The sequence below is a fragment of the Aotus nancymaae genome, unplaced genomic scaffold (assembly GCF_030222135.1).
Source record: "Aotus nancymaae isolate 86718 unplaced genomic scaffold, 86718_ANA_hifiasm-v0.15.2.pri h1tg000033l, whole genome shotgun sequence".
In the NCBI taxonomy this organism is placed as follows: domain Eukaryota; kingdom Metazoa; phylum Chordata; class Mammalia; order Primates; family Aotidae; genus Aotus; species Aotus nancymaae.
Genome location: NW_026988447.1, coordinates 11,137,112 through 11,425,469, shown reverse-complemented (window position 1 = coordinate 11,425,469; position 288,358 = coordinate 11,137,112).

Sequence of the window (288,358 nt, the reverse complement as noted above, 5' to 3'; positions counted from 1 at the left end):
AACAAGCAAGTAAATGGAAAGGGAGTACTGTTGGAGATATCACGGTAAGAAGGAGGAAAGAAAAGGGAAATAAGTAGAAAATAAGAATTACACAAGAACAAAAGAGAATACTAACACACATCAAACCCTCCCAACCACCAAAAATGGTCACCCTTAAATAAATTGCACCTCCCTGTAGGGATAGAAGTGAATACTCTTAAAGTAGAAATATTGTAAATGACTCCAAATTCTCAAACTGTCCAGAAATTGCAAAGAAAAAAATAGCTACAATTATACAAAGCTACTGTAAGAAAAAAACAGAAAATGAAAATCAACATTTCCACTGTTGAAATTTCCTACCCTGCAATTAGTTGAATGGATATCTACTTAGCTGTAATGGAATATATTTAGCTGTAAAAAGAATAAGAACAATGTCTATGAGTTTATACGGAAAGATTTCCAAGACACTTTGATGAGTTAAGAAAGTAGAATGTATGGATTATACAATATTCTACTTTTGTGAAAGAAACAAGGGCCTATAAGAATATAAACATGTGGCCGGGCGCGGTGACTCAAGCCTGTAATCCCAGCACTTTGGGAGGCCGAGGCGGGTGGATCACGAGGTCAAGAGATCGAGACCATCCTGGTCAACATGGTGAAACCCCGTCTCTACTAATACAAAAAATTAGCTGGGCATGGTGGCGCGTGCCTGTAATCCCAGCTACTCAGGAGGCTGAGGCAGGAGAATTGCCTGAACCCAGGAGGCGGAGGTTGCGGTGAGCTGAGATAGCGCCATTGCACTCCAGTCTGGGTATCAAGAGCGAAACTCCATCTCAAAAAAAAAAAAAAAAAAAAAAAGAATATAAACATGTATCTGCTATGTTTTGTCAAAAGAAACAGAAGAGGGACACACCAGCAACTAAGGATGCACTTTTTAACCTATGTGGGTTGGGGGTGGGGGTAGTGTGGTGGAAGGAAACAGAATGGAAAGGATGAAGGAAGTGACAATTCTCTAAATACAGCCTTTGGTAATGCCAGGGTTCAGAACAAATGCCAAAGTATGGCACCCTGGTCTGGTGACTGCTTTTGAGCTGAAGAAGACAGATGGTCCTCAGAAGGCAAAAAAGTCTCTCTGACCTTCTCCCACCTATTCCCCAAAGCAAACCATAAAACCTAGAAAGCTGTGCTCTGACCTACCTATACTGAGAGTAGGGCGTCAGACCATCATGTGGCAGGTGCTCTGCCCCACTCTCAGAAGAAATGAATGCTGCACAATGAAACCAAAAGAATGTGAACAAACAGGCTTCGCTGAGCTCCCCCTGCACCCCTCAGTTTGTTACAATTAGATCATATCTCCTTTTTTGTCCAATCATATTTCTCTACAATTATCCACTTCTTTCATCAGATTTAGCATAAAAATACACACAGTTTCTCCGGGTCTTTGGAACTTAATTTACGAAGAACTCCATGTTATGTAAAATTCTGATTAAATAAATGTTATGCTTTTCTCTAGTTAATCTGTCTTTTGTTATAGGAGTATCAGCATGAACCTAGTGATGGGTAAGGAAAAGATATTACTTTTTCTCCCCTACAGCACAGCTTTGAATTTTAGAAATGTTAGTTTCATATTTTCAAAACAATAAAATTATGTCTGCAAGGAAGGGGCATGGCCTAAATATGAATATAAACAAAACTGAACAGTGAAAGTGTATTAATAAAAAATGAAATTATCTAAGGAAATAACATCATCAACAACTACTTTTGAGCATTGTCCTTTAATATGTTATCCTCAGTCTAAAGAAAAAAAAATAGCTGTGGAGAAATCTCAAGCCCCTCTTAATTTGTACCTTGTCGATGGTAGTATAGACGTAACAATTTGAAAACATTGAATATACTGCAGAATAGAGAACATTAATGGATATATATATATCTGTGTGTATACATATATATAATATGAGATTAGATTAATGCAATAACTAATGTGTATATTAATTATATATAACAATATATTATTAATATATAATACATATATATATTAAGACAGAGTCTCACACTGTTGCCAAAGCTGGAGTGCAGTGGTACAATCTTAGCTCACTGCAGCCTCGAATTCTGGGACTCAAGTGATTTCCTTGCCTCACTCTTCTAAAGCACTGGGATTACAGGTATGGGTCACCATGTTTAACTAATGCATATAATGAAGCTTTGGGAAGCCAGAAGCCTTCATGGTAGCAGAAGGAATACAGAATAGGGAAGAAAGAATATTGTGATACTGGATTATAAGAAGAGTTATTAGTATGAATTAAAAACTCTTTATATCCTAACTGTGACCTCTAAATAGGACTAGAAACAATGAGAACCCAATGGGAATGAGCATATCTAATTCCAGATCTTTATTCTATGCAATGTTTCACATTAAAAGGTATCAGAGTTCTTTGGGAAAGTATCTGAAGCCAGGGCTGTAACAGAGAAAGCACAAAATGAACCTAGAACACATCTCTGTGAAAAAACAGAAGAATTTAAACCTAAGTGGATACCTCAAAATACATAGAAAAACCAGTTTGACAGGCATCCACTGGTCAAACCTGGGAAAATTAGAGCATAAAAATTAATGACCATAGTAGATTAGGGAAGACTTAAAAATTCAAAAGTCTACAGTGAAATAATAAAACAAACCAAAAAGGAACTCATTTAGGGTGAGAATACCAATTCAAAAACAGTAGAAGAAAAAATAAATAAATAAATAAACAAACAAACAAACAAACAAATAAATAATTGGTAACCATCACCTGTCAGCAGAGCTATATTTCATTTTCAGGATCTAGGGGAAAATTTATTCCCTTACTTTACTGGTCTCTAGAGTTTAGCTAAATTCCTTGGCTCCTGGTTCCTTCCTCCACCTTCACACCAACAGCATATCATCTTCAAATCTCCCTCTGGCTCTGACCCTTCTACCTCCCTCTTACAAGGATATTTGAGATTTACACTGAACCCATCCAGATGACTCAGGATAATGATCTCTTCTCAATATCCTCAAATTAATCAGATTTGCGAAGACCTTTTTGAATGGAGGTTAACATATTCCAGGTTCTAAGAATTAATACCTGGATATCTTCAGTGAACCATTATTTTACCTTTCACAAAGTGTATATATGAATTTGTTTAAACACTTTGGTGACTTGCCTGTGAGTCTGAAATTTCTTCAAAATAAAATTTTTATTAAAAATAAAAGAGTATGCAATAGAAAAAGTTAATAACAATTCAGATCTGTAATTCTAGATTTATAATGATTGTGAAAGCATTGGAATGTTGCAAGAAATAAACATGTTGTAGTGAAAATCTTCCATCAGGAAATTACAAATTTAATTTGTAAAGTTAAAGAAGTTTTAAATATATACTCACATATATATATACACGGAAGTATAATTTTTCCTAATGATCAACACCAAAATAATTTATTTAATAATTTACATTTTCATATTTACAAAGTCCTTTTGCAATTTAAAGTCATATCATTACCTATTCATGTAGATTTTTCTAGTCCTTTATATTTTTTTAAGTACCTTTATAAAATGATTCTAACTTTTTTCTTCTCCAAATGGTTAACCACCTGTCCTAATATAATTTTGTGAGTAATCTATATTTTCTCATGAAGCTGATTTTATTTAACATGAAATAGTTCAACCCTGTTTTTAAATGGTAATCTTTTTTTTCTTTTATACAAGATATTAATTTGTGTAAGTGGTAGTCTTATCTAACTATTTGAAACACTGATTTAATGTGGTCAATGTTTATTTTTTGTTAAACATTTAGGTCTTTGAGATGATTGTGTACTTAACGGTGACACAGTACTTAAAATCATAATGCATTTAGTAGGTATAATGAATAATGTCTGTATCAGTCTCTTAAATTTAGTGCTAGGATTAAAAATCATGGGGACAGGTCTTTCCTGTGTCATTCTGGTGATAGTGAATGGGTCTCATGAGATCTGATGGTTAAAAAAAAAATGAGAGTTTCTCTGCAGAAGCTCTTTTTGCCTGCCACCATTTCACCTAAGATGTGACTTGTTCCTCCTTGTCTTCTGCTATTATTGTGAGGCCTCCCCAGCCATGAGTAACTGTAAGTCCATTAAACGTCTCTTTTTTTGTAAATTTAAAAAAAAAAAAAATCCTGGGTTTTTAGTTTTGTTTGTTTCTGATAGACCTAAAGGGCAATTTAAAAATTCATGTGGTGTACTGCAGAAAGACTCACAAAATTGACATTCAAAATTCATTATACAGAGTCTTTGAGTCACATTTCAAATCTAAGTTGCAATTTAACAGTAGAAGGTTTCATCAAATATTGGGTCCCAACAATACGTGACTAACATCTCAAGCAAGTATTCTGAAAATTGCCTCCTACACTAAGGACATGACAATCTCACACAAAGAATTGTTTATATACTGACTTTCCATGGCAATGCTTTTGGTTAAAAAAGAAAAAATAATAAAGAAAGAAGAAAGAAAGAAAGGAAAGAAAAGAAAAGGAAAAGGATTCATCAGATTCTCTCTATGGCTATCACAGTACATGCAGGACTGAGTACAATAGACTTTAGGATCACATAACTCAAGGTAAATATTTATTAAGTCACTCTTTGTTCAAATAATATTATAGTCAAAAAATTGTCAAACCTCTGATTAAAATTTTTAAACCAGACAGAGGAACATTTAAGTATATTAACGAAAATTAGTATTTTATTGGATTCAGTGAATTTTAAATTCATATGTATTTTCTTTTTTTCTTTCTTTTTTTTTTTTTTTTTTTAAGAGAGAGTCTCACTCTGTAGCCCAGGCTGGAGTGCAGTGGTGCAATCTCAGCTCACAGCAACCTCTGCCTCCCGGGTCCCAGTTCAAGCAATTCTCCAAAGCTCAGCCTCCCAAGTAGCTGGGATTACAGGTACAGGCCACCACACCCAGCTAATTTTTGCATTTTTAGTAGAGATGGGGTTTCTCCATATTGGCCAGTCTGGTCTTGAACTCCTGATCTTGTGATCCACCCACCTTGGCCTCCCAAAGTGCTGGGATTATGAAAGTGAGGCACCAAGCACTGCCTCATATGTATTTTCTTTTTTCCTCATATGCATTTTCTTTTCTTTTCTTTTCTTTTCTTTTTTTTTTTTTTTTGAGACGGAGTTTCGCTCTTGTTACCCAGGTTGGAGTGCAATGGCGCCATCTCAGCTCACCGCAACCTCCGCCTCCGGGGTTCAGGCAATTCTCCTGCCTTAGCCTCCTGAGTAGCTGGGATTACAGGCACCCGCCACCATGCCCAGCTAATTTTTTTGTATTTTTAGTAGAGACGGGGTTTCACCGTGTTGACCAGGATGGTCTCGATCTCTTGACCTCGTGATCCACCTGCCTCGACCTCCCAAAGTGCTGGGATTACAGGCGTGAGCCACCGCGCCCGGCCTGTATTTTCATTTTTGACACTCTTCTCTTTAAAACAATGTTCTCGAGAATGTGTGTCATTTCCTTCTTTCCTCTTTTTTTCTTACATATCATTTCACATGTTCCGGATAGGACACTGAAATGCCTTTATTATTGTTATAGAAGTTCACATATGATTGTAGTAAATAATATATTGCATAGGGTTTTTTTTTGTAAATACATAATCACATCAAATATTCTAAAGTATGACGTTTTAGATAAGTTCACATGTTTTTGGAAATTAAATAAAGCCTTTTCTTTGCATTCATGAGACAAATACAAGATCCAACAGCCCCAATAGAGGTAAGTAGAATAATTTTGAAAGATTATTTCTAGTTTTTTGTTTGATGACTCTATAAGAGTTCCTATAAGCTTTTGCTGTTCACATTACCAAATGATCTATTGATAACTCATATTTTTACCATTTTTAGGGACACAGCAAATTTCATCATCATTTATTTTCTCAAATTTGGATTTAGTCTTAAAACTACATGGAACATGACTGTAATCCCAGCACTTTGGGAGGCTGAGGTGGGTAGATCATGAGGTCAGAAGTTCAAGACCAGACTGGCCAACACGGTGAAACCCAGTCTCTACTAAAAAAGTCAAAAATTAGCTGGGCGTGGTGGCTCCTGCCTGTAATCCCAGCTATTTGGGAGGCTGAGGTAGGAGAATTGCTTGAACTGGGACCCGAGAGGCAGAGGTTGCAGTGAGCTGAGATTGTGCCACTGTACTCCAGCCTGGGATACAGAGCAAGATTCCATCTAAAAAAATAAAAAACTACGTGGAAAATGTGACCAGAGTGACAATAAGTCCCAGTTTATCTGAGACCACCCAGATGGCCTCTGTTGTCCTGGCATAATTACTAATAGCATCCCTTTCACTCTCAAAATGTCCTGGTTTGTGATAATAAATTGTACAGTCATCCTACTCATGATCTATTCATTTGATTTTAAACTATAAGACTTTTCCAAAATAACACCTAGATGGCAAAAGAAGTTCTTTTTCCAGATATTTATAAATAATTGTCATTTGTTGTTGCACAGGATAAAAGGAGGGTAATTGACCTTGGTCATTCCCAAAACTGTCAGGATTGTTGTTGCCAAGGTGAAATGCTTAGTGGTAATATTATCCTTAATTATAGGTTTTCTAGAAATAAAGTCAACTTCTGGAAATTTGTTAAACCATCAAAATCATTTGACCATTAAAAGGGCACTTTTGTTAATGAAGAAGATGAATTCAACCTTACCATTAGAAGGACATGAACATGCATGTCAGTGACCTTGCCTCTGACAAAGAAAACCTGTTTAATTCCACATCAAACACTAACTAATTCCATGATTTTTTAGGCACAAGTTCTTCAAAAGCATTGTGCTTATTTCTTTATTTCTAAAAGTTAAAACAGATCAGAGATTTTCTTTTTCTTTGTTTTTTTTTTTTTGAGACGGAGATTCTCTCTGTTGCCCAGGCCAGAGTTCAGTGGCATGATCTTGGCTCACTGTAACCTCCTCCTCCCAGGTTCAAGGGATTCTCCTGCCTCAGCCTCCCGAGCAGCTGGGATTACAGGCATGTGCCACCACACCCAGATAATTTTTTGTATTTTTAGTAGAGACTTGGTTTCACCCCGTTAGCCAGGATGGTCTCAATCTCCTGACCTCAAGTGATCTACCCACCTTGGCCTTGCAAAGTGCTGGGATTACAGGTGTGAGCCACTGCACCCGACCCAGATCAGAGATTTTCTAATGTTGGTCTGCTAACCACTGCTGATCAGTATGAAGTTTTCATCAGATTGTTACATGATCTGCATAAATTAAATCATTTTTTTTCTGAAGTTAAATTGGCTTAACATAAGCATTTAATATTTAAGATTATATACTTATATTTTGACGTGAACATTGTATGAGGTAGTTGGCAAAACTTTTAATTTGTTTGGCCCTGTTAATTGATGAATTTTATTGAGCCTACCTATAGTTCCTGTGTGTTAGTACCAAGGAATAATTATGTGAAAGGGAGATAGGATGAATCGGTAAATATTTTGTTCCAGTGGTTGTGGCTCACTCCGTTTCAGTGCATAGGGGCTCAGCTTTCAAGCCTTTATGCTTTGAATGCGTGCATTTGCATTGACTCTACTTCCCTCCAGTGAAAACTAAATGCACAAAAGAGAATAGCAGAATATTATATCCAGATAAATAGGCTCCTTAGTATTCCATAGGCCCAATTACACATTAAGATTTGTGAAAACTAAGTGAGTCAAAATTGTAACAGAGATGAATGAACAGCTGTTGTTCAAACATCATTTTAGGTTAGAGGCAAAGCCTTACAAAGAAGATAATAAATGTATTTTTCTATTGGGAAAAGCATTTCTTTTTGTGAATGTCCAGGCATGCTCTTTAAACTCAAAACAAAATTTCCTGTGATGTGCTTTCCTTTATCTTGCTGATTGTTCTTATATGACTGTTGGAATCAGCACAACAGCACTACAGGAAGCCATCACACTGGCTTTATGAAAAAGGATGAGTGGGCCAGAATAAAAAAGTAGAAAAGCGTTTACAGTACTACAGGAAACCACTTCAATACTCTGGCTGACATATAAGGCACTGAATGCATGAAAAGACATACTATGAGTTGTATTAATAGTAAATGTAATGTATAAAAATGGGGGAAATGCCCACAGGAAGAGTTCATATATAAAAACGGTCACTAAATCTACTTTAACTCTTGAAGCTAATTATCAGTTTAGCATTCATTTTGAACAGAGAAAATAATAAAAACTGATGGTTGAGCATCATTTTGTCTATGAAGAAGTACCAGGACACAAAGCAAACCTGTAAGTACAAACATATTTGTGAAGTCAAAGTGATTTTACTTACTAAGCTACTAGTTAACAAACATTCACCTGGCACCCACTCTACACAGAATGTGGTGGATATTCAGAGGGGTAACTGAGAAGTCTGACCCAGGCATTTTTCTTTAGACAACTAATATCTGGTGAAAAACTGAAGAGCAGTAAGGAGAAGTATAAGATGTTGAGACAAGCATGCATCATCCCAAATACAGCTTTTTGGCATAAGGATGATTTTGAGCTGATTATTTTGAGACACAACAGACAGAGACACCAGAGAAGCTATGAAAACAAAGTGAAAGTTACCCTTCTGCAAGGGAAATTTACATGTATAAGGAAATTTCTATTTGTAAGGGTCTTGATCTCTCTCCCAGAAAGAGAAGGAAGACTAAATCATTCATTAGAGATGTAGCAGAGAATCAGTAGAGAAAGCACCAATTTAAATCTGCATAACAAACCTTATTGGTGTTTAGGGTACTTTTCCTGGCAACCTTTCCATAACTGTGACAAGGATGTCCTCCACTTCCTTCTCTCTTTTGTCTTTAACTGAAGATGGTATTTGAGCCTGAATTCCAAGCAACCTCTGAGAGTTACTCATTTTCCCATGTATACATGAGGAATATATACTAACAAAATTCCATTTGTTTTTCTCTTCTGAATCTGTCTTTTTGTTACAGGGGTGCCAGCTGTGAACCCAAAAGTATCTGAGACAGAACTCAATCAATTTAGAAGGTACCTTTTGCCAAAGGTAAGGATGTACCCGTGACACAGCCTCAGGAGATCCTGACGACATGTGCTCAAGGTGGTCAGGGCACGGCATGGCATATTACACTTTAGGGAAACATGAGACCTTAATTAATATGTGTAAGATGTATATTGGTTTGGTCCAGAAAGGAGAACAACTTGAAGTGGAGGCTTCCAGTTTGCAGGTAGATAAGAGACAAAAGGTTGCATTCTTTTGGGTCTTTGATCAGCCTTTCAGTGAATATACAATTTACATTTGAGAGGCAGGTAGAGGAATCATGACTTGTGCCTCAGTTTGGCTCAGTGAACCTGCATTTTTACGTAAGAAGCCGGGCAGAGGAAACAATCAGATATGCATTTGTCTCAGGCGAGTGGAGGGAAGACTGAGTTTTGTTCTTGGTCCCGCACCTGTGGAGATAAGCTATTAATTTATATTGCCAGGGTGAAATTCAGCATGACTGTTTTAGGGTAAAGATCTTGAGGCCCACAAGAAATTTCCTTGTGGACAAATTGTGAAGAAGGTACATAGCTTTTTTTTTTTTAATCTTTTTAGCTATCTTACTTAGGAATAAAAAGTGAGGTAGGTTTGTCAAGATTTATGTTCATTTCACCCAGCTAAGAACTGTGAAGTATAGAGGGGAAATTATTTTTCTTTCCCTACAGTGTCATAGTATTAGAATAAGGTCCATTTTATGGATCCTCAGTGGGCCGAGTGTTTTGGTTAATAGTTCATGAAGGGCAGTTACTTATTAGAAAACACTGCTTGAGAGATATGAAATCTGAACTGAGTTATAAGAAAGGGATTTGTACGGAATTTGGACAAATGAAGGACCTGTAAAGGAGGGAAACATGAGTGAGTTTCTGAAACCAAGTAATATTGTTTGTATTTGTGTCTCCACCCAAATCTCACGTCTAACCATAATCCCCAGTGTCGGAGGAGGGGCCTGGTGGGAAGTGATTCAATCATGGGGGCAGATTTCCCCTTGCTGTCCTCGTGATAGTGAGTGAATTCTCACAAGATCTGGTTAAGAGTGCGTAGTATTTTCATCTCTGCTTTCTTCTTCCTCCTGCTCCAGCCATGTGAAGGCATGCCTGCTTCCCCTCTGCCCTCCGTCATGATTGTAAGTTTTCTGAGGCCTCCCCAACTGTGCTTCCTGCAAAGCTTATGGAACTGTGAGGCAACAAAACCTCTTTTCATCACAAATTACTCAGCTTCAGGTATTTCTTTATAGTAGTGTGAGAATGGGCTAATTGACTAGGCATGAGAATAACTGATGATAAGAGACTGTAAGGAATACAGTCCAGTTTGAATAAAGATAACTTCTAGATATTATCTTTTTGGTTAGTTTAGAAAAGCAAAGAAAAAACATAGAAAACAGAATTGTATGATATTAAGAACAAATGCTCCCAAACTTTCCCATCTATTGTTCATCCCCAGTTCATGGCAAGTTTGGTGTTTATTTTTCAGATGTTTTCAGGGTTTATATGAGCACATCTATGATGCTTCCCATGTTTATATGCATATCATTTTATTATATTCTGTTTTTATATCTCTCTTAAAAATTCTTAATACCATGTAACGATTATATTTTCTTATATTTTACCTTGTGCCTTTTAACAGCAGCTTAGTATCCTTCTCCATGAATATACCCTAATCAGTTTACCTGTACTCCACTGATAAACACTTAAGAGGGTTTCTGAGATTTCGTTGATGCAAAAATATTAGAATGAGTAAACAAAGCATCCATATGTATGTCCTTAGAAGTAGAATCAATGAATCAAGACAAATTCCACTGTAAAATGTAGTAGATATTGCCAATTATTTTTATATGGATCAACAACGTTAGAGAGACATGAATGTGTAGAGAAGGAAAAACTTCCCCTCTGCCCACTGAGGTTCACTGAAATCAGTGACAATAGATCACTAGGAAAAAAGAAGACATGGAAATGTACTAATGTGCACATGGACACGAGAGTCACAGAAATATGAGACTCAAAAGCCAAATTATTGAGACTTATATATACCTTCTTCACAGGAGAGAGGGAAGTGGGATGCTATAAGAAATTTTAGAAGGGTAGTAAATGATTCTTTACAGAAAATAAATGAGCTCAAAGAACAATTTCCTGGGATAAAGTTCTTCTGAGCTCTGGGGAAGGTGGTGGAACGTGAAGGATAGAACTTCGCCGTGAGCAAAGTTGTCTTATTATACAGATAGAGTTTCCCAGGTAAGGTCTCAGAGTTGCCCCCATAAGAATAGATGAAAAGTCTGTCTGCACATGGCGTGACAATGCCCAGTCACTTCTCTTCTACAGTGGTTAACCTTTCCTGCTTCTTTGGTGAGATCCCCGGGGCGGGGGGAGTCTTAAAAAAAATTGCATTTCTTTTGGAAAGAAGTTTCTCCAGTCACGTTAAAAAAACCTTCAGGCCAGGTGTGGTGGCTCACACCTGTAATCCCAGCACTTTGGGAGGCTGAGGTGGGTGGATGACGAGGTCAGGAGATTAAGACCATGCTGGCTAACATGGTGAAACCCCCTCTCTACTAAAAATACAAAAAGTAGCCATGCCTAGTGGCACGAACCTGTAGTCCCAGCTACTCAGGAGAATGAGGCAAAAGAATTGCTTGAACCTGGGAGGCAGAGGTTGCAGTGAGCCAAGATCATACCACTGCACTCCAGCCTGGGCAAAAGTGGGAGACTCCATCTCAACAAACAAAATAAAACAAAAAACAAACAAACAAACAAAAACTCCAGAGAGAATCCCTCCTCATGCTTTGGGAAAGAAAGAGGATCAAAGAGATCAGGGTGTTGGGAAAGGTCAGAGAGAAATTTTGATTCTGAAGCAGCTTCTAAGGGCTTCCAATTTTAGTTCAAAATGTTCAGTATGTCAAAGCACCAAATTTTGGGAGTATCATTTTCTGAACCTTAAATATATAAAGAATATCAGATATAACACATATATTCTTGGGGTAAAAGCTAGAGTAAGAACCTGGAAGAAGGGCAGGAAAATCTTTTGAATTCCCTTTAATTGATTTATTATTAATATATGTTACAAATTATAAGGCATGTTATTATGTTATAGGTCAGCCTCAGAATACAAGCCAATCAGAAGTGACAACCTACAACAGTCATGGTGACATCTCTGAAAATGTTGTCCTACAAGTTCACAAAGCTGTCTTTGGTGGAAGAAGTAATGATCAATCCTAACTGTATGGAGATTGAGTCCCTGGATCAGGTGGTGGTTCTATGAGAGCAGAGATTATCACAGTGAACTATGCTCAACTACACCTTTTAAAGATGGGATGAAACAGCAGTGCCTCTTGTACACATGCTGTGAGTCCATCCTCACCACAGAGATAAAACTGAGCAACGTGTTTCCCAGTCCATTTTTTTTCCCTGTTGTCTTGGCTTCATCCTTACACCCTTCAGTGTACTTTTAAATAATGTTGTATAACAATGACATTAGGTTACAGCCATAAATATTTAAAATTGTCCAAATGGAAAATTAGAATATCTGAGAAAATTAACTCATCCTGATTCTAAGGGTAATGTTAATTTGGATAGTTTCAGGCTAAATAAATAAAATGAATGATCAAAAAACATAAATAAAAAGCATGGGCCAGGTGTGGTGGCTCAAGCCTGTAATCTCAGCACTTTGGGAGACCCAGGCAGGTGGATCATCTCAGGTCAGGAGTTCAAGACCAGACTGACCAATATGGTGAAACTCTGTCTCTACTACAAATACAAAAATTAGCTGGGAATAAGGGACTGTGTTAAGTAAAACTGCCTGTGTTTCAAAGGCAGGAATTTCCCAGCACCATACATCCATCCACCCATCCCATCCGGGAATGTAAAGTTCTTTGGCTAACTTTCCCATGCATGGGCTAGGTAGAAATTCCAGGTAAGCCTCTTTTGTTCAGAAAGCCCGCCAGAAGCCCTGGGAGGAGGGGCTCTGTTGTGGACCCAAGAAACCAATCCGAGATTACAGTCAAAGATCAATCACTCCAGAGGAAGTTTGAAAGAACTCATCTCATTGGACAGGTACATGAATGAGGAGGGAATAACTACAGGGTTAAAACTCTACTGCTCCTTACCTGTGCGGATATCCAGTCCAGATTCCCCTCCCATGGCAGAATGGGAGATGTCTCTCCCTCTCTCTCTCTTTTTCTCTCTCTCTGTCTGCCTAATAAATAGCTCTCTTTAAAACTTTTTGGGTTAGATATTTATTTGGACAGTAAGCTCTCTGTGCCACCAGGGCCCTTTCCCCATTCCTGGGGCAAGTGAGGCCAAGAACCTGAGTACATCTGATCCGGAAGGGAGCTGAGCCCCTGTGTCCCATCACCTGGTTACAGGAATGGTGTTGTATGCCTGTGGTCCCAGCTACTTGGGAGGCTGAGACAGGAGAATTGCTTGCACCCAGGAAGTGGAGGTTGCAATGAGCTGAGATAGTGCCACTGCACTCCAGCCTACACAACAGAGCAAGACTCCATCTCAAAAAACATAAAATAAAATAAAATAAAATAAAGTGTAAAAGGTTCTGGAGGATAAAGAAGGAGGTAAAGGAGACAGTATTTTAGGGGGGCAATGCTTTTAGCTTTTGATGAGATTCAAGGAAATGTGGCTTATGTTAGTTAAAAAAGAAAAAGATGATGTTATATGAAGGGTAATAAAACAGGAGGTAGGAAGGAGATAAGCAGAAATAGAAATGAATCCTAAAACGGAATAAAGAAGGAATCTCTTATAAGAAAAAGTAATTATAATTTTTGAATACATCCAGAACAGGAAAGGGCAGAATTGACCCTGTTAAAACTAAATGAGTGATATGAAGGACAAAAATGATAAATTTTTTCTCTGAAATCAGGGTAGAGACAAAGATGAAAACAAGTGTATTTCTATGTAGAGGGAAGACAACAGAAATACTAACTACATACCTAATTGGTTAATTGGTCTTCTTAAGAAATTAAAAAATGGAATATTACAAATATTCAGAGACTACTATTTGCAGGTCTACAGAGTTAAATAGGTACCAGGTACAATTGCAGGGGTGAGAAAAATGTTAAAAGAAACAAAAACCAAACAAAACTAGACATACCTTTACAGAAACTTTTACTTCAAGAATAACAAATCGTATGAGATTCTGGGCAGAAATGAAAGTGAAAAAGAAAGAAAAGGGTGCTACAAATGAATGAAGTTAGACTACTATCAAACAGCATTGTAATACTAAGAATGAGAAAAGACACTCAAAGCATGAAATAGCAGGACAAAAACAGTCAAAAACCGAAACACCTTAACCAGAGCTGAATAAAGGACAGGAATGGGCAATTCATTAAAAAATTAGATAAAAAGAAATTGGAACACCTCAAATAAGGACAATGCTTCAACTATAGGGCCGATTAAAATTAAAAAGGCTCTGTTTTCACTACCATTTACATTAGTGTCAAGTGTTTTCCAAAGTCAGCAAGCAATCCTGTCATGGACATTTGTTCGGGTCACAGATTAATCCACTCCTCCTTCTAAGGACTGTGCCTTGATTTGCCATTGGGAAACCACCCTTCTCTCACTCTTAGCTGATAAACTTAAAGATAACAGCCCACAAGATGACAAAGCTTGGTTCAGAGATTGGCACTGCCTATGTCAGACCTGTTGAGATTCAATTTAAGGATTTCTTTTATCATCTCAAGGAAACTGACCATTCTGCTAGATTTGGTGTTGCCATATGTAAATCTGAAGCCACAGGGTGGGGATGGGGGGGGTTGTAGTGGAGGAGGTGCTTATCACAAGAAGACTGAGCATTCAGTCAATAACTCAGAATAGGCAAAGCTGAGTTGGATTCTGGTAACACTGTCTTAACTCAGAATAAAGACACATCTGAAGTCAATTCGATCTCTAAATTGTTGAGCTATGTGAGCCAATCAAGTCTTCTTTGAGTTGGTTTGTTTTTCATTGGCAACAGAAGGGGCTTTAACCAACATGTGTACATGCCCTTAACCTGGAGTTCTAGGAATTTATTCCAAAACCTAAGACTACCTGGCACATACGTTGTGTATGACAGAGTGAGATGTTCACCACAGAGTTAGTTTTACAATAAGTTAGAACTGGATTTACTAAATTACAATATAACCAGAGTGTTGAGTAGGCTCTGGTGTTTTAGAATGATGATAGCATAAGGGATACATGACTCATGATACTATCACAAGGCATCTTTTTAGAACTTTGTCTATCTATACCAAAACTGCCTCTAGCTAGAGTCATCTAGCCCTGCTCTATTCAAACTATACCTGGAGCATGAAAGGTGATACAGTTTGCATATTTGCCCCTGCCCTAATCTCATATTGAATTGTAATCCTCAGTGCTGCAGGTGGGGCCTGGTGGGAGACGTTTGAATCATGGGGGCAGAGCTTTCATGCCTTGGTGCTGTCTTCGTGAGAGTGAGTTCTTGTAAGATCTGCTCATTTAAAGGTGTGTGGCACCTCCCTGCCCTCTGCTCCTGCTTTCACAGTGTGATTTCCCTGCTCCCACTTTGCCTTCTGCCGTGAGTTAAAACTCCCTGAGACCTCCTGAGAAGTTGAGGGATGTCGGCATCACAATTGTACAGTCTGCAGAATGGTGAGCCAATTAAACCTTTCTTTTCTTTTTTGAGATGGAGTCCCGCTCTGTTGCCAGGCTGGAGTGCAGTAGTGCAAACTCGGCTCATTCAACCTCCGCCTCCAGGGCTCAGGAAATTTTCCTGCCACAGCCTTCCAGGGAGCTGGGACTACAGGTGCGCGCCCAGCTAGTTTTTGTATTTTTAGTAGAGACAGCATTTCACCATGTTGGCCAGGATAGTCTCAATCTGTTGAACTCATGACCATACCGCCTCAAAGTGCTGAGATTACAGGCATGAGTCACTGCGCCCGGCCAAACCTCTTTTCTCTATAAATTACCCAGTCTCCGGCATTTATTTCTTTTTATTAGTGCAAGAACGACCTAATACAGTAGGTTAAAGCCAAACAGGATGTTTTTCTTAGCCTTTGTCTCTTATGAATATGTTTCTTCAGAGGCCACTTTGAAGTGGAACACAATTGAGAACCAGATTTGGGGTTTGAAAGAAGACATTTATTTACTCTATTTTTCTATTCTCAGTAGTAATCTCTGACTGACAACTTTAATATTTTTATTTTATTTACTTGTTTTATATTTTTCCCAATAAGTATGTTTAACTGCTGCAATCAAAATCTTATTAAATAAGGAAAAGTCAGGGAGATTCAATGAAACCAAAGATACTGTATTTGTAAGGAGGCTCCCAAAGATGAAACTCTAGCAAGACACTGAAGACAGACTGAGAGGTATAAATCAGAAGTGTATGTTGCAGTGAGAATGAAGGTTCAAGGATCAGCGTTCTTCCTACTGAGTGTAATTCAGAATGGATATTGGCCAAAGTAGAGGCCAGAGTGTTTTAGGAGGGGGAGAAACAGAGCAAGTTGGAGGTCTGAGTAAAAGAGGCCAAGGTGGGTAGATCACAAGGTTAGGCGATTGAGACCATCCTGGCTAACACTGTGAAACCCGGTCTCTACTAAAAATACAAAAAATTAGCCAGGTATGGTGGCACATACCTGTAGTGCCAGCTACTTGGGAGGCAGAGGCAGGAGAATTGCCTGAATTCGGGAGGTTGCAGTGAGCCAAGATCAGGCCACTGCACTCCAGCCTGGGCGACAGAGGAAGACTCCATTCAAAAAAAAAAAAAGATTTGCAACAGCTGGCATTTTAAACTTAAGAATGGAACGTTAATAAAGGGAAACGAAGGTGGCTAGGAGGGCTCAGTAGAAGTTGGATAGCAAGCTGTCTTAAGAGATCAAAACCATGATATATAACATGAGAAAAAGGAACTCATACACTGTTGATGGGAATGCAAATTAGTACAGCCATTACGGAAAACAGTATGGAGATTTCGCAAACATGTAAAAGTAGAACTACCATACGATCCAGCATTCCCACTACTGGGCACGAAGAAGAGGAAATCAGCATATCAAAGGGATGCCTGTATCCCCAGGTTCATTGCAGCACTATTCAAAATAGAAAGAGAATCCACAGAAATGTACATCAATGGATGAATGAATAAAGAAAATGTCGTGTGTGTGTATACACACCTATGTGTGTATGCATATATACACACCTATGTATATATATACACACACGACATTTTCTATTATATAGCTATATATACTTATGTGTATATTATATATATAATTTGTGGTGTGTACACACACATACATGTGCATGCACACACACACAATGGAATAGTATTTGGCCTAAAAATGAATGAAATCCTGTCATGTGCCACAATACGGATGGAAGTCATTCTGTTAAGTAAGCTGGACACAGCAAAACAGATATCACATGTTCTCTGTCATATGTGGGAGTTAAAGTTGGTCTCAGCTTGGCCAACATGGTGAAACCCCGTCTCTACTAAAAATACAAAACTTAGCTGGGCATGGTGATGGACGCCTGTAATCCCAGATACTTAGGAGGCTGAGGCAGGAGAATCACTTGAACCCTGGAGGCAGAGGTTGCAGTGAGCTGAGACAGCCGCATTGCACTCCAGCCTGGGAAACAGAACAAGACTCTGTCTCAAAAAAAAAAAAAGTTGGTCTCATGGAGGTGGAGAGTAGAATGATGGTTACTAGAGGCTGGGAAAGGTACATTTATGGAACAGGAAGTTGAGGATAAAGAGGTAGGCTAATCAGTACAAACATACAGTTAGATAGAAGGAATAAATTCTAATTTTCAGTGATACAGCAGGGAGACTATAGCTAACAACAATGTATATTTCAAAATAGTTACAAGAATGAATTTGAAATGTTACCAACACAAGAAATTATAAATGTTTAAGGTGATAAATATCTGAAATATTCTGACTTCATCAGTACACATTCTATGAATGCATCAAAATATCACATGTATCTCATAAATATGTATACATATTAAGTATCAATTTAAAAATAAATAAATAAAGAAATCAAGTTCTCTGGGCTACTTCATATTAATCTTCCCAAAACTGATCATTTAAAAGCGCATAACCTCTTAGCTAAACCAACTTTTACTTTTTACAATTAAAAACAGGGATACAATTCACAAATGTGTCAAGAATTCTTTCCCTGCTGAAAAAATCTTTAACCTTGACAGAACATCAAAATTGGTTTCGTGAAGTTGAATTAATGCAGGTCAAGTGCATATGAGATCTCTCAGTGAGAAGAATAAAACTGCCAAGTGGAAATATTCTTTTCCTGATTCATTGAGATTCCTGAATCTGCCAAAAAATAAAAATAACATAATTGCAGCTTTTAAATAGCAGATCTAAAGTTGATTGTTCTTCATGGTTATCAGTATTTATCCATTACAAAACAAAAAGTTGCATCTTCTGAAAGTTTAGGGTGTATTTTTAATGCATTTTACCAAATTGGCAAAGGAAACAAATTATTTATTGTCTTAGTTGTTTTTGTCACTTTAAAATTATAATTAGGTGCAGTGACGTGGTGTATTCTGTAATCCCAGCTCTTTGGAAAGCCAAGGCAGGAGGATCACTTGAGCCCAGGAGTTGGAGAACAGCCCAGCCTGGGGCAACATGGCAAAACCCTGTCTCTACAAAAAAGAGAAAAATTAGCCAGATGTAGTGGTGCATGCCTGTAGTCCCAGCTACTCTGGAGGCTGAGGTGGGAGATGGCTTGAGCCCCAGAGTTGGAGGTTGCAATCTCTATTGCACCACTGCACTCCTGGGTGACACAGCCAGACCTGCGCAGCAGAGCCAGACCTGTATCAAAAACAAACAAACAAAATGCTAAAAAAAATATATATTTTGAAGGTTTTTGCATAAAGGCTATGATGTTACAGTTTTTCTCTCTTTTAATGAGTTGAAGTAAGGCCTTGTTGGCACAAGAAACAGCAGTATCATAAAAAATGACCTGACATCGCAACTATAGGCTAATCAACATTTAGTTTGCATTTTTATAGTAGTTTTTTTTTTTCCCTTAGCTAATTCATTATTATGTAATGGATGAACATGGAAAAAGAAAACAAAGTAAAAATTATTTAAGCTCAAAGATATGAACATTTTTTTGGACAAGTTTATCAAACAGAATGAGACCTTAAAATGAAAATATATTAAGATTTCATAAATGTAGGAAATTAAATCTTATGAGAAAAAATGGTACTTTTTAGGATGAGTTTAAGAAAAAAAAAATCGATACAGTTTAATTATAAGATGGTACCTGTGACCATGAAACTTTGAGTTCCACTGGCAAGTCTCTGATCAATTAGTCTAATATATTTGTTTTTCCTATGACCTTTTCTAGGTTTTTTTTGAGATAAAATTTACTCATTTAACCATTTTTAAAGTGAGCAATTCTGTGACATTTAGTACATTTAGAACGCTGTGTAAACACCACCTCTTTACACTTCCAAAAGATTTTTATCATCAGAAAGGAATCTGTTAAAAGAAAAACCTCAGACACATTAAATTTAAAAGAATTTAATTGAGCAAAGAATGATCAGCAAATCGGCCAGCCTCTCTGAACTAGAGTAAGTACAGAGATTTCAGCATGAAGAAGATTTATGAGTAGAAAAAGGAAGGTGACTTTTAGAAATTGTAAGTGAGGCAGAGAAAGAACCAATTGGTTAAACTTGGCATTTACCTCATTTGAACATGGTTTGAATCGTTGGCCACCTGTGAGTGGCTGAAACTCCATGATTGTCCCAAGAGTGGGGTACAGTCTGTTTACACATCCAGTTAGATTACAGTTCACTATGCATGAAGAAACCTGTAGGCTGAACTTAAAGTATATAAGGAAGCAGCTTTAGTGTGAACTTAATTTGACAGTTCCCATGCCCTTTAAGCAGTTACTCCCCATTCCCCTATCCCAGAATGCTCTCACCACCACTAATCTACATTCTGTCTCTCTCTTTTTTTATTTTTTCTGAGATGGAAACTCACTCTGTGGCCCAGGTTGGAGTGCACTGGCACCATCTTGGCTCACTGCAGCCTCTGCCTCCTGGGCTCAAGGAGCCTCAGCCTCTCAAGTAGCTGGGATTGCATGTGCATGCCACCAAGCCCAGCCAATTTTTGTATTTCTAATGGAGATGGGATTTCACCATGTTGGCCAGGTTGCCTCGAACTCCTGACCTCAAATACTGGGATTACAGGCTTGAGCCACCGTGTCTGGCCTATATTCTTTTTATGAGTTTTTCTTCCTAGAAATATTTTACATAAATTGAATCACACAATATGTGACATTTTGTGTCTGGCTTGTTTTACTTAGCATAAGGTAAGTTTCATCCACATTGTAGCATGATTTGTACTTCATTACTTTCTATAACTGAATGATATTGCATAGTTTGTATAAAGTGCAAGTTGTTTATTCATAATCCATTGTTAGCATTTGGGGGTGTCTTTGTCCATTCATGCTGATAGAACAAAATATCTTAAACTAGATCTATATACATGGCAGAAATGTATTGCTCACAATTGTGGAGACTGGGAAGTCCAGGATCAAGGCTCTGGCAAATCCTAGGACATGGAATTTGCCAGAGCCTTGATGCTGGCTCTGGTGAGGGCTGCTGTCTCTTTGCTTCCAGGGTGGGACCTTATTGCTGTGTGCTCACATGGCAGAGAGCAGAGGGTGAAAAGGGATGGATGCTGTTTAAAGCCTTACATTTATTATTGTATCAGTAGTCTACAGCCAAACTCATAAATTGCTGCATAAACTTTTGGTTAAGTGTTTGTAGATTTGTTTTGTTTTGCTTTCAATTTATATTTTTCTATGACAAAGGTTTCTAATTGGCAACCCTCAATTAATATAGGGCCCACATAGGATATTTTGTTTGAAATCAACTGTCATAAGGTAGCAGCCACCCCGTTTTGCATTTTGCCTCATAAGGCTCACATTTACTTATTCACCACGAACCTAAACACTCACTATTTCTTACATCAATTTTTGTGTGGCTTTTCTAAGCATTTGAAATGAAATTTATAACACATTAACTCTATTTTTCAGCATGTCTCTATTATTATACACAAGGCTTTTATACTTGTAATTACAGGGTAACCACAATTTTATATGTTTTTCCACTTAACATTGATTAAAAATATATTTAAAAAATTTTATGTCTATATCATAATCCACCAAAACACTTTACTAGTCATTCCCCTGTTATCAATTTTTCTTTTATAAAAACTGAACGTTTCTATTTCTTTCTTCTTGCCTTCTTTCCTGTGATGATGATGATGATAGAATTTATAATTATTTTAGAGCAGCATTATATTCACAGCAAGATTGTCAGGAAAGTACAAAGTTTTCCCATATGCCTTCTGCCCTTACTTCCATAGTCTCCTCCTTATCAACATCCTCTACCTGAGTGGTACATCTGTTACAATTCACAGACTTATATTACGACATCATAATAACTATGTACTCAAAGCACATAGTTCTCAGGGTTCTCTTTGGGTGTTGCACAGAATATTTTCACTGCCCTGAGAAAATTCTGTGCCCCACTTGTTAATTCTTTGCCCACATCAACCCCTGGCAACCACTGATCATTTAACTGTCTTTATAGTTTTGTCTTTTCCAGAATGCCATATACAGCTGATCTTGAACAGCACAAGTTTGAACCATTGTCTTCTGCCTCTGCCACCCCTGAGACAGCAAGACCGAGTCCTCGTCTTCCTCTTCCTCCTCAGCCTACTCAATGTGAAGACAACCAAGTTGAAGATGTTTATGATGATTCACTTCCGCTTAATGAATATTAAATATATGTCCTCATAATTCTCTTAATATTTTGTTTTCTCTAGCTTACTTTCTTGTAAGAATGCAGTACCTAACATATATAACATACAAAATATATAACCTACTGTTTATGTTATTGGTCAACAGTAGGCTCTTACTACTTAAGCTTTGGAGGAGTGAAAAATTATATGCAGATTTTCAACTTGAGGGGGGATTGGTTCCTGTAATCCCATGTTGCTCAAGAGTCCATAGCCTTTTAATATTGACGGTACATAGCCTTTTAATGTTGACTTCCTTCATGTAGTAATATGTATTTAAATTTCCTCCATGTCTTCTCAAGACTTGATAGTTAATTTCCTTTTCACACTGAGTAATACTCCATTACCTGAATGCACCACAGTTTATTTACACATTTACCTACTAAAGGACATTTTGATTGATTCATCGTTTTTAGGCAATTACGAATGAAGCTGCAATAAATATCCATGTGTAGGTTGTTTTGTGGACATAAGTTTTAAACTCTTTTGGGTCAGACCAAGGAACACAGTTGCTAGATCATGTGGTAAAGTATGTTTAGTTTTGTAACAAGTTTTCAGACTCTTTCAAAGTGGCTGTACAACTTTGCATTCCGTCAGCAATGGAAGAGAGTTCCAGTTGCTTCACAAACTTCCTAGAATAAGTATTGTCAGGGTACTAGATTTTGGCCATTCTAATAAATATGTAATGTTAGCTCATTGATAGTTTAATCTCTATTTATCTCATGATACAGAATGCAGAGCATCTTTATCTTTTCTTTTCTTTTTTTTTTTTTTTTTCCTTTTTTAGATAGAGTCTAGCTTTGTCACCCAGGCTGGATTGCAGTGGGGCAATCTTGGCTGACTGCAACCTCTGCCGCTAAGGTTCAAGTGATTCTCCTGCCTCAGCCTTCCAAGTGGCTGGGATTACAGGTGCCCGCTTGGCTAATGTTTGTATGTTTAGTAGAGACGGGGTTTCATCATGTTAGCCAGGCTGGTCTCAAACTCCTGACACACAAGTGATCCGCCCACCTTGACCTCCCAAAGTGCAAAATGGAGTTACAGGTGTGAACCACTACATGTTTTCTATGCTCGTTTGCCATCTGTGTATCTTCTTTGGTGAGGTGTCTCTTAATGTCTTGGGTTCACTTTTTATTGTTTTTAATTGTTGATTTTGGCAAGTTCAGTTTTTTTTTGATGAGTCCATTATCAGATTTGTCTTTTGCAAACATTTTCTCCCAATATGCAGCTTATCTTATTCTCTTGACATTGTCTTTTGCTGAGCAGAAGTTTTTAATTTTCATAAAATCTAATTTATTATTTTTTTCACAGATGGTGCCTTTAATGTTTTATCCAAAAAGTAATCACCATACCCAAGGTTACCAAACTTTTCTCATGCAATCTTACAGGGTTTTTAGAGTTTTGCATTTTGCATTTGGGTCTATAATCTAGTTTGAGTCAGTTTTGGTGAAGGATGTAAAATCTGTCTCTAGTTTCATTTTTTTTACATGTGAACCTCCAGTTTTTCCAGTACTATTTGTTGAAAAGAACATTTTTGATCTATTGCATTGTCTTTATTCTTTTGTCAAAGACCAGTTGACTATATTTTTGTGGGTCTATTACTGGGCTCTCTATTCTATTTCATTGATCTATTTCTCTATTCTTTTTGTCAATATTTCACTGTCTTAATTACTGTTGCTTTAGAGTAAGTCTTGAGGTTGGGTAGTGTCAGTACTCCAAATGTTTCTCCTTTTGGCTATTCTGAATCTTTTATCTCCATATAAATTTTAGAATCAGTTTGTCAATATTCAAAAAAAATTGCTGGGATCTTGATTAGTATTGCATTGAATCTATAGATCAAGTTGGTCAGAACTGATATTTTGACATTACTGAGTCTTCCTTTCCATGAACATGAACTATCTCTCCATTTAGTAAGTGCTTCTTTGTCATCTTTTGTTAGAATTTTGTAGTTTTCATATAGATCTTGTACATATTTTATAATATTTACACCTAAAAGTATCTCATTTGGGGAATACTAATGTAAGTGGCATTGTATTTTTAATTTCAAATTCCATTTGTTCATTACTAAGATATAGGAAAGAGGTTGAATTTATTCTTGCTATAACTGTTTATTAGTTCCAGGAGCTTGTTGTTGCTGCTGATTCTTTTGGATTTTTGCAGAAATGATCATGCCATCTGCAAAGACAATTTTATTACTGCTTTCCAAATCTGTACACTGTTCATTTCCTGCTTTTTTAGTTGTGTAAGTTGGAATACACACTATTATGTTGAAAAGGAGTGGTGAGAGGAGACATCTTTACTTTGCTCTTGACCTTAGTTGAAAGGCTTCTAGTTTTCACCATTTATTGTAATGTTAGTGTTAGGTTTTTTGTATATGTTCTTTATCAAATTGAGAAAGTTTCTATTTCTAGTTTGTGGAGAGTTTGCATCACAAATGCGTGTTGAATTTTTGCATCTACTGATATGTTCATGTGATTTTTTAAATCCTGCCGATGTGATGGATTATATTAATTTATTTTAAAGTATTGAACCAGTCTTCTTCTGTGCCCTTCAGCTCCTGTACTGCCCTACTATTATCTCTGTGGCCATGACTTCCCAGAGAACATCGGTTCACTCAAAGAGTGTTTCCAAATGTGTCTCTTAGAGCTGCCGCAATGCCTAGAGTGACATGAATATGGAATATAACCCACTTTGTTGAGTATACATACATGCATATATATATATGTCTTGATTATACAACAATGTATGAATATGTATATATTTATCAACTCAGTAAATGTATTATATATTGATCAATTATATATTTATGTATGTGTACATATTTAATTATATGTAAATATGTATACATTATTTATGTATAAATATTTATGTGTATATTTTTATGTATACAGAAAAAATTTATGCAGTATACACGCTTTATAGTACAGACATATACTTTATAGTGGATATATATACTACCTACTGTACATAGTACATAGCAGATATACACTGTAAGGCGTATGTACTATAGTATGTATACTGTTTCTATAGTACATATATAGTATACACTGTACATATATACTTTGTAGTGCATACATAATACCATATACTATAGTATATATATTATTTATATAGTGTATGCAAATATACATGCTATTTAAGTATATGTCCTATATAAGTCTATATACTTACATACATCTGTATACAATACATATATTTACACATTATTGGGTTTGATTTGCTAATATTTTGTTGAAATATTTGCACCTATGTTCATAAGAGATATCGATCTGTAGTTTTTTTTGTAAAGACTTTGATTTTGGTATTTGGGTAAAGCTGACGTCAACATAATTTGGGAAATATTTACTTCTATCTTCTGAGAAGTGATTATAGAGAAGGTGATTACAGAAAAAGAGATTGTACAGAATTGGTATAATTTCTTCCTTAAATGTTGTTAGAGTTTACTAGTGAAATCTAGGCTTTATACTTTCTGTTTTAGATGGTTATTAATTTTTGATTCAATTTCTTTAGTAGACATAGGCTTATTTAGACTGTTTATTTCTTCTTGTGTGAGTTGTAGCAGATTGTGCCTTTTAGGGAACTGGTTGTTTATCAAGGTTATCAATTTTTTCCCTTTTTCCTGTCTTCTTTCCTTCCTCTCTTCAGTTCTTCCATTTTTTCTTGTTTCCAGTTGAAACTTCACTGGAAACATAACAAAACAAAACAAACAAACTCAAAAACAGACTTCTCAGTTGGAAAACCTGCCATTTCAAGTATAATACAGCATCCCTGTATATGAGACTTAAACACGCTGTGTTGAGAATAGTCTTGTTTTGAAAACAAAAACAAAACAAAACACCCACAAGAAGCAAATAGGATGCAAATGTTGTAAGTGTCAAACTTTCCAAGAATATAAAATAGAACCAATCACTATATTGGCAGTGCTTTTCTGCAGGTATGGATTGAGACTGTCTTGTAGGTATAAATCAGTGCTTACAGTTCAGAGAAATGTGTCGTTTGGTGTGAGCCATTGCTGACAATATGTCAGAAATGAGCTAAAACAGAAGTGCCTGTATTGTTTCTGCAAGTAATTCTGTGAAATTCTTGTAAGTAGTGTTGAGCCTGGTCTCACATGACAGTTGGGACAGTAATGAAAAAGAATTACTGTCTCTACTGTGGTATGACAGCTAACACTATTCTTGTCACTCTAGGCATTGTGGCAGCTCTGGGAGATGCATTTGGAAACACTCTGAGTGGACGGCTGTTCTGTGGGAGGTCTTGGCCACAGAGACAATAGTATGACAGTACAGGAGCTGAAGGGTATAGACGGGGATTATTCCAAGATGAGGCTCTCCTAATTAACTTGTAGACATTGAGAAATATCCAAGTCAAATATTTGGATGCTCCAATTTCTTTTATTTTGGAGTACCATAGAAATCATAGTTTATATTATACTTGCAATGTACTAAAGTTGTGCCTGTCAGTTAAAAAACATTATAAATTCGTATAGAGTCATAAAGGGATAGTAGAATACAAAAAGCCTAGAACCATCAATTTTAAATTAGAATGCAAACGATAGTAAAGATCTCTATCTTTGCTTCATTTTCTTGATGGAGCAAATGCTAATCATAATCACCATGGGTTTTCCCCTCCCCCAAAAAGTTGGAAGATGGGAAATAAAGGTCTGCTAATTGTCTCTCTCTTCCTGGTTATATTCTCTACACATCAGAGAAAAATAATGTTCATCATTTCTTCTGTATAATTAGGAATGTTTATAAGCAAAATCCTAAATGTCTGATTTTTGTAAGCAAATGATATCCTGTTATTTATTCTTATATATATCTTGCCTTGTCACTCAATATCATGAAGCTCTTTCTACAGCAGAATGGTTTGATCCAGCGGCTTCTGGAAGCCCACCTTTAAGACCATCTGGGAGAAAGGGAAGTGTCCGCCATACACTGGTCAGCCTGACACCAGCACTGAATTGTTTGTTCGTTTCTACAGTACCTGTGGTTAGAGCAGTGACATCAACTCCAAACCATCCACGACTCCAAAGAAATTAACTTGTCTCATCAAATATGAAAAGGGATCCAGGAGATCATGGCAGATGGGAGGCAGGAATAGACTGCAGCTCTGACTTGGGCAGACAGAGCAGTGTGTGGAAGCTCGCATGATAAATTTTTGCCTCAGAACGACTGCAGGAATAAATCAGGAAACCCAAGAGGACCCACAGACCCTCTGAAGGAAGTAGATTGCTCTTGCAGGACCTGGGACACACCCCAAATACTGTGAGTGCCCAAATTGTAGAAGTGGGAAAGGGAGATCCTCCACTCCCAAACACACACCCCCACTGGGGAAACTGAAGTTCTAGATTATGGAATAAGGTTCTGATCTTACCTGGAGCTGAGTTCACTTAGAAAGCTGAGCAAAATACACAGGTAGAGAAAGCAGTAGGAAAAAACCCTGTGAGCTCGCTAGGTTCCCTAGAGAGCCGTCTCTGCCTGGCCTCACGGGGTCCTTCATGAGGATGACCAGAGGCACTGAGAAATGGCCACAGAGAGAAGGACATCTCCAGCTGAACTTTGTAACAATGTGAAATGATAGAAATGTCTCGTGGCCAGAAATTGGGGGAGGACATGAACCTGGTGTGCAGACGCCACAGGCGAGGAAGAAGGAAAGCTGTACTTGCTTTCACCGCTAGGAGGCGGCAAGTTCTCAAGGTCTCAGCCCTGCTCGCCCACTGCCTAGAAACAGACTTGGTGCTGTTGAAGGGGGCATTGTGGGAGTAAGACCAGCCCTTTGGCTTGCATGGGAGCTGGGTGAGGCCTGTGACTGCCGGCTTTCCTCACTTCCCTGACAACTTGCAGAGACAGCTGTAATCCTCCTAGGAACATTACCCCTTTGATCTGGGAACCTCACCCCCATCCCCACAGCAGCCACAGCAAGATATGCCCAAGGAGAGTGTAAGCTCAGACATGCCTAGCCTTGCCCCCATCAAGTGTTCCTTCCCTACCCATCCTGGTAACTGACGACAAGGGCATATACTCTAGGGTGTTCCAAGGCCCTGTCCACTGCCTGTTCCTCTCCATACTACCACAGCTGATGCTCTCTGGAAAGTGCCACCTCCTGGCAGGAGATCAACCAGCACAAAAATAGTGCATTAAACCACTAAAGCCAATACCCTCATGGAGTCCGTTTCACCCCCATGTCACTTCCACAGGTATAGGTGCTGGTATCTGTGGCTAAAGAGACCACTGTGGCTAAAGACAGACAGTGAACATCACAGGACTCTGTGCAGGCAACCCCTGTTCCAGCCCGGAACCTGGTAGGCTTGCTGGATGGCTGGATCCACTACAGCTTGACTCTCAGGAAGCCACATCCATAGGAAAAGGGGGAGAGTACTATGTCAAGGGAAGTGGGACAAAGGAATCTGAACAACAGCCTTCAGTCCTAGACCTTCCCTCTGACTTAGCCCACACAAATGAGAAGGAACCAGAAGACCAATTCTGGTAATATGATGAAACAAGGTTCTTTAGTATCCCCCAAAAATCACACTAGCTCATCAGTAATGTATCCAAACTAGGAAGATTTTCAGCTAAAATCCCTGATTTAGCTGAAAAAGAATTTAGAAAGTTAGTTATCATCTAACCAGAAAAGCACCAGAGAAAGGCAAAGCTCAGTGTAAGGAAATCAAATAAAACTACAAAAGTGAAGGGAGAAATATTCAATGAAATAGTGGCATAAATAAAAAACAAGCAAAACTTTAGGAAACAATGGAGAAACTTATAAAAATGTAAAATTCTGGGCTGGGCGCAGTGGCTCACGCCTATAATCCCAGCACTTTGGGAGGCCGAGGCGGGTGGATCACGAGATCAAGAGATCAAGACCATTCTGGTCAACAAGGTGAAACCCCGTCTCTACTAAAAATACAAAAATTAGCTGGGCACGGTGACGCATGCCAGCTACTTGGGAGGCTGAGGCAGGAGAATTACTTGAACCCAGCAGCCAGAGGTTGCGCTGAGCCAAGATCGCGCCATTGCACTCCAGCCTGGATAACAAGAGCGAAACTCCGTCTCAAAAAAAAAAAAAAAAAAAAAAAAAAAAGTAAAATTCTTTGGAAAGTCTCAGCAATAAAATTGAAAAAATAGAAGAAAGAAATTCAGAGCTCGAAGAGAAATTCTTCAAATTAATGCAATCCAACAATGACAAAGAAATAATAATAAGAAAATATGAACAAAGTCTTCAAGAAGTCTGGGATTGTTAAATGACCAAACCTAAGAATAACCAGTGTTCCTGAGGATGAAGAGAAATCTAAAGGTTTGGAAAATATATTTGAAGGAATGATCTAGGAAAACTATCTCGGCCTTGCTAGAGACCTAGAAATCCAAATACAAGAAGCACAAAGAACACCCAGGAAATTCATTGCAAAAAGATCATTGCCTCGGCACATTGTCATCAGGTTATCTAAATTTAAGACAAAGGAAAGAATCTGAAGAGCTGTGAGACACAAGCACCAGGTAACCTATAAAGGAAAACCCATCAGATTAACAGCAGATTTCTCTGAAGAAACCCCACAAGGTAGAAGGGATTGGGGCCCATCTTCAGCCTCTTCAAATAAAATGATCAGCCAAGAATTTTGTCTTTTTCAGACAAACAAACGTTGAGAGAATTCACCATTACCAAGCCACCACTAGAAGAACTGTTAAAAGGAGCTCTAAAACTTGAAACAAATCCTGGAAACACATCAAAGCAGAAGATGTTTAAATGAAGTGATAGCTCTGTCATAGACATAAAGATTGAAATATTCAAATCTTACATAAATCAGTATTTTATAAAAAATTAAATGTCATATCAAATATTTAAGTGAATGAAATACTCCTAGACTGTTTCAGTGACTCAATGACATTTGTAAGAATTTCAAGTTTCCAAGAGATAAGTGGACAAAGTGCATTTCTGAAAATAAAGATAAAATACTTATGATAAATACACATTAACTTTAAAAGCAATGATAAATACAAATTGAATTATGGCAGACCAACATCAAGAACAATATGAAGTCAAGAAATATGATTAACATAATACTCAAACAATGAAAATATGTATAATATAATATGAAGAAGCTGAATACACAATAGCAACACTCAATCATAAAATAATTATGTCTGTGCATGCTTGGTCTGGGAGATCAAATGTAAAAATAAAACGTTGTTTTGGGATATTGTGGTTATGCATAATTCTTTAAAATTTTAAATATTGTGTTTTATTCTTAATTTAAAAATGAGAAGAAGTGTGTAGGAATGAAACTTCTTGGTCTATCATTTACATTTAATGTTTGATCATTCTATAAGAGGTAATTCTCTATCTCTATGCTGTGAGATTTGCATTTAGGCAATATTATAGTTTATGTCAGGAAGCAGTTTTGCTAAGGTCTGTTGGTGTCCCACTAGGATTATCAATATATTTAAACCTAGTCTCCAATATGATGGTATTAAAAGTTAAGGTCTTTAGGAAGTGATTAACTCATGAAGGCAGGTACCTCTTGAATGGGATTAGTGTCCTTATAAAAGAGGCCTGAGGGTTTACCCCTTCTATTATGTGAGGACACACTGAGAGGGCATCATCTATACACCAGGAAGAAGGCTCTCGCCAGACACTGAATCTGCTGGCACCTTGATCTTGAACTTCCTAACCTCTGGAACTTTGGAAAATACATATGTATTGTTTATAATTTATCTAATTTGTGGTATTTGGCTCCAGCAGCCTGAGCAGTCTAAGGAAATCCTGGCCCGGCGCAGTGGCTCACTCCTGTAATCCCAGCACTTTGGGAGGCCAAGGTGAGTGGATCACCTAAGATCAGGAGTCCCAGACCAGCCTGACCAACATGGTGAAACCCTGTCTCTACTAAAATTCAAAAATTAGCTGGGTGTAGTGGCACGCACCTGTAGTCCTAGCTACTCGGGAGGCTGAGAGAGGAGAATTGCTTGAACCTGGGTGGCAGAGGTTGCAGTGAGCCACGCCTTGGCCACTGTACTCCAGCCTGGGTGACAGAGCAAGACTCCATCAAAAAATAAATAAATAAATAAATATCCTTATTCATCTTAGTGGCGTTAACACTTCACCAAGTACCAATCAGTAAAAGGAACAAAATACACAGGTTCAAAAAAGAAAGACACCAAATTACCAACGTTTTCAAGATAAATCTGTTCACCTTTTTATATCTACATGCTATGGGAATATGTGGGGATTATAAAGTAAATACAGAGTTTCTCAGAGGCTAAAAGAAGTATGGGTGCCATCTGTTTCTAAAAAACTCCCAGACTCTTAATAGAAATTGGAGTAAACCCAACACAGAAGACAGTAATTGTTATACAGCATATTGGTTTGCCAGGGCTGCCATAACAAATACCACAGACCAAGTGATGTAAGAAACAGAAATGCATTTTCTCACAGTTCTGTAAAAAGACACCCAAGACCAAAGGTTCGGCAGATTGGCTTTCTCCGAAGACCTCTCTGTGACTTGCCATATCCTTGTATCCTCACACACCCTTTCCTCTGTGCACATACATCCCAGGTCTGCATATTATTGGAAATTCCTTTTCTTATGAAGACATCAATTAGATTAGATTAGAACCCTGCTCTTACAACTTCATTTAACCCTAATTACCTATTTAAAACCCTCATTTCCAACTGCAGTCACTTTGGAAGTTAGGACTTCAAATGAAGAATTTGAGATGGGGAGACAATTCCATCCATAACATACAACAACTTTAAATGTTTGTATTTAATATGTTATTATTTTCAATATACATATTTTATACACATGCAATAAATGTATTATAAATATACAAATTATATGTATTATTTTATACACACTGCAATAAATGTATTTATTATAAATAAATATATATGTATTATTTATTCAATTATATTTTAAGAAAATGTAATAAATATTGTATTTATTATATATTACTTCCTTAATCATAATGTCAAATGTTAATATTTAAGAATTTTTGTGAATAAAAGTCCTATGCCAAATGAGCATATTGATTCTTCTCCCTCTTCTGTGACATCCTGAATGAGTGTATTCAGCTTCTTGAGTTGCCACTACAGAGAACAGATGGTGCACCCAGGAAGTGCAGAGGCATTTGCCTCCTTGAGTGAAACTTGGACAACAGAGGAAAGAGATGATGGGAAGTAGTTGAGCCGGTGAGTTCCCCCGTTTTCTCTTCGGTGGGCTAGACTTAAATGTGCTTCTTCCTTGAACTTTTTCCAGAGGGTTCAGCCGTTGAGGGAACTTAGCTTCTGTATCAGTCAGGCTTCTCTAGAGGGACTAATAGGATAGATGCACATATGAAAGGGAGTTTATTAAGAAGTATTGGCTCACATGATCACAAGGTGAAGTCCCAAACTAGGCCGTTTGCAAGCTGAGGAGCAAGGAAGCCAGTCTGAGTCCCAAAACCTGACAAGTAGGGAGGCTGATAGTGCGGTGCTCAGTCTGTGGCTGAAGGCAGCCCCTGGGAAACCACTGGTGTAAGTCCAAGCGTCCAAAAGCTGAAGAACTTGGAGTCTGATGTTCCAGGGCAGGAAGCACCAGCTTGTGAGAAAGATGGAGGCCGGAGGACTCAGCCACTAGGGTGAGTCCTCCCAGCGTGGCCAGGATAAAAGTGGGCAGTGGAACCTGGAAACAGTGGGCAGTAGCTTTTATCCTAGCCACGCTGGCAGCTGATTAGATGGTGCACACCCAGATTGAGGGTGGGTCTGCCTCTCCCAGTCCACCGATGCAAATGTGAATCTCCTTTGGCATCACCCTCAAAGACACACCCAGGAACAATACTTTGCATTCTGCAATCCGATCAAGTTGACACTTAATATTCACCATCACAGCTTCTTAGTGACTTTGTATCTCTTTGTGGCTGTTTGTCAAACTGTAGCCAATGTGATAATACATTGTGTCATTTTCTTCTACTTTTTTTTCTGTTTTTATCCTATGTTTCTACTAAGGCTTTTGCCTCCCAAATAAAGTATCAGTTTTTAATCTCTACCTCAATTTCTGTTTCTAATTCAGAAAATGTGGGTTAATATGATTAGTTCCTGGAATGAATCTAGGCAGCAGACCTTCAGGAATGAAATTTAGAGTTGGATTGCTCACCTATCTAAAAGCATCCGTTGTGGACAGTAGTAGGAGACTAACCGGGAATGCAGCTGGAGCACAATGACTAGACTTTCACCTCTGTTTAATTGAGGGAAAGTGCAAGTAGAGGGCATTAAATTTAGCCTAAAGATTTTTCTGTATATAGTGAACTGTAACCTAACTGGATGTATAAACAGATTGTAACCTACTCTTGTGGCAATCACTGAATTTTAGCCAATCGAAGGCAGCCAACTGTTCAAACCATGTCCAAGTAAGGCAAATGTGAGCTGTAACCAGTCAGCTGTTTCCGTACCTTGCTTCTATTTCTGTCTATAAATCTTTAACCATGCAGCTGTGCTGGACCCTCTCTGAACCTATGCTGCTTCAGGGACTGCCCCATTTAAGACTTGTTCTTTTCTCAGTTAAGCTCTGTTAAATTTAATGTGCTTAAGGTTTTTTGTTTGTTTGTTTGTTTTGTTTTGTTTTGTTTTGTTTTTGAGAGAGAGTCTCACTCTGTCACCCAGGCTGGAATGCAGTGGTGTGATCTTGGCTCAGCTCATTGAAACCTCCACCTCCCAGGTTCAAGCAATTCTCCTGCCTTAGCCTCCTGAGTAGCTGGGACTACAGGCCCCCACCACCAAGTCCGGCTAATTTTTTTTTTTTTTTTTTTGTATTTTTAGTAGAGAAGGGGTTTTACCATGTTAGCCAGGATGGTCTTGATCTTCTGACTTTGTGATCCACCCACCTCGGCCTCCTCAAGTGCTGGGATTACAGGCGTGAGCCACCGCACCCAGCCAGATTTTTCTTTTAGTGAGAGTAAGTTTAGCAAGATCATACGGTTGTGGGACTTAACAGGGAACAATTATAGGAATTGTGAAAAAAAGATTATTGCCTTTGATACCAAAAAAAGACTTAGAAAATGAGAATGATAGACTTGGGACAGTCCATTTCCACTTCAAGACAGTCTCTGAAATCCAGAGTACATCTGACGGCTTTAAAGGATCTTGTATTTCTGACCACTTCTGGCAGACTGCTGATAATCTGGCCAAGATTCTAACTACCAGGGAGCCAGGTGTGAAAAGAAGACTAAAACGTGTTGACAGTAGCTCTCTTGTGTTAAATCAAGACTATGACAGGGAAAGAGTAGGATCCACAACTGGAATGAACACATTTAGACAAATTTGATAATCTTGAGGCTATGAAATTATCCTGAGTTCAACTTTTCAACAGAAGCCACCCCTTTTCACTGTATAAGACCTTTTCTCCAGTCTGACAATCAAAGTCAAGTCTCAGCACCACTGCTCAGATGGGTAATTACAAACCAAATCTGGGAATAAATAATCTACAAGGAATTACGGGATCTGAGTAATACACATTCGTAAGAGCCCGAGGGACATGTGCATGTGCAGAAATGCATCCTGAGGGTGTTAAATATTTGTGAGGCTGGTTGCAGAATGGAAGGCTGGAGAGGGAACAATTCATTTACAGTGTGCTTCCCAGAAATACTTCCGGAAACAACTCCCTTAGTTCAGATTCCCTGGAAGTAAAGACTGAGACAAAGACTTTATAAGGTGAGTTGTTTTTCCTTCTTCCCTCCTTCCCTCCCTCCCTCCCTCCTTCCTTCCCTCTGTTCCTTCCTTCTTTCTCTCCCTTCTCTTCCCTTTTCCTTTCCTTCCATTTTCCTTCTCTCTCTCTCTTTCCTTCCATAAGGGAATGAAGGAAACACAAGGAGAGCCAAGAAATAATGTGGTCTCAGGTAAAGTCCACACCTGGCCTAATCCACAAAAATCACCCTACAGGTCGACTTCCCGTTTAGCACTTGGGGGCAGTCATTTGTAATAACTTGTCAGTCTTTGAATGTGAGCTATTCCTGGGGGAAGGTAAAATAATCTTCTGCTGGAAGGGGTTCTTGTCAGCCAAGGGTGAATTCTCAGAGAAAGGAGATGTCCATGAACTGAGAGCAGCTGAGGCTCACCACAGCTGGTGATAAAAGAAGATATGGGTGGGACACAGCACCATCTTTTACAGCATGATTCAGTATCCTCAGTACCTGGAAGGGTATTTTATCTATGTGTGTTTTCTTTCACTCCCATAATTCCCACCAAGAAACACACACCAATTAGGGAGGCCCACAGTAAATACTATAAACTTTTCATTGCCTAGTGTCTCCATTCTGACATATTTTTTTTAATATGACAAAGGTTATAAGATACATGAATTAATTTATTTCTATATCCATCTGACATACCTCTAAAATTCAAAAATTTCAAAGGCAGTGAAGGGTTATTCATGAATGGACATGATGTAGTTTGTTGTATCAAGAAATGTCATGGGCCAGGTGAGGATTTACCTAACAACATAATCTTTCAGGTTTGCATTGTTAACCTTCAAAAGAAGATAATTATGCTGTATCAATAAGTCAAAATGTCATTAATGTTTAGAAGTTATCATACCTTAAGTGATTTAAAACAATAACATAAAACATAACTCTGGAAAATTTTTCTTGTAAAGATTAAAAGCCTTTAAACACTTAGAAGATATGTTTACCAGATTAATATTTATAAAATAAATTTTATTGAATTTCTCCAAAGAGTTGTCTCTATATAAAACTTTTTTCATTTCTCTTGCTATCTTTCCTAGAAGTAAATAATAAACTAATAAACTAATAAATTTAGATACGTTTACATGATATATTTCATTTATTAGTAAATGTCCATAAGCAAACTCAATATATAAAAATTCAGGTCTTCAGATCAAATAAACTAGAGGATATTCAGTCACATAACAAGTATTTTAAAAATATCTACTTTTTTGGTGATATTTGCAAATACAAGGGAAGGGAAATAAAAATTAAATTAGTATATAAAGTGTGGTTGAAGAGATAAGACACGTTTAAAAACATAATTTAATATAGATAATGTTAAGGTCCATGAAAAATGGCTAGAAATCCCAGAAGGAATTTATTTTGGTGCTTTAAATTACACCAAAATTAAAGTTGGGTGGTTTTGTTTTTGAGAGATACATTTTTATGAGAGCTTAAATGAGGAAGACATTTTATTTGGCTGAAATAAGCTAGGAACTTGATTCCTTTGAATGATTTTATTTCAAAAAATATCTTACATTTTGAACTAATTTACAAATGCACATCTTAAAAAGAAAGCTGTCCTCCTTCCAATGAGTATTTAGAAGTAGCTAATTAAGTTTATTAATTATTATTAGTTTGTTAATCATTGGTAGCATAAAGATTATGACTAAGAAACAAAATCTTTTAAAATAAAATGATAGAAACCACTGATAATTAGACATTGGATACATGTATCGAAATGTCACACTACTCCATAAATATGTGTAATTACTCTGTGTTTATTAAAAATAAAAATAAAAGCAAAAATTTTAAAAGTAAACTATAAAAATGAAAAATGATAGGAACCAGATAATTATCTCTGAAAGGATTATATAAGTTTCCAGCACAATTTCATTTCTTTCGAATTCTTTTAGTTGTGCATTCATCTATCTCTTGCTTAGACTTGCAAGAGCTATTTTTTTAAATTGCATTTTAGGTTTTGGGGTACATATGAAGAACATGCAAGATTGTTGCATAGGTACACACGTGGCAGCGTGATTTGCTGCCTTCCTCCCCTTCACCTATATGTGGCATTTTTCCCCATGCTATCTCTCCCCAACTCTCCACCCCTCACTGTCCCTCCTCTATTTCCCCCCAACAGACCCCAGTGTGTGATGCTCCCCTCCCTGTGTCCATGTGTTCTCTTTGTTCAACACCCACCTGTGAGTGAGAACATGCGGTGTTTGATTTTCTGTTCTTGTGTCAGTTTGCTGAGAATGATGGTTTCCAGGTTCATCCATGTCCCTACAAAGGACGCAAACTTATCATTTTTGATGGCTGCATAATATTCCATGGTGTATATGTGCCACATTTTCCCTGTCCAGTCTATCATTGATGGGCATTTGGGTTGGTTCCAGGTCTTTGCTGTTGTAAACAGTGCTGCAATGAACATTCGTGTGCATGTGTCTTTATAGTAGAGTGATGTATAATCCTTTGGATATATACCAGTAATGGGATTGCTAAGTCAAATAGAATTTCTATATCTAGGTCCTTGAGGAATCGCCACACTGTCTTCCACAATGGTTGAACTAACTAACACTCCCACCAACAGTGTAAAAGTGTTCCTATTTCTCCACATCCTCTCCAGCATCTGTTGTCTCCAGATGTTTTAATGATTGCCATTCTAACGGGCATGAGATGGTATCTCAAGGTAGTTTGGATTTGCATTTCTCTAATGACCAGTGATGATGAGCATTTTTTCATATGTTTGTTGGCCTCATGTATTTCTTCTTTTGTAAAGTATTGGTTCATATCCTTTACCCACTTTTGAATGGGCTTGTTTGTTTTTTTCTTGTAAATCTATTTTAGTTCTTTATAAATTCTGGATATCAGCCGTTTGTCAGATGGGTAAGCTGCAAAAATTTTTTCCCATTCTGTTGGTTGTCGATTCACTCTAATGACTGTTTATTTTGCTGTGCAGAAGCCGTGGAGTTTGATTAGGTCCCATTTGTCTATTTTGGCTTTTGTTGCCAATGCTTTTGGTGTTTTGGTCATGAAGTCCTCGCCTACGCCTATGTCCTGAATGGTTTTGCCTAGATTTTCTTCTAGGGTTTTTATAGTGTTAGGCCTTATGTTTAAGTCTTTAATCCATCTGGAGTTAATTTTAGTGTAAGGTGTCAGGAAGGGGTCCAGTTTCTGCTTTCTGCACATGGTTAGCCAGTTTTCCCAACACCATTTATTAAACAGGGAATCCTTTCCCCATTGCTTGTTTTTGTCAGGTTTGTCAAAGATTGGATGGTTGTAGATGTGTTGTGTTGCCTCCAAGGCCTCTATTCTGTTCCATTGGTCTATATCTTTATTTTGGTTCCAGTACCATGCTGTTTTGATTACTGTAGCCTTGTAGTATAGTTTGAAGTCCGGTAGTGTGATGCCTCCCGCTTTGTTCTTTTTCCTTAGAATTGACTTGGCTATGCGGGCTCTCTTTTGGTTCCATATGAAGTTTAAGGTGTTTTTTTCGAGTTCTGTGAAGAAGGTCACTGGTGGCTTGATGGGGATAGCATTGAATCTGTAAATTATTTTGGGCAGTATGACCATTTTCATGATATTGATTCTTCCTAACCATGAACATGGAATGTTTCTCCATCTGTCTGTGTTCTCTCTTATTTCATTGAGCAGTGGTTTGTAGTTCTCTTTGGAGAGGTCCTTTACATTCCTTGTTAGTTGTATTCCTAGGTATTTTATTCTCTTTGTAGCAATTGTGAATGGCAGTTTGTTCTTGATTTTGGCTCTCTTTAAGTCTGTTATTGGTGTATAGGAATGCTTGTGATTTTTGCACATTGATTTTGTATCCTGAGACTTTGCTGAAGTTCCTTATCAGTTTCAGGAGATTTGGGGCTGAGATGATGGGGTCTTCTAGATATACAAACATGTCATCTGCAAATAGAGACAATTTGACTTCCTCCTTTCCTGTTTGAATACCCTTTATTTCTTTTTCTTGCCTGATTGCTCTGGCTAGAACTTCCAGTACTATATTGAATAGGAGTGGTGAGAGAAGGCATCCTTGTCTAGTGCCAGATTTCAAAGGGAATGCTTCCAGTTTTTTCCCCTTCAGTATGATATTGGCTGTTGGTTTGTCATAAATAGCTTTTATGATTTTGAGATACATTCCCTCAATACCTAGTTTATTGAGGGTTTTTAGAATAAAGGGCTGTTGAATTTTGTCGAAGGCCTTCTCTGCATCAATTGAGATAATCATATGGCTTTTGTCTTTGGCTTTTGTCTTTGGTGAATTATGTTTATAGACCTCCTTATGTTGAACCAGGCTTGCATCTCTGGGATGAATCCTACTTGATCATGGTGGGTAAGCTTTTTGATGTGCTGTTTTTTTGTTTTTTGTTTTTTTTTGAGACAGAGTCTCACTCTGTCGCCAGGCACCAGGCTGGAGTGCAGTGGCACAATCTCGTCTCACTGCAACCTCTGCCTCCCGGGTTGAAGCAATTCTCCTGCCTCAGTCTCCCAAGTAGCTGGGACTACAGGTGCACCCCACCATGCCCAGGTAATTTTTGTATTTTTAGTAGAGACAGAGTTTCACCATGTTGGCCAGGATAGTCTGGATCTCTTTACCTCGTGATCCGCCAGCCTCAGCCTCCCAAAGTGCTGGGATTACAGACTTGAGTCACTGTGCCTGGTCGCAAGTGCTATTTTTAATCTTTCTAAGACCATTAGTGATCAGTCATTAGCCATACCTGTCTGATTATATAGATACTTTAATGACAGGCCTGTCTGTCTTGACATAATCCTTTGATTATATACATACTTGACCTTTACAATTAATTCCATAAAATGTTACTTCCTTTTTTCATTTTGATGTGAAATAATTGTGGCATCTTGACTATAATATGTCTGTTGCTCAGATCTACCATAAATGGTGACATATCTTTCCGTTGTTTTCCCCCTTCATACTTTTGAATTATAGTTATAGCAATTAACTGTCTATGCTATTTGGTCTTAAGACACAGATTTTAAAATTTTTAAAACAAAACAACCAAACTTTAACATTCATAGAATTTCAAAGCTCTTGGTATTTCTTCTGGGGCTTTCTAACCATTTTATATTTTGCTATTTTTCACTTACGTAACTTTTCCTCCTTTCTCTATTACACAGAATATCCCTGAGAGAAAAATAAACTTCAAACATATCATGTATCATGAAGATGGTTTTTCTGGCAACATTCCTGCAAGAACATTTACAAAAGTCCTCTGCTTTTGCTTTTATTTATTTATTTTTGTACATTTTAAAAGAGTAGCTCATATGCTGTATTTCAGAAGTGTCTTATGGTAATAGCACAACTTGTGTTATTATTTACTTCATCTGGAAAGGAAAATATGAACAAATAAACCCAGTGGGTCTCTTCTCCTTGGTGAGAATCTCATCTAATTTGTTTGTTAAATTTAATTTAATCACTGGCCTGGTACCAGAATTCAAAAATCTATAATTTATCCACCAGACATGTTTAATGAGTATTTCAAAGACAACTGTTGATTGCTAAAATATTAATTTTAATTCTTAAAATGTGAAATTATGTTGAGATTATAGAAAGTTGACAAAGCATATTATCAATTTTATAATTTCATAATATATTCCTACACAAGTGTACAGAAACAGATTGGGCTAATATTTTTAAATGGCAGATCATGATTTAGGCTTTCCTGCTTACTATTACAGAGTAATCATCACTTCTGTTCATTAGAGACGCAATAACAGTTAAGAATTTATGTGCATACTTAAAAAATTAAGCAAGTCTCTTTGAATATGATATAGAGTCTAATGAAGCACTATTCTTTACCATAATTCCAATCTAATCTCTCTTATATGACTTAAAACAGTATTAACACAGTTTATTTTATTTTCATATACTTTTTATCGCAAAAGTTAAAATTGTCTCTGTACTGCCATTATAGCCCTAAAGTATAAAATTAGAAATGATGTTTTTTTCAAGAACTGGAAATAATAAGAGTCAGGACAAAGAGGTTTTTCTAATTTCTCGCTTATACTACCATCTATCTAGTTGCTAACACATGTCATTCAACATTTCTCTCCATGGTCCTTTTGTTTTCTGTCATTTTTTTTTTTTTTTTTTTTTACCACCATGCCAACCAGTTTTATAGTTGCAACTAACATTTTTAAAATTGATATTCAAATGTATCATTTCTCTTAATAATGAATAAATAATGAATTCTTTGATATGGCACTAATCTGTCCTTTCTTACAGAGCTGTTTTATGAAATAATTAATTTAATCATATTTGCATATACTTTACATGTATGAGCAGGCCACAAAGAAAGAGACAGACAGGCAGGAATGCCCTCATTTTGTGGATTCTGACACCCCAGAAAGATAATAAATTCTCTTTGGCCAAAAATCCTCTTTCACCTATCCTAAGATTAACCCATCACCATAGAATCTTGTATAAAGTATGTTTTAGTAATTTTCATTTTATCATACTTTTTAGTGTTAAATTGAGAAGTCTGAGAGAAAAATGCAAGAAATATTTCTGAATTTCTTAACCGTACTTCACTTATATTAATGGTTAAATGGTTTTTTGTTATCAACATTTATTGACCTTTAGAGTTATTAAATTCTGCCAGCAACAGATATTCTACCATTCTAAATATTCATTTTATAATGTTAACTATTAAAGACACCCAATAATTAACTGTATGAATGTAACAGGCATAAGTATGCAGAAGTATATTCAGTATACTGTGACTTATGAATTTTTTTTCAAAGTTTTTCATTGACTAGTGATGTTATGTCTGGGCCTCAGTTTCTGTGCCTATGAAGAGAAAATCTTCTTTAAATCATTAGTTTTCAACCTGTGTTTCAAGGAGTTTCACAGAAGCCTCAAACTCTGATGCAAAGGTTACCAATACCTATGAGTAGATTTTGGACCTCTGAACCACTTATCTTAGCTTTAATCTTGCACTTGCTTTCTGTGTTTTACAAACCAAATCTTTGCTTAAACTTTTGTTATTGGAAAGGAATCTGAATATAAATATATTTAAAACTATAGCATATGGTTGTTCCAGTTCTGGATATACTCTATGTTTTTATAATTTACTAGGTCAACTCAACTATGCAGTCATCCCCTAAAACCCTTTCTCTAGCTTCTCATATTTTGCTCTATTGAAGTCCCCTGGAGACTCAATCTAAGCTCCTTTAGCAAACTTTTTTTCTGAGATAAGAAATGAATTGATAGTGCTAAGCCCTCTTTCATGTCCTATATCTCTTATTTATCTCTTTCCCTTTTGCCTTCCTTCAGGTCTAATACTTTTTGTGTAAAGTATTAGCTTTAGGCCTAATCTTCTCTATGACAGGTAAGTATCTGTCTGATTCCAGGTTATTCAGCATTGCTTGGCTTTCTTGGTAATGTGCTCTGTCTGCCCATGGTCAAGGTATTTACAAACCATTATGGAAGTCGTCACAATGGTAGAGTTTGTCATGTTTTCTATTTATAGGTGAATAGTTTTCCTATCACCTGTATTGCATTAGGCAGTGAATCCTAAACCAGGTTTTCAATTCCATTGTCCACACACCTTACTCTTTCTTCTGTTTGATTTGTCTCAGACCTCACTCTTAAATCTTAAAATATAAAAGATTCCATGTAAATGAAATTTCAAAGCCTACTAGATTCAACTGTTGGTAAATGGTTATCCTCCAAAAACAAAGTTCCAGTCTAGTCATCAGGGAAACATCAGAAACATCCCAGTTGGTGAACATTCTACTAAAACCCTGACCAGCATGCCTCAAAACTGTCAAGAGCATCAAAAAACTCCTTAGAAAGTCTGTAAAACTGTCATAGCCAAGAGGAACCCAAGGAGACATGATGGCTAAATGCAATTTGGTATCTCAGATGGGATCCTGGAAAAGAAAAGTTTCCTTAGGCAAAAATGAAAAAAATTGAATAAAGTATAAATAATTATGTATCAATATCAGTTCCTTAGTTGTAACAGATGCACCATGTGAATGTAAGTTGTTAATAATATGAGAACCTGAATGTGGGATACATAGCAACTGTACTATCTTCACAATTTTTCTGTAAAATATAAAACTATTATTAAATAAAGTATTCATTAAGAAAAAATCTTCTAATATGCAACCAAGGAAAAGAGGAAGGGATGTGTATGCATCTTAGAGGTAGAATTCCACATAAGTGGATAAATGGCTGAAGAAGACAGGAGATGAGTAGTCTAGTTTGGTTAAAGACATGGCTAACATTTAAATTCCACAAAGTAGCTAAACATACAGTTCACAGTAAAATGCTTTAAACCTGGATTTAAAAAAAACAATATAAAACAAAGTACAGAGAATTTTCTCATAGTTCACAGAGCTGGTGGTTGGGCTGTACATTACAAAGAGACCCCCAGATTCACACTAGTGCTCAGATCCGTAGCCTTGTCTGAGGAAGGGATTATTCTAATCCTGCTCCCACAACATTTTAACTGAGCAGTGAACTATGTCTCACTAAAGCTACAACAAAGATGTAGTAGCCTGCGGAAGAAGAGGGATGATTTCTCTGGTGTTTGTATTATTTAATTCAGTTTGGCTCTGCTTTTCACAAAAAGCTTACTTAGCGTTACAGAAATAATGAAGCACATGAAAAAGCATCAATATGTGACCCATGGTCAAGAAGGAAAACCTCGTGCGTACATAAAGCCCAGATGTTCGTGTTAGCAGTGACTGTAGTAACTGTGGTATATATGTTTATAAGGTGGGGGCAGCAACAAGGAGGTATGTTACAAAAGTAATTAAAAGAACATAAAGAAAGAGCACTATATTTGAAATAAAGAGTACATTATTTCTCAAAGTTGACTTTTAAAACGTTAATTTACAGATGCAACAAGCTTCACAAATCCCAAATAAAATAAACATAAAGATAGACACAACTAAACACATTATAGTCAACTCACTGAAAGATAAAGCAAAGCAACAGTCTTGAAAGCAGAAAAGGAAAAACAACTAACTATACATGTCTGTTCTCACCACTTCTATTCAGCATTGTAATAAGTAACGAGGCCAGTGCCATAAGACAATAAAGCAAGACAAAAGGTGGTATACAGATGGAAAATGAAGAAGAGCAACTACCTTTATTCATAGATGACTGGTCCTAAATGCAGACTATCCTGATGAACTTCCAAAAAACCCGTTAGAACTAATAAATGAGCCTAACAAAGTCACAAGGTGCATGATCAACATACTAACTTAACTCTGTTTCTATATGGTAACAACAAATAATATGAAAAGTAAAGAAGTTCAAACTACAGCATGAAACAACAAAAAACTATGAATGCATTTAACAAAATATGTACAGTACCTGCACAATGAAAACTATAAAACATGATGAGAGAAATTAAATAATGTCTGAATGAATGGTGAAGCATACAAAGTTAATGAATTGGAGGATTCAAGTTTTTGAAAAGGGCAGTTTCCCCAAAGAGACATGTAGATTCAATGTAATCACAGTCAAAATTTATTTTTTAGATTTTTGATTAGGCTTTTGCTTTTTGGAGAAATTGTTAAAGGAATCCTAATGTTTACATAAAAATGCAAAGAAGCTAGAATATTGAAACAATATTGAAAAAGACAAACTTTATGGAATTCAAAACTTTCTAAGTTAGACCAATTAAGACATTGTGATATTATGTCTATTATCTATAAACATAAAATAAACAGAACAGAATTCTGAATCCAGAAATAAACCCATGTTTGTGGTCAATTGATTTTTATAAAAGGTGTCAAAGGAACTCAGTGGGGAAAATAACAGACTTTCAACAAATAGTGCAAGGACAGGATATTTACACCCCTCTGAACTTAGAACCTTACCTCACACCATACATAAAAATGAAATATGAATGGATTGTAGACCTGAATTTAAATGGTACACAATAAAACTTATAGAATATTTTTGTGAATTTGACTTAGGCAATGATGTATTAGATATGACCCCAAAAGATATCTATAAAAGATAAAATGATAAATTCAATTCCATTAAACTTTCTTTAAAAAGTCTGCTTTTCCAAAGACTATTAATGAAATGAAAATACAAGCCATCGACTGAGAGAAAATGTTTGTAGATCATGTATCTATCAAAGATTTATGCCAGGAATGTATAATGAACTTTCAAACTCAAAATTAGAAGGCAAAACCCAATTAAAAATGGGCTAAAAATTTTAAAAGATATTTTACTAAAGATATACTGGGGGATGTACCTATATACAAATGGCTAATAAAAACACTAAAAGAGGCTCATTGTCATTAATTATTACAGAAATTTTTATTAAAATCATCACGAGAAACCTCCTCACACCTATTAGAGTGACTATAATAATAAAGTAGGGGTGATAACAAGGGTTGCCAAGGAATTTGAGTAAACGGAGCCCTCAAATCCTGTGAGCAAAAAAAGTATAATGGGACAAACTTCTAAGAAAAGTTGCTTTAATAGTTTAAACATATATTTATATCCAGCAATTTGACTCATAGGTTTCTACCTAAGAGAAATGAAAATATTTGGACACACAAAATTTGTATGCAAACATTATAGCTGTCTTAACTGAATGGAAAAACAAATTTTGAAATACTTATACAATAGACTACCATTTAACAATTAAAAATAAGCTAGTGACACATACAGTAAGATGAGTTTTAAAAGCATGATGTTTAAGATGACGGACACAAAAGACCATATTTCATATGATTACATTTCTACAAAATGTTCAGAAAAGATAAATCTGTAGAAACAGAAATTAGATTAGTATATGCTTAAAGATGAAGATGAGAGAGAGTATTGACTACAAACGAGCATGTGAAAATCTTTAGTTTACCAGAAAATTCTAAAACTAGATTATGCTGATGGTTGCACAACTGCACAAATTTACTAAAATCATTGAACTGTAAAATTACAAAAGCTAAATTTTATGGTATACAAATCGTATCCTAATTTAAGTTTGAAAATTATGCTTTAATAATTCAAAATGTAATCACATATGTCAGGGAAAGAAAGTTCAATGTCTCTTATGTCCTCCGAGAAAGATACAAGTTTGGAGGTGAGTCTTAGCAGATAATCATTACTGGGAACTAATTTGGGGGACTTGATTGTAACATGAATTGTTTGGAGACAAGGTGGGGAAGTTGAGAGCAATACAAACCCTTTCTGATTCTTTCACGTTTTGGCCCTTTAAGAGTCGTATATAACCAAATTTACAACGAACACTTTATTAGTCTCTACGGCTGCCCTATCAAAATACCACAGACTGGGTGCCTTCAACTAAGAAATTTATTAACTCAGAATTTTGAAGGCTAGAAGTCTGAGATCAATGGTCAGCAGGATCGGTTTCTTCTACGGCTTGTCCTTGGTTTGTAGATGGATCTTTACTCTGTCTTAACCTGGTTTTCTTTCTGTGTGTGTCTGTGTCCAAATTACCTCGTCTTATAAGGACATTAATCCTAATGACTTCCTTTCAATTTAAATTACCCTTTTAAAGTCCTAGATCTCCAAATACAGTTACATTCTGAGGTGCCAGGAAATAGAACTATATAACATGATTTTAGTGATATTAATATCACAATGATGCCCAAATGTGTCTCACCAGCCAACACTGGTCACTCTATCAAGCAACCAACTCAACATGTCCCAAACTAAACGCCCCCTAAAACCGGTATCCCCTCTGCCTTCTCCAACTCAGTAAATGTCAACACCGTTTTCCAGTTGCTTAGGTAAAGGACTTTGAATTGATCTTTGACTCCTTCCCTCCTCACATCCAATTCAGAAGCATATCAAAATGCATTCAGAATCTGACAATATCACAGTAATTATTTTATCGCTGCCGTCATCTTCTTTTTCTTGGATATTAATAACAGTTTCTTCTTGCCTGTTCTGCTCAGTGATTTTTCTCGCCTTTGATCTTTTCTAAATATAGGAGACAGAACTATCCTGGTAAAAAGTCAGAGCTTTTCATCTCATTTACAACAAACCTAAAGTCCTTATAAATGTTTATAAACTACCTCTGAGATCATCTACTACAATTTTCCCTCTGTTCCTATCATCAGGCTACTTGTTGACTCAAAATAATTAGTGTCACTTCTTGACTCAGAGCCTTTGCACTTGCTGTTCCAAATGCCTAGAAACTTTTCCCTAGATAGACTTCCTGTTTATTTTCAATTTTCTATTCAAATATAACTTTGAGAAGCCATCTCTGTTCATATTATTTTTAATGTGAAAAACACTTTTCCACTTCATTTCTCTATGACACTTACCACCATTGAACATATCACATATTTTACGTGTTTATTGCTACTCTCTTTCCACTTCAAAGTGAATTTCAGAGAACTAGGTATTTTTTGGTGTTTGTTTATTTGTTGTTTATTGTTAAACCAACATTGGCTGGAAAAGTGTCTGGCACATATAATTGCTTAGTAAATATTTGCTGAATGAATAAATAGATGGATGGAGACTACATGGTGGAGTTTAAACCACATCATTGTTCTATTCCAGGTCTAATTCTTTCATTTAATGTTTGCTTGGAACTTACTAACCTAGAAATTGGAGTTGCAAATATCAACATTATAAAGTCTCTACCTTTAAAGAACTCTCATATTAGTGAGGGATAATTTTAAAAAGATAATTGTTATAATAAAATATGGAAGATTCTAGCAAAGAGGCAAATATTGGATGAGATCAACCAGATTGAGTCTTGAAAGACAGGCGAAACATAAATGAAGGCATGAATATATGGGGGGTGATTGAAATGGTAGAAGCGGCAAGAACAGGAGCCTGGGGTTGAAGGCCGAGGGATGTTCAAAGGCCTCCACTGTGCAGAAAGGAGGAAGTAGAGAATAACAGTCACCTGACCTGAGGCAGCAGTGGCATTCAGAGTTTTTTTATTAAATCTATGTGGTTCATCCTATTTTAGGATATGAGTGTCCTAAATAATTTAGAGTTGCACATATAATCCCTTCAAAATATTGAAGTTTCAACCCTAGAATATCTAAATTTCTTTGTAATAAGAAAAACTATGTTTTGAAACTAGAAGAAATCAGAAAAATATCATTAAAAATACTCTTTCCAATTTCCCTAGAAATACTTTGGTAAAGAAGTTAATTTTTCCCTAAGAGTACCATATGTGATACATAATATATATATATATGTGTCATATTTGTCATATCAAATTTGAAATGTTTTGTAAAATGACAGAATTACAAGCAGATGGATTCTTAATAAATGCTTTTAGATAATGATCTATATGAGAGAGATAATAAAAAATTTCTTTTAATCGTTAAACTAGGACTCATTAATTCCTTTTTGCTTATTCAAAATTCATCTCCCCAATATCTCCTCCAACCTCAAGTTTGAATCAGAATCTCAGAGATGGGGCAAAGAGTCAGAATTTTTAGCAACTTTCCTATTGATTCGTATACAGATAAAGTTTTAGAATTTTGGCTTTGCAAGCTCTAGGTTATGTGTATATGTAAGAGAGAATGAAAAATGGCAAATATACTGGAGCTGAAAGACAGTTTTGCTGTTTTTTATTTTCCTCCTTCACCTTCTACAAGATTATCTGCTACAAAACCATCATCAATAAGCAATAAGGACTTGATTATCGAAGCATCTTTTAGATCAAGGATTAAGTCTTATATTTCTTTTTATGGTTATGGCCTGCTTTAGTAGACTGCACACATAATAGGTGGTTAGTAAAAAATAATTGTCATAATAATTTCTTCTAAATCTTAATAACTTGTATTTTAAAGTCTTTTTTTCTATTTTAGTTATTGCTGATCTTAAAGAGCTTCAATCCACTATATTCTCCCAGAATTTATATCACTTGAAAATTGTCATCATTCTCAGCAAACTGACACAAGAACAGAAAATCAAACACCACGTTCTCACTCATAAACTGGTGTTGAACAATGAGAACACATGGACACAGGGAGGGGAACATCATACACTGGGGGCTGTTGGGGGTTGGGAGACTAGGGGAGGGACAGCAGAGGGTGTGGAGGTTAGGGAAGGATAACTTTGGAGAAATGCCTGATGTAGGTGATGGGGCGATGGAGGCAGCAAACCATGGCATGTGTCTACCTATGAAACAACCCTGCAAGGTCTGTCCATGTACCCCAGAACTTAAAGTACAATTAAAAAAAAAAAAGAAAATTGTCATTGGTTGAGATTTTTTTTTTTCAATTTACAGCCTATGTAAGTCCATATCTTCCAAAGGACCTGATTTTCTACCCTCTTATATATCTTTAATACTATTGTCTGAATCTTCAGCTTCTCCATATCTCTTCAGTGCCGATTGAGTGACTTATCTTTATCAATACCACCATGTGACAAAGATCAGTTTAAAGTTCTCAGATGGTGAACTCTATGATCTTTTTATTTTTCTTTTAATTTCTGTAAGATATTTTCTAAATCTAGCCTTCTATCTATCTATCTATCTAGTCTCTCCAAATATAGTATTTAATCCTCACAGAGACCCTTTGTGTTTTTACTGTGCATATTTCCATTTAAAAGTGAGGAATTTAGGTTGGGCGTGGTGCCTCATGCCTGTAATCCAGCACTTTGGGAGGCTGAGGCGGGTGGATCACCCGAGATCAGGAGTTTCAGATCAGCCTGACCAACACGGCGAAACCCCATCTCTACTAAAACATACAAAAATTAGCTGGGTGAGGTGGCAGGCACCTGTAATCCCAGCTATTTGGGATGCTGACGCAGGAGAATTGCTTGAACCCAGGAGGCAGAGGTTGCAGTGAGCCGAGATTGTGCCATTGCACTCTAGCCTGGGAGACAGAGCAAGACTCCGTCAAAAAAAAAAAAAACAACAAAAAACGAATTTGAAGCCCTGAGATGTTAAGTAATCTGTGTCAGAACACACAGCCAGTAAATGGTAGAGAAGAGCTATGAAGGCAGACAGTCTGAATCCAGAGCAGCCATGGCACATATGCTTTTATAGTTATCTGTGTTTCTACATCTCTTTGTCCTTATTTTTCTATGCTTTTTTTTCTTCTCTCTTTTGAGGAGGATAATTGGATTTTTTTTTATTCCATTTTCCTTCCCTTTGCTAGATTGGGATTTATATGATCTCTTTCTACTCTTTTAGTGGATCATTAGAACTTCCATCATAAATATTTCCTTTAGCCAGGTCCAAAACCAGAAATAGTATCTTAACATCACTTTCAAACAATTCATGTAACTTAGAAGATTTTAACTTCATCACCCGTCTTAATGTAATTTTTGTTTACTCCTTTTATTCAAGAGTTCCTTTTGTTTCTTATCCTCGTGGACACATTTTATTGTCATACTTCTTAATGTTGCCATTTTGATTAGTGTGGCAACATTCTTATTATTTTAATGAACATTTTCCTGAGGACTAGTAAAAGAAAACATATTTTTATGGTTTTTCTACATCCAAATTTCTTCTGTGGATTCTTCAACAATCATTTTAAGTTTTCTAATTCTCATTGGTTAATAAGATTTATTTTACTCAAGATACGAATCAATTTTAAGTTTTATGCTTTACAAATGTCTTCGTTTAAATCAGTTTTTACTTTATAGATGTTATTTGGAGAGATCGAATTTTCATTTTTATTTAATAAGATTCATTAAAAAACATTCATTAAACAAAAAAAGAAAAAAATAGAAAAAATTCATTAAGAACATTCTTACTGTTTGTATTTCTGAGTCTTATTTAAGAACTCCTTTCATTCATCTAAGTTCATAAAACAAATCTCTCATCTTTTATTCCAAAGTTTTTCATTTTAAACTTCATTTTTTAATCTCTCTGGAATTTAAGTTTATGCTTCGTGTGAGGTGGGGATCAAGTTAATTTGGTTCTCCATGTGGGTAACTGTAGTTCCATCGGATTTATTTATGAGTTCACCTGTTTGTCCCTTAGTGCTTTCCCTCAAAGCTCTATGAATAGAGATTTTTGTTTCTGGTTCCTCTATTCTACTCCATTGCTCTATTTTCCAGTCACATTGTCATTTTCACTGCAGGTGTGTATGTGTGCCACTTTATACAAAATCTTGATATTTGAAGGGGGTCTACCCTCCCCATACATTTTCCTTTTTAAAAATGAAATCTAGAATCATTTTGTAAAGTACCACAGAAGTATTATGCAATTTAAATTAAAATTGAGTTTCCTGGCTAAATTGGACAGGATGGATATAATTTCAAAAATAGGATCATGATACATCTCAATATTTGTTTAGGAATATATTAAAGTCTTTCAATAAAGGTTCCTACTTTTAATAAATTTTACATTTTCGTTGTTAGATTTATTTCTAGCTAATTTTGAACTTTTGTTGCTACTGAAAATATCTTGAGGCTGAGCACAGTGTCTCACATCTTTAATCCTAATGTTTTGGGAGCTGGAGGTGGGAGGACTGCTTAACCCAGGAGTTCAAAACAAGCCTGGGCAACATTACGAGACCTCGTTTTTACAAAACAATTTTTTAAAAAATTAGCCAAGTGTGGTGGCACATGCCTATATTCACATCTACTCAGGAGGTTGACATGGGAGGGTCAACTGAGTCCGGGAGTTCGAGGCTGCAGTGACCAGTGATAGTGCCACTGCACTCTAGCCTGAGTAACAGGGCAAGATTCTGTCTCAAAAATATAAAAAATAAATCACAGTCTGGGAGTGGTGGCTTATACCTGTAATCCCAGCACTTTAGGAGGCTGAGGCAGGTGGATGACTTGAGACCAGGAATTGGAGACCAGCTGGCCAACATGGTGAACCCTCATCTTGACCTAAAAACATGACAAAATTAGCTTGGTGTGGAAGCACACCTATAATGCAAGCTACTCAAAAGGCTGAGGCATGAGAATTGTTTGAACCTGATAAGTGGAGGTTGCAGTGAGCTAAGATCGCACCACTGCACTTTAGCCGGGGCGGCAGAGCAAGACCCTGTCAAAAAAACACACAAAAAACAAAAAAACGAAAAACTCATATGTAGTTTAAATTTTTTTTTAATTTTTAAAGTTTAAAAGGCAGTAGCTCACACCTGTAATACCAGCACTTTGGGAGGCCGAGGCAGGGAGATCATGAGGTCAGGAGTTCAAGACAAGCCTGACCGATATGGTGAAACTCGTCTCTACTAAAAATACAAGAATTAGCTGGACCTGTAGTCCCAGCTACTCATGAGGGTGAGGCAGGAGAATTACTTGAACCCAGGATGTGAGGTTGCAGTGAGCCAAGATTGCGCCACTGCACTCCAGCCTGGGCAAAAGAGCAAGACTCCATCTTAAAATTAAAAAAAAAAAAAAATTAAAAAACAAAAACTATATTTTCTCTTATTTCTGTTGTGTAAGACTCATTATAATTGTTATACCCTCGCGAGTTAGAAGGAAAGTGCCACACTCTGAGTTTCAATTGAGAGTCCTTTATTGCCAGTGACCGAGAGGCAGCTCATGATCAAAAATCTGTCGGCCCCGACTAGGGCGATGTGATTTCTTTTTATACCCAGTCTGGGGGAAAGGGGAGGGGGAGTCTAGCTGAATCGGAATTTTACAGAAGCAGAACAAGCAGGTTAGAAGAGGAAAGCTGGTAACCAGGAGGCAGGAGCATTCCCATAATTGTTGGTTACCAAGGTGGGTATTCACAACAGCCGGGGCACTTGCCAAGCAGGATGTGATTACAACGGTTACAAGGTGTGGGATACAGTGTGACCCAGCTGTGCACCCGAAGGAGAAATGGCAGGGGGTGGGGGAGAGGCTAAGATGGGGTTTGTCAGGCTCACATCTAAGATGGAGTCTGTAGGCTCACATCATAATCACTAATTTTAACACTTTCTATCTAGAAAGAGTTTTGTTTTCGTATAAATAATTGTAAGAATCATAAATAACATTTTACTATTTGTTCCATTTTTATCATTTTATATTCATTTTTTATTGCATTTATTAGGATGTCTTTGTGACCTTAATTTGTCTTATTTGCTGACATTGATACTGATATCACTAATTTTTCATCATTAAATACAATGTCTGTTGTGGGTCTTTATAATATATGTATTTGGAGTGAAACAAAATTGCTTTAAGAAAAAAATCAAACAACAAGCTGTCTCTAAAACCTAGCACTGCCAATATGAAAGGTTGATGAGGAAGCTCTGCTCCATCCAGGTTTTCAGAAACTAGGGTTGTCTCATCCTGCTGTTCCACAATACCCTATGCCTGAGGTCCTCAGCCATTTCATGAATCCCTTTGGCCATCTAGTGAAGCTATGGCTCTGCCTCAAAATAATGCTTTGAAGTGCGTAAAATAAAATGTGTGTCATTAAAAGGACATGTAATTACAATTGCAAAGCAGTTTCAATACTGTACAGTTTCAAACACTTCTCTTTATGTAGTTTTTAGTTTACCTTCATTATTGAAGGAAATGCTAAATTGCAGTTAAAAACTCATAGCATTAAAGCTACAATTTTCCACTCGCAGATCCAAAATTCTATTCACAGAATTTGGGGTTCTCATAAGCCCCAGTTTAAGAATGCCTACTCAAGGCATTGTAAATATTGTTATAGCTTCATAGCTTAATCTGTATCCAATCAAAGACAGCCTGTGAGAGGCAGAACCAGTGTATCAATGCCCAAAGAGAAAGTGAAACATGTAACTTCTCGTCACACTCTGCATTAGTCAGTGTTACCCAGAGAAACAGAATAGGAGAGACATATATATATATGATCTATCTATCCATCTGTCTGTCTGTCTATCTATTTCTATCTAGATAGGTAGATATATCTAACAGAATAGGATATACATATATATATACACACATATATATACATACATATATATATGTGTATATATATATATATCTCCTCCATAATCAAATCAAACAATTCTTATAATAAACCACTATGTTGAACAATGAGAACACATGGACACAGGGAGGAGAGTATCACACACTGGGGTCTGTGGGGGGGAATTAGGGGAGGGACAGTGGGGGGTAGGGAGTTGGGGAGGGAAAACATGAGGAGAAATGTCAGATATAGGTGATAGGAAGGAGGCAGCAAACCACATTGCCATGTATGTACCTATGCAACAATCTTGCATGTTCTCCACATGTACCCCAAAACCTAAAATGCAATAAAATATATATTTAGAAAAATAATAGCTATATATATATATAATATGATGTGTTAGAGTTATTTCTAGCTAATTAAGAATTTTTATTGCTATTGAATCACATCAATTCTTATAATAAATCACCATAGTGATGTATAATAAATCACTATATACTATTATAAGTATTTATATTACATATATTAAATATATATGTTAAATACTATATACTTTTATTTTAAGTATTATAAGTGATTTATTATAAGAATCAGTCATGATTCCCCTACTGTATATAAGACTGCATATAACTATATCTCAGACTGTAAGCGCTAAGCTTCCAATTCCTGTATTAGAAAAAAATGTTTTTATTATGAAATACAAGAAATAAATCTACCTTTCTATATAGTCCTTTTCATTTAAAATGATTGATTAAAATCTCACTATCCTTAATTTTCCATCAGGTGATAAATTAAAATAAAAATACTATCACTGCATATCAAGAGCTATTTAGTGATGGGATTATATTAACCTTCCAGTTAGCTAATATCCAGTTTCCTTAGCTAGCTTTTACCTAGTTTTTAATTTACAATAGCGTGGTATAAGAATGCATTTTGTTTTAATTATAAAAATAGAAAGACAGGATGTATTACACAATTTCTAATAACATGTGTTCCTAAATTATTTATAACGTTCATATGAAATATCTTTGGAAAATATTCTAGAAAAATCAATACTTGGAAATCATCTTTTAACATTTTGGATTTTTAAAGTAGGTTAGCTGTACTAATTCCTAGTTGTTTTCCTCACAGCATTTTAGAGACTTTTCAACATATTAAATGTAACAAAATGAGTGAAAGCTCCAAATCTCAATTTTAAAGCTGACATGGTCCATCCCTGTGAAGTTTTTCAGAGAACAGCTAACTCAGTCTCTAAATAATTCATCTATCATACATAGTGTTTTCACTCGACACTTTTCCTTTCGAAATTATTCTCCTGAGCTCCACTTCCCAGTAGTGTACACACTGAGCACATGTGACTAAAATGAAAATGAAAATGAAATGAAGTAAATTTAAAATGCAGTTCCTCAGTCACACTAGCCACATTTTGAGATGCTCAATTGCCCTATGTGGCAAGTGGCTACTGTATTATGCAGTGTCGAAGAACTTTGCTATTATTGCTGAAAGTTCTATCAGGTAGTTCTGTGGAGAGGAGATTGTTTTATTAGAATGAATTTCATCCATGTGTTCTATTAGAGCTATAACATTGACAGTTACAGAAACCATCCATGAGATAAACTAATTATGGAAATACACAATTTTATCAGCAGCATTATTTTCATAACACTTATAAGGAAAGTGACAGACTAAAAATAAAGTGTGCTTTTTCATTTCCTCAGTGATTTCCTTGCATCATTAAATTCCAATTTTAGGTAAGATACTGTTCTTTCAAATCCAGATAATGTGCTCTATTTCCTTTATTTTTATAACAATCCAGAATTTATTAATTTTGAGACATTGTTATACATTTTTGTGGCAGAAATGATTTATTCTAAGCTATATCCTATGGCTGTTGCACTTATGAAAAATAAAAGCAAGAAAAATGAAGAAATAATTTCACAGTTTTTTCAAATGCTTATGTTGCATGTTTTAGGGAAGAGCTTGGACATGGTTTACTATTTCATGGTTTAATGAACTTTCCTCTTAGCTAAATGTGAAGAATAATCTTTTTCCTGTTAGTTGTACTTCTTCCCATTACTTGATTTTTTCCTACTTATGAAATCACTCTTTCTTCTAGCTTTTCTCACTTTTGATGAAAAAATTGATTTCCTTTCTTTTTTCTTATTGTGACAGATACCTGTCCCCCAAGGCACCCCAAAAATGAAAAAAATTAAGCCTAGTTTTCCTACTGAAGAAGACAGACCTGTATTTCTGTGCCACTTTTATTCACATCCTTTGGATATTAGAAATGCTTCCGTGGCATATTACTTAAATGCATTTTAGCTTCTGGAGCTGTGCATAAACTGTAAATCTACATGAGCTTTGGTTATTCTACTATCACACACGCAGGCATTAGACAAGGTATTTGGAGAGCGGAACACAAGAAAATAACAGCCCCTTTCTCTCAGAAGGAAACATGGCAAAATAAATATGTAAATAAATAAACAAATAAAACACAGCATTGAATTCAGCTGCCTAGTATGCTAATTCTGCACAATCCAGATACTAATATAGTATGAAAAATGATAAATTACTTAAAAATATTGTGTTTTCACTATACTTAGTTTAATTATGAATTAACAGATTAGTAAATGGTTTTTCCTTAAACCCAAAAATTGCATTCTAGTTTAAAGAAATATTAAGAATATATATGGAAATTTAGCAATAATTAGTTGCAGCATAGTTTGTAATTTGAAAAAAATGGAAGGACTTAATATAAAATATAAATGATTAAACAAATATATCAGATCCACAGATGGGAAGACTTTTAAAACTTCTTTCCAAATCAATCTATACATTCAATGAAATTTCAATAAAAATTGCTCTGTGCTTTTTTTCACTGAAGCTGACAAACAAATGTAAGACTCATACAGAAGATAAAGATCCCAAAATGTCAATTGACTTTTGAAGTAGTTTAAACAGAGGATTTGTTCTATCAAATATCAGGATATATTTTTAAAAATTCTACATTGTTTATGATAATGTGGTATTGGTGCAAAATTAAGGAATACTTGTTGGACATGTGCAGGAGGTGACCCTCTTAAGTGTGTTCATGTTAAAAACACGTGTACAGAAAAATATTTAAGGTCGGCACAGTGACTAATGCCTGTAATTCCAGCATTTTGGAAGTCCGAGACAGGAGAATTGCTTGAGTCCAGGAGTTTGAGACCAGTTTGGGCAACACAGGCCCATTTCTACAAAAAATAAATTTAAAAAAATTAGTTCAGGCATCATGGTGCACGCCTATAGTTCCAGCTACTCTGGAGCCTGAGGTGGGAGGATTGCTTGCGCCTGGGAGATCAAGGTTGCAGTGAGCCGTGATTGCACCACTGCACTCTAGCATGGGCAACAATGTGAGACTTTGTCTCAAAAAAAAAAAAAAAATTGGCCGGGCGAGGTGGCTCATGCCTGTAATCCCAGCGCTTTGGGAGGCCAAGGCGGGTGGATCACAAGGTCAGGAGATTGAGACCATCCTGGCTAACATGATGAAACCCCGTTTCTACTGAAAATACAAAAATCTTGGTGGCGCGCGTTAGTCTTAGCTACTTGGGAGGCTGAGGCTGGAGAATCGCTTGAACCCCATAGACGGAGGTGGCAGTGAGCTGAGATTGCACCACTGCACTCTAGCCTGGGCGACAGAGCGGGACTTTCTCTAAAAAAAAACTAACATTTGCCAACAACTGAGTGGTTATCTAGTTATATATGAAGTTGCTAACAAATTTCATTTTCTTCTTTTTATTCGTCTGTAATTTCTATTGTTAAACAGTGTGTTTGTATTGCTTTATAATTTAAAACACATTATTTTATTTATTGATTCTTTTAGTCCAAAGCTTTCTTTTTTGGGAATATTAGCATACAAAAGTTGTTATTTTACATACAATGAATTCCTTTATATGAATCCCCAAAATATAAACTGTTTTATTTTCTTATCCCTGAAAACCATAGCCAATGTGGCTGATTTATGGCGTGATCATTCAGCTTTCTCTAGGTTCAATTAGCAATCTCAGATGAAAAGTTCAAAATCATTTGGTCTCTAAAGCAAAATAAATGTCAAAAGAACTATTAAACATCAACAAGAACTGCTAACAAAATAAGTTTCACCTAATTAATTACATGTTAAGACAGCAGTGGATTTTGCTTACTTAGAGGAGAATCAAATGCCATTTTGGGCAGAAGTTTGCCAATTTACTAAAAGCTATAGCGCATATTCTCAAAGAATCAGTGTTCCCCTCATTTATGGCTCAAGTCATGGTTGTTACAATGATCCTAGGATCTAGGAGAGGTAAAATGGGCCCTGTGAAGACCAGGCTGTCCCCACTGAGGCTGTGGGACGCTCTACAGGCCAGGTCTGTAGACCAAAGGAGAGAGGGTGGATCATAGCATCTGACCACAATTCACGTGGACCAGGCCAGGAGGGAAAACAACTACTGGGTCAGAAAAAAAGAAGGGTGGGCACAAAGCAGTAAATGTAATGAAAACAACATATCATAGCCAAAGATACCATAAAGGTTAAAGAAACGCTCATTTAAAAAAAAAAAAAAAAAAGCAACTATTATAGGATAAAGGAAGATGCCATCAGGGCAAGAAAACCAGGCATTGCTCCCATCTACAAATAATTTGACTTTGGACAATTTAAGATTTTATTTATTCTTTTAGTTTCAGTACCCATTAAGATAACATATGCATTTTTAAGTTTTATGGATAACCTGGAAAACAGTCATCACCTCGTAGATAATAGCTTTTATTATAGTTGTAAAAGGAACATATGGAGGCAAAGGAAGTTTTTTCTGTGGAGCAGTCTCTAATGAACTCTGCAGATGCCTGATGCTGTCTACCGTGACGAGTTCCTTCTGGACGATTTTATTATTCAAATAAGGCAAACACTATCAGAAGGTCCATAGAGAATGGAGTTTGTAAGTGGGTTGTAGATAAAATAGTTATAATATATATCAAATTTGATTGGTCCTTTAGAGATTTATAAATAATAATTTATGTAATATGATATAGGAAAATGAAAGAAATCTAGTCATATGTTACAATAAGCCAAGCACTGTTTAGTTGGACACTATATATACATTTATATCTGCTGAATATATACATATATTCACTAGAAACTTTGTACTTATTTTTTAATAATTCAGCTAATATTTCCTAAATGCTTGTCATTTGCAATACTCTATTCACTGCTGCTAATTTTGAATAAAATGAAGTCCCTGACCGTTGCCATGCACATTGACTAAAGTAATTGCTAAAATATTTCTTTCAGAAGTGATTGGACCATGACAGCTTTCAAATGACTGACTAAGGAAAACTTCAATTAGTTTTGTATCCTTATCTTAAAAAAATGAATGAATGGGAAGTGATATGTGAATTCAGTTCAACATTTAAACATCTTTTAGCATAAAAGACAAAAATAATATTTTTCCTGTTTTAAATAAATATATATATATATTTGTATATATATGTGTATGTGTGTATGTGTGTGTGTGTCTGTGTGTGTACAGCATTTATTTAGTAGAGGAAAATGTTGCCATTAAACACTCAGGACAATGCAATTTCAAACATTCAGCAATTGACAAAGGACTTCCTTACCCCACTCTGTTCTCAAATATAGTCAGGCTTAAGTTATTGTCTTCTAGTTTGAAAAGAGTTGGGGAGGAGAAGATAAATAGTAAATATCAAGGTTTGGGCAGGAAAGAGGAGGGAACCCCATTTTTAAAGCAGGTAGTCATTCTGATCCTCCACAATTCCCCATTCAACAAGAGCTTCAGGCTCTCTGCACTGACTGCATTTAAGCTCACAATAATTCGATCTTGCCTTTTGTTTGGTTGTATTTTTGAATCAAAAGTACAATAAAACATAACTGTATTTATTAAGTTATAGAGGAGTTGTACCGTGAATACAGCAACCATTTTATTTCATATAGTCTAAAATATGATTAAAAATATGTGTGTAGAATATGAAATGTATACATGTATGCAGATGGTGTTATTTTCCACTTCATTTCAACTTTCCTTTTTTATTACTTCTTGTCGTTCTCTTTTCTCTTGTATGCTACACAAATGAATGTAAAATTGCCACAGATTTGTTTTTTGTTTTTTTTATATACAATTCTGTTTTTCTCACCCTTCGTCGTGCTCTAGTCATTTTGTTTAACAACTAAGAAAAAATAAACAACAAGCACCCCTTTTCTGAGTACTAACTTCAAATATGCATATCTCAGCTTGGGCAAGGTTTTTCCCATTCCCTATTATCTATTTTGCTTCTCAGACATACAGCATGATACATGTTCCAGAACAGATACTGTACTTATTATATTCTTGGTCTCTGATAGTTAATTTTTTATGTAAGCTTGACTGGGCCATGGGGTGCCCAGACGTTTCGTCAAAAATTATTCTGGGGCCAGGCACAGTGGCTGACACCTGTAATCCCAGCACTTAGGGAGACAGAGGTGGGCAGATCACGAGGTCAAGAGATCGAGACCATCCTGACCAACATGGTGAAACCCCATCTCTACTAAAAATACAAAAATTAGCTGGTTGTGGTGGTGTGTGCCTGTAGTCCCAGCTACTCGGGAGGCTAAGGCAGGAGAATTGCTTGAACCCAGGAGGCGGAGTTTGCAGTGAGCTGAGATTGTGCCACTGCACTCCAGCCTACCGCCTGGTGACACACTGAGACTCTGTCTCAAAAAAAAAAAATATTCTGGGAGTGTTATTGACGATGAGATGAACATTTGAATCAGTAGACTGAGTACAGTAGGTAGGCCTCCCTAATGTGGCTTGGCTACATCCGGTCCGTTGAAGACCTGAATAAAACAAAAAGGTTGACCAGGAAGAGAAGAGGAGAAAATCCTCCCACCTGACTGCTCTAGCTGAACATTGGTCTTTTTTCAGTCTTTGGACTGGGACTGAAACATGAGTTCTTGTTGGATCTCAAGCCTGCTGGCTTTCTGACTGAAACTTATATACCATTAACTCTCCTGGTTTTCAGAACTTCGGACTCAGACTGGAACAACACATTGGCTCTAATGGGTCTTCAGCTTTGCTGACTGCAGACCTTGTGGCTTCTCAGCCTCCCTAATCATGTGAACCAATTTATCATTACATATATATGTGTGTGCATGTATGTATGTGTGTGTATGCACACACATACATACATGCACACACCTATGAAACTGGGAACCACCATGAACGCTTTATGAAATAGCTGGGCTTTAGTCAATGGGTAATGTAAGTATTTGGAGAGTACAATACCAATATTTATTGAAAGTCTATCACTTTGTACTAGGCTTTTTAGTCAGGGCTCCTTTTGCAAATAGCAGAAACCAGTGCTGATTTACTGAAACATCATTTACTGGAAGACTTGAAAATAGGTAAGATACAAGGTCAAGTAGGTGGTTGAGACTACCACCAAGGTAATACCGCAGGAACATTGGCTTTGAGTGGAACTAACATTGCTTCCAGTCAATGAATGGCACCAATAAAAGGGTGCTGGCACAGCAACTGGACTCTGGGCACCATCATGCAAAAATAGATATCACTCTGCCACAGTGAACTCTAAATTCTTCCTTCTCAGTGGGAAAGGTGGCCTGTAACTACATGCAAGGTCTAGCAAAGCAACATCTGCTTGATAAGGATTATGTCAACTGCCATGCCATCATTCTTTTTTTTTTTTTTTGAGATTGTATCTCACTCTTTAGCCCAGGCTGGAGTGAAGTGGCCTGATCTCAGCTCACTGCAACCTCTGCCCATGGGTTCAAGTGATTTTCCTGCCTCAGCCTCCTGAGTAGCTGGGATTACAGGTGTGCACTACCACATCTGGCTAACTTTTTGTATTTTTCATAGAGATGGGGTTTCGCCACGTTGGCTAGGTAGGTCTCAAATTCCTGACCTCAGATGTTCCACTGCCTTGGCCTCCCACATGCTAAGATCACAGGTGTGAGCCACCGCATCTGGCTGAAAGGCTGTTCTTTTTCAAACCTCAGTCACTAAAAAGAGAATTTGAATGCTAAGGAGCAAAAGCATAACCAAACCAAAAATTATCACCATGCTTACTTTAATAATGTTTTAAAAATAAATCCTCAGAACAAATATTAAAAGTACATGTTATTACATACATATCACACATAGTAGCCTAATACTCTAATAAAATTACTTCCCCAAATTCATTTAAAAAATGCCGAAACTATGCTTCAAATATTGGATCTTATTTTACTGTGTTGAAAACACAAAACAAAACAAAACAAAACAAACAAACAAACAAAAAATCCCTCACATTTCAGTATTAGTATTTGTTCTTTAGATTTTAACAAAATATTACTTCAAATGTGTGTACTTCTGGATATAATTAAAGGTGCACTTCTGGATATAACTATCATGAGTACTTTTTGGTGTGCCGTATCCACTCAATTTTGTGTTTTATCTTATCTAGATAATTTTAGCTCAGCAAAGACCAACGAAATGGAAAAAGAAAACATCTGGGCAAGTAAAAATGGTTAGTAAATTTTTAATTTATACAGATTCAGCATAACATGATACGAAAACATCAGAAAATATAGATTATTGTTTAAAAACCATTTTCAACTGTCACATTCACTTTTGCTGGTCTCAGTAATTCATCCATGTTTAGGGTTTTCAGTGTTCACAGTTGTCATTGACTTATCCTACTTTCCTTTTCATATTTGCATTGATGTAAAAAGGTAATATTTTAAAGTTAAGACTACTCTATTTAGACTTTTTTAATCCCTTCCACTCAGTAAAAGAAATTAGAATATTCCAAACAAACTTTGCAAAAAACTGAATGTCTTCTCATTTCATAAATTACAAAGAGAATTGTGATACAACATTTCATTTGATGCACAATAAAGTCTTCAGTTCTACAGAGGAGACAGTTTGTTTCTGAGAGCATAACTGTTTTGCCCCATGTCATATAGTATTAACCCAGATTTTCTAGCTTCCCTGCCCCACACTGCATGTTGAGGTAATGGATGCATAATCATGTTTTCATAATTTAAGTGAAAAACCAAAGGTTATAGCCATTATAGATGACTGTCTCATTTAATACTTATATTAAAAGAACATTTCATAGAATGTGAAGATAGTTGAGACATGGTGAAGAAAATATATGGTTAACGACAGTTGAGAGATTGACTATTTAAAATTACTCATGAAGGATCCCAGGAGACAGTGATTTTTCTTTTTTCCTTTTCTTTCCCCCATCCCCAAGTACATAGTATATTACACATAAGAATTGCTGGTACAAATTTAAGAAAGAAAAAGTCAATGGGAATTGAAGTAGCTTTTACATGGGAAAGGTAAGAAAGGTTTGGCTAAGTGTGGGGGAGAAATGGATGAAGAAAACTGTGTTTCCAAGTTCTTTCTCAGGAGGATAGCAAATTCTTAGGCAGTCCCTGTGCTAAACAATATTTAGGAACCCATTATCTTCCTTCAATCCTTATCTTTCTTCTGTTAAGGTAACCAAAAAGGCAGAGAAAGCTGCAATAATAATAGAACTGGATTCATAATGTGATTTGATCAAGTTGTCTCAGTTCTAATAGTAAAAAACTTATTATAAAGCATCACAGCGTAAGAAGAACAATGGCTTCCTGGCACTATTTTATTTCTACTTATGTTGTTTTCATTAATGTGTGAACAAAATATTACAAGCCATACCCTTTAGTGACATTATGTGTATCAAATAAGGTCTGGCTTATATTACTTGTACAAAATCAAGTAGGCATCTAGGTAACAATAAACAGGTATTAACGATTTTCATCTGAAGACACATCTGTAAAAATTATTGACTATATTTTTAAGAAAATGAAGTTAATCAATTGGAAAGTAAGTGGTGTAATAAAAGGAATGTAAAAGACATATTTTTCCTTGAAAAAGTTAAATAGAATCCAGAGCCAATTTTGCCAGGTATTATTTATTCAGGCTTCATTTCTTTTAGCCTGTGTACAAGAAAAAATGTTAAATACAAAGAAAAATTAGTGTTTCTTGTATTTTAATCTGTCATTTTATTTCCTTTAGAACATCAAAGTCCACATGTGATGAAAAAATAAAGAATAATTTATATTGATCACATGAATTCTACAGTCCATATCTTCTGACAGAATTGCTACATAAGAATTTAATATTCTTAATACTATCTCGAAATTATCTCAATTTAAATTCACATACCACTGCTTTTGCCATAAACATGAGGTATTTTCCCATGTTCTTCTTCTACTATGGGGTTCTGTCAATTATATGTAAATGAAAATAGAATGAATAGAAGAAGCTTGTAAATGTAATTAATGGATTAAGTTGTATGACAATTGTGTAGATAAATAAATCTCATAACTAAAACATCACAGATTTACAAAAATCTCTTTAGAACCTGTATGTTTTTATAGAGCTCTACTTAATTAATTTGAAATGTTACTGAAAATTATGAAGCATGAAAAAAAAAAAAACAGAGTTCTTAAGAGAAGTTTAAAGAATAACCTGGGCAATGCCTAAGGAGGTAGTAATTCTTATGACAGATTTTAGGCTATACCAAGACATGTTTTCCAATTCCCTGAATAAACCTACCTTTGCACCGGGTTGAAGTGTATGGGCACAGTGTCAAGATTAGCAAAGGCACGTTTTAAAATGTTAGGTATTCATGGTTATAGTTGTTGTAGTTTAGAAATGCTGCATCTGAAAATGAATTAGAAAATGGGAATTTTTGGTGGAAGGCATACATTTAAAAGAAAATTTCTTAACCTTCATTTATATCATGAAATAGAAAAAGATGACTTCCACTATTTATCTTAAAATTATATTTTATTAATTTGTAGTGAAGTATATATAGAACTCCACTTTCTTTTGATCAGCTGTTGGAGATAATTCAAATGTAATTAACTAGCCTACGGTGAACTTCATTTTTCAATTTCATGAAACGTCAGAAGTTATCTAAATCTCTTTAAACAATTGAAAGGAAATTAAATAAAAGACTGACACTTACCAAGACAAAGTTTTAAAAAAAAGACCCAAGACTTAACTTTAATCTGCTGAGCAATTTTGGTGGAGGTGATTTCTGAGAAGGTTAGAAGCAGGAAGTAAGCTCACCCACTGTGAGTAGTAGGAAAGAAGAAATGGGGGTGAAGAAAGGGATATAAGCCTATTTTCTTTTTATAAAATTATCTTAAAAGTGACCCAATCATGAAGGCAGTTGTTATCTGGCCTGTGCTAAGGAGTACGCAGTGATTTTACTTCCTCCAGGGTTCCCGTATTAGTCTGTTTTCACGTTGCTTATAAAGACATACTTGAGACTGGGCAATTTAGAAAAGAAAGGAGTTTAATGGGATTCACAGTTCCATGTGACTGGGGAGGCCTCACAATCACGGTGGAGAGCAAGTGGAGCAAGTCACACCTTACATGGATGGTGGCAGGCAGAAAGAGAGCACTGGTGCAGGGAAACTCCCATTTTTAAAACCATCAGATCTCATGAGACCCATTCACTATCATGAGAACAGCATGGGAAATACTCCCCCATCCCCGTCACGGCCAACATTCAATCATGCTCCTCTGGGTCACTCCCACAACACATGAGAATTATAGGAGCTATGAGATGAGATTTGGGTGGGGACACAGAGCCAAACCATATCAGTCCAATTTCAAAAGTAGGGTAAGAAAAGGGAGGGCTGTGACCTTACTATGGACAGACAAATAGTTGTACCATGATGATGAGTTTTCTTGTGTAAGGTGAGGCAATGTGGCAGGAACGATCCAAATGTCACTCAAGAGGATAAACAAAATATGGTACATACTTAACAATGGAATGTTATTCAACCAAAAAAGGGAATGAAATTCTGAGCGATGCTACAACATGGATGAACTTTGAAAGCATTATGCTAAGTAAAATAAACCAGATGCAAAAGACATGATGTGTGATTTATTTATATGAGGTTCCTAAATTAGGTAAATTTATTTTATTATTATTATTATTATTATTTTGAGACAGAGTCTCTGTCACCCAGGTTGGAGGGCAGTGGCACAATCTTGGCTCACTGCAACCTCCAAATTAGTCAAATTTATGAGAGACAAAAGTATACTAGAGTTTACCACAGGCTGGAGAGCAGGGAATGAGAAATTATTGTTTAATAGGTACCGAATTTCTGTTTGAGATGATGAAAAATTTTAGAAATGAATAGCAGTAATTCTGGCACAACACTTTGAATGTACTTACTGCTATTAAGTGGTACACTAAAAAATTGTAAAAATGGCAAATTTTATGTTATATATTTTTACCACAGTCAAAAAAAAATTCTAGGAGGAATAAAGAGAAGAGTGTAGAATAGTTGTGGAAAACTAATTAATCTTAATCTAAAATTAAGAATACTTTAGAATTCTGTTTATCTTCAGTAAATCAAAATATTTAACTTGTTTCCTTTTTATTATGTGAATTACAAGTGAAAATCTAATGAATGTTAGTCTCTAATATAATGTTTTATCAGTATGTGTAAAAGTTTCAAGTTTAAATAATTTACTCACAAAAAAATGGCCACCAAAAATTGTCCTTTAGCAATTGCAGCCTTGACCACATGAACCTTCGAAAGTTTATTTCCAAGCTTCCCCTACTGTTCAGTATGAACTTCTGCCTACATTTCAGGATTTGAGACAGAGAGTACTTGAATTTATTGGGAGTCAGTTGGTATTATTTCAGTATGTCAGAAGCCAGGTAGGATGTACAGAGATTAAAAAATAGGTTATGAGACACTACAAAATCATATCTTTTCTTGACCCTTGAAATAGAAAGAGGATTTGTTTGGGAAGTAGAATTTCAGTGGACAACTTAATTGAATTGAGTTTGAAATTAACAGGCCTCTCAATATCTGGTATCTTGTTAGGTTTTTTGGTTTTTAGCTGTATCTTAATGCCAAATGGACCTCAGGATACCTGTCATATTTACCTGCATTTTTATTTTGATTTTGATTCATAGTACTTGGCATCTGTTAATACTTGAACATTACAATTCCTTTTATTTTTATTACTTTGGATTTTGTTTTGAATCAAAAAGTATTAGTGTTCCTGGATTAATAGTTTAATACATTTCATCAATTTGAAAGATTTTAATGAAAATTAATGGTAACTTTGAAGGTTTTTCAAAATTTTAATATTTAATCATGGAAAGATTTGTACTGAAAATAACTCCCTGAAGGAATTTACTCTTCAGCAACTCATGTCTAGTGAATTATCCCCTTATAAACAGTTTTGTTTTGTTTCTTTGAATTGTATTCTCTTACTGAGTCCTTCATTTCTCAATATTGTATCAGAAGAAAAATATATATCCTATTATCTATCCTTCACTAGAACTGCATAACAGCAAATATTTGTGTTATTTAAATTAAGTATGTGTATTTTGTTGGAAATGTATAGTTGAATTAGGGTTTTATTTTAATCATTCTGCCAGTGTCTGCCTTTTGATTAGAGTGTTTTATTCATTTATGATTAACATCATCACTCATAAGGTAGGATTAAAGTTGCATTTTGCTTTTTGTTTTCTATGTGTCTTGTCATTTTTTCCTTTTTTTATTACAACACTTTTTCTATTAATTTGATAATTTCTTTTACATTATTTTAATCTTCTTGTTTTTCTTCTACTGTATTTTTTGAGCTATCCTTCAGTGGTTTTCCTGGGGATTAAAATTTACATTCTAACTTAAAGTGATCTAATTTAGATTAATACCTATTTAGTTTCAATAGCATAAAATACCTTAGTCAAATATAACATCATTTGTTCCCCTCTCTGTCCTAGTATTGTCATATAAATTATATGTTTATATAAATCTATCAACACAGTTTTATAATAATTACCTTATGCTGTTGTCTTTTGTTTAGACAGAAAAGATTACAAAGTAAAAAAAAAAAATGATAACAATCTTTATGGAGTATGCTTATGATACAGTTATTCTTATTGTGCTAATTTTTTATTACCTTTGAGAATATCATGTATTTGTTCATGTGTCTTTAAGTCTGTTTCTAGTATACTTTTATTTCTACTGGAGTAAATCTCTTTTAGTGTAGCATGTGGGGCTCTCTGTTAGTAAAGAATTCTATGTTTTTGCTTATTTGAGAACATATCCATTTACTTTTCATTTTCAGAGGATAGTGTTCCTGGATGTAGAATTTTGGTTTGTCATTCCGTTTATTCCAACATCCTGAATGCTATCCCACTGCTACCTCACCTCAATTGATTTTATGAGAAATCAGTTGTTGTTAGTCTTACTGAAGCTCACTTGAGAACTGATTTTACACCATAAAATTGTTAATTTTATTGAGTTTAAATCTGTAAAATTTTACTGCTGATAAAAACATTTAAACCAAAGCAAGAGTATTGTTAATACAAATTTTATTTAGGATGTGATATATTTTTTATTACACTGACTTTGATTCATTGGTTCTTTAAAACAAGTTCACATAGATAATAGATTCATGCTGTTCTCTTTCTGTACTAAACAACTTTAAAATATAAACTGAAATAATTAATGAGAGGTAATATATTTCACATGAACTGGAAAACGTGCATTTGTGAGACTTGAACATAATGAGTGCTGTAATACACAGCTTTCTTGGATAAATAAACCCAAGTAAAGCATCATTCTCTACTTGCTAAGCTTTGCTTTTCTGGTCTGCCCACTAAGGGGTACTATGGCTTGGATTGCCATGTCATTTGGGGCTTGCCATATTCATGAATCTTACCACAACATCATTTCAGAGTTTTTGAATAAAGATTTTGTAATGACATTAAATAACATTATGTAATTAACAGAAGACTTTGAATATAGCCAAATTAAAAATAGTGGACAATGATGGTAACCTCTAACTTTATCTCCTGGAAAGTATTTCCTGTGGCTGAGGAAACTGCCTTTAATATGGTTCTCTCTGGAGTCTGGTGTATTTGTCTGCCTCATTCAATGATCTTCAACTATACTCTGCTGTCATCCATGTTAGTAGCTATTTTGGAGCCAAAAGGGTATTTTATTCTTCTTGGACAACCTATTTATTCTTTCCGGGTTTAAAGTATCTTTTTTATAAAGTATGACTTATATGAGTATTAGGAGAATTAAATGAGATCATACATATAAAACATTCAATGTATTGTTTGTTGTAAATATAATAAATGTATATTGTGTTTATTATAAAATTTATTGAATGTTTATCATATGTCAGTTTATGCTAAGCCCTTTATATGTAAACACATACTTCTATGTTACATCCATTATTACTACAGTGTTGCTATAGTTCTATCTATACCTGGATACTTCAGGTTCACTGACTGCTTCACAGGACAATGTAATGATGGTAATGGGAATTTCTTATCTAATTTACTCTCCAATGTAAATTGAAGTGAGCTCTTACCTAATAAGTTTTTGCTTTTTTCTGTTTATCTGATCTTCTACATTCTAGGATAGAGACAAAACAATTTTTACTACAGAGTCTTGATTTTTATATATATAAAAAAGATTCATTCCAGAAATACTTGTTAGAAAATGACTACATTCTTAAATCTTTATATCACCTTCTGCTATAGTCTGGATATGACCCTTAAAATTTTATGTATTAGAAATATAATTACTATGATAACATTATTAAGAGGTGAAGCCTTTAAAATATGGTTAGATTATGAAGGCTCTGCCTTCATGAATGGATTGATGCTGATATTTTGAGATCCCAAAATGGGATTCTGATTAAAAATAAGAGTTTGCTTCTTTATCTGTTTCACGTGCTCACTTGCCCTTCTCTCACGGTATGAGGCAGCAAGAAGGTCCTGACAGATGTAGCTCCCCAATCTTGGATTTCCCAGCCTCCAGAACTGTGAGCCAAATAAATCTCTTTTCTTTATAAATTGTCCAATCTGTGGTATTGTGTTATAGCAGTAGAAAACAAAGACATCGTCTCAGTAAAGTTACAAAATGCGTAACCTGTTTTGCAAAAAGGGAAGTGGAAAGCCAAAAACATGAATTAATTGGCTCAAAATTACACAACTAAGTGGTAAAAGCAGCATTTGTAGAAGGCTGTGTTTAGTTCCAAAGTCTCCAGTCTTCCTAGAACATGCAGGAACAGTATAGGGCTTATGCCCACTGTTTATGTCCCCACCTGGCATGTAAATTTAATGACCACAAGCTTTGGTTTTTCTTAATGCCTTATCTCTGGTGCCTAGGACAATGCCTGACACATGAGAGGCAGTCAAAATGTGGATTGACAAATTAGCAGCAATTTAGTGTTTTTTACTTTACCTGTAAATTCACTTTATGAAATAATAGCCATCACACACATAGAATGTTTCTTCACAGATTGTTATCACAACTTGTTAAATCTTTACTTTTTGCCCCAGCTTCAGTAGAACAATGTCTCAGCTTTCCCTGATAATGTTAGTATAAACTTTTACATTTTATTTATTCTTTCTGGCATTAAAATATCTGTTATATAAAGTATGATTTATATGAGTACTGTGAGAATTACATGAGATCATACATATAAAGCATTTAATACATTGCTTGTTATAAATATAATAAATATATATTAAGTGTTTGTTATAACATTTATTAAATGTTTATTATATGCCAGATCATGCTAAAGGGAGCAAGATGACCCTAAATGATCCTGGTTAGTGATTCTTTAAATTTTGTCTCATTTTAAGAATGAGGCCAATTAAACACCCTCACTAAGCAAGATCTTTTGTTCACACAATCAACAGCAAATGCTTATAAAGCTACATTGGGTTGTTTTATACTGCCTAATAGAGAAACTCACTTCTAAATGATTGCCTTTTGTTATTTAGTCTCATGGCAGATACAAGTAAACTAATATATGAATGAATATGCAAAATAATGTAAATCTAGAACCTTCATAATTTCTAGCAAATAGTGGATTTGTCCTTTTTGTGGGAACACCAGGGACCTAACCATGACATTCATAAAGGACACATGGGTGCTACATTGATTGGAATGGAAAAAGCTAGGAAATTACTATGTACCGGAGATCTTGTAGGAAAGCAGTTACCATAGCAACTGTAGCCTCATGGACTGTATTGGATGATAGAACTTCTTTCAGCATAATTACACAGTCTTTTGATGTGCATCCTTCCCTGGGAGAAACCAAACCCATGTAACATGGCTATACAAAGAAAATTATCTTAATTGGAAAGGACTCCTCTCTTTAATATATGTGGATTGAAGTTTTAGTATCAGTATTTGATGTGAAATTGTCTTTGTAGTTACCCTTTCAGAGATGTTTGGTTAATACATTTCATGTAAAATCTAAATATGGGCATCCTTGTGATGTGAATACAAATAAAAGAAGAGAGAATATAAATGTGCCGCATGCTATTTAAACAGGATCATATAATTATTACCCTTGGCTTTTCAAATAAATTAAACTTTGCTACAACTGCTAATTGAATTGGTGTTAAGCTCATTTTTTTTCTATTTTGAGCTTTCCTTAGAGATATTTAAATTCATAGCTTTAATTGCAGAAGAAGTACAGAGATCTTCCCCCTAATTGGGTTATTAACAGTAAATTTGACTATTTTAAGACAAATGATAAAGTGTACCTTCATATCTGGCCATTTTCATTTTGAAGAAAAAAGAGATTCTGTTTTTACAGGGAGAATGAACTTTTAAAATCACAGCTTCTAGTCAGCAGGTGCACATTACTGTATTCACAAATGACTGTCTGTGGACCATAATCTTATAATTATTCTGCTGTAAGACATTTCTGTCACTTGCTAACAACAGAATGGGTCAAGAGCACATCTCCCTTTGGTGTTTATGCCTTCTGACATCTTGCAGTATGGTTTGTAGACAGAAGGAGCTTTCACAGAGCTGTGAAGTGTTCTTTTTTTAATGTAACCCAGCTGAGAATAAAACCCCCCTCAGCTCTGATTTCGGCACCTGATGTGTTAACCCCTGACCTGCCATAGACAGTAACATTAAATAAACCACATATCGTATTCATAATTTAAAACTGATATTTAGATGTCTATTTTCTCTTCTCTAACTCGGTGACATGTGCTACAAAATGAGACTTAGCTTCATAAAATAGATTTTCTATTAAGTTTAAAGTTTACATCAACTTTAAATATTGTTAATTTATGCTCTTAGTGTGGATTATTATAAGAACCTCAGGAGGAATCCTATAAATCTAAACTCTTTAAAGTAGTAAAAAATTAAGTTCAGCATCATTTTTACAGGCTCATCCCAGCCAAAAATACAGTAGGTGATTTTGAAACCAGTAGGGAAAATGACACTATCATAAAAAAATGTGATTAAATCTACATGTTCCAAATTCTGCAAACAACTGCATTTCATCTTTGTCCCCTAGCAGCTTACTGGAATGAAAAGTAAAACCAGCACAAACCCAGAGACAAAAGGGAGCTGGCTTAAACAGCTGAGGTAGGACCTCCAGTCCTGTATCCCGATCTCCTACAATACTGTCCCTCCTCCACCCATGGAGAGAAGATGTGTAGAAGATAAAAGAGATGTGCAGAGTTTATACTATCCTCTGGTTTTGCCTCTACTCTGTGAGCCTGTAGCATCAAATTTTAATTTGCTCAATACTGATCTACTTGCCCCTCATTCAAGCTGCATCCATATTCTCTTGCCCTTATGGGAATAGCCCAGAGGCTAGCAGGTGGCTCATGAAAGGTTGCAGATGTGCTTCAGTATTTTTTAAATGTGTAGCTTTATTCACTGCCTGATTTCTTTTTTGATTATGAACCGTCTGTGATTTTCAATCTGTTCTCGGGATTTTGTTCTACATGTTATTCAGCTATAGCAGGACTATTGTTTGTAACTCTCCAGATGTGACAAACCAGGAGTGAATTAAGACTTTTTGACATCTTGCCCTGAATGCTCATAATGGCAAACCTGTTTATACAGCAAGAAAGTGAGTGTAATTTCTGGAGCCCAGTCAGCCTCCAGATCCCACAACCTGGAAAACTACCACCCCCTTGAAACGACCTTCTCAACATTTTAAATTTCTTTTTCTCTTCTTTGAAAACAAAAGGGATACAATGCAGGTAAGAATGTCCATACTGACAAGGGGAAGAGAAGTTCCAAAATTCTTTGACAGGAATGAAAGTAGAAAAGTAGTCGTTATCCTTCATCTTTTATTTCCTCCCACAGTTGCCTCTCTTCCTCCTCATTGATGTCCTGACATCTTTTCAACCCCCAAACCAGGCATGTGGGTGTGGGTTCCTCCTGGACCTTGCCCTCTCATCTCTCCAACACTAAGTAAAGCATCATGACCTGTGCAGAACAGCTCTTCCATTATCCTCAAATCCATCACCAACTCTCCATTATTTTAAAGTGCAAATCAAATCAGGTTACATTTTTGCCAAACTTCCTAATCATTCTATCAATCTTTGTCATTCTCAAGAGGATATTTAAATTCCTTTGCTTAAATAAACCATGTGCTTTATCTATCGTCAACCAATGAAGATTTAGACACACACACACACGGTATATAAATACATAAACACACATAAGTATATAAATACATACATGTGAATAGCTAGATTTAATTATTTTTTTCTCTATGATTTCTCACATGCAGACCATTTAAAATCCTTCTTCCCATACTCACTGATCCTTACATAGTCAGCTCAGGTATAATAAATGTCTTTTGCTCTCAGCCGTCCTTGACAAGGAGACAAGGAATTAGTTTCCTCAGTCCTTGGTTTCTTCTTTTCAATTCTCTGAGCACCCTGTGCCTACTTTTGCTTAACACTGCTTACTCTGTAGGGTAATCAAGGATTTTTGCTTTCTATCTTTCTTTGTAAAGGTGACTTCACTGAAAGCAAGGCCTTGCCTAGTTGCTTTCTCTGTCTCAGGATATAGCTGTGTTAGCTCATACTAATAATTCCATGAATGTAACCAGAATGAATGAATTATTGACTAAACAGAACACCAGTGTTTTGGTTATCAACTTCATTCTAACACATTAATATCATTTGAATAATAGTAAACCATTTTGGTATTTTTACAACCATTTGGAGCTATTCTCTTTCCTCCTTTAATTTCTATTTTAAAGATCTGTTGAAGCAAAGCTTGTTTGGCACTGAGCTGTTCATCTTTCTGTATTTTTTTCTTCTTGCCTGTAAATTCTAGGCAGAGTTAGAATGATCATTTCTAGTGGGCATCCCACTTAATACATCCAGAAAATGAGACCTCATCCATCATCAAATAGCAAAAAAAAAAAAAAAAAAAAAAAAAAAAAAACCATCTAGGTCTGTTTTACTTACTCTCTTGCAATGTGACTCATGGTCAAAGGGAAGGATTGCTGCCTGCCACAAAAGTCTTATTGCAGCAAAAATATACTTTCTACGTAATAGCTCCTGAAGCCCATACTTATATTCAAGTACAGGATACTTCTACCTGCCAGATACTTATTGATCTTTCTACTGTTTAGAAATCTGATAAGATTATCATAGCAAACATATGCACCCTTGACTTTGTCTTCTCCCATCATTTTTTCTCTTTGCCTACCTTACTCCAGACACTAGAGTGGTTATCCTGTTCCTCAAACAGAAGAAGTTCCTCCCACTTTAGAGCCTTAACAATAGTTTTCACAATTCATAGATTTCTTTTTTCTATGAAATTTTATGGCTGGTTTCTTTCCATCTTCCAGGTTTTTACTTAAATCAATGCACATAGAAAGGCCTTCTCTGATAATTCAAACTTAATGTGCCAGCTAGTCATTCTATATCATTCCTTTAAAAAATGTTCATAACATTTACTACCATTTAATACTTTCTAATTTACTTGTTTATTGATTGCCTTCTTCACAGCCCATGAAATTTAGGCTCCAGGAGGGTAGGAAACCATTGTTTACATTTGAATGAGGACTTGGTTACAATATGTGTTTAAGACGTATTGTCAAATTAGGAAATATGCTATCTTTGGAAATCATTTTATTCTTGTTATTATGGAATCCCTGTTCTTTACTTATCTAGGACAAAATGGAACAGAGGGTCCTGAAAGAAAGATGAGAATTCAGACAAGTACCAAATTTCTAGGACAAATCCGCACTCTGTAATGTTGACAGAACAGGTAAGAGAAGTGAATAAAGATGTGTGAACTAGTGGGAGTATAAGTAGGGATGTAAGCTTTCTGTTTCCTGATCTTGGACTGACATGGTTTGGTTGTTTGTCACCAAAACAAATCTCATGTTGAAACGTGACCCTCAGTGTTAGAGGTGGGGCCTGGTGGGAGGTGCTTGGATTGTGGGAATGGATCCCTCATGAATGGCTTTGTGTCACCCTGTTGGTAATAAGTTCTTACTCTATTAGTTTATGTGATAAATGATTGTTAAAAAGAGCCTGGCATCTTCTCTCTCTTGTTCCTTCTCTCTTCAGGTGACAAACTGACTCCCCTTGCCTTCTGCCATGAGTAAAAGCAGATGCTGTTTCCATGATTCTTGTGAAGCTTGCAGAACTGTGGACCAAATAAACCTCTTTTCTTTATAAATTACCCAGCCTCAGGTATTCATTTATTGCAATACAAAATAAATTAATAAGTGGACATAGTTACCCACTATGCAATTTGGGACCCTGGGGTAAAATGCTTTTGAAATGTGGTAGCAATGGTAGGTACAGTTCCATGATTATTAGACCATGTGGCATAAGGAGTAACCTTACTTTTGGAAGTAATTTCCTTCAAACAGGGAGATTTAGCCACTTTTGTCACTGCTGCTGCTTTGATCTTTATTGTTACTTAGCTTTTCATTCGTGGTGAGGCTCCCAAGAGGCTGTGAGTTTCCTGAAGACAGGTTAAGACAGTGCCTGACTCACATAGAACTGTCACTAAACTCAATTTTCACATAGTAAGGGCTCAGTCAGTCTCTGTTTTCAACTGTGTTAATCTAAAATTATCTTCCTTTTACTATCACCTATGCAGTAATCCTGACAATATGTTTAACTTGAATGTCTTATTGAATAAACAATCAGAAGTGTCCAAATTGTGATGAATTCTGCAAAACTCCTACCCTATTCTTTAAAAAATATCAATACTATGAAAAGCAAATAAAAGATGAACACTGCTGTACATGAAAAAGACATCATATCTAAATGCAATCAATAGATAATCCTAGATTAGATGGTTGATTGAGAGAAAAACCAGCCATAAAGGTTATTATTTGCACAATTAGGGAAACTTGAATAGAGAAGTTAGTATATTAGGTAAGAGTGTCATATTTATGTTGTATTTCCTGAGTATGATAGTTTATTAAGGAAAACATCCTCATTCTTAGGACATATATGCAAAATATCTAGGGGTAAAATTGCATGTATGATTATGTCTTTCAATGACTTAACAGTTTAATTTATGACTACCTAGAGAGAGAGAAAGAGAGAGAGAGAGGGGATAATGTACCACATGTAAAATCTGATGGATTTTAGTGACTATCATAAATGTTTGTTGTACTATTATTGAAAAATTTCCACAATTGAATATTATTTAAAAGAAAACTTTGATTAGAAAAGTAAATAAATGGAAAAAATATTAAATGAAATTGTGTCTTGATGGTTTTATTTCTATGTGTGCCTTGTTTCTTTTTGGAAGGGACAAACGTCTAAGAAAAAAGAAATGCTCCGTATTTTGTAAGCTGACTTTTCAATAGTTTGAAAATTACCTCCTCCAAATGGCAAATTTTAAACAAATACTTATATCTTGACTATTTAAAGACATTTTGAAATATGAATGCATATCTCCTATTTAGCAATAGAATAAGAAAAGTTCTGTTTCTTAAGAATCCATGGGATATACATATGGGATTAAAATTTTATTATGAATATAACACATAAGTAGTCAATTATATTTAAAATAAATATATTATGCAGCTTTTCCTCTAGCAAAGGAAATTTGCCCACTGATTAAAGGCCATTGACATTACTTTAGGAATATCTAGATTTTGATTTGTATTAAATATTTTCATTTAACATGTATAAACTTAGCCAGATTTCCTGGAGATTCACTTAGCATAATTTAAAGTTTAAATATCCATTCAAGTAAAGTATTGTTATCTCAGTGTTTAAGATTTCTAGAAAGATACATTTTAAATAGGGATACCTTTTGTATACATCTGTTTCTTAATATAAATTCCTTAAATGATGGCATACTGACTGAAGAGGTGTTTCATTTTTGAAAAGGCCAACTCTGAGAAAGCACATATTGAAGGACATAGGCCAGGCATGGTGGTGTGTACCTGTTGTCTCAAATAACTGAAGTGGGAGGATCCCTTGAGCCCAGGAACTCGTGGCTTCAGCAAGCCATAATGCGCCATTGTACTCCAGCACAGGTGACAGAGCAAGCTCTGTCTCTAAAAACAAAACAAAACAACACAAAAGGAACAACAACAAAAATACCTGAAGAATAGCTGGGAGAGGTGGTTAATGCCTATAATCCCAGCACTTGGGAAGGCCAAGGCGGGCAGACCACTTGAGGTCAGGAGTTTGAGACTAGGCCAGGGAACATGGCAAAACACAGTCTCTGCTAAAAAACACAAAAATTTATAAATTACTTTGGGCAGTATGGCCATTTTCACAAAACTGATTCCTCCTAACTATGAGCATGGAATGTTTTTCCATCTATTTATGTCCTCTCTTATTTCCCTGAGCAGTGGTTTGTAGTTCTCCTTAAAAAGGTCCTTTACATCCTTTATTAGTTGTATTCCTAGGTATTCTATTCTCTTTGTAGCATTTGTGAATGGGTATTCACTCTTGATTTGTTCTCTGTTAGTCTGTTATTGGTGTATAGGAATGGTTGTGATTTTTGCTCATTGATTTTGTATCCTGTGACTTTGCTGAAGTTGCTTATCAGTTTAAGGAGATTTTGGGCTGAGACAATGGGGTCTTCTAAATATACTATCATGTCATCTGCAAATAGAATTTGACTTCCTCCTTTCCTAATTGAAAACCCTTTATTTCTTTTTCTTGCCTGATTGCTCTGGCTAGAACTTCCAAAATTATATTGAATAGGAGTGGTGAGAGAGGCCATCCTTGTCTATTATTTACATCTTATCATATTTGCAGTGATTCATGGTGACCATGTCAAAGAATATTTTAAGTATTATGCATATTACCTATTTACATGTAGTAAGTTTTATAGACAATTTTCATCTTTAATTTCAGTCATTCCACTTTAAATTTCATCATTAATACAAATAAAAATAAATCACAACTTTAAATAAAGCATGTGTGAATTATTGAAGCAAGAGATATAATTATTGTAATAATAATACAGTAGTGGTATCACTCCTCTTCACGTTGTTCATCATTTGTGTTTTTTACTTGAAATTTACCTTGGCAAAAATTCCATGTCAATATGTGAATTACTTTTTTTTAAAAGACTGCATGGCAATTTGTGATTTAGTCTCCTATTAAAGAGAATTTATATTGTTTCCAGTGTTTTGCTAGTTATTATACTTTTAGTTCAATGCATAAGCCTGTACAATTGTTGTTTCCCAAGTATACAAGTATATTGCAATTTAAATTCCAGAAATGGAAGTTCTGTGCATGTATATGAATATTTATATGTATACAAATATATTTGTATATTGATAAACTTTATAAAATTAACCTCAATAGAAGTTCACCTAATTTATTCCAGAGATGTATGAGAATACCTGCTTTTCTACGGCTAACCAACAGTGATCAGTTTTGTATTTTGTCAATTCTATTTTCTTCTAGAAAAGGCAATTTCAGTGTATTCTTAAATTGCTCTCCTCTTATTATGGGTAAGGTTGAACATCTCATCATATGATTAAAAGCCATTTTATTTTTGTTCATATGAATGCCAGTTATTAATGTTTTCCTAACATTTTTTTTTTACTTTTTCTTGTTACTAATTTCTAGGCATTAGAATAACCTTTTGTGAAGTTGCAAATTTTTCTTTTCCATTGTGCAGTTTGTCAATTGTCTTTGTTTATAGTTAAAGTTTTATTTGTGTTTTTCAAAAAACTTGAAGATGTTTCTTGGTTTTGGTTTGTTTGTTTGTTTTATTTTGTTTTGTTTTGTTTGTTAGACACAATCTCGCTCTATCACTAGGCTGGAGTGCAGTGGTGTGGCCTCAGCTCACTGCAACCTCTGCCTCCCGGGTTCAAGTGATTCTCCTGCCTCAGCTTCCTGAGTAGCTGAGACTACAGTCATGTGCCACCACACCCAGCTAATTTTTTAATTTTTAGTAGAGGCAGGGTTTCACCATGTTGGCCAGGATGGTCTTGATCTCTTGATCTCATGATCCACCCACCTCGGCCTCCCAAAGTGCTAGGATTACAGGCATGTGCCACTGCGCCTGGCCTGTTTTGTGTTATTTTTGTTTTCATTTGGATGGTATCTTCTAGATCATAAGTCATATTTAGTAACAACTACTTAATACAAGGTTGTAAGTCAACTATTTCATGTGTTATCTTAATACTTTAATGAATTTGTTTATTTACATTTAAATCTTTAATTCATGTGGAGTTTACTCTGATGCACTGAGGGAGGTATGATTCCAGTTTCATTGTTTTTCAAATGCCAGTCAGATTGCCCCAAATAGGAATAGAAACATCTCTTAATAATTTGAGATGAAGTGATTAGCATGTTCCAAGTTCCATTATGTTTTTGGGTCTATTTCCATCCTTTGCTATTTTTCCAATTGATCTCTTTCCAGAAATACATCAGAAGTACTGTACACTGAGGTTTGCTTTTGATCATTTAAAATATACATTGTTGTCTGCTACAAATAATATTCCTTTTCTTTTTCATGTTTACTTTTTATTATTCTTGCTTTCTTTCCACATGATCTGTAGAATTAATTTGTTCAGTGCTAAGAAATTTTTATCGGTATTTTAATTGGATCAAATTGAAATTTTGCATAAATGGAGAGACTTGATATCAATGTGAGGTTGAATGTTTCTGATTGCTGACCAGTCTTCCTATTCTTTTGGGATTTCTTTGTTTGTTTGTTTGTTTTGGTGACGATTAAATTTTATTTCTAAATTTTTCCTCACATAGTTTTTGCAGATTCAAGTTAATTTTCAGGTATCCTCTTTTGTGCATCTTCTCATCTAAAGACACATTTTCTTCGTTTGTTTGTTTGTTTGTTTATGTATTTATTTATTTATTTGACAGAGTCTTGCTCTGTCACCAAGCTGGAGTGCAGTGGAGAGATCTTGGTTCACTGTAACCTCTACTTCTCAGGTTTAAGCGAGTCCCCTGCCTCAGCCTCCCGAGTAGCTGGGACTACAGGTGCGTGCCACCACACCCAGCTATTTTTTTGTTGTGTTTGAGTAGAGACTGGATTTCACCATGTTGGCCAGGATGATCTTGATCTCCTGATCTCATGATGTGCCCACCTGGATCTCCCAAAGTACTGGGATTACAGGTGTGAGCCTCTGCATTCGGCCTAAAGACACAATTTCTAAAGGCAGATATTTATATGGACATCAATAATGTTCACACACCGCTATTTTACTGGATTTTCTTATTGTTTTTATAGCTTTTCCACAATTACTTGAAGATTTCCAGGAATTCAGCCATATTCTGCTAACAGTGATAATTTTGCCTGTTTACACTTCTTTATCCTCTAAATATCTATGTATATCTGAGTATACATTTCCAGAATTGGAATAGCTTAGACAAAGCATTTATGCATACTATTTTTAGTAATTGCTCACAATGCCAATATAACATTTCATAATTAAGATATAAAGGCCATCCTTATGTAACTCTTGTGTTTAGTAGGAAAAACTAATGTTTCTCCTACTAAACACAATTCACAATAGAATTGAAAATAATTTAAAGTCCTAAATAGTCACATGTATGTTTATATTATCTATCACATTAAGGAAGTTACTGTTCTGTTCTATCATGTTAGGGTTTTTTTGTTTTTTGTTTTTTGGTTTTTTTTGGTGATAAGAGTCTCACTCTGTCACCAAGGCTAGAGTGCAGTGGCATAACCTCAGCTCACTAAAATCTCTGTCTCCTGGTTTCAAGCCATCCTCCTGTCTTAGCCTCCTGAGTAGCTGGGATTACAGGCACGTGCCACCATGCTCAGCTAATTTTTGTATTTTTATTAGAGACAGAGTTTCACCTTTTTGGCCAGGATGATCTCAATCTCCTGACCTCGAGATCTGCCTGCCTCAGCCTCCCATAGTGCTGGGATTACAGGCGTCAGCCACCATGCCCGGCCTGTATTGGGTGTTTTTAACAATTATCAATGTTTTTGAATTATTTCAGATGACTTTTGAACATGTATTGAAATGATCAGTTGATTTTCTTATCTACTGAAAATGAATTATAAGTTTTAAATGTTAAATAATTTTGCACTGTTTTTAAATAAACCACCTTGATTATAATATGTTAAAAACATGCTTGTGGATTATTTTTATAAATATGCTTCAGGAATTTTGCACTGATATTTTAGGACAATTTAACCTATATTTTATGTGTATGCATTAATGTATGTGTGTATATACATTTTATGTGGTCTTTGCAGGTATTGGGGCTGAAATTATACTAACCTTGTAAAAAGAATGTGAATGTCATCATTTGAGTTTGCATGTGTGATCTGGACTAATATAAGTGCTCTTAGAATTATCTGATTTTAAGAGCTTTTGCAGAATTGCTCTGTATAATAATCTAGGCCAGGCGCTTTTAGGCAATGGAGGAAGATTGTTCAATTTTTTCCTGTCTTTTATGGGGAAATCAGACTCCTATTTAGATTTTTCTCTTTTCAAGTAAACTTTGAACTTTCTTAGACAATTGGATAGTTTATACAGGTCTTTGTATATGTGTGTGTGTGTTGGTATACAGACACAAACATATATAGTATATATATTGATTACTACATATATACCAGGTTAGATTATCTAGAAGTTTATCAATGGTATTTTTGATTTTTTATACTGTTTATTAATTCTAGTTTTTTCTTTTCTAATACATGTTTTCTAATATAATAATAATATTTATAGTTTATTTATAGTTATAATTTTATAAATACTTTCCCTTTTGCTTTCTTTCAGTTTATTTTGTTGGCCTTTTACTAGTTTTTTGAGTTGGTTATTAAATGAAATTGTGCTTATGTTTTTATTTTTATAAATATGTAAAGTTATGAACTTTCCAATTAAAGTACTATTGTAATTATATCTCAAAGGGTTAGATATTTTTGTTTTTGTTATATTCTAAAATGTAGATTCATATTTTCTCTTTCACCCAAGATTGGTTTAAGAAAGAGTTTTTAAATGTCTTGCTGGAAGAGGGATTTCTTTTTATAATTTTGTCAGTGATTTTTTATTTCATTGCATTTTGATTTGGAGTATTTTCTGTGCTATTTTCAACTTCTTTTTGAATTTATTTAGGATTTTTCTGTGGCCAAGTATACAGTCAATTTTCATGAGATTCTTGTGACATTGCAGATTTAGGTTTTCTTTTGTCATCAGACTAAAAATATTTTTAACTCAATAGGAGAATTAAGTTATCTATATTTATTACTATGAATCATATTTAGTCTGTCTTTTAAATTATTTTCTTTTCTCTTTATGGTTATTCAAGTAATTTTGCTTTGTAGTCTATTTCCTTGCTCTGGGTTTGGGTGTGTGTGTGTTTTCTTTTTGAAAAGTTTTAATTCTTATTTGAAAGGTTTTGATTCTTTTTCTTTTTATTATTGTTCTTAATAATTGTACCTTTCCTCTTATAGCAAGTTTTTTAAAGATAATCTCACCAGTTCCCAACTATGAACAATATTCAAATAGCATATTTCCTTTCATCCTTTCTCCTCCTCTATTACTACCCAATTGTGGTAAATAATATCACATCTCTTAGCATTTTTGTTCTATTCTATTGCTGTGTTTGCCATGGAGCTTAAAATACATTTATGTTGGATTTCTTTTGCCTGGTTTTTACATATTTCTTTCTAAAGATTTCTTTTCCATTTCATCTTGTTATTGTTATTTCTAGACTCAGTGCCCTTTACTGTGATTTATTTTTTTTTTACACAAAATGTACTCTGCTTTGTGTTCCTGTAATATCAACTATGTTCTTGTTAGAATTTTTGCATCTATATTTTTTCTTGAGACCACCAGCTGACATTTCATCTCCTGTTATCTTGACATAAATTTTTGGAGTTCATATGTTTCTGATCAGTGGTTTTCTTTAATAAAGGTGATGAATTCATTAAGATGTTTTAATACATGGCAAAATATTTGGCTGTAGTCTGTTCCATGGCAATATTTTTTCAGTCAGAATTCATCAATTGCCAATTTTTCTGCTTTTTTCAGTTTTTCCCCCTTTGGTATATTTTTTGAATGCTATGTGAGATGATGGTTTTAAATTCATCAATAAGTGAATTTTGTTTTCCAGAACCAGCCACCAGGAAGGGATTCCCATGGTAAATGTGGGGCCAGCGTAGCCATCCAGGCTTCACAGTCTAAAGGTGTGTTTTCAACTGCTGTCAGCTTCTTACAGAAGTGGCTCTTGGTATCTCTCCACACAGCCCTACCAATTTGCCTTTTTAAGTGAAAGCTGTATGTCGAAGACTTCATCCAATCCTGCTGACCCAGTTGTCCATCCCTTCATTGTTGCAAAGAATAGCTATGACTTAGTCCTGTAGGACAAACCATTCCCTTGCAAGAAATCCGTATTTTGCTTGCACATACTGAGGTCTGCTGACTTAAGTTACTGTCCACATTATTTTTTCTTTGCTTTTTCCAGTCCCTTCTGTTCCATAGTACCTGCTTTTACAAACCTTCCCGTATATGTTTAAGTCTGAAAATTGTTCCTTCTCTTAGTTTTGCTTAGTTTGTGGCTTTAAAAATGTATATTTCTCCCTATTTTTAAAGAAAGCTAGGAGGACTAAAATGAGACATGTTGTATATGAAGTCTTCTTATATTGGCTTTAAACATAGACCTTCTGGTGACAGTTTCTATAAAATTTGTGTTTTAATTTTATTAAAATCATTCTAACATTTTTCTTAAAATTAAAAAATACAGTTTTGTTTTTACCCTGGGATTCTGTTTTGAGAAGAAAAAAATTACTTATTTTGGATAAAACTTCATATGTGCTCCTGGTTCTTACCATTTATAAATTTGTGCTGACAAAAAATGTATCATATCAAGGCAAACAATTATGAGAATATAAAATTACTTGCCCTAGGACACAAAATAATGATCTGAATTTAGTAGCTGTCGACATTACCAATACAAGATCAGAATAAGCTCTATGACAACCTGATGTATGCCTTCTTAGGAATGTGAACGTTAATTAGCTTCACATTCCACCTCAAATTCATCTGAAGAAACAACGTCTCTTTTCTAACTAATCTTCATGCTTGGAAAAGGCAAATTTCAAATTATTGCCTATAATCTTGAAGAGAATATATACTTTCTTAACTGGAGGAATGATTTTTCATAGACTTTGTTGTAACAGTTCCCAAACTCTTAATCATTAGCAGATTACAGGTCCTTGTTATTATATTTTGACACACTTAGGTTTCTGAATTAATAATCCTGATTTCTTTCATACCAGTAAACTTTAAAGAATGCCCTCGACCGGGCGCAGTGGCTCACGCCTGTAATCCCAGCACTTTGGGAGGCCGAGGCGGGTGGATTACGAGGTCAAGAGATCGAGACCATCCTGGTCAACATAGTGAAACCCCATCTCTACTAAAGATACAAAAAATTAGCTGGGCGTGGTGGCGCTTGCCTGTAATCCCAGCTACTCAGGAGGCTGAGGCAGGAGAATTGCCTGAACCCAGAAGGCGGAGGTTGCGGTGAGCCGAGTTCGCGCCATTGCACTCCAACCTGGGTAACAAGAGCGAAACTTCGTCTCAAAAAAAAAAAAAGAATACCCTCTACTTAGATCTCAAAATCAAAACACTGGGGAAGTAGAACTAATATTTAGCCAGTGTCCTGGCACCTGAACAGGGTGCTTCACATGTATTAGCTCATTGAACTAACCCAAAGCCTCTGCCACCTCTGCGCGATTCCTGCAATTCCGTACATGAGGAATGTGGGCAGGAAGAAATTGGATAGAGATTCCAGGATATTGATACCAGAAAATAAAGAGCAGGGTCTCACTCAAGCTTTTCTTCTCCAAAGTCTGTTCATTTTCTAACACATCAGATGGTTCTCAAACTGGCTTCTGTGTATTATGTAGGTGTTAATGAGTGAAAATTAAATTTAAGATTAAGATATGTTAAAAATGAAACCTTAAGAAAGAAGAACTGAGACATTTTTAAATTATTTCAATTTCACTAGAGTGAATCAATATTTATTTCAAACATTAATTACACTCTTGCCTCTTATTTACAATAAACTTTTCTTTTTGGAGAATTAAGTGAGAGCATGAATCCCACATATATATATGTATGTGTGTGTGTGTGTATACACATGTACATATATATATATATATATATGCCTCAGAGTACTGGAAACTAAAACTGAAAGATCAGACATGCTTCCCTGTTGGCTTTAAGAGTTTTTTTTTTTCCAATATGATCTAAAAATAATCATTGAAAAGATCAGTGTGCTGTATTACCTACATTTTCTCTATTGATCTTTCTTTTCTAAAAAGTGATTGTCAAGTTTGCCATAAGAAAATTCTGAATCCTTCTGTATCAGGGACTTGAGGAAAATATGAAAACAATACGTTGATTATACTTATTGATGAGGTAGTGTTACTCAAGTAACTTGTTATTTTTGAAAATCCACCGGTAAGAATGTCTGAAGGCTAGGATATTAGTATTCACTAATACTAACTGTGCCACAGCTACCGCTGGATGTGTAATCAAACAATCTGTATTTGACATCTTTCCAACACAAAGAAACAATAAATGTTCATTGTAATACATATCCCAGTTACCCTGATTTGATCACTACACATTGCATGCTTATATCAAAATATCCTATGTACCCCATAAATATGTACAACTATCATATACCCATAAAAATTAAAAATAAAAAAGCACTCTGCCCAGCTCTCTCAACATTATGTTGTTTTTTTAAAAATTTACTAACAGAATGAGAAGTGAGGAAAAGTCAACACTAGTCTCACTGACATAGGTCACCTGTGCTCCGTCTGGTGAACTTCAGTGTCCTCTACATCCTCACTGTTCTGACCCCTGTCCTTGCTCTGCGTTTAAAAGACAAGGAAAATGTCAAAGAGTGTTCGGCAGATATTTTTGTGTGTTTTTTCCTAGAAGAAGTAAATGTGAGAGCAGCTCTAGTTTCCTGAGTCCTGTAGGCAGATATCCTTGGAGTAAGAAAATTAAGAAACGGTGGTCTAAGTTGGAACATTTAGACATAATTAATTAGTTCAACTGCAATCTGAGATCATCTTAGAAATATTCTCTGGTATTCATTTTGAATTCAAGAATTCTCAAATTTCTTGTTTTCAGTAGTAAAAAAAATTACACTATGATACAAAAGTTTACATCATCTAAAGGGACAATATGGTAGCCATTGAATATTGTCTCTAAGACACAAATCATCATCTTTAAAAGCATTGACTTAATGACTTAAAACCATCTTGATCTAGGTTTGAAAAGCCACTTAAAATATTATGGAGCTTAAATACCGTCAAAACCATTTATGTCTACAGCTGTACTACAATTATGTTTAAGGCATTCCTTGTAATGGAGACAGCAACTCATCAGCAGAGGAGAATGTTCAGAGAAACTATTTAAATGTGCCAGCAAAAACATCTGTTCAACTCACAAATTTATGTGAGATAATTCAGCTGCATGGAATTAAAGTAAGTTTTCATTTCTATAGCCTATCAAATTGTAAAATGGATTATATCATGACATATAGATAGGTCTTATTGCAGTAAGCATGGAGACTTGTTTTTTAATTCAAAATTATATTTAAATGTATCATTACAGTCTTACAAGAATTAGAAGATAGTTTATAAACATCTTAGTGGGTTTACCTTTAAACTGAACACTGTTTTAGTTTTAGTTTTAACAATAGGTTTATGCATAGTAAAAGATGGGATACCTTAGAAGTGTTGGTTAAAGAAAGATTTTTGACCAAGTATACACTCAGTCCTCTGTACTCTCTGATATAGACAAAAGAAAGTGAATGCACTGCAGTATCACAGTTTGTATTTTTTTTCTATTATAGACACCCAAATTAAGGGTTAAGCTCATTTTATTGCCTGTGGTTAAAGATACATTTGGCAAGAGATGTCTCTGTTGTACAATGAAACTAAAACAAATGAATATTTAAAATCTTGTAACAAATTATCCATTTAAAACTCTTTTTTTCTCCAATAAAAGTAGAGCCTTGTGATGGGTAAGCCATGTATCTCTATCCTTGATCTGGACTAAGGAAATAATTTGATCTTCAATCTAGATGGTTGACATTCTAATTTAGGCACTTGAAACAACTATGATGGCCCATTTCATTTTAATACCGTTGGGTTCTTGCTGTCAAATCACAATTATTCATTTTCCATGTTTATGTTATAAAATCATCTTACCATTTATCAAATCCCTTTTTTTCTTTTTAAACAATGGAGACAACTTAGGAGTTTAGAGAATCATAATAGACCACATTCTTGGTGAAAACCACTGGCATATTGTCTCCAAAAGTGTTACATATTTACCCTAAAATGAGGCCTTGAAGGGGCAGGCATAATGTGAAATCTGAATTTTATTCAGCAGCCATGGGTCATAGATCATAACTTTTTATTAAGGTGAATCTAATATCATTTTAATGAAATTATTGTATATATGTTTAGAAGTATAAAAAACACAAAAGAAATCAAAGGTAACTCCAGAGTTGTGACTTTTGAAAATTAGTCCTGCCCCAAATGCAGAAGGAAAGTCTGAATTTGTACACTAAATATGCTGAGTGTCCCTCTGAAAAGCTCAAGACTGTGTCTAACCCAGGCATTTCCCTGGAAACTGATGAGGAGACACAAAAGCAAAATGGATGTACATTGCACACTGAATGGTGTGGGGGCCAGAGTGGCATTTTAGAACCAGAAATGTTGATGAAAAAGAGTGGCTGTCAGATGAAAAAAGCAAGAATGAAGTTGATAATGAAATAAAAAAATAAGATCAAGAGATGAGAGAGAAAGAAAGGCAAAGAGAAAGAGAAAGAATGGAGGTTGGAGGAAAGAGAGAATGTAAATGAGCACTCCTATGGTTTCTGACAATATTCTGTGTCTTGGTTTCAGTCCAACTTGGTTTTAGTTAACTCGGCTTAGTTAACATTCATGCAGCATAGCTTGCACTTAAGAACTAAGAGTCTGAAAGATACCTTAAGACACCAAGAATCATGATATAATAATCCTCTACATATAATGTCAAGGGTTTTATACTCAAGGCTTTATTAGAGTGTTTGCTTGCTTATTTCTTCTTCTATTTTAAAATAATTTGAATAGGATTGGATTACCAAGTATATGTAAATTAAGCCAACACTCAATCAGCTATTAGCATGTGTAATAATTGGGCTGAAGACTAAACATAAAAGAATACACAGATGGCAATTTATGATCTAGTTGGGGATCTAGGATATATACATCAGACATCGTCCACTGTAGGAAGCAATTGGCAAATGAATTGTATAAATAATGAGGTTGGAAAAGGAAGATGTCATTTTCAGTATGCTTTTGTCCTTGAATTCCACGAGGTAGTAGTAAATTCTCTAAGAAGATTCCTTTTCTTGCACAAGTTTTAGGGAGTTTGCAGACATGGAATTTCCAAATAAGACAGTCTGATTTATTTATGCTTATGCTATGTTCACACTTTCTTTAATAGACAATTCCATTATTCTGTATATTTTAATTCTGGTTTACTTAACATACATGCAGCATAGCTTACACTTAAGAAGCAAGAGTTTGAACGATACCTTAAGACACCAAGAATCATGATATAATAATCCTCTGCATATATTGTCAAGGGTTTTATATTCAAGACTTTATTAGAGTGTTTGCTTACTTATTTCTTGTTCTATTTTAAAAGAATTTGAATAAGTTTGGATTACCATGTATATCTAAATTAAGCCAATACTCAATCAGCTATTAGCATGTGTAAGCATCGGGCTTGACATTAAGCATACAAGAACACACACAGAAGGCAATTCATGACCTAGTTTGGGATCTAGGATATATACATCAGACATTTGTCCACTGCAGGGAGCAATTGACAAATGAATTGTATAAATGGTAAGGTTGGAAAGGAAGACGTCATTTTCAGTACCCATGTTCAAGAAAACTTTTATTTGTTAAAAACAATATTGTGCATTAAATGCTTGTTGAGCATTATCCATAGCCAGGACAAGTTTTGACACTAGGAACACCAAAATTAAATAATGCAATGTTATTCAGAGCCAAAAACAGTCATAAAAGTAAATAAATATAATGCAGTGTGCTAAATAGTATTAAGGCATTAATATCACACTTTAGGAGTTCAAAGAGAAAGTTTCTACTGATCCAAAGAGGTAAGGAACGGTCTTGAAGCAGAGTTGTATATTTTCTGGATTACACAGAAGTAGTAAGAGTACTTCAGGAAAAATAGGCATAAAAAATAGATTGTTCGCAGCAAAAGAAGGATTTGTGTGCCTGTGTTTTTGAGTAGGCTGAATAGGGAGGGACAAGGTGTTTTAAAATGAACGTTTTATTATTATTCCGGTATGGTGAAGCCAACAGATCAAGACATGGCTGTCACTGAAAAGAGACTTTGTCACTTACACAAGAGGAAGGGGCACTTCGTGCCGCACATTGCAACTCGGAATCACCAGCATGATCGAGGAGGCAGAAGGAGTTGGGGTTTGGGGGGATGTGAGCATCAGCCTTTATCTTGTTTTTTTCTTTTGTTGGAAGAAATGGGCAAGGCAGCTGCTATGGTTTGAATGTGTGTCCCAGAAAGCATCTGTTAGGAACTTAATCCCCAATGCAACAGTGCTGTGAGGTGGGATCAAATGCCAGGTGTGTAGGTCATGAGGACTGTACCCTCATGAACGGATTAATGCCAATTTTAAATGGGCTTGAGGCTGCAAGTTCAGTCTCTCTCTTTCTTTTGCTCTCTGTTGCTCCTCCGCCTTCCACCATGAGATAACGGGCTGCAAAGGTCTTTGCTGGATCCTGGTGCCACGCTATTGGACATCCCAGCTTCCAGAACTATGAGCCAAATAAATGTCTGTTTCTTTTCTTGTTTAAGTTATCTAGCCTCAGGTATTCTTTGTAGCAGCACAAAACAGACATAGACAACAGGATAAGCAGACTAAGTAGGTTTACAAATGGTTAGTGTAAATAATTTGTGAGCTCTGAGACTTAGGGACTGACCCTAGTTGTCTGATGCCTGGTTCTGAGACCACTTGGGCAGGGAAATAGTGACCCAGGAGTTTAAGAACTGGGCCTAATGTCAGATGGAGGAGGTGAAGTAGCAGCACGCTGAATCTAGCCAAGGAGCTGGGGGAATCTGCTGGGTTGCCCTAGAAACTCTGCCAGTTCTTTTCTTCTGCGTGATACATGTTTCCTGGAACTGGTTAATCCCTGTCTGCTCTTCCTCATGCTGATACTACAAGTTCTGTTAACTAAGGCAGGAAGTAAGAGGGTCAAGTGTTCTCCTATGGTCAGCTCTGATATGTCCCCTCATCCCTTAATCTCCTTAAAATATACTCATATACTTAAGATAAAATATGTAGGTTAAATATCCTATGTGGTTCCAGCTCCATATGGAAAGTGCAAAACTGGTATAGCTTTCTCCTTTAATATACAAATGCCATCCAAGTAGACTTCAGGGAAGGGGTTTGAAGATCTGTTTATTTTGAAGCTAACAAATAGTAAAACAGCATTTTCAGGAATTTTTGCTTACAGGCAAATTTACTTCAGGTTTAATAAAGCATAATAATTGGCCATCAAGCAAAAGATGGAGAGTGTATATTTCCGTCAAATACTCACGAGCCCCTTGTTGCATTGTGAGCCTTGATACAGGCTTTCCTTAAGAGCATCTTTCAACCCAGGGTCTTTAATCACCTCACAGTTATTGTCACCTTGCAGGTGTACTTATTATCTCTCTTTTGCATCTAGAAAACCTAAGACTCATGGGTTTCTTTCCAGGAGCTGCGATAATTTTTCATCTGTAAGAATAACTAGTATTTACCAATACTTTATATTTTTTCTGTTTAAAGAAACCAGGAATTATAGGGGTTTGTCTATCACTTCTAAATCCAAAATTTGTGGTTCTTATTTTCAATTTTCAGGTAGTGTCATCATTCTGAGGTGATTGTTAAAAATGTATATGAAAAGGGCTTCTAAGTTTTAGAAAAGCATGTATTTAATCCTACTGAATGTACCATATTTTTAAATGCATTTTATATCCCAACATATTGGAGGACAATTGATTTCAATACCAAAGAAATGTTTTATCAATTATTATAGCACATTTACCATGTTTATTTAAATATTCCTTCCTCACCTATTTTGAGAATATACATAAAAATATTTTTCATGTTTTCCTGTATATAGTATATTTCCCACCCACCCACGCTCTGAAAGAGCATCTACAGCTGTCGAAGAAGATGTTAAGGATGGACCACAAGAATGAGAAAATTTTAGTGGAATTTAGCAGCTGGATAGAAGGCACATTCTTAAGGGAGCTTTTTCCTAATGCTTCTGCATCCGGTTGCTTTCCTTAGACTTCAGTTGGTGAATATGAAAATGAATGCTACTGCTAACATCTTACTTCGATTCTTCTCTCCATCTTCCTTCGTTTCTTCCCTCTCAAATGTCTTGAACTGTGATCAGATGCTACATTCGGTGTGTTGCAAACTAAGTGCCACTCAGCTAATTCACTCAAAGGCTGCCACGGTGTCAGCTGTGCTGGTGAACACTAATCCCATAACGTGGGTCTGTGGCACTCATATCTCCTTGTGCGACTAACCTGAGACTAAAACATCAAGTTATAGTCTAAATATTAATATATGATAGAAATATAAAAACAGTAAAGAAATTATGAAATTCACTACAGCCTCTAGTAATTGCCTGATTGTCTAGATAAAAGCAATTACCAATATTGAGTCAAAAAAGTAGCATTATTTTAGAAGTTATGGCTCTCTATCTTAAACATTTATAAGAATCTACTGAAAACCATTGAGGTCAATAAGAGGGCTCGCTAATAGAAGATCAACATAAAAAAATGACTTTTTCGGCCGGGCGCGGTGGCTCAAGCCTGTAATCCCAGCACTTTGGGAGGCCGAGGCGGGTGGATCACGAGGTCAAGAGATCGAGACCATCCTGGTCGACATGGTGAAACCCCGTCTCTACTAATACAAAAAATTAGCTGGGCACGGTGGCGCGTGCCTGTAATCCCAGCTACTCAGGAGGCTGAGGCAGGAGAATTGCCTGAACCCAGGAGGCGGAGGTTGCGGTGAGCCGAGATCGCGCCATTGCACTCCAGCCTGGGTATCAAGAGCGAAACTCCGTCTCAAAAAAAAAAAAAAAAAAAAAAAAAAAAAAAAAAATGACTTTTTCCTATACCTGTAATGACCAGATAAGCAGCATGGAGACAGTTTCTATTTCACATAGAAATTAGCTTGCATTGTCACTTTTACACACATGCACAAAAATTCTAAGTGACTACATGGGCAAATAACATATAAAACAATAAAAGAATCAGAAGAAAACAGGAGAAATACTTTATTAAAATTACAGTAAGAATGTCTTCTAGCATATTAGTTACCAGGAAAAGAACATGGTGAGACAATGACAATTAATATTTCCTTGAGGAAGATTTTGGTTTTTTCAATTCTTTTCCTGCTGCAGCTTCAAGCTTGATGCTTGAAGGGTGAGTCAAAAAGAAGAACAACAAAAAAGATTAGCCCGAAGGCTTAGCCGCAGAAAGTGAGTGGCGTATAGAATGTTATCTTTCACTATTTGTCTTACATGCAAACACAGCAACATTTTGCCAACAGTAAGATATAAGTGGTAGGTTTTATCAAGAGAAAGTTCCATTTGCGTATTTTCTTGGCGAAATCTATATACCAGTAGACACCAGAAGAGTAAATCTATTTTTAAAGTTTCGGTTTGCTTTTTGACAACTTCAAATACATTTCATCAACACAGATTTGACCACAGGAAATTCCAGTCTGAAAATAGCCATTAAGATTTCAGTAATTTGTCTTCCTTAGGTAACAAATACCTGTTGTTTTTGATCAAAATTGGGAACAAAAGGCGAGCTTCCAAATCCCTTGTATAATTTTGGAGTTCTTTATTTGTTTCTTTTGCTATGAGGAATTATTGGTCACTAGTCATCCCAAATATAACCTCCTACATCAAATATAACCTCAAACTATAATAAAATACTTTTACCTCAAGGTGGAGCTGTTATATTTTCAGAAGAAAAAAGGACTTGCAACACCTCGGCCTTGTTGTAGAATTTTGTTATAGTCCTGAACTAATGTTTCTTTTAATAAGAAATTACAGAAAAAATTAACCATTCCTTCTCTTCTCTCTCTTTTTCTAGAAGACAGTAATTATTGCTGAAGTTACAGAAGAACACAGACTCACAGGATCATTGTGTGTGATGCCGTTGTCTGTTCCCTCTGGCACAGGCTCTTTTGAGCATATTTGGCATGGAGTTTCTTTTGTGCAGCTGTATACAAACTATGCCAAACACCAATAGAAAGGCATCAAGGCCAGACATGGTGCCTCATGTCCGTAATCCCAGCACATTGGAGGCTGAGGCGGGCAGATCATGAGGTCAGGAGTTCAAGACCATCCTGGCTAATACAGTGAAACCTCGTGTCTACTAAAAATACAAAAAATTAGCCAGGCATTTTGGTGGGCACCTGTAGTCCCAGCTATTCAGGAGGCTGAGGCATGAGGATCACTTGAACCCAGAGATGGAGGTTGCAGTGAGCCAAGATCACTCCCCTGCACTCCAACCTGGGCAAAAGAGCCAGACTCCATCAAGAAAAAAAAAAAAAGACAAAGAAAAAAAGAAAGGCATCAAAACCATAATTTGCCTTTATCAGAGCTTCTAAAAACATGACACGTTATGAACCGGATTTTGTTTGTATGTTTTCTGTTGGCCTAATTGGGGATATTTTAGACAATTATGGCAGATTTCCAAGTAAGTATAACCCTGGATATATTCAAATCTAATAGAGTTTTATGTCTTTTTAAAAAAGCTTACCAGAGCCAGTTGTATCAGTAAATACCAGCAGTATCTGAGGGAAAGTGCAGCCAAATGAAGTAAGAGCATAATAAAGCTTAATTCATCCAGCTCTTTTACAAAACAGGTAATTCTGAGAACAAATAAAATCTTTAAGAGGTTTATTTATATTCTTGTTATATTTATTTTGAATTACTGAAAACAATGTTACTTCTACTCAAAAGGTGTAAATACCACACAAAATGTTTCTTTGCCAAGATATTTTGTAGCTGTTTTTAGGGGATGGAAAAATCTCATTGAGGGACTTTCAGGTGCTTGGATTGCAGAGAAGATTCTCTTTTTAAATGAGGACTTCATAGGTTTCTTCCTGCCCTAGTATTTTTTTGATTGACAGGGAAAAAAATCTTAACCTATATGCAAAATGTAAAGAGCTGCATATAGAGTCACTATCACAGTGATAGTGACATAGAATGCAGTAGAAATTATGCATTCTATGATATGGATGGTGACAACCAGAAATACAACAATTAATATGCCTAAGATACTGTCATAAAATGCTATAAAATTATGGACAAATATAAAAAGTGTCATTTGTTGAAGACAGTGTACTATTATTTATTTATTTATTTATTTATTGAGACAGAGTCTCACTCTGTCACCCAGGCTGCTGTACAGTGGCTCAGTGAAGTCTCTACCTCCGGTGTTCAAGCGATCCTCCCGCCTCAGCCTCCCAAGTAGCTGGAACTACAGGCGTGCACCACCACATACAACTAAATTTTTGTATTTTTAGTAGAGACGAGGTTTCACCATGTTGGCCAGGCTGATCCTGAACTACTGACCTCAGGTGTTTGGCCCACCTCGGTCTCTCAAAGTGCTGGGATTAGAGGCACAAGCCACCATGTTCAGCTGAGAGTGTGTTATTAATAACAAGAAATCTTAGGTACTTTGTGATACGTCACAAATTTATAATACAAACACACAATGTTCATGTTTTTGAAAAATAGGTAGGTATCAAAACGTGGTTTCATAATCCTCTGATGTCAGAGCTTCCCAATATGTCCTGGTGGGGGCAGAGTGAAATAAAGGAGGAAAAGAGCTTCTCATTTTCTCTCACCTGTCTGAGAGTCTTTTCCAGAAATTTCCAAATAAAACATGTTTACTCCAAAATTGAGTCCAAATGTTAACTTGATATATACATTATCCTTACAGTCACTATACTTTGTTCTATTTTGACTGTTGAGTGATTTTTAAATCGACTTGGATTTCAATTCCTATTTTCCTAATGAGATTATTCTATTTTGAGTAGTGTTGAATTACCTTCACAAGAACAAAATATCTGAATCAAACTATAGAAATAAAGGCCAAAATATTGCATTGCTACTGACTTCAAGATTGCTGAATCACTTGTAACAATGCCTGTGATATTTTTTATCATGAAGTTTGTGGGCAAATCCCAACAATCCCCTGCCAAAGTCTCAAGAGATTTTTAGTTTCAAAAAAAGTAAGAGATCTATCATTAGATGCCACAGAACATGAAATCTCACCCAAATGCAATGAATTTATTGTTTAAAAGAATATTCTGCCACTCGGCTTTCTACAATAGAATAGATACACTTTTAAATTCTGAAAAAGTTAAGAGGACTTTGCCATTCCATACCAAATCATTCTGAGATTGTGCCTTTGTAGTCTTTGCTATATTCTATAGCAGCACCATGAAACAGGACTTTCTTAAAACACTAAAATGTTTCTGCGATCTCACAAAATGAAGCCACTAGCTATCGTGACTATTGATCCCTGGACTGTGGCTAGTGTGCCTGAGGAACACATTTTAAAATTAAACTTAATTTTGATTTTTAACTTGAATTTATTTTATTTATTTATTTATTTATTTATTTTAAGATAAATTCTCACTCTTGTCACCCAGGCTGGACTGCAGTGGAGCGATCTCAGCTCACTGCAACTTCCGCCTCTCAGGTTCAAGCAAGTCTCTTGCCTCAGTCTCCCAAGTAGCTGGGATTACAGGCACCCGCCACCATGCCTGATTAATTTTTGTATTTTTAGTAGAGGCGGTGTTTCAACCATGCTGGTTAGGCTGGTCTTGAACTCCTGACCTCAGGTGATCCACCCCCCTCGAACTTCCAAATGCTGGCATTACAGGTGTGAGTCACCACACCTCATCTTTAACTTAAATTTAAAAGGCCAAATGTGACTGGTTCCTATCCCACCGGATGGTACAATTCTAGACACTCCATTATGACATTACTTCAGTGCTCATTCTCCCCAACTCTACTCTTCTCCCTGCTCAACACCAACATATGCTAAAAAGATTTCTTTTTTGGGATATTGACTTTAGATCTTGTTGTTTAAATAAATCTCACATTTTCAGGAATACAACCTGAGCATTATTCAAATAAATTTTATATTTGGAAGTGACAGTTCTAAGAAAATACTGTTAGTAAGTACTCTCTCTTCTGTATAGCAAATTCCTCACTAATCCCAGATTTAAAAGCTGATTTATTTCAAAAGAAAATGAGTAGGATTTTTTTTTTCATTCTGCAGATGTAAAGACTCATCCAAATCCCCAGTCAATGGGTTTCTGTTTTAAGTGACTTCTGGTTGAATTACTTATCCTTTTGACTATCCACAGGTGCCCATGGAATAACCTTTTAACCTATAACTAAACTAAACATGCGTCATCTAGTCATTTCTGAGAGCAGTAGTTTTTTCGGGGGCATTTCTCCTCAGGAGTTCTAATTCAGGTAGGGGCTATTTCACTGTCAGTCAGAGTGATACTAGATATGAACACATTCCAGAAGAGTAGCGATTATGGCTGATGGAAGTAGACACTTTTGAAATATTCTCACTTGTCAAATCAATTAAGAAAATTTTGGAATCTTACTGCTTAGCCATTTTAACTCAGATAAAATTGAAAAAGCTAACACTAAAGTCTGTTTTTTCTTTTTGCTTTTCGTTTTATTATGTACAGGACACAGTCTAGTCAGAGACTGATGGACACAATCCATGAAGGCATAGGAAGGAAAGTGGAGACAAGGACGTGGGTAGCGCTTCTAAAGCTGAACTAGACTGGATTTGACCTTCCCAACCTCGAGATCCCAAGTAAGAATGTTTCATGGTGTTCTTTCAAATGCCAATGGTTTAAAACAAAAAAGGAGAGGGAACCTTTATGATCTAAAGATAGGAAAATCTTTTAAAATGTAATCTAACTTTGTTAACATCACAAATTCCAAATGAGTTTGCATCCATGAGATTTAGTGTGTTTTAGTGCACTATTACTTGTTTTTTCTAGTTTTCCCCAAAGCTCCTTTCTGAAACCATTCCATGCCATGTGTAGTGATGTGTAAAATGCATGAATAGCTGGCAGCCCTTCAGTGCCTTAGCCTCTGGAACTTGGTCATTGTTTTAAAAGTGACACGATCCTTCTAAATCTCAGCATCCACAACAGAAAGGGATGAGGCACAGTGAAGGCTAAATGAAGCCATGTAATAGATTTTACTTTTGCTACATCTGTTGAGGTTAGAGATGTTTCCAAATCTAAACAGTATACCATTCTCCAAACAGCCAATAGAAACATCTCTGGAGAAGGAGAAGAAAGAGCTCTGAGCAATGCTGAGTTTTACAAAGTGTGGAGCTAGAAAGCTCAAAGAATTACTTGCCAGGTAACTATCAGCAGGATAGTCCCCAAAGCGAGTATGTCAAATAATTAAATTAGGAGTAGTTAAAAAAAACTCTGAAGAATTCTTATGTTCTGGGATTGAGGAAAAAGTGGGTAGTATTTCCATATACCTTTTTAAGATCCTCTCTAAATACAGATCTCAAGTAATTTCTTAGTTCAGAAACAATCGTATAGTATGTGTAATGGTTGGATGAAAAAAATGTGATGCTTTGGTATATTTAGAGAATATACCTAGAAAATCGCAGGCATTTTTTTTGTCTCCTGATTTTTTTTTAAATTGTGCTTTAAGTTCTGGGGTACCTGTGCAGATCTTGCAGAACTGTTACATAGGTACGCACATGCCACGGTGGTTTGCTGTCTAAAATCATCTCTAATTCCTATGCTGGTTGATTAGTGCTTAAAAAAAATGTAAAGGTTTTGATTTAGAGTTGGATCTACTAACACCTTTCTTCTGAGTCACTGTTATTAATTAGCCAATAATTTGCCAATTGATCTAAGCCAACTGGCTTGCCAGTCTCATTTTAAAAATAAAGATTCTATATATTTAAATAGTAATAATGATAATATAGTATTTATTATATTTTACAGCATATATTGAGTGCTGTTCCAAATATTATATATGTATATATATAACTCATTTATCATTGAACTGAGTCATTTATCATTGAAATGACACTGAGGTACATATAACAACATTAGCTGCATTTTACAAATAGAAAGCTGAGGCACAGAGAGTTTAAGTTGCTTATTTATGGCCTGAGAACTAGTAAGTGACAGCAGCAGAAGCCAAATTCAGACAGTCAGCTAAAATCCGAGTTTGGATGCTGGTTCTTCAATTGACACTCTTTAAAGTAGAACTTTTCAAACCATTCTGTACATATCAATTGAATTTTAAGATGCAGATTCTAATCAAGTAGATCTGGCATAGGACTTCAGAATCTATAATTCCAATTTTTTAGTTTTGAAAAAATAATTGTGTATATTGAAAGTGTACACTTGATTTGATATAGGTATGCATTGTGAAATAATAAGCACAATCAAGCTAATTAACATATTCATTGCTTTACATATTTACCATGTTTTTGATGTAGTGAGCACACTTAGAATCTATTATCTCAGCAAATTACAAGTATACAAAATGTTTTGTTATCTATAGAGAGATGATTATCTATAGATGTTATCTATACAGAGATGATTATTCTGAAAGTCTTATAGAAACTTCAGTATTAGCTTTTTCAAAAAGCTATACATTCAGTCAGATCTCCAAGTTTATTCATCTTGCACAATGGAAAGTTGATACTTCTTTCCCAGTGGATGTCAACGCTGCCATTCAGGTACTTAAACTTTGAGGAACAATTCAGATTAACAAAAATAATAAAACTAATACAAAAGTGAAATGTGTATGGCTGGGGTGTTTTAGATCCCAAAGGGCTCTCAAGCTATATTCCATTTATATTTTAAAGCAGAGGTCCTCAAGACTTTTCTATAAAGTGCCAGACAGTAAATATTCAGGTTTGCAAGACATACGATCTTGGTGATGATTGGAAGTAGTTATATTCCAATGAAACTTTACTTACAAAGATAGGCAGTGGCTGGATTTGGTCCACTTGCTATAGTTTGTCAATACCAGTTATAAAGCACATAAGAGAAAGTTTATTTAACAGTGCGTTTTGAATATAGTGTTCTCAAATTACCAAAAATATCAAATTATTTGTCAGAGACCATAGGATCAATTTATGACTAATTCTTCAGAACCAGTTCAAGTCCTACTTTTTCTGTGAAGTCTTATTTGATTAATTAGCACTTAATCTAAAAAACGTGCTAGCTTCATGTATACTTCCTACAGGAATCAAAATTAATAAGTGCCTTAAAATATAGTAGATATAAGTTTAAAAATAAAAACAATGCTGGGTGCAGAGGCTCACACCTTTCCTGAATTTGTTGATTAGTTCTAATGATTTTGTTCATAGAATCTTTAGGTTTTTCTAAAAATAAGATTGTATAATCTGCAAACAAGAATAATTTTACATCTTTCATTCCAATTTGGATGCCTTTTATTTCTTTCTTTTATCTAACTGCTCTGGCTAGGACTTCCTGTAGTATGTTACATAAAAGTAGTGAAAGTGGGCATCCTTATCTTGTTCCAGATCTTAGAGAAAAGGCTTTCAGCCAGGCACACCGGCTCGTGCCTCTAATCTGAGCACTTTGGGAGGCCAAGGTGGGTGGATCACCTGAGGTCAGGAGTTCAAGACCAGCCTGGCCAACACGGTGAAAACCCATCCCTACTAAAAATACAAACATTAGCCAGGTGTGGTGGTGCATGCCTGTAATCCCAGCTACTCGAGAGGCTGGGGCAGGAGAATCACCTGAACCCAGTAGGCCAAGGCTGCAGTGAGCCGAGATTGTGCCATTGTACTCTAGCATGGGTGACAGAGCAAGACTCTGTCTCAAAAAAAAAAAAAAAAAGAAAGAAAAATGGTTTATATTTTCAGACCAATATTGAAAGAGAATATCTAAATCAAAAGACTGACAATTATAAATCTCATGTTAAAAAGGGAGGTGCATAAGGAAACTTTTGTAGGTCACTTTGATAGTGGTAATGGTTTCATAGGTGTATGCATACATCCAAACTTACACAGTGTATGCAATGAATCAATTCATGTATCCAAACTCATTTAAAATTAGTTATATTCATTAAGGATATGCAGGTTTTTTGTATTATACCTCAAAACACGGTTAAACAAAGGCCTTATTATAAAGAAACAGTAATCAAGACCACATGGTATTGGTGAAAGAATAGACTAATTGATCAACTAATTGCTGAATAACAGAATAGAGAGCTCAGAAATAGACTGAAATAAATTCAGTCAACTGGTCTTTGACAAAGGAGCAAAGGCAATGTTATGAAGTAGTCTTCTCAATAAATGGTGCTAGAACAACTGGACATCTATATACAAAATAATCTGCACACAAACCTTAATCCTTCAAAAAAATTAACTCAAAGTAGATTATAGACATCAATGTAAAATGCAAAACGATGCCTAGGTGGTGTTGAGTAAGATGACTTTCTAGATAAAACACCAAAGGCACTATCCATTGAAATAAACAATTTAAAAACTGAACTTAATTAAAAACTTCTGCTCTGTGAAAGACAATGTCAGGAAAAAGAGAAGACAATCTACAGACCAAGATAAAAGATTTGCATATGACACCTCTGATAAAGGACTTTTATCCAAAATATAAAAAAACTCCTAAAACTCAACAATAAGAAAATGAACAACCTAATTTCAAAGTGAATAAAAGACTTGAATGTCTGTTTACTCCATCAAAGAAGGTATACAGCTGGCAAATAAGCATTTGAAAAGATGTTTAGCATCATGTTATCAGGAAATTGCAAATTAAAAGAAAAATGAGATTCCATTACACACATACCGGAACAGCCAAAATCCAAAACATCGATAATACCATATGCTGGTGAGGATGTAGAGTAAGAGAATCTCTCATTCGGCTGGGTGTGGTGACTCATGCCTGTAATCCCAACATTTTGGAAGGCTGAAGCGGGCGAATCATGAGGTCAAGAGTTCGAGATCAGCCTGGCCATCATGGCAAAACCCGTCTTTACTAAAAATACAAAAAAATTAACTGGGCTTAGTGGCACATGCCCTGTAATACCAGCTACTCAGGAGACTGAGGCAGGAGAAACATTTGAAACCGGGAGGTGGAGGTTGTGGTGAGCTGAGATTACGCCACTGCACTCCAGCCTGGGTGACAGAGTGAGACTCCATCTCAAAAAAAAAAAAAAAAAAAAACAGAATCTCTCATTCTGCAAATAGTACAGTCAAATAAAGTGAAAACTTAGGTCCACAGAAATTGCTGAATAGGGATGTTTACAGTTGCTTTATTTATAGTTGCCAAACCTTGGAATCAACCAAGTTGTCCTCTAATAGGCAATTGGATAAATAAACTGTGGTACATCCAGACAATGGAATATTATTCAATACTAAAAATATTGAAAAGTTTTTCTCCATGAAAATACATGGATAAAACTTAAATGCATGTTACTAAGTGAAAGACGCCAATCTGAAAAGGCTATTATATGCATAATTCTAACTATATGACATTCTAGGAAATACAAAACTATGGAGGCTAAAAAATATCAGTTGTTGCCAGGGTTTGGGGAGAAGGAAGGATGAATAGGCAGAGCACAGGCAACTTTTAGGCAGTGAAAGTATTCTGTATGATACTACAATGGCAGATATTTGTTAATAAGCATTTGTCAATACTCATAGGACGCACAATACCATGAGTGAATGCTGATTAATGTAATCTAGAGAATTTAGTGATAATGATGTGTCAGTGCAGCTACAGAGTGTAACAAATGTACCACTTTGTTGGGAGGCCAAGGTGGACGGATCACCTGAGGTCGGCAGTTCCAGACCAGCCTGACCAACATGGAGAAACCTCATCTCTACTAAAAACACACACACACACACACACACACACAAAATTAGCCAGGTGTGGTGGTGCATGTGTTTACTCCCAGCTACTCAGGAGGCTGAGGCAGGAGAATCGCTTGAACCTTGGAGGTGGAGGTTGCGGTGAGCCGATTATCAGGCCATTGCACTCCAGCAGCCTGGGCAACAAGAGCAAAACTCCATCTCAAAAAAAAAAATGTATAACTTTGGTGGAAGTTGTTGACAGTGGAAGAAGTTATGCATGTGTGGGAACAGGGTGTATGTGAAAAGCAAAAACACTTGATAATTTATAGTTATATGTTTAGTAGGTCACCAAGTTGGAAGTGATTTTAAAAAATAGATGGAAAAATGTGATTAAGGCTTAGGAAAAGAGGTCAGGATTACAGACGTAGATTTGTACATCTGTAACTTCCATGCATAGAGATAAATGAAAACATGGCAGTGGTCAAGTTGCTTACAAAAAAAAAAATGAAAACAAAAAGGCAAAAACTATCTTGTGCCCAAAATATAGAAGAATGCCTATGTTTAGTTCTTAGACAATGTATATAGAGAACAAATAAATGAAACCAAGTAGAAAGAAAGAACATTTTAATAATAAAAAGGTGATCGCATAGAATCAAATGCCAATCCAAATTTTGTATTGAATAACTCAGAAAGTTTTGCAATTTTGAGGTTGTTGGTGTCCTCTAAGAAAATAATCTTTAATTTTTAGATCATGGTAAGAAAAGGAAGATAAATCCAATGGCTCTAAGAAGTTTGGGGAACAAGATAGCAAACCAGCATACAATGCTGACTTCCCATGCCTGGAAATCTCAAAGCAATAGGAGAGTGATGGTTCTCAGGGGCTGACTCATTAATAGAAACATTATTTGTATCCTGTAGAGAGACAATGGTGATTGAGTAATGATTGTATAAGTGTGAAAATGTTGAAAAGCAAAACAAAATACACAAAACCTGTAAAGGATGAAGGGAAAGCTTTCATGTTGGGTCCTTTTGTTTCTTTATCATAGCCCTGTGTATAAGTTCCCTACTGAGGGCTAATTTGTCTCTATCCAAAAAAATCTGTTTAATTAAGAATGCCATAGACAAAAAATCAGAGATAGAATGGGTAAATATATTTAAATATCAAAAGCCAACAAGGGATGAACATACATATTACACATGAAACTCCTTTAAATTGATGAGAAAACTCACATTAAAATAAGAAAAGAAATAAATAGACAATTCAGAGTAAAAAAAAAAAATCTCAAAGACTAATTCATACATGTGCATGTGCAACCTCCGTAGTAGCCAGAAAAAAAAGAAAAAAGTAAATCACACAAAGAGATACAAGTTTACTTATCACTGCTTTTAAATGTAGGTCCCTGATCCTCTTCCTCCCCACTGGATGGGAGCTCTCTACAGAGGTTTCCAGCCACCACTGCCAGGCTGGCAACAGATGTGTACCTCCCTGGGGCAGAGCTCCTAGATGAAGGGGCAGACCACCATCTTTGCTGTTTTGCAGCCTTCACTGAAGATGCCTTCAGCTACTAGAAAATCTGAGGTAACTAGGGACTAGAGTGGACCCCCAGCATACTGCAGTAGCCTTATGGAAAAGTAGCCTGACTGCCCTTGTTACATGAGTCCCCAGTCCCATATCTCCTCACTGGATTAGTCCTCCCAGCCTGGGTCTTCAGCTAACCCCCAACAGGAACTATCAAGCCAGTAGCAACTCTGCAACTTCCTCGGCCAGAGTATCTAGTGGGAGGAGCAGGTAGCCATCTTTGCTTTCTCACAGCCCTTGCCCTTGCTGTCTCCAGGTTCTGGAGAGTACCCAGGATCAAGGGCTCATCCAGACCCCAAAAACAGAGCACCCATTTCATGGAAAAGTAGCCGGACTGTCTCTATGCAAGCTCCCATCCTCACTTCTCTTCAGTGAGCAGGGCTGCCTGACCTGAGACTTCAGCACAACCACCCTACCACTGCCCAACTACTTCAATAGCCTAGCAGTTAAAGGAACACCCATGTGCAGAAATGAGAAAGAACTAATGCAAATCCAGTAACTCATAACTCAAATGGCCAGTGTCTTATGTCCTCCAAATAACCACACTAGTTCTTCAACAAAGGTTCTTAACCAGAGTGATTTGGCTAAAATGACAGCAATAATTCAGAAGAATATGGATTGCAAAAAAGATCAGTGAGATTCAGAAGAGCAAATACCAATCCAAAGAAATTAAGAAACACAATAAAAAAAAGAATTTCACTGGTCCCTTAGAGCTGAAAAACACACTACAAGAATTTCACAATGTACTCATAATTATTGATAGCAGAATAGACCAAGCTAAGGAAAAACATCTTTGAATTTGAAGACTTGTTCTCTGAAATAAGATAGCCAAACGAAAATAAGGAAAAGAGAATGAAAAGGAATGAATGAAACCTCAGAGAAATACGGGATTGGGTAAGGAGGCCAAATTTATGAATCATTGTCATCTCTGAAAGGGACAGGCAGAAAGCAAATAACTTGGAAAACATATTTCAGTATATAGTCCATGAAAACTTCCCCAACCTTGCTGGAGAGGACAACTGTCAAACTCAGGAAATACAGAGAACCCTTGCAAGATTCCACAGAAGACTATCATCCTCGAGGCACATGTCATCAAATTTTACAAGGTTGAAATGAAAGAAAGAATGTTAAAGACAGCTAGAGCAAAAGGAAAGGTCAACTACAAGGAGAATCTCATAAGGCTAACAGTGGACATCTTAGCAGAAACCCTAGAAGCCAGAAGAGATTGAAGGCCTATATTCAATATTCTTTAAAAAAAAAAAAAGCTTCAACCAAGAATTTCGTATCTAGCCAAAATAAGCTTCCTAAGTGAAGGAGAAATAAGATTATTTACAGATAAGCAAATGTTGAGGGAATTTGTTATCACCAGACCTGCTTTACAAGAGATCTTGAAAGGAGCACTAAGTATGAAAGACAGTTATCAGCCACTGCAAAACACATTTTAGTACACAGAGCAGTGACACTATAAAGCAACCACACAAACAAGCTGGCATAATAACCATCTAAAGCCACAATGACAGGTTCAAATCCACACATATCAATGCTAACCTTGAATCTAAATGTGCTAAATGCCCCATTTAAAAGGCATTTAGTACAACACTAATCTGGCAAGCTGGATGAAAACACAAGACACAATGGTATACTATCTTCTAGAGACCCATTTCACACACGATCACATCCATAGGCTCAAAATAAAGGGATGGAAGAAAATCTACCAAAAAAATGGAAATCAGAAAAAAGCAGGGGTTGCAATTCTAACCTCAGACAAAACATACTTGAAACCAACAAAGATCAAAAAAGACAAAGAAGGGCATTACATAAGGGCAAGGAGTTCAATTCAGTAAGAAGACTTAACTACCCTAAATACAGACACACCCAACACAGGAGCACTCAGATTCATAAAGCAAGTTCTTAGAGACCTACAAACAGACTTAGACTCCCACACATAATAGTGGGACACTTCAGTGCTCCACTGACAATATTAGTCAGAACATTGAGGCAGAAAATTAACAAAGATTTTCAGGACCTGAATTCAACATTGATCCAAATGGATCTGACAGATGTATATAGAACTATCCACCACCCCCAAACAACACATTATTCTTCTCATCACCATGTGGTACATACTCTAAAATCAACCACACAATTAGATATAAAACAATTCTCAACAGATACAAAAGCACAGAAGTCATACCAAACACAATCTTGCACCATAGCACAATAAAAACAGAAATCGAGACTGAAAAAACATCACTTAAAACAATGCAACTATGTGGAAATTAAACAACCTGCTCCTGAACGACTTGTGGGTAGATAATGAAATTAAGGCAGAAATCAAGAAGTTCTTTGAAACTAGTAAGAACAAAGAGTTAACATACCAGGATCTCGGGACACAGCTCAGACAGTGTTTAGAGGGAAACTTACAGCACTACATGCCCATGTAAAAAAGTTAGACTTAATATCAAAACTAAAAGAACTACGGAAGCAAGAGCAATCCAAGCCCAAAGCTGGCAGAGACAAAAAATAACTAAACCCTGCACCGAACTGAAGGAAATCAAGATATCAATAAACATTCAAAAGATCAATGAATCCAGGAGTTGGCATTTTGAAAAAATTAATAAGATAGTCTGTTAGCTAGAGTAATACAGAAGAAAAGAGAGAAGATCCAAATAAACACAATCAGAAATGACAAAAGGATATTACCCCTGAACACACAGAAATACAAATAGCCATCAGAGACTACTATGCGCACAAACAAAAAGCCTAGAAGATATGGATAAATTCCTGGACACACACACCCTTCCAATACCCAAGTAAGAAGAAATTGATTCCCTGAACAGACCAATAATGAGCTCTGAAATTCAATCAGCAATAAATAGCCAACCAAACAAAAGAAGCCCAGAACCAGACGGATTCACAATCAAATTCTACCAGATGTACAAAGAAGAGCTGGTACCATTCCCAAAAATTGAGGAGGAGGGACTTCTTTCCAACTCATTCTATGAGGCTAGCATCATCCTGATACCAAAACCTGGCAGAGACACAACAAAGAAAATTTCAGACCAATATCCTTGATGAACATTGATGTAAAAATCCTCAACAAAATACTGGCAAACCAAATTTAGCAGCACATCAAAAAACTTATCTACCACAATCAAGTAGGCTTTATTTCTGGGATATAAGGCTGGTTCAATATAAGCAAATCAATAAACGTAATTCATCACATAAACAGAACTAATGACAAAAACCACTCAATCATCCTCATAGATGCAGAAATGACTTCTGATAAAATTCCACACATCTTTATGTTAAAAAATATCTAAACAAATGAGGCATTGAAGGAATATGCCTCAAAATAATAAGAGCTATTTAAGACAAACCCATAGCCAACATCATACTGAATGGACAAATGCTGAAAGCATTCCCTTTAAAAACTGGCACAAGACAAGAATGCCCTCTCTCACCATTCCTACTCAATATAGTTTTAGAATTTCTGGCCAGAGTTATCAGGCAAAAGGAAGAAATAAAGGACGTCCAAATAGAAAGAGAGGAAGTCAAACAATCACTACTTGCAGATGACATGAATCCATATCTAGAAAGCCCTATGGTCTTTGCTTAAAAGCTCCTTAAGCTGATAAACAACTTCAGCAAAGTTATAGAATACAAAATCACTGTACAAAAATCAGTAGCATCCTTGTATTCCAACAACAGCCAAGCTGAGAGACAAATCAGGAACATAATCCCATTCACAGCTGCCACAAAAATAATAAAATATCTAGGACTACAACTACCAGGTGAAAGATCTCCAGAATGAGAATTATAAAACGCTGCTTAAAGAAATCAGAGATGACACAAACAAATGGAAAAGTAGTCCATGTACACGATAGGACAAATCAATACCATTAAAATGGCCATATTGCCCAATGCAATTTAGAGATTCATTGCTATTCCTATCAAACTACCAATGACATTCTTCACAGAATTAGAAAAAAACTATTTTAAAATTCATATAGAATGAAAAAAAGCCCAAATATCCAAAGCAATCCTAAGCAAAATGTACAAAGCTGGAGGCATCACGTTACCTGACTTCAAACTGTTTTGCAGGGCTACAGTAACCAAACAGTACTGATACGAAAACATATGCATAGAGCAACGGAACAGAACAGACAGCCCAGAAATAATGCTACACACCTACAACCATCTGATCTTCAACAAAGCTGACAAAAACAAGCAATGGGGCAAGGACTGCTATTTAATAAACGGTGCTGGGATAACTGGCTAGCCATATGCAGCAGACTGAAACTGGATCCCTTGCTTACACCATATATAAAAATCAACTCAAGATCTCAAGATGGATTAAAGACTTAAGTGCAAAATCCAAAATTATAAAAACCTTGGAAGACAACCTAGACAATACCATTCTGAAGATAGGGACTGGCAAATATTTCACAGAAACACGAAAATTTTGCATAAATGCCAAAAGTAATTGCATCACAAGCAAAAATTGACAAATGGGATCTAATTAAACTAACGAGCTTCCGCATAGCAAAATAAACTATCAACAGAGTAAAGAGACAACCTATAGATTAGGAGAAAAGTTTTGCGAATTATGTAGACAAGGGTCTAATATCCAGCCTCTATAAAGAACTTAAACAAATTTATAAGAAAAAACCAAATCCACTAAAAAGTGGGTAAAGGGCATGAATAGACACTTTTTAAAGGAAGATACAGATGTAGCCAATAAGGATATGGAAAAAAAAAACTCATTGTCACAGATCATTAGAGAAATGCAAATCAAAACCAAAATGAGATAACATCTCAAAACAGAGTGGCTATTACTAAACGTAAAGAAGGGGAACACTTACTGTTAGTTCAACCATTGTGGAAAGCAGTGAGGCATTCCTCAAAGAGCTAAAAACAGAACTATCATTCAACCCAGCAATCCCATTACTTGGTACATACCCAAAGGAATATAAATCATTCTACCATAAATACACATGTATGTGTATATTCACTGTAGCACATTCACAATAGCAAAGACATGAAATCAACCTAAATGCCCATCCATGGTAGACTGGATAAAGAAAATGTGGTACGTAAACACCATGGAATACTATGCAGTCATTAAAAAGAACAAGATAATGTCCTTTGCAGGAATGTGGTGGAGCTGGAGGCCATTATCCTAAGCAAACCAATGCAGGAACAGAAAAACAAATACTGTGTGTTTTCACTTATAAGTGGGAGCTAAATGATGAGAATACATGGACACAGAAAGGAACAACAGATACTGGGGCCTACTTGAGGATGGAGGGTGGGAGGAGGGAGAGGAACAGAAAAAACAACAACTCTTAGGTGCTAGGATTAGTACCTGGGTAACAAGACAATCTGTACAACAAACCCCCATGAGCTTCCCTATGTAACAACCCTGTACATGTACTCCTAAACCTAAAATAAAAGTTAAAAAAAGAAAAAAATATCTACACTTTTCAATGCTGAGCACATGAGATCCTTAAAAACAAAAAGGAAATAAGCAAGTGTGTTTTTTGGAAATAGCAGCAGATTTAGTGGTAGTACAATTTAATCAAGACAATGAGAAAAAGAGACTGTTTCTAATTCACAGGGAAGAAACAAGGAGAAAAGGACAGTTGAAGTACAAAGAAAAACAGATGCTTATTTTGGAACAGTATTCTGGAGGGAGGTAGAAGGAAAAGGGATTTGGAGATTCAGGTTAAATGAGTATCTTTCGGAAGTAGAAAGATCCCATTTCCTCAGCAGGAGCAAAGGGATAGAGAAAGAATGAACAGATAGAGATATTTTAAGGCAGATGTAGGGTAGTGAGAGCAGCTTCCTTTCTCTTATATTTTTGAATGTATTTCTCAATTTAGCACAGAAATGTATAATCTTGTCTTATTTTCAAAATCATCACATATATATTATTCTTGGATCCTTAGCTATATGGAGTGCACCTTACATTTCCTCAGAGATTATGAAAAAAGGAATTTTAGATCAAGAAGTGTGTTAAGAAGCATATAATTAGCATTGAATATACCTGTATTATGTGCTAACCATTGTTTAAAGGGTGTACATGCATTTCTCTAGACAAATCCTTCTTCTCCTTCTTTTTTTTTCAACGGATGATTAAATGAGGCTCCCAAGAGGCTACCTGGGGTAAGTCACACACAGTAGCTAATGACAGTATTGGGGATAAGAATCCAGATGTCTTCAATTCCAGGTCTTGGCCTATTTTCCTCTACCTAAATGCTGCTGCAGAGCAGCAGCTTCCAGTGCTGGGTGATAGGTAGGCTGAAAGCCTGTTCCCCGAGTGAGGATTAACAATAGGCGTGTGACCTCATTTTAAAAATCTTCAACTCACAGGCCTTGTCACAGGTTTGTACCCCAGGCTCTTCTTTTTTCTTTTTTTTTTAAAGCTTCAGTCATACAGAGAAGGATAATAAAGCCAGCATTCCTCTTGCTGAGGTTTTGTGAGTTTCTGTGCTGAAGACAGCATGCCGGAAGCTATTTTGGGATATATGGTTGAAAATAATGAGAAAACCAACACCAGCAGCTGGGTGAACTGAGCACAATGCAAACAAGTAGCACTGAGCACACACGCACAGCGGGGACCTGCTCCCCGGGTTTGTAGTTTTCTGGAGCTGCTGCTGCAGTTCTTTTTTCCTGAGAGAACACTGACTACGCCGGTGCTCTTCTAGTCTGGAGGTATCCAGTCCCAGCTTTAATGAAAGCCCTCACTGCCAGCAGTTCAGCTAAGAGGGGAACTCCCACTCCTGGCCATCATTTTGCACTGAGGGTATTAAGCAATTAATTATGAAACCCTGCTTCTATATGGTTGCTATGGAAATCTGTGGGAAGGAAACGTTAAATATTGTAGGAAATAGTTCGAGAATAATGAGCTGAGAGGAACAGACCGTCACCATCTCAATTATTTCCATCATCACATTGTCAGGTGGAAAAAGTAAAAATCTATGGAAATTCTATGCACATTAATTTTCCTTTGTTGAAACTTGAATATTTCTGAAAAGTGTAATTGATTCATATGAGGCTTCCACATTTTTTAAAGAGTATTGAATAAAAATAGCAATAGCAAGGTAGCTAAAACTCCAGATTTACTAATTATGCTCCCCCAAAGCAATGAATATAAACAGTTCACATCTTTCACAATTCAAGAATGTGTACACTCATAGTTTTGTACCTAAATTTTTATTTTTTCAGAAAATCCTTTTTAAAATCCTCATAAATTCCAAAAAGTTCATAGGTCAAAGAAGCCATAATCCTTCAAAATGAAGAAAAGGATTAAGAGAAATAAGTCATTCTGTGACAAAAATAAGCTCTTAAACTCACGTGTCAGTTTTAACAAAGTTTCATAGCTTATTGCATTAGCTTCTGTATTTGGTTATATCATGTCAAGTCAGGGCACGCCATCTGACCCATTACTTGAAAAGAAATGCTTATAAATTTTCTTTGGTCATCAAAGCTGGCAGAGATGGAATTTAGAATGATGATCTTTCCATCCTTCCTGAGCTCAACTGAGCACAATATGGGTTTTGACTAATAGAAAACAATGGACCTACAGTAGAAAAGCAGAGTTAACCAAGAGTTTTCTGTGACGTGGTCATGATGTGTGAGTACCAGAGTATAATTGTCAAATAACATTTTCAATAATTCAAACCATAGCTGTCATACAGATATAAAATGAAGATGTGTCAAATTCTTAATTGAACTCATGAGCAAATAAAGGAAACAGTAAGATGATTATAGATGTTTGAGGAAAACAAGCATTAGACTATAATTTCTAGGTTAGATTTTTTTAAACTTTAGTCTTCTACAGGATAATGAAAACCATTACGTTTAAGATACTTTTCCAACAAAGAGAAATACAGAAATTAACATACAACTTCACAGTGTCTAAGTCCTAATTTTTTAAAAAATTGTAATGACAATCACAGGTAAATCATTCTAAATAGTCCTTGGGTTGGCTTGCTAAACAATACTCCATGTGATTTGGAAATGATACACTATGCTCTTTTTATTTAAAAGTTTTGGATATGTTTTCTTAGCAGTTCCTCTATTTTGATAATAAACAACCTCTAAAAATTTTTCTTGATTTCAAAAGAGGCTGGCTCCATTATGTCTGGCCTGATATTTTACTCATGTGCAGAAAACATTGTGAATTAAATATAAGACTCCCTGAGCCTGGAGCATGAAACAAATCTTGAAGCTAAAACAATTAACATTTGTGTGGAAATTTCATTTTGGAAATAAAACTGGGTCTTTTAAATGCCTCTATTATGTGTTCTTCCATCTCAAACCTAAAAAGCTAAGTTTAAAATATGTTCTCCACAAGTTTGACCTACAATGCTCTTAGATTTTGATGAGTTTTTTTTCTTGAGGCCTCCCCCGCCCCCCGCCAAGTTTAAGGTTCCAATAGCTAGGAAATGAGTTGAGTTTGTCAGTACATAGCAGGTACAGATCAATTGTCCTGGGAGGAATTTTTGCACATTGGTTCCATATGTGCTGCCCTTGTTTTTCAATGATTGATAGATGTGCTTTTCATACCTGATTAAATAATGATCATTCTCAATTAGATACTTGAGGTATGAACCTGATTACACAATAAGATAATAAATTCTTTTTGAAACTCTCCAAATAACTATATTCTATTTAACTAAGCAAAATTCATAAAAATTAATTTCAGAATTCTAAGAGGTCATTGGAGAGGGCTTCTTAATATATACACGAGAAACCAGAACATTAAGATAACTCAATATTCTAACAAATCACCAGTCACATCAGTTTATTCAGTCCTATGGATTATTTACTCTTCACTGTATCTTTAGCTACTATTCTGGTTTCATAAAAGTGTCTGCTTCTGGACTAAAAACAAAAGTCCTTTAAATCCTGCTACCATTTGAAAGTTGGTATACTTTAAGTCTCATTACTTAGACTGAAGTTTTTTCTATGATAATTTGAGACTGTCTTTTTTGTTGTTTCTATGACTGCCTGAGACTGTTTTTTTTGTTTTTGTTTTTGTTTTTTTGACACAAATGGTAGCCTGTGTCAAGCCTGTAGAGCCTTTAGGCAAGTAATTGAAAAAAGCAGAAACAACTCATTGGTTCAGACAAAACAGTTGTGGTTAATTTATTACAGTAAATGACAGTATCAGATGGGAGGAAGTAAAATTCTCTGCTGAGATACACTATATCACCCTTTCATAAGGCATGAAGCAACACTTTCTGAAAGTGAGAACTTATGGAACGTAAGTGCATTGACAAATCTCTAGGGCCTCCATGTAAATTACTGTCATATATATATATATATATATACACACACACACACACACACACTTACATATTTGCAGGGCTAAGGTTTAACTACTATTCCCACAAAGCTCTTACAATAGTACTGAGCTAATTAATAAATACAAAGTTACCAAATGAACCTAATTATGCTTGTATCCCTCTTGTTATAAGGTGAAATAGCAAATCTTTGTAATTTTTTCATATTATGTACAGGTGAGAAAAGCATCCTAAGTATTTTTTTCTAAATGTATGCTCATATCATAGCACGGTTAAAATCAAGAGTTAATAAAAGATATTTGGTTACTTGAGTACAATACAATCATGCACACCACAGAAATAGTCACTGACTACCTATTGAATCAACATAAGGTAATTTTTTAAATAGAGAAGTTTACATAATTATTAAGAAAACTTAGCTTTTTCAGAAGAAAGAGACCTTTACTATTTTTTTAATTGGTTTGTAAAATTAGAGTGTGACAAAATTAATGCAAAACATCTAAAATTATTCTAATGTGATATAAACTCTCTGTTGTTTAGGCTATTTTTAAGGAAAGAATAACATTATTAAGAGAGAATTAAATATTTTACAATCAATTTTATTTTAACAAAGTGAAAACCGAATTTCTAATTTTGTATTAAGTTTATATCTGGCGATAAGGGACTCGCAATCCCCCTTTTTAAAAAACGTCTGAAGAAGCCCATCAAACCTGAGAGAACTTTGCCAAAATTTTTAACACATATTATTGTTTCTTTTCAGACACATTAATTATAGTTATTATAATCTAAGGCAAATAAAATAAAATTTCTGAAAATATTCTGTAACTTTAGTTAATTTTTCTCTTGCCATCTTATCTTTTCCCATTCTGGAAAAACCAGACCATTTACTTTCAGACCAAGCTTCTCTCATTTTTCCTCTTGATAGACAGAAAATTATCCATGATTTCATAAAGTTCTATTTTTACCTCTATTATTTCTAGAATAGTCTAAATTGTTATTAATCAATTAACTTTTAATTCTCCGAGAACACCAAGAGATTGTTGATTGGGTAATCTGATATGCTGCACAAGCATTTTAGCAGACAAGTAAATCTCAGAACCATACACAATGCAACCCTCTTCAGCCACCTATGTGACTCTTACAACTTCTTAAAGTAGTCAAGATAAACACATTCATTTATATTTATATGATCACTGCCTTCCTCGCTTTGTATGAAGCCATCAGTATTCTTTCATACTTAAAGATTATCCATGTATCTAAATATTCTCTAATTAACTCAATTTAGTTAATTAACTAAAGATTTTGTACTTTAAGCTGACACACTATAGAAAAGATTACATTGCTGATATAAAGATTGAAGAATTATCCATCAATTTGATCAAGCCCTAGTGTTACATTTTCACAATCCTAAAGTTTGTAAAAGTAATGATGTATTCTCATTAGTAAACCAGTGTAGGAAATTCAGTCAGCCCAGTTTAAAACGGAATTACGATTTGTCCTTGCCATCCTATTATTGGGTATGTAACCAAAGGACTATAAATCATTCTACCATAAAGACACATGTACCCAGGTGTTCATCACAGCACTATTCACAGTAGCAAAGACATGGAATCAACTTAAATGTCTGTCAATGGTAGACTGGATAAATAAAATGTGGGACATATACAGCATGGAATACTACACAGCCATAAAAAAGAATGAGATCATGTCTTTTGCAGCAACATAGATGGAGCTAGAGGCCATTATCCTAAGAAAACTGACATAGAAACAGAAAACCAAGTATCACATGTTCTCACTTATAAATGGGAACTAAACAATAAGAACACATGGACAGAAAGAGGGGAACAACAAGCACTGGGGATTACCTGAAAGTGGAGGGTGGGAGAAGGGAGAGGATCTCCTTTAGTACTCACAGTACCTATTGGCTACTGAGGCAATAAAACCTTTTGGGTCAATGGGGAACTTTTTGGAACCCCCTAGCATGGGAAAAGGTCAACACGGGTACCTCAACCATACTGGGAGGCTGTGTTCAGAGTTTCGGTTAGCCACTGAAAATTACTGTTTAACTACATCCCGATACTGCCTGTGAGGTCAACTCAACAGTCTTGAGCTGCCAAGCCAATCCGGTAAAAAGGATCCAAAACCCCACCATTTGGAGGGAGGATTGAAAATATACACCTTCCATTGGCCAAAAATCAAGAAAAGGAGGAAATTACTCGAGGATATAAGCCCAGGCAGCCCTGACCAACAAAGGCAGCCCCCTCGGGTCCCCTTCCATCCTGTGGAAGCTTCACTTTCGCTTGCTCAATAAACTGCACTGCTGCTCACTCTCATGGTCCACGAACTCTTGTTTGGAGCTGTAACACTCAACGTGGGGTCAAAGCTCTCTGATCGATTGTTCGAGCAAGGGAAGCCAAGAACCTGAGCCTGGAGCCCAAGCTGGGCGTGGAGAAAGGTCCTTCTCAGGGCCATCATTGGACGCAGCAATCGTATTTAGGGCAACAGTACTATGCTTATTACCTGAGTAAGGAAATAAACTGTACACCAAACCCCCTAGACATACAATACAGTTTACCTATGAAGCAAACCTACAAATTTACCCCGGACCTAAAATAAAAGGTAAAAACAAAAAAGTAACTTCCTATCTAAAAATTAAAAAGAAAAGAAAAGTACACAATCAGATGAACTGGCCCCTTCAAAAAATAAAAAACTCAAACTCTATTAAAAAAATAAAAGGTATGCCTGTTTTATACTACATACTAATGCTAATAAAGTCATGAAAATTATATACAGCTCTTTATTCACTTTTTAAATCAAAATTATTACACCAGTCTATTTTGTTCAAAGATTCACCTTAAGTTTATGAATTTGAATTTTTATATAAAAATGTTTCTAGCTAGTGGTTTCGTGAGGATTTTTTTTTTTTTCTCAAATGGCTAGCAGGTTTAAAGTATTAAAAGTTCTGTTTCATTATTTTCTAAGTGTGTTAGATGTATAATATATGTGGTTAATTTGAGAGTTTTTATTATCTAGTGTAATAATATCCCCCAGAGGTAAGAAAATATTTTAAATTCACACAAAGAGAGGTAAAGGCTTTACTCAGTTGCAGACACATCACTTTCTACTTCAATTCAGCAGCCTCAGCTACTAGTCAAGGATAAAAATGAAGCACAAATCCATGTTTCAAAAGTCTCTTCTTTTAATTTTTGAAAGGGTGATTTTGTAATTGATTTGAACTCACACATAACAAAATGAACAAACAAAAGAAGGCTAACAAAGCAGACTTGATGTTGTCTCTGACCTAATAGGGTAGATTTCTAGCATCCTGGTGGAGATTCTTAATCACAGACATATAAACCCAGTCACATATACAAACAGGATGTTCCCTAAACCGTGCAATTGTGGCGAATGCGCTACGATTTTGCCTCTGGTTGGAGAGAGAGAACTCAAGTCTTGAGTTAAATGGTGTACAGACAGGCCAACAGCCTTGGCTAAGAAGTAGAAATGAAAACAAAAAAATTAGGAGGAAATAAAGAGAAAGTTCTAGTACCACTTGAGATTCTGAGAATCATGAAAACATAGGCTTCGGCCTAAAAAACGATAAATTGCATTCTTCTGACAATGCAGATGATTATCTATGGCAGATATGTCCACTTGGGCATCTTGTAAATGACCTCTAAAAATGTCCAACTTTAATTTTAGAAGTTAAAAATATGATTCTCACGTAAATATTAAATAAATATATATCAAGGATTTTATGCAACTGATTAATTAATGCAGATGTTAGTAAAATGATTTTTAAAAGTTTAAACAATCATTTTGGGAGCTGGCTATTTCTAGGCAGCAATGCTCTAGTATGATATTCTTTTGATTTTTAAAGTTTTTACTATTTCCTACGGTATTTAAAAGAAACTCAGTTTATATATTTTGAGATAATATTTGGAGAGCAGTATTATGGCTTAAAATAAAAGCAACATGCTTGAAAATAAAAATAGTTTGTATATAGTTAATAAACATGAAAAACATGAGTTAAATAAAATGTGTTTTAAAGATGCATTTTAAAAACTGACTATAATATGGCCTTCAAGTAAATTCATGAAGGAAAAAAACTAAAAAATATCTTGATCAGAAGCAACTGAAGATTAAGCAGAATGTTCTTAGAATAATATGGGCTACTTGCTGATTCTAGAATTAAACATTAGACTTATGCCGTTCCTGTTATACTGGGGTTCAGGGATTCAGGGTGTCCTCAGGTCCCCTGAGAGGACGTTTCTCCAGGTTCTTGGTCTCCTGCCCTCTCAAGAATGAGAGAGGGGACCACGGCGCAGTGCGCGTTAAATGCTGGACTCAAAAGTGTTCGTAGAAAGGGATTTATTTAGAGAGAGAGTGAGAAACCGGAGAAGGAGAGAGAAAGAAACAGCTAACTCTCACACTGAGTGAGAGAATCCAGACAGATGGAATCCAGGAGAGGAAAGCAGCTTCCACACTGAGTGGAAGGGAATAGAGCGAGATGGAGTTTAGGAGGGGAAGACAGGCTTCCACGAGAGAGTGTGGAAGGGGACTCCAAAGGGGAAATCCAGGAGAGGGAAATATGGCTTCCACAAAGGGAGTGTTCGTGGAAGGGGACCCAAACATGGAGTCCACAGGGGTGTGAAAGAAGGGGACTTTTAACCTGGGAGGAATCCCACCTTCTCTAAGACCCCTGGCCAGTGAAAGGAGTTCCTTAGAACTTCCACTGGAGTGACTGACTCTTAGTTTCCTCCCACGCCCATGAAATTTAAGCATAAACTGTTAAGTCTCAGATGGAGAGAGATGGGAGGGGGGCATGGTGCTGGGAAGTTCTTGCCCTTAAAACTATGTCCCCTTGTGGACCTTGGAAAGAGAATACATTCCCTCATTCCTATTTTTATTTTTATATTTTTAGAGGTGGGGTCTTGCTCTGTTACCCAGGCTGGAGTACAGTGGCACGATCGTAGCTCACTACAGCCTAAAATTTCTGGGCTTAAGCAATCCTCCTACTTCAGCCTCCCAAGTAGTGGGACTACAGGCATCCACCACCATGCCACACTTATTTTTATTTTTGTAGAGACAGGGTATTGCCATGTTGTCCAGACTGCTCTCAAACTCCTGGCCTCAAGCAATCCTCCCACCTTGGCCTTCCAAAGTTATGTGATCACAAGCATGAGTCATCAGTCCTGGCCCCATTCCTATTTTGATTGCATACTGAGACTTAAGGGCTGAATTCCTTAGCCTTAACTAAAAACAGAATATACTTTTCTATTAACCGCACAAGATAAATTATGTTTTCTATTTTTTCGTCTAATAAAACTGAAAGATTATAGTTTTTTCAAAACTCAATTAACATGAGCTATACACAGTTTATTTTGGTGGCATAAATATTTTCACACCTTATGCACTACTATTTAAAATTATACAAGTAATACTTGGATTAGTATATTAGTAGTTAGTTTAAAATATTATAATGTTGATGACTTTTTGCCATTATAGATTGACTGTATGATCAACAGAGTCTGCATTTTAACAAGATTGTCAGATGCCTTATATGCACATTAAAGTCCGAAAAACCCTGCCGTAAGGAAAATAAGTAGAATTCAGATTCTAATGTCGTCTCTGCCACTCAGCAGCTTTGTTATCTTAAAGCTGATATAAACTTTTTTTTCACCTATTAAATTGGATAGAAATGCCTTTTAAGACTGCTGTGAGTACTAAATAATTCTGTTACCTATAAATTTCCTGGTAAATGCAAGTTTCTATAAATGTTAGCCATCACAATAATATCATTTTAAAAAGTCAGACTAAAGTTTCCATTGAAAAATCTTAGATCTAAAGCAAATAATTATAATATTCAGTCTCCTAGACTCTACTAAATAAAACAGTTGAGTGGGCACATATAATTTATTTAGGACAAATTTTCAATTTCTCGAGTAATTGTCCATAGATTAGTGCTTCCAACTAGTAGTTCCTGATTCAGTAACATTTCAATCCCTGGAAATATGTTAGGAATGCAAATCATCCAGCCCAGCCCTTACCTAATTATCAGAAACTGTAGTAATAGGGCCCAGCAATCTGTGTTCAACAAGTTTTCCAGGTGATTCTGATACATACTAAAGTTTGAGAACTAGTGCTGTAGATCAACCTCCAGGAATACTCAACCCAACTAATTTATGAGATCATCTAGTGAACACCTCTGGAGCAGACTTCCAATCCACGATTACCATGCATCTAAACTTTGCTTAATGCATCTCATTGGCATCAACTTCCATCCCTGGGACTGAGTGCACACCATCTCTCTATAATGGCTAAACTTCCTAATTCTAAACATTTGGTATTTTCAGTGAGATGAATCCCAGTAATAATTTTTCTATGAGAGAAAAATTTTGCTTTTAACTTGCTGGCAACCTCAGTAAAGCTGCTTTGATACTTCTTCCTGGAGGGCTTTTGGCTGCTGTGATTCTGTAGCCAGCTATAAGCACATAGGGCCAGAGGAACACCCAGAAGCATTTTTGCAGCTACAGAATCTTCTCTTTGCTAACTTTCCTGTCCTTGTTCTGTTTATGGCAATGTTCATCCTGAGCTTCACAATACATCATGTTGCCAGGGGGACTTAGCAACGAATCCAGCAAAGGAAGTAAAGGGATACATTTAAAAAATATAGATCTAAACCTCATTTTTATTTTCTTTTTGGTTAAAATGAATTCATAGATGTTAATTATTGAAACCTCATTTTAGAACTGCATGTCTAAAGTCCCTTGACTTAAAAATAAGAAATTATAGATATCGAACCATATGCCCTGTCATAAATGAAGTGTGACTGACTGTCTTGGTCCATTGAGGCTGCTGTAACAGAATACCACAAACTGCATAGCTTATAAATAACAGATAATTTATTTCTCATGATGCTAGAAGCTACAAAGTCCAAGATCAAAGCACTGAGAGATTTGATATCTGGTGAGGGCCTGCTTTCTGATTCACAGAGACTTTCTTCTTAATGTGTTCTCACAGGTGGGAAGAGACAAGGTATTCTCTGGGGTCTCCTTTATAAGGACGCAAATCCCATTCATGAGGGCTCTCATTCATATTATAGCACTGACTATGGAAAGAAATAGCAGATTTAATGAGAATCTTCAGGTGATAAACAAGATTGCATATTTGGACTATATAAAGTGGCCAGTACGATATAGAATATCAGGGGATAGAAAGAATTGATTATGTGATTAGTTATCCAGCTAGTTAATGAATTCCTTCCCTTTGCAGCAATGATTAAGGGAACAGTATTCATGAATTGGATTTTTTCACTGAGAGAGCATCCATTAGCTAAATAAAGTAACATCTATACCCTTAGTAAGGACTTCAGAGACTTTCATCGTCTAGACTCAGGCTGCCTGGCTGACTTACTTTCCTACTGTGCTTCACCTCACTTATTTTGCTGGTTTTTGAACATATTAAGCACACTCTTCAAGGCCTCGAGATTGGAACACTTTTTCCCCACTGTCTTATTATATGTTGGGTTACTATGACAGAATACCACAGACTGGGTAATGTATAATGAACAGAAATGTATTTGGCTCACAGTTCTGGAGGCTGGGAAGTTTCAGAGCATAGCTCTGGCATCTGGTAGGGGTCTTTGTATGATGTTATCCCATGGGGGAGGGAGAAAGAACAAGGAGGGGCAAGACTTCTCAAAAGCAAACCCGCTCCTGAAAGTGCTTTCCTAAAGGCACACAGCCTCCCTTACAGGCCTCCGTTCTTAATCCTGCTGTGTTGGCAATTAAGTATAAACACGAAGTTTGCAGGGGACGAACATTCAAACCCCAGAACCCACTTTGTATATGACTTATGCTCATATTATCTTGTGTTTTGTTTTCATTTCTCTTTCTTATTTTTCTCCTTGTCTCATAACAGAATGTTTGGATTCCTGTCCCCACCTAATAGCACTCCTGGAATTAACTATTACTCTTTACTCATCTTTATAGCACTAACACTATACAACACATTTTGTTTTATTTGTATCTTTTCTCTTCACTATGATACAAGCTGTAAGAGGGCCAGGAATTTGCTTTTTCCTCTTTATAGCTATAACATCAATATATAGAACAGATCTGGATGCCTAGGCAGTTGGGTAACATTTGTTAAATAAATGAATGAATAAATACTTAGTGTTTTTCCAGCTTTGTAATAAACAGGCGACTTACTGTCTTGTCAGGCAACCAAGTGCAATCTTCAACAATGCACTTTGTCCAAGTGTTCTTCAAAAATTAAGTCAAAAATTTCTCTATGGGTAACTTTTCCCATCTGTACTATTTGATTAAAATAGTGCTTAACATCGACTGAGCTCGTGTTATGTTCTAAACTATGAACAGTGTGCATCACACTTTTCGGTGTGAAAGAATCATCAGTGAAAAAATGCAATTAATGAATACTATTCTCTTAATCAGTGTTTATGAAGGGAATAAATTCATGATTTAATCATCAAACACTATGAAATGCCCCGAGTTTTCATGGTGCCCTAAGAGAGAAAGAGTTCAGTAAAAACCGTGCAGGAGGAATTATGAAAAAAAAAAAAATCCTAATTCTTCTTCCATATGAAAGTCTTTCTAAATTTGGAGATAGTTGTCATGAAATGTTGGGTCTTCTCTCTTCTCTTTAAATGCCTTCAGCTTTTAGAATATTTTCTTCTTCTTTAGTTTTCATGGATGTTCTTCTCACTTTGTGCTTCAGTTTAAAAATAGCACCTCTTTATAATGTATCTCAAGATGAGAAACAATATTCTAGCTACAATCTAGCCTGTTTGGAGTTTAAGCAATATAAGATGGAAATGATGCTATAAATATAATCTTTCATTGTGTTAGGTTTCAGTTTAATCTTAATAATTAATTTCAGTGAATGTGTTAGTCAAACAAAATTACATGTGTCTTCTCATTTCGAGTAGTTTTAAGCAAATTGACTCTCAATGTAGTTGAATGTAAATGGTGAAATGTAAAATATTCTACAATTATTTACGTCTTTTCTTTTGCTTAAATTTTAATCTACTATTTCAAGCTTTTGGGAGTTTTTAAATCTTGATTTAAATATCCAAAATAGTAACTATCCCTTTAACTATCACATTATTCGAATGTGTTTAATTATGACAGATATTGTTGCTCGCTTATAAAACACCCAATATCTCTTCTCTTCACCTTAGCACAACTCATTTTTATTTTCTTTTAGTTGACCACATGCCCAATCCTAGGATATCAATCATAATTGTCTGAACAAACCATATCAAAGTCCTAATTTGGCATTTCATGGTTTAGGAGAGGCGTACGATTCTATTATGGCCAATGAGACATACAAAGTTTTCTAGGAGCTTCTGTGCAAGATTTTCTTTTCTGATAATGAATGGTTTGGAAAACAGCAAGTCCTTTGGCTCCCTTTCTTTATTCCAGCATAAAACACTGCTGTGTAAAGGTTTGTGGCCCTTTAACAACCACAAAGATGTCCATCTCCCTGTAGATTGATGAAGAAAAAATTCATAATTGAGCTAGGACAAAAATGATCATGGATTACGTAATCTACACTTAGCGTAAATTCTATTACACATAGTTAAAAGCTAAAAGGCACAAGTTTTGTCTTATTTAGGAGGCTTATATGTTATGAAATAGGAAAAGATGAATAACAGAGTCTGAACTTCTTTCCAAATTAAGCATGTCAATTTTAAGAGGCATAACTGTTCAAAAATGTTAGATCTACAAAATCTATCATTATTTCACATATATCTCTTTTCCACATAAACACACACACACACAGAATGACTTAAAAGTTTATTAAATGTCTTATTGAAAATCCAAAATCCTAAGTTACATGCCTTTTCAAAATGTGTAACCTAACTGATTTTCTCAAAAAGGAAAATAGTAGGGTTTTTCATGACTCATTTTTGATTTTTCGTGTTCCAATACTGAAGCAGAGTGATTATTCTTAGAGTGATACTATGCTATGTGCTGAAAAAGTATTTCTGTCAAAGTTCGTTTTTAATTTTTTTTTTCTTCAGGTATTGAAAGCAAAGTCACTGACTTACATTGAAATATACATAGGAAATTATCTTTTTCACATTTTAAATACTGGAGAGTTTTTTCCAAATTTTCAGCAATTTTTTTTTGTGTGTCTCTAAAACTTCTTAAATCTTGTCTGCAGTGGTCCTATGAGCCAATTTAAGTGTGTTTCCATATTCCAGATTGTAATTAAGAAGATCATATTGCACTCATTTGACTATATCGAAAGTGTCCAGATACTTTACTGCTTAATGGAATTTAAATCACCATTAATAATGTTATACTCTCATGAAGTTCAAATCAATCTCCCTTGAAGAAAAGTTGGAAGTAAGTAGGGCTATATTATCATCATTATTATTTAACAGTACATCTGCTTCTCAAGTTGGGACTATCTTTCTTAGTCACTTTTATATAAACATTCTTCTGTGGAAAAAGATAGATTCAAAGGACTATAAATATAGTTGATATTTGCAAAAGAAATGCTAAGTATAAATACTATATATTAGTATATATAGCATATGCCATATTCACTTAGCATTTTCTTTTGCAAATATCAACTATTTTCATAGTACTTTGAGACTCATAGGCACCCATTATGATGTATATATTTAAAATGTATATATTAACATATTAAAATGTTCATCTTTATTGAGGTATTCTTGACAAAATTATATGTTTAAGGCATACAATGTGATGATTTGATATGCATATAATTTGTGAAATGACTCCCACAATCAAGTTAGTTAACACAACTGTGACCTCCGATAAAAGAAAAACTTCAACTGAATTAAATTTAAAAGAATTTAATTGAGCAATGAACAATTCGTGAATCAGACAACCCACAGAATCACAGCAGACTCACAGAGAAATCAGCACAGCCATGTGGTGAAAGAAGATTTATAGACAAAGAAAGGAAAAATACACACGTAAATTGGCAGTGAGGTACAGAAACAGCTGGATTGGTTACCGGTTTGTGTTTGCCTTATTTGAACACAGTTTGAACACTTAGCAGTCTATGAGTGGTTGATGCATGGCCACTGGGATTGGCCACAATTTATTTACCATTAAAGGTGCATACTTCCAAATTAGGTTTGCGATCTTGTCTATTAAGCTAGGTTAAAGTTCATCTACAAGGACTCAAATATAGAAGTATGGAGTCCCTCTCAGGCTGTATTTAGTTTGCTTTAACTCATCACATAGTTACTCTTTATGACTTAAATATTTTTACATTTCAAACCACAATGTTTCTCTGTGTGTGTGTGTGTGTGTGTATATATGCACACATGCCTGTAAGACATTATCAAAATTGTATTTTGTGAATATTACATGCATTCACACAGGAACAGCATTGATTATTGGCAGGTAATGTGAATGAGTGATATGTACTGATGGGACCTCTCATGAAATGGTGTGGTGTGTGTGTGTGCCATCAGTACTGATATTGCTTCCAGAAAATTTGCATTTATAAGCCAAACTGAACTGGGTTGAACAATTTTGAGCTGAATCCTATTGTATTTATTTTATACATAGGAATAATAATACTAGCTCAGTGTTATTTCTTGAAGTCTAAAATATGTGTCTGAGGCTGCATTCCTAGTTATAACCTGCTATTACAGGAAAGAACAATTGTCTATTGATAAGTTTATTACAATATTATCATCATTCTAATTTTTTTCCTAAGTAGCATGGGGTTTAATTTTATTATATTTCTTTCTGTAATGCCTGAAAAGCTAAAGGTTTTATAGTAAATCATAAAATCTTTTTTTTCAGCCAAGATGAAGTAACAAATCATATTTATATTCTCACATAAAATGCTATGAACAGAAATTAGGCACTAGGTTGCATAAGACAGTGATCCTTGACAGATGGTGACAAATGACATAATTCCTACAATTTGCTCAGCTTACTACATGGAGAGATTTATGTCTCAGCATAAAGAAGGAGAATCCAGGAATAACCTTCAGGTTCCTTTGACTTGAGAAGACAGAGCTGGAAGTCTACAGCCAAGGCAGCTAGAGGTTATACGGTAAAGTCCCAGAGATAGATAGAGCCCTTAATAGAGAAAGGGTGCTGGAGATTGGCAAGTATCTCCCTTGAGTCTTCATCTGAGTACAGGTCAGCACATAAATGCATGAGAAAACTACGCAAGTCTAGAAGCAAAAAAAAAAAAAAAGAGAGCGAGCAGATGTAACCATCAATGGAGATAACATGATGGTAGAAATAGTTCATGTTCCAACTAGCTAAATTGGAAAACTACATAATTCATGGTGCATTCGGTAGAACAATGAAAACTGATTTCCTGCAGTAGTAGGGAAAAATTAGCGATAGGCCAAAAGAGGCTCCTGTTCTCGCTAACAATTTTAAAAGCAACCTTTGAAAGAATCAAATCTTTTCCAAGCAACATAAATGCATTCCAGAATGAAGCATAGGACTATTTGTAAAAATACAAAATGTCTAGCAACTGACAAAATTTACGGTGTTGGATATCCAATAAAAATTTACAAGGCAAACAAAAAAGCAGGAAAATAGAATGAATTGGTATTACTCACAAAAATACAATGCAAAGAATATTGAACATCATTTTGGCAATCCCATGCACACAAACATGTCAAATAATCCTGTTTACCTCTTTTCTGGATGTTTTCAGGACCCTCTGATGTATCCAAAAAGCCAGGCGTTAGGAAAGACAATTTTGAAATGGAAGTTTGATTTTGGAATTTCAGATTACCATAAATTATTTATTTTGCCAAAATGATGATTGAGAAATTTTAAAGAAGTAAAAGCCTTTTATAATCTTTTACAAAAAACTCCCACATTCTACTGTTCTTACACACCTTGCATGTAAAAAAACTCTTTCTATTAGTCTTAATTGCATGTTATAATGACAACTCTTAGCAATTTTAATTTTAACCTAAAACCTGGTAAGTTATGTTCTGTTAAGTTCTATTTACAGCATAGTGAGGGATGTGGCCAACTTCACATGCTCCCAGGTCTTACCTAGCTGGAAAGCAGGCAAGATAAACAATTTTCAAAAGCCAAAGAAGCAGTTTATGACCTTAAAGCATTTAGCAAACCTAATGTTTGAACATAATTTAGACCACGTGCTTATATTTTGAAGACATTTGTATTTTACCAATAATCTTTAAAACTGTTTATTTCCCAAAGACTACTCAAGTCACTTGAACTAAATAAAAAGCATTACATTTTGCACTTCTCTGACAAAACATGTGATTTAAGCTCGTCTTATTATTAAACCAATGAATTTAAAACTTCGCAAAGGAGATAAACAATGACTTTTGCTTTATTCAAAATTATTCTTCTTATTATTATTATTATAATACTTTAGATTCTGGGGTACATGTGCAGATCATGCAGGATTGTTGCATAGGTATATAAATGGAAAGGTGGTTTGCTGCCTCCATCCCCACCCCCCGCCACCTGTATCTGCCATCTCTCCCCATATGATCCCTCCCACCCTCCCCAACCCCCACTGTCCCACCCCTAACCCCCACCAACAGACCCCAGTGTGATACTCCCCTCCCTGCGTCCATATGTTCTAATTGTTCAACATGCGCCTATGAGTGAGAACATGCAGTGTTTGATTTTCTGTTCTTGTGTCAGTTTGCTGAGAATGATGGACATGAACTCATCATTTTTTATGGTTGCATAGTATTCCATGGTGTATATGTGCTACATTTTCCTTGTCCAGTCTATCATCAGTGGGCATTTGGGTTGGTTCCAGGTCTTTGCTATTGTAAACAGTGCTGCAATGAACATACATGTGCATGTGTCTTTATAATAGAACGATTTATAATCCTTTGGGTATATATACAGTAATAGGATTTCTGGGTCAAATGAAATTTCTATGTCAGGATCCTTGAGGCATCACCACACTCTCTTCCACAATGGTTGAACTAATTTACACTCCCACCAACAGTGTAAAAGTGTTCCTATTTCTCCACATCCTCTCCAGCATCTGCTCCAGATTTTTTAATGATTGCCATTCTAATTGGCATGAGATGGTATCTCAATGTAGTTTTGATTTGCATTTCTCTAATGACCAGTGATGATGAGCATTTTTTCATATATTTGTTGGCTTCATGTATGCTTCTTTTGAAAAGTGTCTGTTCATATCCTTTGCCCACTTTTGAATGGGTTTGTTTGTTTGTTTTTTCTTGTAAATCTGTTTTAGTTCTTTGTATATTCTGGATATTAGCCCTTTGTCAGTGGGTAGATTGCAAAATTTTTTTCCCATTCTGTTGGGAGGCAACGCCACGCATGTACAACCATCTGATCTTTGACAAACCTGACAAAAACAGGCAATGGGGAAAGGATGCCCTGTTTAATAAATGGTGTTGGAAAAACTGGCTAGCCATGTGCAGAAAGCAGAAACTGGACCCCTTTCTGACACCTTACACTAAAATTAACTCCAGATGGATTAAAGACTTAAACAAAAGACCTATCACCATAAAAATCATAGAAGAAAACCTAGGCAAAACCATTCGGGACGTAAGCATATGCAAGGACTTCATGACTTTTACTTTATATTTAAACAGTTTGCACAGAGAGAAAGAGGCCAGAGACTGACTGGTAAGAAATTCTTACCCTTCTGCTGGCATGCTAGGTTTCTGAGTTCTCTCTCCCTATGCTTGACTGTATGCAAACAGACACATTGCCATGAATTAAGAATATTTACAAATAGTTTACAAATTTTGGAGGTATTAGGCAGAGAGAGAAAAATATGATTCAAATTCTATTTATAACAGTATACTCAACACACTTAAAGTATTAGAAAGCCTAAAATTCAAAACGTTTAAGGAGAGAAAGCTGGTGTGCTCTATTAATTCCTGCAGGCCTGACAAAGGTAGTTTAGGAATTCTAGATAAATGAAACAAATGATGACTTGCTAGAAATGCATAGGAAACAAAATAACTATTCACAGAACCAAATAAAAGCCTGCCACTAGACACTAAAAAGCATCATGGTTTTATATATATGGATACACAAGCGAAGCCAGAGGAGAATAAACAGCAAACAAATGAAAACTGGAAGTAAAAACAAATAAACAGGAAACCAACCCTAAATTTTCATATTCAATTTACTCTGGAGGCTACAGTGTTACCTAGGGGCCCTTGCAAAATAAACCCACATAATGAATAATAATGAATATTTTATTCCTGATACACAATTCAATATCCCTACCTTCACCAATATTATTATACATGCTCTGCAATCAAGAAATTCACTTTAGGCACATGACCAGTAAGTACTCTAGCACTATCCACACAAAACAGTAAACACAGTATGAGGCAATGCAACCATGTGAGTTGGCTCCATACTAAATCCAGCTTCATGCTTAACTGTATTAAAAAACAATTGCCAAACTGCCAATGCATTTCTTTACAACACTTCTTATTTTATTTTAATCAAGACTAAGAGCATATGAAAATGTTAATTAGCCAAATATCTCCAATCCTCTATCAGGTTTTAAATAATATTTTATTATTTAAACTTTTCCACATCTTTCTCCCCTACTTAATGATTCTTTACTACATCCTTTCATAAATAACCTTTTCAGATCTGTAATTGAACTAACTTTTAGATAACTTCTAAATTAGACAAAATTCTTTCTTTCTTTCTTTTATTATTATAACATAACCCTTTCTGCCACATTTTGTATACAGAATTACCTGTTAACTAGGATTCTTACCCTTAGTAACCTAAAACTTTAGTGAAACCCTAAAAAGCAAGAAATCCTGAACTATCAGAAATAGGCATTTATAGATAAGAATAATTCCACAATTTAAGAAACATATTTTCAAAACCCTTTTAGAAATGACCCAGATACTAAATGAGTATCAAAAATAACTTTAAGATTTTAATTTGCACAAAACGTTTACCCAAAACATGTATCCCATTTACTGTACTTAATTTTATTTTTAACAAGGGAGACATGAGACATCAGTTAACATATGCAAAGTGAACATTAGTTTGGTCTGGAAAGGTGGGATAACTTGAGGCAAGGAGGGGGTTTGGGGGCTTTCAGATCACAGATAGGTGAAAGACAAATGGTTCTACTCTTTTGAGTTTTGATTAGCCTTTTCAAAGGAAGCGATCAGATATGCATTTATCTCAGTGAGACTGAATAGAATGGGAGGCAGGCTGTCCCCAAGCAACTCCCAGTTTGAATTAACACAGACATTTAAAAATATCTAGCAAAGACAAACATAAAATTCAGACAATATATATGTTGATGATTCTGAAGGCATTCTTGATTTTTTTTCCATATGATGTTAAAGCTAATTTATTTAGTAAAGTTATACTTTAAGTCACATTAACTTGAAAATGGCTTAGACTTATTTACTTAATTTATGAGTGTGCTTTTACTTATAAGCCAATTTTGGTAGACACAACATATAACCATAATGTACATACAAATAAACACATCTAGACGTGTACACACACACAAATGAAGATCAAGTAGCTTGGAACCTTGGCTGTGAGATAATGTTATATATAAAATTTTGGTGCTGCAACAGAAGTGGAACTTGAATATAAATTTTCTCTCAGCAAGGCAACTTAACTTTCTGCAGAAAGGGTACACTTGCAAGCAGTATCGATTGGCTAATAACTCAAAACTTTTCCTAAAAGGGTAAAGGCAAGAGAGAACAAAGGAAAAGAGGAAGATATTTACAAAAGAGGTAAAGAAGCAATAACATTTCCAAATAAGGAAAGGGAATTAACTATGGGCTGAGGCCTGCCTAGGCTTGTCCAGATATGTCAGGGCAAATATCTGGGCTACAGTATAAGAACTAGGAACACAGAATATACCTATTTTCCTTTTTAAATTATATCTAACAGCTACTTAGGATTTTTTTTTTTTTTTTTTTGAGACAGAGTCTCACTTTGTCACCCAGGCTGGAGTGCAGTGCTGCAGCAGTGCAATCTTGGCTCACTGCAACCTCCACTGCCTGGATTCAAGCGATTCTCCAGCCTCAGCCTCCCAAGTAGCTGGGATTACAGGTGTGCACCACCACGTCTGGCTAATTTTTGTATTTTAGTAGAGATGGGGTTTCACCATCTTGGTCAGGCTTGTCTTGAACTCCTGACTTGTAATCCACCTGCCTTGGCCTGCCAAAGTGCTGAGATTACAGGTGTAAGCCACTGTACTCAGTCACTTAGGATTATTAACAAAAGGCTTTAGAGTAAATCAACCTCTGAAGAAGCTAACTTTCATTCTTAATAAGCTAAGAAGAAATCTTTGAAGATGAACTTCTATTTACTTTTATTTTCTACAGTTAGCAATACAAGCTTGCTGGTTACACTTTGCCCCAGTAGATAATCCAAGGAAGGCTGTGAACCAAAATTTTGGCTAAAACAGTCTCCATGGCAGTTTGATTTTTAAAGGCCAAACCTCCCCAGATTCTAAAGAACACTGAGGCCAAACAGGAACAAAGGAAGGTGTCACACGTTAACCAGGCCCTCTGCTTAGAACCAGAGCACAAAAACCTGGATACATGCAAGGGCCAAACAGCATTGCAACTTCAAGAGAAGATTCTAAGGAGGGCTTAGTACTAGGCCTCAGAACCTCTGCTGAGAGCATCCCCTTTAGGCAGGTTGAGGTCCTCAGGACCCCTGGAGTGTCATCCTGTGGTGTCCAATCTTAGAGTGTCAGACATCTCTGATCTTAGCTGGGCACCAATGCCATATGCAAGTTTTCTTCCAGAACCTACTATGAGCTTTATAAGAATAGCCATGAACTGTAATGAGAGGAACAGGATGGACTTCTTTTGTCCTTAGCCAGTTGAGTATGATAAAGGAGAAGTGTAGCATGAGAAAAGAAGATTTAAGTCCCCTGAAATATGTTTGAGTTTGCTCGGAGCTGTGCTGCACATAAGGATCAGGGACGGTGCATGGAAAAGATTTTTTTAAATGTCCTTCCCCCTTCAGGGCAGGACAATTATTCCTATTCATTCCTAGGCCTTCAAGCAGTACTGGGGAGTGACCCCAGCAAATTGAGCTCAATTTCCAAGGAGCTACTAGGAAACAGTCACTGAAAGACTGAAAAGGAAAGAGAGAGAGAGAAAAAAAAGAAAAAGACCCAGGTTCCTTAAGTGAACTGGATGGTAGTGGTCAGAATTCTCCACATAGAAACATCTTAGTTTCACTGGCCATGGCCAGAAACTTGCTGTTGTCTCTGTGTTTAGGTGCTGCCCACCAAGAGTCCTGAGTTGTCAAGGAAAAGAGAGAGAGAGAAAGAGAGAGACAGAGGGATTTTCTTGTATGGAGCAGAAAAGAAAAGGAGAAAGGGGAAAAATAAATCCCAGATTTGGGGCTTACCACTTCCTCCTGGATTGCTTGCTACAATATGTCACCTGAGGAAGGTGTCCAGGTTCTCAGCATCTTAAAAAAAGAATTGGGCAAAATGCACAAACAAAGCAAGGAAGAAATGAAGGGATTTATTGAAAATGAAGGTACACTCCACAGTGTGAGAGTGGGCTAAGCATAAAGCTCAAGGGCCCTGTTACAGAAGTTTTGGGAGTTTAAATACCCTCTGGAGGATTTCATTGGTTACATACCCTAATGTAATGTCATTTACTTGGCCTATGCCCTATGGAGAGAATATTTTCTGTCATAGTTGAAGTTTGAATTGGCTTTATATTCTCTGCCTCCAGACACTGTTTTCCCTCCTCAATTATATGATATGATATGATTTGATATGATATGATGTGATGTGATATGTATATAACATAAATACACATATTAAAAGGTGTCAGTTCTTAGAGCATATGTGTTAGCTCATTTTCATTCTGCTGAAAAAGACATACTGAAACTGGGAACAAAAAGAAGTTTAATTGTAGTTTCAGTTCCACATGACTGGGCAGGCCTCAGAATCATGGTTGGAGGTGAAAGGCACTTCTTACATGGTGGTGGCAAGAGAAAAAGGAGGAAGAAGCAAAAGCAGAAAAAAACCCTTATAAACCTATCAGATCTCTTAAGACTTATTCACTATCATGAGAGCAGCACAGGAAAGACCAGTCCCCAGCCCCCATGATTCAGTTACCTCCCCCTGGGTCCCTCCCACAGCATGTGGGAATTCTGTGAGATACAACTCAAGTTGAGATTTGGGTGGGCACAGAGCCAGACCATATCATTCTGCCCCTGGCCCCTCCAAATCTCATGTCCTCACATTTCAAAACCAGTCATTCCTTCCCAATAGTTGTCCGAAGTCCTAACTCATTTCAGCATTAACCCAGAACTCCACAGTCCCAGGTCTCATCTTAGACAAAGCAAATCCCTTCTGCCTATGAGCCCGTAAAATCAAAAGCAAGCTAGTCACTTCCTAGATATAGTGGGGATACAGATATTGGATAAACACAGCCATTACAAATGGGAGAAATTGGCCAAAAGAAAGGGGTAACACAGCCCATGCAAGTCTGAAATCCAGCAGGGCAGTCAAATTTTAAAGTTCCAAAATGATTTCCTTTGACTCCAGGTGCCACATCGAGGTCACACTGATGCAAGAGGTGGGTTTCCATGGTCTTGGGCAGCTCTACCCCATGTGGCTTTGCAGCGTACAGCCTCCCTCCTGGCTGCTTTCATGGGCTGGTATTGAGTGTCTGCAGCTCTTCCAGGCACACAGTGCAAACTCTTGGTGGATCTGCCATTCTGGGCTCTGGAGGACGATGACCTTCTTCTCACAGCTCCACTAGGCAGTGCCCCGGTAAAGACTCTGTATGGGGGCTCCAACCCCACATTTCTCTTTCACACTGGCTTAGCAGAGGTTCTGCATGAGGGCCCTGCCCCTGCAGCAAACTTTTGCCTGTACATTCAGGCATTTTCATACATCTTCTGAAATCTAGGCAGAGGTTCCCAAACCTCATTTTATGACTTCTGTGCACCCTCAGCCTCAACACTACATGGAAGCTGTCAAGACTTGGGGCTTCCATCCTCTGAAGCCATAGCCTAAACACTGTGTTGGCCCTTTTCAGCCATGGCTGGAACAGCTGGGATACAGGGCACCAAGTCCCTAGGCTGCACACAGCACAAGGACCCTGGGCCAGGCCCACGAAACCACTTTCTCCTCTTAGGCCTCTGGGCCTATGATGGGAGGGGCTGCTGTGAAGGCCTCTGACATGGCCTAGAGACATTTTCCCCATGGTCTTGGAGATTAACATTAGGTGCCTTGCACTTATGCAAATTTCTGTAGCCTGCTTGAATTTGTCCCCAGAAAATGTTTTCTTTTTTTCTATCACATTTTCAGGCTGCAAATTTTCCAGACTTATGCTCTGCTTCCCTTGTTAAACTCAATACCTTTAACAGTGTGCAAGTAACCTCTTGAGTGCTTTGCTGCTTAGAAATTTCTTCTGCTAGATACCCTAAATCATCTTTCTCAATTGGGGCAGGGACAAAATGCCACCAGTCTCTTTGCTAAAATATAACAAGAGTCACCTTTACTCCAATTCCTAACACGTTCCTCTTCTTCCTCTGAGACCATGTCAGCCTGTACCTTATTGTCCATATGGCTATCAGCATTTGGGGCAAAGCCATTCAACAAGTCTCTAGGAAGCTTCAAATTTTCCCACATTTTCCTGTCTTCTTCTGATTCCTCTAAACAGTTCCAACCTCTACCTGCTATCGAGTTCCAAAGTTCCTTCCCCATTTTTGGGTATCTTTTCAGGAACACCCCAGTTTGCTCTACTGGTACCAATTTTCTGTATTGTTTTGTTTTCACACTGCTGATACTGACATACCTGAACCTGGGAACGAAAATAGGTTTAATGGGACTTAGAGTTCCACATGGCTGGGGAGGCCTCAGAATCATGGCTGCAGGTGTAAAACACATCTTACATGACAATGGAAAGAGACAAATGAAGAAGCAAAAGTGAAAACCCTTTATAAACCCATCAAATCTCATGAGACTTATTCACTATCATGAGAATAGCATGGGAAAAACTGGCCCACGTGATTCAACTACCTCCCTGTGGGTCCCTCCCATAACACATGGGAATTCTGGGAGATACAATTCAGGTCATAAGTGGATTCAAAGACTGTGACTGGCAACTGGTTGAAAGAGTAAAACTTTGCCAAAATAGTTAAAATTAGCAGAAAGAAACACCTGCTATACATATATCTGAAAAAAACTATATATATAATGCAGAGAAAAACTACACACACACACACACACACACACACACACACACATGTATCTTATAACTGGGAACACTTTTCCCAGGAGGCTTGCAACACAAATATATATTTTAAAGGGTTCAGATTGACTTACAGTATGATAGTGGGTAGAGCTTCAGTGATCTACTACCCAATGAAAAAGAAAAGAAAGGAAAAAAAAGCAGTATAAAGCCTTTGGAAATAGTCTTAAGAGCAATCAGCAAATAAAGAAGCATCTATTCAAAAAAAAATCAACAAATATTTGGTAAAAATATTGATCCATGACTACTCCTTCCCTCCTTTCTTTCAGCACACTGAAAAAGAGACTTCATTTTTTTCTTTTGTAGCTAAGCTCACAGGAATCTATTCCTTTAGTTCCCTGTCAGAGAGCTTTCTTTCTGTCAGAAACGGGATATCAGAGTTTCTCATCCTGTACCTGGCTATCTGTTACTGAGGCTAAGTTTTGGGAAAGTGTAGATGAGAGGTCCTGGCTTCCTTCTTCCATTGAGATTCCACTCATGGAATGGAGGCTCTGCCTTGATGCAGCATGCATGCCCCAGCTTGGTAGGTGGTTCCATGTAAGAAGAGAAAATCCCAGAGGCTTTTCAGGCTCAGGCTGCTGTCCTCCCACCACATTTTCCACTAAGCTCCTACAGTAGTCCAGAAAAGCTTGGCATTGTTTACTCCCAGCTCAAAAACCTGACACAAAAATGTTGCCCATGGAAAGAAACAAGCCATAAAACAGATTGCTCCTAATCTCTTCCCAAAGGAACTGACATCAATTGCAGCAGAGCATAGGGAAGTTGCATTGTATAGACATTTTTAAGAAAACAGTTGTGGTGAAAAACAATGAGAAAGAGGCTCTTGGATTTAATGTAGATGAAGCCTAGATGACAGCTGGATAGTTTTAGGGGAGAAATGAGGAATGAGACAGCTGGAAGGAGCCCTTCTCAGGTCAGAATAAATATCTAATACAGATTTAAAAACTGCAACCGCCGAACAAGTTCACCTTGCTCACTGCCTAGACAGAGTCGATTTATCAAGACAGGGGAATTACAATAGAGAAAGAGTGATTCATGCAGAGCTGGCTGTGTGTGGAGACTAGAGTTTTATTATTACTCAAATCAGCCTTCTTATAATCCAGGGATCAGAGTTTTTAAGAAAAATTTGTTGTGTTAGGGCTCAGGAAGTGGGGAGTGCTGATTGGTTGGATTGGAAATGGAATAATAGGGAGTCGAAGTTGTCCTCTTGCACTGAGTCCACTCCTGGGTGGGGACCACAAGACCAGATGAATCACTTTATCCACATAGATGGTGCCAGCTGATGCACCAAGTGCAGGGTCTGTAAAATATCTCAAGCACTGATCTTAGGTTTTACAATAGTGATGTTATGCTCAGGAGCAACCTGGGAGAGTTTATAAACTTGCAGCCTCCAGCGGCATAACTCTTAATACATAATTTCTAATCTTTTGAGTAATTTGTTAGTCCTACAAAGGCAGTCTAGTCCCCAGGCAAGAATGAGGTTTGTTTGGGGAAAGGGCTGTTTTCCTCTTTGTTTTAAAGCTAAACTGTAAACTAAGTTCCTTCCAGAGTTAGTGTGGCCTATTCACAGGAATGAACAAAGATGGCTTGGAGGTTAGGAGCAAGATGGAGTCAGTTAGGTCAGATCTCTTTCACTGTACCAAGTGTCTTAGTGATAATTTTTGCAAAGGCAGTTTCAAAGCCTCCTACAAAGGAACTAGAATGTTATTAGATTGGTGTAGAGAAATTTACTCAGGACACTTTTGAAAACAATAGATCAATTATTCAGCAATTACTGGAGTTTAACAGCTGGATGTGGTCAGGGAAAAAGAATGAGAGAACCACATCAAACCACTGTTATCCCAGGATGCATACCCAAAGCTGTGCCTGTCTGAAGAACAACATTAGAGGCCTAATACTGATAGAAGGTAGAATGGAGTTAATTAAAATTTTCGAGTCAATCTTTAAACAAATAAACAAGAAATAACAATAGCAAGCCCCGAGAGGGGAGAGGACCAGTACCTAAAGTTGCAACAACATTTTATCTAAAATGTCAAGGTTTCCACAATAATTTCAAGGCATGCAAAGCAATAAAAAATTATGGCCCATGTACCAGCCAAAAAAGAAAACAGACAACAGAAACTTCATTTAAGTGTAACCAAACTTCAAAGAAGCCATTATAGACATATTTAAAGAATTAAAAGAGGCTGGACATGGTGGTTCATGCCTGTAATACCAGCACTTTGGGAGGCCAAGGTGGGTGGATCACCTGAGGTCAGGAGTTTGAGACCAGCCTACCAATATGGTGAAACCCTGTCTCTACTAAAACTATAAAAATTAGCCAAGAATGGTGGTGAGCACCTGTAGTCCCAGCTACTTGGGAGGCTGAGACAGGAGAATCACTGAAATCCGGTAGGTGGAGGTTGCAGTGAGCCAAGATCCTGCCATGGTTCTCCAGCTTGGGCGACAGAGCAAGACTCCATCTCAAACAAACAAACAAACAAACACAAAAACAAGCTAAAAGAAAGCACTGAAGTAGAAAGCACTGAAACAGAAAAGGAAAGCATGATGACAATGTTATATTAAATATGTTAATGAAGATATGAATCATAAAAAGAACCAATGGGAATTCTAGAGTTCAAAAGTGCCTAAATAAAATTCACCAAAAGACTAAATATTAGGTATTAACCGACATAAAAAATAATTAGTAAACTTGAGAATATAATAATAGAGATTATACAAGCCAAAGCAAAGAGAAAAAGAAGAATAAAGGAAAACTAGCACAGCCTTAGCGAAAGGTAGAATACCATTAAACATGACAGTTATGTTTACTTATAATATCAGGTGGAAAGAAAGAAAAATATTTGAAAAAGTAATGACGGAAAGCTTCACAAATTTATTGAAAAATAATAACCTACACATTCAGGGTGCTCAATAAACTTCAAGCTAAGATAAATGCAGAGATCCAGAAGGAGACACAACATAGGAAAAATGCTGCAAGGCAGACAAGGAGGAAATGTCGAATGCAGGAAGATCAAAACAACTCATTGCTTACGCAAAAAACCAATAAGACTTATAACTGACTTTGCAGCAGAAACACCAGAGGGCAAAAGTCAGTGAGAAAACATTTTATTAGGCATGAAAGAAAAAAAAACAACTGACAAACACTCCGGAGAACTATATATCCTGCAAACATGTCTTTCAAAATTGAAGGTGAAATAAGACTTTCTCAGATAAACAAACAGAGAGTTGGTTGCTAGCAGTCTCATCTTACAAGAAATATTAAAAGATTTTCTACAGTTTGAAAACAAGTGAGACCAAGTGGTATTCAAATCTACAGGAGAAAACAAAAGGCACTGATAAAGTTTACTATGTTATTTTAAGTAAGTGCAAAAATGCATATTCTTTTTTCTCTGAAGTGACTTTAAAAATTGTATGTGTACATATATATATATATATAAAAAACATATATGTATATATAGTTAGGCTTATAACATACAGAAATGTAATACTTCTGTAATGTATTTGACAATAACAGCACAAAGTCGATGGAAGTGAGCAAAGCTATACTAGGTAAGTAAATGACCTCAGATGGAAAAGTAATAATTATAAAAATATATTGTTAGGTTTTTAACATTAATATATATATATATATGTATAACACTAATTTCACTGAAAAGGGAAATGGAATAGAAATATGTGGGAGTAACATTTTCAAATGTCATAGGAATTAATTAAGTTTGAAAAAGATTCAGATAAGTTGAGAGGTATATGGTAAACTCTAAAGCAATCACCAAGAAAATAACTCAAAGAAATGTAGTAAAAATAGTCAAAGGAATTAAAATGTTACACAAGAAAATATTCATTCATTGGAAAAGAAAGCAGCAAAAAACGGACTCCTAAGCCCCTATGCTCAGCCCACTCCCACCCTGTGGAGTGTACTTTTGTTTTCAATAAATCTCTGCCTTTGTTGCTTTGGAAAAAAAGAAAGAAAGAAAGAAAGGAAGTAGAAAAAGAGGAATAGAATAAACCAAGAGATAAGACATATAGAAAATGAAAAGTAAAATACAGGCATAAACTCAACTGTATGAAAAATAACGTCAAATATAAATTGAAAAATCCAATAAGAAAAAGATTGTCAGACTGGATTTCAAAAATCCAACTTTGTGTTGTATAAAAGAGACAAATTTGAATTCAAAGACCTAAATGGAATAAAAAATCAAAAGATGGAAAAAGACATATTAAGGAAACAACCATCACGAGAAAGCTATACTGACCTCAAACAAAATACACTTAAAACAAAAGATGCCACAGGAGATAAAAGGGGACCTTGTTTAATGATGAAGGGGTCAATACCCCTGGAAGATACAACAGTTATGAACCAATATCGAGTTGTGAAATATATAGGAAATATTGACAGATATGAAGGGAGAAATAGTTCAACAATAATAGTTGGAGACTTCAATAACCTACTTTCAATATGATATATATATATAAAAAAAAACTAGGCAAAAGATCCACAAGGTATAAGAGACTTACGCAATACTACAAACCAAGTCGGCCTAACAGACTGTATAGAACCCTATACCCATCAGCTGCAGTATACATATTTTTCTCAAGTCCACATGGAACATTCTCCAGGATATACCATTTGCTAGGCTGTTAAACAAGCCTCAATAAATTTACAAAGAAAAAATGATACAAAGTATGTCCCTGAGCAAAATGAAATGGAATTAGCAATTGATAGCAGGAAAAAAATTGGAGCTCCCACAAATATATAGGAATTAAACAATACACTCCTAAACAACCAATGAGTCCAAGAAGAAATAAGTAAAATCAGAAAATACTTTGAGATGACTGAGAATGAAAACATGACATACTAAAAATTGTATCATGTAGCTAAAGCAGTGTTTAGAGAGAAATTCATAGCTGTAAATGCTTATACTAAGAAGAAAGACCTCAAATCAATAACCTAACTTTCCACCTTAAGATACTGGAAAAAGAAGAGCAAACTAAACCTAAATCAAGCAGAAGAAAGAAAATAATACAGAATAGATTAGAAATAAATAGAGACTAAAAAAAGCAATAGAGAAAATCAATAAAACCAAAAGCTTATCTTTGAACAGACAAATCAACCTTTAGCTTGAATGACCAAGGAAAGAAAAGACTCAAGTTGCTAAAACTGGATGTGAAAGAAGGGACATTACTACTGGTCTGAAAGAAATAAAAAGAATACTCAATAAAGTATTAGCAAACCAAATCTAACAACATATAAAAATAATTATACAGCATGACCAAGTGAGACTTATCTCAGGAATGTAGGGTTTGTTTAACATCTGAAAATGAATTAATCCAATACAACATATCAATAAATTAAAAAACAAAAATTGCACGCCCATCTCAATAGACACAAAAAACATTTAACAACAAACAATGACATTTTGTGATTGAAAAATCCTTAAGAAATAAGGAATAGAAGGAAACTTCCTCAGCCTAATAAAGGGTAACTCTGGAACCCGTATCTGACATCATACTTACTGGAACAAACTGGGTGCATTCTTTATAACATCAGGAACAAGACAAAGATGTCTGCTCTCACCACTTTTCTGCAGTGTACTAGTTATTTTAGCCAGGGCAGGGAAAAAAATAAAAAGCATCTAAGTTGGCAAAGAAAAGGCAAAACTACCTATTGAAAGAGTACGTGATCTTGTATTTAGAAAATCCTAAGGAATATATACATATGCGTGCACACACACACACACACACACACACATACATACACACACACGTAAACTAACACAACTAATAAATGAGGTCAGCAAGGTGGCAGAATACATAATCAATACACAAAACATATCACAATAAACAGTCTGAAAATAAAATTAAGAAAACAATGTATTTATAATAGCATCAAAAAGAATACAATAGTATTATATTTAACAAAAGAAGTACAAAAGTAATATTCTGAAAACTGCAAAACATTGTTTAAAGAAGATTTAAGTAAATGCAAAAACAACTCATGTTTATCGATTAGAAGACTTAACATTTTTTAAATGACAATGGTGTCCAAATTGTTCTAGCAATTTAATTCCGGCTATCAGACTCTATTAGACTCCCAGTTAACTTCTTTATAAAAATTGAGAAGCTGATTCTAAAACTTATATGGAATTGTAAGCATCTCATAATAGCCCAAACAATTTTGAAGTAGAAGCTCAAAATAAGAGAATTTGTACTTACTGATTTCAAAACTACAAAACCATGATAATCAATACAGTGCAGTACATATAGACATTCCTCAGTATAACCAAATTTCCTGGTACAACTCAATAGTTATGTTCAAAACAATGACGGTAGATATTTAATTTTTGCCCTACAAACATTAACTCAAAATAAATCAAAGATCTAATATAAGAGTAAAACTATAAAAGTCTTGGAAGAAAACATAGGGCTAACACCTCATTATCTTGGTTTTGACAAAGAATTCTTAGATTTAGCACCAAAAGTATGAACAACAAAAATAAAAGTAATAAAATTGAACCTCATCAACATTTAAAAATTTTGCACTTTAAAGGACTTTCTTTTCTGTTTTTTTATTCTAGAAAATAAAAAAATCTACAGAATGGGGAAAATATTTTCAAATCATGTAACTGACATACTAATTTTATCTAGAATATATAAACAACACTTACAACTTGATAATTAAAAACAAATAACCCAATTAAAAGAGAAGCAAAGAATCTGAATAAGTATTTTTCTAAGGAAGATATACAAATAGCCAATAAGCATATAACAAGTTTGATATCATTAGTCATCAGGGAAATAGGAATTAAAATCACATGAAACTCTACTTAAACACAATAGTATGACTAGTATCAAAGAGTCAGATAATAACAAATGTTAGAAAGGATGCAGAGGAAATGAAACACTCATAGACTGCTGGTGATTGAAAAATCCTTAAGAAATAAGGAATAGAAAATATTCTATTTTTTGCTGGTGAACCTCTGAAATGATGCTGCTGCTTTGAAAAAGAGTGTAGCAGTTCCTTAAATGATTAAACATATAGTTGCCATATGACCTAGAAATTTCAATTCTAAGTACATACCCAATAGAAATGAACATACACAAATGTAAATGAACACACAAAATAATTTTATGTAACCCATGAATAAAATAATAAATCAAAATAATAACAAGAGAGCATTTTGAATTTTATGAATATAAAAATGAAGTGAAGATGCACCATATCAACATTTGTAGGATGAAACTAAAGTAGTACTTAGAGGAAAATTGATAGTGTTAAATGAGTATATTTGGAAAGTCTCAAATAAATGACCAGAACTTCCACCTTATGAAATTTTAAACATAAGAACAAATTAAGTTCTGGTTTCAAACTGGGGTATAGAAGCAGGCTGGCTTCACTGACTCCCATCTGAAGAAAACCAAAACCAAATATACAATGCTGCAATATTTCAGAATTCAAATATTATGATGTGACAGTTCCCAGGGCCAAAGAGAAATGAAAAATCTCCAGCAGATAATAAGGAAATTGGACTTTCATATCCATAACCCGCCCCCCCTCCGCCGCCACCCCCGCCCAATCTGCCAAATACCAAGCTTGCAGAAAATTTCCATCTGACTCATGGTTTCTACAATGGAAAAAGTGAGCTTGAGGATGGATATCTAGCTTTCTCACCATGTTGGGTTCCCTGGCAGGAGACCTGTCCCTGCTTCAATTCACCGGAAGCATTGAGAATGCCTGAAGAAAGAAATAGCCCCTAAGACAGCCAGAAACAAAGGGGAAAGGCAGGACTACCATCCCCAGCCGTGGAAACTTTGCTCTGTAACTCTGCCAAAAGATTTGCCAAATTAGAGTGGCTGTTCAGCAGCATCACATGGTAGGTTTCTTTCAGAGGTCCTCTGGGCCCAAACCCCTCACCAGCCTTCCCATGCTACTAAAATATCCCCTTCAGGATCTCCCCCATTTAGGATCAGTAGCCCTCTGGTGATTTACCAGAACCAAGACAAACCTAGGTTTAAGGTGCTATATAGCAGTGCCAAAAAAGAGGCAGCAACCTGTTGGGAAAATCAACAGGTAAATTATAAAGAATCTATAAATGAACAAATCCAAGAAAAAACAAAATAAGCCAGACAGAGAAGAGCAGAATAAATAACTAATCCTTCAGAGCAAAGACACAGACATACATTCACAAGAAACAACAGCAAACAGCAAACCATGACCTCAAAAGGACAAAGCAAGGAACCAATGACTGACCCTAAATAAACAGCAATATGTGAACTCTCTAAGAATTCCAAATAGTGGTTTTGAGAAAACTCAAAAGATCAAAGTTGCTAGCAACATACATTCGGGAAAGGTGAGTCTCTTCAATAAATGGTTCTGGGAAAACTGGATAACCATATGCAGAAGAATGAAACTAGGTTTTTATCTCTCACCATATACGAAAGTTAAATAAAAATGAATTAAAGACATAAATGTGAGACATGAAACTATAAAACTACTAGAAGAAAAGATTGGAGAAACACCTTAGGACATTGGTCTGAGCAAATATTTTTTGTGTAAGACTTCAAAAGCATGGGTAATCAAAGCAAAAGTAGACAAATGGGATTACATCAAGCTAAAAAGCTTCTGCACAGCAAAGGAAACAATCAAAAAAATGAATAGAAAAACTTACAAACTATCCATCTGACAATGGATTAATACCAGAATGTATAAGGAGCCTGAACACCAACAAAAAAACATATAATCCAATTTAAAAATGAGCAAAAGTTTTGAATAGACATTCCTCAAGAGAATACGTACAAATGACCAACAAGTATATGAAAAATTGCTCAACATCACTAATCATTAGAGAAATGCAAATCAAAACCACAGTGAGATGTCATCTCGCTTCAGTTAAAATGGCTTTTATCCAAAAGACAAGGAATAATGGATGCTGGGGAAGATGTGAAGAATGTGGTACTTTCTGACCCTATTGATGGGAGTGTAAATTAGCACTGTCACTATGGAACCTGTATGGAAGTTCTTCCAAAAACTAAAAATAGAACTACCGTATGATCCAGCAATTTCACTATGGGGTATATATGAAAAAAATTGAAATTAAGCTCCTGAAGAGATCTGTACATCCATGTTCATTGAAGCGTTATTCACAATAATACTCTAGATATGTAAACAGCCCCAATGTTCATCAACAGATGAATGGTTAAATAATATGTGATATATACAAACTTGTAAGCTTAGATGAAATGGACAAAGTCACTTAAATGCACAAAAATAAATTACTTTAATAGCCTATGTATGTTAATTCTGTAATCAATTTAAGGAAAAAATAGTACCAATTATACATAAATCACTCTGGAAAATTGAAGAAAGAATACTCCACAACACATTTTCTGAGGTTGTTATTACTCTGAACCAAAGACATTTTAAAAAGACTACAAACAAGTGTCTCCATGAAGATAGATACAACTCTCAACAAAACTTTAGCAAATCAAATTCAACTATATATATATTTTTTTCCATATGTATGTGTGTATATAAATGTATGTATATACATATATGAGTGTGTATATATATGTGTGTGTGAATATATATATATGCGCATGTGTGTGTATATATAAAGACAATACGGCATAATCAAGTGGGGCTTATTCAGGAAGTCAAAGTTGGTTTAATCTCAGAATATCAATTGATGTAATTCTTTGCATTGCATGACAGAGAAAGTGAAATCATTTCATTGTCTCAATAGAAGCAGGAAAAAAAAAATTGATAAAACTCAATTCTCACTCCTGATAGAATTCTCGGTAAATTAGTCCTGAAAAGGAACCTTGTCGACTTGGCAGGATTATAGTTTTGGGTAGAAAATACGTTTTCAATAAAAATCCTTCTCTAGAAATGTCTATACTCTGTTTGGTAGTTTAAACTAAAACTCTCTGCACCCACCAACTATTATAGTCATCTTTTGATATGTGTAGTGGATTGATTTCAGAAAACCTACTCCCCATACCAAAATTCCATGCATATTCAAGTCCCATAATCAGCCCTGGGGAACATGAAAATATGTAAAGAAGGTCCTGTGTATATGTGGTTTTACATCTTGTGAATACTGTATTTTTGATCTGCGTTTGGTTGAAAAATCAACTTATAAGTGAACTGGACCCATGCAGCTCAATGTCGTTCAAGAATCAACTATATGATGAAAACATACATAGAGACATACAGAGATATTTCTTTCACATTTGATTACAATATAACAAGTGTAGGTATAATACAGTTCAGTTACAAGAAAATAAATTGCCTGCTGATAACCAGTACAGCCTCCCTCTATGATGAAGTTGAATGTAAACGTAAAAAAATGCAATTGAAAAGAGCATAGTTGAAAAGTCGTACAATGTTCTTTCTTTTCCGGGTTGATGTTCTCTTTATTGTTTTCTTCATTGCAAACCTTCATTTTTAAAGAGTGACTCAAAAGGAGCTTGGCAAATTACTATCTAAATGTTTTTAGAAAGTTCTACCCAATTTGATAGCACTATGACCTATTCAACTAAATATTACCTGTGACCCAGATCAACTAAATATAACTCTTTAGAGACCCATTTTCCATCGAGGAAATTATGCAAGAATATTGCTTTGGTTTTGGTTTTGTTCTTGCTTGTTTTAAAATATCTCCTTACTTTGTTAACTAGCTAGGAATATTTATTACTTTGATAATTTTTCTGTTCTAGCTTGACTTGTGATATTATATGCTATCATGTTATTGGTTTTATTGGAGTTGGTTTCGGACAACCCTGTAAAAATGACTGAAATGTTTTAAAAAGGAAGTAGTACAGTGTAGTGGTTGGGAGCTTGCATTCTGTAGACACATATCATGGGTTTGAATCTCTGCTTTTTAACTTACTAACTTTAATCTTCAGTAAATTTCTTATCTTTTATGTAACTCATTTTTCTTACTTCAAAATGAGAATAATAATAGTACCTACCTTATAAGGCTTGTAGGTGGATTAAATGATTTGAAATATATGAAGTGCCTAGAAAAGTTCCTGGAACACAGTAAATGCAAAGTTATGGCAGCATTATATTAAACTTTATGCTCTTCATTGGGTGGGGTAGACATTTGAGAATGTCTACCTGACACTGTTTGAAATTAATTTCTAGAGCACTGTGTTTTGAAGTATGGAATTTCCAGAAAAATGTTGATAAAAACAAATGCAAGTTTTTAAACTTTTAATCATTTTAAGTCCTAAAAAAGTAACATAGTCAAAACAAATCAGTGCTTCTGGCCTTTGGAAATACCAAAAAGCAGAATTTGACCCAAAAAGAAGGAGAAAATATAATTGCTTAGGATTTTTGCTTTGAAACCTCTTGGAAATTAAGATGATAACTCACATGATTACCTACCACAGAAAGAAATAAGGAAGTCTAGTAGCACAACATTTTGAAAAATTGCTAAACTCATTCAATTGTTTGTATGTTGAACTAAACATATTTAAAATATAATTAAAGTATCTTTCACATATATAGAAATTTTATTCCCTTCACACTAGAATGTGTGCAAGACTTTGTGTTATATTTCATACTAATTAAGGACAAACTAAACTTGCAGCCTAATTCATATTTATTCACTCATCAAACACATTTGAATGTTTTATATATCCCATGTAGTATATAAGGTATTGGAGATTCAAAGTTGAAGAAAACATATATGGTTCTTGCCCTGATGGATCTTCCAATTTGGCAAGAGAGACAGGCAATACATATATAAATCAACAAAATACTTAATGGTGGATGTCATGTACTATAAAGGAGCGAAACAATAAAATATTGTAGGGAAAAGAGAACAGTCACTCAGTGAGTAAGCCACTGCTTTTGAGGGCATTGTCAGAAAGCCTCTCTGAGTGCACAAAATTTAAGCTAAGACTTAGAAGTTTGAGAAGGAGCCAGCCTAGTGAAAATATGAAGATCTCTGTTTGGGCATCCCAAATACAAGATTCAGGAGCTACCAATATAAAGGCTCTGATATGGAAGAATGCATGGTGCCTTTCGGCTTCTTTCTGAAGATCAGAATTAGGGCAGGTAGAGTAGCATAAGATCATGTGTGGTGGTCAGATCAATAAAGATGTAAGCCATGATTAATAATATAGATTATACTATAAAAGCAGTAAGAAGTCATTGTAAACAGGACAGTAATGTGATTTGTTTTGTATTTCAGAAAGATTACTGAGCTTCCTGTGTAGACGGTCAGTGGTGGGGGACAAAGATGGAAGGGAGGGAGTCTAAATAGATGAGAAGAGCTAATGATGACATTGACTATGACTATGGTCCTGAGTTTGAGAGAAGCAGACAGATTCAAAATACTTCGAAGTTAGAACAATTATGATATACTGATATATTAGATATAGATATATATTATCTATATATATTATATATCGATATAGATTTTTTTTTAAAAAAAGGAGAAATCAAGAGGTAATACATAGGTGTTTGTTTTTGTCTTTCTTGATTTGAGCAATTGAGTGAATACTGGTACAATTTAGAGTAAAATAGAAGACTGGACCAGGCTTAAGAGATAAAGAGAAATAAAATATTTAGTTCTGGTTATGCTTATTTAAAGATGTCCTTTAGAAAATAGGCAGTTGGATTTAAGAGTCTGAAGCTGAGAACAGGAAACACATTCTGATAATGACCACATTTATATTTTTAGATGCTGGAAAAGACAAGGAAAATTTATATTCCTTAAAAGCAGTGATCTATCAATCAGTCTCAACTTTTGTGATTTTAAATGTCTGTTATTTTTTCTACTAAGAAAGATGCTTGTTTCTAAAAAAGTTTTATCTCAGGTCTCACATCACTGCATCATACCATCATAATTAATGACTCTATAGATGAAAATCAGAGGGAACATATAACATTTTTTCATCAGATGGTGTTTTGTGTCTCCCTCATTCATCAGGATTTCTATGCAACTTAGAAAATTAGTGTCTTTGTCGATATGATAAATGAATATTAACCTACACAGTACTTCCAGACATGTTCTTATGACTGAGAAGTAAATCTTTCATCTCATTATAATTAGTTCTCCTTTATCTTATCAGAAAATTTGTCTTCATTGCTGAAATTATAATTTCCAGATTTTTATTCTGAATATCTTATATAAAATAAAACAATAAAGTTTAGTAAAATTCTATCTTAAAATGCAAGTGGATTCTGTTCATAGAAAATGTGGGATGTATTGTTAGTAGATTAATAAAAAAATAATATTTTCAGTCAGCTTTCTACCAGTTATTGTAAAAAAAACTGGGAGAATATTTATTTGATAGCGGGGGAGTTGACAGAGTCCATACAACCTGAACAATTTTCATGGCCTGAGAAAGTTCCAAATAAGGAACTCATTTTCAACTTTCCCATCCTCACACAGAATTATAAACAAACAACAAAAAACTTTAGACTGCCCTCATTGGATAATGAGTCTGGCTAGAAGACAGGATCCAATCAACAATTATCATGAATATTAGGTTTTGCCTTGATATTACATTTTCATATGTGGCTTATAGAACTTTTACATTACTTTTTATCAATGATCAACAGATGTTTTCTGTAAAGAGGCAGATAATAAATGTTTGAGGCTTTTCAGGCCATATGCTGTCTTACAACTATGCAACTCTACCATTGTGGTTTTGAGATAGTGAATTAAGTGGGGCAGTGTGGCTTAAGATGCTCCATTTTTTTTTTTTTTTTGACATTTTTGTACAGAAATAAGTAAGTTGTACATTGATTCATGGTAAGAGATTATGATGCAGAATCACCTTTTCACTATCACTGCAGAGAAAAAATATCATAATTCACCTTGTATTGAGAAATTATCAGGCACAGGAATCACTAAAACTGAATATTATTATGACACAAGGTGGATTTGCAAAATTTCCACCATTGGAACTAGAAAATAGAGGATAAATACTACACTCCTATTTCATCTGAACTGATATGCATGAATCAGTCAAAAGTTAAATTCATTTCTAAAAAATTGTTTAGAATGTCTCATCTTAAAACAGTCATAAGATTCTCTTTAAATGTTGGCTTCAAAAGGCCGATGAAAGACAGCCATTTCAAAAAATACTTCTAGAAGTCAGTCAGTGATTTTCCATTATCTTATTCCACTTCTTCTCTAAGACGCCTGAAAAAGTTTGATTTTTGGCTAGTTGTCTGTTTTCTCCAATTGTCCTATTATTTGTCCCCAGTATTTATTCTGCCTTTTAAGACTCTTGGTTTCCTGATTTCTGGTAGTGACCTGATCTCGTGTATATTTCACACATTCACAAGAGTTAGGACTCTGTAATCAACTGATATAATATTAATAGGATGCTTTATCCTGAGCTCCATGATTCTCTGTACCTATTATATTTTACTGATAGATTTCAGAACCAGAAATAACTTACAGGTAAATGAGGAGTCTTATAAACACATCAATAATCACAATACACTCTAATAAATGTATGATCGGTGTTTGATCTAAGATTTTCGTTTGGTATCGGTCGATTAAAAGCGACTGTTACAATATTTTGTGCATACTTATAAGTGGAACTCTACATATATCTAAGCCTGTGTATCCCCTAAAGACCAAAGTATCATATGGAATCTCTTCCCAGATATCAGTAACAGACTATTAGGAACAAAAGAAACTCAATATTTGGATGGCTTCTTGGAATTCTCCTCTCTGGTATTTTAATTGGAAGGGAACAGATTTCCTGAAAGTCTGAGAGCATCGATTGGTAAGAGTATAAAAGGGTAACTATCTCTGGGCATATTCATTAGTTAGAGGTTGGGAGTGGCTTTGCTGGGTGGTTCTGGTTCAGAATTTCTGGAGAGCTTGCTGATAAGATGGTGGCCAGCACTTCAATCATTTTGCGATCTTATTGAGAAAGGATAGTCCACTTCTCAGATGGATAATTCACATGGCTGTTGGCAGGAGCCTCCATTTATGTTGGCTATTGGCAGGAGGCTTCAGTTCCTCATTGTCTGTTGGCAGGAGGTCTTTGTTCTTTGCTTCATGGTTTCCACGTAGGGTTTCTTGAGTGTCCTCATAATGTGGCAACTGGCTTCCTTCCAAGATAGTGATCTGAGAGAAGGAAAGAAAATAAAGTCACTTTCACAATCTGCACTTATTTACAGAAGTCAGCCTGATTCAACCACACAAGGGCATGGAGCAGGGAAACTTTGAAGGCTATCTTGGAGGCTGGCCTACCTTAGTGGGGTTGGAATAATGGCAGGGAAGAAGGGGTGCATGTGTACAATATGCAAAAGATAGGGATTTACCTGATTAGATTTTTATGGCAGTAAAGAAAAACTGGAAAAAATACATAGAATTCAGATTGGAGGCTTGCCAGAAGAGAACTATAAAAGGGAAGCATAACAAGTTAGGAGATTACTAGAAATACTTGTTGCTACTGGGAAAAACAGCCAAACCTTTAATATTGTTTTCAAATCTTCACATGGTCCAAATATTAGCTTGTTCTTAAGCCTCATTTCCTAGGATGCTTCTGTATTGCTGTCTCTCTATTCCAGACACATTTCCTGGCCTCCATTATTTATCATTAAATAAATATGTTTCTGCCTTTAAACATGTGCCCTATATTTGGAATGCTCTTTCCCACCTCTTTACGTAATTATCCTCTATTCAGCCATCATATTAAGTCAGGCACCAGTCCTCCAGCCATAACCTTTGGACTCAGGTTGTCTAGCTATTTTTTCATGTATGACTAGATCTATTAATATCAGTATCATCATTATTTCAGGGACATTTTAAATGTTTTAAGTTATATAACTATCAGTGTCCTTATTTAATCTCTAAACTAAAGATTAAGCTCTATAAGGAAAAAGAATTATCTCTGCCTATTCCATGTGCCAAGCACAGTGCCTTGTAAATTAGAGGCACTTAGTCATTTCTTTTAAAGAATAACTCCAGCCTGGGTAACAAGAGCGAAACTCCGTCTCAAAAAAAAAAAGAATAAATACACTATTCCATGAGACAGACGGTAAGGTTATAAATTAGTGTGAGGGTGAGAAGGTAGAAAGTAGATGGCACATCCGAAACAGATGTTAAATCAAGACCAAGTCGTGAAGGAAAGTGAGTCATATCTGGTATCTTAAAACTGAGCAATAGTAAAAGATTATAGGACAAGATAACAATACAAAATGAAGACATTAACTCTGAGAATTTTATTCATCAGGCCCCAACCAGGAACACAAAAAATGCACTGTGTTAATTTCTATTTATTGCCCCTTACCTCCAAATTTACCCCTCAGTGCCTGCTCTGCAGTAATGGACTGATTGCTTTAAACATTTTTTAAGCACAGTACCATGCTAAGCTTTGTCAATAGAGGGCACTGGAGTCACACTACAGAAGGAAGGGGCTTCTCTTCCCAGTTTGGGCTGTTTTTGCTTTGGATTTTCAGCCTTCTCTGGCTCCTGCTGCAGTCTTTCTGCTGTGTGGGTGTGTAAGAACACTCAGTGATGACTTGTCCAGCCACACACCCAGAGGGCACAGTCTTTCAGTGACCTCATAGGCGCAGACTAAGCCCTGTGATCACCTTCCCAAGGCTTCTTATCTCCACCCGAACATACTGACACTGCATGCTCTGAGCCCACAGGAACCACAGCAGGATCCAGATTCCCTCTGAGTACTTGCCGACAAACCTGGCTTGCCAGCACCCTGGAGGTTTATCTCCTTCTTGTGTGATGAATGCAAACCAGCTTTATCCTAGGTGACCTAACAAACTTCTGCTATTCCGTGAGCTGCAAACATGCCTTATCCAAGATGAGAACCCAGTCTTGAAGAGGGTTCTACCTTCTAAGTTTGTCCTTCCTTTGGAAGTCACCCTCAGCATAGGGTTCCCTTTAGAATTCCTTCTATATATTTATAGTTTCTTTCCTATCATAGTTTAATTATTATTTCACATTAAATTCCTGTTAAATTTATCGCATGGTTTCTCTTTCCTAGTTAGATTAAAGAATACATATCAACTTACTCTTAAAATATCTTATTCAGGGAACTGGTCATTCAACTCTGAAGAGCCGAGAAGCCAAATGGGGACCTCTGAGGGAACTCATAGATTAGCATCTGCAAGAAGTTGCTACATTTCGAAGTCTGCAGGGACAAAGAGAAGAGGCAGTGTTACAAGGGCTAAGATGACACACTGGAAGAAAACTATGTCAACCTCTTTGGCAAAATCTAGAACTACAGAGGAGAGGCCATTGCTATCAGAGTCCCTGTCTGGCTTTCCCTTTTCTTCATCTGACTATTTCTTGTAGGTGTCTCCCATTGGTTGAAACTGGCTGGCAATGAGCTGACAAATATGTCCCAAGAATGCATCTCGGGGATGGCCCATGCGCAGAACACTTCAGATTAGCTGGAAGCTGAAGAATGGATCCCAGAGCAAAAAGACCAATGATTGGCAGAGATATACTCAGGTTTATGCATTATCAACCAACTTCCCAGGAGAACAATGTCCTTTTTTATAAGGTTTTTCTGTGTTTCTGATGTAACTTCTTACTATGGTTGGTTTCAAGAAGCAAATACAAACATCACTGTACACTGAGTCTGGAAGGGATGCACATCAGCACACCATGCATAGTAGTTCCACTGTGCAGATTCAATAGGCAAAAACAACCTCAAGATTATAGATGACATTAAAATGATAAGTCAAAAGTAATGATTTATAGTACTTATGACACTTCTGATTAAAAAGTAATTTATTAACTCTAATTTTGTATCATTTGCCTTTTAGTAATATCTATGGTTAACAATTGGCTCTTGTGAGCATCATGGAGTTTTAAAAAAAATGAAATAAAATTGGCTTCTGAACTTTTATCAAGGAAGTGCATGCAGATATGTGTAATATTTTTGTTCCTATGGTATATTTAGATTATGATTTTTTGAAATATATAACAATGAAAGTTTCCTTGTTCCATTTATAATTGCAAACTGGCTAGAGACAAAAGAATAAAAAAAGAAAAGGTGCTTATAAAAAAATTCACAAGGAAATCAGGAGCATTTCTTTACTACAACAAAAGACTGTTAGTTAATAAAGAATTTATCATAGAGTTTCTCTAAGTAAAGACATTTTTAATATATTTAAACTATGATGTATTATATTAACAAATATACACATATTAATATAAGAAATATTTAAAATGTACTTTATGTAGAAAATACATCAATATATATTTATGTGTGTACGTGTTTTTAGATTGCTCCTTTTTAAAAATAAAAGTATTCCTTTAACCAAAAAATATAGCATTCACATAAATACTGTATTTTTTTAAGTATAGGTATTGGCATCTTGAAGAAATTGCTTGTAATGATCAGCAATGTCATTTGTTTAATAACAAAATTTCTTTAAAACTTCAGAAGCTGATACTAAATATTATAATGAAAGGTAAATATTTCGAAAGCAGCAAGTTATTCCATAATTTTAAAGTATGCATGGTTACAGAGGACATGCTCCTAGATGCTGATGGTAACTGAAGGGAAGAAGGTAAAAGGGAACGTGCTTGTGGGCATTTATAGTTTACTTACTCTTTCTGAAATATTATTCTCAGCTCTCCACACAGACTTAATCTGGGCAAGAGATGAAAATCAAATATGGGAGGGGCTGCTAATTTCACTTTCGATTGATATAATCAGGAGGGAAAGCTAGGCCGTTTATTGTTCTACCTGTGAACTCTTACTTTATCCCCTTACGCTGGAGATGGAGGCAAAGGGATCATCTTCTATTTGTAAAGGCAGAAAATCTTTCAGGACGTCATTTTACGTATGTATGAGAGTCAGCATCGGAGCCCTTTCTGAAGGTGAACTCTCATGAGGGTGAATGCAGTCGGACTTTGAAGGTCACCACACGCTACTTGTCATAAGTTGTTTTTGACTTTATAATGTAAACATATTTTTATTAATAAGTTATATATGATTCTTAAATTATTTCATAATATAGGCTCATCAAGAAACTGTGTAACATTCTATTAAAATACATTATTCACTCCCCTGGCAAAGTTTTCTTTTTCTTACAAAGAAATAAAGGAAATAAGGTAGAAAAAACAGACAATTTAAGAATGACAAAGCATGTTAAACTTCATTCTGAGTTTTTATCAGGGAAAAGCTCAAAGGACTTGACTCTCAGTGTTGACCATGTGAATTTGGATGTCATCAGACCAAAATGTGCCTTCATGCAAACCTTTAATTAAATATGGGGAGTTTAATTTACTTGGATAACTTTAGGGTTTTCAAATATATCCAGACAAAAGGAAATTAACCAATCGAATTACCCAAACAAAGGCCATTTTTGCCAACATTCTCTGGACAATAAGAATAGACCTTTTCCCCCTAAATTTTCTACAGTGAACATGTATTACAATAAGAATACAAAGAATGCTCTTTTTCCTAAACATTTAACATGACCCCCAATTCACACCAGTTCTTACTTTTATTTACTTAGTTTTTTTGATTCACTGTCTTGCTCTGTCGCTGAGGCTGGAATGCAGTGGTGCAATCACAGCTCACTGCGGCCTCAAACTCCTGGGTTCAAGTGATCCTCCCACCTCAGCCTCCCAAGTAGCTTGGACTACAGACACATGCCATCACCTCTGGCTAAGTTTTAAATTTTTTTGTAGAGACAGTATCTCGCTATGTTGCCCAGGCTGGTCTCAAACTCCTGGGCTCAAATGATCCTTTAATCTCATTCTTCCAAAGTTCTGTGATTACAGGCATAAGCCACCCCACCTGTCACATACTAGTTTTTAAATGACTGATTTGCCATATAAAGATATAAAAAAAAGATGAGGCACATGTTCCAGTTTTTATAGGAAATATATTCTGTTGTAAGTTCTCTGTGAAAAAGAATCATCTCTGTACTTGTTTTAGTCAATCTGGGTGCTATAACAAAAATACCATAAGTTGGTGGCTTAAACAAAAATTAAATTCTCAGGGTGCTTGTTAGTCCAAGATTAAGGAATCAGCAGATTTGGTGTCTGGTGAGGGCTGTCTTCCTGGTTCATAGCCAGCTGTCTTCTCATTGTGTTCTCTCATGGCTGAAAAGGTAAATCAGTCTCTGGGATCTCTTTTATAAAGGCACAAATCCCATTCACGAGGCTCTTCCCTATCACTCAATCACCTTCCAAAGGCGCCATCTCCTAATAAGATCACATCAGAGGGTAAGATTTCAACATATGAATTTTGAGGGAACACAAACATTTAGATGCTGACATTTTTTTCCTGGTCTCCAAAATTTATATTCTTCTCACATGCAAAATGCATTTATTCTTTCCCAATAAACCCCGGAGTCTTAATTCATTCCAGCATCAACTTTAGAGTCTAAAATACAAAGCCTCATCTATTAGTAGATATCATCTAAATTAATAATGAATGAGACTACAATTCATTCTGAGGCAAATTTCTCTCCAGCTGTGAACCTGTGAAACTCAAACAAGTTATATGCATTCAAAAAATAGTGTGGGACAGGTATCAGATAGATATGTTCATTCCAAAAGGGATAAACAGGAAGGAAGGAAGGGGCACTGGGCTTCAAGAAAGTCCAAAACTTATTAAAGCAAACTTTTTTACCTTTTGAGGCTCAAGAAGAATCTTTGGCATGTTACTTGGTCTTTTAGGCCTCCTGCAGTGGTAATGTCAGTCCTCTGGCTTGGTAGAGATGGCCCCAACGTGGCTCTCTGCCTTAGCCTTCTGCTGGGGTCCCACAGATCTTTCGGGTTGGGTCCAGTGCCCTTGGCTCACCCAGGTTGAAATCATAGTCCCATGGCTCCAGGTGGTCCCATGTTTTGAAACCTAAGTGAGGACAGCTGTGCCCTAAGGCTCCTGCACTGTGGCCTGTGATGGGAGTGGCAACCCTGATCATTTCTGAATCATCTTCAGGGCTGTTCTTGCACTGTCTTGAAGAATAACATCTGGCTTTTGTTGAGATGGCTAATAAATACTAATCTCCTTATCAAATGGTCAGTTGGCCACATTCATAGTGTTCTCATTTTTTGTAATATTGATAGGCTGAGTTTTTTTCAAATCTTGAAGTTCTGCTTTCTTTTTACTGAAAAATTCTGTCTTTAAGCCATTTCTCTCTTCTCACATTTCACTGTAATCATAATATAATGTAGGAGCTAAGTTGCTCCTATATTGGCTTCCAGTTGAAGGCAAGCCATACTTTCACCACTTTGCTTAATAATAGCTTCAGCTAAATATCCAGTGTCATCACTCACACTTTCCACCTTCCACAAAACACTAGAGCATGAACACAGTTCAGCCAACTTCTTTGTCACTGTGTAACAACAATCACCTCTCCTCCAGTTTCCAGCTGCATGTTTTTCATTCTGTATGAGACTTCATCAGAATGGTCTTCACCATCCATATTTCTACCAGCATTCTATTCATGATTACTTAAGTATTCCTTAATAAGATAGAGGCTTTCTCTATAGTTTTACTCTTTCTTTTCTGATTTCTTATGAGAATCACCTTTAAAGGTCCATTCGCGGTATTGTAAGTTTTTTTTTTTTTTTTTTTTTTTGGAAGCACCTCAGAACTCTTCCAGCCTCTAGTCATTATCCAATTCCAAAAGTGCTTCCATATTTTTAGGAATTTGTTACAACATCACTTCCACTTTTCAGTACCAATTTCTGTCTTAGTTTAGGTTGCTATAGCAGCATGCTGTACGCTTTATGCCTCAGAAACAGCAGAAAGTTATTTCTCAAGTGTCAAAACCCCAAGATTGAGGCACTGGCAGATTCTAGTTCACAGATGGTCATCTTCTTGCCATGTCCTCACATGGGGGGAAGGGGTAAGGGAGCTCTCTGGAGTCTCTCTTATAATAGCACGAATTCCACAGAAGAGGGCTTTGCCCTCATGACCTCATCACCTACCAAATGTTTTCCCTCTTCAAATACCATCACACTGAGAATTAGCATTGAGCATATAAATGATGGAGATATTAACATTCAATAATTCCTGAAGTATACATTCCTGAAGTATAGGACTTCAGGATACATTCAGTATACATTCCTGAAGTATACATTCCTGAAGTATAGGACTTCAGGATACATTCAGTATACATTCCTGAAGTGTACATTCCTGAAGTTTAGGACTTCAGGATACATTCAGTATACATTCCTGAAGGGTACATTCCTGAAGTATAGGACTTCAGGAATAAAAGTGATTTATCCACTACTGTTACATTATTACAGTATTCTGTATTTTTTTTAATGTATGTATCTTTACCAGTGAGCTATATGCTTTTATGTTCCTCTTTAACATCTTTCCATTTTATTTTGAGGAACTCCCTTTAGTATTTCTTATAAGACTGGTTTGGTGGCAATGAATTCCTTCAGCTTTTGTTTATCTGGGAAAATATTTCTCTCTCTGTTTTTTTTTTTTTTTTTTTGAGAACAGTTTTGCCAGGCATATTTTTCTTGGTTGTCAAGTTTGTTGTTGTGGTTGTTTTGTTTGTTTGTTTGTTTGTTTTTTCCCAGCACTTTGGATGTATTATTCTATTCCTCTCTGGCCTGCAAGGTTTCTGATAAGAAATCACATATTCTTATGAAGATTCCCTCCTATATGAAGAGACATTTTTTTTTATTGCTGCTTTCAAAATCTCTCTTTGTTTCGGTCTTTTGACAACTTAATTATGATGTTTCTAGGTGTCGATATCTTTGTGTTCATTCTCATTGTGTCATTTGAGATTCTTGTATCTTGGTGATTATTTCCTTCCCAAAATTTGAGAAGTTTTCAGCCATTGTTTATTTAAGTAAAATTTCTATCCTTTATTCTCTATCTTCTTCTGAGACATCCATAATGCATGTGTTGGTCCACTCGACGATGTTTTATAAGTCTCTTAGACTTTCTTCACTGTATTTCATTCTTTTTTTTTTCTCTTTGACTGGATAACTTCAAATGACATATCTTAAAGTTCACTGATTCTTCTGCTTGATCAAATGTGCTTCCTCTCATAAATTTTTCAGTTTGGTTATCGCATTGTTTAGCTCTGAATGTTCTGTTTTTTGTTTTATATATTTTATTTCTCTGTTGAAATTCTCCTTTTGTTCATTTGTCTGACCTCCTTCATATTTATTTTGAATTCTTTTTTGGATAATTCGCATATCCTCATTTCTTTAGGAACAAATTTTTGAAGCCTTATAATGATTCTTTCAATTGAACCATATTCCCCTCTTTGTCCATGTGTCTTGGAACTTCGTTTTGGCATTCATGCACTTAAAAAAACAGTCACCTCTCCTAGCCTTTATGGGTTGGCTTGTACAGGGAAAGACCTTCACTAATCAGCCTAGGTAGAGTTTCCGAAAATCTTTTAATACTTTTCTGTTTCTGGGGACTTACGTGTTTAGATTAGGGGGATTTCACGGTTTCTTTTTTTTAAGTTTATATTTGATTGTTCTCTCTCATGTCTATGATATATCACAGGTTCTGTGAAGTAGGAGCAAGCTTTCCAGCTCCTTTTTTATTCTCAGCAGAGCCCCAGGCACTTAGTGTATATTAGATCTCGTCAGTTGGACTAGACCCCATTCATTCAGGTAGCTCCCTAGAAAGCTGGAGCACGAGTCACAGTCTCCAGTCTTCTCTTTACTCACAGTGGGAGAGGCTGGTGAGCTGTATTGGCCTATATAGTGGATCCTCTGGAGTAACAGCAACCCACTCAGATCTTTTTTATTTTTGTTTTTGTTTTGTCCTTGTGGTTCCCAGGCATGGAGAGTATGTTAGGTCCCATCAGCATGATGAGACAGGCTAGACAGAAGCCTATTCAGACAGATGCCCTTAAATATCAGAACATTAAACGTATGATCCAATGTTCTCTTAACCTCCCTGGAAAGCAGCTGGGAACTGGGATTTTCCTCTCATTCATGTGGTACTGTCCCAGGGGCAGATGCTGTGGCAAGAAGGTGCCACAAGTTTTCCTACCAGATTTGATGCGGCTGGTTTTGTGCTTTCTTCATTTGTAGCAGCCACTTAACTCGCTTCTGAATTTCTCATAAGGAGAATTTATCTGTATATTGGTGTTGAATTGGTGTCTGTCTTTGCATGAGGAAGAAAGATCTAGAGCTTCCTATTCTGTTATGTTGCTGATATTATTAAGGTTCTTCATTTTATAGGTACATAATAAATACTGATTACTAGATTCCAAATCATATATTGAAGGTATACATGTGAAGAAATAATTTAGAAATAACAATAAAAATATGTTTCAGAGTTAGAAAAGTATATTAAAATATATAAAACTAGTCAATATAAGTTCTGTAAAGACATGTAATAATCAGACATGTATATACATATACTCACATGCATATATTATTACATAGAGAAGATCCCAGAAAAAATTCATCAAAATGACAACAGACAGAAATATTAGCTAATTTTAGTATTCCTTTTCTTGGTATTTGATTTTAAAACATTCTATAGTCAACATGAGCTAGTTTTTCTCTCAAAAACTTAATAAATACGTGTTACTTGAAGGAAGAAAGGAGGAAGAAACTGGATTTAAAGAGCACATTTGAAAGGAAGAATTCTTTAATTACTTGATACCATTAATTCCTACTTTGTCAAGGTCATATCATGGTGTGACATTTGTAACTTATTTATTCTGCATGCTGACTGAAACGTACTGCTGAACAGCTATAACATAGCTTTTAAAATGGATTAGAGCTAAATTATTCATGCTACAAGCCATATTGAGAGCTGATGGCCCCCAAATTAGAATGCCAGTACATGAATTTTATGCACGTTTTTTCCTTTTCCTCTGAGAAACAGCTTATACAACTTACTGATACAGCCACAGGTAAGAAATGCTGATAATATCTCCTTCTTGAAATGTCAGGTCTTTACAGTGGAGATAAGGAGCAAGCTGTTGACGCCTTGCAATTTTATGTGCTAACAGGATGCTTCAGCACAGTAGCCAGAGTACTGCTTGCTATTACCATAAGAAAGACAGTCATTTCTTGACAAATGAAAATGTTTGATCTCACTGTTCACAAAGAACATAATTAAAATACAAATGCAGGTGCAAAATAGCACTAATTCCATATCATTTTTAAACATATTATTTATCAGGGGCCAGGCCAGGGATTACTGAGATTTTGCATAGTCTGTGGAGAGAATTGTTCGTTTTTTTGTCCAAATTATAAAACAACAATGTAAATACATAAATGTAGAACTCTTCCTTTGATTTATAATAAAATATTAGTTTGGGGATTTTGCATATTAACTTGAATGCTTAATGAATGATTAGTTAGCTACATGTGACAAGCTAAGGCTTTATTCATTTCAGTTAAGTCAACAGTCAGAAATGATATGAGGCTGAAAATATGTCTTTATTAAGTAGGAAGTTTAGTTTTTAGCATCTAGTCAATGAAATGGCTTGCTCAGAGAATTACATTGCAATTCCACACAGCTATACTGGGCCAATAGTATTATAGCTGACATAATGCTTATATTACATTTCTTGTCTTCTGTTAAGTTAGACAGTCTGGGAATTGTTCATATAAAATGACTAGAATGAGATAATGTACCAATTTTTAAATTAACTGCAATTCTAGAAACTGGAAACAAAATTGAAGAAAACTGCAATTATGCTTATCTGAAATTAGGAAATCTAGTTACAGTACTTTTACCAGTGACTCGGAACTTAACACCAAACCTGGATCCAAAAGCTTTGAAATGGGTTTGAATTATATGCATTCAGTAATAATGCACTGAACTTGGAGCCTATCCTTATGGGATGAATTCTTATGCCCGGCAATCACATCTGTGAACCTTAACCTCGCACACCAATAAAGGATTATGTACATAACAATTTTGGTTTGTATTATATATGAGAAGATATTCAGGAAGTATTCAGTGTAGCCTTGTTCCACAGACTGGGAAGGAATGCATGAAAAAGCGCAGAGAACTTTCAAACGGCATCTGCATAGTAAGTTAAGAAGGTAGAAAAAAAATTCAGACAGGGCTAGCTCTAAGAAAAACTCTTAAAATAAAAAGAATTTGTCCTTAGTCCATTCTTATTCTATTTTTCTATGCCATTTTTTTTTCCTTCAGAAAGTGAAATTTCTTGCCTTGAGCCAGCCAAAAAAGTTCTTCATACAGTCTTAGTCCTCCCAGACAGCACTCTATGTTCTGACCTTTATTTTAATTTTATTTAACTACATTTATTCTGAGCTCTATTTGCTACCTGTTTAAAGGCATTTTAGAATGGAATAAGCTAAATATTCTTGTTTAAATTATAATGAACTAATATTATAGTTAATTTGTTATGCTCCAGGCTATCAGGGGAGCTAGGAGTGGAAAGATGTATCCAATTAATTCCACAGGGATTCGCTGAGTATCTGTCACTTCCCGTAAACTGGAGAAGCTTCTGGAAGACTATACAAAACAGCTACCAACTTCCATAAAAGAGATCACAGTTGAATCACAATGCTACCTGAATACACTTGAAACACTCGAAAATAGTTTGGGTGCTAAAGGAATTCAAAGAAAAGAAAAATTTGGATGGTTCCATGACAAAAAAGTATCTGAAGAAGGCAGGATCTGAGTCAGATTTTAGGGGATACAGGTAAGAGAAATAAAAATGTTTGCAAGGCACAGGGAGGCCATGAACAGGGAGAGTTACCAATCATCCCTTTTTGTCTGAAATAAACCTAGATGTGACTGTATGTCCCATTCTAATTTTTAATAGCTTCCCCTTTCACTCAGAAATGTCTCACTTGCACAATAGATGATATATATTTTTAGGAGCAGCGCTTATCAATGGGATAATGTAATACTGGGGTAACTAAAGGAGAAGTACTTTTCAGGGAATAGAGGATCATAAGGTTGGATTGGTGGAGTTGAGCCAGGTTATAGGTGCTCCTATATTTAGATATGATGTGGCAGACAAGAGGAAACTAACTTATTTCAGAGTTGAGTAAATGGCATAATAAAAGTGATCTTGAGAGATTAATCAGGTATAAAGTGGCAATAATGAGTTACATGTGTACATTTCTCTTTATTACTTAGACCCTGGCTTACTTAACACCGAAAGAAGATAGCATAGTCCATGATGCCTCGAGAGAAGAACATCAACTTTATGCTTATAACTCTTTGTTCAGTTACTTTCAGACCTTTAAATGATTAGGTATTATGAGGAGAGAAGTACTAAATAGAATAAAAATATAACACTTTGCCTAAAATGGTGCTATTTCTATTTTTACTGACAGTTTCTTAGTTTATAATATGCTTTTTAAAAAATAACTTGTGGAGCCTAGAGTCACGGAGATTATGAAGCCTTCTACTCTGGAATCCACCTGTGAAGAATCATCAGCTAGAGCATAGTGTGGAAGAAAATGGTGAGTAATAATCATGTCTGAGTAATATCAACAAAGATGTAAGATACAATAAGTAAAAGAAAAGAAAAAGAACAAAAATTATTGACTCACATATTTCTAGTTGTTAATATAAGAAAAATTTCGGTGAGATTAATCAGGTTGGGTCATTTCAAATAAATTCACTGTACATTAACAGTTGGTTCACTTGAAACAATAAAAGTGCCATTTGTTGAGCACTTAGTCAGGTGCAGTAATCTTGAAAAAACCATACTAGGTAGTATTAGTGTCCACATTTTACAAGTGAGGATATAGCAGCTGAAATCGTAGAGTATCTGGCCCAGTGTCACTCAGTAGGTAGAGCAGTCAAGATACAGACTAAGGGTCTTTTCGCCTGCAGAGTTCATTAGACCACATCACTCAGCCCTCTCTACACCTGAGGTGAAATATTCAGACTGGCCAAGACTTTCAAATATTAAAGAAAGGGTGTTACTGAGAAAGAATTAAGAAATTGAGTCCTCAGAAGATCATCAGTAACTTGACAATTAGAACAATTAGGGCAGAATTCAAGGCTGAAAGATGATTATGGGACAATTTTTTATAACTGTATACTAATTTTAGATCTATTTCTTAGGAAGAGCTGTAAGAACATGCCAACTGAGGAGGTGATGTTGACAGAGCACTGCAATCTATGATAGTCACTTTACTCAATTAATATTATGACTCACTATGATTCTGAATGGTTGAAGTTCATCATGTTGACTTTCCAAATCTTTAAATCCAATGTAACTATGACATTAGTCAGAATTACAAGTTATTTCTTGGTACTTCATAAAATAACCATAAAGTTTCTCTGGAAAAGTAGACATTCATGAATAATTATTATAAAATTCTGAGGGAGAAAACAGAAATGAGAGTAATGGTTTTCCTGCCTACCAAATGTTACAATATATTTTAAAACTCACCTTAACTTAACAACATGGCACCACAGCACCAATTCCCAGGTCTGAGTAGAGAGATCGGAAAGATAGGGGAAGAAACGCATTACCAACCAGGGTGAATATAAAGATTATTCAGCAAATCGTTCTGGGCCAAGTGACTTACTACTTGGAAATAAGTAAAATTGTATCCTCATGTCAGTCCTTATAGCAAAATACCAGATGCATAATAATTTTCAAAGGTAAAAATGAATCATAAAACTTTCAGAAGAGAGGTACTTGTTTATTTTATACAATCTTGGCTTAGGACATGAAACCCAGAAATAATAAAAAAGAAAACTAAATTATTTTTATAATATTTCTTTGAAAGTTCACATTTGGAAAAATAATTCCATCAGCAAAAATACAAAATGTAGAAAACATAAAAGGTATAAATTTCAAAACATACCATCTATTCAATTTGTGTATACAAGATGCAAACCAATATCTGTTACATAAGAAAGTACTTACAAATCAGAAGGAAAAGGGGCAACCCTCTGTGGTTTTTTTAAAGTGTGAAAGGTAAGAACAGAATAATGAATAGTATCAATCGAAAGAAAATCAATATAAATATATACAATAATGAGGTACTGGTATTCAGTTATGAAATTTGCAGGGAATATACAAATTGATAAGAGTCAGTATTAGAAATATTTGGACAAATCAGAACTATCATATAGTGTCAGTGAGAAGGCAATTTATCTAATCAATAATTATAAATATTTAATATGTTCAAACAATTTGATGTATTAATTTCATTTAAACATTTTTATGATCATATCCACATAAATAAATATTCCATCATAGTTAGTTAATCTTATAAGAAAAAAACATGGAAATGATCTAGATCACAATTTCTAGGAGATTGTTTAAATAAATGTTGCATTCATATAATTAATCACCAGGTGGTCCTTATAAAGAATAAGGTTAAATATTATAAATTAAGATTGAAAAATATCTACAATATTTTACCAAGTAAAAATATGCTACTGTCAGAATATCATATATGGTATGAACTCATGATTTTTTTAAAAAGGATAATCTTATTTAATATCTTAAATGCCTGTATTGAGTTAATGAAGGAACAAATCTGGAATGATATCCATGAAACACTTAACAGACTACTTTCAAAAATTGATGAGGAATGAAGAATTTATGGGGCATTATGTACTTTATTTACTCTCTATCTAGGTACCATTTTTCTTTTAAACATTATATAGATAAAATTCTTATTTGACACTACATTTAGATATTGTATTTTAAAATAATATGCATATAACCATTTTATAATGAGGGTAACCTTAAAATAGATTGATTTTATTTTAAATAATAAGCAGATATTAGTTTTTAAATTACTTTTCTTAATAAATAATAAAAATGTATTAAATGAATTGAATAAATAGAATATTTATTGAATTTTATACTTTGTCTCTGGTTATATTTTCTTAACTATCTACATTTCTTCTTTCCTAATTTTCTAGCAATATTAATAATTTAATTTCAAAGTATATATGTGGAGAAAAATTCTATATTGCTCTTTAACTTTAAAACTTCATCATCTTCATAAAATTCTAATGACTTCTATATGGATATTACATATTGAGATAATGTATGTGACAGCGTTATTAATAGCCTGAAAGATTGTTTCATTTTTATTTACTCAAAATGAAGTATTAGGCTACAAGATTCAATTAGATTCTGAGTTCCTGGAACTGTGTTTATTTTCTTAGTTCAACTTACACAAGTTCTAAAGTTGTAGTTGTCATGCAGTAAAGAAACGGTACCCCAATGCATTGACATAGTTAATTAACTTTCACAGGTGAGCAATGCACTCAGGAAGTAGCTTGATTACTAGTAAGGCAGCAAAATATTTACAAAGAGCTTTGAACTCTCCTAGTGAACCTGTGATGTCATGTAATCCAACCAGGTGTTTTTGTTTAGTGTTCTTTTACTAGTTTATTAGGGAATGAGACAGAGAAAGAGAGAGAGAGAGAAAGAGAGAGCGATCCATAACTTGTAACCAACATGTAAAAGCAACCCTTACTTTCTCAAATAATACGGTACTTGAAATTAAAGCAATCCTTTTTGCTAGCACACTAAAGATCATAAATACATCTTTATATATATTTATGAAAAGCTTCTAAAAAATGTGGTTCCAATGATCTCATTTGTAAATTTCAATTTCTTACTAAATAATAACATTCAATTATAATTGATTTGCAATTTTGGTGTTATTTTATATACTCTTCTAAAGCTACTAGTTATGTGAATCATCTGTGAAAAAATTACTATCTAAATCTCAGTATTTTACTAGCATTCAAAGCATTTTTAAGAAAGCAAACTTTTTGAAGTGGTTTTCTATGAGAAATTAATCCATGTTTAGGCAATATCAATTTCCTACTTTAAATTTTAGGGGTTTTTTTCCATGAAATTTAACTTCTTAAAACATTGTGGAGCTGGAAAAATTATTTGTACGCACAAAACAGGTTCACATGGGAGGATCTCCAGTATTACACATTCTTCTTATGAGGGTAATAGAAATATGTGGAAAGTAAAAGATGTATCATAGATTTAATATAACACAGAAAGCATGTTCCAGGTAATACAATGAAGTTTGTTAACAAAGTACAGATTGCTTTATGATAGAAGTTTTGCCAGAGCCACATTAAATAAACAACAACAACAAAAAGAATTGGCATGATCAATCCAGTTAGCTAAGGCCACTAATTATTACAGCAGAATTGTCTCAAAAATATGTAATTTATTGAACTAACATTAGGTGCCTGTGATGGGAGACCATGGAAGGCTTGTTTTTTCACTCCTCTCTAGGAAATTTTATGTAAAAAATATAATTCATAATTCAGTTCTGGGAATATGAGGTGAAGAATGAATGAGAATCCCGTGTTTATAGATCCTTCAAAATCAAACAATAGAGGACTTGTAATTGTTGATCATTGTCTAAATAATGTGACAAATATTTTACTCTCTTTTGGACCTTTAACTTTCATTTATGGTAAAATAAGCCTTCTTTATTATTCAGAGTTAAGACAGAAAATATTTTAATCTAAAGTCTACCCTTTGTTTGGATTATGTTTCTTTACATTCAAGTACTGTAAGAGAAATGAAAATGTACATAACATGACCCTGAATTTCTCAATTTCTCTAATGATTACAGACATTCCAGGTGGTGTGGTCCAATATTAACATGTATGCTAGGTACCAGTCTTTATTTTTCAGCTTTATTGAGGTATAATTGGCAAGTATGTATGTTTACAGTGTACAATGTGATATGTTGATATATGTATATGTGCTAAAATAATTACCAAATCAACTTAATTAACACATCCATTACCCCACATAGGGATTTATTTGTGTGTGTGTGATATGTATGTCTGTGTGGTGACATTATTAACTATGGTCACCATGGTATACATTAGATCTCTAGAACTTATTCATCCTGTCTCACTAAAACTTTGTACCTTTTGACCAACATCTCCTCATTACCCCAGCTCGCCAGCCCCTGGCAACCAGCATTCTACTCTTTGCTTCTGTGAGTTTGACTTTTTCAGATTCCATATCTGTAAGATAACATAGTATTTGTCTTTCTCTGCCTGGCTGATTTCACTGAGAATAATGTCCTCCAGGTTCATCTATGTTGTTCAAATAACAGGATTCCTTCTACTAAAAGGCGAAATAATATTTTATTTAAAAAAAAGCAAGTGATATTTTTAGTGAATAACAAGCAAAATCAATTGCAATGCCACTCTATAAAACATGTGCAGCTTTCTCTTTACATTTATATGTGGTAGGATAATTTATTGGGACATTAATTCTGACAGTTTTTGGTATAATCACTCTCCCTCCATTTCCAATAGTTAGACCATATACTCTCTTCTCTCAGGAGAAATTAAAGACAGCCTCCTTCCTTATGTTTGTTATTGAATTTCCCTGCTCCTGGAGAGGATTATCCTGGGTTAAGAGAAACAGAATCTACCCAGACTTGGAGGGCTGCAGAGGTCAGAATGGGGCTTCAAGGTTAGAGGCACTACTTTACCTTGAAGCTCATGAAACTTACTCTTTGGGGCTCTTAGATGCAAGAGAGTCTTCCAAGTTCTGAACCTAATTTCAAAATCATGTATTTTTTCCCTAAACTTTTTATTGCCATATAACATTGACATTGTAAATTACACAACTCCTAAGCGAATTATTACCAATACGTGTTCATGGCAACCCGCACCCAGATGAAGATGAATAATTGATATTTATATATTTTCTTTTTTCAAAGAGATCTTCCCAAATTGTGTAAGTTCAAGTCCCCATAACACTTGGATCCTTCCCCCATTCAAGGTGTTACAAGTGAAAACTGGTAAGATCTGAGGTGAAGGTGAGAGTATCAGAAGATTGCTCTCTGCATGGTGTGCCTAGAAAAAAGAAGGTTGGCTATTATTCAACAGGATTATTGGGTACAAATTGGCTTCCTGAAAACAGTCAAGTCTTGGTTATTTAAATACCCATATGATATTTGAATATCTTATACATGTTTGAATATCATATAGGTCTGGATGGTTTTCTTTAGGGATGTCCAATAGGAAGAGAAGACCAAAAGAAAGTCCTTCCATTTTACTGGCATGAGATATTAGAATGTTGGTAAAATTCAGGGAATGGGAAATGAACTCCAGTATAGAATAATGTTTACTGCCAGCCCCATAAGATGGAAGCTTCCAGTTCAATACTAGTTCTGTTAAAGAAAATAAAAGAATGTGACTTTTTTTTTCACAAGCCTGAATTTGTGGAGGTAAATTTGCATTTGACTGAATGCTTAGATTGGCTGGAGTAACATCACCATGAGGAAAATCCTAAACTTAACACAGCAAACATGTATTTCTTATCCATGTGGTCCTGCTTGTCCCTAATTCTTTGATCATTATATTCATGAAGTGTCTCCATCTAAGAAAGACAGACTCTTGATGTGTGTGTCTGTGATCAGGGCAGCAAAGGAAGGAAATGTGGCCCAAAGCACAAGGGCTCTTTAAATTGTGCCCAGAAGTGACTTGTGTCACATGGCATCCCCTAAGTTCAAAAATAAGAACTGCAGCCCTACCACGTGCTTGGGTGAACAGCTCTAAAGACCACCACGAAATTCATTCCAGCTGCACAAACTACAGCTTTTCAATTTTTCTCAAGAAACTGTTTATATGCTAATGCAGAAAAGGGTGTATTACCTTTCTATTTAACTTAGAATATTCTCAATGAATATACTAATCTCTTTTGTGCACCATTTCAATGTACTTTCTTTTTTCCTGACTGCCAACAGATAAGGCAATTATTGTTTTTCAATTTCTCACAGATCACTTATCATCATAGACATTTTATCAGGTTTTAGAATCTTACACCAAGGAGATCTGTGTATATATTTAACTTCTTTTACTGTTTCTTGCAAATATAGAAGCTGTATTCCTTTAGATGCTGATTTTAAGGAAGTGCTTTGTAAAAGTTTTGGTGATTTATGCTTCATTTCGTATTCTGTTTTTATTAGAAACAGGCCAGTAGTGTTTGAATTGGAATTTGGTTCACTGACAGTAAAATAACAACTATCTATCATAAACTTGCAATCCATTCTTGTTCTCTTCATTATTTGAATGTGGATGGGGTCCATAAAAATAAAAAGTAGCTTTTATACCCCAGAATAGACATTCCACTTGCAACTTGAGAGTCAGTAGAGTGAGGTATTTAAGTCCATGTGTTCAGAAGCCAGATTGCTTGAGTTTGAATCCCAGCTTTGGCACTGTATGACCCTGGGCAAGTTGCATAAATTTTCTATGATTCAGTTTCTTGATATGAGGATGGTAATATTAACTAACTCCATAGATTGCTACAAGTCATTTAATGAATTTTAAATGAATGAATGCTTGTAAAGTATTAAGAGTGTTTGGGAGAGAGATCCAAGATGGCTGATCACTAGCAGCTCGGGCTCGTAGCTCCCAGTGAAAGCGCAGAGAACGAGAGGATGCCACATTTTCAGACGAATATTTGTTGCTCACGGACCAAGAGATTCCCAGCGGAGGAGCCCCACGGGTCGCCAGGGCGACTCTTGTGGCCAGCGCGGCAGTTTTGCTGGTGCCTTAGCATGGTAGTTCTTGGTGCAGAGTCCGGAGATCCCTGGGCAGAAAAGAACCATCAATCTTAACACCGCTGTTTTGGCTGGTGCAGTGGATTGCTCAGACTTCGGCGCTGAGAATCAACAAGTTGGACGTCTGCTCAGAGACCTAGTTAGAAAGTCAGTAATTACAAAGATGACAGAGGAATAAATATATAATGAAGGGAAGAAATCAGCCTAAAAAGGCAGATTATACTCAAAATCAGAATGCTTCTCCCTCTACAGGGGATGGCAATTCCTCATCAGTAACAGAACAAGGCTTAATGGAGAACGAGTGTGTTCCAATAACAGAAGCAGGTTTCAAAAGGTGGATGATAAGAAACTTCTGTGAATTAAAAGAACTTGTTCTAACCCAATGTAAAGAAACTAAGAACCTTGAAAAAAGGTTTGACGAAATGTTAACGAGAATGGACAATTTAGAGAGGAATATAAGTGAATTGATGGAGCTGAAAAACACAACACGAGAACTTCGCGAAGTATGCACAAGTTTAAACAGTCGAATTGATAAAGCAGAAGAAAGGATATCAGAAGTCGAGGATGAGCTCAGTGAAATGAAACGAGAAGACAAGATTGGAGAAAAAAGGATGAAAAGGAATGAGCAAAGTCTCCAGGAAATATGGGACTATGTGAAAAGACCTAATCTACGTTTGATAGGTGTACCTGAATGTGATGAAGAGAATGAATCCAAGTTGGAAAATACTCTTCAGGATATCATTCAGGAAAACTTTCCTAACCTAGCAAGGCAGGGTAATATTCAACTCCAGGTAATACAAAGAACACCACAAAGATATTCTTCAAGAAGACCAACCCCAAGGCACATAATTGCTAGATTTATTAGGGTTGAAATGAAGGAGAAAATACTAAGTAAGCCAGAGAGAAAGGTCAGGTTACCCATAAAGGGAAACCTATCAGACTTACAGCAGATCTCTCAGCAGAAACCCTACAAGCCAGAAAAGAGTGGGGAACAATATTTAATATCCTTAAAGAAAAGAACTTTCAACCCAGAATTTCATATCCAGCCAAACTAAGCTTTATAAGCGAAGGAAAAATTAAATCTTTTGTGAACAAACAAGTACTTAAGAGACTTCATCACCACTAGGCCTGCTTTACAAGAGCTTCTGAAAGAAGCACTATACATATAAAGGAACAACCAGTATCAGCCTTTCCAAAAATATATCAAAAAGCAAAGAGCATTAACACAATGAAAAATTTACATCAACTAATGGGCAAAACAGCCAGCTAGCATCAAATGCCAGTATTGAACTTATATATATTCTAATTGGATAAAAAGCCAAAACCCATCGGTATGCTGCATCCAGACCCATCTCACATGCAGCAATACACAAAGACTCAAAACAAAGAGAAGGAGGAAGATTTACCAACCAAACAGAGAGTAAAAATAAACAAATAAACAAAAAGCAGGAGATACAATTCTCACCTCTGATAAAGTAGACTTAAAGCAACAAAGATCAAAAGAGGCAAAGAAGGACATTACATAATGGCAAAAGGATCAATGTAACAAGAAGAGCTAACGATTCTATAGATCAACGAGACAGAAAATTAACAAGGACATCCAGGACTTGAACTCAGACCCGGGACAAGTAAACTTAATAAACATTTATAGAACTCTCCACTTCAAATACACAAATCATACATTACCACCTCACACCTATTGCAAAAGTGACTACATAATTGGAAGTAAATCACTCCTCAGTAATCACATAGCATTTCATAGGTTTAAATGAAATATTGGTTGGCTGCTTTTTTGTTATTTTCTTCCCTTATTCCTTCCTGTCTACATCATTAAGTATAATTATTGGTATAAAAGAGGTTTTCAGTACCCATTATTAAACTGCATTCTAGCCTGGTCAAGAAAGCAATACTCCCATTCTCTCTCTCTTTCTTTCTCTTCCTTTTCCTTCCTTTTCTTCATTCTTTTTTCTTTCTTTCTTTCTTCAAAAAAAAAAAGTGTTTGATACATAGCAAGTTCTCTATAAGCTTTTGCTTTTGTTGTTATTGTTGTCATTACTGTAATTATTTAAATTGGGGGAGAATTTGACATAAATTTTTGCCAATCAAATGATATCATTGTATTATATAAGGTAATGTATTGGCACATGTAACCCCAAAATATAATGTGACTTTATAATTATATAGATTTATATATAGATAGATTTATACACACACACACACACATATATGCTGGTTTTAAGGAAGTGCACATACCTACACATACATATTCATACACACATACATACATACACACATAGATGTATGTATTAGAGAAGACAGTGAATCTACTTTGGTTTCAAATGAAGTGATTTTGGATATGCTATTGTCATAGATAGCCCTGATGTACACGTGGCACTCATATTGGGTCATGTGCAGTGGCTAATAATGCCTGTAATCTCAGCACTTTGGGAAGCCGAGGTGGGTGGATCACAAGGTCTAGAATTTGATACCAGCCTGGCCAATGTGATGAAACCCCATCTCTACTAAAAATACAAAAAATTAGCTGGGCATGGTGGTGCTCGCTTTTAGTCCCAGATGCTCAGAAGGCTGAGACAGGAGAATCGTTTGAATCCAGGAGGTGGAGGTTGCAGTGAGCTGAGATCGCATCAATGTACTGCAGTCTGGGTGACAGAGCGAGACTCCATCTCAAAAAAAAGAATAAATTATTTATGTAATCAGTTGCCACTGCAGTCCTAACTCAATTGACTTTTATTTCATAAGCTTATTTTTTAATCAGCAACATGTTTTATGACCCATCTGTCAGTAACTGTTGAGGTGCTGTGTATATGCATTCAGAGCACTGGTTTTGCACTGATACTGCCTTGATACACAATACCATTTCTGAACTATATAACTGTGCATAAATTGCTTAATGTTTTCTGCTTCTTCTTCCAGGAGATACAAGGTAAATGAGCGTGTGTATATACACACACACATAAACACACACACATATATATAAATATGTGCACATACAGGATGTATGTATGTGTGTGTATATGTTTATGGACTGCAGTGGCAAGTGATAACATAAATATTTTATTCTTACAGTAGGGCAAGGGTACAGTACCACATGTACATCAGGGCTGTCTATCAGGCACATACATAATGTGTGTGTGTGTGTGTGCGTGTGTGTGTGTGTATGGACTGCAGTGGCAAGTGATAACATAAATATTTTATTCTTAACAGTAGGGCAAGGGTACAGTATCACATGTACATCAGGGCTATGCTATTGCCTATCTGTGACAATAGCATTTCCAAAATCACTTCATTTGGAACCAAAGTAGATTCACTGTCTTCTTAATTACAGGTACCTGTATTAATGAAAATCATTTATGCAAAAGTGTTTTATTGATCAAAGTATTTCACACAAGCTTGCTCAGCCTTGTTTCTGTTTTTCTACTTTACATGTTTCTCTTTAATATTACCCAGTTAAATCTTTTTTCCTTTTATGTTTTCAGATGCAAGATGTTCTAAAAATTAATCCCTCTGTGGCAGAGCTGATTTTTGTCTACAAATCCAGGTATCTTAAGAAACAAAATCTTGATCCTTGAATAGCCTCCAAAATGTGGAACATGCAGTTTAGTTTCTGTAGCTAGGTCGTGTCTTTGGGTTTTTTTTTTTTTTCTGGGAAGTGTATCTCAGTGAAACGGTTAAGGATGGCAGCCATTTGCTTGTGAGGTCTTAGGTTGTTGGAATTGACAGTAGCCTATATGGAGAGATTTGTAATTTACTGATAGGTGTCTGCTGTCCAAAGAGCTTTCCTTTCAAAGCAATCACTGAAAATCCTCTTTCCTCACCTGGCTTGATCATGAATGAATTTCAAAACACACATTACTGTGTTTTAACTCATTTACTGACAAGAATTTATAACATCTCCCATATAAAAGAATGTCCAGAGATCTTGAAAAATAAAAAGATAAAATCCAGAGTCCTTGTCATTAGTGACATCACAATAGGGTAGTGGGAAATACAGCTAAATAGAAAATTATATCAGTGTGTGAAAAATTATACAGTAACATATGGAAACTTGTATGTGAAAAGTTGAGGACACCTTCTTTGAAATGTAATATTTTAGCTGAATTTTGAGAGGTAAATGGAAATTATCCTTGAGAAGAAAGTTTAAAAGACTATCCCTCGAGAAGGAGGGAAGCAACAGCAAATGTAAAGACCTAGAGGCACAAAAGAAGCATCACAAGTCAAAAAACTCAAGATAGTTGATGCTGGTTGGAGCACAACATGAAAGGTGGCGAATGAGGCAAGTTAAGCTGAAGGAGTAGGTGGGTGCTAGCTACGTCAGGGCTTGCCCAGTGACAGCCTTCCAGCCAAATGTGGCCTGACATCTATTTTTGTAAATACAATGTTATTAAAACATAGCCATGCCCATTTATTTTGATAGGTCCACAGCTGCTTTGGCCCAACAGCAGAGTTGAATAGCTGTATCAGAGATCTTGTGGTTAAAAGGCCTAAAATATACTGCATGTGGCTTTTTACAGAAAATGGTTGCTAAGCCCTAGACTAGATCATGTGGGGCCATAACTGTGTTTCTAAAAATCTTTAATTTTACCACAAAGAAAGTAAAAAGCAATTGAGTAACTTTAAACACAGGAGTTAGGCTTCATTGTGTAGAATGCAATGAGAGAATGGCAAGTTCTAGAAACAGAGACACCAGTAAAAAAAAAAACTGTTTTATGTGAAATTAAGGTTGAAGTCAAGAAAAAGAAATTCAAATGAAAAGGAATTGATAGACTTAAGAAATTGTAAACTTGTAAAACCACTGATTGGATATATGAAATATAGATATTGGATATACAGATTAAGAGAAGCAGTCCATGACAATGAGGGGATTTTCGGATTGGGTTTCCAAAATATATTTGAACTCATTTATTAAAAGAGATAAGTTAGGATGGATGGATTAGAAGAGCAGTAATGATGAGTTCTTTTTGAAACTTGTTGATTTTGAGGATATCAAGGAAAAATAAGTGGTCAATTCAAGAAGTCATTTTTATATGTGGGTGTGAAACTGGCAGGAGTACTGGATTAGAAATTTAGATTTAAGTATTAGTTTGGTAGTTAAAAGCAGTCGATGAGCTCACTGAGGAAGTTTGTGAAACATCCAAAGGAAGCTGGCTCAAGATTAAGATAATGTAATAGACTGAGTTTTAAAAGTAGAAGAAATAGCAGGAGAGTGTTTTGGAATTCGAGAAACGTCTTCATGAATGGAAAATTGTCAGCAGTGCCAAATGCTAGAGATAAGCTCAGTTAGATGAGGGTGAGAAGTGGCCACTGGATAATTAATGAGTAAGTTGCTAATAACATTAGCAAGATAGCTTTTAGTATAGATTTTGTGGTGCAAACCAAATTGAGCCGAAGGAAGGAGTAAAAGCCAGGTAAGGAAAGCGAGGTAGTTAGTAAAGTAACTATATTTTAAAAATTGAGTTTGGAAAAGTGAAAGGGAGAATGAAATTGAATAATGGCTCAGGAAAACATGTTTGTCAAGATTTTGTTTGGCGATTTAACATTGCTATATGGCACAGGGCAATAGTGAGAGGAAAGAGTATAATGGAAATCTCATAAACCTTAGAGTTAGTCATCCTTGGTTTGAGTCCCTCCTCTGTCCTTTGTTATCTGTTTAAACTTTAATTCTTCTGTTGCAGGATTTGTTGAATCATTCTGAGCTTCAGTTTTCTCTTACATAAAATGCAGACAAAAATATCTTGCAGACAGACGTATTTTGAGTGGATAGAAATAATGTCTGTGAAGTACCTAGCAGAATGCTCTTATATAATAGGAACTCAATAAATGATGTTTTTCATTTTTATTAATGAAATATTTATATATACTCATTAGTTAAAGCTAATGTTCATTATATCTTATTGAACCTATTAACTCTCAGACAGCTTCAAGTACTGAGAAACCAGGTACTAACACACAGCACAGGAACATAAAGGCAAAAAAGAGATTTTACTTACTGTAACCTTGGTAATTGGAGTACAGTGGAATTGTCCTGGAAGAGGAAAAATTGAATGAATATTTCTGAAAAAAAAAAAGGGTTTTTGAAAAGGGGTATAGCATCATCAAGTTTACTTTTCTCAATTTCTGTTTTCATAACGAACATATGAAATAAAAGTGTTGTTTGAATATGAAGATGCTTCAGGTTATCATAATGTAAGTGCTCTTTATCTTTGGTTTAGACTTTCCTTGTTAATTTCTCATGAATACCTTTGTGCTCAGAAAAGTCCTTCTTAAAATGTCACAAATTTGCAAAACAGACTTTTAGTAAGACATCATCAGCTTCTTGGCCCTTACAAGGAAATGGAAGGAAATTTATTATATTCTTTCCTAGACCTATTTACAAATCATTCTTGGGTCACAGAAATATCACAGCCATGAGTTCATCGTTTTAAGGAAATTCCCTTTGCTTGAACATAACATATGTTTGTCCCACAGTACTGAGCTTATAAATTCTTATGATTCCTTATTTGGAATTACCCTTCTGAGTCAAAACCAGACCACAAAATGTGTAATGGTACAGTCTAAACATAAGCAACATGCTACCAGCATCTACCAAGGCAGCAAAAAACAACTCATGGTAGAGTACCTTAGGAGAAGAGAAACATTCTCGCACCAAACGAGGCAGAAATCATAAACCTTTCTTACTCTTTATTCTTAATTTTGGACTAAATTCCATGTCATGTTGATAAATATAAATATTTTATCTTTTATTGTAGCAATTTTATGTGTATTGTAAAATCTTCATTTGTAAGACTCTGTTACGATAAAAGTGCTTTTTCTGTCTTCTCATCTGCTTCATAAAGAAAACAGATATCCAAGGAAGCAACATTATAAAAAGTGCCTGTGTGTGGTCTGGGTCCTGCTTAATGTAGAATCGAAGGACGCTGTAGGACTTCAGTTCATTCCACTACTTCCAGACAAGGTTTCACCTAAACCCTCTTGGGCAGACTAGTTTATAAAGTGTCTAAGTCAGGCACCTTGGATAGTTATCCTACCTAATTGCCAGGAGTTTCTTCTCAGGTTCAAGGTTCCCTTAAATACATCTAACAATTAAATCCTTGTTCTGATATTAGACCTTAAATGGAGACTCTCTGGATAGTAAAAAGCTTGTGATGAATAATTGTTCTATGATTGAACTGTTACTAACAAATCAGTGCAGTGACATTTTCGTATAACGAGACACTTTAAGTGTTCACAGAAGCTTTAAGAAAGAAAAGGTAAATAAAAATAGAGAGGCAAAGTCCCAGGTTCTGTTAGAGTGTGAGTGTGTGTGTTTGCGTGTGTGATGGCAAGGCAGTAGACATATGGGTAAAAAGTAATAGTGCAGTATCTAAGTGTAGGATAAATAAAACTTTAAAGGATTTTTTAAAATCATGGAACTTTATGTTGAATAGAAACAAATCTTAATATTTCAGAGGCAGGATAACAAATACCTGCAAGCAAATTAGATGGCCACAGATAAATGAATAGAAAGGGAGCAAATTCATTTTTAAAACATAAATTTAGGTTTGACTTTTGAATGATTTGCAGATAGCAAACGAAGTTTAAAGTTTTACTGTTTAAGGCATGCATGTGCTCTCATTAGCAGAACGTAAGTGCTTCTAGCCTGTTTATGAAGTTGTGCTGAGAACTGGCCAGGTAAGCAAAGGTGATGGAGGGTCCAAACTTGCTCCTTTGAAGTCTTACAGACTGAGATGCATTAACAGTCAAACTTCAAAGACCAATGTTACATCATTTTTGTGATCTAATCACTGTATTCAGCTACAATTTATAGGCTGGTGATATTAAATTGGGAATAGTTTTCCCAATTAAGCTTTGCAAATGAAATTAAAAGTTCAAAGTACTCAGCTGCCTGTAAAGTGAGTTGGCAAAGTTGAGAGAAAACTGTGGTAGTTTGTTTTGTTTGTCAGCGCATCTTAGAAGGTTGAATTAAATGGGAAATTTGTTTGGTTCTAATTTTTGTTTTAGGGCAATACAGTCTGGGTCAACTCACAGTTTACATTGGACTACATTATTTTCAAATAGCAGGATGGAATTATATTAACTTAAAACTCCCTAAACACATTCACACATAAAGTGACACACTCACATACCCATAGCTTGATGTATTTGAATTCTAGAGGTGAATGGAATTTCCAAATTTACCTAGACCACCCTGTGTGTAAGCTTTTGAGATTCACTGTCATCTAAATCATCCATCACACACAGTTGGCTCCCCATCCTAAAAAGCTTTAGGGAAGGAAGGTCAAAAGTTTCGTTTTCATGAGGTCCAGAGGGAGAAGAATTATAAAATCAGATTCCAGGAAATAAGTAAACCATCTCAGTAAATAAAATCTAATGGGCCCCATTTCATCAAACATGAAATAGAAGAAAGAGCTTCCATTTTGTAATGGAATGATTCTTAAATATGAAAGTGATCTCAGAGTGGGAAATTATGGCATTTTTCAGAGAATGATCAAATAAATATTAGAATTGTCTGATTAACTATGGATCTATAAACTAATGCTGATGTTTTATTTTTTTTTGTGTGAGGATGGGAGGAAAAAAATCCAATGATAACCTGGCATTGCTTTTAATATAAATGCTTTTTAGTGTATTATGCAAGTGAAATATGAGACAGACATTAGGTTAGAGGCACTGGATTAAAGCACATCAAGCAATTCTTTGTTTCATTCAAGAATGAAAATATGCCTTTACACTCAGTTCATCTTTCCACAGTAGAGGGCTCATGCTTTTCTATTGCTCTCCCTGTCTTTTAATAAACTTTCCAAGTTAAAATCGGTTCCCTTCTTCTGATTTTTCTCCAAATGGAACACATTTTATCTTTCTAGTACAAACCTGAGTTCTCTGAAGAGCACATCAAAGGTCTCACGAATTCCCAAAACTTTTCTGGGAGGTGGGAGCATTTTTATCTGATAGAGAGAAAAGTCCTGTGGTGAAATATGAGTAAGTTGCTGTGAGCCCAGGGCAGAACCAGGGCAGGAACTACAGTTTCCTGACTCTCAACCCAAGTCCTGATGCTGGTCCACGGCCACCCAATAAAAACAGTAGCAAAAACAAACAGTAAAGGAACTGGGCTATGAAAATGGTTACTTTTCCTAAGAGGCAGATGGAGAAAAAAGTCCTGCCTGTTATATATATATATTTTTTTCAATTGCATTTTACATCCCAATGAATCATCGGGGGGAAAAAAAAAACAAAAAACACTTTTAATGAAATGTCAAGTCGAAAGCTGACTTCCATTCTAAGCTAAGGTGACCTCCCGGTTAAGGCACAGACACACTCTTTCCACTGTTGTTTCTGTGACATCATTGAGGGGTCTGCAGTGGATGACAAGCTGCTGGGGCGTTCTCAGTTTATTTCATTCTCCCTGTGAGTAATCGGAATTCTTCAGCGTGACATGCCAATGAAGGAGCAGTTTTTACAGTTCTAAATCATTCATTTATTGGAGATATATAATCCCATTGACATCACTTGGAAAACTAGTACAAGGAATACAGTATTCCCCATGATTTCAAACCTGCTGAGAAGCAGCCCTTGAATTGCAACTTCTGAAGCTGGCCAAATGGAGCAAGAGATTGCTGAGTGGGTCCTCTCCTCTAACATCTGAAGACGTGTCTATGCTGGGAGCCCACACCTGCACAGTCTGCTCTGGTGGCACTAGTCCAGGAAGCTGGGTTTCACAATACTGCCAAAAATGGAAAGGATGGGGAGAGACAGATGGTGCATCTGTGGAAGCCAAATCCAGTCGTATATTCTTGATTTCTTTTTCTCTGCTCCCATGTAACCCTGAGGATAAGAAGATATGAAAGTAATCTTAGAAGTAAAAGAAACATTTTTTTAAAATTGTGGGGTGCTTTCTGACATGGAAACATTTTATACACTTCCTTGGGGTTTCCCTTGATTTACTTAGCCTTTCTCCAATCTCAGATAATCACATGATCTCTATAATGCATACATCGTTAAAAATTAAATCTAATGTAGGGAATTTCTGGAAATAAAAATTTATTTATTTTGATATCCAGGATCTGGAAACAACTAGTCAAAATATGTTAATATTGGGTTCCTGTCTTTCCAGGGTCTAAGTCATTCCTTAGTAGCAGGGTCAGAGTATAAGCAGGTATATTCACTCTTAAACCCCACTTCATTTTTTTCTTCACTTTTTTGTGTGGCTATTTTAACTGCCTCTCACTTGATGAAGGTAACATTGAATTACTGAGCAATATCTCAGCCTTTTAAACTTTTAGAAATTCCATTAACATCAGAGATCAGCATTCCCTAAATGAGTAAAAACCATAAGATTGTGTGCAAGCCATATATTTTATCTCCACAGAGGTAGGATCATGGCTTGAATTGAGTTCTAGAACATTCTCTAGTTGTGCTGACTACGTTAGCATCAACAAAACAAGAACAGTGCTAACCTCCTAATTCCGTTACTCTTGGCTAATGATGATGAACACAGCCTTTGCCTCATGCCCAAAAGACTGAAGGCAATAGTCACCTTTAGTCACTGTAGCTGAATTCTGAAACTTCCAAAGAATGTTCCTCCCCTCCACCTTGCACAATTTTTATCCTAAAAGAGGAGATGTTCTGACACGGATGCAGGACAGGCATGGTGCATCAGATGAGAACTATTCTTAGAAAAGAGGGGTGCCATGATGCCTATATCATGGGTTTGTGAAGAGGACCAGAGGAAATGGCAGACCTAGGTTCTCAATAAATGATAAATGCTTACTTTCCTATTATCTACTTTTGTATCTAAAATGTAGCCAGATATTTCATGTGAGCAAGCTGACTGCTATCTCCCCTAGAATAGTAGAAAATCAGCAAAAAGATAGGTTACTTCCTATTGAAGATACTTGTATAATCTGTTTTCACTGGATATTTAAAATGATGGAGGATAAAGAAATTGATGCTCAGAGAGCTTGTGACACAAGATTGTTCCATTATTAGTAACTTATATTTATTTAAATTTTGTGGATTTATTTTGAAATTGTTATATTGCCTGTAATTTATATTTAATTTAAAATACCTCAACCTTGACAGTATGACATTGCTGTAGTTTGAATGTCTGCCCCCTTTAAATTTGTATATTAAAGTACTAATCCCAAAATGATGGTATTAGGAGACACAGGAGGTGATTTAGGTCATGAAGACAGAGCCCTCATCATTGTGATTAATGACCTTATAAAAGAGACCCTAGAGAACTAACTAGTTCCTTCTGCTACATGAGCTTGAGTAAGAAGACAGCTCTCTATGAGGAAGTGGCCCTCACTAGACACCCAATCAGCCAGAACCTTCATCCTAGACTTCCCAGCCTCCAAATGTGGGAAATCTGTTGTTTATAACCAACCAGTCTGTGGTTATTTTGTTAAACAGCCCAAACAGAATAAGAGAGAGATATGTACCTATTTCAATTTACATCACAGGAGCAATTAGTTAATATTTTATTCTCATCAGAAATATGCACTCTGGGTGACTCAAAAAGTACTTGCTTAGTTAACATTTGGGAAAAGAATAACAAAACCCTAAAATAACAGCAACATTAAAACAGAAGCCCAAACTCAGAAGAAGCTGTTTCTAATCTATAGCTGTCGTTACCTTTTCAAAATATTAAATGGTTTTTAAATAACATAGAAATGCTAGAAGTTACTGTTCATTGGTGAAAAAGTTGATATTTAAGACAGACAGGGGAATGGGCTGGAAATATGATGGGAATAATACAGGAGGGGAGCAGGGAAGTGTTATGTAGAGAAAGGTGGGGTCCCTTTCTGACAGTGCCACCCTCAGGCCTGTGCCCACGATGTAGCTGAAGATGAGCACTCTTGTTTCCATGCCCAAATGCTGTACTTTCCAAGACCACCCTGGCCTGCCACTCCCCACAGCCTGTGCTTATAAAAACTTCAAGACCCTAGAGGGCACAGACACAAGTGACTGGATGTCGAGAGGAATACATCAACAGAAGAGCACACAGGCGGCTGGACGTTGAGAGGAGCAGAAGAGCACACCAACAGGCAACTGCAGACCAGCGGAATCACACAGATGCCAAGGGGAATTTGGCCAGGGCAGTCGGAGGAGAGTAGGGACGCTCCAACAGGCAACTGCAGACCAGCGGAATCACGCGGATGCCAAGGGGAATTTGAGAGTAGGGACGCTGAGCAGCCCAACTCCAGGGGAAAACCACCTTCCCACTCCATCCTTCTTTTGGCTCCCCATCCATCTGCTGAGAGCTACTTCCACCATTCAATGAAACCTTGCACTCATTCTCCAAGCCCATGTGTGATCCAATTTTTCAGGTACACCAAGGCAAGAACTCTGGGATACAGAAAGCACTCTGTCCTTGCAATAAGGCAGATGGTCTATTTGAGCTGATTAAAGCAAGCTGCTTACAGATTGCAAAATTAAAAGAGCACACTCTAACACACATCCACTGGGGCTTCAGGAGCTGTAAACATTCAACCCTAGACACTGCCGTGGTGTTGGAGCTCATGACTACAGCTGCCTGTCTGCATGTTCCCGCTAGAGATTTGAGCAGTGGGGCACTGAAAAAGCCAGCCACACCCCCACCACACACCCTCCTGAGAGGAGGATAGGGAACTTTTCCCATTTCAGGAGCACAGCTGGTCTTGCATGAGTAGGGTGTAGGAACAGAATGAGTTTAGTTCCATCTATGATTCAAAATGACCCTTGGGACTCTCCATTCTGCTTCTGGCCACTTAGGAGTCTTGAGAAATAAAACAACTAAGTTCTTTCATTAGCCTAAATTGGTAGCTATCTTGGTAAAAATTTTAGACAATGTCATATCTAGCTACAAGTTCAGAGATCAGGGCTTCATGGGGTTTACATAACAGGAAGGGTAAATGTTTTATTGCCTATTTAATGAAAAATATTGAATGTCTCTTAGATTTGATCTGAGATTTTTATCATTATAACATGCCACCCGATAGTTTGGGATAGGCAAAAAACAAAAAACAACAACAACAAAAAATCTCACCCTCTTCTAACTAGCTAACTAAAAGTCAATAGTATTTTTATAAAGTAACTAAATAATTCTAGAAAACGAAACTGACATAGGACATAACGATATCCCATCTGGTCTGTGACAGGGCTGCAGTATTCAATCCCAGGACTGAGTCACTGGCCCCCTAGGTTATTATGCCTCTTTAGAGAATCTCTCTTCTGTATGTATTGCTAATCATAATCCTGGCCTGGATTTAAAAATGATCAGACTGACCAGGTGGTATGAATCTGTCATTTTGACTTTTCAAATTCCCCAGTCTCCAAAAGCAGACTGTGCTTCACAGTGCTTTGACAGAAATTTCAGGCTTGTGGTTTTGTGCTTACACAAGGGTCGTTTGGCAAGACAAGCATTATGTTAAGGTGGGATTCGACATGAGGAAGCTTTTTCCTTAAAACTTTATTACTGTGAATAACCTGGGTTTTGTCAAATTAATCTGGTGGAAAACTTTTCTTCAAGTGTACTGTATTACCTGTGGGAACTTAGGTTCCAATAGAAGCAAATCTAACTTCCATCAGCAAGAGAACCAGCAGAACACAGGAGTTAAATCAAAAATTTTTTTTTTTCGAGAGTTTCGCTCTTGTTACCCAGGCTGGAATGCAATGGTGCGATCTCGGCTCACAGCAACCTCCGCCTCCCAGGTTCAAGCAATTCTCCTGCCTCAGCCTCCTGAGTAGCTGCGACTACAGGCACGCGCCACCATGCCTAGCTAATTTTTTGTATTTTTAGTAGAGACGGGGTTTCACCATGCTGACCAGGATGGTCTCGATCTCTTGACCTCGTGATCCACCCACCTCGGCCTCCCAAAGTGCTGGGATTACAGGTGTGAGAATCAAAATGTTTTATGCTTTCTTCATTCAAACTTGTATGACTAACAGAATTACAGTATTGATATGGGAGTGCTGGGAAGGGAAGAGCATGGGCGGTTCCTTTAAATGATAGGGAAGTGGGGAAGGGAAGTGCTGGGTAGAGGAGGGCGTGGTTCCGAGCTAGGGCTCCACCCCCACAGACCTGGCTGAGGACAGACACTCCTGCCTTGGCACCCAGATATTGCATTTCCCAAGACCACCCTGGCCCATCACGTCCCCATTTGAACTGTGAACCTAGCACACAGTTTAAATTGTATTGCAGGGATTTTAACAAGATGCTCAGAGAGAAAAGATACAAATAATGCTATTAGCAGATGCAAAAGCTTAGTGCTCAGGAAAAGAATATGGAGTTGATTAGTTTTCCACCAACCTGATGGCTACAGCTAGATCCCCGGATATACGTCACAGTAATTAAAAGGGCCCATTCTTTTCTCTTTTTATATGAGACGGTATAAATCATCACATTGATGAATTCTTGCTAAATCCAGTTTTATTCAGATTTCATAATGCAGTCTTTTTTTTTTATCTTTCTAATCTAGTTTCTATAGCACTTGTACATAGTAAGCTTATGGGTGCTGTGATCTTGGACATACGTGTTGCCATTTTTAATATTTTGAAAGCAAAATTTTATTTATACTCAGATGAATAATAATCAAACAAAAGGAGCAAAAATTCCCCCAGTAAATGTGATGAGAGTAGTTTCAACAAGATTAAACTGAACAATGTAGGATTTGTTTTAGCATCTCCTGGTGGCAACGTATCTTATACTTTTGAAAACAGTTGTCAAACTTGTAATAAGCTTTCTTTCATCTATTTTGTCATTAATTTGGATGATACTGATGATAAACTTTGGCTGAATTCCACAAAGAAAATCAAACAGATCATTCTAAGGAATTTGTAGATTTTTTTAAAACCTATATGTTAGTAGACAGGATGTAATTATATAAAATGCACAAGGCACTATTTTCTCTATCCCTTCCCCTTTCCTTTTTGTAGACAGTGAGAGGGATGGTTGTGGGAATGAGAGTGAGGGGCTGAGATCCAGGACAGGAGCTAAAGTGAGGAGAGTAAGGCACTTGCCTTGAAGAGGGTAAAATGTAAGAGGGATCTCCAAACTCAGTAGTTCAGATACTTTAATGCAATATTTTTAAAAACCCACAAAAATAGAGAAAAAGATTCATGATAAACAAATATCTGCTTTTAAGTAAATACAGAGTAGTGTTACTAATTTTTTCTTTTGTGTCAGGCTCTGATATGGCTTGCTCGGTATTGTTGAAAACTCTGTTCAAAAATTCATTTTCTAAGAATCATTAATTTTGAGAAAAAAACATAAATTCTGATAGCACTGAAACAACTATTAGTTTTATTTTTGTCAACATTCACATTTACATAGTTGTACAGGCAATATACAGCAAGACATGTAAGAAAGCGAAGAGAAAGGAGATTGTTTCATGTCTTTAAGGAATTAATTAAGATTTTAATCATTTTTCTAATTATAACTAATATGGTTATTGTAACTGATTCCAAAAATTTAGGAAAATATGAAAAATAAATAACCAATAATTCTACAATCTAGAAATAAAGTTGTAAATATTTTGATGTGTTGGTTTCTAAATTTTGTACTTCACTTACATGCAAATATCTTTTAAAACAAAATATTGTATTTTTAGTTTCGTAACTAATGATTTCCTTAAACATGGAAACTATGGGTTAGTGGGTATAGATACAGTTTTGAGACCAAGGAGATGTATTAAAACTGCCTTTCTAAAGCTTATCTTAAATCATTCTCCATCCTCAAGTAGTGTGTGATTTAGCCTGTTTCTTTGAATACATAACAAGTGCTATCCTTTTTCTTTTTGACAGTCTGAAGAGATTAATTGAAAAACAAACAAAACACTTCCAAGCCATTGTTGTTTAAATCCGTCTATTCATCTGAAGAACTCATGGCATACTAATAACACTATTTACAACCCCTTTTGTCGCGTTTTATCATTTATCAGTTTCAGTTCCTCTTTTATGTTATCTTTATATTAAAATCACCTACTGAAAAATAATTGAAACTTTTTCAAGTTGGTTTAGGCCTTTCCTACAGAACTTTTACTTCAATACTGACAGACCAAAAGCTTCATCATGGCTCAGTTTTACTTTGTTTTTTTTTGTTTTTGTTTTATTTATTTATTTATTTTGCTTCTCAATCCTTATAATAATTTTCTTTAAGATGTTAGGCTTTTCTGGGAATTACTTATCCGTGTAATTATATGGGAAACTGTAGATTCACATCTTAATTCAGACCATGAAAGCTTACTGCTAGTATGTATTCGCACAGTGATACTCTTCCATTTCCTATTCAGGAGCATCACTTATCTACAGATCCATCATTTGCTTCTTGATATTCCTGTGCACAATGCAAGATTTTCTTTCTTTTTTTAATTTTTTTAAAATTCTGTGTTTAATGACTTGTTCACAGAACATGTTCCTTTATAAACAATTTTAAACAATCAATCTCTCACAGAAACGGAGTGTGTTTGTGTGTGTGTGTGTGTGAACCATCATAGAACGTGAACCTGACAAAATTGTTCACGAGTCCATTACCTTCAAGTACAACAGGATTTTTGTATTCAAAAGACTATTCTAAGTGCTTAATCAAATCCCATCACACTAAAGCCAAATTTAGTTCTCTAGGAATCGGAGTCTGCATTCTTTCAAGGCTATTTCCCCTGTCAGTGATATGACTGTCAGCTTATAATTATGCTATTTATTACTCCAATTATATTTCAAAATTTTAATATCACATTCATTTTTTTCAAAAAATTTCACAATGATCTTACTTAGAATCATTTAAATGTCTACTTCCTTATAATTCAATTCACTTTTAATCCCCTGTTGTATTTTTCTTGTCATCTCCCCTTTCCTTCTTCATTTCACAATAATTATGTTTGATTAAGATTATAAAGCAGATGCTGTATGAGATTTCCTTTTGTTTTCAGTAATCATTCTTTCTTTTATATTATGTTCTTTTACTATTTTTGCTATAGAATATTTTCATAGATACATATAAGCTCCATTTCTGTGTATATACTGTGGCTTCTGTTCATTTAAATTCTGGTTCAAATTTTATCCTAATGTTACTTTCATAAAGAAGGTTGAGGGCTGGGAGCAGTGGCTCACACCTGTAATTCCAGCACTTTGGGAGGCCGAGATGGGTGGATAGCGAGGTCAGGAGTTCAATACTAGCCTGGCCAAGATGGTGAAATCCCGTCTCTACGAAAAATACAAAAATTAGCCAGGTGTGGAGGCGAGTGACTGTAATCCCAGCTGCTCAAGAGGCTGAGACAGAGAATTGCTTGAACCCAGGAGGCAGAGGTTGCAGTGAGCCAAAATCGTGCCATTGCACTCTAGCCTGGACGACAGAATGAGACTCCATCTAAAAAAAAAAAAAAAAAAGAAGGCTGCTGAACTTTTCTGGGGCTTTTTTCTTTAACATTTAGATAGTATTAAGACTGATTCTTCAATCTCAAATTAGTAACTTTGTTCGCTAGTTCAGTTAGGAGAGTTGGATGGAGGCAGAAACATGGAAAATTTTATTAGACAGTTTAATTTCTTCTAAATTTTGTTGTAAATTTGTATGCACAGGTCCAGACCCGATAGACCTAGCCACATCTTTCTTCAAACTCATGGGTAATTTTGTTTGGTCTTTCTCATGTTGAGAACTACTAAATATGATTAATGTATTTTGTTGGCACAAAAATAATTGTGGTTTTTGTTGTTAAACGTAATGGCAGAAATTGCAATTACTTTTGCACCAATATAATAGCTTCATAAGGCTTTATCTCGTGATGCTATTCTCTCCTAAACAATATCTACACTTCAATGCCTACCTCAAAATTAACATTAAAATATGAAACATTAATCTTTCTCTATATCTTCTTCTCTGATTTGCCCATGACAGTGAATGCCACTATTCAATTGGCCAAGCCAGAATAAAAGTATCATTTTTTACTCAGCCTTCTATGTCACTCCCTCAAAATAGCAATTTCCAAGTTTTTGTGATTTACCTTCTATTGTCTGGATTACTGTGGTAACCTCTTTACTAGTCTTACTACATTTAATCACAATCACCTTCAATTTCTTCTCTCCACAGTGGGTAAAGTGATTTTTCTAAAGTAAAATACCATTCATATATTGGGTAAAAAATAACACCTCCTTATCAATATTTTAATAAAGGCCATGCTGTTAAAAACTATCATTGAATTCTTCTTGAATTTTTAGTGTATTATTTATTTCTTCTATACTACCCCCTCCCTCTGATTTTGCTGCATCTATAATAAACCATTTCAGGTCATGAAATGAGTTATTCTCTCACCCTCAACCATTACACATGGTCTTCGTTCTCCACAGAATAGTATTCCTGCTCATGGCCTTTCATCTCCTCTCCCTGCTCCCTATACAGCTGCCCTTTCTCATGTTCCATATCATTCTGCATTTCCTGCAACATAGTATTCTTCTTAATATATTGTTTCATTATTAATTTTCCCTGAAAAATATAAATTCTGTGAGGGGATAACCTGTCTGGGCATCAATGTGTTGCAGTACCAACCTCTGTATCCAGTGCCGAAGGGCTTAGCTTGGGCTGCCACCATACACTTCCATTTATTGCAGTCAATTGAGGCTGCCCTGGAAATTGGCATCTTTTCAGTATCTAAAGTGATTTTAGCTGAGTATTCCTTACATGTCATTTAGAACTCTCCTTATTGTAGGTGATAGAAATTCTACTTTAACTTGTTTTCATAAGTGACAATGTGTTGGAAGATTTGGTGCAACTAAACTTTAGGAAGAGCAAGGAAGCAAGCTGGATATAAAAAGAGCTGACAGAAAAGAATGAAGCAGTCTGGCTTCTCCCTTGCTTTTATCATTTTGTCTCTCCACATATGAGCAATCTTCTTCTTTCATACTAGAGAAAGGCTTTTTGCATGTGGAGAACTCCTGAACCACAGTAACTTCCAAATGTACGTTTGATATCCTGGGGAAGACACAGTTGACCTGGACTACATCAGGTAACTTAATACAATCATTATGGTAACCTCATGGCTGTAGGAAAGCCTGGTGCCTGGACAAAAAGGACTATGGTGTCTGAAAAACACACATTTCTCAGGTTCTATCTATTTTCATTTCCAAATCTAAGGCAGGAGTTTATTCTGGGATCAAGAAACCCCTTATTATTTTTTTTTTCCAAAGACATATTTTTTTGGAAATTTGATTTCCAAATTAGCAAGTGAGGCCCTCTCTAGTCTGAACCTATCTACATTGTATATATTGCATTCTCAAAGTTTCTACAGGTTTATAGCCCCTTTTTTCCTAGTTTTCAGAACTGTTGCATATTTTACCTTATATTTTATTTTCAAGTTTGTGGAGGTAGCCGTGAGATATTTCAAACTCTCATAGTTCCCTCAAACTATTTAGCTAGAGATGAATTTATACCTTAAAATTAAAGGGACTTAACTTATTTTCTCACTACAAGAATTAAATTGGAAAACAGTCACCCATTTAAGTTAAAAGTTATCTTAAGTAACAGGAAAAACATTTCAGATCGAGCAGTAGATAAACCCACAGAAGACATTATCGACAGAAGAAAGGATCTAGCTCTTCCTCTGAAATATCATTAATCATCATCTTAATATCTGATCCACAAAGCATCACTGCTGTTTGGAAAAATCAAGTTCACAGCTCAATGACAGCATAGTTACTTTAAAACTGAAGGAATAACACATTCATTTCCATTAAAAAAACTAGGTTATAAAGTGTTCTTTGCTTTTTACTAATAAATTATTGGGCTTCATATGTATTTAATTTAATAAATATAGACATAATGTTTATGGAAAATTGTGCTGCTTTTTCATTTTGAAAATTAACAGAAAGAAGACCTGCACCAATATTTATCTCACAAATATATAACATGTTTGCAGAAAATGCTCCATACATTAACTCTGAGGAAATATCAGTTACTTATTATACACTTTCACATACATATAGTATTTGTGTTTGTCACAAACACAGTATCTTTGTGACCTAGACAAATTCATGTTTTAAAAGTCCACAAATAAACAATATATAATACATAGTGTAAATCTCAAGAAGTGTTATGGTTGGTTTGGTTGATTTACACTAATTTAAATGTTTATGTGATAGGGATAAATGCCATATTTTCTAAGCTTTGATTTTTATATAGCTTTTAAAAAGCTTCTTAGTATTGTTAAGAAGCTTTCCTATAGAGGAATCAAAAATAATCTCATGATGTTTGTGCAATATGTGCCTGTGTTGTTTGGAGTTAGCCCCTGTGTCTGCCTTCACAAGCTGACATTGAGTGCCTGAGGTTTTTTCAGGTGCACGGTGTAAGCTGTCAGTGGATCTACCATTCTTGGGTCTGGAGGACAGTAGCTCTCTTCTCACAGCCCCACTAGACAGTGCCCCATTGAGGACTTTGTGTGGGGGCTCCAACCCTACATTTCTCTCCTATATTTCCCTAGCAGAGGTTTTCCATGAGGGCTCTGCCCATGCAGCAGACTTCTGCCTGGGCATCCAGGCATTTCCATACATCCTCTGAAATCTAGGCGAAGGTTCCTAAGCCTCAACTCTTGTCTTCTGTGCACCTACAGGTCCAACACCATGTGGAAGCCACCAAGGTGTGGGGCTTGCATCCTCTGAAGCCACAACTCAAGCTGTACCTTGGCTCCTTTTAGCCTCTGCTGGAACTGGAGCTGCTGGGATACAGGGCACCAAGTCTTGTAGCTGCACAAAGCAGTGGGGCCCTGGGCCTGGCCCAGGCCCGCAAAGCTATTTTTCCCTCCTAGGACTCAGGCTTGTGATGGGAGGGGCTGCTGTGAAGGTCTCTGACATGCTCTGGAGACATTTTACCCATTTTCTTGGCTATTAACTTTCAGCTCCTGATTACTCATTCAAATTTCTTCAGCTGGCTTGAAGCCCTCCCCAGAAAATAGGTTATTCTTTTCTACCACATGGTCAGGCTGCAAATTTCCAAACCTTTATGGTCTGCTTTCCTTTTAAACATAAGTTCCAATTTCAAACCATCTCTTTGTGAATGTATATAACTGAATGCATTCAGAATAAGCCAGGTCGACTCTTGAATGCTTTGCTGCTTAGAAATTTCTTTTGCTGTATATCCTAAATCATCTATCTTAGAGTCAAACTTCCATAGAGCTCTAGGGCAGGGGCAAATTGCCACCAGTCTCCTTGCTAAAGCATAGCAAGACTGACATTCACTCCAGTTCCCAATAAGTTTCTCATTTCCATCTGAGTTCACCTCAGCCTGGACTTCATTGTCCATATCACTATTAGCATTTTGTACAAAACCTTTCAACAAGTTTCTAGGAAGTTCCAAACTTTCTCACATCTTCCTGTCTTCTTCTGAGCCCTCCAATCAGTTTCATTCTCTGCCTGTTACTCAGTTCCAAAGTCACTTCCACATTTTCTGGTTATCTTTATAGCAGTATACTCCACTATTCTGGTACCGAATTCTCTGTATTTGTCCATTTTCACATTGCTATAAAGATACTACCAGAGACCAGGTAATTTATAAACAAAAGAGCTTTAACTGACTCACATTTCTGCATGGCTCAGGAAGCCTCAGGAAGCTTACAATCATGGTGGAAGGCAAAGAGGAAGCAAGGCACGTCTTACATGGTGGCAGGAGGGAGAGAGCAAGCAATGGGGAAGTGCCACACTTTAAAATCATGAGATCTCATGAGAACTCCCTTGCTATCACAAGAACATGGTGGAAACTGCCCCCATGTTTCTATCACCTCCCACCAGGTCCCTCACTCAACACGTGGTGGGGATTACAATATAAGATGAGATTTGGGTGGGAACATAGAACAAACCCTATCAGAAGTGAACATATTTGAAATAGATTTTGACAGTTAAATCAACCAGATTTGGTAATGGATTAAATTTGAGTCTGTAGAGTGAGGAAGAGAAAGGAAATAATGCCATTTCCTTGATTTTTAGCTTAAACAACTGTTGATACTTTTAATGAGCTAGAGTACATGGGGAAGGCACTGTGGTTCCAAGGAATCAAATTTGTGACACTAATTTGACCTTCATGGGAAGTTATCAAGTGGCATTTCACATGAGTCTGGAGTTCAGGAAAGAGGCTGTTATGGCGTGATTGAGTGACAAACATTTACATCACATCACTCATGATATAAAGGTAGAATTTTCAATTAGTGAATTGACAAAGCTAATATCTATGTCTTCTTTTGCATGACTACATATATTAATTAATTACTAGGCAAACTCAATGGACTTAACTAAAATAATAATTATAAAAGTTGTGTGTTATAAAGGAGAGAAGAGAGTTTATGCACTACTAAAAAAAAGACAAAATATACATAGATTTACATGTTTTGTTGTAACTCTAAAAATGAAGTTCTTTGCCCATGTCTTTTCATAGTTCATAAGCTCTTTCATTAATCTGATATTATACTGTGCTATTATTTGCAGTATTCTGGAGAAAATTTCTATAACTAAATGTCAATTTTATAATGTGAATTTTTTTTAAGAAAAATAATTTAAAAATTAAGGACTATAGCCAATATTTATTTAAAATAAAAAAGAAATCAGAACAAATTTTAAATGTTAAAAAAATGGACAAATACCACAAACATAGCACAATCCATGGAATGATGTAAGAAGTTTATAAACTTTAGGATGCATGGTTCTATTTTTTTCTGAATTTTGTTATGATCAATAATTCTGAAACATACACCAAATCATTCTGAAAACGGGCGACACATTGGAGCAATTTATATTTTTTAGTTGTCTCATTATATTGAAGAACACATTTATATACCAAATTAGTCTTATACAGCATGTATAGACCCATTGATGAGTGCATGTAGGAAATTTGTCAATGACACATTTTTATGGCTCATTTGCTCTTTCAGTCACAAATTTGCATGCTATTTTACCTGGAACTTGCAGGCATTGTCAGGACAAGATGTATCAGAGATTATAAGAAGATGCTGAGAGTTTATGAGGGTGTCAAAGTGAAGAAAACACACTTGATCAAGAGAGGGAAAAGTGATGTTTGTAATATTGCTGCAAGTGTGTTCCCTACCAACACAGGAATTATAAAAGTTATTCACTGAGATTCCCATCAAAAACAAAAAAGTGTATAGAGAATTTATAATTGTACATGTTGCATTAACAAGTATATTTCTGATGGAAGAGAAACTGTTCAGCTAGGCATTCATGAGAATAAAATCTTCCACTTAACATTTTAAGTTCCCAATGAAAAAAGAAATTTCCACAGACTTGTTTCTGGCTTTATGCTTTTTAAATTTCTTTCTCCTTTGCTATCCACATACTTCTGGGGCAGGAGGAACATAGGACACAGATTGCAGTATGACTTCTGGCCCTGGATTTTTGCAACAGAAAACTGGAGAAGTCTGCACGGGAGATGTCCTGGAAGCCTTTCTTATATATTGATCATGACCAGTAATTACTTCACCTGGCACAGCAGTGAGTGTGAGCCACAGGACACATCCCACCAAACTCGCCTCTTGTTAAGTGGGTTCCCAAGTGCCACTGCCATTCCAGTGCCACCAGATAGAAGCATTGGCAAAATGAAGTCTGCATCAAAGCAGCAAGTCAGCAGATTGCACTTTGAATAGCTTTTTCTGCGTGCTTGACAAAAAAAAAAAAAAAAAGAAGAAGAAGAAGAAGAAAAGAAAAAGAAATCATGAAAACAGGTAGGTGGGCACTTCTGAGGGCCCTGTGATAGGCCTGTGCCAGTGAGAGGGCCTGAAACTTCTATTTTACTAACTTAAGAGTAGCTTTACATCACCACACACAAGAAAAGCTAAAAATGCTGCAGTAGACTAAACTCAGGAATAAAAGATAAATTATCAGGCTAAATGTTAAAAGCTCCTCTTTCTCTTTTTAATTTTTTTTTAATGTAAGAAATAAGCACCTGCTTCTAGGACATGCTTCCAAGAGAAAATAATTCCCTTCTGTAATGTTGGATACAGATGACTGAATGTTTCCTTTTAGGCTGTACCAAAAGACATTTTCTATTAGTTCTACCTTTAAGATCCTACTTTTGGCATACCCAGAAAAATAACAGAAACATGCAATAAAAATAATTCAAGGAATCAACAGTTAGATTAATTTTGGAAATGAACTAGACTATGTGGTACTGAATACTTATTTGGCACACTTCAAAAATACCTAGAAATAAATAGAAAAATCAAGGAATCATTTCTGAAAAACAAAAGAAGGAACAAATAAATAAGGGCTTTATAACTACTTAAAACAAATCTCTCTAAAATTGATTCTATAATTTGGGTCTGTGACAAATCAGTGTTTGATTAATATTTATAAGGATAAATGCAAAAAAGTTATATTAATAGCAACAAGTATGTCCATGCTTCTCTTACCAATTTATATGAGTTTTAAAAACATTTTTATTTGCCATAATTTAAAAATATTTTTCATGGCTTATTTGCCTTTTACTTATTATTTATTTATTTTTGAGACAGAGTCTTGATCTGTTGCCCAGGCTGGAGTGCAATGGATCAATCTTGGCTCACTGCAACCTCTGCTTTGTGGGTTTAAGTGATTCTTGTGCCTTAGCTTCCCAAGTAGCTGGGATTACAGGAGTGTGACACTGCAACTGGCTAACTTTTGTATTTTTAGTAGAGACAGAATTTCACCATGTTAGTCAGGCTTGTCTTGAACTCTTGGCCTCAAGTGATCTGCCTGCCTGGGCCTCCAGAAGTGCTGGGATTACAAGTATGACCTCCATCCCTGGCTTGCCTGTTACTTTTCTTTATGATGTATTTGATGCACAAGAGTTCTATTATTTATGTGGTAAAATTTATCACATTCTTTTTTGTGGGACTCTCGTCCTCCCATCCCATTATATTTACTGTTAGAAAGTTTTTCACTATCCAAAAGTGCACAATTCAAATTGTATCTTTTTATATTTGGACTTATGTATACTCTTGAAAAATTCTATTAGTCTTACTTTAGATTTAGAAGTTTTAAAAACTTAATTGAGCCTATATTGTTGAGAAATTTAACTTTTTAAATTTTCACAAATGCTGTTAGATTAGAACTTGAATATGTTTTTATATACTCCCCTGTTTTCCTATCCATGATTGATTTTTAAAAATAATTTGTATTTAGAACTTGCTTGTTATTATTCAATTGCTAATATTTGTATGCTATATACATCTCATTCAATGAATATATTTTAGCAGTTGAGTTTAATTCTGTTGATGTGCCTTGCGCTGATTTTGACAACTCATTTCATACTGGGTTTCAAGTGCTTTTTGCAAGTCTGTTTCCAACTCCAATTTATTTTCACTTAATTTCTTACTTATGAGTTGTATTTCAATAAGGAGAACTATAGCTTAGAATATTTTCACAGAAATATACATGCGTGAAATATTTGCTAATATTATGAGAGAAATTCATTTATTTACCATTACATATAAATTGTCACTTGGACTTTTATAGAATGTTTACTGTCATAGACATTTTCTAAGTAGAAAGGAAGTCAAACTCTCCCTCTCTCTCCAGATAAAATAATTATCTGCCTAGAAAACTCCATAGTATCTGTCCAAAGGCTCTTAGAACTGTTAAGCAACTTCAGCAATGTTTCAGCTTACAAAAGACTTTTTGTTGGTGGTGGTTTTGTTGTTGTTGTTGTTTGTCTGTTTTATTTTTGGCTTTTTTTTTTTTTGGTAGGATACAAAATCAGTGCATGTATTAGTATGTTTTCATACTGCTATAAAAAACTGCCCAAAACTGGGTAATTTATAAAGGAAAGTGGTTTAATTGACTCACAGTTGTATATGACTGATAAAGCATCAGGAAGCTTATAATCAGGCAGAAGGCAAGGGGGAAGCAAGGCACCTTCTTCACAAAGTGGCCGGAGGAAGTGCCAAGCAAAAGGGGAAGAGCCCCTTATAAAACCGTCAGATCTCTTAAAAATTCACTGCAACCATGATTCAATTACCTCCATCTGGTCTCTCCCTTGACACCTGATAATTATGGGGATTACAATTCAAGATAGGTTTGGGTAGGGACACAAAGCCTAACTGTATCAATGTACAAAAATCAGCAGCATTTCTATACACCAATGATGTCCAAGCTGACAGCCAAACCAATAACAGAATCCCACTCACAATAGTCAGAAAAAGAAGAAAATACCTATGAATACAGACATCCAGAGAGATGAAAGATCTCCACAAAGAGAATTACAAAACATTGCTTAAAGAAATCAGAGACAACATAAAGAAATGGAAAAACATTCTATGTTAATGAATAGGAAGAATCAATATTGTTAAAATAGCCATGTTACCTAAAGCAATTTACAGATTCAATGCTATTTGTGACAAATTACCAGTGACATTTTCCACAGAATTACAAAAAGCTATTCTAAAATTCATATGAAACCAAAAAAGAGCCTGAATAGTCACAGCAATCCTAAGCAAAAAGAACAAAGCTGCAGGCACCACACCACCTAACTTCAAACTATACTGCAGGACTATACTACAAGTAACAAAAACAGCATGGTACAGGTACAAAAACAGACACATAGACCAATGGAACAGTATCGAGAGCCCACAAATAAAGCCACACACCTACAACCATATGATCTTCAACAAAGCTAACAAAGACAAGGAACGGGGAAAAGACTTCCCATTTGGTAAATGGTGTGGGGATAACCGGCTAGCCAGATACAGAAGATTGAAATTGGACACCTTCATTTACCACATATAAAAATTAATTCAAGATGGATTGATGACCTAAATGTAAAACCTAAAACTATAAAAGCCTGAGAAGAAAACCTAAGAAATGCCATTCTAGACATTGGCCCTGGCAAAGATTTAATGATAAAGACTCTAAAAGCAATTGCAACAAAAACAAAAAATTGACAAGTGAGACCTAATTAAACAAAAGAGTTTCTGCATGAAAAAGAAAACTATCAACAGAATAAACAGAATTAACTATCAACAGGATAAACAGATAACCTACAGAATGGAAGAAAATACTTGCAAACTGTGCATCTGACAAAGGTCTCATATCCAGAATCTATGAGGAAATTAAATAATCAACAAGCAAAAAATAATCCCATTAAAAAAGAACAGCCACTTCTCAAAAGAAGATACACACATAGCCAACAAGCATGTGAAAAAATGTTTAACATCACTAATCACTGGAGAAATGCAAGTCAAAACCACACTGAGATAGCACCTCTCACCGGTCAGATTGGCTATTATTTAAAAAATTAAAAACCAAACAAACAAACAAACAAAAAAACAGATGCTGGTGAGGCTTTGGGGAAAGGAGAACACTTAGACTGCTGGTGGAAATGTATAAAACAAAACTACCATTAGACTCAGCAATCTCATTACTGGGTATACACAAAAAGGAATATAAATCATTCTGTCATAAAGACACATTCTTTTAAAAATATTAGAAATTTAAAACATAATACATTTCATAAAAATCACCATAAGTAAATAAATGGAATAATTAATTTTTTTAATGGAATGAATTTAGATAGGTTTAAAAATTACAAAACACAAAACCTGTGCCAAAATCTGCAATGCTGTAGACTGGTTCACATGAACATCTTAGAAGTGCAGGTTTTTGCTTTTTGGAAATCAATACTTCTAAGCATGTAGATACTGATAAAGAAGTATGATATCATACAGAAGTATCACATGATATTTACAATCAACAAAACATACAGAAAATATATTAAAATAATTTTATTAAAAACTATAAGATCTTACAAAAACTGTAACTTTATTGACTGCATCATCCCCAGTAAGTATAAGTTTGAAATTACAGAATCTTTAACATTTTTGGAAACAGATGGCATTATTCATTGTTTTGTAGCATTTTTCTTTAGGATGGTCACTTGTTACCCTAAGATCTGAGGTGAAGTGACAAACATGATAAATTGTCTACATGGCTTGACAGAGATGTATTTCCTTCTTAGTGGCTTTCATTTTAAATTCAGACTAAATTCTGTAGATCAGCCACTTCCACCTATCTTACTCTATGGGGATGTTATACTAGAAAAACTTTAGACAAATTAAATTAAACAGTTTATTTAAGCAAAAAATAATTCATGAATAAGGTAACACTCAGAACCAGAGCAGTTTAGAAAGCTGTTTTTGGCAATGTGGCCAATGAGTATTTGTAGACAGAAAATAGAAGTAAAGTAGTAAAGTACTACACAATAGTTTGATTGCTTATTGATCAGCTGGCACAGTTGGCAGCCTTTGGTTGGCTGAGACCCAAATATATGTTAAAAAAATACACTAAACTAAGTTTTAGTTTCATTCTATACTAGGTTAGGTTGCGGTTTTTTGGGTAGGAAGTCAAAATATAGAGATAGCCTCAGGCCAATCATCTCTTACTTATTTAACAGTAGGATTATTTAGTGTCTGACCATTTAGTGTCCTTTTTAAAATAATCTTAACTGTCCTATGGAGGGTTAGACTTTTGCGTCTTTATTTTAACATTCAGTGACTTCAAAGTGAAACTCATAACTCAGTCTTGTTAAATCTTATATATTTTTGTGATATAAGATTCCAAAGGTTAAGAGAAAGCAACTCAAACATACACATGCATAAAATGTCTGTAACATATTTTCTTAATGATATAATAGTAAAATTGAATCAATAAAGAGATCAGCCTGCATTTTCTAATGTAGTGATTTGGTAGATATGTTTGTTAAAAACTTCCTTATTTCAAAGATTTGAAACATTGATTTTAAAATCAATGAAAGACAGAGAGCAGCAGGTTGTGTGGTTCATGACCTCTACAATGCGGTAAGCTGTTCTGACTGCAGAAAAATTGACTATCTGGACAAAATCTTTCCAGCACTTTCAATGGCATAATTTCATAGCATACATCTCTTCAAAAATGAAAAAAATTAATAACTTGATTCTTGCTTTTAAGATTAACCTGCATTTTCTTACAATTCTGCAATTTCAAAGTGAAAATGACTTTAAAACTTTATTCTTAGAATCAACACTGGTAGACTTCCAATCTGATTAACTGTAACAGAGAGAGACAGAGTGAACAAAAGGGACTGAAAACCTTTAAACTCCAGAGTTTTTAATGATGTTTTGAAGCTATTTGAGTACTTTATCTACTGAGTGATTTCTATTATTCACTCTTGCTACCTTTGGCAGAAGAGGAAAATTCTTATGTAATAAAAAAATCACTACATGATAGAATATTTGACCCTCAGACAAATAAATGTTCCACATATTTTCCACTATATGACTAAATGTTTTGATATTGGTCATGATAGCACCTTTTGTAATGACTTATTTTAGATGATTTTTTCCTCAAAATTATGGAGAAAACTCATAAAATGTGTTGGACAATGAATTGCTGTGTGATATTTAATTCATTTGAAAGAGAGACACTCACTATTTTTTACAGGGAGTTTAGTTTATGATTTATTGGTTTTATCTGTACATATAAAGCAAAATTTTCTTACAGTTTATACACCAAAACATTAACAAATTACTGTAGATGGCTGGAGTGAGGTAGTAAAAATAGCAGATGTTCTGTAGATTACAAAGCATTAGTGTTTATGTTCTGTTTGAATGATCCCTTGTGCCAAAAATTCTTCATTATGTTTTGTTGCCAAGTGACTTTTCCTGGGAACTCAGTCCTCCTTGTTTTCCATGATATCAATCTTCTATGTTTCCAGCTGATCCTTCTCAATCTCCTCCTTGAGCACCTCCTCCTCTATCTGTGTTTTAAAGTTGGCTGTGCACAGAGGCTGTATGTAAGGACCTTGATATAGTTTGAATCTGATCTGTGTCCCTGCCCAAATCTCATGTCAATTTGTAATCTGCAATGCTGAAAGTGGAACCTGGTGTGAGGGCATTGGATCATGGGTGCAGTTTTTCATGGTTTAACACCATCCCCCTGTGGTGCTGTCATTGTGATAATGAGTTCTCATGAGTTCTGGTTGTTTAAAAGTGTGTACCATCTCTCTGCCCTCTCTCTGTTGCTCCTGTTCTGGCCATGTAAGATGTGCTTGCTTCTCTGTCACCTTCTGCCATGATTGTAAGTTTCCTGAGGCTTCCCTAGAAGTCAAGCAGATGCCAGCATTGTGCTTCCTATACAGCCTGTGGAACTGAGATCTAATTAAATATCTTTTCTTTATAAATTACCCAGTCTCAAATATTTCTTTATAGCCATGCAAGAACAAACTAATACAGAAAATTGGTACTGAGAAATGGGGCATTGCTATTAAGGTACCTGAAAATGTGGAAGCAGCTTTGGAACTGGATAATAGACAGAGTTTGAAAGGGTGTGAAGGGCTCAGAAGAAGATAGGAAGATGAGAGAATGTTTGAAACTTCTTAGAGACCTGTTAAATTGTGACCAAAATACTGATAGTGATATGGACCATGAAGTCCAGTCTTAGGAGGTCGCAAATGGAAATAAGGAACTTATGTGGAACTGGAACAGTCACTTTTGTTATGTTTTAACAAAGATACTGGGTGCATTGTGTCCCTGCTTTAGGGACCTGTGGAACTTTGAACTTGAGAGTAATAATTTAGGATATCTCGTGGAAGAAATATTTAAGCACCAGAGCACTGAAGATGTAGCTGTCTTTTTCTAACAACTTATGCTCATATGTGTGAGCAATAAAATGACCTGAAACTGGGACTTATATTTAAAAGAAAAGCAGAGCATAAAAGTTTAGAAAAATTGAAGCCTGGCCATGTGCCAGAAAAGAAAAGCCCATTTTCAGAGTAGTAATTCAAGTAAAGAGAAGCTAATTGTCAGTAGCCGACACAATTGGGAGAAAGCCTCAAATGCATTTCAGAGACCTTCCTGGCAGTCCCTGTCATCAAAGGCATAAAGGTCTAGGAGGACAGAATGGTTTTGTGGGCCCTACCCGCTGCCCTTTGCAGCCTTGGGACACTGCTTCATGAATACCAGCTGCTTCCATTTCAGCCATGGCTAAAATGGGTCCAGGTACAGCTGGGCCTACTGCTTCAGAGAGTGCAAGCCATAAGCCTTGGTGGCTTCCACATGGCATTAAACCTCAAGGTGCACAGAGTATAAGAGCTGAGGCTTGGGATCCTCTGCCTAGATTTCATGGTATATATGGAAAAGCCTGGATGTTCAGGCAGAAACCTGCTCCAGGGTAGAGCGCTCATGGAGAACCTCTAGTAGGGCAGTGGAAAGGAGAAATATGAGGTTGGATCCCCAACAGAGTCCCCAATGGTACACTGTCTAGTGGAACTGTGAGCAGAGGGCCACCAACCTCCAGACCTCAGAATGGTAGATCCACTGGCAGCTTGCACCCTGAGCCTGGAAAAGCCAAAGGGACTCAATGCCAGTTTTTGAGAGATGCCCTAGGGTTGAACCCTGCAAAGCCACAGGGGAAGAGCTACCCCAAGCCTTGGGAGTCCAACCTTTGCAATAGCATTTCCTGGATGTGGGAGATGGGGTCAGAGGAGATTGTTTTGGAGCTCTATAATTTAATGACTTCCCTGTTGGGTTTTGGACTTGTGTAAGGCCTGTAGCCCCTTTCTTTTAGCTAATTTCTCCCTTTTGTAATCAGAGTATTTACCCAATACCTATACCTCTACTGTATCTTCGAAGTAACTAACTTGCTTTTTGATTTTACAGGCTCATAAGTGGAAAGGACAGGCCTTGTCTCAGATGAGACTTTGCACTTTGGACATGTGAGTTAATACTTGAATGAGTTAAGACCTTGGGGACTGTTGGGAAATCATGATTGTATTTTTAAATGTGAGAAGGACATGAGATTTTGAAGGGGTCAAGGGTAGAATAATACAGTTTGGATCTGTGTCCACACCCAATGTCAATTTGTCATTCTCAATGCTGGAGTGGTGCCTGGTGGGAGGTCATTGCATCATGGGTGTGGTTTCTTATGGTTTAATGTTATCTCCCTTTGGTACTGTCATCATAATACTGAGTTTTCATGAGATCTGGTTGTTTAAAAGTGTGCAGCATCTCTCCCCACTCCTTGTTTCTGCTCTGACTGTGTAAGATATGTCTGCTTTCCCTTTAGCTTTCATCATGATCATAAGTTTCCTGAGGCCTCCCCAGAAGCCAAGCAGATGCCAGCATTGTGCTTCCCATACTGCCTGTGGATCTATGAGCTAACTAAACCTCTTTTCTTTATAAGTTACCCAGTCTCAGGTATTTCTTTATAGCAATGCAAGAAGAGTCCTCTTCTATTCTCACTTCCATATTTTTTTCTGTGAAGTTGCTTATCACTTACATGTTAGAGATTCCCAAACTTTTATTTTCAGTTTGAGCCTGTCTCTCAAGCCCTCACTGTGTATAAGTGTAATAAATAGCCTATCTGACAATTCTATGTCTTTGTCCAATGAAGTTCTAAGTTCTCCAGAAAACTGCTTCTTTCTCCCTCCTGTGATTTTCACCTTAATCAGAGGCATCTTTGTCCATCAAGTTGTCATAAAATGCAACCTCAAAATCACTATTGTTCCTTTCTATGCCCATACTTCCCAGATATAATTACTCACTAAATCCTATTGATTCTGTGGGTTTAATACTTCTTAAATCTTCCCACTGTTGTCCTCCCATGTTGCCGCCACTGTCTTGGTTTATATGCCGACTTCTCTCACCAGACATAATGTAACTTCCATCTCCCTGGTGCCTCTGCTCTAGGCCTGTTCCCACTCAGGCAGTCTTTCTCCTAAAGGACACTAGGACTTCAGAAGTTGCAAGTCAGACTGGATAGATGAAAGCTTACTAGTGAAAGGGACAGAGAATATCAAGAATGCTCACCTGTCAAAAATGCATCTTAGGAAACTGTCTTTGAAAAGATGAAGAGATAAAGAAGAATGGGATCTTTTAATCAGCAAATGTATGAAAATAAAGACAGCAACAGGAAAAGTAATTGACTCTCATTCTTCAATCATGCGCACATTTAGTCTCGGTCTTGCTCCCCAGATAGAGGACAGATTAGATCATTTTAAGTTTCACTTTATCCAAGAGAATTATCTATTTTTAATTTCTCCAACTCTCACAACCATTAACCCTGAGCTACTTATATTTATCTGTTTTTTAAACTTATTTTTAAACATGACTATCTTTCTACAATCAATACTCTCACATGAAATGAACTGAGATTGGATCAGAGAATGTGCAGCATACCTTTTAATCAGTCTACACATGTCTCTATACATTACTAAGGATGCTTAACATATAAAATACATACTTATTTTACACAAAAATGCTAAGTTATCTTTGTCTCACACATAGGTAGTTAAATGACTAGCAATTAGATCCCTCTAAATACTGCAGTGTTTGAATGCAGACTAAGAATCAAGATGTGAAAATAGCCTCTACCAAATATGAGAATGGTATTCACTAAAATGAAATTTTAGTTGTACTTTAAATCTATAGTGTCTTCAATGATTTTCATTAAAAATTCTCTAGATCCCAAATGATTACAAGGAGAACAGAAGGAATAATTTGTTAAAAGTTTCTATTTGTCTATTAATTTTTATAGAAACAATTTGTATAGAAAGATTGACACAGAGATAACCATGATTTTGTTTTAAAAGGGCTCATAGTCTATTTTAAAAGATAGACTCCAAGCAAAAAAAATACAATATAACAGGTCTAACAGAGAAATCCACGAAGTATTTATAACAAAGGAGAAACGGTTACTTCCGTTTTGGGAAAATAAGAGACTGGGCAGAAGTGTCAAATATAACATGCCACCAACCAATGAGGACTATCACAGGTAAGTAAGAAATATTTCATAACAACGGGTTGGACTAGTGGGCAGTTTGTTCCATAATCACTTGGCAGCTCAGTACTCAGATTTACTTTTATTCTGAAAGGTTTCTGGAGACATAGGGCTTGGCACCATTCTTCAGCCAGATTCTGTGTCCCACATCTGACTCATGACTCTTTGACTTGACCTGCAGATGTGGGCTGTCTTGTTTACTTCAGGAAATGGGGAGAGAGAGAGTGTAAGGGATCTACTGGGATTAAATCCCTGATCAGAATCCCCAGTAAGATAAAAGGCCAACTGTAGGAATCACCCTGTGCAAAAACAGACCCAAAACTACTGTCCAACTTACCTTTAAGTCTTGCTAATAAGAGGTGTCAGAGAGGCAAACAAAATACTACCATATGAAAGATGCCTTTAATATCTGGGAATTTCTTTTGCTGAAATGGGTTATTGTTATCTTTAGTTGATAAGATATATTAGATGTTTTATTTGAATGCTACACTAAAGTAAAAACTGTGTACACTATTAGGTTTCATATGTTTAACAGGGGAGTTACCAGCAATCTCAGAGTGCTGCATTTTTGATAATAAATATTTAAAAATTGTTAATGTGATCAAACAATATATCTTCAATAAAAATGAGGTATACAATTCTGCCCTTTAATATTGTAGATTATTGTTTCTATTTGCTTATTTGGGTCTTAAAATAGCCATTACTGTCACTACAAACATGATTTCATGCTATACTGTACATCAACTTAAATGCATATGCTATGTGTATGTATAAGTTTTTCTTTGGATACAGTAAATTACCTTCAACCAAAATTTACTGTATTTTATTATGTTCTATTTCATTTAATAGATATAATAAAAGAGTTCTCAAATGTACATTTAAAAATTATTTCCAAATCTTTGTATGTCATTGATTCAATATTAAGAGCATATTTCTAGAAATAAATGCCATTTATTTTAGTTGGCTAAGATATTAAAGTTGACAGGGAAGAAAATATAGATGATAGAAAATTTGAGAAATTAATATGAATCAGAATAATATCTTAGCACATAAAATCACACACATTATCCTTATCTTTCTTTTAAATTTTCTTTGTTTCTCTTAAAATTGTATTCTTTTCCTCACATTTGATATTAAAAAAATGAAATTTGCCTTTATTTAATTGTTGTCTATCAAGATCTAGAAAATGTCAGTGAAACTAATTATATAGATCCCAACCCACTTTGAACCATAATATCTATGCTGAATTAATTATTCAAACATTCAGATTGATGAGCTTTACAATATTTTTCCTCTGGACTAGTTTTAAAGACATGAAGGCTAAGAAGTTCATCAATGATTTACACTTTACGGTCAAGGTTTGAGCACTAACACTATCAGTAAATTGTAAAAGTGGTAAATTCCTTGGTAGTTCTGAGGCAGTTTTCTTCAGATAAGCATACATGCTTTACTAGATTGTTGTTTGAAATGAGATTGAAAAGTAACCAAGTAAGCTATAAAACCTCAACAAATGTTTGTTGTACTATCATGGACTCCAGCCTAAACAAATAGATCACATTTAGCTACCTAAGATAACATTTTCCAAAATGGTCTAGTGACACTTTCAAAAAAAATCAATAATATTTATGGTTATATAGGTTCAGATAATGCCACCTAAAAGAGTTATATATTACATCATATTACAGGCCCTAAAGTGATCTGAAGTAAAGGAAACTACTATTGTTTAACAGAGACTTTCTGAACTTATTTGATCTATAAATCTTTATTCACATAATACTTCTTATATTCATTTTAACTTAAGGAGCCAATAAACAAGAGGAAATTAAATATTCGAAGGTAATTGTCATATATAAAATTTAAATGATAGTTTATATCAATACATAAAACACCTAGATTTTTATACAGATTTGACTTTTAAATTTACATAGGTATAACATAACAGACCCAAGAAACACACATGGAGAATGTGAACTGAGCAACCTAGTCTAACCTAGAAGCTGTGGATATTTATTTATTGTGAAATGAGCAGAGTAAAGAGGAACCAATTATGAAAAGCCTGCAGAAAGGGTAAGCCATAGAGAATGCATTTAGAAAGAATTTAGAGAAATAATTAGTCAAGTTGGATGAATTTCAGTATAACCAAATCATATATGATGATACTGAAGAGGTTAGTAAGTCTCCTGTGTGGGTGACAGCAAGCAAATTAACTTGAAGATGTGGAATCTCAGGCTGGGAATAATGAGAAAAAGCTCAGAGAGACTGAATGGAAATATAATCTTAGGAGTTAGACAAGCTCAGGAAACTGATGCTTTTCATGGAACTTAAATATCAAAACATCAATGCATGTTTAATCAATGAGTCACTAGTGTCCAGAAGTCATCATAAGTTATCCTTTACTTTAAACACTAATTATTCCTGTCTAGACATTCACCGAGTTATGTGTATGGTTTTAGCAGAGCTTGATAAATATTTTGAGTCTGGTCCTGTGCATGAAACAGAACAGCTTTGTGTGGTTTCCCACCCACCTAAGTGAGAGTGACATGAAAAACATGCAGAGGTGTTTTTAACAAGAGTTATCCCTGTACACTCACCTTCCTGTAAACACTGAGCTTCCCTTTATGAATCCACCTGCTCTCTCCTCAAGTCTTATTTCTAGGAACACTGCCAAGCTTTCTATTTTTTTGATTTTGACAGTAGAAGACTAAGGAGCAAATGTCATGTAACCTCATTTAACAAAATATATCTGTACCAGGGTAAGACTTTAGAAAGATAGTTACTAAAATGCTCAAATACCTATATTTTAGCATATTTCAAGGAAATAAATCACCAGAAAATCTTCATGATATGATGTAATTTATTACTTTTACTATACATAAATGTTGAGTTTTGAGGAAATTTGGATGAGGCTGTGGTAAGGTTTAAATTTGAATCATCTGGTGTAAACAAAGTAATATGAACGAGAAAAACAAAGGAAAAGAGCTTCATCTAAAATGAAATATTTTAACACATTAAAAATACATTCACCATTACTATTCATAAACCTAAATATGCTTTTTTAAATAACTTTTCTGGAAAGGCAGAATATGATGAAACCTGCATTTGGCACAATATATAGGCTTATGAATCCTGTTCCCATAAGTACTGGCAATAATAAAAATATATTTACATGGTATATTTCATAATCTTTCATTTTTTTCAATTTTAATACATCTTCTGTCAATTATTCTGAATTAATTAGGTGAGACATCTTTTCAGTGTTTTCAATGAAAGTTGTACAATAAATTCCATATGAATTTAAAGAGTTGTTGTAATAGTAAAAATAGATGTGAAAGTCCACGTTGTTTTCAGTCAATTATATTCTCCAGAAAGCTAGGCTGAATTCCTGCATGAGCAGCCATTAGATAGCAAAGATCTATAGTTATTCTTGGCAAGCCGTATGGACATGGCAGGTCCAAACCTGTGAAATTAGCTTCTTTAATGGCATTTTTAGAATCTAAAAAAAGTAAAACAGTTTTTGAACTGCTTTCACAATAATGGTGCTATTGAAGTAGTGTTTATATAGCCAGGGCCTGGTTCCATGGACCACAATAACCAATCTGTCCCCAAGATTTGGTCCTCAATATGAGCTGGAACAAGCCAGTGACTATGTTTTTGCCACACAGTGAAGTGCCAATATATTTATTTACCACTTTTTTCCATAAATGATTTAAATTAGCTTACAAATCTCAAATAGTGAGTTAGATGAAGGAAGAAGATGGGTACAAGCATCGACGTCAGTGTGACAAATACACACAGACCTGTACATGGGAGAATCCTATGCAGGAACTAGAGGTGGACCACAATTTTGGCTTTAAGTTACCTAAGAGCAAGTGAGTGAAAGAAAGGGGGATAGAAAGACAAAGAGAGAGGCACTTACACAATGAGAGAAAGGGGGGGAAAGAATAAAATATTCTGAATTACTTAATCAGAGTTTCCATAAAAATTAAAATCAGACTTTTTACTCAAGGATCTAGAACTAGAAATACCATTTGACCAAGCAATTACTGGGTATATACCCAAAGGATTATAAATCGTTCTATTATAAAGACACATGCACATGCATGTTTATTGTGGCACTGTTCACAATAGCAAAGACTTGGAACCAACCCAAATGCCCATCAATGATAGACTGGATAAAGAAAATGTGGCATACACCATGGAATACTATGCAGCCATAAAAAAGGATGAGGGCCATGGATAAAGCTGGAAACCATCATTCTCAGCAAATTGACACAAGAACAGAAAACCAAACACCACATATTCTCACTCATAAGTGGGTGTTGAACAATGACAATATACAGACACAGGTAGGGGAACATCACATACCTGGGCCTGTCAGGAGATAGGGTCTAGGGGAGGGATAGCAGAGGATGGGGGGATAGGGAAGGGATAACATTAGGAGAAATACCTAATGTAGATGACAGGTGATGGATGCAGCAAACCACCATGGCACGGGTATGCCTATGTAACGAACCTGCACATCCTACATGTGTACCCCAGAATTTAAAGTATATAAAAAAAAGAAAATGACTTCCCCAGACTCTCATTTTATTTTCTTGAAGTCTCATTTCTTTTCTTAGAATGAAATTCTAAAGAGACTCTTTATGTAATTTGCTATTCCTTCAATATGTGGTGAATCTGGATCTATTCTTAAAATACAATTAGTAGGAAACAAATATTGCAAATAGTGAATGTTGGTATGCATTCTTTATACCTGGGAGTAGTATAAAGCATGTAGTATAAAGCATGATTTATGTTAATTGATTTATTTTAATTAACATATTTCTCACGGTGGTTTTTAATCTCATTTTTATTATTTTACCTGCATTTCAGAATTTAATGAAGAACTGAGAAATGTTAAGGTGCCTTCCAAATGATGACATTCCATGCTCATTTTCAGCTGTATTTTCAGAGAGCCTTTTCTGATGCTCAAATTATAGCGTTTGGTGTATTTTCCTCTTTAAACAGTATCTCATAAGTTTCCGTCTGTGGAATAGAAGGAAATGTGGTTTCTGTGGTATTTCTCTTTAATCACCTGGAAGTTTTTAAAAGATGATTAATTATGTAGTGCACAGATCTACAATCTTTAGCAAATAAAAATGGTAAAAGCCAGTCCTCTTGCTGTTGTTCATTTCACATGGATTACTTAAAAATAAATCTAGCTTTCCTTGGTGTTTGAATAATTATTTTCAAAGTCTTAGCTTGCCTTAAGTCATTTTTTTACCTACCCACTAACTACTAAGAACAAATCTTTCTGATATCTCCAAATAAAATTTTTTCATAATCTGGATCAAACTAACTACTAAAAGAATAGAATTAAGTAAATATCCTTGGCACTAGATGATGTCAAAGGGTTTGAAAATGTGCTTTCTGGTTATTCTTGGGATTCAGAGATTTAGAAATAAATACCCCGGCAAAAAGAGTATACTAGAAATACTGCAATCACTGCCTGCTTGTGTGCCCTGCTGAGACCTGAGCCTTTGCAGCCGTATTACATCCTGTAATCCTGCGCCTCCTTTTCTTTTCACAGCTGATTGGTCCAGTGGTAAGCACTTGACCCAAGCATAACCAATTTAATAAACTGGATAATGACCTTTTACCTCTAACTTATGATTGTAGATTGATAGGAAGTATAGATGAACAATCTTATCTAGTGGGTACTTATCTGAACTGTGAAACAGTAAGACTTTTGTTAGAATGAAGACAGATCTGAAACAAAACAGTTACGAGAGAGGTAAGGAAGGACTGAAGGAAGCTAAAGTGATATACAACACAAGTTATAAGGAAGCAAATAATTCAGGTTACCAGGTAAAGGTGGACAGTAGAGTCAAAAGCTATGTGGAGAAAGAGAGATGACATGAGAAACAGAAAAAGATTATATAGCTCCTGCAGTCAGATTGATACAATTTCCCCTTATGAATACATTGGTTCTTTATTATTTCATAGTTGCTTACACAGACATATTCTTACTATAAATCTTCAGTTACTTGAAGCTGCTGGAGTTAATCCCTATGTTTTGGAACCCAAAGACCAGGCAACAGATATACAGGAATGAAGGAACAAGACCCCAAAGCATATACTGACTAGAAATTCAGATGGGTACGAAAAATATAAAAAGTGGCATAGTAGTCAGTAGGAAGAATGCATAGGGAGTTCCAACAATGAGAAGAAGGTGATCATGGAGATTATAGTATAGGTTATACCTGGAATTGGAAGTCTTGAACAGATACTAATTCCAGCCACTGTGATGATACTCCTAGGATTGCGATGTCTTGCATGGGAAGTGGTAAAAACAATGTTGGATCCTTATATAGATTGTAGGAACAAAACTCATAACAGCAAACAGAGCAAGAATCTATAGTGAGGGTCTGGGACACATGGAAAAGAGTTAAACTTCAAAATTTAGACTTGGAAACAAAATGGGCACGCAAGGATCAAAAGTGAGTTTCCAAGCAGAGAGATGGAAAGAGAAAATCAGGCTCAGGACATTGGCCTCTGAAGGTCAGAAAGTAGAATCAACATACTGGGGAATTTCAAATGCGAGATTGTGAGAGGTAAGCAGTCAGCACTGAGATCCTATATCCAGGGATCACAAAGGTTGATTGAGCTTAACTCTGGATGAAGGCCTGGAGATAGCAGCTCTCCAAAGTGACTCGGACTCTCATCAACTCTCATGGATACCAGAGCAGGCTCCATAAAAGAGAGAACTTCAGCCTGCAATCCATTGCTTACTGTTTTGGGGGACCCTTCTAGCCTATGCTCTTTAAGCTAGCTGCATGCTCGCTCTCTTTCCATTTTTATTGTGAGGATCTTGGTTTTGCCACATTGTTCATTACTTTGACCTTGACTCTTCAATAGTCCTTTTCTTTCCTAAACTTAGCCAGTCCCAGAGATATAGCCTCACATCTCTCTTACTTGTGATTCACATTCCCTGTTCGCACCACATAAAAGTCTACTCATCCAAAGTGTGCTGCACTGCCAGACCTGCTAGTGCTCATGAAAATTCAGCACTCACCAGAGTTGTTCTCTTCTAAGAAAGGAGGAAAAGAAACTTTCACTAGGAGCTAAATAGGATCCCATCGATATAACTAAGACTTCAGCCAGAAGGGAAGTTTAGTAGTGGGAACATGATCATGGGGACATTAGAACGGCTCTTTAGGTTTTCAGCCAGCTAGATCTGGTAACCTGGACAAAGCAGAGACAATACGTAAGAAAACCAATGGCCAATCCAGTGGGGAGTTATGCAACAGATGCTTGGGCAATGTTACAGGGTCTACTTAATTAATATTTCAAATTATAATTGCTCATGAATACAGAATCAAATAATACAAAAAGTTTATCATGAAAATCATGTGTATAGGCATGCATCCTTTTCTCTTTGCCCTAATGCAAACTACAGCAATGATTACTGTCCATTGGGTGGTTATAATGTTAAATTACACTGCTTACAATAATTCAATAAAGTGATATTATACACTATTATCTTTTTCACAAATGTTGAAAGTGGGCAGCCCGCAAAGGTCAAATCAAACAGCAAAGGTCAAATTTCAAAACCCATGCAGTTAGCCACTCCTGTTTGTATTACACGTACACACACGTGCCTTCACAGGCACACACAAATGAAATTTAAGGTAAATGAAATTTCTTTATCAGACATCAGATCAGTCACAAAAGACCATTTTAGTCAAAAACCAAAAATATAAAACAAGTCAACTTTAGTACATTGGCAATTAAGAAATAGAAAAATCTTTTATTGATTTTAGAGAAAATCACTCAAAAATTTCTCAGATGTATATACTTGCTAGTAATCTTAACACATAAGTATTGCAAAAAACAAATAAAGGTAAGTTGTGTTAAAACAACCAACAAAAGACTATCAGAGTTGAAGCATACAGGAGATGAAATAGCGTTTTGTGTTATCCTAGAACTAGTAATGAAATCTGCTTAAGCCTTGACGCTGCGGTGCTTTTGTACTACTTATCATTCCAATAATGGTTGTGATGATCTATTCTCGGTGAAGGAGTTAGCAACTGCAATTTGTGCTCAAACTTGGCTGTTCCATTAACTTTTATAATGAACCTCAATACTGAATGCTTGAGTGTTATTAAAGCTGCTATTTCACAGATGGTGGGAGAGAGGATCTCAAAGTGTCTTAAGGTCAGTTTCATCTTAGCTCTGCTTTCTTTTGCAAAACCTTTGGGAGCCATTTATAACAACTGCTGAAAAAGCAAGTGTACTCTTATTTCTTCATTGTGAGAAGCACTCACCCTTAGAAAGACATTTGAACCTGCAACTTTACAGGGTACACTTTGCTAATAAGCCTGCAGAAAACCACAGGATTTATGAAAACATAGATCAATGCCAACTACTTTATTACATGACATTGCCAATAGCATGCACCTGAAGTGAAGTTTTCTGTTTTTAGAACACTTTCCCCCGACATATTTCTATCTTTGGATGAGAGATTTTATACCAAGTCATCTCCCGCAGTTATTGCTTTGTATCTGAGCTCATAATTCATATTCTAACCACATCATTATAATTGGTTATATTGAAGACCACTTTAACTCACCATAAGAAAATACAAACTAATCTTTATTTTGAGAAATATAAAGTAATATTTATTCTTGAGATTTTCTTATTCTCCTAAACTAGTGAATTATCTCACATTTTTCAGCACACTTAGCATTAAGGCTTTTCAAGTGACCAGAGGATATTTTGAGTGCATATACTTATTCCTACTATGATTATTTTCTATTCTTTAAATAAATTACTGATAAGCTAACCTTTAGAGAGTATAGCAAATATTCATATAATTATTATGTCATTACATGAAGCCAAATACTTAGGTGTTTCTCATAACCCTGGGGCTTTCTCTTTAAGTGCCCAAATCTCACTAATATTAAAGAAAGGACAAGCTTGGAGATATTCACAGTAATGTATTCAAAGAAAAACGTGGCTCTGTGTGTGTTTGTGTGTGTGAGTACATTTGTACATATATATGTGTATTTCAGAGAGTCAGTCCATCATTGTTTTTCAGCTGCTTTTAACAATTTCTTATGTTTGTGCATGGTCTAGCAACACTCAAGGCATTCATATAAAATGATTTCTTAAATGTATCTGTGTAAGTATTTATGTGTATGTGGGGTTTTTTGCCTGTGCAAAAAAAGTAGCACTTCAAAAATAAGTACTTAATGTCGGCAGTCATTCAGACCCAGGCCCCTTGCTCTTCAAGGGGCAGATAATGGTTTCAGGGCTCAATAACTAATGCAGTCTTTTAACCTTGTTTTTATTTGAAAACATTTCTCTCCCAATAAAATTCTACATATTGTATGAAACCTCATAGCTTCCTGCAGCTCCATATTATTCCAAGGTGAGTGTAGTGGACTCATTTTAATATTGCATACTTTGATATACAAAATACTACTGAGATAATCTGAAACATCTTGTTGCTGTTGAAATTCAGTAGGCTCCCCATACTATGCATTCGATTCCAAAAGAATCTCTTCAGTGAGTCAATCAATTTTAAAGCAATCAGTCTAAGTATCTAAATCTTGAGTGACCTGAATATCTAATGTATACAAAATGGTCACAATAGGGGCTCTGCTTCATATTTTGAAAATCCTTTTTTTTTCCAAAAAACATGTAAAAAGAGCATTGGGAAATAACGATTTAATATTAAGGATAAAATGCAATTAATTGAATCAAATTAAATGATCAATTTATAATCAATAAATCATTGATATTTAAATATGTCTAGAACAAATAATATATAATAAGGTTTAGTTAAGTGTTACAAATGACATTACACAAAAGATAATTTTAACCATGCATTTTGTTTATCACAGAATAAAATTAAAATATCATCAAAACAGCCAATTTATATAATTTATATATCTAACTATCTTCTAAATTACTTAATAAGTTCAAATAAAGAAAATTCTGTCAAAACAATGTTTGTGATTTTTTCCAGATATAAAAAAGAAACAGAAAATTTTAGGTTTAATAATTCTGATATGTAAAGACCTCAAGTTGTTTCATATGATTAAATTGATAATACATTTCTAGTAATAAAAGAATAAAAGCTTTATATTTTTAAAATTATACAATTATATGAGAATGAGCATTTCATAACTTTAAAGAATCGGTATGGAACAAGTTCTAGTTTAAATTTTCATAGTGGTATACATTATTTCACACAAACATGTGTCACATCTTGAAACATTATGAAACCTAAAGAATTAGACTGCAAGAGAGGAAAAAGGAAGATATAAATAAATAAATGCATTGTATAAAATCTTTAAATAGCAATATATCCCTCATATTATAAAATATATGAATACTTTAGATTGATAAAATGTATGTCTTGTGTCAAAATATTAATTATAGAATCAATAAAATAGTTTGATATTGAGATTATACTCTCAATTCAGCTTTAATTCTATTTATTTGTTTATTTATATTTATTTATTTGGGAAATGAAGTCTTGAGCTGTCACCCAGGCTAGAGTGCTGTGGTGCAATCTCAGCTCACTGCAACCTCCACCTCCCAGGTTCAAGCAATTCTCCCGCCTCAACCTCCCGAGTAGCTGCCATGCCAGGCTAATTTTTTGTATTTTATTTCAGTAGAGATGGGGTTTCACCATGTTGCCCAGGCTGGTTTCAAACTACTGAGCTCAGGCAATCCACTCCCAAGATGCTAGGATTGCATGTGTGAGCCACTGCACCTGGCCTAATTCTGCATATTTTTTAAAAAATAAATCTAAAGCACAACATTAAATATTTTCCAAAATCCTTATTATGGGCATTAGAATCCTGGTATAATATCCTAACAATGTTAAAATATTAGATAATTTTTTTCTTTTCCTTTTTCTTTTCTTTTCTTTTTTTTTTTTTTTTGACACTGAGTCTCCCTCTGTTGCCCAAGCTGGAATGCAGTGGTGCAATCTCAGCTTACTGCAGCCTCCACCTCCCTGGTTCAAGTGGTTCTCCTGCCTCAGCCTCCCGAGTAGCTGGGATTACAGGGACATTCCACCACACCCCACTGATTTTTTTATTTTTAGTAGAGACGGGGTTTCACCATGTTGGTCACGCTGGTCTTGAACCCCTGACTTCAAGTGATCTGCCCGCCTCAGCCTCCCAAGTGCTGGGATTACAGGCATGAGCCACCACACCTGGCTGCTAAAATATTATATCATTCTGTCATCATTTTGGTTTTCTATTTTTGCTGTTATAAACATTATTATAATAGACATCCTTCAACATATTTTCCCTATCTTTAATTTATTCCCATATTGATTCATTAAAGTAGAATGATGAGATGAAAAAGCATGACTTTTTTAGACTTTCAATTCAGACAGCCAAATTTGTTCTTCAAAAGCTGACAAACAGTAAATGAAAGCATGCAAGTCATTTTATTCTCACCAACAGTGAGTATTATTATTAAAAGGAATTAAAATTTAAAAGGAAAGTAGCCCACTATTGTTTACATTTATATTTCTTTGAATATAAATACTATTTTATTTTTCATGTTTGTCATTTTTCTTTCTTTTGACCCATTTTACTAATTTTTTAATTAAAAACGATTTTATTCTATTTCCATTGATAAATTAAAAATTTTATATATATATATATATATATATATATATATATATATATACACACATTATGTACAACATATTTCCAAATATTTATATGGGCTAAATCAAGCTAATAGTTGGGATTTTTCTGGTGAGAACACTTAAAAACTATTTTCTTTGCAATTTTAAATATCTTATATTGTTATTAACCATAGTCACTATTTTGTACAACAGATCTTTTGAACTTATTACTCCTATCCAATTGAAATTTTGTATCCTTTAACTAACCTGTCCCCAATCGTTCATGACTCACTGGTAACTACTAATGTACTTCTATGAATTCAACTTTTTTATACTGTACATGTAAGTGAGATCATGTGATATTTGTCTTCCTGTTTCTGTCTTATTTCGTTTAACATAACGTCCTTCAAGTTCATTCATATTCCTCCAAATGACAGAATTTCCATATTTTAAATGAAGAACAGTATTTTATTGTGTATATATACTACAATTTTCTTTCTCCTTTCTTTTACTGATGGATACAGATTGATTCCATATCTTGGCTGTTGTGAACAATGCAGCAAGGACTATGAGAGGGCAGATATCTCTTCTACATATTTATGTTATTTCTTTTGAATTTATACCCAGTAGTGGGATTGAGGGATCATATGGTAATTCTATTTTTAATTTTTTAAAGACCGTCCATACTGTTTTCTGTACTAACTTATATTGCTACCAACAGTGTGCAAAGATTCCGTTTTCTCCACATTTTCTCTGACACTTATCCTGCATCTTATTGATAGTAGCCATTCTAACAGGTGTGTGCTTCTACTCCATTATAGTGGTTTTAATTTGCATTTGTCTGACGATTCAAGATCATATGTGGTTTTGTTTTAAATTTTAGAATTTTTTTCTATTTCTGTGAAGAATGTCGTTGACATTTTCATAGAGATCACATTGAATTGGTAAATCACTGTGGATAATATTGATATTTTAACAATAATAATCTTTTTTATTGTTCTTTTAGTCTCAAATTCATTTATTTATTTTCTTCTTCATTTATTGTTTTTCTTCTACTAATTTGGGGTTTGGTTTGTTTTTGCTTTTCTGGTTGATAACTCTTTCTCTTCAGCACTTTGAACATATTGTCTCACTCCCTTCTGTCCTGTGTGGTTTCTACTGAAAAGTCTGTTGTCAAACAACTTGGAGCTCCTTTATATGTTACTTGCTTCTTTTCTCTTGCTATTTTTAGGAGACTTTATCTGTCTTTTGACCTTCAAGAATTTGATTATTATATGCCTTGTAGTAGTCTTATTTGGGTTGAATCTGCTTGATAATCTTTATCTTTCTTGTACCTGAATAATTATATCTTAGTTTAGGTTTACAAAGGTTTCTGTTACTATTTCTTTACTCAAAGAAATATTCAAACTTATTCAAGCTTCTGACCCCTTGCTCTTTCCCAACTCCCTGTTGAATGCTAACGACACTTAGATTTGCTTTTTGGGAGTTCTTCTTTACATCTCTTAGGGATACTGGGTTCCAGGACCCTGGGGAGGCTCAGCTCACTCCCCATGGGTGGTGTTCTTCCAGTCTCTTGGTCTCTCACTCACCCAAGAATGGGAGACAGGACCACACCTGGTGCAGTGAGTGATTAAGTAAATATCAGACCCCAAGAGTTTTACAGAAAGTGATTTATTTAGGCAGAGAAAGAGAAAAAGGAGAGAGAAAAGATGAGAGAAGGAAGCTTCCCCAATATTGTGGAAGGGGATCCAGACATGGAGTCCCCGGATGTTGGGCACAGGGACTTTTAACCTGGGAGGAATTCCCGCCCCCTTCAGGTTTTCTGGGCCTATGAAAAGAGTTCATTTAAACTTCCACTGGAGTGATTAATCTTTGATTCTTTCCCACAGGTGCCAAAGTTTAAACAAAGACCTTTAGTCCTCGGATAGAGAGGGGGCAGGGAGGTTGGGCATGTCACTGGGAAGTTCCTGCCTTTGAAACTACACCCCCTTGTGGACCCAGGAGGAGAATATATTTCCTCAATAGGTGTTCTTCATTCCTTTTCATGATTTTTATTTTGTCCTTTGGCTGTGTGTTTTCAAATAGCTTGTCTTCAAGTTCATTGAGACTTACCTCTGTGTGATCATTCTGCTTTTGAGAGCCAGTGAAAAATGCCTTCATTTTTCAGTTCAGCAAATATGTTTCTTATTTTCAGAATTTCTGGGTTTTAAAATTATTTAAATCTCTTTATTAAATTTATCTGATAATTTTCTGAAATTGTTTCTCTATGTTATCTTGGAGTTCACTGAGTTTCTTTAGAACTGCTGTTTCAAATTCTTGATCTAAGAGCTGACATGTAGCCATCTCTTTAGGGTTGATCATTGGATACTTGCTTTGTCAATTTAGGGAAGTCATGGTTCTGTATTTGCTGTTGTTTCTTGTGGTTATATGTCTATGACTTCGCATTTGAAGATTAGTTATTTATTTCAGTCTTCACTCTCTGTCTTGCTTTTGTTCTTTTTAAAGTACGTTTGCTTAAAGGCGTTTTGCAGTTTGCCTATTGAGTCCACTTCATCTTAGATTACAGCTTCCTTTTCAGCACAAGATGGTGTCCAAAGCCCAAGTTTGCCTTCTTTCTCTCAAATATTCAGAGCGCTTCCTGTCCCAGATGGGGATGGAGTATCCAAAAGGGATACCAAGGCAGTTTGAGGAGTCTGGCTAGGGATTTGTGCTCAGAGAACCTATGAATTATGCCTCCTATGTCATTGTGTTACTGAGCAGCCACTCTAATTTGGTAACTCCTTTGGCTGAGACAAAGAAGAATTTCATGAGCTGCAGGTTGCTAGTCCCACTTTCTCTCTTTGTCTCAGAATGCCCTTAGGGTTATTTCCTCCTTAAATTTCATTCTTAATGTTTCCAGTGGGTTGAAGCAGGTGTGGTTTTCTTGTAAAGAAACTCAAGATGGTAGGGAACCTGGCTGTCCATGTTGATCTCACTTTTTCCATTGTAGAAACTGTGAGTTTGAGGCAAATTTTCCACTCATGATGCCTAGAAGAGTAGAAGAGGGGTGTCATGGACACAGAGATATGTTCACTTTACCATCTGCTCAGAGGTTTTCACCTCTCTGTGGCCCAAGAGAGCGTCTCAGTGTCAGATCTGAGTTCTGTGATATTGCCAATGATAATCTTCATGCTAGATATTTGTTTTTGGTTTGATTTGGAGAAGAGTGAATTCAGATTGCTTTTTCTGCACCACTTTGATGGTGTCACTTGTACCCTCAGTTTTAAAGGGTATTTTCATTGCATATAAAGTTCTGGGTTGCCTTTTTTTTCTTTTATCATCTTAAGTATATTACTAAGGCGGCTACACTGTCTGGGGTGTATGTCCTGGGGTTCATTGTCACTCAACGAGAAATAATTCAGGACCTGGGCACATATGGGTGGGTTAAGGAGTGGAAAGTTTAATAGAAGAAAGGAAAGAGGAGAGCAGAAGCTATTTACAAGAGAGGGAGAGATGTCTCAAAAAGTGGGGAGGTGCTGGACCACAGCAGATTTTATAGGTGGGCTGGAGAAGACAGTGTCTGATTTACATAGGGCTCACAAATTGGTTTGATCAGGTATGATATTTACATGTCCCGCAGGGCAGGCTGCTCTCCCCACCCTAATCTTATTATGCAAATGGACTTTCCAGTTGATCAGCATCAATCTGTCTGCACTTTACCTTACACGTGTCTGACGAAAGAAGAAAAGATGGAGCCACCATCTTGAATGTGTCTAGTCCCTAGTTCCTGCTGGTATTCACCCAGCTTGCTTGTCTATGTCTGAAGCTTGACTTTACAGGTTGCTCTTTGTTAGAAAATGATTTGGGGCTGCTTTCATTAAAAAGAAAAGCCTTACTGAGGGCCCCCATGCCCTTGCTATCTGCCTAAGTAATTTCATCTTAACTCCTATATCACTATTCTCCACACATACTTTACCTCTTATTTAATCTCAAAAACATAGTTTTTAAGATACAGATTTTTATGTGCATTTTCTGTTAAACTTATTCCTAAGTATTTTATGTTTCTGTATAAAGTCAATAATTACCATATATATTCCATATATAATGAATTATTTTCATTTAGCTTTTTTCAAAATTCTTTTTATCTTTGGATAGCCATTTTACATACTGTGTTCCATTCTACTTATTACTATGAAATGTGAAAACCCAAATAGTTGCTTTACTAGGCTCCCTTGAAGCTATGTGTGTCTCTCTTAATTAATGTTGACAAATAAGACAAAGCGAATCTGCTGAAATTCTTCTGGAAAAGAAAATGGATTTCCTGTTAAAAGAAATAGATACTAAGGAGAAATGGCTAGGATTATGTTAGAAATTGCAACCTCTTTTATACTCTTGAATACTTAAATAAGAATATGATGCTTTAGATTTTGTATGTGTTTTGAGTTCTCTGAGAAACAGAAGACAAGACAAGATTAGACACACAATTTGCAGCAGAGAGGATGTGAAGGAAAAGAGTGAAGTGGAGAGAAACTTCCAAACATGATGCAGATTTTATAGTTATAAAGGAAGAGAGAGAAGAAAAGAATGCATTAGGAAAACTCAGATTATAGTGCAGTCCTGTGAATGTGTCAGTTAGACCAATGGGGAATTAGAGAAAACATTTCCCATTAGAGGAAATGGGTCTTAAAAAGAGTACACTCATTGTGCTCAGTCATTGCCTGAGAGGAGGCACAGGGAACCATGGCCTCCTCTGAGAGGAGGCACACTGAACCCTGAATTCTGGCAGCTCTGATTCCCACAAAAGATTTTCTTAAAGAAAGAAAAAGCTACACAGAATACCTTCATGGTCACTACAGTATTTTCTTTTTCAGGCTAATTTATGTTAGGCAGCCACATTCTCAAAATATTTATAAACTAGGATGTTAGTTTATGAATTTATAGATAGATATGTAAGTCACTCCTTGAACCACACAGATTCATTTTTTAACACTTGTTTGAAAGACAACTTTCCATGGTTTCTATGTATCCCTTTAGATAACATTAACTAAACTTGTGGGCTTAACTGCAGTCCCCATGTCTACCTTACCCTCAGGACTACCATTGGTAATCATCCTATTAATCTTCTACCACCTGATTTAACTTCTGCTTATGTTTACCGCCATGGCAGGTCTTGATGCATTACCTGCTGGGTATGCCTAAACCTTCTTTCCTGAGGGTCTAAACCCTTGGTGAGACAGTTTGGCTCTGTGTCCCTACCCAAATCTCATTTCAAATTGTAATCTTCATATGTCCAGGGAGAGACCTGTAGGGAGGTGAATGGATCATGGGGGTGGCTTCCCCCATGCTATTCTCCTGATAGTGAGGGAGTTCTCATGATATCTGATGGTTTTAAAGGTGGTAATTTTCCATGCTGTCTCACCTGCTGCCTTGTCAATAATTGCCTGTTTCCTCTTCACCTTCTACTGTGACTGTAAGGTTCCTGAGGCCTCCCCAGCCATGCAGAACTAGGAGTCAATTAAACTTGTTTTGTTTTTAAATCACCCTCTCTGAGGTAGTATCTTTACAGCAATGTGAGAACTGGGTAATTATAACCTTCTCAGTCAAGAATTACTGCACATAACAATTCACAGCTATATTGGAACCAGAACTTGCCAAGAGTCTCCCAAGCATATAACATGGTATGTTAGCTTTCTATCCTGTATAACAAAATACCCCATAATTAGCAGCTTAAAACAACACACATGTGCTACCTCACAGTCTTCATTGATCAGGGTTCTGGGCTTGGCTCAACTGAATTGTTTTGCTCAGAGTCTTACTTGGCTTTAATCAATGTGTCAGCTATGGCTGTGACTTTTAATTGAAAGGATCAAGGGGGAATGATTTACTTTAAAACTTATTCAGATTGTTGAGAGAATTTATTTCCTTGCTGTCATAGGACTGAGACCCTCAGCTCCTAGAAAGCACCCTACCCATGGGCAGTCACCACATGACTGCTTCTTTTAGTCCAAGGGGAAAATATCTGGTTTAAGGTTTTCACCTAAATTAGGCCTTCCCTAGGATCATCTCTTTTGATTCATTGAGAGTCAACTGATTAGAGGCTTTAATTACATCTGTAATATCCACTTTTGCTATATATGCTATTACATCACATTCCTAGTATTATATAGTGAAGAGTCTCAGAATAATCTTAGAATTATGCTGCCATACCTGGATTTCACATATATTTCTCCCTGCCCCTTTGTGTAAAAGCAGCCTCCTGTATGCTGACTGGGGTCAAATACAAGGGTCGGTATGGTGACTCCTCTTCTCTTTTGCTGGTTTCCAAACCCAAAATTCTAAAAGGTACTTGGAATAGCTATATCCTGTAGTTCAGTGGAATTTTTCTGTATTCCTTGGTAAAATTTTCTACATTTAAGGACCATGACCTCTAACCCTGCAAAGCCCAGATATGCAAGGATGAGAACAAATTCTCTCACGTGTAAACCGAATATAATAATAAAATAGGCCACTCTTATTTCCAGCTCTTTCTGAACCCATGTATTCTTTCTTATTGTGGCCTCATCACTACGTGAAGATTTCTAATTTAATGTATATACTGAAACCTGAAAGATGTCACCTTATCCTTATAAAATATTTTCCCCAAGCTTGCATGTTGACTGCATATCTTGAAATAATTTGTAAGGATGAGGCCATGTCCTTCAGGTTGCAATATGCACATTAAATTAGGGGTCTTTGTAACTTAATATGCATAAAATGACATACCCAACCCCAATTTTCTTTTTTTCCTTTCCTATGTCATCTTCCAGGACAATGCAGGCATTTGCACTTCACTGAATGTTGACTATAATTTTTCCATGCTTCTAAGAGCAGCAACCCTAGTAGCTAAGTTTTTTTTTTTTATTTATTTCCAGGATGTTCAATTCACTGTCTGAGAAAGTACCCCCCTGAGTCAATGCATTTTGTTTATTCAGTCTTATGATTTAACACTTTGATCAAGCACCCTCAAATTGTAATCTTAGGATACTCCTGTGACTCTTACTAGAATATTCTTATGGCTATTTCAGGGTATACTCTCTTTCCTGCCTTGTTAATTTCAGCCAGTCTTCAGTCAGGTTGTGTTGGGATGTAATTCCAGTTATTGACCTTGCCGTCGGGAAGGCAGATGGAAGGCAACTCATGAGAGGACTCCTTTGCTTTCCAGAAGAGAGGCATATGGAGAATGAGGCTACATAGGGAATGCCTAGCTCTTACAATGGAGGGGTGAGTTACTTTTCCAAGCTTGAAGATTCTGGAATGCCAAACTGCTGAGGACATTCTCCAATGTTTCCCATCCTATATTTCCAGGCTCTAGTTTTCCCTGGCATTGGCAATAACAGATCTGCCTGGGCTGAGCATTTAGATGTCTTGGATTTCCATAATTCTCATGATCAAATCTTGAGTATGCTCCTAACTGACCTTCTACTGCATTTTTAAAGCTAGAAAACAGTCTCCTTGGCTCTCTCACTCAAGCTTTATCTCTTTTTTCGTAACTCTAGCTTGCTCATTATCCATCTTCAGTACAATTTAGTAATAACTAACCAACCCTGTTGATGTTATAACATCATACCTCCACATTTTTCAGATGCCTGAATCTTCACACTGATGGGAATATCCCTAGAACTTAGTTTTCCCCTGAAAATCTTCAGCAACTTAGCTGCCATTTGTGCCACACATTCCACGTGGAGTGGGAGCTTCCTTACCAGTGGGGCAGGGAGTGGGCCAGTCCTTAAGATCATTTTACTGTCTATTCTCTTTTTTTTTTTTTTGAGACAAGGTCTTGCTCTGTCTCTTAGGCTGGAGTGCAGTGGTGCAGTTTTGGCTCACTGCAACCTCTACCTCCTGGCCTCTAGTGATCCTCCCACCTCAGCCTCCTGATTAGCTGGGACTACAGACATATGCCACCAAACCCAGTTAATTTTTGTATTATTTGTAGAGACAGGGTTTCACCATGTTGCCCAGGTTGGTCTTGAACTCAGACTCAAGCATTCCACGCACCTCAGCCTCCCAAAGTTCTGGGATTACAGGCATGAGCCACTGCATCTGGCCAATTTTGCTATTTTCTGTTCTATTTCTAGTGCCATCTGCATTAGTTTAAGTGTTCCAAAGAGTTAATGCCAAGATAGAATTAGACATACATGGCATCTATCAGGTAAAATGCCTGCAACAGATCAAGGGAAAGGAAGTGGGAATGCTGATGAAGAGATTTCTCATCATGAAATGGGTCTGACAACTACATAAGAGAGGGGAAAGGAAGAATTAGGTAGCAAAAACCTCAGAATGCAGTGTCATTTTAGAAGGTGTCTGATTGACGGTCTCATGCTGATGGGGTGCACCTGTGACAAATTTTCCCATTAGAAGAATCTATCACTTGGAAGGAATGACCTGAATCTAGTACCACTGCCTTGCTCAGTCATGCGCTGGGAACAGCCTAAGGGAATCGTGGTCTCAATTTTCACATAATTGGGTCACCCAAGGGTACAGCAGTTGGAACTGTCAGTCATTTCTGCTCCCTGTAGCAGATTCTCTTAGATGAATTCCTCAGCAGTGCATCTCCATGGCTGCCAATGTTTTCGAGTGAGACTTAGAGATAACAAATATGAGTTCCATAAATCAACCTAGCAGGGATACTTCAGAGAAAACCTAAAAAAGCCTGAGAACTTAATGGTGTTTTTTATCTTGCCTGACTAACCACAACACCACCTATTTCTGTATTTCTAGAAAAGTAAACAATAAATACTTCTATTTCTTTAAATCACTTTAATCAAGAGTTTCAGCTGAAAATAAAGAAAAAATGACAAAGAAGGGCTTAATCAGCTGTCTCATTCAACCAAAAATCTGTAGTTAGGAAAGTCAAGGTACGCAAAAGTGCTCAGAAAACTTCTTGGAGAAACCCAGTAACTATCCGTGGTTTGTCACTATCTTTGTGTGTAAACTTCATTCTTAAGATTTTCCTCATTATCGAAGGAAGCCTATATATGATATTTCCAAGTGTTATATTCATCTTTGAAGTAGACAGAGAGAGGAAGAAAAAAGGAGAAAAACACCCAAGGAACAAGCCAGCTGAGTCTCCCGCTTTTTATCATCTTCTCCAGGAGCCCAGCTTTCACACTCAATTGATCTACCTGCGTCAGCGTTTTGTTTGTCAAAGATGGATCACAGTCCTGTCTAGCCGCAGGAAAGAGGTTAAAGTCTATTGTATATGTGATTTGCAAAAATGAGGCAAAATTACCTGCCAGTAACTTTGAGTTGGCATTTGCTATTACAAATGTGTTAAAGTGACAAAAGTAGTTACCAGTAAATTAAAAATGGAATTGGAGTAGTGGATGGGAAATGTTAGTGCTCTGACTTCTGCAACTTCCACTGTAGAGTGTTAAGTGATACTGTATAATGTTGATGAAGCCAAAAATATAGGACAAAGAACATTACTTAATTATAAAAAGATTACTAATAGAAGAAAAGAACATAATTTTCAACACTTGCAAGAAGGGAAAATAGAAAATTTCTTACTTTTAAGAGGGAAGGAGGGGATATGAGTGAGATCTTTTGCCATGATTTATAGAGATGGAAATCCAAGTATCTTTTAAAGGAGAGAATAAAAACTAGGATTATAAACATATTGTTGAAGAAGTAATTAAAAAAAAACTAGAAGAAGAAATTATTTAAAATAGTTGTCTCTATGGGTTGTGTGTGTAATTTGTTATTTCTATTGCTCTGGAGAAACTTTTTAGTTTAATTAAATCCTTTTTGTCTATTTTTGTTTTCATTGCATTTGCTTTTGAAGTCTTAGTCGTAAGACTAAGACTTTTTTGCCCAGGCCAATGTCCAGAAGAATGTTTCTTACGATTTCTTCTAGAGTTTTTATACTTTCCGGTCTTACATTTAGGTCCTTAATCCATCTTGAGTTAATGTTTGTATTTGGTGAGATATGGGTTCAGTTTCATTCCTCTGCATGTGGCAAGCCAACCTTCCTAGCATCACTCATTGAATAGACCATCCTTTCCTCATTGTATATCTTTGTTGAGTTTCTCAGAGATGGGTTGACTGTAGGTGTTTTGCTTTATTTCGGGGTTTCCTATTATGCTCAGTTGATCTATGCGCCTATTTTTGTACCAGTACCATGCCGTTTTGGTTGCTACTGCCTTGTAATGTAGTTTGAAGTCAGGTAATGTGATGCCTCTGGCTTTATTCTTTTTTCTGAGGATTGCTTTGTTCGCTATTTAGGTGAGGGGCGTACTGGAAGTCAAAATCTCACCATTAAGCAATATATCTATGTAACAAACCTTCACGTATATCCCTTGAATCTATAATAATAATTTTTTAAAAGTTGCCTCTGATAGGTGAGAGTAGGACTGTGGTGGTAATATAAGCAAGGAAAATATAGCTTTTAATTTTATGCTTTTCCATACTACTTTATTTTTCAAAAACAATATTCTTGTATTAGTATGACAATTTTGATCAGTAGAAAAAAATCAAAGGATGCCATAGTTAAAGAGACCTTTTATTTTATCTTTCAGCAGCCTTGTAAAGTTCTTTCACTCTCATTTTCTTGTGGCATTAAATAGACAATCAAAGACACTTGACCTTAATTCACTGACAAGAGCATTTCTGAATTATTTAATACTAAATGGCCTTGCAGCTTGTGATTAGATGGAAATATATTAAGCATTCTTTTTTCCTTTGTAATTTATTTTAAAATCTATAGCTTCTTGGATTAGGACCCAGCAAAATTTTAGATTAATGTATCTGCAACCTTTGTATTGATTGCTATAATTAACCACGAATTGGTATTTCTAAAAATAACTTTCGTAGATATCAAGTGATTGACCACACCTTGGCATATGTTTTGACTTAATATTTCCAAAACTTAAAAAAAAAAAAAAGAATTTCAGGTAATGCTATAATCATCTCTTATTTCAATGCCAAATAAATTAAAATTACACTATTTCAATTTGACCTTTTAATTCTCTTTTTGTCTTTTAAACGGAGTCTTGCTCTGTCACCCAGGCTGCAGGGCAATGGCATGTCTCGGCTCACTGCAACCTCTGCCTCCCTGCAACCTCTGCCTCCCGGGTTCAAGCAATTCTACCTGCCTCATTCGCCCAAGTAGGTGAGGATTACAGGTGCCTGTTACCATGCCCAGCTAATTTTTGTATTTTTAGTAGAGCCGGGGTTTTTCCATGTTGGCCAGGCTGGTTTCAAACCCTTGACTTCAGATGACCTGCCTACCTCAGCCTCCCAAAATGCTAGAATTACAGGTGTGAGCCCCCACGCCCTGCCAACTGTTTAATTCTTTACAGTACACAAGAAGATCATAATGGATAGACTCTTTTATTTCTGTGTGAAATACTTGCAAATTGTTGCAATAACTATTTTAATGGCTAGTTCTTATTTTTGTAACAAGTAGTTAAATTTTCATGAGATTTTTTATGTTCAAATAAAAATAAACATTAAAAATGTTTAAATATCAATGGCCAGTTGCATAGATTATGTTTCTCTTATTTCAATTAATTTTACTGGCTTCCAGCTTTCTAACTGGGACTCCACTACTTAGTAACTAATTTTGGTACTTATGATTGTAAAATGCCAACCACTTATTGGTAATAGTTTACAAATCTAAGAAAATAAAAGTTGTCCACGTTAGCATGTAATGATAAATACTGAATTACTCTGACAACCTGATAAATTCTTTAAAAAATACCAATGATAATAATGGGCTAGATATTATTATTCATTACCTACTGAACATTTGTCCTTCTCTCTTCTTTGATAAAATAAATACATAAATTACAGCTTTGTTAAGGATGGCCATATGTTCAACCCAAAGCAAAAATGATGGTTGGAGCATCAGCAGCCATCTTGCTCCATGAAGAAGATGTAAAAAAATCCCAAGTATGTTGAGTCAATGACCTGAAGTGAGCAATCTCTAAGTTATGATGTTTTCTTCATATGAAAAATTATTTTTTCTTCCATTGTGCATCATTAGTTCTATAATTTGCAGCCAAATGCAATCCTAAACATAAATCAATATGTGCTTAGTATATAAATACATGCTATTTATGTACTAAATATATTTCTAAATAAAACATTTATAACTGGCCTAACTCTTTCATAATAATTGTTTTATTTATAAGCATAGCGCAGAAGAGGCAAAAACATAAATTTTCCTTTTCTTTTTCTCACTTAACCTATGTTCATAAATAAGGATAATTTTCTGTGGTGTTAGCTTTGAAAAATATTAGAAGTCATATCTTAGTTTGTCCAGATAGACGTAGAATCACATTGGATTATAAAAAGTGAAGAAAGAAAAGCAAAGAAAAAATTGAAGATTTTTTTTCCAGACAGAAAGGGATTCAAAAGAAAGTATGGTGAATTTGTAGTATAGACATGGCTTATTTAGCTTTGTGATTATTATTGTTAGCTATTTTAAAAACAATTATCCACAAACAAACAACTCAAGTGATCCGTTCTCTAGTGGCAATGTTTACAGGAGGGACATGAAATCCTGTAGCGGAATAAACTCTACCAAAGTTTAACATAGAGCAGTGGATATAAAGTCCAGCACAAGTGGATACAGGGTATAGGAGAGTTCATATCTTCAAATTTAGGGAGAATAACAGAATAACAAGAACCTGGTCATTGTGAAATGTTGACAAAGACTTTTGGAGATGTGGCTGAAAAGCATCTGATTTAGTATAATCCCTTTTAACTAAACATTTATGTGATATGGGACAAAATAAAGGAGAATAAATAAATACTACAGCTAAGACTGAAACAAAGACATTTCCAGTCACCAGAATTGAATAGTCAGCTATCAGAGGGTGCTGTTACATACCCTTTCATGGAAGTCTTGGCAACAGATACACTCTCAGAAGCAAGGTAAGGGGCTCCTGCTAACAGCTAGAAACATTTAGGTATTCACAGTCTTCATGTTAGAGAAACTCTATTCTGTGGCCCAGATAAATATATAGAAACTTTGTCATTTGTCTAATGTTTTGGGTGGGAAAAATATGCCATTTGTGGAAAAAAGAATCCTAGACATGTACCAAGCAAGAATATAAACAAGGCTGGCTGCGTAATTTGCTAGGCCCAATGCAAAATAAAAGTGCAGGGCCTCTTGTTTAGAAAGCACGAAAAAAAGGCACTACTAGTAATGGTGCTAAAATGTAAAATTTTTATTTTCTTCCATAATCTCTCTATTGACCTGCTATGGTACATTTTAGGTACTATTTAAGTCTCTCTAAGTAAACAAACAAAAACCCACACTCTAATTTTAAATTAGCTTGAATTTTACCCTTAATTTGTATAGTGTTTAATGATAGCTTTAAATGCAAATATGAATGTTTATTAGAACAAGCAATCACAGAAATTACACAATTCATGTTTCACTGTTCACATATGCATATGTGTTTTATTCTACAAAAGCAGTGGAAACTCTGTATAAAACTAACTCAACTGCTTTTATCTTATTGATACGTGTGCATTCTACCAACACTTCTACCTACATGTGCTGACATCCAAATCAGCACTGAAATGAATAGGAACAGTGGGTGGTTCTATCTTTCCCTTTCCTTCTATGTCATCATTTTTAGTGTCAGTGGTTGACTAGTACAGGGAATTAACACAAGAAAAGATATGACAGTGCTCCTTGGTCATGGTGTTTCTTAGAATGCAGTTGTGTTTTTTTCTTTTTTGATGCAAATTCTGGTTTGATCAGAATGGGTTTGCTTTTGGGGCTGTCAGTGCTCCTGATTAACCAGCGGTAGGGGTAATGTGCTTTCCTTGCTTTGAGTTTTGCTGAACTCCCATACCTCATGAGTCACAGGACTTGTGTATACACGGAGCATTATATGGGAACAGGGCAGCAAGGAAGGTGGATAGCTGTATTGTGCCTATCTCCTCTGAGTTATTGCCTCATCAGACTTCACTTAGAAGACACAAGTTCAAAGATGAAAATTATCAAGAGTCTCAATAAGGTGAAAACCTAATATTAAACTAAGCATGGAGCTTTTCTGAGTGTAGGGCCCTCTGAGACTGAACAGATCTCATGCCCATGAAGGCAGCTTCGGGTCCAGGATCAAAGTTCATACTAACTGCAGAGTATCCACAATAAAAACCAAGAAATGAACCTAAAACTAGTCTAGAATTATTAAAAACCCTGGAAAATTGCTGGAGGAAGCAAACTTGGAATTTGTATAGTGAGTATCAGTGGAAAATAATCAAGTCCATTTATTTTTGTAGACACAAACATTATTTAAAGAGCAATATAACAGGAAAGATCCAAAAGCCTGTTGGAACATGGTATAATGAGTTCCTATTTCTAAGAAATAAATGATATTGAATAAAATATATAGACATAAAAGTGTGTAATTTATAATTACATGCCGAAGTATGCTAACAAAGTGAACACACTTGAATAAGCACAAATCGAGTCTGAATATGAAATACTCCCAGCAGCACAGAAACTACCTTCATGCCTCATCCTATGCATATTGCACTGTATCCAAAAGGTAACCACTATTATAATTTCCAAAACCATAGAATTTGTTTTTTCTCAAATATGTATTTAATGTGGTCATAAAGTTGGTGTCTGTCTTTCTTTACAAATGTGCATGCATAAAAGTTGCAATAATTGCTGTATTGTTTCTACAGAATACAGAATTTCTAATACAATGTATTCACTATCTTATTATTGATGAAAATTACTAGTTATTAGGAGTCTGTCTGAGTCCATTTGGGCTGCTGTAACAAAACGCCATAAACTGGGTAGCTTATACACAAGAGAAATTTATTTCTCACAGCTGTGGAGACCGGAATATTCAAGATCAAGGCACTAGCAGATTCAGTGTCTGGTGAGGGCTTGCTTTCTGGTTCATAGATGACACCTTCTTGCTATGTCTCCACTTGGTAAAGGGGTGAGTGAGCTCTCCTGGGCTTCTTTCATAAGGGTACTAATCCTATTCATATGGTTTCTGCCTTCATGACCTAATCACTTAAAACACCATCTTCCAATATCATCACCCTGAGGGGAAGGATTTCAACATATGAGTTTTGGAGAAGACAGAATCATTCAGACAGCAGGAGAATCATGACTTTTCAATTCCTTGCCCATGTTTGTATTGGATTGCCTTTTTCTTATTATTTCCAGGAATTCTTCATATACTTACACTTCCCAACTTATTATCAGGTTAACATTCAAATAAACTCATGGTAACTTGGAAATACGATAAATTAGAAATACATTTAATACACCTTAACTGCCAAATATCATAGCTTAGCCTAACCTACTTTAAATATATTTCAGAACACTTACTGCTGTGTATTGAATGTATTCCTTAAATTTCATCTGTTAAAAACTTAATCGCCAATGTGGCAATATTGAAAGGGGAGACCTTTAAGAGGCAATTGGTTGGGAAGGGCTCTATCATCACAAACAAATTATGGATGAATGGGTGAATGGGTTATCATGGAGTGGGACCAGTGGCTCTATAAGAATAGGGTAAGAGATTGCTAAGGTAGCATATTAGTGTGCTCAGCCCTCTCACCCTGTGATGCCCTGCACCACCTCTGGCTCTTCAGAGTCCCAATCAGCAAGAAGGCTTGCAGCAGACATGGCCCCTTGACCCTGAAATTCTCAGCTTCCATAACTGTAAGAAATATATTAGTTTTCTTTATAAATTACCCAATTTTGGGTGTTTTGTTATGAACAACAAAAACGAAGATAGGCCAAGCACAGTGGCTCACGCCTGTAACCTCAGCACTTTGGGAGGCTGGAGGCGGGTGAATCACCTGAGGTCAGGAGTTTGAGACCAGCCTGGCCAACATGGTGAAACCTCATCTCTATCAAAAAAATTAGCTTGGCGTGGTGGTGCGTTCCTGTAATTCCAGCTACTCAGGAGGCTGAGACAGGAGAATCGCTTGAACCCAAGAGGCAGAGGTTGCAGTGAGCCGAGATCGTACCACTGTATTCCAGTCTGGGTAACAGAGCAAGACTCTGTCTCAAAAAACAAACAAACAAACAAGGAGCAAACCAAGGATACTTACATTAGCTTAAAGTTAGGCAAAATCATCTAACAGAAAGCCTGTTTTCTAACAAAGTATTGGACACCCCTTGTAATTTATTGAATACTGTACTTAAGATGAAAAACAGAATGGTTGTATGAGTACCATCTTAATGTCAAAAAAATTGTAAGTCGAACTATGCTAAGTCAGGGACCATCTGTTTTCTGAGTTTAAGTATTTTGTTATTCATATGTGCCCTAAAGATATCCCCTGTGTTAGTATCCTAAGGCTGCCATAACGAAATACCCCAAACTAGGTAGCTTAAATAACAGAAGTTTATTTCTCACAGTTCTGGAGGCTAGACCAAGATCGAGGTGTCAATGGTGTGGTTTCTTCTGAGGCTTGCAGATGACCACCTCCTCGCTGTGCCTCACGTCGTCCTTTCTCTGTGCACGTGCATCCCTGCTGTCTCACCATGTGTCAACCTTTTCTTTTTCTTTAAAGAATCCGTCATATTGGATTAGGATCCAGCTTTATTAACTTTGATTACCTTTAAAAAGAGACCTATCTCCAAATATAGGCACATTCTGTGGTGCTGAGGGTGAGACTTCTGCATATGAAGACCACAGTTCATGTTACAGCATCCCCATATTCTATATGATTTTAATACTTTGCTGCCTGCACGGTTCCTGGCACTAACAATAATTTTTCCTGGTGCCCCAGAAACCCTTTTTGCCATGGACGGGACATGACTTTTATTTATATTTTTTTGGAGATCTCTCATCCTAACAGGTTTGCTCTTGGAAAGAACACCTTCAAGATGGTTGTAGTAGTTTTCTATTACTGCATTCACATTGCCACAAACTTACAACACACATTTGTTATTTCAGTTTCTTTGGGTGAGGAGTCTGGGCATGGGTTACTTGGGTTCTCTGCTCAGAGTCTCAAAAAGCTGAAATCCAGGTGCAAGAGGGGCAACATTCTTATCTAAAGGTTCAATTGAGGAAGAATCCATTTTCAAGGTCTCTCAGGTTGTTGGCAGAATTCATTGCCTTGAGTCTGTAGCACTTATAACCTCAGCTTCTTACTGACTATCAGATGGCAGCTGCCCTCAGGTCCCAGAGGCCACTTGTCATTCCTTGCCTAGGTGGAATTCCTCAACATGGCCAGTTACTTTCTAGAACCAGCAAGGAGAGTCTCTAGTGCAGAGTGTTCACAAGACAAAGTCTTATAGAATGTACCATAATCACAGGGGTGACATCCTATCCACTTTGGCTTTTTTCATTGGTTACACAAATCATAGGCTTTGCCCACTCTCAAAGGGAAGGGATTATATAAGGATTTGAGTACTGGAAGGTTGGGATCATTGGGAGTCCCCTTGGAGTCTATCCACCACCATGGCTAAATCCTGTGTATCATCTGTCACCTCCAGTTGGGCCTTGGGAGACTTATGGATTCTTGACACACCAAACTGGGTTATAAGTGGCTCTCTTCATAACCTGTCTCATCCCTGTCATATTGAGCTATTCTAGTCATCCTGTACTTTAGAATTGGCTAAATAGGATGCAGGTATCCATATCTAGGTATCCCACATTATTAGGTGAGTCTTCTAAGAAATTTCAATCTTATATCTAATTCAAACTTTACTTTCCATAACCCTACTGACATCTACAGTACTGCATTCAGTCCACTCTGCTCTGGGCACAGAATAGAAATGAGCATGCATGTATCTTTAGCTCAGAATCATCAACCTAGAATCTCTGGTTGGTTCTTTTCAAGTCACATTTACTTGGCAAGAGGTACGCAAGAAGCTTAGAGAGAGGACATAAAAAAGCCATAATTTGCACCCTACAATTTCTTACTCTGATATGCTCCTATATCTGTTTTTTTTCTAAATTTTCTATTTCTTTTCCTTTGTATAGGCTATTTGGGAATATGTAGGTGGGAGCACTATGTGAGGCAGGCAGCCTCTAGGACGGCAGACACTCAGTAAGTTTCATCTGCTGGTATTTAATCCCTTGTGGAATACCGTCTGTTTAAGTGTGGGCTGGACCTACTGACTCATCTCTAGTGAGCAGAATATGGCAAAAGTGATGAGATAACACTACTGAAGTTAGATTATAAAAACACTATGGCTTCTGTATTGCTTATTTTCTCTCTCTTAGAGACATTAGCTGCCATGTTTTGAGCTGGTTTTATGGAAAGTCCCACATGGCAGGAAACTGATGTCTCTGGCAGCCTGCAGTCCTCCCAGTAAATTGTGAGTGAGTTCAGAAGCAGTTTATCCTCTAATGGATTTGATTGTGGCTCTGGTTGACAGTTGACTGGATTGTGAGAGACTCTGAGCCAGAGGCATCCAGCTAAACCATGCTTAGATTCCTGACCTGCAGAAATTGAACTCATAAAAGTTTATTGTTTTTAAGCCACTAAGTTTTGTGGTTTGATTATACAGCAGTGATCAAATGCGCTATACTATATGAGTAAGAACCCCTACGGTCTCCAAAACAGTAGTGACTTAACAACAACAAAATGTTTCCTTTTACTTACATTGTAATCTAACGGCCCCACTCCATCATGAATCCTGGCTGTGGGTTCCCAAAGCAGCTATGGCAGGAGAGAGTGGCCTGGCGTAGAAGATCCTGGACAAGGGTGGTGAAGGGGACATTTTAAATCACTAAGCCCGTAGATGAATTACATCCCTTCTCTTTTCATCTTTATCAGCAAAAACCAAGATACATGCCCCTCCCTAACTACAAGTGCAGCTGTGAAAAGAAGAGAAGCACAAGGATAATGGTGAGTACTGACAATCTCTGCCATGGAGAATTGACGATCTTTTCATAAGCTTTGGAAGGGTCTCTGATATCTCAGTTCTGCTTTCTTGATAATTTGCAGGTACCTTGTGCTAATTTTTTCAGTTTGTTGATTCACTTGAAATGCTCACAGTAGGAAATTTTTCATTTCGTTTCATGCAGGTAATCAATGCAAGAATTCCATATTGAACTCAGGTTTTCTACCCTAGAGAACTTAACTTGAAAGCAATAATCTTAAGATAGCTTCCCAGATTTTGGCATATGATGATCAAAATGCTCAATGTGTCTAGCAAGCCCTTGCATGATGTGGCCCAGGCCTTCTTCTCCGATCTTTCCTCACTCAGTGCTCCTCAGCCCCCATGGCCTTCATTCACTTTCTCACATTCTCTATTTTCTTTCTCACTTCTCAGCTGGCACTAAAGTCATGTGATTTCTTTTCTCCTGAACTACAGTTTAACATCCTTCAATCTTAACAAAATTGTTACTTCCATTGATAATCTCTCCCTGATGTCTCATACCACAGCAAGTTTTCCTTTTATTCACACTAGCGAACCAATTTTCTTTCACATTCACTGTTAGTGTTTTTAATTACATGTAATTTTATAAATCTTTAACGATTATCTCTCTTTTTTAAGAGTCCTGAGGTTAGGGGCCATGTCTGTTTTGCTCATGATAATGTTTTGACCCTTAACAGATATATACTACTTAAGTGCTTAATAATGTTTGATTGACTGGACACATGAATAAATAATCTCAGACGAGTCTCACATAACCTTGTTTGTAAGTTGAGACAATTTCTAAGACACCTCAAGGGCCCAACAATGTCTGCTGTAATGCAGGGACAGCTAGAGAATGGTGAGTGACATGAGGGTAAATGTAGGAATTTTCTTTAGGGAGGTACCTATTCTTTGAGTCTGAATAACTTTCTTGTCTAATTATTACAGCTCAGAGGAATGTTTCTCCCACCACAACATGACTAAAAACACAGATGGAGCACTTGTCTGATGTTCTCTGCAGGTAGCTAGGCAGAACACTGACCTGTGGCAAGAATTTTGAGGGGGACTGGATAGCCCAATGTTTTTTCTCACAAGATCAAATGATGTTCTGTTGCATTTTGTGATAAAGAAGGGGAAATGCTTGGGTAATATTGTTAAATGGCACCTACTTCATTTATTTATTTTTTCTGTTTTACTCTTTTTTTCTTAAAGAGGTCTACTCTTGAATTGTTTTATTTTCCTCTGATTATGTGTGTCCCTGTTTCTATGTCTCTGATTCTGAATTTTTGCAAGTTCCATATTCAGTTGAAATGAAGTACAGCTGAGTTAGAACAAATCTGAAAAACAAACAAACATAAAATCACAGAATAGAAGCTTTTGCTTCTTCTTTATTGTAATATTTCTCTTCTCTATCCTGCAGCTTTGTCCCTACTCCAGTTGCTCATCTCTATATAATCCTCAAGAGAAAGAACAGTGGGGAAGTTCTAAAGGCCCCATCCCAGTTTCCAACCAGGAAGGAGGGAAAGGGTCAAGTGAGGGATGAGGGTCCACTAACATTTGAGGACTTACTGAGTGCTAGGAACTTTACATACATAATCTCATTTAATTCTCACAGAGGACCTATTCTACAGGTAAATGGCATTAATCGCCGCCTCCCCTCCCCCCTCCCCACCCATTTTCTAGATGAAGAACCTGGGGTTTAGAGAGGCTAAGCATTCTGTCCATAGTTAAACCAGGAGTCTGTGACAGAGCTGTAATTTAAATTTAAATGTAGGTTTGACTCCAAAACCCATATGATTCTCACTTCAGTTACTTGTAGAGAAAGAAACATGAAATGTGCAGAATAAAACTCAACAGGAGGTAAATCTCTTCCCAGCTGATCAGGTAATACAACAGTAGTATTAGAGTGAAGTTCACACCTTATTTCAGTTGCAGTGGAATTTCTAATTCCAAAAATGTTTAAAGATTTCACTAGGGCCATAAATCTGTTTTTTGCTTAGGGGAAAAAAATAGAAACAACAAAAAAGATAAACTTAAAACACACAATTGCGGTGCCGACACAGAGATGCACTGGGAATTGTGTTTTGCCAACACGTCAGTGGCCATCTGTGCTTCAGATTTTCCAGATGAGTTTTTGTATTTACTTGCTCTCATGGCAAAACCTCTCAGAACACTCCTTGGTCATTTAAAAATCCATGTTGACACAAGCTTTTCTGGAGTTGCTTGTAATTCCATAGTAACCAAGAGCCTCTCCTAGATGTTTTCTTGGCTTTATTCATCTGCTTGCCCTTCATTTTAGAAATCTGCAACAGTGTTGGTTTTGCATAATCTCAGTTCTTTCATTATGCCCAGAGGCCTAAAGTGTGCAGAGAATTGGGGAATACTCAGCCAAATTGAATGAAAAAAACTGAGGCAATTATCTGAAAATACATATGAGAACCTGTTATCACTCAGAATGAAAGGTAACTGTCTTCAAATTTCTGTTTCATTTGGACTAAGAAAACTTAAAGAGATTGCAATCTTTCCTTTCTCATGCATAAATCATTGAGTTACACATTTGCAAGGAGGAAGGTGTCACTGAAGTACTTGTTTAAAAATAAATATTGCTTTTCACAGAAAGGCTAAATTCGTTCTCCAGGGAGCTGTAGTCATGGCAATGACACTTCAGAACTAAAATCAACAGTACTTTCTTCGATGAAGTTAGTTATTGCATGCTTCACATAAATAAACTTAATTTGTCTATTTAGTATTTAAACCATCAAATTATGTTTTTGGACATTATTGTCTACAGTTCATAAGTTTCTTCTCCTTGAAAATATCTGTGATTTCTTCCTACCTGATCATACTGTGTCATTACATTATGAGTAGATCAGTGACTAAATACAATACTCATCAGTTTTATCTGACAAAAAAAGTTTGACATAGTTAATAACTATTTGGTCAGATAAAACTGATGGGCCTTAAATTTAAGATGCTTTTCTTTCATATTTGTAGGTAGGTGATAATAGTTTATTTAACACATTGTTTGCACAGTTGAGAATCACACTTTTAGATTTTTTTTTTTCAGGTAAGAAAATTTCTCAGATTTTAAATATTTTCCCCTGGTTATACATTTTTGAAATGTTCTCCAAACATCCCTGGTTCAAAACATCCCTAATTCAAACATTCCTAATTCAAACATCCCTAATTCACAATATGCAAAGAATACAGTTAATGTGTCGCGTTCCATGACTGCAGAAATTTTCCCTGGTTATACATTTTTGAAATGTTTGGAGAGCATTTCAAAAATGAAGGAGAATACAAGCATCCCTTTTTCAAAATCTGCAAAAAATACAATTAATGTGTTCTGTATTCATGTATACCTCATAGAGCTCTTAAAATATATGCACCTACGTGCCCTGTTTTTCACATTTAACATATGTTGAGTATTTTTCATCAATGCTGTCTTTTAAAAATTTGGCTTATAATAACTGAATATACCATTTTGTGTCCTACATGTTTTATAATATATTTAATAATATACTCTATAGAATTTGACTTTGACTTGTAGATACATATTTTTTATAAATTATTGTTTCTATTTGTATAATTGTTTTTATTTTTTTAAAAGAAAAGTGAGAATAATTTGGTAGTTTGGAAGTTTCCTTATGGCTTGATCTTTTAGAAAATACAGCCAAAAATACCAATGATGTATTTTTTCCACTTTCTTCTGAAACATTATTTCATTTATCTTATATTTAATAAAAGATAATTAGGTTTTTACTTAGTAAAAAAAACTGCCAATACCTGTGATATCAAATAGCACCTTTATTTAAAAATATTTTAAGTGTAAATAAGATAATAATGTTCAGACTTTTTATATATAATAATTTCCCACAATCCTAAAGCATAATTCATAACACTAATACTGTTTGATTGCTTTGTTTAGTTCTCTTCTCCACCTAAGATTTTATTAGATAACTTTCTTTTTCAGAATTGAAATAATAAGCACTTTTATTCACTATTATCAGTTTTTCTGTTTTGAGCTTTTCATTCCAAAGGAAGGAGACTGTGCATTTTCTGAAGGCCATGCTGGGTCTCTCCCAAGGTATAAGCATAATTAGTAAGCATGTGCTGAGTCGTCCTCTGCTCTCCCTCCTCTACCCACCACGCTGCTCTTCTGGAGCTCTCAGCAGCAGGGATAGCTGCTCTGGTACAGCAGGAGGAAAATGGATGTCTACAAATGGACTGTTTGCCTAGCAAACACTTCTGCTTGTTTTTAACACCTGTGGTTTAGATCCTCAATAACAGAAAAGAAAGCATTCCTGATGTAAATAAGTTTTAATAGTCAGTATCTTTAAGACCCTAAGACAATTAGCTGCTATTGCTTAGAATTTACTAATGACTCCACTTAATTACTTGGACTGTGCTGATAACTACTCATGACTTTATTATTTTTAAAGCTTTGTTGTTATCTGTAAGTGCTTAAGAAGAAGAAGAAAAATAAAAATAAAGAGAATTTCATATCTCTCCATTTATCTCCACATTTGCCATAGAGTCTGGGTATAGAAGCAATAAAAGGTATGTATAATGAGTAATGACAGCACCAACACGGGAGGCTGAAAATTTTACTTCGTTAGTTTCGCATTTGACTGTGCTTAGGGCTTTCTCAAAGGAGTCACCTATAAATTTGGTGGCTACCCATTGATTGATAGATACTGCCTGTTATTGGAGGAGCCTATAAATAAGCCTGCTTGAACAAGCAAAATTCCAGGAGAAGTTGCAGAGCAGGTGATTTAGAGGAGTGGTCAGAGGAGATGAGATGGAGTAGGAGTGAAAGGGCGGTCCAAAGGGAATCTCATGCTGAGCAGGATAAAAGGCGAGAGTGTAGGTCAGAGCCAGACACGACAGTGTCAGTAAATATCAGGTGAATAAATGCATGATGATTTTGTTTGAGATCTTGTTTTCAACTGTTCTCTTTGGCTTCTGTACTGTTTACTGTTAGATTCAGTGGAATATAACTGATGAGAAAGGTTGTGAATAAACCAACCCCATTTAATTAATCCCATGCTGGTTTTGCTGATGATCTTTTACCTACCAAGTGTCCTTTTCAACAAGGTTGGGCAAAATACAGAATAATGAATTTAGCATAGCTTCTGTTAACTTGCCAACTATTTACCATATTTTTTCCCTCTTAATTGTCAGATTTTTTTCAATGAAGATTAACAAGGCATTACTAATTTATAGAATGGTTTTATCCATGCTTTTAAATGTTAATTTGCATTGACTAAAATGAAACTAGGGTCATCACTTTTCCTTTGATAACATTCTTCCTTAATAGCTATTTGCATCAACCCATGTTGAGTGGATATGTCTTAGTTTTATAAAACTGAGCATATTTGAAATATATTTTGAGGTTCTTGGCTTTATTGAAGGGTTTGGAGGCATCCTTTATCCCTATATATTTTATGTTCTGTTGAAAATCTCAGAAACATATGTTAAAGGGGAAGAACACAGATAATTTATATAATCAGAACATTTTCTCAGTGTGCATGAAATGTATTATACTATCTCTTGGCAGTATGGTTGTTTATAGTTAAAGGTTGCACAAAACTCAAATATCCTAGTATTTTTTTATCTCTTTCTAAATCACCTTTGGCTTTTTCTATTTTATTTCAGCTGTGTTTGTACTTAGTGTTGGTTAATAGAGCACCTGCCATGTGAACATGTAGACAGAATTTTACTTTTTCATTTAATCCAAAGAGCATGCCAATGTAAAAAGATAATTGCAGTTTTGAAAGAGTGATATTCAATTGTCTAATATAACTTTAATAATAAATTTAAAATACAGTTGATGGGCTTATCAAATGTCTACTCACGCATATTCCAGTTGCTGTTATATGTAAGATGCAGAGGCCAGAGAATGCAATAGAAGTATGGTAAAGGTAGAATTTTTCTGTGTCTCAACAGTTCAGGCAGATAAGTCTATTCTTTTCTTTTTCACTATTATTCCAGGAAGTCATGGATTTTCGTGGACTGGGTGAAGAACATATATAGCTGCATACATAGGACTGACTGGGGTGTTTTAAAAATTGTGTTTGAGAACAACTGGGCTAAGAAATATTTTCTTAATAAGAGATTTTCAGCATGAAATGTTTAAACTATTGAGCTGATGATATTCAGCCTCTTGAAGCTAACTTCCTTCCTTCCTTCCCTCCTTCCTTCTTTCATTATTCTTTCCTTCCTTCTTTCTTTCATGTGGATTCTTACATAATTATTTTATATTTTGGATTATAATCCAATACTACTTTGTTAATTTTGTTGCTCAATTGTTCCCTGATTTGACCCTTGATAGTTGTTCGTTGGGTGTTCTGTCCCTTTGACATGTCACCAATATTGTTTTTGTTTTTATAAGCATTGTATACTTTGTGGCTTATATTGCATATTTACTACCCCAATTGCATAAATAGTCATTTATCCAAGGAAGACTAATTCCTTTTATTAGAAAATGATATTAGAAACTGAGATCTGAGTACTAGGGGTTCATTACTACTGGGGTGACCATGCTTCCAGGACAACTCAAATGAAAGAATAAGAAAATATATGTGTATATCCTAGTATATTAGTCTATTAGGGCTGCTATAAAAGATATCACAGCCTGACTGGCTGGCTTACAAAACAACATTTTTTTTTCCCCTCACAACTCTGGAAGCCAGATGTCCCAGATCAAGGTACTGTGAAAAGAAAATAAATATTGGTGCCCCCAAATCACTAAGATAGAGGGAAACATCAATCTGGGAACTGCTTGGGGCAAACATGTCTCCCATTCTCTTCAAAGTCACCCCTCTGCTCAATGAGATAAATGCATCTCTGGTTGTCTCCTTTGGAAAGGCTACTCAGAAACTCAATGCAATGGTTTGTCTTTCACCTACCTGTGACCTGGAAGCCCCTTCCCTGCTTGGAGTTGTCCTGACTTCGCTTCAAATTGTCCCACCTTTCCAGACCAAACCAATGTTCATCTTACATATGTTGATCAATGTCTCATGTCTCCCTAAAATGTGTGAAACCAAGCTATGCACTGACTGTAAGGCTGGTTGCATCGCTGGGAGTTCGTGCACACCCCCACCCCTCACCGGGAGCTTGGACGCTCCCCCCTCCCTCACGGAGAGCTCGGACACTCCCCTTTCCCTTGCGAGGAGCTCGGACACACCTCCTTCCCTTGCCGGGAGCTCGGACACACCCCCCCACCTGAAGCCCAGGAAAAAAGCCCCGCCAGGACCTACCTGATAGCATTTAGTACCATCCAGGCCACACTCCCTGCCTACCATTTTGTCCTATCTGGGCCCCACTCTCCGCCATTTTGTATCATCTGGGCCCCACTCCCCACCATTTTGTCCCACTCACCTTAGGCACAACCAGTCAAACGCCTCCACTCCCTATAAAACCCCACGTCTGAGAGGAGTCCGTGCGACTTCTCCAGCCCCTCCTGTCGGGCCCCAGAATCTCGTCCGGGAGCCTGAATAAATTCCTTCACATCAGATCTTCTTGTGCTGGCCTCAGTTTCTTTCCTTTTAAACTCGGCGAAAACAGACCTTACACTGACCACCTTGGGCACATGTTGTCAGGACTTCCTGAAGCTGTCACAGTGCAGGTCTTCAACCTTGGCAAAATAAACTTTCTAAATTAACTGAGACCTGTCTCAGAGATTCGAGGTTCACAGTACCATCAGGGTTGGTTTCTTCTGAGGCCTCTCTCCCTTGATTTGCAGATAGGCACTTTCTTGTTTTGTCCTCACATGGCCTTTCCTCTGCATGTGTAGAGGAAGAAAGATCTCTGGTGAGTCTTCCTCTTCTTATAAGGAGACTAATGTTATTAGATTAAAGCCCTATATTTATGACTTCCCTTAACTTTTATTACATTTTTTGGGTCTGCCTTCACATGCAATCACATTGGGGTTAAGTTTACAACATACGAATTACATTTGTTGGAAAAGTATACAATCCAATCTATAAGAACTAGCCTGTATATATTTAAAAGTGTTTTTATGGGTAACCGTGTGTTTCTATATCAAGCCAAGCATGACATCATACTGATGTTATTTATCTAGTGCATTTTTTCATATTAACCATTATAATTTTAATCTCTAGATGTTTGATTTGGATCTTTTTAAATGTATTTTATGTTTCTACTTAACTTTTTTGAACAGATGAAATGTGGCTATATTAATAATTTTAGTGTTTTTTTTCTAATTTTATATCTGTCAATTCTGGGTCAGTTTCAACTGATTGATTGTTCTTCTCATTATAACATGTGTTTTCATTTGTTTATCTGCCTAATAATCTTTAATTAGGTGCCAGACATTGTGAATTTTACCTTTTTGAGTGTTGAATACTTTTACATTCCTAAAGATATTTTTGAGCTTTGGTCTGGGATACTGCTGACTTATGTGGAAACAATTTGATTCTTTTAGGTCTTATTTCCAAGATTTATTAGGTGGGTTGAGATCAATGATCACTCTAGGGCCAATTATTTCCATTAAGGTAAGAACTTCCTAAGTAGGCTACCCAATATACTATTGTTTAAGGATTTTTCTTCTCTTGCTGCTTAGAATAGGCACTATGTACAGTTCTGTGTGATCAGTGGGCATGTAAGCATTTTAAGTGATTCTTTCCACAGTTTTGAACAGTTACTTCAGATGCATGCATGTGCACCACACAGTAATGTGTACTGCATTATGGGGGCTTTCTGAAGCTCTTTAGAGTCTTCTCCCTGTGAAGTTGTCTTCTCTCTAGTACTTTAACCTGTGAAATTTAGCCCATCTTGGTCTCCCTGTATTCTCAGATATATCTTGATCAGTTCAGTGAGTCTTCTAGGGTAGGACTGACTTATTTTCTCATGCATTGTGACCTGAAATCCTCTCAAGGAATCAATTTTATCAATTTTGGAGCTTACTTCATTTCTCATTCCTCAGGGAACATTTTGTTCTTCTTTCTTTCTTTTCTTTCCTTTTCTTTCTTTTTTTTTTTTTTTTTTTTTATTAGAGAGAGAGAGTCTCACTGTTGCCCAGGCTGGAGTGCACTGGTACAATCTCAGCTCAATGCAACCTCCACTTCCCAGGTTCAAGCGATTCTCAGCCTCCAAAGTAGCTGGGATTACAGGCATGCATAATCATGCCTGGCTAAATTTGTTGGTATTTTAAGTAGAGATGGAGTTTTGCCATGTTGCCCACACTGGTCTCGAACTCCTGGCCTCAAGTGATCCCCCTATCTTGGCCTCCCAAATTGCTGGGATTACAGATGTGAGCCACCGCACCTGGCCCTCAGAGAGCATTTTGTTTCATTGCTTGATGCCCAGTGCCTTGAAGGCTGATGTTCTATATCTGTTTTGTTAGGGCTATTTGTTTGTTTCCGCTGGTAGGGTAGATTCAGTCCCTGTTACTCCACCTTGACCATAAGCAGAAGTTCTATACCATATTTTCTTATTTTCTTATTTTGCCTGTATTTGTTGCACACCTCAATAAATATGCCAATTTATTTAATAAATTTAACTCATCATTTTTCTTGTCATTTTTTTCTACTTATTCTTTAGATATACTAGCCACTGTCTTCCTGAAAAGTTATTTTTCTCCTCCCTTGGCTTCACCCTCTAGCCACCATCTGATCCTTGTCTTTCATATCTCAGATGTGCATTTTGAAAGAAATGTCTATTCAAACTGCCTCCACATTCCTATATCCCCAACTTTCTTCAGAGTAATCTGCCTAGTGCATGATCCACACAGATGAATTCCTCCTGGCTAAGATCATTAATGACTTCTATGTAGAAAAATCTAACTAACAATTTTCAGTTTATATGAAGTTTTGTGCTATATTTCATGTGGTAGCCTTTCAAACCTTCTCTAAAAAGTATAAAATTTTAATGATGGAGCTAAGACAACAACTTTAATAAATCGAAAGCCACAACAGGTGAGAAGTGTGATATATAACATTAATGTTTTAAAGTAATAGACTAACTTGTACATGCATGCAGTGAGAACATGTGGCGTTTGTTTTTCTGTTCCAGCATTAGCTTTCTGAGGATAATTGCTTCCAATTCCAGCCATGTCTCTGCAAAGACATGATTGCAGTACTTTTTATGACTGCATAGTATTTCATGTTGTGTATATGTACCACATTTTTTTATCCAGTCTGTCATTGATGGGCATTTTGGTTGATTCCATGTATTTGCCATTGTGAATACTGCTGCAATGAACATACACATACATGTATCCTTATAATAGAACAATTTATATTCCTTTGGGTACATACTCAGGAATGGGATTGCTGTGTCAAATGATATTTCTACCACTAGGTCTTTGAGGAATCAGCACAGTCTCTTCCACAATGGTTGAACTAACTACATTCCCGCCAACAGTGTAAAAGTGTTCCTATTTCTCCACAGCTTCATCAGTATCTGTTGTTTCTTGACTTTTTAATAACTGTCATTCTGACTGGCATGAGAAGGTATCTCAATGTGATTTTGATTTGTGTTTCTTTAAAGATCAGTGATGTTGAGCTTTATTTTCATGTTTCTTGGCCATATAAATGTCTTCTTTTGAGAATTGTCTGTTCATGTCCTTTGATCACTTTTTAATGGGGTTTTTAATTTTTTTCTTGTAAATTTGTTTAAGCTCCTTATAGATTCTGAATATTAGACCTTTGTCAGATGGATAGATTGCAAAAATTTTCTTACATTCTCTAGGTTGTCTGTTCACTCTGATGATAGTTTATTTGCTGTGCAGAAGCTCTTAATTTACTTAGATACCATTTGTCAATTTTTGCTTTTGTTGCAATTGCTTTTGACGTTTTTGTCATAAAATCTTTGTGCATGCCTATGTCCTGAATTGTGTTGCCTAGATTTTCTTTCCTCTAAGATTTTATAGTTTTGGGTTTTACATTTAAGTCTTTAATCCATCTGGAGTTAATTTTTGTATAAGGTATAAGGAAGGGGTCCAGCTTCATTTTTTGTTTGTTTGTTTGTTTGTTTGTTTTATATATGGCTAGCCAGTTCTCCCAGCACCACTTAATAAAGAAGGAATGAACAACACATACTGGAGCATGTCATGGTGGGAGGTGCAGGGAGAGGGAGAGGCCAGGATAAATAGTCAATTCATGTGGGACTTAACACCCAGGTGATGAGTTGATAGGCACAGCTAGCCACCATGGCACACGTTTACCTATGTAACAAACCTGCACATACTGCACATGCATCCTGGAACTTAAAATCAAATTAAACAATATTTAAAAAATAATCAATCTGTGTGGTCCAAACCACTAAATTTGTGGTAACTTGTTAGGCAGTGTATTAGTCCATTCTCACATTGCTTTGATGAAATACCTGAGACTGGGTAACTATAAGGAAAAGAGATTAAATTGACTCACAGGTCCACATGGCTGGGGAGGTCTCAGGAAACTTACAACTATGGTGGAAGGGGAAGCAAACATGTCCTTCTTCACATCCTGGCAGAAGAGCGAAGTACAGGGTAAAAAGGAGAAAAACCCCTTATAAAACCATCAAATCTTTTGAAAACTCACTCACTATCATGAGAATAGCATGGGGGAACCACCCCCATGATCTAATCATCTCCCATGAGATCCCTCCCCTTACATGTGGGGATTACAACTTGAATTACAGTTCAAGATAAGATTTGGTTAGGGACAAAGAGCCAGATTATATCAGGGAGCAAAAGAGAATACATCAACCTTTAGTAGTGTTACTATGATGATTCTACTATCTTGGTCGCAAAACCTTTTCAAAGAATTAAATCTCTTTACTCAGTGTCACATACAAGACCCCACAAACTCATCTCTACCAACTACTCCAGCTGCATTTTTTACCATTTCTAAAATTATATCCTGCAATAGCCTTATAAAAGTAGTTGTGTTCTTTGATAAACAGGACTTGTTTCCATGTAATTTCCTCTGTTTAGAAAATCCTTCTAGCTTTTCTGCACATTTATAATCTTGTATCAAGAGTTGGATCACAGTTTGCCTGCTGTGTGTATAACCACTGTTTCCTCCATGGGCATTCTTATTGCTGCATCCTCTCAAACTCCATTGCAATCTGTGGAAACCTACATCTTAGCACTTATTTACATACATCATGACTTCTAATCATTATTTTCCTCAGTAGGCTAAAGTCCATGGGAAAAAATGGTTCTCAGAAAACTGAAATTAGGGTGACTATTCACTAAGAGCACTAAGATTCAATGACTCAGATGAATCTCATCTTCTAATAGAGTGCTTGATAAATAAACATAATCCAACGTCTTTTAGAATGCTTGGAAAAATTAATTCTTAAATATTGTATTCTCAATTTTCAAATGTATCCATGTATAGAAAACACCATGTCTTGTATCTAATGTGATTTGGCAGTGCATTGACAGATCTTGTTTGATATATGAACTCTAGTGTCAAATGAATTAATCCATAGTAAGACCAGAAATTAGAGACATTTAGATGTGCCTGATATCTCACTATGGACTTAGTGTTTGGGGAATTTAGGTGATAATATTGTTTTTATTGTGTGTTGATCCTGCTTAAATATATGTAATGAAATTTGTCTCTACTATTGATAATTATGCTTGACAGAATATTTCTGGACATAGCTCCCAGAAAGTTTAACATTGATCTTTGCATGGTCACATTAACCTCTCAGTTTGAGGAAACACAGACTAATTCCTCAGTCTGAGGGTTTCATGTTTCCATGAAAAAAAAAAAAAAAAAAAAAAAATTGAAACTTAAAATTTCTCTTCTCAATATACTATGTGATTCCATTTATCTGAATTCTAAGAGCTGCAAAATAACCTAAGGTGAGTAAAATTATGATGTGGTACCCCAAAGAAGGAACTGTAGATTGATTAGCAAGGGATAAGAAAACTTATTGGAGTATGGAATGATTTAGCAACCCCAAAGTGACCAAAGACATTATTTGAGTCACTTTATTGTAGTTATTTCCTCTCCCTTTTCAATATTTTCTTTTCAGAATTGGTGTTGGCCTTAAAGTATAACAATGAGAAGAGTTTCACTGATTAGTTGTCCTTGTCTAAACCTTTCACGTTTTTTCACTTTTCTTCATTATATTAGTTTCATAACACTGTGCACATCTGTACATAATAAATGCTGTAGAAATACTAATCCAGTTTGGTGTGTAACAAGTATAAAGAAAAAATAGAAATAAATGTTTCTATTTATCATCTCATCATTAACAATGTTAATTTAAAAAAAAATCTCTTTCAGTTGTCCTTTTTATGATCATTTGAAGCAATACAATGCCACATAACTTCACTCATTTCCAAAAAACTATCTAAGTTATCTCCTTATATCCTAAGAGTGTGCTTTAGAAAACTGAAATATGAAACTAGATGCCTTGAAGTTTTACATTTGCTATTGCAAATTTGGGTAATTAAACCAATAAATTTAAAGCAAAGTTAAAGAAGGTGATAATGAGTTTGCTCATAGTAATATAAACTAATCGTGTTGAGAAGGAATGTGCAGTAACTAAAATGATTCAACAGTTCTAATTAAGGCAGTAGTGAAATGCAATTACAGGCAGAATGCCGAATGACCTAATTTTTCGTCCCTTTCCTACTTTTGAAGTAGCTTCACCAAATCAGTTGCCCTCTTTTCCATGTTTATTTTATAAACTGTGGTGATTAAAACTTAAAATGCAAGTGAAGAAACATCATAACACACAAGTCATTTAAAACACCAATGTCTGATTACCAAAGAGTGTGCCTTGTATTGAATTAAATAATATATTGCTGTGTTGCTGAGTAGGCTATTAATTGTACATATAAAATTTCTAATATGTAATCTTTTGGCATTTGAATTCTAAATTAAATTCAGTGTAATTGTTCTAGATAGGTCCTCTTTGTTCTCACTTGGAGCTAATTAAACCCAATATGATCACATGAAATTGAGCAATAGTTAAAACTACAAAATACTTTGTTCAAAAAGAGAAATCTTTAACAGAAGACATACTAAGGAATCATTTGGTTTAGTACATAGTTTCATTACTTTTTCAAAGATACTATTGTCAATGTTGACCATTTTAGACCCTGGTTCTATAAGTATTTCCAAATGGATTACAAATCACATGGAAGGAAACAGAATGAAATGGAAGGACAAGAATTATCAAATTGTAGACTCCTGGAAACATGATGAGAGTCTTTTCAAAGTCATCAAGCCTAACCTTCATGCAAAGAGGTAACTTTGCTACACAGCATTGGAAGAACTTGTTTGCATTTCTACCATCAATTGGCTCATTTAAGTTCCCTAAGGACAGGACCAAGTCCCTTTAGGTTTATGAGTTTAGATGTTTATTTTTCTGGAGTAGAAGTTAGGTTGTTCTTGCCTATACTGGGATAGTAGGGATATGGATAAAAGGTGTACTCACTCAATAAATATTTTTAAATGGTATAGAATAATATAATTTAGGACATCAGAATTGAATGGAAAATATAGCCAGAAATAAGTTTTTCATTTTCTCTTGTCTATATTTAACTTCAGTGGCTTGTTTTTTCTTGAAGTGATTTTCAAGTAAATTTTTTAGACAGAATGGGGCTGGATCTCTTTTTTTGGAGGCCAAATAAATGTGGGACATTTGCTCTGCAGTCTGTGGGAGCAATAAACACTGAGAGAATAACATAGAAGATGGAATATTCACTCCTCTTTCTTCAAAAGAGAACTCATTTATTCAACCTTGTATCACAGCACCAAGCACAGTTCTTAGTAGAGTGTGAAAGATAAATAATCTAGTTTATAGAATACCACCTCTTCATTACCAGGAAACCGTGCAGTGTCCAAATATGTTTCAAAAGCCACTTCCTGCTTTTTAAAATAAAAATATAGCAAGCATTCTTTAAATTCTAAAAATGTGATATTTGACTGGATGGTAAGGAATGAGAGGTAATGAAAAGTTGGCCTTTGTGGGTTTTTTTTTTTTTTTTGCTACAGTAGAATATATAGAATTCATAGATTGATTTAACATCTCTTTATGAGAAGCTCAGTCAGACCCCAGTCGGTCAGCATAAAATGAAAACATTCTAGTTCCTTCCATTTTTTCTATTTCTTTTATGATCATTAAGCAAAAAGTTTACTGTAGAAAAACTTAAAAACACAAGAGTACAAATGAGATAATAAGCTTCTCTTAATCAGACAAGCCATAAATAACACCTTTTAATAAAATCTACTTCTAAGGCATATATACCACTATATAAACAGGTGTATGAAAACGGTACCTGGCGTTTAAGAAACACGTAGTGAATATGGCTATTATTAGTAAACAGTAATTACTATTGTGATTATAATTTTAAATTATGAGATGATATGGACTTTATGGATTGTCATACTTCATACAAATTCTCCTACTTTTGGACAGTTATGGTTTATACTATGTGCTAGTAATATTTTAATGCATAAATCTCTCTGCATCTCAAAATATAACTCTAAGTTTATAGAAGTGAAAATACTTGGTTAAAACAAAATAGCATTTTAAAATCATGCTTCTCTATATTCTATACATAATTTCAAACTGCCCACTCTCTATAAGCTGTATATACTTTATTATTGTTATTGTTATTTTATTTTATTTTAGATTCAGAGGTACATGTGCAGGTTTGTTACATGGGTAGATTGCATAATGGTGAAGTTTGGGCTTTTAGTAAACCCACCACCTAATTAGTGAACATTGTACTCAATAAGTAATGTATTTTTTTTTTGAGATGGAGTCTCACTCTGTTTCCTATGCTAAAGGGCAGTGGCACAGTCTTGGCTCACTGCAGCCTCCACCTCCTGGGCTCAAGCAGTTCTCCTGCCTCAGCCTTCTGCACGCCACCACTTCCAGCTAAGTTTTTGTAGTTTTAGTAGAGACAGGGTTTCATTATGTTGGCCAGGCTGATCTCGAACTCCTACTCAGATGATCCACCCACCTCAGACTCCCAAAGTTCTGGAATTACAGGCATGACCACAGTGACCAGCCCCAATAAGTAATTTTTTAACCATTGCCCTGTTTACTCCACTTTTGGAGTCCCCAGTGTCATCTTTATGTCCATGTGTACCCATTATTTAGCTACTCCTTATACATGAGAATATGTGGAGTTGGACTTTTGATTTCTGAGTTACTTCATTTAGGATAATGGCTTCCATATTCATCTATGTTGCTGCAAAGGACATCATTCTTGTATGGCTTCATAGTATTCCATTAAACTTGCTTATCCAGTCCACCGTTTACAGACATTTGAGTTGGTTCCATGATTTTGCTTTTACGAATGGTGCTGCAATAAATATACAAGTGGATGTGTCTTTTTAATAAAATTATATCTATTTCTTTGGGTAGAGAGTAGCAGGATTATTGAGTTAAATGGTAGTTCTATATTTAGTTCCCTGAGAAATCTTCACATTGTTTTCTGTAGGAGTTGAATTAATTTAAATTACCACCAACAGTGTGTAAGAGTTTACTTTTCTATGCATTCTTGACAATGTCTGCTATCTTTGTGACTTTTTAGTAATAGCCATTTTGACTGTTGTGGATGGTATCTATTGTGGTTTTGATTTGCATTTCTCTGATGATTAGTGATGTGGAGCATTTTTTATATGTTTCTTGGCCACTTTTATGTCTCTTTTTGAGATTTTTTTTTCTGTCTGCCTACTTTTTAATGGGGCTGTTTGCATTTTTCTTGCTGATTTGCTTAACTTCCTTATAGATTCTGATATTAGCCCTTTGTTGGATGCACAGTTTGCAAATCTTTTCTCCCATTCTGTAGGTTGTCTGTTTATTCTGTTGGTTATTTCTTTTGTTTTGAAGAAATTCTTTAGTTGAATTAAGTCCTATTTGTCTATTTTTGTTTTTGTTGCATTTGTTTTTGAGATGGTGGTCAAGAATTCTTTGCCCTAGGCCAATGTCCAAAATAGTTTTTCCTAGCTTTTTTCCTAACATTTTAATACTTTGAGTTCTTATATTTAAATCTTTAATTCATCTTGATTTAGTTTTTGTATATGGTGAGAGGTAGGTATGATCCAGTTTTATTCTGCATATGGCTAGCCAGTTTTGCAGCACCATTTATTGGACAGGATGGCCTTTCACGATATATTTTTGTTGACTTTGTTGAAGATCAGTTGGTTGTATGTGTATGGTTGGTTTATTTCTGAGTTTTCTGTTCTGTTGCATTGATCTGTGTTTTTTTTTTTTTTTTTTTTTTTTTTTCACCATTATGCTGTTTTGGTTACTATAGCCTTGCAGTGTAGTTTGAAGTCAGGTAGTGTAATGCCTCTGGCTTTGATCTTTTTGAAGAGGGTAGCTTTGGCTATTCAGCCTCATTTTGGGTTCTATATGAATTTCAGAATAGATTTTTCTAATTATGTGAAAAATGATGTTGGTAATTTGAGAGGAATATTGTTGAATCTGCATATTACTTTAGGTGTTATGGCCATTTAAATGATACTGATTCTTCCTATTCATAAGCATGGGATATTTTTCCACTTGTTTACGTCATCTCTGATTTCATTCAGCACTGTTTTGTAATTCTCCTTATGGAGGTCTTTCACCTCCTTGGTTAAATGCATTCCTACATATTTGTGTGTGTGTGTGGCTATTGTAAATGGGAATGAGTTCTTGAGTTGGTTCTTAGTTTGAGCTTTGTTGTCGCATAAAAATTCAATTGATTTTTGTGTATTAATTTTGCATCCTAAAACATTATTGATATTGTTTATTCGGTCTAGGACTCTTTTGAAGGAATCTTTAGGATTTTCCAGGTATAAGACCATGTCATCTATGAACAGAGATAATTTGACTTTCCTTTTTTCAATTGGATTCCTTTTATTATTTACTCTTGCCTGATAGTTCTGGCTAGGACTTCCAGTACTATGTTGAATAAGAGTGATGAGACTGGGCACCCTTCCTTGTCTTATTCCAGTTCTTAAGGGGACTGCTTTCAGCTTTTCTCCATTGAGTATGATGCTGGCTGCAGGTTTGTCACTTTGAGCCTGCATTCGTTTCCCTAGAAAATTTTGGGCATTATCCCTTGGGAAAAATCTTCTTTAATATCTATGGATAAAAATAGTTACATGTTTCTTAAATTTGTGTTTGTGCCATCTGTTTTTCATTTTTTTCCCAGTTGCTGGTCACATATTATTTTTCCTCTCTTTTAATTTTCTACTTAAGAAATTGCCATTTTAAAGTTAATTGGTATTAAAGGTTGTCTTTGTGTACAAAGCTCTTATATTTTTTCTCAGCTTTTTATTTGACTTTTAAGTTTAAAAATTATAAATTTCTAATTTTTATGTACTCAAATACTCTACATATATTTAAGAATACACACACACACACACACACACACACACACAGAGAAAGTAAAATAAAGTCTTTGTTCTTGAACATATCTTATCTCTTATCTTATCTTTAGGGAATTTTGATTTCGCTGCTTTATCTTGCAGGTTTTATTTATTTTTGGGTAGTTTCTAAGATAAACTGAAGAGCAGATAGTCAAATCACAATTTAGGAAAACCAGAGATCTTACTAAATATTAAGTTTTACTAATTATTTTAAGAATATCGGTAATCACGAAGCACAACAAATGCAAGAAGAATCAACACCGGTTCTCACATCCTTCTTTTTGGAACCTCACTATACACTGGTACAGAATAACATGTGAGATCTGTAAGCTGCACGCGCTTACTCAGGAAAGAAAGTTTGCCTTAGTCCATTTGGGCTATTATAAAATATGCCATAGATTGGATAACCTCCAAACAACAAAAATTTAATTTCTTACAATCCTGGGAACTGGAAAGTCCAAGATCAAGGTACTAGCATATTGGATGCCTGGTGAGAGCCAGCTTTCTGTTTTGTGGATGGTTCCTTCACATGGTGGAACGTTTAAATAAGCTCTCTGGGGCCTATTTTATAAGGGCACTAATACCATTTGTGAGGGCTCTGCACTCATGACTTAATCACCTGTCCAAAGGCCTCATCTCCTAATACCACTACATTGGTGGGGGAGGTGAGTGGAGGGGATGTGGAAGATAATTTCAACATATAAATATGGGGGTAACACAAGTGATCAGACCATAGCAGAGTTGTTCTTATTTTTAAATATTTCCATTTTATACTCTGAAAGTTACACAGCTTATGTGACATTTTCCTAGGAGCCATATGCCATACATCCATTGATACAAGTTTTGCTTACCAGATACAAACTTAAAAAGACCAAGCATGTTTTGCTGAAGTAGTCCAGACATTAGGACTCCTTCTAGAATATACTATCAGAGTCTTTTAAAGGAGTCATTAGCAATTTTTTCAAGAAATGTTGATTGTGTTAACTGTTTTTTTTTCTCGAGCCACGTAACTGTATTGGGGAATTAATCCTTGAGATTGGCCAGGTGCAGTGACTCACACCTGTAATCCCAGCACTTTGGGAGGCCGAGGCAGGTGGATCACTAGGACAAGAGTTCAAGACAAGCCTAGTCAAGATGGTAAAACACGATTTCTACTAAAAATGCAAAAATTAGCCTGGCATGGTGGCATGCTCCTGTAATCCCAGCTACTCAGGAGGCTGAGGCAGAGAATTGCTTGAACCTAGGAGGTGGAGGTTGCAGTGAGTCGAGATCGCGCCACTGCACTCCAGCCTGGGTGACAGAGTGAGACAGCTCCATCTCAAAAAAAAAAAAAAAAAATCCTTGAGATGACCTAGTCCTGTCCAACACCTTGACTGAAACTTTTTGAGAAACTCAGCCAAAGGGACACAGTCAAATTAAGCCCAGATTCTGATCTACAGAAAATATGAGATAATAAATGTCTGTTGAACTAAGTGGCTGTTGAGGTAAGTTTTTACATAGCAATAGGTAACTGATACATATTTTGGTACCTAGAAGTAAAAGTGTTGCCATACAAATATGGGAGTGGCTAAAAGTGTGGTAGTGGCTTTCTATCCAGGCAAAAGAAAGAGGCTGAAGTTATTTTGAAGAGCTCATTAGAGAAAGCCTAAATTGCCTTGAACGGACTGTTAGTAGAAGTCTGTACTTTAAAGATGCTGTCAGAGAGAGCTCAAAAACAAGTTACCAAGATATTACTGGAAACGAGAGGAGAGGGGAATCTTCGATATGCAGCAACAGAAAGTTTACCCACACAATCCCCTGCAGGAACGTGAAATGTAGAAAGTGTGTCTAATGAACTGTGTGATGTAGCTAAGATGATTTCCAAGCAACATGTTGAAGGTGCTGCCTGATTTCTTCTTCCTATCTATGGTAAGGGGAGCACGACATTGAGAGGAAGATTGTTGAAAATAAGGAGCCAAAACTTGATGGTTTCGGAAATTTTTGACATCTTTAATTTTCAAGTGATGCTAAAATTAAGATGTATCTTCTGATTAATTTCAGGGTATTCCTAAGAAAGCATGACCTAGAGATGAATCTGGGAGTGTGACTGTAACATCTTTGGGCAAGTTATCAGAAAGATCAATGGCAGCTCCCCAGAGGAGTTTTTGATCATCAAAATACATTTTAAAGAGAAGCTTAAGGGCTTTTATTTAAGAAATTTGTGAGAAATATTTTTGTCTAATGGAATAAACCCCAATAAGATTCACAGGAGGCCCACAAGGTGACAGTACCTAGTGAAAAGAGATTGGTGGACTCCCTTATGCTCCCACAATTACACTGCCAGTAAGCCACATGAGAAAATTACTCAGCTGAGAACAAGTGTTACCTTTCATGAAAAAGAAATGACTCAGGTGGCAGATCTAAAAGCCCAGACAGAGATGGAGAGAGCCAATCAGGATTATGAGACCTAAGGAAGGAACTTGCAATGTGTGCCAATTGCTACCAACCAGTGATTCACGTTTTGTTCCCATTTTTCTTCTAGTTCCTTCCCCACTTTGGGACAGGAACAGAAGGACAGTGGTAGGAAAGGAATTGGGAGCACCAGAATCCACAAACTGCAACATACATAACAATATGTTGAGTAAAGGAAACTAGACACAAAAGGCCGTATGCTATATAATTCTATTTACACAGAACTTAAACACTAGCTAGAGAAGCTTATTGTTGTTTGATTTCAGGATAATAGTTATCCTCGATAGTGGAAGGGATAATAATTGCACTGTGTTGTATGAGAGGGGTTCTGCTTTTTCATCTGTATGCTGAATACATGAGTACGTTCACTTTATGAAACTGTAAACTAATAGGTATTTTCACTTTTTCAACTGTAGGCTAACACTTCATGCACTTTTATAAATATAAGTTGCAATTCAGTAAGTTTACGTAAGAAAAATAAAGATTTTAATGATAATACATAGTAAATAGTAATACAAACAAAAAGAGGTAAGATTTCTTTAGGAAATACTTTAAAGGTTAGGTTTAACTTAAGCTAGGAGAAAGAACAGGTTTGGTTTTGAAATTATTTCTAGGAGTAATTGTGTTATAGATAAAACAAAATATTATTATAATTTATACATACATTGTAATGCTAAGATTAAAACAAAATGCACATAAATTGTGTTATTTAAGACATTTACCTTAAGCTAAAAAGGGACTTTATTGTTGCATATGGTTGGTTAGTACTTGGATTAACTCCCTGAATCAAGAAGAATGCTGAAAGAATCAGAATATCTCTCTTCTCCTTTTTTTTCAATCTCTCACTTTTCTGCTTTTACTTTGGCTTTATTTTTGCAAATAGCCACTGTGGTTGAATGTTTGTGTCCTGACTTTCCCACCCCTAAGAAATTCCTATGTTGAAATCTTTACCCGCACGAAGATGGTGTAGGAAATGGAGCCTTTGGGAGGTGAATAGATCATGAGGGTGGAGCTCTCATGAACGGGATTAGTGCCCTTATACCTGCAAGAGATTGCTCATTCCTTCTATAATGTGAAAACACAGCAAGAAGGAGCTTTGTGAGGAAGTGGGCTCTCACTAGATACTGAATGTGCTGATGCCCTATTTTGAACTTCCCAGATTCCAGAAATGTAAGAAATAAATTTCTTCTTCTTTTCTTAAGCCACACAACTCATGATATTTTATTGCAGCCGCCCAAACTAAGACACAGATTCATTTCCTGTAGTAGAAGAGACAGCTTCTCACAACTCAGATTTTATCCTATTAATATGAAATATCTTTCTCTGTGCCTTGGTTTTTTCATCTATTAAATGGGGATTATAGTACTTAGCTTATAAGGTTTTTGTGAAAATTGGATGGGTTATTCAAGTGTTCAGAAGGGTGCCTAGCACATAGTAAAACTCGGGTTTGGCAATCCAGCCTGGACTTCTCTCTTTGATCTAGTCTCATATATCTAATTGCCTGTTTAAGATCTTTATTGAGATGCCTAAAAGATATATTTAACATTTCCCAAACTGAGCTCCTGGTATTCTCTCCACACCTGCTTTTCTTGCAGTGTTTCAATATCAGTATACTCAGTTTTTCTTGTTACTTGTGCTGAAAATCTTCCTCGACTATTGTCTTTCTCCCAAATTCCACATCAAATTTATTCAGCAAATCATGTCAGTTTGATTGATACTGTTGGATAGAACTTTCTATATTGATGGAAAGGATCTATATTTGTACTGTCTAACATGGTAGCATGAGTTGATATGGCTATTGAGCCTTCAAAATGTGGCTAACATAACAAAAATTTATTTATTTATTTGATTTTTAGTAACTTAATGCAATTGATAAAACCCATAGTTCCTGAAATGTTCACTGAGACACCCTGGGGTGCCACAGTGACTCATTTAGGTGCCATGGTATATTTTAAATTTTCAAAGAAAAATGGAAACATTCAACATCTCTTGGACACTATCTAAACTACGAGCTCAAGATAGTTCCAAAATTAGATTATGACACAATCTTCTCAATGATCTTACATCTTTTTGAGTGTAGGGCTTCCATCATTATCTCCAACAAAAGCCAAATATTGTTAGAAAATCAACATAAAATAGGAAATAAGGTTGACATTTTCCAATTAGATTTCAAAGAAGTCGTATAGTACGTAACTGATACACATAACCCATTATCAAATGTTGTTTAAAGGAAAAATTAAAATATTAATTTTTCCTTTAATTTATTATAGCACTTTTTCAAATGTCTACTAAGTTGCTGGGATATTAATGATTATTAAGTTGTGTAGCCCTAAGCACTTGATAATTGAAATGGTTAGAGATTTTTGTCCTAGGACATTGAAAATATTACTTAGATGTTATACAAGAATGCTGTAATCTGAGAAAATATAGGAACTTGTGGAGTTAGATTATTTGTTGTCTATTTTGGTTTGTATTATTTACTGAAATTTGGCTTTTAATTTTTATAACTTTAGAAAACATTGTAGGAAAATGGTGTAATGAAGTTCTTAATGCCGTAAAAATTATTTATGAAAGTGAGTTTGTAGTTCTGGTCTGAGCCACTCTTTGTTTACCACCAATAGAACTTGGAAACAATATTAAGTTTGGATTAATAACAAATGATGATCAAAAACCTTTTTACAAAATAGTGAGGTTTTGGTTTCAGGAGAACTTCAAAACACAGTTTTAAAACCCTTTGGATATGACAAAACCCAACTGAATACTGCCAAGGCACTGCTTTCCTAATTTTTTCAGCTCTTGTGTATTTGTGAAGAAATGTAATTCTTAGGTTACTGATTCATTTACACTGAACTCATCAAAATGTTTGGTAAATGCTACAGCATTTGATATCCAAAGAGCTTTATGAGATTTTACATCTGGAAATTCTGAAGTTTTATAAGTAATCCTTTAACTTTTTTAGAAGGCATGTGAACTAGAATGTCAAATTTGACTTTATTTTGGTATAGTTTAGAAACCAAGGTCAGTACACTAATGAAATAACTTTGAGTGCTCCTCTTGTGAGATGTTTCAACAAGGTAGATTTGAGTTGTCCTTAATGAAATAGCCTTTCAATAACTAAAAAGCTGAGTAATAGTAAAATATTTTATGTGTTTTCTTTTACTGGCAATACTCTCATTCTGAAAATGAAAAATTACATTTTAATCATTTTGTAATCTCTCTTTAGCATAGTAAGCCATATTGGCTAATTAATGATCTTATTTTTCATTGGCAAAACTATAAAAGCCAACTTAATAGCCTCGGTCACAGTATTTTGAATGTAATAAATGCTGTCTCTACCCTTGAGAATGTGTCCTGTGGCAACCATCCATTAACATGTTAAAAAACAAAAGCTTTAAAAAATGTATTAGATCATGTCTACAAAAGGCAAATGTTTTCTAATCATACTCTGTTGTTTTGCCTAACTTCAAAATGGCCTCAACATAAGTCATTTATGAAATGAAATTCAACTCTAAGCAAATACTACATTTGAGTAATCTTATTTATATTTAACATTTAGCTCACTAAAACACAATGTGTGATTCTCTTTGATACACAAAGATAATGTGATACCATTAAGACATTTTCTACTTTGAATTATATGAAGCTGCCATTATTCAGGAAAAATGTGGTCAGTTATAAGCAATTTCTGTGGCTGAACCTGTATCTGGTTTTGAACCTGTCAATACAGAAAGTACTGTTTCTAGAGGAATTGCCTTTTGAGGAAAACATAGTTTTCATGTTTAAAAAAAAAACTGTTTATATCACCATCATATTTTTCTACTATAAACATTTTCTTAATCTGGAAATAAATTTCAATTCTTATTTGTTTGATTCCAACAGTCAGGATAGCCAGGTCCTGAGATTATAATCCTGAATCTTAGTGGATTACACATAATAAATTTAAATTTCACTCATGCTACTTGTCTGCTCTACATCTGCCATCTTCATTGTAGGACTCAAGCTGAAGGGACACTATAGTCATGGAGATAGAAAAGGGAAAACAGTGAAGAATAAACTGGCTCTTAAATCTTCTGTTGAAAGTTTTAAGACAGTTCCCTTGTGCTCACATTTCATTGGCCAGAGCAAATCATAGCAAACCACATCTACAAAAGTGAAGAAACATAATTCTGCCAGGTGCTCCAAAAGTTAGAGCACAGAATATTGGTAAATGACCACAGTACTAGCACTTTAAGTTAGAGCTCTTAGATTATGTAAGATCCACCATAGACCCCAAACCTTCAGGAGCCTGGTGCTACACCAAATTCAACTAAGGAAGGATATTTTAGGTGACACCTAAAAGTTAGTTCATCCAAATAAGATAGAGGTACAAATATTCTTTCTCTATACTACACAGTATTTTTTTACTGCCTTTGCAATATTTTGTGCATAATAAATTGTTATATCTCCAGAACTGATGTTTTATTTTTATTTACAGATCCTTCCTTAGTTGAATTTGGTGTAACACCAGGCTCCTGAAGGTTTGGGGTCTATGGTGGATCTTACATAATCTAAGAGCTCTAACTTAAAGTGCCAGTACTGTGGTCATTTACCAATATTCTGTTCTCTAACTTTTGGAGAACCTGGCAGAATTATGTTTCTTCACTTTTGTAGATATTTATTCAAAGAATAAGGTATTGAAATTGAAATATGTATTTCATAGTAAAATATATGCATGTTCAAGTAGGTAGAGCAAGACAAGGTTTTTAAAGGAAAAATGAGGAGGGTAACAATTGTTTTGAGATAATTATTCTTGGCTATAAGGACCAATAACAAAGGTGGCACCAATTCAAGTTTGAACAGGCAATTATTGGGCAGATGTTTTTGCCAAAGTATATTTTGTGTTTGGTTATCATGGCCTTTTGCAAGGTTGTTGGTGGGGTTGGCTGTGTCCCAACCCAAATCTCACCTTGAATTGTAATAATCCCCACGTGTGAAAGGTGGGTCCAGGTGGAGATAATGGAATCATGGGGCAGTTTCCCCAGTACTGTTCTCCTCATAGTGAATAAGTCTCAGGAGATCTGATGGTTTGATAAATGGGAGTTCCCCTGCACAAACTCTTTTGCCTGTCACCATGTAAGATGCAACTTTGCTCTTCATTCACCTTCTGCCATGATTATGAGGCCTCCCCAGCCATGTGGAACTGTGAGTCAATTAAACATTTTCCTTTATGAATTACCCAGTCTCTGGTGTGTCTTTATTAGCACCGTGAGAATACACTAATACGATTGTGGTTTTTGAAGATTTTTTTGTGATAGTTTTTGTTATCAGTCATGCATGAGAACCCTTTCTTCATGGCCTTCCATGGATCCATTTGTCAGGATATTTTAAACACAAGTGACTCCATTTTTATTCTGGTAACTTTCACATAGGCTTAGGTTTGGTTAACATATTCTGCAGTAGGAGAGGACCCTATAAACCAGTGGACATAATCTGAACCGGAGTCAGATTTGACTGCTTCATGGAGCCAAATTAAGTGTTGGACTATGGCTTGACATTGTGTTTACCCAAAGTAGTCAATTGGATGATATTGATTGAGCCAAGACTGGGGGAAAAATAATTAAGCCCATTGTTTAGCTTTTGGGGCCTTGTATGTTTATACGAACACACTCACACATATTTTCTTATTTATTTCCTTATCTTTTATGTCTGGTATTTGATATCAGCATACTACATAGCCAAGCCACCACCACAAAATTTGTCATTTTATTTTGTATGAAAGTAGATTATACACACAAATGATTAAATAACTCTCATGTTAAGTAAGAACAAATTCCTTAAAGAAATAAATGTTTAAATGAGACAAAATTTTCAAGAAGAAACAATTATATGTAATAAAAAGAAAAGTAAACCAGCACATATAGGATTGTCCTTAAGAAGTAAAGTTTCAAAAAAATATATTTAATGGTAGAACATTCAATTTCTTTAAGTTAATCAACTCAGATAATTTTGACGTAATCATTAACATCACTTTTAAGGCTCAAATGAGCATCAATATCATCATAATCTAGAGTTTTAAATAATTTATTTTAAGATTCTTTTTAATTTCTTCATTCAGAATATTAGGTTAGAGACAGTGACAGTATCATTAACTGCTCTCAGTTATCAAAGGACAAAAGGACAAAATCTATGCTAAACCCAAGACATTACAGGTAATTTTCTTTAACATATCACTTATCTTTGCTTGATTTAAAAGACATCTGATATTGCTATAGGCTGGAAAGCTAACCCATTAGAAAGGAATGTGAAACTTTTGCTTAGAGACCACCTGGCTGCCATGAACAGATTATCAAATTAGTCCTGCAAGCAACAGGGAAAGCTCAGCTTCAGTGGACCTGCATGTGAAACGGTCTAACTAGCTTTATTCACTTTGATCTGACCATATTCACTTTTTTCTAGGATGTTGTTTTTATTTTAAATGTAACTACTCTATTTTCAAGGAAGATAGAACATTATGATGGCACCACACAACAAAGGAGCAATTCAGTCCCCAGGTATTCAATATAAAATAGTAGAGTAAAGAGATTCTTAAAGTAAATGTAATGTTAAATGCACATGACCAGATAACCAATGTGATTTTTATGGAAGCACTTCTTTCTTTAATTAACCATAATTTATTCGTGACTAGAACTTTGACACTTTTTCCTTTATAGTTTAACTTTTTACCAAACAAGTTTTGATAGTTTTTAAACAAACTGTTATTTTCCATGATCGAGTCTCTGCCTACTTGTTGGACCCAGAAATATTTTTATATTTTCTCCATTTCCTTTCAACTTTTTCCTTGGCACCTGCTGTTGTATCATCCTGTTCTCCAGATGGTAGGTCCTTGCCTGTGAGCCATGGCTCAAATATTCCGATATTAACTTTTCTAGATCCTTCCCATAATATATACCCTTATCCACAATGTTTTATTGAGCCCACACTAGACATTGTGGCTTCCATGGCACAACTGTCTGGAGATACTATTTCACTTCAAAGCCCCAAATCAATCCCTTTCTCGTCTGCTTCCTACAAGGTCCAGTTTTCACACTCCTACTGAGCAGGAAGTCAAAGCAATGATTTTACCATCTTATTATTGTATTTATTATTTTCACATTGACATTCCCTTCAAACATCTTTAAGGATCCTAAAATGCCAAAGGGATCTCAACCAACTTTCTATATTTACTTGTGTGGTGTAATTCATCTATTATTCAGAAAATGCTCCCCTATCCTCACCCAGTTTATTTTTTCCACATTCTATAATTTCTGCTTTTTAAAACATTTCTTAACTAAATTGTTAAAAGTTGAATTTAGTAAGATAGTTGAAAAGAAATCAATCTAATTTCAAAAATTATTTTCTGCAATGTTTTTATTAATTAGACAAACAATACTTATATAGATTCATGATTTATTTATTACCACAATATATTTTAACGCTAAGAAAAATTATAAACTTTATTAGGAAAGATTAAAAAATATAGATTTTATGCACTTTCTTTTGTTTTAACCTTTCAATATACAACATGTATCCACTTTATCATAGTGCTTTTGCTTTAAGAAAAAGTTTGTGGCATAATTTAATGCCATCTACTAATTTCTTATGCTCAATTGCTTAATTGGAGTAGCCTTATAGAACCCTCTCTGTATAAATTCATGGGTTCACTTCTCTTGCACTTATAACTGAGAATACCTAGGAGTTTTCTGTACTTTTATTAACAACCTCCTATCCACAAATCTTTGACTACAACCATGGGCACTGGCTCTCCACAACAGAAATAAGCTATTATTTTCGTTAAGTTCAGCTGAAAGAAGCCTGCAACTTATAATGGGAAAAAGTACTCTACTCGTACTCTAGGAATGAATTTTAGTGGAGCCGAGACAAGCATTGTGTTCCTAAAAGAAGATTCATTTAAAAGGTGAAATCAAGTCAAAGGAATACATATTTACAAAATGTTATGTTTCAGACTTTTGAATGGGTACAAATATATTTTGCCTTTTTTTCCTTCTTCCTAATTCTACAGCTTGGCTATTCTTTCGTTTAATTAAATATCTTAAATATGTCCTTGGTTTAAACAATAAGTCACAAAGCCATTTGCCAGCATTGTTTTCAAATTGCATTTAAAATCTCTCTATCTTTATGTTAAAACTCATTCCGGTGCACAGACAGGACAAGATTGATGTAATTATTTAAACAGAAACAAAGAAGGTTCTGTTCATAGTTGCAAATAATGTTGGTGCAAATCCACTGCCCTGGCACTGAGTGATGAGTGCTGTGCAGATAAGAGGTTGTAAGCACCAAAAAGAGTCATTTATGGAGTAATTCCAGGGAACTATAGCAGTACTTCAGATGCATAACATTCCTTAAAGAAAGATAATTGATAGTAAGTCACACACACAGTAATTTATGGCTAAAAGGAAATAAAATCTTTTACAGGTTTTCTGTATTTCCCTTTGAAGAGGAAAAATGTTTTATTCACTTAACAAGAAGGGGAATTAGAGTAAGAATTTAAAAAGTAAGGAGAGGAGAAGAGGTCTTAGTGAAAACACAGGATAAGATTAACAGTTTAAGCAATAATTTGGTGGCTAACTAGCTGAATTAATAACTATCCTTAATTTGATTGAAATTTACTTAGTTGGATTTCCCACCAATCTTAAAGTTATTAACAAAATGCAGCAAATAAAGATAATAGTATTTAGAGTTAGAAGACTTACTTAAATAGTTATCCTAATGGTTTGACAAGTTCCCACATATTAATGGAACTTTAACGAATTCATGATAATTTTAGACTAATTTCTTCAAGAGAGTAGGAAATAATACTTCTACTTAAACTTTTTTATTTTTAGAGAAGTGCTGTGGGATGAAATTAGATAATATATGTGAAATTTCTGTGCTAATAACAAAGCAATTTAAGTTTTGCTAATTTCAAACGAGCCCTCTATTCATATCTGTTGATATCTTGAAATTATGACAATCTATGTCTGCCTTCTTACTTCTTATTTGCTAGTGGCTTAATTTCAAATGTCCTAATTTAAATATTTTCAGATTAGCCTTACATGTATTTTGAGTGTTCTCTTTCTCCTAAAATGATATAAACAACATTTGAAAACAGTGCTTGATAATGTGGGTATATCAAAGCACATAACTTTCCTTATTATAGTTTTTAACATATTGATTTTTAGTGATTTTCTTACTTTTTATTTTATTTTTCCAAGAAACAAATTTCTAACATTTTAGAAAAAAATTGTTACTAGCACAACTTCTTTCTCTGAGTTTTGTGTTATGGTCAAGGCATCCCACTCTATGTTGAGGCCCTAACCCCAAATATTACTATCTTTGGAGACAGGGCCTTCAAGAGGTGATTAAAGTTACATGAAGTCATAAGGGTGGAGCCCTGCTCCAATAGAATTAATGTGCTTGTTCTTGTAAGAGGTACTAGAGAGCTCTCTTTATCTTTCACTCTGCCACCAGAAGACATAGCAAGAAGGGCCACCATCTGCAAGATCTACAAGTCCGAGAGAGAGCATCACCAGGACCTGAGTCAGCTGGCACCTTGTTCTTGAACTTCCGGCCTCCAGAACTGTGAGAAATAAATATCTGCTGTTTAAGCCACCCAATCTCTAGTATTTTGTTATGGCAGCTCAGACAGGCTGAGACATTGAGATTAAATAATTTAAAGGGATGTGAAGATAAAAACATTTGAAAGACTCAGAAATCAAGATTTTTTTCACTTTATCCCATTTTAATAAATTCTCTTAACTCTTGTCCTTATTGGAAGGATATGAACTATCTTCACAATGTACTTGAATAAGATAATTGTGCAGAAATGATATCAGAATTCAAGGAGAACATTAACCTTATTATGAAAAATTTTTCTTAATTCATAGCATTTAAACTTTGTTCTAGTTATTTACATTTATAAAAAAAAAATCCAAGAAATTCTGAGTCTAAATCATTACAGTTGCCATCTTACCTTCTTTATTGACCAAGTTTATTAATGTATTGGATTTGTAAGGGTAAATCAATCTACTCGACATAAAGTGGGTCCTGATTCAAGGTGGCAAACGTTCAACAGGATTTTTCAAGGGGGCATACATAGGATAAGAGTACCAGTAACCATTCAAATATGCAAGCATTTCGTTTTCAATTATAGATGTATTCTGTAATTATCATCAAGCACTTTCAGCGCTGTGTTTGCCAAAGGAATAGAAAGAACAGCATTGCTGACAAATGTCACTAGGTTTAGAGTCCATTAATGAGCTTTTCTTAGAAACTGGCTTCTTTCAACTTGATCAGCTATGTCTCTTCTGATGATTTAAACACGGCTCTTTAAAGCTTAAAATCAAAACCTGGAAGTATAGCATAAATCACTGAAATGCAAGTTCACTTAAATTGCATATTAATGGTTAAAAAAATGACACAATTATTCTCTCTGCACTAAAGAACCTGAGAGAGAGCTTTTTCCATTTTACTTACAGATTCTGTTTTTTTCTTTGGCTTGTGTCCAGTTAGCCCATGACATGCATGAATCATCATCCTCTATAGACAAAGAATTTGCCTAAACTGGAAAGAGAAATGAAAACAGAGATGATGTCATAGAGCAGAACTGTCTTAGAAAAAGATGAAGGGGGTGATTTCACTTTGCTTTAACATAATTTGACCTAAATAGTCTATCACAAATTTTATTAAATAAAATATAAGCACAAGTTTAAAGATAAGAAACTGAGACTTAGAAATACCTAACTTTTCCTCATTAATACTGTTTATTAACATTGATGTTAGAGTTAAACGTTAAGTCTGTCTAGCTCCAATGCCCATGTTAACTTGCTTCTTTTATATAAACTCTCCATGGAAACTGACCTCTTTGCTAATATGAGCCTAGTGTTAGTAAGTATTCTGTAACCAGATAGCAGGTCCCTGGGAATGTGACAAAATGCATACATTAAGGAAAAAAAAATACATGTTCAGTAAAATTAACAGAAAGAAAAAAATATTTTACTATCTCATGTTTAAGGCCATTTCATTTCAAGGCTTCTAGGATTCTTGTCCCTAGTTACTTGCAGCATGATTAGACAGGTTAGATATGAGAGCGGATCGATCAGCTTGAGTACGTTGACTTCCAGGAAAACTGACCCAGCTTTAGCTGATGAAATGCATTAAGCAGTTGGTGGGTGGGGAGCTAGGGGAGGGATAGCAGGGGGTGGGGAGGTTAGGAAGGGATAACATTAGGAGAAATACCTAGTGTAGGTGATGGGGGGATGGAGGCAGCAAATCACCATGGCATGTGTATACCTATGTAACAAACCTACAAGATCTTCACATGTACCCCAGAACTTAAAGTAAAAAAAAAAAAAAAAAAAAAAAAAAGGATAGGTCTTTAGAACAAAAATTAATAGCAGAAGGAAACAAGAATGTGCAAAAAAAAATTTTTTTTACAAGGAACATTATATAGAATTTACAAAACGAATTACCTTAGGAGCTTTATTAAAAAAAAAAAAGTATAGTGAACAAAACATTTTCAAGCAAGTTTTCAGCGAGGGTCTGAGATAAAGTAATTGGTTTTCCAGTAGATGGCAGCAAAACACGGAAGGCAGTGTGCCTGAATATGGGCAGCTGGGTAGAATCAAAACCAGGCAGGTTGCAGATTCAAGATCAAAAGGACATGAAATTCAGGACCCCAGTCACCAGGTGACTTGACAATTGACTAAGGGAGAAAACAAAACCTAATAGGAAAATGGAATAGTAAGTGTTCGCCATCATGGAGACTATGTTGACCAAATTTCAACAGCACTTGGAGATCAGATTTGAGAATATCTACAGTTACAAAAGTAACTTCAATATCTAGCAGCAGGTAAAAAGCATGTGTGACTAGAGTCAATACCAAAGCATAAATGGTTATAGCTGATTAAACAAATCTTGACAGAGAGAACCCAGCTGGTAATTGAATACCAAAGTGAGGTATCATCACACACAATCCGTAATTACTTTCTTTAATTTTCCTGCTGTTCTGTCTCCATGTTCTCCCACCAATCTAACAAAATATATTTTTCATGTAGACCATAGCACATGAATAAAAGTTTTAACCTTGACTTCAGTTTATTTCTACTTGTGTAGTGCAATTCTGTGCCTTCTACTCTGTTTCCTTTCTTTCTTTCTCCTTGACTTTGAATTTTTCTTTCACCATTCTTTTCTCTTCGTACCAGTTCTTCATCATATTCTTGCAGTCATCTTGTATTGAAATGTAATTTATCATGGTAACAGGCAATTTGAGCAGTAACTGGATAGTCCAGGAGATTCTGTAATACCTGAAAATTGGTAGAGAAAAGGTGGATATACTTGCCCTTCTTTGTTCTTCAAATAATGTTTTCTAATTTCATGTCAATGAAACTGTGTTGTAACTGTTACTCAGTGATGAGGCTTTCTGTTAAATTACAGAAATATGCCTGCCATATCAGGAGATGAACTATTAACCTAAACTATATTCTTAAAGGGTGAACATCATCTGTTCAGGAAATTTCTAGCAAAATAAAACTGTATCCCTTTATTCTTTCTTATTTAGGGTGGTGGGTGGAAGGCATTCAACTGAGAAGAAACCCCCCGTAAACTAATGTTCTCTTCTCCATTTATTTAACATGTTTCTGTGCTTGCATTTCAAATATTCTGCTAGCCACTTCAGAATGAATATCGCATGATTATGCAATCATGGAGTGCTGATCTAATCCTAGTAAGGTGCATGTAAAGTTCATCACAATGTAAAGTGATCATCTTTACATGGCTGTTATATTTACAATCATAATTTACTATAATGACACTGACTTTTATCAATATCAATGATATGGAGGAAATCCAAACCCTTGAATTCCATATTTCGCTCAATGTGTTCTATTTGTTTGTTCTGGAGGGCCTCCAAATGTTTATATAACATTCACTGAATAGACGTTAAATTTCAAATAAAGTAACTGTGACATTTCCAAACAATTTTTGAGTATTTGGCCATAAATTCATGAGAAACCCTAAAGATAATTGTTAATTCATTTAAAAAAACCTAATGATAAACATATCAGTCCTTTTAATCAAATTCCATCCTAAATTACTTTTTGAATATTTGCTATGTTGAAATAATAGTGTATCTAGAACATTTAATATATTTTCCTCTTTCATTGATATGTATATACCCTGGTTGAGTTGATTAGTTTGAAGCCTAAACAAACAGGGGCAACATTTTTCATACCTTACAACAGGGATCAACCAACTTTTTTCTATAAAAGGCCAAATAGTAAACATTTCATTTTTGTGAGACACACAGACTCTGTTGCAACTACTTAACTCTACAGCTGTAACATGAGGGCAGCCACAGGCAATATGTAAATGATGGGCATGTTATATTAGGCTGGTGCAAAAGTAATTGCGGTTTTTGCCATTAAAAGTAATGACAAAAGCCATGATAATTTTGCACCAACCTAATAGTACAATAAATCTATCTTTACGAAACTTAAGCATCAGATTGAATTTGGTCCATAGGCTATAGTTGCTGACCCCTCCACTGCAATTTCTGTCTCTTACTGCTTTTGTCCTCAAATCATTTTCCATAACTTTATCAATGTTATATGCATCTATATAACTTTTATCATCATATGGAATAGTTATACATATTTGGATCCCTGGTATCTTACTTGGTTTATATAAGTGTTTGTGGTCATCTGGTATGCTCTTCTCTTCCAGGTTTACAGGTAATAATGTTAGACCTAGTGGTATATTTAAAAGAAAGGAAAAACTCTATCTCCTATAACCATTTTTCCTTCTCCTCAATTTTCGCATGAAACAGTCTCTTGAAAGACCAAGGCCATTTATAAGGTGATGACATTGGAAAAGGAATAACACAGGGTAGTCACAAGAGAATGGAAAATTCCAGGCAGCAGGTTCACGTGACTAGCAAAAGGTAACTGTTGAAATAGCTATAGAAGTTAAGGGCTGATAAAATCCTGAAAAATAGTGTGGACCAAGCTGGCTAAAATGGACTGGACCCAACATGGGCTGGATTTGACATAGGTTTCACGTAGGACCTTATTATACACTCATTAACATACAAAACACACACCACCAACACAATGACAGTTCTGGGAACACCCGTATTTGGTGGAAGAATGGGTGACACTAGAGTTTCAAGAAATCGCTAACCTTTTCCAGGACTCTTCATGAATTTTCCACTTCTTGGTTTAAAAAAACACAAACATAAAGATAGCAGCCCCAAACCCCCTTTTGCGTATCTCTCTCGAGTATGCCTGCACTCCCCTTTCTTGAGTGCATATTTTTTGCTTTGCAATAAATCTTCATACTTTTGCTATTTTCTGATGCATCCTTGAATTCATTCTCATGACATGTCAAGGGCCTGGACTCCTGCTGGGGTCCAGGTCCCACCGATGTCTGGGGACCTCCCCTTGGCCACTGGTATCAGAATCTTACATGAGAAGAGACCTCAGTGGTCATTTAGTGTAAATTTCTATTTTGCAGATGACTATTAGGCAAAGCAAAACAAACAAAACTTCAGAGTTGAAGTTATGCCTTTAACTCTCTGGTATAATGTTCTTCTCACAATTCCCAATAACATCTTAAACAAGAATATAGGGGAAGGAAATAAAATAGGAGCAGCCTAACACCCTCTGGCTATTACTAACGTTCAACAATGTTGTTTCATTTCTTTGCCACGTTCTGAAACTGACTCAAAATGCATTTGCATTTCCCATGACTTAGTCAAAATATTGACAACATATATAATGCCTATTATGGTACAATATATATTTATTAAAGTATAAGGAGCATATTTTGTTTTTAAATTAGCAAGGGAAGCTGCATAGTCATGTCTTTAAATAGTAAATCTGTAACAGTAAGCTTTAAGGAGGGAGAACTAATTCATTTGTGTAAACCTCCTTGTGATCTCTTCAGGGTTTATAACAATCCATCTCTCATCTGCATGTTGGAGAATTGCATAAGTTGTGAACAATAAGGACATTATCTTTTAGAGAAACAGAAAGTCAGGCTAGTTTTGATTATAGTATGTGCATGTGTTTCTCTGTGTGTGTGTGTTTTCCCCTGTGAGCTTGTGGAGATGAGCAGAGTGTGTGGAATGTGATCTCCAGGAGGGTACCAGAAGCTGGATGTGAGGTTGCTAGGCAATTTCCCTATTGTTTTAAACAAACTGCACAGGCCTGGCAGCAGCTGTCAGAGTTCCTGGCTCTTAAGAATAACAGAGCTGAAAAACACAAAGAACAAAGTCTTCCACAATAAATGGCAATAAATAACAGGAATTTTCTATGCCAGTAAATGCAGGCACTTGGATGTTAAAGCAATTAATAAGGTTAACAAACACAAGAGGCCATTTGAATTCTACTTGTTGTCAAATACTTCTTCCCCCTAGACACTTTAATTTAAATGGTAAGACAATCTGAAAAGAGAATGGTAGGCTGTGATTTTGATAAATTCTTCCTTTAAAATCACCATATTCTTGCTTGTTTATTCTGATTTTATCCATGGAGAATTTCAAATCAGTGACAACAGTATAAACCTTACTCTAAATAAGTTTTAAAGACATTAAATAGAAAAGAATTCTACAATTTACATTTAAAAAAAAAATTCAGTCAACCATATCATCACCACAAAACTCCCTCTATTTAACCTTTTATAGCTGTCAAAAAAAATTAAACCAAATTTAGTACAGAAAATTCAACAAATGGCTTTTATTTTCAATTTGAAAGTCGGGCAACACTCAATAAAATAGAATGAGTGTTCCAGCGAGCAGAAGAGGTTGGCTTTATAGGCAGAAAAGGGGCTGTGAAAAGCAGAAACAGAGAACACAAAGCCGACTGGTCATTTCACAGTGTGACTGTTTTTGTAAAGGTGAATGCAGAGGGAACTTCCTTATCATGCCAGCAAAAACTGGCCTGTTTGGGGATTTGGCAAATTCCACTCTCTTGATTTCTTGGAAGGTCAGATAAACAACTTCATTTTGGCTTGGTGATGTAAAAATCCAAGAAGAGTATCTCCCTTTTGGTTTGATCTGTTGAGCCTATTGCAACAGTTCAGTCCAAACAAATGACCTTCCTGTAAATGTTATGTATTATCACCATAACCATTTTTCACCCCTCTCATCATGGAGATGGTTACACAAAGGTACATGTGATGTGATTGATCACACACATACACACAAGATCATGTATAACTGTTGAGATCTGGATAACCTCTACAGTTGTATCATTGTCCATTTCTTGGTTGTGGTAGAGTGCTGCAGTCATGTAAGAGATTGTCATCAGAAGAGGCTGTAGTGTGTCTGACTTCTGCCTATTGCTTTGCAATCTTCTGTGAATCTAGAATTATTTCAAAATAAAAATTTTAAACAAACCAGTCATTAATTTTTAATATTTCAGAATTAGAGCATTTTTTCTTTAGAATGAATCACAGCTTTCCTGATTTAGTTTCTACCTATAGATGAACAGTTTTCTTTCCTTCAGTTGGTTTGCTTGACCATCCATTACAAAACAATTTGAAAGGATAACTCAGACATCTCCTGGTAACCAATCTTACTGACATATTGCTGTGCTAAAAAGTTAGTTGAAGGAAGGTTATTTAAAAAATTTTCTTTTTATGGAGTCTACATCATTGAACAATTTAAATTAAAAATTATTCTAAATAGAAATAATGAGTTTGCACACTCAGAATGTTGTCTTTCAAAACAAATCCTTTCAGACAGTGGTTTTCAAAGTGTGTTTTAACCTTTTATTATGAAATACATACAGATGTGCCAGAAGTTGCAAAGGTAGCACCTAGAAGATCCAAACACCTCTCACTGAATCTTCCCAGTAATTCCATCTTGTATAACTATAGTCAGTATGAAAACCAGGAATTTGCATTGGTACAATGTGTAAATATACAGTTGACCCTCAATGACATGAGTTTCAACTGCAAGGGTCCACTTACATGTGGATTTGTTTGCAACCAAAGCCTGATGGAAGGTACAGTATTCATGGGATGGGAAATCCATGCGTAGAGACGCCATGTTTTGCAGGGCTGACTGTGGGACTTGAGTGAGCATGGATGTTAGTATGGGGGCAGCGCAGGCTGGAACTAACCTAATCTCCTGTGTATACCAAGGAACAACTGTAGTTCTATGCCACTTTAATACACAAAAAGATCTTTTAAATCCCACCTCAATCAAGATTCAGAACTATTCCATCACCCCAATGATCCGATGTGAACATTTTACCCCTTCAAATGAAGTATAGCGACTTCAGCCGGATGCGGTGGCTCACGTCTGTAGTCCCAACACTTTGGGAAGCCAAGGCGTGTGGATCATTTGAGGTCAGGAGTTTGAGATCTGCCTGGCCAACACTGTGAAACCCCATCTCTATTATAAATGTAAAAATTGGGCTGCGCGTGGTGGCTCACGCCTGTAATCCCAGCACTTTGGGAGGCCAAGGCGGGTGGATCACGAGGTCAAGAGATCGAGACCATCCTGGTCAACATGGTGAAACCCCGTCTCTACTAAAAATACAAAAAATTAGCTGGGCATGGTGGCGCGTGCCTGTAATCCCAGCTACTCGGGAGGCTGAGGCAGGAGAATTGCCTGAACCCAGGAGGCAGAGGCTGCGGTGAGCCGAGATCGCGCCATTGCACTCCAGCCTGGGTAACAAGAGCGAAACTCCGTCTCAAAAAAATAAAATAAAAAATGCAAAAATTTGCCTGCCGTGGTGGTGGGCGCCTGTAGTCCTAGCTACTCAGGAGACTGAGGCTGGAGAATCACTTGAACCCAGAAGGTGGAGGTTGCTGTAAGCTGAGATCACTCCACCGCACTCGAGCCTGGGTGACAAGAGCGAGACTCCATCTCAAAAAATACAAAGAAAAACAAGAAAAGGAAAAAAGAAACTTCACTTCCTTTTAAATTCATTAATCCTACATTCTTTATAACATAATGGTCTTAAAAATTCCTCCACATAAATTGGCATCCATTACATTCAATGCTATACTTTGTGTTCTTTCAAAAATAATTGAGAAAATCCAAGAAAAGAAAGAAAATGTTGCTCTGCCCATTATTATTCATCCTTAATGTTTTAAGGTGCTTTCTTTTATTATTTCCTTTCTGTTTAGAGAATTTTATTTTGCCATCCTTAGGTTTACTGGCAAAAAACTCTTTTAGTTTTCCTTCAACTTAGACTGCCTCAATCTCTTCTTCATTACCGAAGGGTACTTTTGTTGGATATAATATTCAGAGTTGATAGTTCTTTTCTTTCAGCACTTCAAAAACATTGTGTAACTTTTTTTTTCTGGCCTCCAGGGTTTTCTGATAAAGAATACACTGTTATTTGAATTGTTTGGTTTTTACCTTCTAGGTAAGGTATGTTTTCTCTTGCTGCTCAAGATTATTTCTTTTTCTTTACTTTTAAGAAGTTTGATCATAATGTGTCTTGGTGTAACTGCCTTCTTAGAATAACATCTGTATTTACTTCTGAAATGCTATCCATGAAATCCAAACATATAACAAGAAAAAGTCATTAAAACTTCTAAGTTCAAAAGGCATGCTGTATGTTACAAAACTAATTTTATCCACTTACTGTATTTCTTAAATATCTAACTCCATACAGATTAACACATAGCTTTTTTGCCTTTTGTTCCAGTTTGTGGTTAGAAAGTTAAAATAAAAGGCTAAATACTGAAGTATAACTTATTTGGTATGAATAAAATCATTCCATCATAGGTTTCCTTATACTTCCATTGAATAGGGATTTTCTTTTCTTTCTTCAAAGCAATCAGCCTGTCAGATCAGATCTTTTTTTCTGTATTTTTTTTTCTTGTTCTTAGCTTCGTCCACTACAGATGAGCAGATAATTCCACCTGCAATATAATATGTATAAGAAAGTGTGAGATTCTTTTAAGCCTTCCCTACCGTGCCATCACCCCTCTTAGAAATTAAATAGAACATGTAGAGTCCTGAAACAGAGTGGTTTGTTTTTGTTTCTGTTTTCTGCAACATGGAGAATTTTCATGTAAATTATAAAAGGAAAACTTGATTTTTAAGTCCCTTTGAATGACTCGTGATTGAGTAGTTGAATGATAATTTGAAAAGGCTAAATGAGCTACAGTATATTGTTTGGACAGAAAGTGCAAGCTATGTGAAGTAAAAAAGATAGATATCCTTTCAGAAAAGTCTTACTATAAACTTAGATGATGTTCAAAACTGCTAGTCTATGTTATACAGTACATGTTTAAGGCACAAAATGGCCAATCCAAACTGAATTAGTATGTAAGCAATATCATAATTGCTGCAGAATGATGAATATTTCCATTGAGGATAAAGATGTAGCACATTCTGAAGTTTGTCAATGAGAAAATTTCAGTACAGGTAAATGTAGTTTCCAAATATGTTATTTAGGATCTTACATAATGTTTGAGTATACCACATGCTCTTCTATGAATAATAGAGTGTCTCTGACCCTCCAATCAGTTATCTGAATGTTAAGGTAAAACTTTGAGGAGCTTTTGAAAAATTTTATTATCTACGCAATTTAATTTTGGAGAAGCAGTATGTACTAGTTTGAGGAACTCATTTTTTCCCTTAAGATTTATAAGGTCTAAAATATTATTAGGTGTTTTTCCCATGAATGAATTGCAATGTTATTTTTCTATATTTTCCATTACATTTGACTCAAGGTGAGAAGAGACAGAAAAGCATAATGAGAGCTAAGTGCTAGGTGCCAGGCGTTGTTTCAAATATGTTATGAGAAATGAATCATTTAATCTTCAAAATTGACTTATAGGGTATGTTGTCATACTCATTTAAAAGATGAGAAAATAGAGATTGCAAGAAGTACTAATAGCTAATGAGCCAATTTTAAACTCATGTATCTGAATCCAGAGCCTGCACTTTTGGCTATAATACCATGCCAGGGAAATGAATATGAACATTGGAACTGTTAGAATAGGTAACTTTAGTTCCATTTACCATTTACCTATCGTACAGTCTTGAGCAAATAATCACGTAATGCCCTTATCAAAGTGAATCATAATGCCTAAGTGAAAAGTTGTAAAAATTAAAGACATGTTAATCAAAACTTCTGGCACTACCTAAAGGTGAAGAACTAGTAACTCTTATTATGCTGTTGCAATGTTTTCTTTCTAAATATATAGCAGTGACTTTTGTTTGAGTCTTTTCCTCCTTCTACGTGTAATCAACATTTCTCTGAAATACTGGACTGATACACACTCCTTCTCCCCAACAGATCCTAATGCTTGCCACCGTCCCCGATACATCTCTTCCTATCTCCATCTTCATCTTTCTCCCCGAGAGCCTCATATTTGACATATGCATGTCATACTATATCAATAGCCTTCCAATAGAAGCCCTGTACTTTTGTCACCTCAAATGACCTGAAGCATGTTGAGCTCATTCATCACTTTATAGTTCTGTTACTGTTGTTTTCTCTGTCTGGAATGTGTCTATCCAGTTTCCTCTCTACCTATTCAAATACTCAAAACTAAAGGTTTACTTGAAACCCTGTCTATTTAACAGGAACTTCCTGTCTATTCCCTTCGACAATATAATGCATATCCTTTTCTAAAGACCAACAGAAGGGCTCTTAAACCCCATTAGATGAGACAATTGTGTTTCCTCTGAGTATCTGGTCTGCTTTTAACTTATTTATACTGCCAATCATTCAGACACAGTTTCTGTGTCTATGTTTACCTTATTATCAGAAACTCCAATTGTGAATCTGTGTTCCATTTTAGCTGTTATGAAATACTTCCAGGAAGATTAACTACTACTCTAACTTGACACACGTTTTAATTAATTTTGCTGCCCCTATTTACCCTTTTTAAAATCAGATATATTTTACTTTTTGCATATACTACATTTTAATGGTAAAATAAAATTTTACCTCACAGAAAAGTAGTCAGCAAAAGGAAATTCTTGTAAAAAAAATTGAAAAAAGAGGAAATAATGTATAAATTTTAAATTACTTGTGAATAAGCATACAGAAATAACTATTTGAAATATTTGGATCTATTTGTATTTCCTTTAAAAATGAGTTGTGTTTTATTTAAACAATAGTTGGATGCATTAAAATATAATTTTAAATTTGCTTTTGAAATTAATGATTTTACATTATTAAATATCTTTTAATATATAATATTGGTTTCATAATATTTCATATGCATGGTCATTATTTAATTGAAGCATTCTTATATAGTTGAATATTTATGCTGTGTTTGGTGACAAACAGGTTATTACTATGATGAACTGCATTTTGTCAAGCATCTTAATTGCTAAATTTTTAACTTCATATTATTAATGTAAATTAATGAAAATGAAAGTCTCAATTCATAAGTTACTCATATTTCTGAAGTTATTTATACTTGTTGCCAAATTTCTCTTCAATTTTCTTGTTCCCTGGACAATTGTAGGCATTGTAGTTCTTCTTATATTTATACTATAGGCATTTCTATAAATATCTACAATGTCTTTTGAAGAAGATATATAAATATGTGAATGAATACATAAATGAATGGATGGATTTCCTGCTCAGATTTATTTCTCTTCTAAAATTATATATTAATGATGTATCTATTGTATTATACAGCGTCATCTATTCTGTGTGTTTTTTCTTAAATCTTATTTTAGTATTATATTTGTCTCCTGAAATAGGTTGAAAATCTGCCTTTAGGAAGATACTATACGTGTTGTGTCTTCTAAGTATCTATTTTTTCATCATACCTTTGGAAATATAATTAGAAGTCATAGTGTGCCTGGTTGGCAATTAGGGTTTACGATACACACACATGCACAAACACACACACACGAAAATGGAACATTAAGAAGCAGTACTAAGTTTGTTGTGAGAATACAAATAACCAGAAACTCTCTTGTCCTGTCATCAACACTAACATCATGACAGTTAAAAATAATCTTTCCCCACTCTTTCCTTAACTAAGAATGTTAGATAGTGACAGCATCATATTAAATTATTTTCCAAATTCTGTTCATAATGTCTCATGTGTCATACTTCAGGACACTGAATCTTTAGAGTTTCTAAAAACAAGACAATGAGATGATTCAAGTGTCAGCTGTAAAAACTCTGTGGGGCACAGATACCTATTCCTGAAAGCATTATATTCTACCAAGAGGAATAAATAGAACATGCAAGAATGAGTGAAAATCCAAATGGCAAGACTGCTTTGAGAAGAATGAACCTGAAACTGGGTCATACCAACCAAAAATATTGATAGAATTTACTTTGGGTGAAGTGAACAGACTCAGTCAAAATGATCACACTGAGTGCCCAGATTACGATCTCTAAATATTTCTTTCCCAGTCAAAGTAAGCAGGACTCTTTGGAGAAAGAATTTTCAGGTTAGAGACAGAAAGCATATAAAATCGACTTGACTGAGCTCTACAAATCAGAAAATAAAAAAGCTTTGAAAGCTACTGGGGTCTTGTTTAAAGTACAGAGGAGCCAATGGAAGACGATCACAATGGCCAAAGAATGAAGATATTTGCTGCATTGACAAGAATAAAAACTGTGAAGGATGAGGACACATCAAAGCAGAGTTAGGACACAGCTTCCTCTAGTTTCCTAAATATCTTACCACTTGTCCATCTACTTTCTGGTTTCTAAAAATAACTTCTCTGACCTCATTGTCTCAACTATTCTATCTGCCCTTAATGTTTTACACGTATTCTGTGCATGCTTACTCTGATTTAGAAGGACTGCAAAATCAGTGGAGGGAAACAGGTTGTCAGTCTCCATATTTAACCATAAGAACTCTGGGTGTCAGATTTACTTTATAGATATTTTTAAGAACACACACACACACACACACACACACACACACACACACACACACACACACACACAGTCTATTCTGCCAGACAGAAATAATGTTGAAAATAGGTTTGGCTTTCTTTGAATAAAGACCGCACTTGCTGTGTGTTTTTCCAACTTAATTTTTCTCAGGCTTAGCCTAATTGTTTCTTTGAATAAAAGAATGTTCTGGGTGATTTACATCTGTAGGGTGAGTTGTGTCATTTTCCGTTTTTCTTCTTACTCACAGTGGATGGATAAAATCAGACCACATTCAATCTGTTCTTCACCTTAGTCATGTATTGTTTGAGGCCCTATTGTGATCTGATTAGAAGATATTTATCATGTGAGAAAAAAACAAAGAGAAAGGTGTAGTAGTGTAGAAGGAAGACAATGGAGAACAGGTAAGATCGCACTAAGTGTAGGTTCAAATACTGACTCTTTTCTAACTGCAATTCTATTGAAGCTTCATTTAACTGCCAGTTTGTCTTGTTCTCTGTGAAATTACGTAATTGGTAAGGTAATGTAAATAACCTTCTGTCCCTAAATGTCCTGTAATTTTTTTGTTGCTGAAACAAACTATTCTATTTTATGATTTTATGTCAAAATATTTTACATCCTTGGAATGGGAGGATGTTATTTAGGAAAGGAAAAAGCATAAAGCATTTGCAAGTTTTCGTATGAGATTTTAGCTCAAAAGTTTATTCAAATGTCAAGTTTAATGGCACCAATGTTGAGTATTACCTATTGAAAATGAAATTCTATTTATTTTAACATTTATTTCATAATACCAAGTAAACTTTTAATACCTGCTTATATAATAATCTAGTACTTACATTAATCACCTAAATCTGCAACTGTTCTTCAAACTTTAGAAATATAAGTGCTTAGATTCTTCTCACAGATTATGATTTAGTAGTACCAAGTTATCTATTAAATAATCGGCCAATTCTGATGTAGTTTCCATGTATCATCCTTTGCAAATTATGGCTAAATATCCTATTTGTAATTTCTTTTCACAATAACATTATTGGATAACTAACAATGTTATCATACATATGCATATAAAGAGAGATACAATTCTTCACATAATCTAAGGAAAAACCTTCAACTTCCATTAACTAATAGGAGATAAGGCCAGGCCCAGTGGCTCACACCTGTAATCCCAGCACTTTGGGAGGCTGAGGCAGGCGGATCACGAGGTCAGGAGTCCGAGACCATCCTGGGCAACATAGTGAAAACCCATCTCTATTAAAAATATAAAAATTAGCTGGGCATGGTGGCACGTGCTTGTAGTCCCAGCTGCTTGGGAGGCTGAGGTAGGAGAATCACTTGAACCCAGGAGGTGGAGTTTGCAGTGAGCTGAGATCACACCACTGCACTCCAGTCTGGTGACAGAGCTAGACTTCGTCTCAAAAAATAAATAAATAAAAATAATAGAATAGTCTCGAACTCTGCATATCAAACTTTACATTTTTTCAGCACAGATTATTATGATGCAAAGAGAAAATACAGATTATACAGGTTATTTATATATAAATATATATGTAAATATGTATATTTATAATGAGCAAATCAATCTCATCAGCTGTCATCAACTTGGAGAAAGGGAATCTCCAATACACCTGGCTCCCTCTAGATTCTCCATCATCTTTAAGTTAGAGTAGCTGTAGTGAATTCCTATAATCCTATGTTGCCTAGGCCTTTATTTTAAATCTAAGTTGGACTTTCTCACACTAAAAACAGGAATCACCCTTGATATAGTTTACAGCTCTCTAACTCCTCTCAGTTCCTCAGTGTGACGGATCCAGATATCTGGCTTTCACAACTGTCTTTTTATGACCACCTCCCTCTGGGATAGCGAGAAACAACCCACATGACTTACCCCGCAGACCCTTGTACCCTACATGGGCTGCACTGATATGCCACAGTGACCTTCTGTCAGTCACAGTATGATCTCCTGGAGCTTGTATCTGCTCTCTTTAAACTCACTGTTTAGAACTCTCCTGGGGAAACCTGCTTGGGTAATGCTTTGTGACCCAATAATAAACATCTCTTGGTCTCTTGCTTTCTCTCTCTTCCTCTCTTGATTCCCACCAGCTGGTTGAGCATGCATGTCTCAGATAGCTCCTCCTTTCCCACTGGCCCTGTGAGGCATGCTACCCTCTTCTCTCTGGGGTCTAAAGAAATAAAGACTGCTTATGTTATTTCATGTCATTCATTTATATTTTGTTCTGCTGCCTTCTCTATGTCTCACCTGATCAACACACCTGAACCGAACTCTCTTCCTGGCCAGGGCACTCTTAGAGAGTAGGTGTCTTGGATTGTGGCCACTATCAAGAGAAAGACCTCAAGACCACATTGGAGGAAAATACAGTACCAGCACAAGCTGTTTCTTGGACATAAAACAGACCGCTGGATTCTGCTGCTAGTGATCAGTGTATGGCCATATTTTTCCTGCCTTGTCCAGGCCCAGTGGGATTTGGCCTCACCTTGGAGTGATCTCACTGTTGCTGAGCCCCTAGGCTATGCAGTTCCCTTACCTTGACTCTAATCAGAGAGCCAAATATGAGGTAAAGTTGCCTCTCAAATTATGTAATATACTATATCCCTCCAGATCAGAATACATTTTATTAAATATTCTGTAATTCTAAGGCATAGATCATATTCTCTATGAATATATTACATACCTGAATAGGACATCAGAATACATCATATTCTGACAACATGATGATAAATATTAATTTTAATTATAACAGATAACTTCTATTACTTAGCGCTACTCTTGAAATATAGAGTCAATACATCTGGTTGGAAGTTCTGCTGATTACTAAGTTTGGTTGATAGTTTATAAATTTTTTAAATAAATGTTAGAAATAGTTTAGCTGAAATTGCCATTTCTATAGTACACTGCATAGCATTATGTTACACTGATAAGGTATTCTTAAGGAAAAGTTAATATCTCATTTGGAGAGGATATCTTTCTGCTCTTGCTTCAGAAAAGTAAAAAGGACCAGATTTTCTTTTTACTTTCTACTTGAGCTAAAAAGTATCAGTAAAACCATAAAATAGTATTTTAATAAAAAATGATCATATTGTCTTAAATTTTATCTCATATTTATGTGTGTGTTTTAAGTCATGACAATATCTCACAGAAGGAAGCCTCAATTGTCACTTAAATGGAATTTGTTTCAGAAAGTAAATACTTTTTATGCAGTATTATCATCCTGCTATATTTTAAATTCTATGTTCTATGAAACACTAATAGGCTTCATATAAACACTATTGATCTAATTGTTCAAAGATTGTATTTCCTTCAAATAATTTCTTACTTATCAGAAGACTAAAGAGTGGAGAACTAGAAACATCAAAGCCTCTAGTGTAGAGGATCAATACACTAATAGCAAATTATCTGAAAAAGAAATCAATAAAAAAAATCCCATTTGCAAAAACTACCTTAAAAAAATACTTAAAAATAAATTTAACCAAGGAGATGAAAGATCTTTACACTGAAAACTATAAGACACTGATGAAACAAATTGAAGAATTTCTTGATGGATTGGAAAAAATATTGTTGAATTATCCATATCATCCAAAACAATTTATAAATTCAATGTAATTCTTATAAAAATACCAATGATATTCTTCACAGAAATAAAAAAAAAATCCTAAAATGTGTATAGAATCACAAAAGACTTCTACTAACGAAAACAATCTTGAGCAAAAAGAACAAAGCTAGAAGCATCACACTACCACTCTTCAAAATATACTACCAAGTATATATTTGATTCCATATAGTAATCAAGACAGCACAGGACTGGCTTACAAGCATTCATATAAACCAATGAAATAAAACACAAAACCCAGAAATAAGGTCACGAATCTGTGGTCAATTGATGTTTGATGAAGGTGCCAGAACACATGATGGGGAAGGATAGTCTCTTCAAAAACTGGTCTTGGGTCAACTGGATATCCATATGCAGAAGAATGAAAGTTAGAGTAGCTGTAGTGAATTCCTATAATCCTATGAATTCCTATAATCCTATCTACTCACACCATATACAAAAATCAACTCAAATGAATTAAATATTTAAATGTAAAACCCTAAACTATGAAACTAGTAGAAGAAAATACAAAGGAAAACTCCATGGTATTCTTCTGGGCAATTTTTTTAAATATGACCCCAAAAGCAGATAACAAAAGCAAAAACAGACAAATGCAATTGCATCATAGTAAAAAATTCTGCACAGCAAAGGAAACAACTAACAGAGGGAAGATGCAACTTGTAGAATAATAGAAAATCTTTGCAAAATATATATCTGATAAGGAGTTAGTATCTATGATCTATAAAGAAAACTCAATAGCAAAAGAAGGAACATAACAAAATCACATGATGATTCATCAGTGATTGTCACGGAAATGCAAATCAAAACCATAATGAGATCTAACACCTGTCAGAATGGCTATTATCAAAAAGTCAAAAAATAACAGATGCTGGCAAGGCTGTGGAGAAAAAGGAACACTTGTACAGTGTTGTTGGGGCATAAATTAGTTAAGCTATTGTGGAAGACAGTATGGTAATTCCTCAAACATCTAAAGACAGAAATACCATTTGACTCAGCAAGCCCATTCCTGGGTGTATACCCAAAGGAATGTAAATCATTTTATTATAAAGACACATGCATACATACGTTCATTGCAGCACTATTCACAATAGAAAAGACATGGAATCAATCTAAATGCCCATCAATAATAGACTAGATAAAGAAACATGGTACATATATGCCAAGGTATAAGATCATGTCCTTTGCATGGACATGGATGAAGGTGGAGGCCATTATTCTTAGCAAACTAACACAGGAACAGAAACCCAGTACCACATGCCATCACTTATAAGTGGGAGCTAAATGATGAGAACATATGAACACATAGAGGGGGACAATGCACACTGGGGCCTTTCAGAGGGTGGAGGGTGGGAAGAGGCAGCAGATCAGGAAAAATAACAAATGCTGGGTCATGAAATAATCTATACAACAAACCCCCATGACACTAGTTTACCTATTTAACAAGCCTGCACATGTAATCCTGGACTTAAAAGAAAGGAAAAAACATGGGCAAATGATCTGACTAGACATTCCTCGAAGAATACATACAGATAGCCAATGATACATGAAAAACTGTTCAACATCTCTTATTTTCAGGAAAATGCAAATGAGAAACCACTTCATACCTGATGTAATTGTCATTATAAAAAAGACAAATGATAACAAGTGTGGGGACAAAAGGGAAGCCTGGTACACTGTTGGTGGGAATGTAACTTAGCACAACTATGGAAAACAGGATGGAGATTTCTAAAAAAATATATAACTAGCATGTATGTCAGCAATCCACTACTGGCATGTTTTCCCCCACCTCAAGAAATGAACTCAGTTGATTAAAGAGATATCTACACTCCCATGTTCATTGTAGCAGTTCACAATAGCCAAGATATGGAGTCACCCTAAGTGTCCAACCATAGATGAATGGATTAAAATATGTGGTATATAGCCACAATGGAATAATATCCTGCCTTAAAAAAAGGAAGAAAATCCTGCCATTTATGACAACATGGATGAACCTGGAGGACATTATGTTAAGTGCAATAAGCCAGGCACAAAAAGACAAATACTGCCTGATGTTACTCACATGTAGAATCTGAGAACTTTGATCTCATTGAACCGGAGAGTAGAATGGTGGTTAGCAGGTTCTGGGGCCATTGAGGAGTGAGCATTGTTGGGGAAATGTTGGTCAAAGAATACAAAATTTCAGTTAAATAGGAGAAATAAGTTCAAGAGACCAATCGTACAACATGATGACTATAGTTAATCATAATATATTGTATTCTTGAAAATGCTAAGAGAGTGGATGTTAAGTGTTCTCACCACAAAAATGATAACTATTGAGGTAATTCACATGTTAATTAGTTAATTCCACAATGTACATATATTTCAAGTATATATACATATACTAACATATATAATTAATAATTCCACAATGTATATGTATTTCAAAATGTACACTATAAAAGAAATGCAATTTGATATATCAATTTAAATAATTTTAAAAAATGAGACTAACAGCACAGTAAAAAAACAAGCTAAAATCTTGAAGAAACTTCATGAAGAAGAAAATAAATGGCCAAAAAGACAGTAACTAGAAAAACTATTTCCTTTCATTGATAAGAATTTTATTCATTACATTCATATTGGAAATTGGTAGTGGTATCTAGTAAAAATACTAGTTCTATTACCCAGTATCCACTCCTATCTATAACTCCATCAAAAATACATATAAATGTATTTGTTAAATAACAGATGCAAAGAGTTCAAAGAAACACTATTTACACTACCAAAAAACTGGAAATTAACCAAATGCCCATCACTGTGGCATGGATAAAATAATTGGTACATTCACACAATTGAATACTGATCATTGCCTGAAAATGAACAAATGACAGCTAAAACATAGATAAATTTTACAGACCTAATTTGAGCAAAGGAAGCCAAACACACAAAAACAGAGACTGTGTGTGTGTATATATATATATATGCATCTATGTATATAAAGTTTAAAAAGAGACAGCACTAATCAACACTTTAGAAATGAGGATGGTGGTGACAAGCATGGCAACAGTTACTGGAAGAGTTATTAAGGACGACTTCTGAGGTGCTGGTAATATTTTGATTTTTAACTTGACTCTAGTTACATGATTGTGTTTAGTTTGTTATAATTTCAAATTTGTGTGAGATATATATAAATTAAAAGTTTTAAAAATACTTCACTAATACAAAAGAAAGTGAAAGGGACAGAAATATAGTAAATGTGGGAAAAGTAGAAAGCAAATGGCAACATGACAGATACAAACACACATAATGCGGTATTTACATTAAATGTAAATGGAACAAATATTCCAATTAAAAGGCAAATATTGCCACATTGGATAAAACAAAACTTACATGCTACATATAACAATAGAGAAGTCAAATTTTTAAAAATAGAATATACATTTTATGCAAGCCATAGATTGCTAATGTAGCTATTAATTTCAGAAAAACTATGCTAGGCAAGAAGCATTACTAAAGATAAAAAAAATGTTCATAAAGATACAAGTATAAATATTCAAGAAATTTGTAACTGTCCTCCAGAATCTCAGTTTGTATTTACCTAATAACATAGTCACAATACATTAGGTTGATGCAAAAGTAATTGCGCTTTTGTCTTTTTTTTTTTTTTTTTTTTTTTTTGAGACAGAGTCTTGCTCTCTTGCCCAGGATGCTGGAGTGCAGTGGTGAGATCTTAGCTCACGCCTCCCCAGTTCAAGTGATTCTCCTGCCTCAGCCTCCTGAGTAGCTGGGATTACAGGCATGCACCACCACACCCAGCTAACTTTTATATTTTTAGTAGAGACAGGGTTTCACCATTTTGGTCAGGCTGGTCTTGAACTCCTGACCTTGTGATCAGCCCACCTTGGCCTCCCAAAATGCTGGGATTACAGGCATGAGCCACTGTGCCCTGCTGCCATTACTTTTAATGGCAAAAAAAAAAAAAAAGTGACCAAAATAAAAGAAGAAATAAGAAAGTATCAATCATTGTTGGAAGTTCTAGTGTGCTTCTTTCAATAAGATACTGATGCAGCTTTCCATTCAGGAAGAGGTGGATGATCTGAACAACAAGCTAAACATATTGATTAGCATACATAGATAACCTGATTCTTAGTAATGGTGGAATACACATTCTTCTAAGTGCATTTCCAACATTTACTCAAGTTGACCATTTGCAGAGTCATGCAAAAAGTAAAATGAATTGAGAGTTGAATCATGTAGAGTATGTTCAGTGCCCTCAGTGCAATAAAGCTCCTCTTCCCTCACCTAGATTTCATTTCACACTCACTCTAGTGCATGATGCTTTGGAAATGCCAAACTGTTTGTTCTTTGACTATGTTATGGTCACACTTCTGTCCTCAAACCCCTCTCCCGTTTGTTTTTTTTTTTTTTTTTTTGAGACGGAGGTTTGCACTTGTGGCTCAGGCTGGAGTGGTGCAGTGGTGCGATTTGGGCTCACCACAACCTCTGCCTCCTGGGTTCAAGCAATTCTCCTGCCTCAGCCTCCTTAGTAGCTGGGATTACAGGCATGAGCCACCAGGCCCAGCTAAGTTTGTGTTTTTAGTAGAGACGGGGTTTCACCATGTTGGTCAGGCTCGTTTTGAACTCCTAACCTCAGGTGATCTGCCTGCCTTGGCCTCCCAAAGTGCTGGGATTACAGGTGTGGGCCACCGTGCCCGGCTCTCTCCTTTTTTTTTTTTTTTTAACCTCTGTTGAACAATTCTGTTCTTAGACTCAGACACTATTATATCCTTATCTTTTAGGTCTCTGGTCAAGTGGCACTTCATGAAAGAGGACTTCCCCAAACATATTATTTTAATTTATAAATCCCTCCACTTACTATCTTCCATATCACCCATTTTATAGTTATATAGTACTATCTTTTTTTAATTATCTGATGTTGTCCTATTTATTTGTTTCTTTTCTTTCTTTCTTTCTTTCTTTCTTTTTGAGACAGAGTCTCACTCTGTCTCCCAGGCTAGAGTTCAGTGGTGGGATCTGGGCTCACTGCAAACTCTGCCTCCTGGGTTCAAGCGATTCTCCTGCCTCAGCCTCCAGAGTAGCTGAGACTATAGGTGCATGCCACCATGCTCGGCTAATTTACTTGTTTTTTTCCTAAGAAATAATTTGTATGAGTGCCAGGCTTATTTCACTTGTTTACTGTCTAGTGCCTTAGCACGTAGGAGTTCAGTAAGTATCATCTGAATGAACAAACCAGCAGTTGCTGCTGATCCAGTTTTCATTGTCAGAATCCACAGCTACTCCCAAGATAGGTATTTCAACTCAGTACTTTTGTGATGATAAAAATATATTTGTGTGCATGGCCATTTCTTATTATTAGAGCATTGAAACTACAGATTATTGGAATTATGATCTACATGATGGCCTTAATTCTTTATTTCATTTTGCTAATGCAATCACAGCTTTACGTTTCAGGATACGGGACACATTTCTGAACGTCAAATTCCTTAGTCTGCATATTTCACATATTTTCCCTGATCCTGCCAATTATGAGCAAGCACGATTCTTTTCTACACATTTTAGTGCATTTTTTCTTATTTTTATTTTTCTAAGATTTCTATTTCACACAAAAGTCAGTTTATTTCTAAAATATACACTTTTCATTTTCAGAATGAAATAATTATTCTAGAAATTATTAGATTTCTGTATCATTTTTAGATTGCATTCTTCTAATATTTAAGCCATTCTTTTTGCTTTTTAGGTTTTATACTTTCATATTGTGAATTACTTTAATATTCTAATATGTTTCGAAAAAGACTTTAATAAAATTCAGTGTCACTAGTTTTTTTTTTTCCGGGGGTGGTGGTAGATATCCATACAGGGGAGTTTGTTTGTGCTTGGGGAGTGTTAAGGAAATAAATAGTTTACTGGACATTTGGGTAGCTGAGGCAAAACAATGGAAGAGAACCAGAGGGTGGTTAAGATTTAGAAGAAAACACTGGGGTGTATACATTGCCATCCTTCCCATGGGGTCCAAGGTAGATGAGCTATTTTGTCTTTTTCTTGTACTCTAAATTTAATTTTTTATTTCAGCATAATTAGAAAATTAGCTGAAATAGAAACTGATCAAGTTTATGCAGACAATCCAGATTATTTTAAAAGTATTTCCTCGCAAACTGAAGAAGAACCTCAGATCTGTTATTTCTTTAGTAGTGTTCAAGTACATTCTTGTTATATCTGACAGGAGTTTCCCAGGCTTAGTACTTTTTGAGGCTTCTGTGGTCTCATAATTGCATATTGCTGTAATTTATAAGCAGCAGCGCTATGAATTGACAGGAAAGGAGTAACAGAGAGTTTGGGAACACTAACATGTTTAGATATTCACTTTTGTGAGCTCATTTTGCTGCCAAGTGTTGCTTTTAGTGCTTGCCATCATTGTCATAATTACTTTGCACCAAATTTATGTTCTCTAAAACTTTGTTTTAATTGGATTTGGCTAAGTCATATTTTCATTTTATGGATGGGGTATTGAATCTTAGTGAGCAGCTTATCCAGAGTCATATAAAAAATTTGTGACATAGTCATACACAGTACTGTTATATTTCTGAATAACCTATACATGTGATATTGCATGTTCCTACCTATCAGTCTATAGAAAATGGTTCCAAACATGTTCTGTTTTTGTTAGAACTGAGTTCTTATGTTGGCTCAGGAATTCACTGGCTACAAGAATGTGTGCAATCGTTTTAAACTTTCTAAGCCTTGGTTACTCATTTGTAAAATGGAGTACCTAACTAGCAAGGTTATATAAACATGGAAGTGAGTTTATATACCTAATGGGCATAGTTTATTTGCAATTATCACTTCTGTTTGAGATAAATTCATTTATATTTTACAACAATTTTTAATTTTTACCATGCATTGGTTGGGAACATATTATAGACCCAGGATTAGATCAATTAAGAAAGAAAGAACTTGCATTAAAATAAGTATCTCCATATATAGAGACATATATGATTAGTCCTGTATCTTACCAAAGTACAATCCATTCCTCACTGTTTTTTAAGTGAAATTATCCCCAAAAACCAGTGAACAAAAGTGGCACTTCATAAGTTATTCTATTAAATAAGGCATTGAAGTATAATTAATGATTAATACAAACTGAGTAAGAGGAAAAATAAAGGCATATAATATGGAGTGAAATTTAAACTAGAGTCTTTAGAGCAATGCAGTGTTATGGGTAATATATTGGGTTTAGGGTATTTTTATTTCTTTTTCAAATTATAAATGTGTTAACATCAGTAAGCGTTTTAAATTAGAAATTATTATTTCTGCCAATTCTACATTTGCTACTAGACTCACATAAGATAACTTATAAAGTTTGATTTTTTTCTATGTTAACATTACATCATAATAAGGCATTTGCATATTTATGGTTAATTAAGAGTGAAAATTTGACCAAAAAAAAAGTTAAATTGAGTCATTACCGAATAGGGAATTGCACAGAGAATTTCTAGCTTTCCTAGTTTTAGATCAGTAGCCAAACTCTGGAGAGTATGCTATTGCTACAGTGTTTGAAAAAACACTCCAGGATGCCAAGATCAACTGCCAGAAAAGGAAAGCAAATAATAATACCAAACGTCAAAAGCTACTTTTCACAGTTCTATTCCAAAACAGAGGACTATAAAAACATTATATTTTATAGTCATAACAAAAAAACAAAGTGTTGTGTCAAGGCGAGAATAATTCTGAGTGTTTAAACATTTCAGCACAAATGAGACCCTTGATTAAAATAGTAAAAGAAAATGGTAACATGCTTGAGGTGCCAGGATGGGAAGAATAACTGCTGATGAAAATCCCACATTTGAGCCATAATTCAACAAACACATTTATTATGCTAGCTTTAAGGTGTTATTCTTGTGTGGTGTGGCTTTGAGAGAGTATAACATTTAGCTTAGTCTGTCCTAAGTACATATCTCTGAGTTTGGAATATGAATAGAAGAATTGTTTTCAATCGTCACTAACTTCCATTTTCTACTCAAGGTGGTGTAGAGAAAAGGTGTGGGTCTTAGTAACAGTTTCACATACTTTTTTCCCAGCTTTTAGAACTGAGTAATTTTCCATTTTGAGAAACAGCCTTCTTTAAAAATCTATAATTTAAAATTAAAAATGCTAGCCCTGATCATTATGTATGTTATGAGAATCAGGTTAGAAATACAGTGTAAGTACATTTTCACAGTTAATTTTTATAAGATGCAGGGGATTGCTTTTACTAATATCATAGTACCTTTTTGAGTAGAATTTGGCCCTAGAAATAGGGTCCATATGGTGTGAATAGTTTGACACCTGCTATTTTTCCATGCAGCCTAACACATGTACTAATAGACTAATTAAAATACAAGACAGCTGGGTGCAGTGGCTCATGCCTGTAATCGAAGCACTTTGGGAGACCGAGTCAGGTGGATCACGAGGTTAGGAGTTCGAGACCAGCCTGGCCTGTATGGTGAAACCCCGTCTCTACTGAAAAAATACAAAAATTAGCCAGGCATGGTGGTGCGCACTTGTAGTCCCAGCTACACAAGGAATCTGAGGCATGAGGCAGGAGAATTGCTGGAACCCGGGAGTCAGAGGTTGCAGAGATCAGAGATTGTGCCACTGCACTGCAGTCTGGGCGACAGAGTGAGAC